This window comes from Pinus tabuliformis, chromosome 9, assembly GCF_031772625.1.
Source record: "Pinus tabuliformis cultivar Carrire ecotype Pingquan chromosome 9, CPIR1, whole genome shotgun sequence".
Lineage (NCBI taxonomy): Eukaryota > Viridiplantae > Streptophyta > Pinopsida > Pinales > Pinaceae > Pinus > Pinus tabuliformis.
The window spans coordinates 1,444,323,350-1,444,611,707 of record NC_142307.1 but is presented as its reverse complement, the minus strand read 5'-3'; the positions used below and the strand labels follow the sequence as shown (position 1 = coordinate 1,444,611,707).

General features: G+C 33.3%; 1 protein-coding gene across 1 annotated transcript; it reads right to left on the bottom strand.

Annotated features, from left to right (window-relative positions):
* Positions 1-102,501: 102,501 nt before the first annotated feature.
* Positions 102,502-229,365, bottom strand: LOC149154000 (GDSL esterase/lipase At1g71250-like). The gene is made up of 6 exons (XM_089444007.1): positions 229,267-229,365; positions 228,639-228,713; positions 228,322-228,524; positions 102,997-103,132; positions 102,831-102,890; positions 102,502-102,697 (listed from the first exon to the last, which is right to left on the bottom strand). The coding sequence occupies exons 1-6, from the start codon at positions 229,363-229,365 to the stop codon at positions 102,623-102,625; spliced, it is 648 nt and encodes a 215-aa protein (XP_089300133.1). The 3' UTR covers positions 102,502-102,622.
* Positions 229,366-288,358: the final 58,993 nt, after the last annotated feature.

Sequence of the window (288,358 nt, the reverse complement as noted above, 5' to 3'; positions counted from 1 at the left end):
CCCGTTAGGTCACCTTCCTGAGTGAATTTGAATTTGAAATCAAGAACTTTCAAGGGAAGGAGAACCAAGTCGCAGATGCCTTAAGTCGGAAAGTAAATTGCATTTATAAAGTCTCTTTAAGTGAAGTGCATACCACTTTTAAAGAGAAGATTAAAGAAGCATCAATACAGGATTTTGAATATAAATTTTTATGGCAGCAAGCTAAAATTCCAAACAAAATTGAACAATAGTTGGGGTACGAGGGAAATCAAGAAGGTATACTGATATATAGAGGAAGGTTGTACATGCCTAATTAGAAAAATATTAAACAATTTATTTTAGATGAATATCATAAAATTTCTTATGCAAGCCATCTCGATATCAGAAATTAATCACTGCACTTAGAAAGAAATATTTCTGGCCTAGAATGAAAAAATAAGTAGCTAGATATTTGGCTCATTGTTTGGAGTGTCAACAAGTGAAAACGGAAAACCGACACCCAGCTGGACTACTCCACCCTTTAACTATTCTGGAATCAAAGTGGGAAATACATGACTACCTAAGTCTAAAAAGTAGAACGATTCAATAATGGTGGTAGTAGACAAGTTGAGCAAATCTGCTCACTTCATACTAGTACAGTCAAATTACAAGGCCGTTCAAATCGCTAACATATGCATGCAAACTATTTTTAGTAGACAAGTTGAGCAAATCTGCTCACTTCATACCAGTACAGTCAAATTACAAGGCCGTTCAAACCACTAACATATGCATGAAAAGTATTTTTAGATTACACAGAATATCAAAGGTCATAATCTTCGACCGTGATGTAAAATTTACATTAGCTTTTTGGAAAGCCTTATTTGGAGGTTTAGGCACACAACTTCATTTTAGCACAACCTACCACCCTCAGACAGATGGGAAGACTGAGCGAGTAAATACAATAATGGAATATATGTTGTGAACTTATGTAATGCAGTAACCATCTAAATGGGAGGATTATATATATTTAGTGGAGTTTTCTTACAATAACAACTACTATAAGTCCTTGCAAATGAGTCCATTTGAGGTGTTATATGGACGCAAGTATAGTACACCCTCGAGTTGGGGTGAACCAGAAGATAGATTAATGCTAGGCCCTGACATGCTAAAAGAAATGGGAGATATGGTTAAAAAAGTATGCTCCAATTTAAAGACCGCTCAGGACCAACAAAAGAATTTTACTGACTAGAAAGGAAGTTTTCGGGAGTCTCAAGTTGGAGATCATGTTTACGTTAGTGTATGAGCCAAGAAGAGTACCCTGTAATGGGGAGGGTGTGCTAAATTAGCACTTTGATTTTGCGGTCCTTTCCAAATCCTGGCTCAAATTGGACCGGTGGCTTATCAGCTTGCTTTTCCCAACCATATACGTGTGCATAATATTTTTCATGTTTTGTGTTAAAAAAATACATATATGATCCTAAACATATAAACAATTGGCAAGATATACAGGTAAAATAATTGAATTCCTGAGGAACATAGTATATTATGAACGAATTGCAAGGCTCACTACCAAAGGAAAAGGCTGACTATTTTTTTTTATGTGTAGGTCGAACTAGAAGGCGAGTTCTTGGTCGAGCCCCTAAGTATACTCGATCAGAGAGAAGGAATGTTGTCGAAATGAGTTATCACCCAAGTTAAAGTGTAATGGCAGCACTTTGGGCTAGAGAAGGCCACCTGGGAAGATGAACATGTTATGAGGAAGAATTTTCCAAATCTATTTACAATAGAGAAACATCGAGACGATGTTTAATATCAGGGGGGAAAATGTGATGACCCCAGTAATTGTAAATATTTAATTACTGTAGTAAAACAAACTAAATATTGTTATAAGTTTATATATTTATTTATTTTGATTAAGCTATGCAAAAAGTGGAATGTCGTAATAATGACAATTATGTATTCTCACTTGACAAGTAGTTAGGATAGCGCGGTTACCTATCCCTAACTACTTCCTTGAAGATTTATTCTCAAGGAAGATATCAAGAGGGTATGCGTACCTGAGATCAAGAAAGAGGAAAAAGATTAAAACTAAGAATGCAAACACTGTGCTGAAATGTCAGACGAGTTCATGAAGCTAAGTCTGGTTAGGACCAGATAGTTGTGACAAGTTAAGACTGTTAGTCTTAAGCAGAAATCTTATTTGTGAGGAGCAGCTCGGGGGGAGACTCAAGCTGGAATAGCTCGTCTCACGATTGGGAGGAAAAAACAAGTAATCTAAGGTTTGGTATCAGACAAACATCAGGAAATTAGTGAATACTCAGATAAGCATATCCTCGTGATGTATAGGTAGTAGGTCTAATATATGGTTGAAATATTTATTATACTGAATTGAACGAACAACTTTTTTTTGTAAATGAAAGATTTATTATTACTATTCTATAAAAGAAAATAATTTACAAACTTATTACACAAATTACAAAACAACTATTTAATTCTCTAAATAGGGAATTGACAGGAGATTTAACTTATATTTCATAAAGGAGAACAAATCAGGCATTAGTCCCTTCAGGGAAAGAGACTAGAAAACCATGCGATTAAGTATTGCTAAAGACAGATCACATATACATAGAGCTTATAACAACTTATAGTTTAAATGTGCAATGTGACCAAATTAGCGAGTAATGAATATGCGAATTGGCATGGAGCGACATTACGATTCTAACACAAAGAAGAGACAAGAACCACTCTAAACACAGTAATAAACATATATAAGATAACCATTGTAACTCTATGCAAATAAAAAATTGCAACACAACCGAATAATAATCAAACTAAACATGAAATTAACCTTTAAGCTCTCGACACTGTTAATACATAGGAGTAGCAGAATAATGATAAAATCTAGAGAATTGAAGTCATGCGGTAAAGAAACAACAGTCTATTCTTTTACCGAGGGTTTCACCATAGTCAGGCAGATACTTTCCCTCATATAACTTAACAGTTCTGGGTAAGGGCCACAAATGAAACTTGATCTAACACCAAATTTTAACCAAGATTCAGGCCAGGTTGATAGTTCCAGCCAACCCAAAATCTTATAACAAAAATAATTATCTTTCGAAGGTCTAGACCAAGCCCAATGTCGATGAACAATTTAATACAACAAAGACCATATAATATCAAAAGAAACAAGCTTAGGAATTTATGCGAGGCGGAGCTATCAATTTCAACTGAAGATTCAAACAAATTAACAAAATCCCTCTTCTAATACTAAACCCTAGGTGTGAATCACAACTAGGGCGAAGCACTATACCCGACATTCAAGAATGGTCGTTCTCCACAAGGCATGACAAGCCGAACAAAAGAATTGAACCCAACATCCATTCCAGTCAAGGGAGGTCGATGAAACCCTCCAACAATTACCTGGGCAAGGGAAATACATAGATTTAGAACTAGAAATATTTAATAGAGAAAGAAATAAGCTTATGCGATTGAATGCATAACTCCATACCTAGAAATGAGCAGTGGTTTGGTCGTCATCCCCAAATAAGAGAGCCAGACAGGGAAATTGGTAAGCTTGCAAAGGAGCAAACCTTAACTTAGATACAACAGATAAACACAAAGAAAATTAATGGTAAATGGTACTATGAAACCCTACCTATGCAAAGGATTTAGAATTCTGGCCTAGAGCGGGTTAACTTTGTTGGAAGAGAGAAAATGCCAAGGAAACAATGCAGTTGAGAAAACAAATGACGAGAATTCCCTTCCACCGTCCGATGTGAGCACTTGCAAGATTGTCGTAGATGTGGAGCACATACTGAGGCTAAGATGGCCAGCTAGTCTACACTATGAAGACTCCAGATACGAATACCGCCAAATCTAGGGCAACCATATCGCCTAGTTAGGATTTAAGATAACATTTAATTCAAATGACCGTCAAATTGTAATGCCAAATGCGTAGTAATTAAAGGACTGTGATAGCCTTGAATTGTAATATAAGCTCAGTAGTAATTGTAATATCAAATGTTGGGACAAATCGAGAAGGAAAAAACATACGATTATGTTTATAAAAGAATGAAAATTACTTTAATGTTTTAACGCTTTCCACCATTAAGAAGATTAAAAATTATATTGATTTGTTTATTACTTTTAAATTACCATTGTTACTTGTTACTTTACATGGATTTGTAACCATAAGTATATGATTATATTTTATTTAAATATAAATAAAAAAATAACATATTTATATAAATGTCATATTCACAATATTTTTATTTATTAATATATAACATTAAGTGTGCATATAAATTATTAATTATAAGTATTGGTTATAAACATTAACAATTACCAGTATTAAATGTAATAGCAAATAAAATTTTCATTAAATAACTCCACAATGTTGTAGAATAAACTAGCGTTTTTATTAAATATATATGAAGTTGATATTTTATATAACAATATTTATATATAAATATCATATTCACATTATTTTTATTTATTAATATATAAATATGAAACTTTTAATAATATAAATTATTAATTATAAGTAGATAATATATATTGGCTTTGTGGTTTAAAAATATTTGAGAATCTCCTGGATGTAGGTGTATGTCAAGATTAATATGTTGGCGGTAGAATGGGACAACAAATGGCCTAGCCACATCGCCCTCCGTAATCCCGCACACCAAACCATAAAACGACTTAACAGCTACCATAAATGGCAATTAAGCTGGCACCGTAATCAATCCGATTGCGTCTACCCGCCTCTGCTCGGCTTGATGGTGACCTCTGGTAATTTTAACTCCACCACCCTTGTCTCTAATCCCTCGCCTCTGTAATGCCATTACCCACTGGCTGGAGTGGAACCGAGCTCACGCAGTGCTACGGGCAGGCGCTGCAACATTCTATGCTGCATTGAAATTGGACTGGGCAATCATTTTACACAAAGCTTGGTCTGCAATTTTATTCTCCACCCCGCGTCTGCTGCTATTCCTTCCTCTGAGCCGACCTCTGAACCTGTTGCGCCCTCTCATCACTCTGAGCTGTCTCCCAGGAGACATTCTCCTCCCCCCGATGTCAAAATGCCTAGGATTTGCCACAGAATGCGAAGCAGAAGAGGGAGCAGCAGAGGTAGATTTCCTCGCTGTCCACCGTCACCTGCCTCAGACACCTCCTCCCCCTCGACTCAATTGACCACAAGCCGATTTCCAAATACTCGCAGCGGCAGAGGCTGCTCACGAGCTCTCCGCCTCCAACCGACGCATTCCACTCTCCACCCATTGAAATCCCCTCCAGTCCACAACAGCCCCTCCGCTCAGCCCAGTTCACCTACTGCTGCTCCCTGAACCAACCCATCATAACCGCCACCATCTCCATTACCTTCCACGAGGAGCCAGCTACTGGAGGTGGACGCCCTACCAGAGAGGAGCCAGTCAGGGTCGAGGGAAGATCACACTGCGCAAGGGCGAAGCAGGACACTCCTTCGGACAAGAAAACTGTGGAGGAGAAGGACCGTGACCATCAGGCGGAAGATGACACAGGAGCAACGCAGCAGGAAGAAGATGACATGGATGCTTACAGGTGTTACATCGTTGAGGAACACCCATCGCCATAGCATGACACTTGACTTGCCAGCATGACACTTGATTGGCCACACAACATGCCATGTGTCTTCGAGTCACAGGTTCCGAGAATTATGTTATCTGGTTTTTTCGAGGCTTTTTTGGAAAACTTGTTGTCATTTGGTTTCTTTGATGTTTTTTGAAAAACTGGTTAGATACTATGCTTAATTGTTGGTTTCCCCTGCGTGGGCAGCAAGATAATATTTGCAATTTCATTTTTGAACTGGACTAGTTTCCCGTTATGGGAAGTCACAATCTTGTTTTGCTGTTATTTGCCTTAAACTATGGCACGGACATGCAAAATCCAAAGCCTCAGTTTACCATTATGTTTCAGTAAAAATAAAATAAAATAATTGAGAATATGATAAACATTAACAATTATCAATATTGAATGTTATGACCAAGAAAATTTTCATTAATTGATCCTATAACATATGTAAATTAATGTAGTGATTTTTTTTTGTTTTTGTTTTTTTAATTGATATCAATATAAAATTGTTAACATAGATATTTAAATAGTTTATTTAAATCTTATGTTTTTCTTGTAAGTCTCGCAATGGTGAGGCTATATTATCGTGATTTATTGACTTAACATTTAAGAGTGTCTTAAGAGGACCGGAATTAAACCAATGACTTAACATCTAGGAGTGCCTTATCACCCTCCATCCAAGACCCAATGGACTATTAAAATCCTATCTTGAAAATATAATGTTTAAATATTTTACTAACACACTGTTTTTACTTCTAATTACTTCATTTATTACAATTTTTTTTCACTTCTAATTACTTTCTTTTTTAAAAATTGATATGAAACTATATTATATCATGTGAAGATCAAAATATTTTATTTATAATTAAAATGAATAAAATATTTTCACAACATTAAATAATATTAACAACTTAAAATTTTTACATGTATATACATTTTTGTTATTTATTATAACCAACATTATTTTTCTGTATAAAAAATATTTTATTTTTATTTTTATTTAAAAAAACACATAAAAAATTCACACATCACTCTCATTCTAATTCTCATACCACTGTCAAATGAGCTTTTCAATCTAATTCTCATACCACTGTCAAATGAGCTTTTCAATACCATAAAAATAAATGTGGCATTCTATCTCTCTCCAGTGAACATGACATTCATATGTCTCAAATATTGGAGAGTAAATATATGCTCCTCCATGTTAGCCCTTTGAAAGGGTTTGACAAATCATTCAAGTCTCTTCACGCACTGGAGGACAACCGTGTATAACGATTCCATGACGGTTAATGGCAGAGCATGCCTTCAAGGCTACATATTTTATTGTCCACAGTTAAATTAGTGTAAAATAAACTTTTGAACCCAATAAAAAAATTAAAAATAAAATGACATTCTATCTCTCTCAAATATACGTAAGTATGACATTCTATCTCTCTCAAATATTCGAGAGTAAATATATGCTCCTCCATGTTAGCCCTTTCAAAGGCTTTGACAAATCATTCAACTCTCTGGACGCACTGGAGGACAACCGTGTATAACGATTCCATGACTGTTAATGGCAGAGCATGCTTTCAAGGCTACATATTTTATCGTCCACAGTTATAATCATGTATTACGAACTCGAATCTGCGAATCCATTTTCCCTCAAACCACAGGGGATATGAGGAGCCAGGACACCCCACCACCCTAAAAAGAAAAAACATAATAATAATAATAATTGATAGGGATATATCTGCTTTCCTTTTCCTATTTCACTGTATATGGACATGACTCTAATGGGCGAAGTGGTGATTGTGAAAACATAATAATAATAATTGATAGGGATATATCTGCTTTCCTTTTCCTATTTAACTGTATATGGACATGACTCTAATAGGCGAAGTGGTGATTGTACGATCACAATTCGGAGCAGTTTGCTCATATTGCTGACGCACTCATTCAGACTTATGTATGACGTAAGCCTTTCACCAAATATATATCCCGCTTCCAAGACCGAGTGGTCATGATTCCCACCGAGCGAAAGGCAATTGTCGGGCTGACCTACACTCTTTTGGAGGGGAATTTTTTTTTTTTTTTCTAACAGAAAAAATCCTGTTTGGAGCATGATTAAATCATTAGACTTATGGGACCAAATTTACTCATCTAAGGCCAACTTAGACTCACTCATCTAACAATTAGACCACATTTTCGAACTAAACCAACCAACACTCACCAGTAAAGCCTTATTATAATGCCGAAGTAACATACAGCTAACCATGTGGGCCTCTTATAATCATATTCCTAACCCTTTTCTCTTTACAGTGGAGTGCATGATTAAAATATATGTAATCGACTCCCGACGCAGTTTGACTGGTCGGCCGTTATCACAGGATGCCCCGCAAACAATGTCTACCCTTCTCATAAGTGAAGGGTGTAATTAAAAAATTGAACAACTTAATAATCAAACAATATCTTCAATTCTCAGAAGTGAACGGTATAATTAAAAGTTTAAAAACACGCAACTCTGACTGGATTGTTCTCATTTTAGTGCCGGTGCACAACAATTCAGTATGAGGTTTTGAGGCGGATTTGAAATTCAAGTTTGTGTCAACCTGACAATCTATGAGATAGTGGATTATGTAAATTTGTTCAATCAAATATTGAAGGTCTATAATATAATTTGTATGGAAATAAATAAGACGATAAGTAGTGCAATAATAATCCGATATGGCATTATAATGTCAAAACATTGGCATTGAGGAAAATGTTAGTAGTTGGATTCCCACTACTAACATCACAAGATATCAAGAGATCTAATACATGCAAACAATTGACATGTACTATCAATGGAAAATAATTATAGGAAAAGTGTTGATTGATTAGAAACCTAACAAGAAATTTTGTTATGCATATATATAAGATCCTTCAAAGAACTTTAGATCTTGGATGAAAAGTGTCTATTCTAGCAAAAAAAATAGCATACATAGATTTCACAAAATACAAAGAGGATATTAAGCCACTACCACCATTATGGTGTGTTCTTTGTCTAGATAGCTTAAATCTCTTCTTAGTTTCTTTTTTAAGGAAATATATGGTAAGACTAAAAGAACTATAATAATTATTTTTATGTTTTTATGCTTCATTATACACATTATTAAACTCTTTATTAATTTTATTAAAAACATTATATATATACCTTTAATAAAAATAAATATCTTTCTTTTTTATTAATGTTTTGTTTCTCAATAATAGAACAATAATAATAAATCTATCATGTATTTTTTTGAATTATATAAATAGAAGTTATCCCTAATTTTACTAAATTATTAAATATAAAATATTAATTATATATATATATTTCTTAAATAAAATAAATATTGAAAAGGAAAAATATCAATACTTATATACAAACAACCCCTCTCTCTCTCTCTCTCTATATATATATATATATATTAATTCAAAACACATTTATAAGAAAAATAATAATGCTTTTATATTTAAACATCATATTCATAATATTTTTGTATGTCATATGATATTATTTTCCATTTATTTTATTTTCAGTATTATACTTTTTTAGTTATTTTTTATAATATTTTTATTTTATATATTTTTGCATATAAAAAAATAAAAAATTCTAAATAATTATTAAAATTAATATTCAGATAATTAAATTTAAAAATTATAAATACAACATTTTTATTTATTATAATTGTTTTTGGAGTAAGTTTCTTCATATAAATATTTGGTAATAGTTTATTATGAGTTTGAAAACAATTGAATGTCACCAAAATTTTGGATTTCGGATAAAATAAGAAGTCTCTCTAAAATTATTTTCACACTTTGTATTTTATATAGATGTGAGGTCTAAGGTTGTTATATATGATTCATGAAGGATGATTGAACAAATCCAAAAGCAATTTATTATCTACTTCCTCAGAATTAAAGAGAATGCTCCCTACCCTATCCTCTTGGTTAAAGAAAGTCTTTCTCCCTTGAAAGCATAACTATGACTAGATACATTATGTATCAAAAGAAGTTATCTAAAGTGGACCCACTGGCTTTCCTAAACTTGCATCTAACTCTACTCAAAATCCACACTCTTGGTTCACAAGAGGGTGGCATAAGGATACATAGTCTTGACTTGACCATTGGAGAATAGAGGAGGATGTCTTCTTGCCATATAATATTAAAAATAATGAGGTATAAAGAGTTAGAGGAAAAAAGAAAAATGAGATAATATAAAGAGGTGATGAACCGATCTTTAAAACCAAAATTATCTTTATATCTTGACTAGTATCACCAACCAAATGAACATTTACATGATAAGAAATAATTTTCATGATTTTTATAGTGGAATATGGTGTTGGTCAATTAACAAAACGCCACGGAATATGCAATTTTAAAAGAGTTTGTGAAGACAAAACTTTCTTTTAAATTGTTCATCTTATATTGGCATTCCATTTAATTTTCCAAATATTACATTACAATTTTCTTTGAATATAACTATAAAATATAAAATAATTCCAATTAATCCGGGTTAAAGCTTAATAAATATCACTTTAATGATGATCATTCACAAAAATAAATAAAATAAATCAACAAACAAATTTAACAATATAATAATAATAATATGGTTTGTAATTTAAATTATTTGAATATATATATATAATTCAAAATTGCGAAATTTTAAAAGAGATTTAAATTAAATTTGATTAATATTATCACAACCACATAGTATATAAGTTGTAAGTGTTGAAATGGTAAAACTGTTTAAATAAAATCCTTAGTTCCATCCGTTGAATTATATATACTATGAAAATTATTAACAAATCCAAATTATTTATATAAATTCTTTGTTTAAAAAATAGAAATTATCCGGCCGATGCAATTTGACGGATCGATTAGTCCGGTTGGAGTAACAGGATGCCCCGCAAACGATCTCTACCAATATGGTAAGTGAAGGGTATAATTAATAGTTTGAAGAAAAACATAATAATCACACAATGTCTACCCGTCTCACAAGTCAAAGCAAGAGCTTTCAAATGTTGTGCTGGGATTCTCATCTCAGCCTCAATCAAAGGAAGGCCCCAAAACCTTAATATCCTAAATATTTATGCTCCCTACAGGAACAGGCTCCCCTTCTAGAATAAGCTGTTTGATTCTGAAATTTTAGACATTGAGTCTTTGTTAATTGCAGGCGATTTAAACTTGACTCTCAGTCCAGAGGAATGCTGGGGCCAATGCAAGAAAAAAGACAGTATAGCTGATAAAATGCGCAGGGAGCTTTTAAAGCGAAATCTAGTTGATATTATTCCTGAGAAAATGGCCCCAACTTGGGAAAATGGCAGGGTTGGCATGGAATATATAGCAAAAAGAATTGATCGGTTTATTCTAAATGCCAGTATCATCGAAAAGTGGGGAATGCCGGCTGCCAGAACCGGAAATGTTTTCTCTTCGGATCACAAGCCAATCTTCTTAGACTGGCCAAATAAGGAACGCAGGATGGGCTACTCTTTCAAATTTAATAGAATTCATCTATTAAATGACTCCTTTAATGAGCTCATTAAAAATTCTTTGAGGGACATTCAACAATCATAGGAAGCCCTTTTATTTACTTTTCGAGAGAAAATTCATCTTCTCAGAGAGTCTGCAAAGGACTGGAAAATTAAACAGAAGAGGAAGGATAAACAGGAGCTCCAAGATATAAAAAGGGAAATGGACCTCCTCTCAAACTCGGTCCTATATAATGGTTTATCCTTTGAACAAAAAACTCTCATCAGAGCCTTGGAAAAAAGGAAGCAAGCGCTGCTGGAAAAGGAGGAAGCAACATGGCGGTTAAAAAGTAGGGCGACATGGCTCAGGGAGGGCGACCGTAACACTAAATTTTTTCACAACTTTGCCAGCGCAAGACGAGTAAGGAACTCCATATGGAAGATTGAAGATGGAAAGGGAGGGTTTCTCCACTCCCATCAGGAAATCTCGAGGGAAGCCTTAAGTTTTTTTCAAAAACAATATAAAAGGCAAGAAAGCGACCCAAGTGATATCCTATGGGCAGTGAACCAGATGCCAGTAATGTTTGATGATAATGCTAATGAGGAGTTCTTCAAGCCAATTGTGGAAGAGGAGTTGCTTGATACCATTAAGAAGTTCAAATCGGACAAAAGTCCGGGACCTGATGGCTGGCCGATAGAATTCTTCTCCCATTTTTATGAACTGTTCAAGAATGATTTGCTGCGCATGGTGGAAGCCTCCCGTATCTCTGGAAACATAAATAGGGCCTTAGCCGCCACTTTCTTGGCCCTCATTCCCAAAAAGGAAAAATCGACATCCCTTGGGGATTTCAGACTGATCGCATTATGCAATACTCTCTACAAAATTGTCTCCAAGATAATAGCGGAGTGGTTGAAGGTGGTCCTAAATTCATATATAACAAAGGAACAACATGCTTTCCTAAAAGACAGGCTCATTTTGGACGCTGTTGCTTTGACACAAGAATGTCTCTATTCAATCAGCTCCAAAAATATCGATGCTGCAGCACTAAAGATTGATCTCAAAAAGGCTTTTGATTGTGTGGACTGGGGCTTCCTTAGAATCCTTCTGGAAAAAATTGGTTTAAGGGTGCAAGGAATTAACTGGGTTATGGCGTGTGTTGAAAATGCAAATTTTTCAGTCATCATTAACGACATCCCTACTCCTTTCTTTCAAGCTGAGAGAGGCCTCCGCCAAGGATGTCCCCTCTCCCCTCTGCTGTTCATTTTGGTTATGAACTCCCTCAGCTCTCATATCAACAAGGCAGTGGCGGATGGAAGGTATAGGCCCATTAAGTTATGCAAGGACACCTCCCTCTCTCACAACCTCTTTGTTGATGACGTCCTTGCTCTTGCAATGTTACAAAAATCAACATGGGTCTGTCTATATGTGATTCTCCAAAAATTTCAATCCGCTACAGGTTTAATCATAAACAAGGAAAAGTCTCTTCTATATCATAATGGTTCCAACCCAGCCCTAGCACAATGGATCGCAGCGCTTTTCGGAGTTAATTATGCTCAGATAAAGGATGGATTCACTTATCTGGGTTTTCATTTAAAGCCAAAGGGATATCGCTCTCGGGACTGGTCATGGCTGGTAGACCGTTTCTACAACAAAATCTCTCGATGGGAGATGAGGTTATTATCCCTGGCAGGCAGATTCATCTTGGTTCAGGCAGTCCTGTCTCAAATGGCGGTATATTGGGCTCATCTCTTCCTTATTCCAGCATCTATCTCAAAAAAGATTAATTCTTTGGCGGCAAACTTCTTATGGGGCGGCAACACTCTCCAATCCAAGATCCATTTAGTAAAGTTGGAATTGATTTCTAGACTGAAGAAGCAGGGCGAATGGGGTCTACTTCATATGAAATCTTTTGGAAAAGCGCTCTTGTGCAAATCGCTCCTAAGGGGTATTTATGGGAAAAGTCCGTGGAGTTCCATCATCAAACAAAAATACCTCAAAGGACGATCCATGGTTTATTGGTACAGAAGGAATTCGTTGGGCATTAGAACAGGTTCTGCAATTTGGCGAAGTTTCAGAAAGACTCTCCCTTTTTTCATGGAAAACTTTAGATGGAGGCTCTCTACTGGCTCGAACATCTTCATAGGCTTAGATCGAACAATGTACAATTTCGAATCAATGATTCCCCCTGTTTTGCTCTCTTTCCTCCTCTCCAGGGGTCTCTGCACATGGAATAAACTTATAAAATCTTGGTCTCCCCTGGGCCCAGTTTGGAAAAACGAGGCGAAACTTTTTTTACCCTCCCATCTCCGCCCCTTATGGCAAGCTGCGGTCAACAACTTTACAGGTAAAGGTATATCCCAATCAGGACTCAAGGATGAATTGATCTGGGCTCTTGAGAAGTCATCTCCATCCTACAACGTCAAAGATATTTATGCAGCTATAACAAATGGACATCAACAGGCTTCTCCTTCCTTTCCTCACAAACTTTGGGAAGCAACCTGTCCGCTAAAGATGGTCCTTTTCTCTTGGCTTCTTTTCTCAGATAAAAATCTCACCTGGGAAGTTCTTCAAAGAAAGGGTTGGCAAGGATCGGGTAGATGTCAAATGTGCCACTCTGAAGTCGAAACAAATGCACACATGTTCTTCCAGTCTGCCGCATCTTCATCTATCTGGTACGAACTATCTTTGATTTTTGGTTTTTCTCACCAGACTTTTTCCTCTGTACAGGAAGCCTTCTCTTGGTGGAGCTCCCAATGTTCCTCCAGGCGATCCCTTTTTGTTCTCACTTGCTGGTTCCTTTGGACGTGGAGGAATGACTGCATTTTCAAGAACTCTGGCCGGCCCCTTGCTTCTATTTTGATTTCCATTTCAGGCTACATGCCCTCATCGGAATAATCTCTGGCTTTAATTTTCATATGGGGGGCCGTTTTTTTTTTGTAGGCAACATGTGTTTAGCATCTGTGTTTTTTTATCCATTTTGGACGATTTTGTAGATTTCGTTCCTCATCCTTTCTGCTAAATAGCTTCCCACAGGTTTTCTCATGAGTCATTTATCTTGGTTTATAAACTATTTTGAGGGCTCTCAAGCTTTTATCCAGGAAAATCTTTCTATTTTCTGTATGAATGTGGATCATGCTCTCCATATATGGAACAATATTCTGATGGACTGTGGCTCCATCGAATCCCATGTATCAAGATCTTTATATTTTCTTAATATAATCCATTATGCTTTTCTCTCTGAAAAAAAAAAAAAAAAAACGGTATGATTAGTAGGTTGAGATAACGTAATCATCACATAATGATTTCTTGGAAAGTAACGGCCGCATGAATTATTGTCCGACCAGGGTAGAGGAGCTTGGTCTTCTTCGGTCTCTTGGCCACATCAATTCACAATAGGGGATTGAGAATTTATTTTGTGGCTATATAAATAGATTTAATTTTTGAAAAAAAAATTGGTCATTTGGATTGTGTAGAATATATAATTTAAACTTGTAATTCTAACAAATCTTTACTTGATTTCATACAAAACTAATAAAATAAAGAACAAAATGTAGAAGTTTTTTTTGTTTAATTACTTTTTATATATATATTTGTTTAATCATATATATGTATATAATATATACATAATTTTTTGTTTAACCATATATGTGTGTGGAGAGAGAAATTTTACTTAATAGCTATATTGAAATATTTTATTTATAACCCATATTGAATATTTTTATCATTAATAATATTTTTTAAATATCACATATTAATGTTATATTAAAAATTGAATAAATTATAAATTTTTAATATTATTCTTATTAAGAAGTAAATAATTTTTTTCCAATTATTTTTTGGAGCATTAAAATATTGTATTTTGGTTACATTATATATATATATATATATATATATATATATATATATATATATAATATTTTCTCTATATTTACATATATATGAAATTGATTTTGAAATAAATGAGTTAACATAGATATTCAAAATGTTTCATAAATTTAGTATTGAAGTATTTTAAAAAAGCCTAAATTTTTTACATCTTAGAATCAAAAGTGAAATTCTAAGGTTTATCTCTTTCTAAAATTAAAAGTGGATGTAGGAATATTTTATTTATGGTTAAGAGATAAAATGAAATATTTTTACCATGTCTCTTTGTGATCAAACATATATATTCATTTTTTATTTTTATTGTAACCAACAATTTTTTTTTAAGAATATATATATATATATATATATATATATATATATATATATATATATATATAGACATATAAACTTCACTTTGAATACAAACTAAATCACACATTATCCTCATAATAAATTATAAAATACACCTCTAAAAAATAAACATATATATATATATATATATATATATATATATATATATATATAACATTATACTTATTAAATTATATATATAATATCTTATCAAATTACAAAATCAAGTTATAATTAAAAAGTTATATATACCATATGGGTTTTTGGAATATTTCAATTTTATACAAATAATTTTTCTAGAAAGTAAAACATTTAATGAATTTGCAATATATGTTAATAACTTTTCTCCCCATTACATATTTATACACATTGTTAATCATATTACATGACAATTACACAACCAACTTATCACTATGATCAACCTACACCATTTATACCACTAGGAAAAATAACTCCCAACATGATTCTCCCCGAGCTATATTCAGTTGTAACAACCATGACATACACTTTATTCTCTCCTACATATCAAACACACAACATGCAAATAATCTCTATGCATCATATATAATGTTGCAACCTTTTCTACAACAATAAGATTGCCATAAAAACATTTTCTTAGAGCCAACAAATTAAAATAGATAAAAAAAATCCCCAAACTTTTATTGGGTTATAATGGTAAAAATCCATACCAGGTAAAACCACTTGTAAAAATTAATAGAACATGAACAATATTTAAAGAAATAGTTTAAATATCGTTTTGAAAAGAAAATACATAAGCTAATGAAATTAAATATTTAGAATATAATCTTTGTATTCATAGTTTTAAAATAAAGAATAATTTTCATTGACCTCTCTGAGGGGCATGATTTTAGTATAAATTTATTATATTACAATTTTTGACAAAATATTACTTATATTAGTAGCTCTATAAATACTTATATTAGTAGCTCTATAAATACTTTGTTATTAGAAAACTCTAATTATATGTAGCTCATGAATGATGAGTAAAATCATATAGTGGGCCTTAGTTAATAAATATGAGCTTTTTATATTAACTATCCACTAATTATTAAATGGGTCTTAGTTAAACAAGATGGCTTAGCACATTAATTGATTAATTCCTATATACTCCAAGCTATGGAAATTAGAGTGAGATCCTAATATGTATTTTCCTTCAAAAGAAACATTATCCTCAATCATAGAGGCATAGAAACTATTTTAAAATGAATGTTGGTTTCCAAGTGACATATTTTACTCCATATTATTCCAATGTATTAAGACTTCTTGAATAGTATGCATACTTAGCCAACACTCTCTTTTGGCCAATACTACTTGTAGTTGTAACTAAATGGGCCATTCTTCATTAAATATTGCAAGGCTCGTTTGAACTCAATAATTATGCCCCACTACCTCTTAAAAGAAGACATATGAATGATTAGATGGATACTTGGGTGAGAAAGATGATCCAATCTATAAGAAATACATCTAAAGTAGTGGACAATTTTGTAGGGTCCTTAGGACTTCAACATTATCCTCTAGTGGCCCTTGTCTTTCAAAAGGGTTTAGTTATAATTCCAAAGGTGAAAATATACCTAATCCTATTTAGCAAAAGAACATGAGAATGATGTTGGTGCCTATTACTTAATTATAATTTTAGCTAGGCTACATTGTCTTTAAGTGTGCTAGGAATCATGGTTTTTCTATTAAGCATGTGATATAATTCATAAATATTTGATGTGCATAGTAAATATTTAGCCACCTAAAGGTGTTGTAATACCCATATGTTCTTTATGTTAATGTGTTACTATTTTTAGAACTACACTATTTTTAGGTTTGATGGCCATGAAAGTCATGCAGGATTTGAGAACCAATGTGATTAAATAGAAATTAATGTGATGTAATTAGTAGATCATTATTAATAAATGAACTATTGGAATTACTCAAGGAAAGAGCACCATAGTCAAAAGATTTCTTGCGAGTTGAAAACAATTGTAGTTGGATGAATTCAAGATGCACCTTCCCTAAGATCTTCTAAAATAGTAGATTTATTATGATTGGAGAGAAAGATAGAATTAACGGCTTAGTTGGAGAAAGGTACTAAGTTGGGGGTGAAATAAAGCATCGTCAGAGAAAAAGGCAGGCTTTAAAGAAAAAGGAAAGTACCATTTAAAAAAAAAAAAAAAAACACTAAGGCCTAGGCAGTTGGGCTGGTAGACCCTTAAAGACAAGACACTGCGAAAAAAAATCTAATGGGAAGGAAACCTATAAAATAAACCATTCATAATCAATGGGGATTATTGATTCTGATGGAAAGGAAATCTTAGCTCAAGGGAGAACTGGTCGATTCAGTTCGTAGTCAAGAGGAACATGTTCAGTTCCGAAGTAATTGTTCCAACAACATTTCGGTTAGGATTATGGTTTTCTTGAGTTAAATTGTATTTTAATTTCGAATTTCTATTTTCATTACTGAGAAGATAGACCATATTTTCTCTCATAAGGAATTGATTTCATTCTGTATATTTTGTGTATGTATATATTGTGATCGTTGATAGTGTAAGTGTGTACTTCAGTATTTAAAAAATAATAATATTATGAACTAATGAGAACCCTTAAGAAAGTACACACAGGATTCAACATAAGAGTTACACTTGTGTAGATCAAAATTTATATATATCTCTATTATGTTTGTTATAATCAAATTTAGTTTCTTTTATTCTTATAACGAAACTAGTTCTATGCACTCACAAGTAGAGCAAAGAGCGAATGTGAGGATCCACGATTTGGTGGGTGTCAAAAGTACCATCCACAAATATACATATTGTTAGAAATGTAATACTATACCAAGAAAGAGGAATTATCAATCTCAATCCAACTGGTTTGTTCTTAATGACTATTGTTAGTCCTATAAGGGGAATAAGTAACAAAAAAAATGTTTGAAAGGAATTAACAAGTGCCTACCAGGACAACAAGGAAAAGGTAAAATACATGTAGTGGATATCCTATATTCATGGAGTCATGTCCTTGTAAATTATTTTTTGCAGAGAAAAAATACTTGTAGGCTGTAGTATTTTATTTAGATTCGGTGACATACAAAAAAAATAAAAATTGAACATATATCATACACCAACAACAACCAAAGAAACTATATTTAATTAAGAGTGAGGAAGGATAGAGTTGGTGTTCCGACAGTTCAAAAGTAGTGAACCTTTACCGGATTCATATATCCAACAAAATGGAGTTTTAATAGTCAACACCTAACCGTCTGTGTCTAGCAAGAGAAAAAAAATACAGAGGTACAAATTATTTCATAGGAACCCAGTTAAAAAGACCATTCAATAGTACGAATTAAAGATTGGAACTAGATATCATATTATGTATGTATTTAAAGAAAAATTAACAAAGGTAATGACCTATACCTATGCAAATTTAGATGTAGCAACATCTAGAAAAAAATATCATGAGTACAGTATATCATGCATTTTCACCAAAAATATTGTATTCCATTAAGGCTAAGACATTTTTACCGATAAAGTCCTTATCTTCATTTCCAATTAAGAAGGAAAAAAAAAATATCGAGTCGTACAAATAGTAGATTAACCAAAACATCTAGCATGTAGTATATACTATAAATCCATCAAATAAAGTTTAGCAAAGATAATACCCATAAATGACTAAAGTTGAGATTATCTTAGAAGTGAAAATTAACAAAAGAAATATTTTTCCATAGGAAACTCTTGCAAGTTCATAGCAGGGAAAATAGAATATACAATACAAATGAGACGTATAGTCTCTATGCCAATTAATACTACAAATTTAATATGAGACTTATAGTCTCTATGCCAATTAAGACTACAAATTTAATATGAGACGTATAGTCTCTATGCCATAAGAAGAATACAAATATAACATCCAACGTTGTGGAGGCAAATTGCACAGAAAGAAAAGTATAGACTACCCTCATAGTTTTATTCCATCAACTTGGGAAATATTTCCTTAATCTCATTGCCCTAGTAGAGGAGGACCGACACTAGTCACTCTTGATACTGAAAGTGGAGGGAGATATATATATTTTGTTGCACCTTGAAAATACCAACAATAATCCGCAAAGGGTATGTATTAGGAGACTGAATTGTACGAAAGTAGGAAGAAGTGAGAGGTGGATGACATGTCCTTTGTATTCTAGATAACCTTGAGTTAACCCAAATTCGATTCGTGCACACCGTAACAAGTATTGAAAGTAGGAAATGAGTACCAATATGTTGATGGTAAACACAAGTTGGTTCAATAAAACAAAAGAAAATGGAAATTACCAGTAAACAACGATCAATATACCTACAGAGGTGACGACTCCAGAAATCTTTCCCTTACACATTACCATAGAATCTCGATTAGTACCGTGAGGATCAGAAAGGGTTTTCTAGTTTTGTCGAGATACATGGCAACATATAATAAAAAAGAAAGAAAAAAATCCTCCTATGTAATAGCATAATGTGTGTTATGGCATTATGTATTCTTCCTTGAAACTAAACAAGAAGGTGCAACATCTTCACCTAGCTCTAAAAATCCTTCAATAATATAAATATGCCAATGAATATTTTTCCAAGAATAAGTTTCACAATAACCAATATGAAAGGAAATGGAAAAAAAGAGTACCTAGTTCTCTGTTTGAATAAAGCTCTTTTCTAGAGGAACTTATCCCGCCCTGCATAGTAAGATACTATTCATTTAGACTCTTGAAATAGATGAAGAAGGGAAGTAAAGAATCCAAAGAAAACAACTGATACCAACATGAAATCATAAAGAAAACAATATATGTAGAGAGAGACAAAAGTAAACTAACCATACCTTGTGGAAAATCTATGGAAGTATTCCATGGGAGCTACATTAACACGAAGGAAAGGAAGACATACTAGCGATAACATAATCAACATGAGAATATCCTTGACACAACATGAGAACGAGACCCAGTGAATAACATAAACATACATGAATACTGAACTCTAAATAAAGACGCACAACAAAATAACTTACGCTTACTAGTGTCCTTTGCGGACTAATCATGTATCTGAAGAGGCCACGGAACGTGGTAAGAGCACGCAACTCCTAAGGTATCGACCCTTCATTGGTTGCGCTCTACAAACTTGACACAACTTGAATGACAAGAAACCCAAAAGAAAAGGAAATGATTTAGGTGAATTATGTTATAGTTTAGAAAATTAATTCCCACCATTGGATGGATACGACAACATCCCCATTGTTGGCATGAAGCAAGTACAAGCAACCATATGAATATCACATGGACTTGCAGGAGGTGGCCACATGCAATTCACTCACGAAAATCCATGACTATCACCTATCTCATCTCATTAAATTCACTTTAAAGTCCACTGTTGAAAGAATTATTGTAATACCCCTATGACCTTGCTTTTTAAACAGTTACTATTTTTAGATATTGAACTATTATTGGATTTAATGGTGAGGGAAGCCATATTATTATTATTGATTTAATATATAAATTGCTTGGAAATATTAAGGAAAGAGCACTAGAGTGTAGAAGACTTTTTTTCCAGATTAGAAAAAGTTGTGGTGGTTAAGCCTACATGATGGACCTTCCCTAAAAGTCTCCTAAAAATGCCTAGGAGAAAAATAAAAGAAATTAAATTAACATAATTGGAGAGAAAGATTATGGTAATCACTTAGTTGGAGATAAATACTAAGTGGAGTGGAATAAAGCAAAATGAGAGAGAAAAACATGCTTTAAAGAAAAAGAAAAGTCTTTTTTTCTAAAAAAAAAAAAAACGCATAGGAGAAAGGTTGACAAAACTTAAAGCAGAATGCTACTAAAATCTTTTGGGAAGAAGAATTATAAAAGGAAACCACCTAGGAATCAAAGGGAAGGATTCCAAAGGGAAAGAGGATCTTAAGTCATGGGGAACTAGAAGAGGCAATTCATGGAACATGCTCGGTCTATGAGTGTTTTCCAATCAATAAATATGGTTATAATTCTTGTTTATGTTCTATTATTTATGTTGAATGGTAAATAATATGCCGTTGTAGTTTAATGAAAGCAATGCATGTCTTAGATGTAAGTATATGTGTTCAGTTTTGCATGCTACTATAATGATTTTCTATTTTGTTAATGATAATCGTGTGCACTTCGTTTTAATGTCTGCATGGGAGGTGAAGCATAAAATACGTTATGCACGCAAGCCAGAGATTACACAAACATTGGAGTCATGCATGAATAAATTTTGCATAAAATATCATTCCAATTTTGGAAGGTAGATCCATGAATTTTATATCTCTTTGTAGATATAAGAAACAACGTATATTTTTTATGCTTATTTAATTTCTCCCCTCTTTAAAGTATATATGGGTCGATAAAACTAGATTGCAAACCTACAAGTTCATACTTTTAAACCATGAATTTTATATGTCTTTGTAGATATAAGAAACAACGTATATTTTTTATGCTTATTTAATTTCTCCTCTCTTTAAAGTATATATGGGTCGATAAAACTAGATTGCAAACCTAGAAGTTCATACTTTTAAACCATTGGTCTTCGTTATTAAACGCATCTTCATGAATGAGAGGCATTCAATGTTAGGAAATGTTATTCGAAAAAGATTAAAAAAAAATTTAGCTTAGGCCAGACGAGGAAACAAAGTGAGGTAATAGAGACAACGTAAGTATAAAGGAAATGCCAAATTAATACTTATATGAGGCAATGCCAAATTAATGCTTATATGAGGCAATCCCAAATTAATGCTTATATGAGGCTACCTACTTGCCTACTTCTTCTTGTATACGATGACACCATGGTAGGAAGGGCATAGATGTAAGAAGGGACCAAATGGCCTCTACGAAATAAAACAGATGCAATGTAACCACTTCTGAACCCCAAGGCGGCGCTTTGTGGAGCCACAAAAGCCAAAGGGTATAATGAACCAAAGAAAGTGAGGACATATGGTTAGGGTTTGTGCAACTCGAATTTTAGCCCTTGGATGAATTCAAGATGATCTCCACTCCTAGAAAAGATACATAACCCACTTCACATGGATAATAAGCATGTGGCCATTCTGAGGTTGCCAAGTGTAAGCATATTCCAGCAAATGACCGTCTTTTATTCCACATATGCGCCATTTCAAAACAAAAAAACATGTAATAAAAAAAGACGAGAAATCAAATCAAAGGTTATCAATTCGAAATGCACTATTAAAAATTAGAACCAAGAATATTATATTACACGAGCTTGTGGCCTGGGTAGAACATAAATTATAAGTGCGCCATGGATTATCTACCCAAAAGTAGTATTTTCGTAATATGAAGTGCAATGTTCATATACAACAAGTGATATAATGTAAGAGATATTGTTAAACAAGGACACAATAATAATATTGCAAAGGTAACACAAATTTTATAATAAACAAATTATCGATATAATCCAAGTTGAAATTTTGCATCCTTCTCTAGTAGAGGGCACATGTGTGTTTACAAAATAATAGTATATGTAAAAGGTGTGTACGGTAAACCTTCATGTGAAATTCACATGGTAAATATAATGTGGCAAATGGCTAACATGCCATGTGTAAATCAACAAAAGTTATGGTAATAACCATCCCATGTTTATAACCATTAACAAGAAAACCCTAATATAAACAAACACCCGTGACCACTATAAAGTATGTGTTTCATTTGGTTTGGAACCTAGACAAGTAAATAGAATATATGGTGCATAGTTCGTGATATACAGTGGAAACAAGTAAAGCGTATTCGCCTAACTATTAACAATTCTAAATGAAATAATGTAAATATAAATTGAGGAATGACATAAGCCATAAACAAAGGTAGTTTCACTAATATGGTGGAGTTGTAGCCTTACAAGGTAGTAAGGCTAGCTATATGGCATAATAACACCAAAAAAATACTAAAATGAAAATTATGATGCCCAACACATTTCAAACAAAAATAAAAAGAAGATTAAGTTAGCTGGCATAATGGAGATTGATATTTAGATTCTTAAATATACTAGGTGTATACGATACTATAGAGTAATAAAGAGGCATAAAGGGGACAATAATTTGAAGTGTGCACAAATATAGTAATTGCATAAAACAAAATTGAGGCATGAAACACGGTATGTTACATATGATATTAGAGTTGTAGGTTCTTTATTAAGGCTTATGGGTAAACCCACTATTGTAAGATAGGAATGAACTTCAATGTCACCCTCTACAACAAAAGTGTTGGAAGGATAAAATAATTGAAAACTGGAACTAACAAGTAGTAAAGCAATTCAGGAAGAAGTAGAGAATGAAAGATATCAACAATTTGATACTTGATATTGCTATAGCTAGGATGAGAGAGCCGTATTATTAGGAAATATTAGAACTGATTATTTAAAACAAATTGGAATAAGATTTCAAGTGTATACATTCTAAAAGACCCTAGTAGGGTGAGGTGCAAAAAAACGTAAAAAAAATAAATATTGATATATAATCCCTGTTCAAATCTAAGGAGGATGCAATACCATTATACAATACATGCAATATGAGGAAGGTGAAAAGGAACAACACCCAAAAAATGTTAATGGAAAGAATTGGTATAAAAAAATCAGTCGTATAAATTGAAGTATCTATTAGTATATAAGTTATAAAATTCTTTAAGGTCTACTAGTATATACAAATTGTTACTATAGTGAATTTCTCCACCTTATGAAAATGGGAGATATGCCCACAGTGGGAATTTATCTTCTAACCTACTTTTTGTATACCAAATAGTTTATGGGATTAGAAAAAATATTATCGTTATATAAGGCTCATATGCCTTACAACCAAGGAACTACTCTAAGAAATATGATCTCTTATATGTTAAATCCAAGAAATATATAAAGAAAGGATGTTAACGGAAATATTATACAAAAAATGATGCGAGGTATGATGTTACTAAGTGAGGTATAAATTTTTCCTGAACAAAATAAATAAATAAATAGATGTATATATTTTTATATCATCGAATTGTTATCAATAAATTAATGTGAAAGTGTCAAAAAGAAAAAAAAAATGGTATACAGGGATGTAACACCAATAAATTTTCCTACCTAATACTGTGTAGTGAAACAAGTAGTGATATAAGTTTGGTAATAAAGAATACTATACAAGATGCGGAACCATGCAGAACTGAAATTGTGCAACCATATACCTATCAATTACAATAGGGCAAGAATAAATATCAAATTTTCATTTTTTACTTGGCGGTGAGCCTTAATATATACAATACAGGAAGGAAAATGCAGTATGACGAGAGTAATAAGAGAATAAATATTGAGGAATTAGTTGTTATATACTTCATGAAGAAATAAATATTCAAACATATCAAGTGAGGGATGTAATACTCTGATGATAAAATCAACAAGTTCTAAAATGTGTTTAATTGCTTAAGGATAGAATTAAGTACATAACGACAACAGAATGTTGAAAGGAAGTGAAATAACTAAGTACATTGTATAAAAGTAAGATACAAAATTGCATGTAATCAGGGGGTGTATTAATGTTCGATTCAATAAAGAGATACAATGGAATAAAATAAGAAGGTGAGAACTTAAATTAGGAATTGATAACACAAAGTATTCTTATGAACACAATTATCTAATAAAGGTTTTGACCCTAGGAACAAGGAGCATGCGGTGCATCCACAAGATACAAGATGTTGTAATGTATATAAACATGGATAGAAAATGGATTAAAAGAGGAATTAAGAATTGTTAGCCTACAAATAAGGTGTAGCACAATACAACAAGTATGGAAAAAGTAGTTTTCTTGAGTGTATTTAATATTCATATTGGTGCAATTGAAACACTATTATCAAAAAAGAAGATTCTAATAGCATAACTAAAGCGCAAGTATTCTAAATATTATACCTTTATGGTTGAGAATCAAGCTACCAAGGATGTTCTGAACATGCTTGTTTCGTACAAATGATAATATTTGGGGAGGAACTGATAATCTATCACCAAGGAAGTAGATAAATGATTTTATGACCTCCTCGATTGAGGAAACTTTGGAAATAATTCCCTTGTAGATTAAAATTGCAAGTTCAAATATCTTAATACCTTTAATAGGAAATTACAATGGCCTTGAAAAGGGATAATAAATTCTTTATTGGTAAACTTGAAGGATGAAATGGTCCTTGAATATGTGATATATATGCGAGACAAAATAGAATAGCATTGTAAATGCTGATTCAAAAAAAATCATCAAACACAAAAATAACAGTGGGTAGAATAATTGGAGAATACCAAGACAATAATAATAATAATAATAATAATAATAGTGGCATTCTAACTACCCAAGAAACTAGAAACACGTGAAGGCGCTCGGAAATAGTGCTGAAAATATGCAAAAAAAAAACCATCAACCTTACACAGAAATGGATAAGAATAAAATGGTCCAAAACAAAAATTAAGCATGAAACATGTAATCCCTCAAGCAAAATTGCAATAGACCCTAACAAGGGCAAATAAAATCCCTGATTGGTATCAATCTTAGGAATCAAATGGTCTCAAAATGGTATGGAATTAGAGAGAAGCACATTTGTTTCATTAGAAACTTCACAAATTAGATTTTTATTCAATTAGAAATTACCATAACAATAGTTGATTAGAATGACATCAATGGATATATTGGGAATGCTGATAGAATTTCCTAGAATACCCTAACGAAATGACAGAAAAAAATAAAACAAAACATTTGTGGAATGGAGTAGCCATAATTGTGATAGAAAATCCTGAAAATTAAATTTTGCTAGTGATGTATTGTTTTAATATATATAGGTGTGAAAATGTTTGGAATCGATGAAAACAATTATATTAACATCTGGTGTGTTAAACAACCAATGTACTTAAAAATGCAAAAGGAAAAGTCTACATGGTTGTATATAAGAGAAAGACATAAAATATTCATAAATAACCTGTAATGCAGGCCAAACTGAAATAAATCAAGGGAATGAGTAAAGGAAAATAGTGGATAAGGTGAAAATAAGAAAGATGTGTTGTAGATTTGTAAGGTTATATTTGTTATTTGACCATGAAACTTGAACTTGTTAAAATACCCCTTAATTATCTATGTAGTATTGTGAAATTCCTCATACTTTTGTGGCTTTGTGGAAAGGTGTGAAAACAAGTGGCAGAACCATAAGAATGGACTTGACTAAGTCCACCTTGGAATGAAATTGACAAAATATAACAACCATGAAAGGGGTGGAGATAGTAGGATGTCCTACACCTAAGTATGCATGACATATGCGTATTTGATACGATGGTATCAAAATAAACATTATAAAATAGAATGATACAAGTAGTCCATCAATTGTTATTGCATTTGTGTAAGTTCTATGAAAGGAAAAGTGGAAATTCCATATTTTTAATTTCACATTGAATGATGACCATGTCACTTGGCATAGTGGTGACTAAATGTACAAAAAAAAGGACTTATGGTATTTATTATGATGCTATGTCAATAATGCAAAATTTGTTGGGTGCATGTGGATAGTTTTGTTGAGTGCAAGTGGAATGCATGAATGAAAATAGGAAGCACATGTTTAGCATGTATGAAAACATGCTAGGGAAGGAGCACAAAATGAATATAAGAGTATGTGTACTTCAGAATTGAGCCATCACTCAAAATAAAGTGAAGTGGAAACACTTACTACTAAAGAGACAATTGTAGGAATAAAATAAGTAATGCAGGAGACATTTCCTTTCCATCTTAAGAAAATAGTGAATTGAGGGAACCACGAGGACGGTGTTTTATTAAAACAGGGGGAATATGTAATACCCCTATGACCTTGTTTTTTAGACAGTTACTATTTTTAAACATTGAACTATTATTGGATTTAATGACGAGGGAAGCCATGATGAGACTTATGTCATGATGTAATTAAATTATTATTATTGAGTTAGTAGATAATTGCTTGGAAATATTCAGGAAAGAGCACTAGAATGTAGAAGACTTCTTGCTAACTTAGAAAAGATGTGATGGTCAAGTCCACATGATGGACCTTCCCTAAAAGTCCTAAAAATATCTAGGAGAAAAATAAAAGAAATTAAATAAACATAATTGGAGAGAAATATTATGCTAATCAATCAGTTGGAGAGAAATACTAAGTGGGGTGGAATAAAGCACCGTGGGAGAGAAAAGCATGCTTTAAAGAAAAAGAAAAGTATCATTTTCAAAACAAAAAAGAAAAAAAGGCCTAGGCAAAAGGTTGGAAAACTTTAAAACAAGGCATTGCTAAAATCAGATGGGAAGAAGAATTTATTAAAGGAAACCACCTAAGAATCAAGGAGAAGGATTATAAAGGGAAAGAATATGTTAGCTTGGGGGGAACTAGCAAAGGTAGTTCATGGTCGAGAGGAACATGCTCAATTCCTGAGTGTTTTCCACGCAGTTAATATGGTTAGAAATATTGTTTATGTTCTATTATTGATGTCGAATGGTAAATAATATCCAGTTGTAGTTTAATGAAAGCAATGCATGTCTGAGACATAAGTATATGTGTTTAGTTTTATATGCTAGTATAATGGTTTTCTATTTTGTTAATGATAATTGTATGCAATTCATTTTAATGTGAACATGGGAGGTAGAGCATAAAACCATAAATTAAATACAAAAAAATTATGCACACAATCCAGAGATTATACAAACATTGGAGTCATGTAGGAATAAATTATGCATAAAATATCATCCCGATTTTGGAAGGTAGATTCTTGAATTTAATATCTCTTCGTAGATATAAGAACCATCATATATTGTTTATGCTTATTAAAGCTCTCCTCTCTTCTAAGTTTACATGGGTTGATAAAACTAGATTACAAACCTAGTAGCACATACTTCCGAACCACTCGTCTTCGTTATTGAACCTATATTCATAAACGAGAGGCATTAAATGTTAGGAAAGGTTATCCAAAAAATATTAAAAGAAAATTTATCTTAGGACAAACAAGGAAATAAAATGAGGAAAAAAAGGCAATGCAAGTATAAAATAAATGCCAAAGTTATACCTATATGAGCCTGCCTACTTCTTCTTGTATACGATGAAACCATCGTAGAAAAGGAATAGAAGTAATAAGGGGCCAAATGGACTCTGAAAAATAAAACAGATGCAAAGTAACCACTTCCAAACCCCAAGGTGGTACCCTGCGGAGCCACAAAAGCCAAAGGGCTGAATGAACCAAAGAAAGTGAGGACATATGGTTAGGGTTTGTGCAACTCGAATTTTAGCCCTTGGATGAATTCAAGATGATATCCATCGTTGGAAAATAGCTAAAACCCACTTAACATGGCATTCACATGGATAATAAGCGTATGGCCATTATGAGATCGCCAAGTGTAAGCATATGCTAGTGAATGTCCATATGTCATTGCACATATGCACCATTTCCAAAAAAAAACCCTTGTAATAAAAAATACTAGAACTCAAATTAAATGTTATCAATTCGAATGGAGCATATGCACTAGAAAGAATGGAACCCCTTTTCTTCCTAGTGGCCTGGTTATAACACAACCCAATAATCTACTAGTGTTTATGTTTGGCTACCTCAACTCTAAACCAAAGTTACAATATAGACTCTTCTAGATTCTTGTTCAATATAATAGCATTGCTAGCCCCTTTTCCAGGAATAATGAGGACTAATGTGGCATCCTCTCGAATTATGGCAGTGAAATAGGAAGGTCAACTTTTGAGTGGAATAAATTTTGTATACTGACTATGATTAACGTGATTCTCGCACCGTTGGAAAGGTCTTTGTGCATATAATAGGAAAAAAAGGTGTGACGCTAAAAGAAATAAAGTTTTACACCTAAAAAATGTCATTAGATGCGTCAAAACGCTCCCAAAAGGTTTTAGAGCTCGTTTTACTGAACTGGGTCCCACCAATAAAAATGGTCTTGTGAGTTGTTTCCTTCACTTTTTCCACACTAAAAACATCAAGATTAATGAAAAATAATATAATGATCTCCAATCCGGATCACACCTCCCCATTTTTGGAGGCTCTTGGTCACCCAAAAGATTCTACTGAATGAGGTGAGGAAAATATTCCTCCACCTTCTCTTAGGTGAACCATTTAGTTTTTCTTGGAAATTTTCCTTTCAACCCAATCTACCAAATGTCATGCTTCCCATGTCTTTTACTTCTAGACCATTTCTAAAAAATTATTTCTTCTTCCAGCTCTGCCTAAGCATATGATGCCAAATCCTCTATAGAAGGTAGGCCCTATTCTTCTTCCTGATCTAGTATGGAAGGCTCATAGTGTTTCAGATTCTCTACATTCACAATCAAGTAAATGCACATATATGGTGGTAAAATGAGTTGATAGGAGTTACCTCCCACCTTTTCTAGTATCTCAAAGGTACCATAATGAAGAGCCTTAATTTTATTACTAGGTCGTTGTATCCTCTCCTTGTTCAATTGTCACCATACTTTGTCTCTCACCTTGAATGATTTATTTTTCCGATGCTGATCATGCCTCACCTTATATTTCTCCTGTTATTTATGTATTGTATCTTGTACCTATATATGGATTTGGATAATGTTTTCTATATTTTTTCATCCACAAGGTGCATCCTATAAGATCTTTCCTCACTCATCCTTGTTTCTGATATGAAATATCCAAAGGTGAAGGTGATGAATATCCAAAACAAGTTTCAAATGGGGACTTTCTTGTAGAAGTGTGGACTAGACTGTTGTAAGAATGTTGTATATTTACCATATTTCCATTCCAGGTTTTCAAATGCTTCTAGTTGTATCCCTTCATAAGCTACACCAAAGTCGTGTTGACCACTTCTATTTCCCCATCTGTCTATTTATGGAATATTGTAGATATGTTCAACTTTGTGTCCATCTTCTCCCACTGGGTAGTCTAAAATGAATTGAGAAATATTGTGACCCTATCTAAAATGATGCTCCTTGGTATCCCAAAGTGCGCCTATACCTATGCAAAGAACAAGTTTGTTTCTTCTTGCCCACTGATGGCCTTTTTACAAGGCATTAGAACATACATGTTTCTAGACCTGTCAACTACCGCGAACATGTAGTCATGTCCCTTTCTTGTTGTTGGTAAAACTCCCACGAAATCCATGAGAATGCTCTCCCAAGGATAAGTGGATATAGGTAAGGGATGATATTGACCCAATTTCATGTTGCTAGGCTTGGTGGTATAACAAATCATGCATCCTCTTATGAACCTAACTACTTGTTCTTGGGCTAATACACATACCTATGCAAGTTGACCACAATATTCCCTACATCAAAGTTCCCTACAACCTTGGAGTTGTGAGCCTATCTAATCAACTAAAATTGCTCACCTTTAATATCACATAGATTATCTAGCTTGTAGAGTAACCCATTCTGGAGATGGTAGTCAATGATGTTGTCACCATCATGCACATGACTCTAAATTTCCGACCGCTGAAACACCTCCTTGAAGTCCTCATCCTCTGAATATGCCTCTTTGTATGCATCATGGGTGAATGACTCCATGGGCATAAGAGTCCCTAAAGATGTGATATTTTGATGTGGGTGGCCTTGAGAGAATGTTGGCCAACTTATCAATGTTTCCCTTCTTCTACTTAATCACCAAATGAAACTATTGTAGAAACCCCATCCACTTGTAATGCATGGTCTCCTATATCTTATGATGGGCCTGCAAGTATAGTAGTAGCTGGTGGTTTTTGTGGATTAATGTCTCCTTTCCCATTAGATAATGCTTCCACTTCTTAACTTCTTGCAGCAACACATAGGACTCCTTGTCGTAGGTAGGGTAGTTATGAGATGCCCCATGGAATACTTCAAAATGGTAGCATACAAGCCTTCCTCCCTACATGAGACATGTATTCTAAGATGAATGTTGGGCAAAGCATCCTAGAAGGTGTCACTTTAGTTTATTTATGGCTAAGGAAATTGGAAAAGGAAAAGAGGCATAAATTGACATTTATTTATGAAAATAAAGGAAAATAGGAGAAAAGGGAGACGAAGGGTCACAAATTTGAATGAGAGAGAAATTGAAGGAAAATAAAGGAAAATGAAGAAATAGAGGCCTCAATGATAAAGAGGCACTTGAGAATCAGTTCACAATTTTTTTCTCAGTTCAACTTTGAAGCTCTTTCTATTCTTTCATACTCTTGAACACTCAAAGAATTCTTGGAGCACTCTAGCATTGGAGAAAGGAAGGAAAGGAAGGGAAAGGAAGGAAAAATAAGGGAAAGGAAAGCGAGGACAAGAAAGGAGAAGGTTGGATCAACAACTTAAATAGGAAGATTTTGTAAGTAATAGGTTGCGTGTATGATTTTGTAGCTGAAGTGTGAATGCATGGTGCCTGCATTTGTTTATTTGGTTCATTTTCTATCATTGGCATGGGTTTTGACTGGTTTCACAGTGGTTTCAGCCTTGCCTTGCCATTTTTTGGATAGCCATGGTGTGATGGGATTCTTTTCTTGGTTGAGGTTTCAATTGCTAGAAGGTTTTGGAACTGTGTGAGGTGGTCGGAGGAAAATTCCCAAGGGTTGGGGGTGGATGTGGTTTAATCTTTGGGAATCCCTCGATATGTGGGTGGAGAAAGGAAGTTTCTTCAAGTCAATGGTTAAGAAACTCTGAGGCATCCAAGATTGTTTTAGGCTTTGTGATCTCTTGATTGGTTTTGGCAAGATTACAATAGACTGAGGGTGGAGGTGGTTTAATCTCTCGGAAGCCCTCGTTGTTTATATCTTTATATCCCACATTCATCCTTGGCATATGGAACGGGGATGATTCGCTAAAAGAAATATTTGGTTCAGCCCAATCTATGATCGGGTGGTACGTGGAAGTCCCTGATTTGGTTAGATTTTTCATAAGTTAATAAGATTTATTTTCCTATTACAATCCATGAGCACTTATACTTGTTACTATGGTGATTTGATGGTTGTTCTATCACGGTTACTAATATAGTTATATGATTGTTATAAGTATGGATTTGTAATGTACCCTGGTTATGAATTGTTTATGATTTGATAAGTATTTGATGGTTAATGAATGCATGGGATAACAAGGGTTATTGCAACAATTATTTTCATTCATGACCTATAGTTTACATGTTTCCCATATGTTTGACAAAATTAATCGCATGGTTGGGCCTGGTTAGGTTAAGTTCTTGATCAAGTTTCGTATGAATAGCATTGTCTTTAATTCATTTTTCATATTTCGAAGTTACATGAAGTTCTGGGCAGTGGTATGGAGGCTGGCCTGAAATTATGGCTTAGATTTCAGGACCTTACCCTATGAACTGGAATTTTTGGGCTAGAACCACTTGGAGGTAGTGTCATGTGTGCGTTTAGATCCTTATAACCACACCCTTATAGGATTGTGCATGTGATTTTGGGACCAGGTTAGTGAAAAGAAATCCATCTCAAGGTTTGGTCACCTGGGATGGTTCTTTGGCCTCTGATTGTCCTGTAAGCCTTGAGGGATGTCTGTCTTCCCCGCTTCCATACCTGAAGCTTGTAGGGCATGTCATGTCACAGTAACTCTTCATCTTATGTTCACCCTATCAGGTTAATGAAATTGGGTAAATATGGGAGGGGGAATCACAGGGTGGTAACAGAGCAAGTTATGTTCTCTTTGGGTCATATTTGCTACCACAAGGTGGTATCAGAGCATGGTTCAAAAACTTAGACTGGATATGGTTATGGTTAGCCCATCCAATGAAATGTATATGGTTATGCATTAATAGTAGGTCATACATGCATCGTTGTCATCATTATGAAATTTGTTTCATCATGATGCTGACATGTTTGTTGAGATGGAGTAGGAGATGCAAATCATCAAAGTGAGGTTGCAACACTAGAGGCTAGACCTCGGGGTGAGATCATATCATTATACAAGTTCCCCTTAAAGATAGTTGATACAAGAACAACTTCCAGAAATTAAAAACAAACAAATACGAACCACATTCCATTATATATATATATATATATATATATATATATATAAGAAAAGAAAAAAAAAAAAGAAAAAAATGACAGATGTTCAAACCTCAAATGCTAATTCAATACATCGACACATACTACATCAATGTCAAGGATAGAATCTGCATTTCGAATAACCAAAAATACATTTCCATTTTGAATGACATCATCAAAATCGTCAACCAATTATAGATACAACCATGAGGCTATGTTCTTAATATAACTTCAAAACATTAATTACAATGATGTTCAAAAAAATATTTAAAAACATTAAACATACATATGGTGTTCAGTAATATGCAAAAAAAAACATGTTCATCCCTCAAATGCTAATTGAATACATCCACAGGTAGTGGAGGTATGTCAACAATACAATCTGCATTAGGAATAAGCGAAAAAATATTTCCATTTTCAATGACATCATCAAAATCCTCAACTATTTGTAGATAGAAGCACGACGCTTCAAGCACAGACAATCCATCAACAATTGTTGTTTTGCACAATCCACTCACTAAATCATACAACTTTAACTACACTCTAGACCAACCGAGCATAAGCACTTTTTCTCGAACTATGCACAAAGGTAGATAACTTGCACATTTACTATTTATATCAAAAGATTGAGATTCAAGCAATGACCATTTGTGTCCCCAATTATCTTCAAAATATTCCAAACTTTTCTCTCTTGACACTTGACCAAATTCAAAATTCTCTATCTTTTCAAGTGACCAAACAAACATTCGACCATTATTAACAAGACAAACAAGTTGATTCCTGTATAATCCTAATGACATACATTGTATGTCAACAATAGGAACAAATGAATAACCCCAATTGTTTGTCTTCAATTCCAACCAATAGATAGTGTAACCATAAGTTGGGTAATATTCATAATCTCTGTCTAGATATACCCAATAAAACTTTTCCTTAAAGAAGATAGCCTCCTTTGGTGGACTTACACCACCGTATGGAAGCTCCATCCTCTTCCAAACATTGTCAACACTACTCGAAACCAGAAAATGTGAGTCCATGTTGTTACAAACATGTTTCAAAAACACCCATTCATAATTTGTTGGATTGCATTTTTGAAATAAAGAGAAGAATACTTGCTCCCCAAAACTAAGATAACCAACACTTCTAAATGTCTTCATAAAAGGGTTCATAATAAAATATTTTTTTGTATGCAAACAACTTCAAGGCATGCTCAAGAGAATCATTGATTCCAATGTACATTCAATTCTACATGCAGAATGAAGAAAATTTAACACCATAGTAGACAAGCGACCACTATTGTTAAGGTATGATGCTACAAATAAATCACGGGGAAAACAAGTGGAGAAAGAAATAAATCCTAACCCTTTCTCACGACATCGATCATAAGTCACAAGGAAAAGCGCGTTTTCCAAAAGAAGACACCATTATGTACAAGAAAGCTTTAACCTCATTAAGGCCGACAAAGGAACCCATTGAAATAGAAGCTCAATAATCTCAAAGGGGAGAAATTTCCAAATAACAGCATCCATACCAAAAGAAACAACCTTTGTTGGCAACAAAGGAAAACTTCCCTTATCTACTGCAAAGAAAAAAGAAAAACGTATCAATCACAATAGCAACAACATTCATTCATTCCCTTCTGTACTGCAAAGAAAAAATAAAAACATATCAATCACAATAGAAACAACATTCATTCATTATTCGATTAAGAAAACAATCCATTTTCATAATTACTTCATTCTTCTACACTTCAATATTAGACTAACCATTTTAAATACTACAACTTAAAACTCCATAATTAAAAAAAAAAAAACACATTGTACTAAAAATTTCAAATTCGCGTAACAAGCACTAAAATTTAACATTTAAAACAATATAACAATATGACACTGAAATTTAAAATTCATAAAACTTCAAATTAAAAAATGATAAAATTTTAAATTCTTGTCACCTACTAAAAAACTTACATTTGTGCCAATTGCTTCACCACCCACAAATTTCCTAGGGACTTTAGATTATTCCAATTCTTATAAGTTCGTCCATGTTCACACTATTCCAATTCTAATAAGTTCGTCATTATTATTATGTATAAGAAAATTTTATTTAGCAAAACGTACCATAATTTTTAAAAATTTAAAAAATTAAATTCGTGGTAATTTATGCAACAACAATTCACATGTGATGGAATCGAAGGGAAGCCACGAAATCCAAAAAGGCATCAAACATGTTGTTCTACAACAAAGCCATGTACAAATGTGTGCCATTAAAACCCAAACATGTTGTTCTACAACAGAGCCATGTACAAATGTGTGCCATTAAAACCCAAATAATTTTAACGAATCTCATCATCATATAGGGAAACAATGAGTAAGATATGTGGTGTTTCCTTGAGTAACTAAAAATATATTTATTGATGCAATATTCAAGTGCAAAAAATACATTATAGCCCTCAATTTAATTAAAATAAAGACATTTTTTAAACTAAAAAAGTAACAAACTAATCCTATTTCATATTCAATCCTAATTCCAATCCCATAACCATGGATTACACTACTCAAGTTACCAACTTAATTCTACACATCTACAATACTTTAGAACAAAACTACACAACTAAACTTTTTAATCAAATTAAATTCAAGCTAAATCAAATTCAATTGTTTAGCTTTCCTTTTATTCATTAATCAAATTAAATCCAACCTAAATCAACTTCAATTTTTTTCCTTTCCTTTTATTCATTATTTGATGGTTCATGCCTTCAAACCATTATAACTAAACTCTCCAATCAATCATTATAATATATAAAATAAAATAAAATAATTATAATTAATCTTATAATATTCATTATAGATAAACATGAAAGATTAGTTTCTTATCAAAATGTATTATAAATTTTAATAATAATTTTTTGGGAAATTAAAAAATAATATCTTCTAAATTTAATTATAAAAAAAAATTAAAAATATTTTGAAAAATGAACTCTAAAAGACAATAATTAATGAATAATGAAAATGAAATTCTAAATCCCATTAAAGTCACCTTATCAAAAAAATCGCTTAAACACATGAACTACTTTTAAAATTTATATTTTTAAATTGATATTTTTTGGGAAATTAAAAAACAATATCTTCTAAATTTAATTATAAAGAAAATTTAAAAATATTTTAAAAAATTAACTCTAAAAGACAATAATTAATGAATAATGAAAATGAAATTCCAAATCCCATTAAAGTTACCTTATCGAAAAAATCGCTTAAACACATGAACTACTTTTTAAAATTTATATTTTTAAATTGATATTTTTTATTTTATGTTTTTTTTGTCATATATTTTTTTGGATACTTTAATTATGGAAAATCTTATGTTACAATGTATTAGAAAAAAATATATATAAAAAATAATAAAAGCCATTTTCATATATATAATTAAAAATGTAATAAAATCCATAAAAATTAAATTAAAAATTGTAACATATAAATGTGTATTTAAAATTATTTGAAGTGTAATGTATGGGTCATCTGGATTTTTATACTAGGGTTTTCAGTGGTATTATCGCCCCACACTTAATGTTAAACCGATCCGAGTTACTGCTCTGCACTTAATGTTAAACACCTTTTACATACATTTACCATTACATAGCAATGCTATAAAGTAAAACCCGAGGCAACACAAAACTTCTCGAACTTGTGCTGGGTGTTGACACTTGGGCCTTACTCTGCCGTTGATCTGCTATAGATCAGATGGATCTGATGAATGGCAAGATCGTTAGGCTATTAAACCCTACCAAATTTTCGACTCGAGTTTCATTTATCATTGCGCGTCAGTCACCCTCGACGCGCAATGTATGGGTCATATGCATTTTTATATTAAGATTTTCAGTGGTATTACCGTCTTACGCTTAATGTTAAACACATTATACATACATTTACCATTACATAGCAATGTTGTAAAGTGCATCCCACGGCAACGCGAAACTTCGAACTTCTGCTCGGTGTTGACACTTGGGCCTTAGTCTGTCGTTGATCTATTATCGATTGGACTAATCTGATGAATGGGAAGGTGGTTAGGGTATTCGCCTTACCCTCTCCCAAACCTTCAACCCGAGTTTCATTTCTCACTGCGTCAAGATGAAGAGGAGGTGACCCTGCTCTACAACTCCTTACCGTTAGTCATGTGCGACTCTAACTTTTGGAACCTCTGCTCTTCACTCAATGACATGTAAGAATTCCTTACGAATGGTGGTCAAGTGCTTAAGGTTTTATTTTCCATCTAAATTCCTCTCTAAACCTATTTATTCCAGCAGAAATTTTGGGACTTCAGTGCTACCGCCTATGGAGCTGCGTCCTTTTCTTCTGTAGGTACTATGAAATTACTTGTCTATACTTGATTTACCCTCGGTTGATGGGAAAACTAACATGGTTTCCCACGGGCCACAGCTGGGTTAGATGTAGCCTCTTCCTTTGCGGGTAAATTACTTAAAGTCAAGGATTTTCTTTGAAACTAATTGAGCTCATTGATATCTTCCGGTATGTAACCCTAAAATGGTCTTCCACTGTGTTGGTCGTTGCAGGTACGCTGTATGATTGAGTTTTGGTTGCAGTCGTGGTTTTGCACAGAAGGAAAAAATTAAACCTGACCTCTATTCCAGGTTCTCCTGAAACACGCGAGGGTTTGGCTCTACATTTGGTTTTTACTACATTCCCTTGCCTCTATGGCTGTCAGACTAATTTTGATTGGGGTTTACGTTTTCTGCAAAATTCCTGAGGGAATTTGGTCCTTAAGCCACGACTGAAGTCCGAGTTTAATTGTATAAATTTTAAGTATACTTCCTTAAGTCCGAGTTTATTTGTATAAATTTTAAGTATACTTATCTGTCTCAAACTTGGGTTTTCGCTACCTAGAACCCTTATAATTTTAACCGAGGGTTTCGGTATTCTGGCCACACGATAGTTTATACAACTTCCCTAATTGTTGTGGGGTTGTAATTTTCTTTTTGGGTATATTTTGAAATACACGGGTTCTGTTCTTTCACTGTTGCATGGGTTCTAAAATTCATTTGGGGATGACAATGTCCACCTTTCTATAATTTTCTTATATATTCATATACATCGGTAAAAATACTTTTTATTTTATCATTTATTTTATGATTTTTTTCTTTTTCCTTTCATAATCACTTTACTATAAGGAATCCCATTATTATAAATAATATTTTGTTTACTGTACTCAATAAAAGTGAAATTCTTCCTCAGTTATGCCCTGGAGGTTACCCATTAAGTCTTTGTAGATTCATGTTACCCATTAAGTCTTTGTAGATTCATGTTATAATACGAGACACTCGTAATAATTGTAAATAGTAAAGTCTTTGTAGATTCATGTTATAATACGAGACACTCGTAATTGTAGATTCATGTTATAATACGAGACACTCTAATTATAAATAGTATTTTGTTTACTGTACTCAATAAAAGTGAAATAGTATTTTGTTTACTGTACTCAATAAAAGTGAAATTCTTCCTCAGTTATGCCTTGGAAGTTACCCATTAAGTCTTTGTAGATTCATGTTATAATACAAAACACTCGTAAGCCAGCGAAGGTTTTTTCTAAACACTAGTTGGAGCCTAACAATAAACACTAGTTGGAGCCTAACAATAAGGAACTTGAGTTCTCACACAACGTGTGAGGTCAACTTATCTGATTTTTCTTGTTTCTTGTTGGGTTGTGTCCATAAGTGTTCAATAGCTCCTCATAATCTAGCTAAGGCTTCTGTCAAAGACAAGTTGGAGCCTAACAATAAGGAACTGGAGTTCTCACACATCATGTGAGGTTCATGTTTCTTGTTGGGTTCTAATGGAGCCACTTACTTGCTAATGATGATGTCCATATAGTGACACTCTTGCTAATGATGATGCCCATATAGTGACACTATGTCCATAATTGTTCGATAGCTCCTTGTAAGAGAGCTAAGGCTTTTGCTAAACACTATTTGGAGCCTAATAATAAGGAACTTGAGCTCTCACATATCATGTGAGGTCAACTTACCTGTTTTTTCTTGTTTCTTGTTGGGTTCTAATGGAGCCAATTACTTGCTAATGATGATGCCCATAACTCTCTGCAGTGGCAATATGTCCATAACTATTTGATAGCTCCTTATAAGCGAGCTAAGGCTTCTGCTAAACACTATTTGGAGCCTAATAATAAGGACTTGAGTCCTCACTCATCATGTGAGGTCAACTTACCTTTTTTTTCTTGTTTCTTGTTGAGTTTATGCTAAACACTATTTAGAGCCTAATAATAAGGACTTGAGTCCTCACTCATCATGTGAGGTCAACTTACCTGTTTTTTCTTGTTTCTTGTTGAGTTCTAATGGAGCCAGTTACTTGCTAATGATGATGCCCATAACTCTCTAAGGTGGCACTATGTCCATAACTATTTGATAGCTCCTTGTAATCTAGCTAAGGCTTATATTAAACAGTAGTTGGAAGGCAAAATAAGGAGCTTCAACTTTTTGCACTATAGTTCATATTCATTATACTTTTAATATGCTACATATTCTTTCATTAAGCTCTGTTACTCTCTTCCATCGTGAAGACCATGGAACGTCTGGAACATAAAGCCAAGCAAGGAATGTCTGGAACATAAAACCAAGCAATATCTCCAATGTCTGAAACATAAAACCAAGCAATATCTGAAACATAAAACCAAGCAATATCTCCAACGCCAAGGTTAGCAACCAACCTCTACAACCCAAGTCCCATGTCTCCACCAACTACCTTAGCAACCAACCTCTGCATCTCAAGTGCATTGTCTCCACCAACAACTTTAAGCAAGACAAGAAAACAATTGAAAAAAATAAAATTGTAACCATATTTAATAATTTTATTTTTATTTCATATTTAAATTATCATAAAAATAGTAAACCGATCATTAAACCAAAAAATTAAAAGAAATTTTTTGAAATACAAAACTGAATCCTCAACTAACCTAAACTGAACCGTATCTCATATTATAAAAAAAGTAACTTCTCGCCGAAAAAATAGTTTTGTGAATCGAGAAAGACAGTTACGTAATACATTTTCTAAGTCGTTTAACAACTAATGAGTGCTTCAACGAATAAACTAATGAGTGCTTCAATGAATAACGAGTGAAGCTCAATCTTTCACTATCCAGAACCCTTGTAATTTTAACCGACGATTTCAGTATTCCGACCACTCGATAATTTATACAACTTTCCTAATTGCTGCGGGGTTATTTTGAATTAAAAATTTAATATATAAATGTGTATTTAAAATGATTGGAAGTGTAATGTATGGGTCGTATGGATTTTTATACTAAGGTTTATGTAAATGTATATTTAAAATTATTTGAAAAGTGTAATGTATATTTAAAATTATTTGAAAAGTGTAATGTATGGGTGATATGGATTTTTATACTAAAGTTTTCGGTGATATTGTAACCGACCAAAATTTGTTAACTTTAAGTTATTTAACTTTCACTATGCTCTTACGTTTAATTTTAATAAACTGGTCTACACTTCGAAAGTCAAATATATCACGTATTTCTCCACACATTTTTCCCCCGTAAAATATGACCGTCGAAAAAGTCAACAAATCTCCTTACACCCAAAATTGAAATATAGAAGCCTATCCACCAATAACATAATTTATTTAAAAACAAAAACACACCTGCTAACCATGATACTGAACGATGTCAAAGGAGTAGTGGTTTACAATGTGGCTCTGAGTCCGAATCTTGAATTTTCACCCAATCTTAATAATTTAATAAAGTTGTGTATAACGATATCAGATTATTCCAATTGGGTCGAATAAAATCAAAATTATTACCATTGGGTGGAATACAGTCGCAATGGAAATCCAAGATTAAGATAATTTAAAAAAAGTGTATTTCACTTTTCTTTTAAATTGTACTTCTCTTTACAATGAACTTGACAGAGATCATTATTCTTTGCAATATTTTACATGAACCTGACTAGATCATTAACTCACAATTATTGTGCTGTGCTTTTCATAAGGTAGTATAAAAAATTGATATTAGTTCACCATTATTACGCTCTTTGAAAGGGTTGGTGTTTATTTTTACAATTTGAAAGTGTTTATTTCATGTGTATTTATAATGTGTAATATTAAAATTTTATTGTTAAACAAATTTATTTATTTAAGTATTGAGGGTCTTTTGCAGTGCATTATACTACCAGGTGTAAGTTTAGGAAGTGCAATATACTACCAGGTGTAAGTTTAGGAAGTGATTGACGTTATGTGATTCATTTCACTAGTTTCAATCCCACTTCTTCACTCCTATGAGCATCACTTATGTAATGAGTGCTAAGTGGACTATTCAAAAATCATGAGAAATTAATTAATTACAACTACTTCTCATGGAAATGATCATAGATGAATGACTTTCTTAATATAGCTGAATCCCAAAAAAAAGATATCTAATAAATTCACTTATATATATAATTTTTTTCTTTAAAATTATAAATATTTTGATGTTCAGAATTTTTTATTATAATAATAATTATTAAACAAACAAACAAGCTAGAAACATGGTAATTAGGAATACTTTTTGTTCATTGTCTAGAAAGATTTATAGAGTGGTCATGGTAATGTAGAATTTACTCATACCATAAAAGATGGAAAATGAATATTTAAAATATTTAAAACTAGTGATCATATATTTTGACTATATATATATATATATATATATATATATATATATATATATATTTAAATTCATCAAGATACTTAATATTTTGTTAGTGAAGTATTTTTAACAAATTTAACTTGCTTAAACTCAATCACAATAAAATGTGAAAAAACCAAAGATCTTTGGACTAATATATTGGTTACGAAACCATATAGGAATAAAAATATATTGAGTACCTACAAACTTTTAGTAGCAAAAAAACTCAATCACAATAAAATGGGAAAAAGCCAAAGATCTTTGGACTAATATATTGGTTACGAAACCATATAGGAATAAAAATATATTGAGTACCTACAAATTTTTAGTAGCAAAAAAACTTTATAAATTACAAAGGGCAAAGATATGCGTATATAGTCAAGTAGATAAAAACAATTATCTCAATTTTGATATGATAGTCCAAATTCTACATACATGAAGAGAGGATATTTATGATTAGTTGTCTCCTAGGTAAACCTTTTTTCATATATATAATATATATTATACAATACAATGGAATATTGAAGCAATACAGGAATAAAAATATATTGAGTACCTTACAAATTTTTAGTAGCAATTTTTTTTTTATAAATTACAAAGGGAAAATATATGCATACATAGTCCAAAGTCTACATACTATAGATAGAAACAACTATCCCAATTTTGATATGATATAATAAAAAACCGAACTGAGGGAAGGACGAAGAGAGAGTCTTTACGATTAATTGTTTCCTAGGTAAACCTTTTGTCATATACACAATATATATAATATCATACAATGGAATATTGAAGTAGTAAGTTAATAAGAATTGGATGGAACCAATATGCAAGTCTACATACTGTAGATAAAAACAACTATCCCAATTTCGATATGATATAATAAGAAAGCAAACCGAGGGAAGGACGAAGAGAGGGTATTTACGATTAGTTGTTTCCTAGGTAAACCGTTTGTCATATATATAATATCATACAATGGAATATTGAAGTAGTAGTTTATAAGAATTAGATGGAACCAATATGCACCAAATGTTAGTGACAAATATCACAAAAATACAACAAAAACTTCACAATTATTATTTCAAGGAAATAAGTTATGAACCCATTTTAAAATTGAGAGAAAAAAAGCAATAAAAAGCAATAATCATCGTTTTTATAAAGAAAAGGTTTAGATCAATATAGAATGCAAAAATTATAAATATTCTCCTTTCTATTCAATGTAATATACCAATAAAATTAGATCTAATAAATTTATCACTCCATCCAATAGTAATAAGAAAGACGGTCGTTCTAATTCTAGAGGCAAAATCCATCAACAAATTTTTGAGTATCCAAGCAATATAAAAGGCTAGAAGAGAAACAAATCTTCGGGTATCAAAGGCAATATAAAAGGCTAGAAGAGAAACCCTAGCTGAGCAAAATTTCACCCCACTTGCAAGGGAAAGCAAGGGCATAACATTAAAATGGAACTTGGTTAAGAAAACAACCAATCCCAAGATTTATTTCATTTAATGTAAAAAATTCTCAATAAGAAAATGTAATTGATGTATAAATATACTAGAAGCTTCATGTTTGCATTTGCATTGATTTATTTAAATTATTTCATTATCCAAACAATTCTCCAAACCACTTGTTGCCAAAGGCCTATATAACAAATCAACCTCCATATTCTACATATTCTCCTCGTAGGTAGGGCCTTCCCAAAGTGATGTTCTTACTTATCGTACTTATTATCTATGTGATATTATTAAACTAAGGTAAACCAAACATAGTTAATCAATTCAATGCACAGGAATAATTTGGATAGAAATGGAGATTAAAATATTGAAAGAGTAGTGTTAAAGGATATGTTAATAACGTTCAAAGACACACACATTTACACATTTACATCTAGAAGAAGGATATACAATAGGGACAAGTTGTGATCCAACTATACAATTGATCATAAATATATCACCGTTGAAAATTGTACGCAGATACATTTGTCATAAAGAAATAATTGTTAGCACAAAAAATGTCAAGGTTAGATTCATTATGGTTCCTTCAACAAAAAACTGCAAGTTGACAATCAAATTGTATGTGGGAGGAGAAAATATTTAGGTCTGTTTTTGGATTCTTAAACAAAAAATACAAGTTGACAATCATAATGTACATGAGAGGAGTAAATGAAATATCACTTTCTAAGTTGAATGTTAAAATTCGAGGTTAAGACAACTTGAAACCTTGAAGATTGTGAAGAAAATCCTTTAAGCCAAAATTTGTGGCAGCCACTCTAGCTTAGTGTTTTTCCTCAAAAGACTCTTAAAGGGATCTATAGACCAAAAACGTGTAAGGAAACTATGGCAATGTACATTGGAGGAGCAAGAAAAGCCTCTTAAATGGATCTATAGACCAAAAATGTGTAAGGAAAATATGACAATGTACATTGGAGGGGAAAATAGAATATCACTTTCTGCATTGATTGTTAAAGTTTGAGGTTAAGACAACTAGAAGTCTTCAAGATGGTGAAGGAAATCTCGAAAGTGAAAACAATTTTTTGTCACTTTGGTTTTTTGGTTATTCTCAAAATCCTCTTAAAGTCTATTGTAGACTAAAAAACAAGTGTTAGTTGATACTATAACTTCAACATCCTAGTTATTTGAATTGGTACATTTGTATGAAAATCCAGTAAAGAGGGAATATCATAGGTAATCAATAGGAGTATTAATGGGAGAGGATGTACATGGTATAAAAAATGGTATCAGGTGAAGTAAAAAAACATTGATGGACTACAAGTACAATGTTGAAATTGCTAAGCATTTTTCAATTGACATATTGCAACTCAAATCAATAGGATAGTGAAAGAAGAGTTCACTTTAATTTTAACACCATGTTATTTCTCACTCAAATTGTAACATATCACATATGTCTTCATCTATGCTCTTTCTCCATATGTTATTGACTTATGGCATTTCCTTTGCAACATCTAGTGCAATTGCTAATATAATTTCTAAAGAAATGAGTAAAAGAATTATTACCAACTAAATATATGCTCCTCCATGTTAGCCCTTTGAAAGGCTTTAACAAATCATTCAACTTTCCTGACGCACTGGAGGACAACCGTCTATAATGATTCCATGACTGTTAATGGCAGAGCATGCCTTGAAGGCTACATATTTTATCGTCCACAGTTATAATGCATGTATTACGAACTCGAATACGAAAATCCATTTTTCGTCAAACCACAGGGATATGAGGCCACCCCACCCAAAAAAGAACATAATAATAATAATTGCTATGGATATATTTTCTTTCCTTTTTTCTATTTCCATGTATATGGACATGACTATATTAGGCGAAGTGGTGATTGTACGATAATAATTTGGAGCAGTTTGCTCATATTGCTGACGCACTCATTCCAACTTATGTGTGCTTTCTTTGTTTCTATTTCAATGTATACGGACATCACTCATGAAGTGGTAATTGTACAATCACAATTCGGAACAGTTTTCTCATATTGTTAACGCACTCATTCCAAATTCTGTATCATGCAAGCCTTCCCACCAAATATATATCCTGCTTACAACACTGAGTGGTCATGATTACCACCAAGCAAAGCGAAGGCAATTGTCGGGCTGGCATACATTTTTTTCGAGAGGAGAATTTTTTTTTCAACCGAAGAAATTATGTTTGGAGCATGATTGAATCACTAGACTTATGAGAATCAAACTTGCTTATCTAATAATTGAACCACATCTTTGAATTAGACCAACTTACATTTAGATTTACCACTAAGCTTTATTATAATACCACAATAACATATTACTAACCATATAAACCTGTTATAATCATATTCCTAACCCTTTTCTAACAATTAGACCACATCCTGAGACTACACCAACCTACACTCACTACTGAGCCTTATTATAATGCGAACGTAACATCCTCCTAATCATGTGGGCATCTTATATTCATATCAATAACCCTTTTCTCTCTACAATGGAGTGCATGATTAGAATATATGTAATCGACTCGCCACACAGTTTGACTGGTCAGCCATTATCACATGATCTCCCGCAAACAATGTCTACCCATCTCATAAGTGAACGATCTCCCGCAAACAATGTCTACCCATCTTATAGATGGAAATTCAATATCTCTAAAAACTTTGTGAGAATATTGTCTCTTAGGATTTTTCTTCCCGATGAAGTGTGATACCTGAACATGATTAGAGTCGTTGTGTGTATAGTTGACTCATCTATGGGGTACAATGTCCCATACAGTTGGCATATCATATGAATGGGGTGGCATGTTGTAGCACTAAGGATAGGAGTAATTGTTCTAGGTGGTATCCTTAACTGTTTGATGGATTTTGAGCTCATGGAAGTATGAAGAGGTATGTACTTTGGTTACCTCATAATCATATATGAAAGAATGGAGGTTAGAGGACATGATCGAGGGTTGTGTGATTCAAGGAGAGGAGATTTTATTTTCATTTTCTAATTTTTCTTTCACGCTTGGGGTTTATTCTATCTCTTCTAGAAGTTTGAGTGCTTAAGGAAAGTTTTGAAGCATTTTCTCAAGTATAATGTCAATTTCCTAGGTAGATGGGAATCCTGGAGAGTAATAAGGGTGAATACATGGTCATGACTAGTTGCATGACTCTGTTTGATGTGGGTTCAGTTTCCCATCTTGTTTTCTATTCTATATCCAACTTGTGCAGTCTATGTATTTCTCTGTTTTCCTTTGGAATATTCTCTTTTCACTTAACTTAGTTCCTTACAACTTATACTCTCTTTTGTGGGTCACCATTTTTGGTTTCACCGGGTTATATTTGTGAGCTTGGTGGACCCATTGTTCTCCTCCTTTTGATATTCCAACTATGGTTCATAGGCTTGGAGATATTCATGAGGATTTTGGGATTGCTTCCTCAGTGATTTTTAATTCACTTTATCCATCTCTTGGATCCTTGGAGATCTTCCTTTGGTGCTACTCTTCTATATTATTTTCCTCCATGATGAGGTGACATAATCATTCAAGAAGAGGGTGGGTAAGGAGGGACCAATATTCTTTACCTCTTAGAGCTCAAGTGGTAGTAGAAAGCTATGCAACTCAGTATTCCTATGTGATCCCTCCTGACAAAAAATTCCTTAGGAAGCGGAGGAGGATCACATAGAAATAAATTTCATATCGAATCAATAAATTGATGAAAATGTTAGTAGTTGGATTCCCAATACTAACAACACAAGATATCAACAGACCTAATACATGCAAACAATTGACATCTACTACCAATTGAAAACAATTATGGGAAAACTGTTGATTGATTGCTCAAAAACCTTTTTTTTTTTATAAGATGCTACAAGAACTTTAGATGTTGGATGAAAAGCCATTATCCTAGAAAAAAAGTAGGATACCTAGATTTCACAAAATATAAAGAGGATATTAAGCCACCACCACTATTCTGGTGGGTTCTTTAACGGGATAACATGATTCTCTTTCTACTTTTTTTTTAAATAAATATATAATAAGACTAAAAACAATATAATAATTACTTTTATGTTTTTATTCTTTATCATAGACATTAAACTCTTTATTAATTTGATTAAAAACCTTATATGTATACCTATAATAAAACTAAATATCTTTCTTTTATAATAATAATTGAAGATCTATGATGAATATTTTTGAATTATATAAAAAAATATCCCTTATTTTACCAAATGATTAAATATACAATATTAATTTTATATACATTTCTCTTAAATAAAAAAACAAAAATCAATACCTATATATATTCAAAACACATTTAAATCTACATGAAAATAAAAATAACAATGCTTTTATATTTAAACATCATATTGATAATATGATATATTTGTTGACATATATAAATATATAAAATATGATGTTACACATGATATTATTTTACATTTATTTTATTTTCAATATTATATTTTTTTAATTATTTTTGGATAATATTTTTATTTTATATATTTTTCATATAATTGTTTTGTTTCCAGATAATTGTACTTGGAAGATAATTCTTCCATGCTCACTTTATAATTGGTTGTAGATTTGTAGTTGGATGTTGAGAGAATATATCAACCTCCCTATTCATATTTGGAATTGGCTGGATCTCACAAGCACCATAAATATGTGATGTATCCCTATGATTTGAAGGATGTAATAAAATTGTTCCTTTGTGTTTACGTACCTTTGTTTTTCTACTTGGTATCAGAGATGGTAGCTCTGGGTTTACTCGGACAAGAGGGCCCAGGAAAATGTGAGAGGATGTGAATTGTTGTGAGTGTGAATTCAATCCGTTGAGCATCCCCTCTTCTTGCATGACTGGTCTACTGCATGCCTTTGCATGACTGCTTAAAAATGACCAAGTTTCACCTGTAGAGAAGATGCCAAGTGGCGTCGAGTGCCACCTTTTCCTGTGATCTCAAGTTCCTATACCATCCTCTTGGAGATCCACTTCCCGTCAATGAGATCATTTTCATTCAAACGAGTCAGCCTCCTAATATCGTTGCTGCAGTAGCTATTTGCATGGTCAATGATTTTTATATTTCACATCATTATTCATGTCTTTTACAATCCAAATTCCTCATCGCAGTCGAATAATTTCCGCTTACAATTTTAGAGGCTTTTGGCCGCAGTGGATGCTACAAAATGTAGTCTACAAGATCATGTTGCTTAAGCCTTCCGAACGAAGGAGACAATTTACATGTCTTTGATGTATACAAAAAGTGGAAATACAGAAAGAGAGTTCAAGATTTTTAGGAGAAAATGAAGGATTTGATTGAAGTTTAAGGTTCGCCCAATATTGCGAGTCTTTTGGAGAAAAGAAGTGCAGATGTCAATGATCTTCACAAACAATTCAAGGTGCCTAAAATAACTGAACAACCCATCAGTTCCACCTTCCTCGAAGTCCCTGATATGCTTCGAGAGTACCAAAAAATTGATTCTCGCATGCATTCAAATTTCCAAACTAGCCTTCCTTGAAATTTTTATTGTTCCACTTGACTCCCACGGGCGTGATGATCATTCTTTTTTGGATGTAACAAAGTTGCAACTTATGTAATGTAGACAAGGCTATTCTTGTTTTCTCGATTTATAGGAAAATCACAACTGCTATCGATCACAATGTGTAACACCTCTCCATTGTGTGTAACAATATGTTGTTATCATGTTAGATCTAAGCTAAGATTGAGTTATAACAGAAAATATAGGTCGAAGGTGTAAAAATGAGAGTGAATATTTTATTACCAAATAAATAAAGATAATGTAAAACTATTGGAAAATGAGACACCAAGAGAGGAGATTCTTGCCAAATGAAACCCCATTAGTGAATGGGAATAGATAATTATTTCATGATGAGACTTCTAAATCAAATTCTAGATAATCTTAATGAATGGCAGATATATCCATTAAGTTACTTAGCCAGAGAAACATGCTAATTTTAATAAAAACATAAAAGCCTTGGGGGAGAGAAAGGCAAGATTTTATGGGAAAAGCCTTGCGGGAGAGAAAGGTCAGATTTTTTGGGAAAAGCCTAGGAAAATGGATAAAAGGATCCATGAAAGCGAAACGCCACTAAAGGAAACCATATCATGAAAGAGGGTATTAAATACCCCTTGAAGATATCAATAAGAGGAAGTTGATCTAGGGCAAGAACTCTTGGCTTCAGGGTGAACTCGAGGAAGTCAGTTCTAGGTTGGGTAGTGATGCTCAATTCTCCAAGTGACATTCTTTATGTTAATTTGAATTGATTTAAGTGCATCAAATGTTCTATATGTTGGCTCCTTACTCTTTGTGTTATGTTTTCAAATATTTAAGCATATAAGTATAATTTCATGTGATATTGTTGTGTGTTAAATGATTGAATACTTATGCATGTGACAACTACTGTATATATAAAAGAAACCAAAGTTAGATGTAGTGATTGGAGCAGCGTAGGTGGTTGTTGATATTGGGTCAAGGAGGTATGCGACAAATGGTATCAGAGCACTAAGTTCAACTATTGTGGCCTAAGGGTCAACCTACATTGGTAATATATGAATTAGTTGTAGGTCCTTAACTAGGTCCTAAACGAATAAGAGATTCATTGAAGGCTTTGGTTATAAAATTTCTATAGGAAAAATATTCCAATGAGTTCTAGAGTAGCACCTAAGGAATTAGAATCCATAAAGGTTGTAACTAAATCTTAAAATGATTTATTCAGGGAAGGACTTTGAAATTGAAGGTAATTTTGAACTAAGGTTGTTTGAAGTTCTGGATTTTGAAAACAGCTAAAGTTTGATATTTTAATGAAATATCCTATATTGCTTGATAAGAATGTAGCAATGTGTGTTTCCAATTGGACAAAAGGATTACTTAAAAACAAAAGTAGTGTGAAACCCTCATTCATATTACTAGATATTTATTTATAAGGGAATAACTAACCCTAGCCTCTATGCCATGAAGGCTACAAGTTCAATGATCTCTGTGTTTTTCATTCTCCATGTGGCATCACTATGTGAAAGAAAAATCAATGACTCACTTTATGGGTTGTAATTATGTCTTTAAGGTTTGCAATTGTATAGTTTGTGGCCGAGGTTATTTATGCTATGCATTATGCATCATGGGTTGAATTGCATCCACTTAGGCTCATTTTAGCTATGACACTCATTATTCACTATGATTCATATTGCATAAGATATATGTCAGTAATACCTTCGACTATGATAGTAGGACTACGATCATGATATATGGCAATACTAGCTACAATGTATTTATGACAACGTAAGCATGGTGGGTGACAACTTACCCATTGAATATGAAGTTGTAGTTTGTATGGAATGCATTAATTCTTGTTTTGGTCATAAAAGGAATGAAATCAAAATGAATAATATTATCATGTTGAATGCCCATGGTTGATTCTTTCCTCCCATAGTAAATGTTGAAGGGTTGATTTGGAATGTAGTAAATAAATCTATTAATTGAACCTAAAAGTCCACATCGTTTGATCTAGTGGAGCCACTATATATATAGAGTTAAAATACATATCTTAATGACCATTGCAAGGTTTGATGGAGTGAGTTTTAGAACCAATAAAGGATTACTGTGTGCATGGATCACTAAAGAATAGTGAGGGTCAAAGTGTTATGAGAATTATGTGCGTGGTTAAGCTTGAAGGCTGATTGATATCTTGTCTTTCAAAGATTGAAATAAATGATATAGGTATATAACTTGTAAAAACGGTGTGAGAAAATAAAACAAGGAGTAGTAACCATGGGATTATCATTGGTGAAAAAGGCTATTAGCCTCATTTTTAGATACTACTTAAAGGCAACCCTTTCCCTTCTTAACTACTACTTAAATTCCAATGATTGCATGTATGTCTAGATTCTCAAATTCAAGCATGTTCAATCCGGATTATGTGGTATTCTTAAAATTGTTGTGCCTCTGGGCTCTCAAAGTAGAATGCTATTGGGGACTACCTCTCCTACAGGTTCAAAGTCCTTGATTTCAACTGGTAGATCTCACGACTATCGAAACTATAGTCTCTATTAGTATGGACTTTTCAACATCAAGAAGGTGAAACATGTGTTAACTATAACTAAAATGTGAAACAAGTGATACCTCAGAGTCTTTGTTATGAGAGGGAGCATGATGGTCAGCAGCGTGGTACTAGAGCCAGGCATTCCCAAGGGAATAAGGGCGCACGTAGGGCTGGGTGAAATTGTAACTCTGTTAGGAGTGTTTCGGCGGGGAATTCATCAAAATAGATGAGCGTGATGAGGAAGGTAAGATTGTTGCAGGTATGAGTTGCATCATCGTAGTAGTGGACACAAGGTCAACACATACCGGGAATGGTTAAGCGTCCAATGCGATGACAGTGCAACAATGCCTCCCAGTTCCACATTCCCAATCTAACAATCTATTGTTCTAATCAAGAGAGAGTTACGCCTTTTCCAACAATTGCTTTGGATTTAAATTGTTGCTTGTTATGTAGCTCAAGAGCTTTGCTAAAAAATTGTAGATTTAAATCTCCACAAGAACCTTCCCAATAGGATTGACGGATAAAATATCCTTATCAACTACTTTTTCCCTTTTCGATCTACAATATCGTGTGATATCCTCACCTTATCCACTGAGAGGGAGGTGTTCGGCTGCGATGGCCTATCGAGCTGCACATCTGTAGATACACATTTTGGAAATAACTAAATTTCTGTGGAATCTTCTACTCCACAAAATCATTTGGTAGATAATGGTTATCCTCATGGCCATGGTTATCCTTAGTTTGGACAATGTTTATCCTTAATTACAAGTAGACAAGCCACACTAACCTTATCTTCTCCTTGTGATGGATACAAACATGTAAGGTTAAGAGCAGGTCAAGACTAACATTAATACCGCACCTTGGGCTTTTGCAACTCTTTCCATAGAGATGTGTGGGTGAAACACTGTATGGAAACATCCTTTGGGATTGCGGAGAGGAGTAGAAAAAAAAGGAAGTATGGAGCACAACAATGCCAAATTCCTTCTCTCGATGCTCAGTGGTGGTAGTAGGCGACAGTGATATGCACAGATTATACTCAACTACGATGTCCCTCGCTTCATTCCAGTACTTTGGGATCGAGTACGGTTATGGTTGTGTGTTGATAGAGGGGCTAATCACCTCTACGATGAAGTTCTGAGCTTCATCCCCGAGGAAGATTTTCTTCCTGTCTCTTAAAGTTTTAAGAGCATTCATGGTCGATAAATTGCTAACCGAAAGTAGCTAATAGGAAGCGTTGCATGGCATTATTTAAAGAATGCGCTACCTAGCAGAGCGACATAGTTTAGTGGTTAAATGTCACAGTTATGGCGTGAATTGGCTACAATAGTGGTTTTACCATTGTCTAATCAGTGGAAATGTCGTGGTTAACTACGTTGTTATTAATAATTGCATGCCTTATGCTGCGTCTCTTACCCTCAATCTATAGTTGGAGTGGAGGACAACAATTTGAGTCTAAACATGATTTTTTTTTAGATATTCTTATATATATCCTATTTGGTTACACTTTTTTGTAGAATTTCAAATGTTACTGGTTGATTGCAAGAACATGTTGATGTGACATACCCCCTTGGTACATCCACTAACTGCCTACTATGCTCCACTAAATCCATAGATGTGGACCTTTTGGTTCCATTAATAAACTTATTTAATACATTAAGAATAAACCCTTCAACATTTCCTATGCATGCCTTACAACTCGGAGGAAAGAATCAATCATGGGCATTCAACATGGTAAGATTATGCATTCAGATTTTAGTCCTTTTATGACTCCACACAAGAATTAATGGAAACATTAACATAAATACACTGTAGCTAGCAGTTCCATATACCATGATTATAGTCCTACGGTCATAGTCAAAATAATTATGACATATATCTTATGCAATATGAATCATAGTGAATAAATAGCTAAAAGGAGCCTCAATGGATGCAATTCTCCCCTCCCCACCCCCAACCCATGATGCATAATGCATAACATAGATAACCTGAACCACAGGCTATACATTTTCAAATCTTAAAAACATAATTATTCATCATACATAGTGGTCTTATGCATAAATATTCACCATCTAAAAAACCAAGATAACATATAAGTTTAAATATGTACCATGTTCCCTTACTAAATTTAATTGCGATTAAATTTAGATTCAATAGTTATTCCATGCATCCTTATATAATCATATCATAAATAAAGTTAACACATGAAATTCTACTCATGCATAGTGGTCACATGCAAATTCTTACATTAGTCACATGTGCCATATATCTCCTTGACCCGATATTAATAATTACCTACTATACTCCTATCACTAAATATACACTTGGATTTAATAGTGGTCATATACATAAGAATTCAATCATCCTCATAAATAAAGATAACACATAGAGCTATATACATACGCTGAGCGATTCAAAAACATAAAAACTAAGGAGTAAACATATACTACATTCCATGCAAGTGATTCAGACAAGAGAAGTTGGAAAGAATGTCACTTGGAGAATTGAGCACTGCCACCCAACTTAGAACTGATTCCTCCAGTTCACCCCCTAGCTAAGAGTTCTTGGCATGGATCAACTGCCTCTTGTCGATCTCTTCAAGGGGTATTTAATGCCCTCTTTCATGATATGGTTTCCATTAGCGGTGTCTTGCTTTTATGGATATTTTTTATCCATTTTCCTAGTGTTTTCCCATAAAATCTCACCTTTCTCTCATGCGAGGCTTTTCCTCACAAAAACTTTCCGTTCTCTCCCGCAAGGATTTTATGCTTTTCTTAACTTATAATCTTTCTCTAGCTAATTAACTTAATGGATATTTATTTCCAATCCATTAAACTTATCTAGAATTGGATCTAGAAGTCTTATCATGAAAGAATTATCCCTCCCATTCACCAATGGCATTTGGCAAGAATCTCATCTCTTGGTGTCTCGTTTTTCCAAGTGATTAAATTATTTTATTTTAATAATTAAGTATTTACTTTCATTGTTACACATGAGACCTAGATTTTCTTATCTTAGGTCAATAGAGTGTTACATACAACAGAGGGGTGTTACATACTCCCCTACTTAAATTTACACCGTCCTCGATGTATTACTGCATCATACAATTTATTTCTTTGTTCACAAGTAATTGTTTTCTGAATTTTCAAGTTCCTATGGCCTTAGCACCTGAATCAAAACTTCTGATATATCAGTTACAAAGGTGTTCTATGAGCGATATCCTTCCATTTCTACCTGTACATTTGTTTCAATCAATTTTGTGAGAGATTTTCAGATGCAGAAACTCAATTTTATTTACCATAGTTAATGTACCAGTACTACTACATAAGTAACTATGGGTTAATGTGGCCTGCCATTTAACTATGATTCCTCTTTTTAATTGTATTTAAATAATAGGAAGAAATGCATGTTCTTCCAAAGAATTTGTGTTCTTTTCAAACACTTTCTTCCTTCAGTTTCCCTGCATTAGTCATAATAAGTCAAACTAACACATTTTACCAATCAACATGTATGAAATATCATATAAGGTTAACTCAAACATAACCATAAAAATCATAACCCATATATAACCATCATAAAGTAGAGTCATATTTCATATGTATACTAATACTGAAACAAAATACAGATAGTTATTCTTGAATCACTTCTTATCTTCTTCCTTCTGTACACACTCTGGGTTGGTTGCCATACCAAACAATCGCCCAGTACCTTCTCTTCTACCATGTGCACATGTAGATAGTGTGCATTACACACACACAACTATACATTTCATATATTATCATGCAATATGTGCATCCATACCAATACCATATGTACCGTTTATACGTAGTACCACCTATACATGTGTACCCAATATCAATGTCCATAGCATTACCCACATGACATGTACTTCATCCACATGTTTTCAACCATGTTAGTATTATGCCAGAAATTTCTTCATTTATTTATATTACCTTTAGGCATGTTCAATCAAACAGTGCTCAGTTTATCGATTGGAGAATAAGGAAGTTCATGGACCTGTTCAACTTTTGCAACCAGTGAATAATTTATGTCAAAGTATTCATGTGATTTTATTTAGTAAATCCTTTTCATGTGTCTTGTGGTTGCAGTATAATTTCATAAAAATAATACCATACAAGTAATTGTGCATACTAAAACTTTATCATACCCATAACTTGGAGTTTTGCTATTAAATTTGTCACTTAGACAAGGTGTTAACAACAACGAAATATGACCTTCGCTTAATCATTAAGGGGAGTTAGCCTAATGTGGAATTCAATTTTATATTTGAAGTCTAATAACAATATTATCTTTGTCTTTAACCAAGAAAATAATTTTTTGGTACTCAAAAATACTCCACATATAAATTGGTTATGTCATATGATTTCCTGTTTTCCCTTTTTAACACTACTTACAACCCCTTGTTGGCCATGAATAATTCAATGTATATTCAAAATCAATCGAACAATTAGTATATAAGTACATACACCTCCTATACAAGAGTCATGACTAAAGGTTACAACGTTTTTCTCATTCCCCAATATCTTACTTTCCAAGGTACTCTCGAGACTAGGATGTGAGCTTGAGTCATTAACATGTGGATAATCCACCTTAACACTACATCATGACTTGGTAGAATAAAATTCACCAAGTTAATTGTTAAATTCCTTAAATCAAATTGTTTATACAATAATTGTTATGTTGTCATATTCAAATCCAGACAACACTATCAATACAATCTGATAGGTAGACTTTTCCCATATTGCTTGATTTCAGATTGTACAATTGACAATTGTTAGATATCACTTTATTGAAATCAATTTGCTTACCAGTATCATTTAGCCACCCAATATGGTTAAAGCATCAAGTTGTTGTATGTTTATTATTCTCTCTTTCCTAGAACCTTTTATATGTCACCCCTTTGGTGCATTTATTTTATTACTAGCATAATATCCTTAGATCATCACAAGTTGTATTAATGCGAAAACCTTTTGGGTTTATCAAGAATTTGCTTATTAATTCAAACAATCATGTTCCGAATCTAGTGTACAATTCTTGTTATTCATTAGGCTGCTCTGAATTTCTCTAATGCATCAAGCACCACCATATCTAGTCTGCAAGTATACTTTGTTTATATAAAGTAGAAGCACACAGATTATTTTAATCTTATCACTTCCCACAAGAAGTACATTTGTAAGATCTTCAATCATTTTGCAGATTGGAAAGGTTCCTATTTGTGAGATATTACCAATGGAACCCCATTTATATCTGGATGGGTATGTACATTAAGGTATACCTTAAGTTGCAAAGTTTCACACATTAGAATTTGAGTGAACTATTGGGAAGGTTCTCTTAAGCTTAATATTGTCTTTCTGCTATTAACCGAGAAGCACCAGGAGTTTCTTTTACACTCCCATTATGTATTTATACTAGATGTACTTTTGGTGTCAGTCCCATTGACCTTCTTATTAGAGTCATAATTTATTAATGTATGATGTCTTCTCCAACATGCATACAATGAGTTGCATTGCATTTGAGAATTTACTTCTCAACTCTGACCCTAGTTTCATCTAGATTGGAATATAATTTGTGCCTCTTATCTGCTTTAGTTACAATTATTTTGAGATTTCTTTACTCAAAAGAAACTTGTAGGTTCCAAATTATGCATGTCAAATTAAATATGCATATTGAATAATAACCTAGTAAGACTTAGTTCCATTCAATAGTGTATATTTGAAGCATTTTCCAATAAAATGAATTAACAGCTCAACTAGCGGAAAAACCACATTTCAAAATGGATTGCATTATTAATCAACACAACCATATTAAATCGAAAGACAATTTTAAAAATACATAGTCTCATGTGCTTAACGATATTTCATGGGAACCTTCATGAATAGATATCATTAAATAAAACCTTCATAATTTGTTCTAGGATGAAACCCACTTAATTAACCATCAACTTTTGTTATTGTTGATAGTATGTCATGAACTTCTTTCCTGAGGATTTATATAGTTTCCATTTATATACTTTCGGATATTTATTTATTTTTCCTCATGTGGGCCATGATCTATGGAAAGAAAAACACTTGAAATTTTATCTATTTTTGTTTGTGAGTTACCTTATGTGAGTTCAACGTTTCCTCTTTCATATGTAATCCTTTCTTAGGATCTCTAATACAATAAAATTTATTCCAATAAGTGATGTACTTCACTAGACTATCCTTACCGATTTTAGTTGTAATTTTATTAAGCTATTCCCTTGCATGGAAATCCTACAACTCATAATTTTATTTTACTATGAGTAAAATAACTTGACGGCCATATCATCAAAATTTTAATCCAAATACTTGTTCACCACCCTTATTTATTCATAATATATCCATTATTCTTCTTCAAGTTGGTTATATGCTTTACCCCTCTTATGTTGAGGAATTTAGTATTTGAGCCTTCTCTTACCTCAATTTAAATGATATATATTCTTCTTACATATGTACTGCAGGTTATCTAATCAAATATTTTATTAACATTGTGTGTATAACATTCCACTTAACTGTGTGTACTTTCTAACACTCAATAAGTAGCATAATAATATAGTAACCAATTTATGGTTGGCCCTTTATACTTATTGAAATAATCAATGTGTTAATTCTTGACATTTGTTTGTAGTACTCTCTATTCCACTATGTTGTGACTATCAACAATCCCCCTTCTTTTATTAGTGTTAGTAATAACATTAATAAATGGGGACCCTTCCAAAAAATCAAATCATAGCATTTAAGATTGACTTTTGTTTTTAGAACAAAACAAGATATCAAAGTGGAACTTGTTAAAACACGTAAATTTACCTTTTTATAGTCCAAGCGCATAAAACATCACAAACTATGAGTTTCTTTATAAAAAGCGCTGCATGACCATAAAACCTAAGAAAAGCTTTATAACAGAAAGTCTCAAACATTAAGGAGAGCTTGAAAAACCTGCTTTAAAACAATTATTATCGCATCGCAAAAGGTCACAACGGGCATCCCTTATAAAAGCCACCCCTTAAAAGTGCGATCCGCGAGAATGCAAGATCACAAAGCTTACAACCTCATCACATTGCAAATTTCAATACTGCAGCGTTACTTTATGTAACACAACTAAATATTGCGAAATGCAATAACCTCTTGCAAATCACATATCGCGAAAGCCCAACGTAATGATGGTTTTTAATGATAGTAGGTTTTGCGATATTGCGAAGCAAATTGCAAAATCGCTTTTATCACAGATCAAAGGGCTCAGAGTTCTAGGATAGTACTTTCCAGCCTTCGATGCAAAGTTATGAACATTAAAGTTTAGCTTAATGGTCCATTAGTGGTCATTTATTAAAAATGATTCGGATCAGGGCAAAGGACCATTTAACACAAGTTGATATCTTTTGATATGATTTAGAATTAAAGCTTTCTCATCACCTTATTTTTGTCTTTCTATTGATTTTTCCTGTATTCATTATCATCTTTATCATATCTTTGCTCTCTGCTTGCAACTTTCAGGAAGAATACCCAGAGTGTAATATACGAAGAAATGGGGAAGAAAAGCAAGGCTCTTGCGTTTGAGAAGACAGAAATGACCCCATTATTCACAGACACCACATGTAGTAGGGATGCAGGGATATCTACATGGGAAGCTATGTACCAGTTGTTAGAGGAGGAAAACCTGAGAATTATGAAAATTACAGTTACAGCAGATGGACACGACTCTTTTGAAGCATTCCTAACTGAGATTGCATGCTCGTTTCTACACCGCATTATTGTGAGGCCGAAGATACTCCCCTACACTGATATGGTGAAATGGATTATGGATCACGTAGACATATTTGATAGAGAGTTTGAGACGGTGAGTCAGCAATTCATGGGGCCGTTTACTCCAAACAATTTGAGACATATGTACCACTTGCCAAAACCCCAGGCTAGCTACAACAAGCAATTTGTAGAAAAGTTCGCCAAGGAGAACGAAGACTTGGTAGAATGCACAAAGCACTGGTCAAACAATGAGGAAAGATTGAAGAAGGATAAAAATGGTATGTATGCCACTGGCTCTCTTTCTTCTCCTTATTGTTTTGCCACTGCAATGTTATGTAGACTGTTTGGGAGACCAAACATCAACAAGTTTTCATCATAATGGTTACCTCTATTGGATGCGGCTACCAATGCCACCATAATGGATTGGGCCCAAATTCTATCGGATAATTTAGCCACTGCAATTTTAGGATACATAACTAAAAGAAGCTTTACTTCAAGGGTTTACCCCCCATTCTTTTTGAGCGCCTATGTCATGGACGCTGTTTGTTTTGTTTCCGATTTCCCTATTATGGGATGGAAGTGGACGGTACAAAATCCACTTCCCATTCAGGTTTATCACAAAGTATTATGGGAATCCAATTTCATCCCACATTTCTTCAAGATTTGTCATGGAGTTATGCTCCCTATTCATAAAATGCTCTACAACCGAGATGCCCCAAGGTTTTCCCCAGAGGCTGAAGTGGACATTCTCCCTGTGGCAAGGTGGTTTGGGGAAGAGTTGTTCACATATATCAGAGTGTTTGGTAGCATTGCTTCACCCCATGTGCTACCTTTTTACGTCCCCGACAAACTAATGGCCAGGGAAATAGCCTATCAGACCTGTGGTGTGGGGGGAATGAGCAAGGTATTGAAAGATTCTAAGAAGGCCATTTAGCCTCAATTTCCTGTAATATGCGAAGCTTTTTCATTGCATGACTTAGGTCATGCTTTCAAAGAAGTTGATAATATGTTATTTTTACAACTACCAAAGTTCCCCGAGAGGCAATATGATCCTTTGGTGTTGTAAGTGATTTTACTACAATGGTTAAAATAAAAGTTTTTTCCAATGAAGAAGTGCCCTTTGACGACGTCTTTTTGTAGAAGAACACGTTTAGAGAAGTTCTACATATGGCACAAATTCAGTTTGACCAAGAAAAACTCCAAAAGTTTGACAATTACAGAAAACAAAGGTTATCAAAGGTCTCGTTGGACCAATTTCTCATCGAACCAATAAGGGAGCCTACTCCCAATGTTAGCATAAGTGGAAGTTCAAAAGAGAAGTCTAAAACCAGTTCTGAAAAAGAATCAGCTGAAAATTCCGATGATCAGTCCAAGAGTGAACACAGCAGAAGTGAGGGGTCAATTAAAGACATAGCTCAATCTACAGAAAAGCCTAACTAGTAGGCTTTGTCCCCAAAACAAGCTAAAGTTCCCACTCCCCTTACAAAGCCAACAAAGCCACTTGTAGTGGATCTAGAAGGGGAATGGTAGAATTTTAATAAGTTAATAAACACTGAAGAATAGAGCGTAGAGCCAAAAGAGACAACCACAAAAATGGTGATAGAAAGGGTTATGAATACTCAGGAAACAGAGCATATTCCTGTTTCTCCATCATCTGAAATTATACTAAAGATAGAGGAAATTCCTCCTCTAGACATATTTTATAGCCCTCAACATAAGGTTGTCATCAGAAGGCAAAGAAAGAAAAGGAAGCTAGATGCCGTGCTTGCTCCAGAGGATGAACATTTGGATGTTCTTCGGAAAGACCCCACTACAGACCCATTGGAAAATCTAACTAGGCTCTCTCAGATCATAGGAGCATACGCTTTGGAAACAATTGATAAAGAAACAGAGGTTCAATTACTACTTAAAGAGAAAGAGGATAGGATTTTGTTTTTGGAGCAACAACTACAGCAAGTCAGCATCAATCAAGAAGTAGAAACATAGTTTGAAAAACTCCAGCAAGACTTCCAGCAGATGCAATTGGATCATCAAAGAAGTTTGGCTGATAAAGAATAACAGTTACGAGGTATGATAGAACTGCATAAAGATGATCCTAAAATTGGGGAATTTATCACAGAAACACTTGCTCTTAATGCCCAACTATTGCAACAGGAGGAACTACTTTGCTAGAAGATCTCGCAATGGAATTCCCATTGTGAAATGAGTGATAATTACAAATCAAGTCGTAGATTTACGACTTGATTATGATTTAATTTTTAAGAAGATTTCAAACTTCTTGAACTGGCAGAGGTTCGAAGAAGGGAAAAGAGCATAATTGCCCAGAATCGACGCATTGCACAAAGAGATTTTATTTGCGAAATGGGATTCCCGGCATAAAGAAGTAGAACAGGCGATGGAAGAGGCAGTGGCAACAGCGAACAATGTCATTGAGTGCATAAATGAAAATATGCACAAGGCCAATTTGATATCAGAGACTACTCCAGGATTCCTTCCAAAGGCACAACAACTTCAAACAAAGTGGAAACAAACAACAGAGGAAAAGGCAGAGGTGATTAAACAGGTAAATAGGTTAAACTGGGACACATACTGGCAGTACCTGGTAAAGCGACATAGCCAATGGATGACCCTGAAATGCCTCATAAATTCTTCCAAGAAGATAGTGCCAACTCTTGCCACTGCCGTATTTCCAAGACAGTTAAAAGTTGAAGCCGGCCAATCGATGCTCTTGAAACCAATGCTGGATATTTGCAATCTAAAGGATCAAATGTAGGATTTATCATAGATATAGTTTATTTTTGTTTTAGTTTATTTTTGCTTAAAATGAGGCAGGTCGTTTAAACCTCCTCATCTATTTTTGTAATATTTATTTTTAGATTTTATTAGAGTAGTATTTAAACCCCTCTCATGCATTTAGAGAGGGGTCCAGAGTTTTATCAAAAATAATTCTTTAGAACGTGCATCTTGCCCCCCCACTGAGGAGGTTTTGATAAAATGAATGGAACGAGATTTATTTTTATGAGTTTGATATCTGCTACTGAAATGCACTTTTGTACTATTAGTGGATGTTGAGTGATTTGAAGATAGATCTATATTGCTGCAACTCATAAGTAGAACATATTACAAATGGTATTTTTATCTCCTAATACTTTTTACTTATGTGTCAAGCGAAAAATCATTTTCAGTTATTTATATATGAAAGTTTGAACATTTAGTTGTCATTATTGCACTTCTGTATGGTGATAACTTACTATTTTATGTTGAATATATGAATAACTCTTATGCGATATATTTCTCATAATTGTTTCGGCTAAATTTTTATACGAAACAATCATTTCTAATGGATTCTTTTCTCATGGTGATTGAATGATTTTCATTATCAATTGTTGTTAGAAATTATTTTAGATCGCATAAGTAAATGTTACTCTCAGGACAGTTTAGAGTTAGATGTTTTCTTTGATTAAAATAGATTGCATATGATAGTTAAAAGATAGATTAGATTTAGAACAAGCATTCACCCTATAAAACCCCAGAAAGAAAAACATCATCCCGTTAGTACACCCATCATAAACATATTGGGAAACTGGTCCCATCATCCCCAGTTGGAGCCACTATTCCAAACGGAAAAGCAGCTGCATTAAGGTCCGGGCCGGGTGGTTACCCCCCTTGTTGTAGACCCGATTTTTCGAGCCTTCAAAACACTACAACATGGAAAGGTTTTATATTGTTATATAAAACATTGAAAAATTATTTGTTCCCATATAACTTTTCACGGTCCCTTTCTCCCCTTAATGTTGCTATAGCTATCCACAATATTTATATTTGAGAATTTCGATATAAGTGCAAGGATTAAATACCTTCTAGTTTATTCATCAAGCTTGACTATACCCATTGTAAGATTTCTTAAATCAATTTTTAAATCATGGTAAATAGTGAGAATTTGTGCCATCCATGCATGAAAGCACACAATCTTTTCTTGCATACAATTGCAGCTCATAGTAAGCACATAATGAGCCATGTATGTATATAAGTACACAATTGAGCCATTCATGTATATAAGCACATGAATAGTGAATATTTAAACCTCCATATAGGTAATCATCTCATTGACTTTGGGACATTATCCTCGTTCACCCCAACATTCTTTATATGCCAAATGAGGAAGGATGAACTTACAACTTTCACAACATAATTTAATCACGTAACTTTGAGGAGAAAATATTCACATTCTTATGGGATGCCTAATAACCATATATCCCATATAAACTTATACACACTCATTTGTGTAGCTTGTTGTTAGCTAACACCAATTTTAAACAAAGTCCCCCACACGTCATTTAATATTGTGCTGATGGCTTAATAATAATTATGTAGAATAATTTGAAAGGAATTTGTAATTCAATATTGCAGCAAACTGTGGCATCTATGCCAACCAAGTTACACCTGTTTTGTCGTTTTTCACATATTAACATGAACAAAATAATATATGTGCGTCGTAGTCTTCATGAAAACATAAAATACTTGTATAGTTATGCATCTACAACTACCATAAGGATGGTGGCATATATATACCACTATGAATGTTTGACCTAGGCGCATCATTATTAGTGTTTATAACAAAACATGCAACTACATAGCCATGAAAATGTCCATGAATAACCTCTCAGAGTCGAACCAATTCATTCTTATGACCTTTTAACTTGATTCCACAACAACTTTATCGTCCTATACTAAAACATAAACACCACCACAAATTGATCCACGGATAATCAACACATAATTTCTCTGTTGAATTCCTCTATTACGAAGATTAATACAGGTCACTTGGATCAGTAAAATGTCGAGATGGTTTTCTTTTATAAGTGAGAAAACCCAAAATTATATCCAATGAGGGAGAATATTATGAACCTTGTATTTGATTAGATGAGCAAATCTACCATAATTGTTTTTTAATTGTGTTTTTAGTTTGCCATCGAAAGACAATGACGTGGAGGTGGATTTATATGTCCGATATTTCGATTCATAAAATAAATATTTGGTAATAAACAAATTTAAGGATGTCCAACGTATACAAAATTTTCACCATGCTAGATACTCCGTTCACAACTGTGCTTGCCCTGAAAAGGAATCTCCACCACTTATTTGACTAAGTTCCTTTCCATATTCCACCGAGGATTTTTTTTACGTCCTCTCTTCTTATTTTGTTCTTGCACAAATTTAAAGCCAACCGCTATCGGCTTCTAACATTCAAGCACACCCACAGATTCTAAGATGTTCTATGCAAGTGTACCTAAGCTCATCCATGAAATATTTATAGAATATCAGAAACCATTAATTATTACGATGACAGTGTTTCTATAGGTTCCACAATTTGTTTCCCCGACGACAAAATATTGGCTGACTTGATGATCAAGAAAAATAAAAATAGTTAGAATTGAATCATCTTAAAAGGGGGCAAAAAGAAGAGCTGATTTCAGCTGAAGAAAAGAATCTGCTACTTTGTAAATTTCTAAATTTCACCTATACGTAAGTCCACACACGTAATATTTTGAGTGAAGATATGCCCACAAATTCAGAGATCCCTCTCAATTCCATTAGCTTCATAAGCCCTCTGCAATCTACTTGGTAATGTTACTGCTAATAAACTTTCACATATATCTATATAAAATGAATGAAACGGATAAACCAAGAAATGTTCTGTACCAAGAAACATAAATTTTGTCCTCTCTCTACAACCATTAATGATACACCAGAGTATTGAGGTAAAGAAATTTCAACAGGAATACAACACGGTAGGAAAGAAAGATCTAGGATGACACGATAAGCTTAGAACCACGGAAGAGGTATGGTCGTAATTATTTCGAGGATTATAATCAATCAAATAGACACCGAGTATATTGACCCTTCATGCATGGAGATTAATGAGCCTTTTCACACTTCGACTTGTCCAAGTGTAGGTAATGATAAACACTATCGAACTTATATAAGATAACCATTATCCACCAAATGATTTGTTGGAAACTTAATCTGCATTTGGATACGTTCAGCTATGTGGATAAGGAAAATAGAGAGGGAAACATCAGTTGCCACTCTAGATTCATGGATAAAAGCAAGCGAAAAAACGATATTGATTTTTCTAAAGAAATCCGGAAGCAGTAACTCCCAAAAAGGGGAAGTATCTATTAACTAGTGCCATGGAGGCCTCTCTCTCTCGCTTGTCATGGTCGGGGTTGATTGACACCCTTCACAAAATTACCCAAATGACTAATCCAACCAACTTGAAAGGCTTCTTAGCAGATTTCTTTGAACCCATAATTGATATAGTATTCAATAACCTTATAGATAATCGCTTATCTGGGAATTCCTATCTATATATATATATATGATTTCGGTTATTGCCTCGAATTTGACTCGATCTCATAAAAAAATCCCAATTTGCATTGGATGACAACCATTAATTAGCAAGAATGAGATCAAAAGAATCCGTGTCTGCACGTCCACTAAGACGATTTCATTATTAAACCCTAAACGAAATGAACCTACATAAGATTACTTTGTTTTGAACTTTGCATTATTTTCAAATATTTAGAAATTTCAAAATGCGAGGACCACACAACTTCGAATGATTCAAGGCATGAAACTATCAGCACATACTGATAGGTTCACACTATTTCAGGTAAATTTAACATCGCGTGAGTTCGGATTATGTAGCTTGAAGCCTAAATGTATTCATACTCATTACAATTTTGACTAACGCTAAGAATCACACATTTGGATCTGAGGTATTTAATAGCAACTTCACACCCCCATGGTCCATATCAATACACTAGAGTGCTTCTGCATTTATGAGACCAAATCACTTTGGTATGTTAATGCCATAAGCTTGGTAAATACCGAACACTGCGACTTAGAGTACAAACACTTTTTCATTTTATATAAATGTTGTCAGGGCCATACATATAATCCTTGCATGCAATAATTTATGTATAAACTTTAGAACGATGATTTAGCCTTGCATACATTGGTAAATATGACATTTGCAATGCTAGTCAAATTGTTTATCAATACCTTTGTATTGGTATTTCAACGCCTTTGTATGATCTTTAAACATAGCATATCATAGTATCACCTTCATTCCAATGTTTTAATAAATATCACTTCATTTGCATGGAGATGTATAAAAATATTGAATACTACTCAAAACCTTAGTTTAAAATCATATTTGATTTCAATTAATCAATATAATATATATGGCATAACATATATATTATATTATATATGCTAGTGCATCAACATCCCTTTCAATAAATCATTTTAGGATTTAATTTCAATTGTTATGGATTCTGGAATATTTGTCTTATGGTAATTTATAACCAAATCTTTCATTAAAATTCTTAATTGTGTAAGACCTAAATTAGGACCTACAACTCATTCATATCTTACAGAGGCGGATTGGGCCTTAGGCCACAACGTTGGAACTTAGAGCTCCGATACCATTTGTCACATAAGCCCTTGGAACATCCACTAACTACCTACTATGCTCCACTAAATCCATAGATGTGGACCTTTGGGTTCCATTAATAAACTTATATAATACATTAAGAATCAACCCTTAAACATTTCCTATGCATACCTTACCACTAAGAGGAAAGAATCAATCATGGGCATTCAACATGATAAGATTATGCATTCAGATTTCAATCCTTTGATGACTCCACACAAGAATTAGTGGAAACGTTAGCATAAATACATTGTAGCTAGCACTTCCATATATCATGATTATAGTCCTATAGTAATAGTCGAAATAATTGTGACATATATCTTATGCAATATGAATCATACTGAATAAATAGCTAAAACGAGCCTTAGTGGATCCAATTCCTCCCCCCCATGATGCATATGCATAGCATAGATAACCTGCACCACATGCTATATATTTTCAAATTTTAAAAACATAATTATTCATCATACATAGTGGTCTCATGCATAAATATTCACCATCTTAAAAACTGAGATATCACATAAGTTTAAAGATGTACTATGTTCCTTCACTAAATTTAATTGTGATTAAATTTAGATTCAATAGTTATTCCATGCATCCGTATATAATCATCTCATAAATAAAGTTAACACAAGCAATTCTACTCATGCATAGTGGTCACATGTAGATTCTATCATTAGTCACATGTGCCATATAGCTCCTTGACCTGATATTAATAATTACCTACTATGCTCCCATCACTAAATCTACACTTGGATTCAATAGTGGTCACATGCATAAGAATTCAATCATCCTCATAAATAAAGATAACACATACAACTATATACATACGCTGAGCAATTCAACAACATAAAAAGTAAGGAGTAAACATACAGTACATCCCATGCAAGTGATTTAGCCAAAAGAAATTGGAAAGAATGTCACTTGGAGAATCGAACACCATTACCCAATCTAGAACTGATTCTTCCAGTTCACCCTCGAGATGAGAGTCCTTGCCATGGATCAACTACCTCTTGTTGATCCCTTCAATGGGTATTTAATACCTCTTTCATGATCTGGTTTCAATTAGCATCATCCTGCTTTTAAGGATATTTTTTATCCATTTGCCTAGGATTTTCTCAGGAAAGCTTTCCTTTCTCTCCCGCGAGGCTTTTCCTCATAAAATATTTCCTTTCTCTCCCACAAGGCTTTTATGTTTTTATTAGCTTAGCATCTTTCTCCAGCTAAGTATCTTAATGGATATTTATCTCCAATCCATTAAGATTATCTAGAATTAGATCTATAAGTCTTATCGTGAAAGAATTATCCCTTCCCATTCACCAATGGGATTTGGCAATAATCTCTTCTCTTGGTGTCTCGTTTTTCCAAGTGTTTAAATTATTTTATTTTAATAATTAAGTATTTAATTTCATTGTTACACATGAGACCTAGATTTTCTTATATTAGGTAAATAGAGTATTACATACAATGGAGGGGTGTTACATACTCCCCCCCTTAAATTTACATCGTCCTTGATGTATTACTGCATTGTATAATTTATTTCCTTGTTCACAGGTAACTATTTTTGAATTTTCAGGTTCCTATGGCCTTGCCACCTGAATCAAAACTTCTGATATATCAGTTACAAAGGTGTTCTACCAATAATCTCCTTCCATTGCTACCTGTACATTTGTTTCAATCAATTTTGTGAGAGATTTTCAGATGCAGAAACTCAATTTTGTTTACCATAGTTAATGTACCAGTACTACTACATGAGTAACTATGGGTTAATGTGGCCTACCATTTAACTATGATTCCTCTTTTTCATTGTATTTAAATAATAGGAAGAAATGCATGTTCTTCCAAAGCATTTGTGTTCTTGTTGAACACTTGCTTCCTGTAGTTTCCCTACATTAGTCATAACAAGTCAAACTAGTACATTTGACCAATCAACATGTCTAAAATATCATATAAGGTTAGCTCAAACATAACCATCAAAATCATAACCCATATATAACCATCATAAATCAAAGTCATATGTCATATGTATACTAAGATTGAAACAAAATATAGATACTTATCCTTGAATCACTTCTTAGCTTCTTCCTTCTGTACGCACTCTGGGTCGGTTGCCATACCAGAAAATCACCCAGTACCTTCTCTTATACCATGTGCACCTACACATATTGTGCATTACACACACACAACTATACATTTCATATATTATCATGAAATACATGCATCCATACCAATACCATATGTACCATTTGTACACAGTACCACCTATACACGTGTACCCAATATGAATGTCCATAGCATCACCTGCATGACATATACTTCATCCACATGTTTTCAACCATGTTAGTATTATGCAAAAAAATTCTTCATTTATTTACATTACCTTTAGGAAAGTTCGATCAAACTGTGCTCAATTTATCGATTGGAGAATAAGGAATTTCATGGACCTATTAACTTCTGAAACTAGTGAATAATTTTATGTCAAAGTATTCACATGCTTTTATTTAGAAAATCCTTTTCATGTGTCTTGTGGTTGCAATATAATGTCAGAAAAATAGTACCATAGAGGTAATCATGCATACTACAACTTTATCATACCCATAACTTGGAGTTTTGGGATCACTTAGACAAAGTTTTAACAACAACTAAATATGAACTTCGCTTAATCATTAAGAAAATATAGTCTAATATGGACTTCAATGTTATATTTGAAGTCTAATAAAAATCTTATCTTTGTATTTAATCAAGAAAATAATCATTTGGTACTCAAAATTACTCCACATATAAACAGGTTATGTCATATGATTTCCTATTTGCTCTTTTTAACAGTACTTCCAACCCCTTGTTGGCAATGAATAACTCAATGTATATTCAAAAGTAATCGAACAATTAGTATATAAGTACATACACCTCCTATACAAGAGTCATGACTGAAGGTTAAAATCTTTTCCCATTCCCCAATCTCTTACTTTCCAAGGTACTTTGTATACCAGGATGTGAGCTTGGGTCATTAACATGTGGATACCCCGCCTTAACACTAGATCATGATTTGGTAGAATAAAATTCACCAAGTTAATTAATAACTTCCTTAAACCAAATTGTTTATACAATAATTGTTATGTTTTCATATTCAAATCCAGACAACACTATCAATACAATTTGACAGGTAGACTTTTCCCATATTGTTTGATTTCAGATTGTACAATTGATAATTGTTAGATATCACTTTATTGAAATCAATTTGTTTACTAGTATCATTTAACCACCCAATATGGTTAAAGAATCAAGCTGTTGTTTGGTTTACTATTCTCTCTTTTCTAGAACCTTTTATATGTTATGGCTTTGGTGCATGTGTTTTATTACTAGCATAAGATCCTTAGATCATCATAAGTTGTATTAATTTGAAAACCTTTTGGGTTTATCAAGAATTTTCTTAATAATTCGAACAATCATGTTCCAAATATAGTGTAAAATTCTTGTTATTCATTAGGCTGCTCTAAATTTATCTAATGCATCAAGCACCACCATATCTAGTCTGCAAGTATACTTTGTTTATATAAACTAGAAGCACACATATTATTTTAATCTTATCACTTCCCACAAGAAGTAAATTTGTAAGATCTTCATTCATTATGCAGAGTGGAAAGGTTCCTATTTATGATATATTACCAATGCAACCCCATTTATATTTGGATGGATATGTACATGAAGGTATACCTTAAGTTGCAAATTTGCACACATTAGAATTTGAGTGAACTACTAGCTAACAAGACTTGTACACTAGATTTGGAACATGAATTATTTGAATTAATTAACAAGTTGTTGGTAAACCCAAAGGTTTCACATTAGTATAACTTATCACGATTTAAGGATATTATGCTAGTAGTAAAATAATGCATGCATCAAGTATGGTGTGGCATACAAAATGTTCTAGACAATGAAAAGAGAGGATAACCAACCATGCAACATTTGTTGCTAAACTAATAGGATGATTCCACCATGTTGATGGCTAAGTGGAAATGGTAATCGAGATTGTTGTACACAAAGATGTTTGGAATCTAGCAATCTATTCAAATTAATTCACAATCGTGCAATATGGGATGCATATTTTGTACCACTCTTTCCTATCAATCAATATGGGAGAAGTCTACTTGCCAGATTGTGTTGATAGTGTTGAATATGTAAACATAAAAATTATTGCATAAACTATTTATTTGAAAAAATTTGATAATTGATTTGGTTTCCAAGAAATGAATTATATTATACTAGGTCATGATCTAGTGTTAAGGTATGGTAATGACCTCAGTTCACACCTTGGTACACATAGCACCTTGGAAATTAAGAGATTGGAGAATGTGAGAACATGGTAACCTTCGTTTATGACCCATGTATAAGAGGTGTATGTACTTTCATACTGATTATTCGATTGGTTTCAGATATACACTGAATTATTCATGGTCAAAAAAGTGTTGGAAGTATTGTTAAAAAGAGAAAACATGAAATCATATGACATAACTAGATTATGTGTGGAGTACTTTTGAGTACCAAACAATTATTTTCTTTGCTAAAGGAAAGCTTAAGATTGTTAATAAAACTTCAAATATAACATTGAAATCCATACTAGACTAACTATCGTAGTCAATAGTCTTCTTTATAATTGGGCGGAGGTTAGATTCCAGTGTTATTAAGACCTTTCCTAGTGATAGAGTCAATCCCAAAACCCAAAGTTAGTGGTATTGGAAAGTTGTGTTATGTATGATTATCTCTATGTTATCATTTCGCTGAAAATTTCCCACAACCACAAGATACACGAAAAGGATTAGCTAAATAAAAGCACTTGAATACTTTGACATAAAATTATGCAGTTATGCTCTCAATGCAAAAGTGGAACAGGTCCATGAATTCCTTATTCTCTAATCGACAAACCGAGCATGGTTTGATTGGACTCATCTAAAGGTAATGTGAATAAATAAAGGAAATTTTGGCATTGACTTAATGTTATGTTAATTATACTAACATTGTTTGAAAACATGTGGATAAGGTACATGTCATGCATGTGATGCTATGAACATTTGGTATTGTGTACACATTGTACAAGTGGTACTGTGTACATGTGGTACATATGGTATTGGTGTGGATGTAGGTATTGCATGATGTTGTTTGACATGTGTAGCTATATGTGTGTGATGCACTATGTCTATGTGCACATGGTTGAGGAGAAAGAACTGGGTGATTGCTTGGTGTGGAAACCGATCCAAAGTGCGTACCGAATAAAGACATAAGTGGAAGTTAAGGAGTGATTCAAGGATAAGTATTAGTGCTTTATTTTAGTTTCATATGCATGCGATTTATAATTTTGGTCTATGATGACTACATGTGATCTATGATTGAGTTTATGATGGTTACATATGATTTATGGTTTTCATGGTTATGATATAATCTGATGTGATATTTTTTATACATGTTGATTAGTCAAATGTGTTAGTTTGACTTCTTGTGACCACTGTAGAGAGACTACAAGAAGCAAGTGTTCGACAAGAACACAAATGCATTGGAAGAACATGCATTTCTTCCTATTATTTAAATACAATGAAAATGAGGAATCATAGTTAAATGGTGGGCAACAATAAACCATAGTTACTCAAATAGTAGTAATGTTATATCAAGTTATGACATTAACTGTGGTAAATAAAATTGAGTTTCTGCATTTGAAATCTCTCAAAAAATTGATTGAAACAAATGTTACAGGTAGCAATAGAAGGAGATTTGCTGGTAGAACTCCTTTGTAACCTATATATCAGAAGATCTGATTCAGGTGGCAAGGCCATGGGAACCTAAAATTTTAGAAACAACTACTTGTGCATCAGGAAATAAATTGTCAGATGCAGTAATACACCGAGGACGATGTACATGTAAGGGGGGGAGTATGTAAAACCCTCCGTTGTATGTAACACTTTGTTTCTATCATGCCGAACCTAAGCTAATACTATGTTATAAAAGAAAAGCTAGGCCAGAGGCGTAAAAATGATAGTGAATATTTTATTACCCAATAAATAAATATAATGTAAAACACTTGAAAAACGAGACACCAAGAGAGAAGATTCTTGCCAAATGAAATCCCATTGGTGAATGCGAATAGATAATTCTTTCATGATGAGACTTCTATATCAAATTCTATATAAGATTAATGGATGGGAGATAAATATCCATTAAGTTACTTAGCTGGAGAAAGATGCTAAGTTTAAGAAAAACATAAAAGTATTGAGGGAGAGAAAGGAAAGCTTTTATGGGAAAAGCCTTGCAGGAGAGAAAGGCGATATTTTCTAGGAAAAGCCTAGGCAAATGGATAAAAAGATCCATGCAAGAAGGACGCCGCTAAAGGAAACCATATCATGAAAGAGGGTATTAAATACCCCTTGAAGAGATCAACAAGAGGCAGTTGATCCAGGGCAATAACTCTCGGCTCAAGGGTGAACTGGAGGAAATCAGTTCTAGGTTGGGTGGCGATGCTCAGTTTTCCAAGTGACATTCTTTCCATAAATCCGAATTGATTTAAGTGCATCAGATGTTCTGTATGTTGGCTCTTTACTCTTTATGTTATGTTGTCAAATATTTAAGCATATGAGTATAATTGCATGTGATATATTTGTGTGTAAAATGATTGAATACTTATACATGTGACAACTACTGTATATATAAAAGAAATCAAAGTTAGATGTAGTGATTAGAGAAGTGTAGGTGGTTGTTAATGTTGGGTCAAGGAGGTATGTCAAAAAGTGTCTCCGCAATTGTCTCCATCTTTGATTTCCATGGAGTTTGGCCTCTACCCCTTGGAATGGAGATTGGAACCATCAGGGGCCTGGACATACAAAAAACTGAAGAATACTGGTATTCTTCTCTATATTCATCATAATAGGAAGACTGGAGAGTTTAAATGCACTGCCAAAAAGTGTAGCCAACAACTAGATCTGTCACAAGAACTGTGAAGTTAGTGCACGAGGTAACAATTAATAGTTGTTATTTATTTTAAAATATGGAGCAAATAATGGGTGAGAAATTTAATGGGTCAAACTTCTATACTTGGAAGGTTAAAGTCCAAATGAATTTAATGCATAAAAATTTGTGGGGTTTAGTAAAAGGACAAGAACCAGCACCCCTAGATCCAAAATAGTTAACTGATTGGCTGAGAAGGGAAGAGAAAGATAAATCTATTATAGGCCTCTCTTTGTCATACTCAGAACTTCATCTTATAGACCTAGAAAATTCTTCTGCACAAATATGGGAAAATTTAAGCCAAATATTTGGGGAAAAGGTTGTGAATGCAAAATTCACTTTGAAATTACAATTATTCAGATTTAAGATGCATGGGGGTATCATTGTCTACACATATAACAGACTTCAAATCACTCATAAGACAGTTGGGGGAAAACTAGAACGAAAATAGAAGATGGAGATGTTAAATCTATTATGTTAAACAATTTACCTTCCAATTATGATAATGTTATTTTTACGCTTACTGAATTTTCTTCCAAATCATTTTTGAAATGGTAGCAGTTCTTTTAGTAGAAGAATAAAGAATAAAATTTGGTGTTGCAGAGGACAACTTACAACCTAAGATAACACTATTCTCCAGAGGTAGGATCCATAAAAATAAGAACTCAATCAAATGTTTTTATTGCGAAAAACATGGTCACGCAACATTGTATTGTAAGACTAGTGCCAAAGATCTCTTAAATGGGATATTAAAAGAATCTGCTAACATAGCTACTATTGGAGGCTTTCCAGAAGAAAACTTTAAGAACTTCTCAGATTATGGTAGTAAGGATGAGTTCAATGCAAAACCTCTCAAACTTTTTTAAGCTATCAGTGATATATGGTGTATCTAAGTTATATTTGGTGCATAATCAAGCATTGAATAATGTTTCATAATTCAAATTAGTGGTTCTCGGCACTCAGAAACCATTGAACACATCACTAGTTTGATTGTGTTTATATTATTATGGTTTATTTTTCTTGGCATTTAGAAACCCTTGAACAACGACTATAGGTTATAGTATGAGATCCATGCGTGTGAAATAGGTCAAGTTGTTAAATTAGCTTTTGAACACATTCAATATCCAGACCATATGCCTAGCAATTGATGGATAACCGAAAGTGAAATATTTGAAAGATGGTGATTGGTCCATAGGATGGTTCATTACTTGTCAGCTCTTGTCGCAGAAGCCCTGACAAGTCAAGTTATCAATATTGTTGATCTTGCAAAGTTCATCATTGATGGTAAAAAGCGGGTGTACTTTTAATGAGTCAAAAGGTAAGTTCAAAGATGTGGAGAAAGAAAGAGAGGAGTCCAGAAGACTATAGAGTGGGTAGAGTTGCTGATGAAGACCAGTCAGACAGAGATCAGCTTTATTGTTATAATATGTATTGTAATTATGCATGTAAGAATTAAGGGAGAGACTTGGAAGATAATTCTTTTATTCTCAGTTTAGAATTGGTTGCAAATTTGTAGGTGGATGTTGAGAGAATATCTCAATCTCCCTATTCATATTTGGAATTGGTTAGATCTCACAAGCACCATAAATATGTGATGTATCTGTGTGATTTGAAGGGTGTAATAGAACTGTTCATTTGTGTGTGCATACCTTTGTTTTTCTACTACTACTATTATTATTATTAATTAACAAAATTAATACTAAGATAATTAAATTTAAAAATTATAAATACGATATTTTCATTTATTATAATTATTTTTGGAGTAAGTTTCTTCATACAAATATTTGGTAATAGTTTATTATGAGCTTGAAAACAATTGAATATGAGCAAAACTTTAGATTTGGGATTAAGAAAAAACCTCTTTAAAATTCTTGTCGCACTTTGTATTTTACATAGATACGAGGCCTGAGGTTGTTATACATCTAGAGAATCATGAAGGAATATTGAACAAATCCAAAAGTAGTTTATTATCTACGTCCTCAAGAGTAAAGAAAATACTCCCTACCCTATCCTCTTTGTTAAATAAAGTCTTTCTTCCTTGAAATAATAACTATGATTAGGTACCTTATGTATAAGAAGAAGTTATCTAACATGGACCCAATAGGTTTCCTAAACTTGCTTATAACTCTACTCAAAATCCCCACCCTTGGTTAAGGGAGGGTGGTGTAAGGATGTATAGTCTTGACTAGACCATTGGAGAATAAAGGAGGATCTCTTATTGCCATTTAATACTAAAAATATTATTATTTCTAAATTTAAGGTGAAATCATGGGGTATAAAGAGTTAGAAGAAAAAGGAAAAATGAGATAATATAAAGAGGTGATGAACCAATCTTTAAAACAACAATTATCTTTATGTCTTGACTAGTATTAACAAGAAAATAAACATTTACAAGATAAGAAATAATCTTCATGATTTTTATAGTGGAATATAGTGTTGATCAATTAACAAAACACCATGGAATATGAAATTTTAAGAAAGTTCAAGATGAAAAAACTTTCTTTTAAATTATTCATCTTATATTCACATTCCATCTAATTTTCAAAATATTTGTCAAACTACAATATTCTTTGGATATAGAAATAAAATATTAAATAATTCCAATTAACCTCTCACTTCTTAAAACTTGATAAATAACAATTTAATCATTATCGTTTACAAAAATAAATAAATAAAACAAACAAATTTTAGAATATAATAATATACAAAAATAAATAAATAAAACAACTTTAACCATATAATAAAATAATATGATTTGTAATTTAAATTATTTGAGAAAATATATATATATATATATATATATATATATAAAATTCAAAATGGCAAATTTTTAAAAGAGATTTAAATTAAGTTTGATTAATAGTGTACTATCACAGCCACATAGGTATATAAGCTGTAAGTTTTTTGAAATTGTAAAACTGTTTAACTAAAATCCCTAGTTCCATCTGTTGAATTATATATACCATCAAAATTATTGACAAATCCGAACTATTTATATAATTTTTTAATTAAAAAATAGAAATTATCCGGCGGAGGCAGTTTGACGGGTAGATCTGTCCGGGCGGTATCCCGCAAACAATTTCTAACCATCTGGTAAGTGAAGGGTATAATTAATAGTTTGAAAAAAAAAACGTAATAATTACACAATCTCTACCCATCTCTGATGAAAACGGTATGATTAGTCGGTTGAGAAAACGTAATCATCACACAATGGTATGTTGAAAAGTAACCGCCGCATGAATTATTGTAAGCCCGGGGTAGATGAGATCGGTCTTCTTTCGTCTCCTGGCCACTCAAGCGGAATCGATTTTGAATGCCTCAGATACGCGGGAAAACAACTTCGATTGGATATCTCGATGTCGACCCAAACCACCAAAATTCCCATTCCTAGTATTATTATTATAAATCTACTTTGATGATTTCGTGTTACTGCTCAAAATCAAATCAAACATGTGAATACTATGCGACTTTGAATCCATTGGTTTCATTTTAGTGTCTATGCACAACAATCGACTCTGTCATTACAATTATTATATTTTTACCGAGAAATCTATTATGATTTAGTTGTCAAACTAGTATTGAGGACAACTAAATGCAGGTTGACTCATCACTTTTGTTCAAGGAAAATTATGACACTCGGAATAACCAGCTGATGGTCAGTAAGGGGCATGCTTTTATTCCTCCCTAGGTCTTAGGCCTTTAATCTGTTTCCTTAAGTTGAAGAAAAACGAGCTCTTAATCAATCAAAAACAATTTTAAGGCATAACCCAGGCAGACATAATAAATTTTTTTTATTTACATATTTAATACTTAATTAATTACGCAGTAAGGCATTTTTTAGAACAACTTCCCTCTCACACCACTCCTGAATACTATGCGACTTTGAAACCATTGATTTCATTTTAGTGTTGGTGCACAACACAACAATCTACTCTGTGACTATTACAATTATCATCTTTTTTGTTTTACAATCATCATTTGTTTTATAGGAAAACTTATCATAATTCAGCTGTCATATTAACAGTGAAGACAATTATTTCTAACTACTATAAGCAAATGCAGGCTAACTCATCACCTTTATTCAAAGAAAACTAACCGGCTGATGGTCCCAAGGGACATTCTTTCACTCTTTTATAAGTCAAACCTGTTTTTTTACATTAGAGAAAGACAAACTCTTAATTAATCAAAAACAGTTTTAACATATACTCCAAACCCACATAATAACACAAATTTTTTTATTTACAAATTTAATACTTAAAACGTTATTTTTTAAGAAAAACTTCCCTTCCACACTCCTGTCATCGTTCGTTGGATCACATTTACACGATTAAACGATATTCATCCTTTGGATTATGAAGGGCAAAGGTAGTTGGAAGGTGATGTCGCCAAAGCAGTGAGTATGGAACTGTAGAGGTGACTTTTACTTAATCTACGAGCACTATACCGTGAGTGTCGGATTCTCTTTTGTTAACCAACGACCCCTACGAATTTCTTCCTTCGTGCATTGTTCTGGTTATGGCTTTTCAAGTTTTTTTTTAAGTGTATAATACACTTTCAGTTTCTTATTTGCTAAGTGTATATTCTTGCAAATTTAAGGTTTATTGATTTTTTACATTAAAACCGATTCATCTTCCTCTGCACATTCAAGGTTTTACACCGATTCTTTTTGTATGTATTTAGAAAAATAAGGTACAGGTACAAAAAAAACACTATTGACTGTAACTTTTGCTCACAAGAAAATAACATGATTGTAAAGGAAAACTGGGTTGATGCCATAACAACTATGTTAACAAGGCACTTGTCCCAGTTTCTTTTTAAAAAATAGAATTTCAAATTACAGCGAAGGAGGAGGGAAGGCCGTCGGTGTATGTATAGCGGAAAATCAAATAAAATAATTTTACACAAGGGTTTGTCGGAAAACTATTAATTCTGTAACAAGTGATAGAAGGAAACTTAGGTAACCTCCCAGAGTAAAGGAAAACAAACATGAACGCTTTCTCTTAACCTTTTATATGGAAAATCAACAGCAGGAAGAGAAAATTCTGACAGGAATGCAAACTCCGGTAGTGAACTAAGGAAACAAACTACATAAATTTTTTATACTCTGGACAGAAATAGAAACTAGGGTACAGATTCCTGCCTAAACGTCCGTCGTATACACTTAGAAATAGAAAAAAAAGACTGTTTTTTAATGAGGGGTTTAGTAATGGTGTTTTTTCAAAATTCGGTGATACAATTTTGGGTAAGTGTTAATTTTTGTTATTTAAATTTGAGCTTTTGTATTCATAAATTTAACGGGAAAATTTTAGAAATTTGTTATTTGAATTTTGTAAATTAAACAGATTAAATCTATAATTTTCTAAAATATCTATTTTTTTTTTTTGGTAAAATTGGTTTGGGAAAATTAATTAGAAATAGTTATTGATTAGCTCATTGTATAACTGTTCAATTTTTTTTTTAATCAATTTTATTTAACATTTAATAAATCTTTTAGAATGATAACTTTAATTTTTTAAAATGGTAAGTTTTTTTTTTTTTTTCTAGGTTAAGACTAAATTAAGTACCCACGGGGAATTGAACCAGTGACCAATCGCAAGGAGTGCCTTAACAGCGCACCCATTCACCGTCAATCCAAAGCCTCGTGAACTTTAAAATAGTAAGTTTAAACTATACTATTTCTACCATTTTTTATATACGATAAATGCTCCAAGTATTTTTTTTAAAAATCTAAATATATTCCACATTCAACCCCATATTTTAAAAAAATAAAATTCATAAATATTTTCATTTACATCAAAGTTTTAAACTCCAAGTTTCAAACGAAACCAAGTTCAATTAAAATTCAAGTTCCAAACAAAACCGGTCTTGTCTTTTCTTCTTTAGCTCTAGCTAGGATTAAGTGCCCAGGGGCTCAGTAATATCAACATTGTTTCCTTTTGTTTTTGGCAGGGCAGATTCAATCTTTTTGAAATTTATGATTGGGATACTATTCAAATGAATAGATTTAAAAGAAAACTAACAAGAATTCATCCCAAAATTATGTAGATGATTTATGAAAATTAACATTATTTATTTAAAAGCCAAAAACACACATGCTAACCATGAGACTGAACAAACAAAAAACACACATGCTAACTATGAGACTGAACGATGTCATTGGTGTAGTGGTTTAATGTGGCTGTAAACCTTGAGACTGAACGATGTCATTGGTGTAGTGGATCAAATGTGGCTCTAAGTCCGAATCTTGAATTTTCACGTTATCTCAATTATTTAAGAAAGTTGTGTATAACGCTGTCAGATTATTCCCACTACGTGGAATATGGCTAGGGCTAACCAGTCTGCCATAGGGCATTAAATGCCCGGGTACATTCATGCTCTATAACAAAATATAAAGCGCGCGCGGTGGCTATATAAATTAAAAATAAAGATGGTGTGTTATTTTGTTATAGAGCATACATGTACCCGGACATTTAATGCCATATGGTAAGCTGGTTAGCCCTTGCCCATGGAATATAGCCCAAATGGAAATCCAAGACTAAGATAATTTTTAAAAACTAAACTCTCTTTACAATGAATTTGGCAAGAGATCATTATTTTTTGCAATATTTTATATCAACTTGACAAGATCATTATCACATAATTATTATGTTTTGTTTTTCACAGGGTAATATAAAAAATTGATATTAGTACACCATTATTACTTTTTTCAAAGGGAAGTAAAAATTTTGATATTAATTTTTGCAATTTGAAATATTTATTTCATCTATATTTATAATTTGTAATATTAAAATTTTAGTTTTATATATATATATATATATATATATATATTTATTTTTTGTGATGTTTATAATTAATTATTATAATAATAACTAAACAAACAAACCTACAAAATAGGAGTATTTATAGAGTGATAATGGTCATGTAGAATTTACTCATACCATAAAAGATGGGCAATGAATATTTAAAATATTTAAAACCATAGATTGTATAATTTAATTTGACTGGAACAAATATATTTAAATTCATCAAAATACATAATATTTTGTTGGTAAAGTATTTGTAACAAATTTAACTTGCTTAAAACTCAATCACAATAAAAATGTGAAAAGGCCAAAGATCTCTGGACTAATATAGTGGTTACTAAATCATACAAGAACAAAAATATACTGAGTACATATAAATTTTTAGTAGTAAAAAACTTTTTAAGTTACAAAGGGAAAATATCTGAGTATAGAGTCCAAAATCTACATACTATAAATAAAAACAACTATCCCAATTTAGATATGACATAATGAGTTAATAAGAATTGGATGGAACAAATATGCACCAAATGGTAGCGCCAAAGTGCACAAAAATAAAACAAAAACTCCACAATAATTATTTCTAAGGAAATACATTAAGAACCCATCTTAAAATTGAGAAAAAAAGAGCAATAATCCTCGTTTTCATAGAGAAAAGGTTTAAATAAAAAAATATAAATATTCTCCTGCCTATTCAATGTAAAATACCAATAAAATTACATGCAATAATTTTATCACTCCATCCCATAGTAATGAGCAAATCAACTGTTCTAATTCTAGAGGCAGAATTCATTAACAATTCTTATCAAATGAGTAAACTTTCATCACACTTGAAGCTTGGTTAAGAAAACAAAGAATCCCAAGACTTATTTCATTAAACATAAAATCTGTTGAATAAGAAAATGTAATTGACGTAGAAAAAATTCATTAACCATTCTTATCAAATGAGTAAAATTTCACCACACTTGCCAGAAATATCAAAGCCATAACATTAAAATGAAACTTGGTTAAGAAAACAAAGAAAACAAAGAATCCCGAGACTTATTTCATTAAACATAAAAGCTTTTGAATAAGAAAATGTAATTGATGTAGAAATATACCAGAAGCTTCGTAGGTAGGGCCTTCCCAAAGTGATGTTCTTAGTTACCGCACTTATTATCTAGGTGATATTATTAAACTAAGATAAATCAAAAAATGGTTGAATAAAATATGGGAAAGCCATTCAATTCCTAAGAATTAAAGTGGAGAGAAATGAAGATTAAAAGATTGAAAGAATAGTGTTAAAAGATTTGTTGATAATGTTCAATGACACACACATTCACACATTTACATTTATAAAAATGATATACAATAGGGACAAGTTGTGATCCAACTCTACAATTGATCATAAATATATCATTATTGACAATTGTAAGTACATACATTTGTTATAAAGCAATACTTGTTAGCACAAAAAAGTCAAAGTTAGATTCATTATGGCTCCTTCAACAAAAATTGCAAATTGACAATTAAAATGTACATTGGAGGAGCAAATATTTAGATTCATTATGGCTTTTTAAAAAAAATTGCAAGTTGACAATCATAATGTACATGGGAGGAGTAAATGAAATATCACTTTCTAAGTTGATTGTTAAAGTTCGAGGTTAAGACAACTTGAAACCTTGAAGAGTGTGAAGAAAATCCTTTAAGCTGAAACATGTGTCAGTCATTCTCTCTCAATGTTTTTCCTCAAAAGCCTCTTGAAGGGATCTATAGACCAAAAACGTGTAAGGAAACTATGGAAATGTACGTTGGAGGAGAAAATAGAATATCACTCTCTGTATTGATTCTTAAAGTTTGAGGTTATGTCAGCTAGAAGTCTTCAAGATGGTGAAGGAAATTTCTAAAGAGAAAACTATTTGTTTTCGCTTTGGTTTGTTGGTTATTCTCAAAAGCCTCTTAAAGTGAATTGTAGACCGAAAATCAAGTGGTATTTGATGCTATAAAGAGAAATCAGTCATAGGTAATCAATGGGAATGTTCATGGGAGATGATGTACATGGTATAAAAAAATGGTATCAGGTGAAGAAAAAACACATTGAATGGCTACAAGTACAATGTTGAAACTTCTAAGCATTCCTCAATTGATATATTGTAACTCAAACCAATAGGATATTGAAAGAGGAGTTCACTTTAATTTTAACACCATTTTATTTCTCTCACTCAAATTGTAACATATCACATATGTCTTCATCTATTTTCTTTCTCCATATGCTATTGACTTAGGATGTTTCCTTTGCAACATCGGGTGAAATTGCTAATATAATATCTAAGGAATGAGTAAAATAATTATTACCAATTAAGCTACCTTATGAGCTTACATTGATTAAAATATATTTTTTTCTTTTACTAATGTACAAGGTTCTGAACCTTAAATCTTATTATTTACATAATACTTCATAACATATGGTGATTACCAATTGAACTACTCCATGAACTTACATTAATTAAAGATTTTATATGAAGTAAAACTTTTTATTTCAACCATGTATTATTAAAAAATTCATTTTCAGAATGGACTATAAAATTTTCATTGTAATAGTTATTCGCACTTCTCACCCCTTGTGATAACTACAATAAGGGAGGGTAATTTCTAACCCTTTTTTATATCAAGGATTGATTGTGAACATGTAGTTATTGTGATATCTTTTTAACTAAGTTAAGAGATATACATTGCAACAAGTATCTAGAGAAAATGTAGAACTAATATAGATTCATCTTAATAACAGATGTAGCAAGAGAAGATAGGAATCAAATATTTTGAGGTGAAAACTTCTTTAGAGTGCAAAACTTGAAAAAATATTTGTAGCTTGAGAGATTTGATCCCCTTTACCACCTAAAAAATACATGATATATATATATCTATATATATATATATATATATATATATATATATATATATATATATATATATATATATTCATTCATTGTTTAAATTTGTATTTTTGAAAGGCATAAATGGATTCAACGCCTTGAAAATTCTTTTGGCCACTTGGATTGTGTAGAATACATAGCTTAAAATTGTAATTCCAACAAATTTTCACTTGATTTCATACAAAACCCTTAGAATAAAGAAGAAAAATGTAAAAGTTTTATTTTTCTTCAATTAATTTATATAATATATACATAATTTTTTTTAACCATATATAAATGGGGAGAGAGATAAAATATTTTATTTAACACCTGCATTGAAATATTTTATTTATGACCCATATTGAATATCTTTATCGTTAGTAATATTCTTTGAATTCCATACATTAATGTTATATTAAGAATTGAATAAATTATACAACTTCTTCTTATTATTGTTATTGTAAATGATTTTTTTTTTAATTACTTTCTTTTGGCATAAAAATATTGTATTCTCTTTAAATTATTATTATTATTTTGTTTAATACTTTCTCTATACACACACACATATATAATTGATTTTGAAATAAATGAGTTAACATAGATATTCAAATTGTTTATTAAATTGTATATAGAAATATTTTATTTATGGTTGAGAGAAAAAGTAAAATATTTTTACCATATCTCTTTCATATAAATCATGTATATTCATTTTTTGTTTTTCTTATAACCGACATTATTTTTTTTTAACAATATTTTATTTTTATTTTTAAAGAAATACATGTAAACTCCATGTTAAACATTGATAAAATCACACATTACCCCATATTCTCATACTGAAGTGTAAAATACACCTCTCAAAACTAACTCTATATAATAAATATAATATATTATTAAATTATAATTAAAAAATTATATGTATTCGAACATTTCAATTTTATGTAAATAACTTTTCTAGAAAGTAAAGCATTCAATAAATTTACAATATACGTAAACCCCATTACAATTTTATACACATTGCAGTCCTATTACTTGCGAATCACACAACCAACTTATCACTATAATCAACAAACACATCAATACAACTAGCAAAAATAACTCCTAACATAATTCTCCCCACCTATCCTCAATTGTAATAACCATGACCTACACTTCATTCTCTACACACAACATGCAAGTAAAGTGCATGCATCATATATCATGCTGCAACCTTTTCTACAATGACTTACAAATTCACTCGTAATATCTATTCACGCACATTCCATGCAACAATAAGATTGTCATATAAACATTTTCTTATAGCCAACAAATTAAAAGATACGAAAAAAAATCCCCTAACTTTTTATTGGGTTACAGTGCTAAAAATCCCTACAAGGTAAAACCACCTATGATCTATTTAATTTGTAAAAAATAATACAACATGAACAAAATTTAAGGAAATACTTTAAATATGGTGTGAAAATAAAATACAAAAGATAATGAAAATAAATTTTTAGAATATAATCTTTATATTCATAGTTTCAAAATAGAGAATAGTTTTCATTTTTTTTAAGTATAAATCTATTATATTAACCATCTTTGGCTCATATTTATAACTCTATAAATATTTTATTATTAAAAAAATTTAACTATATGTGGCCTCATCAATGATGAGTATAATAACATAGTGGGCTTTGGTTAATAAAGATGGCCTTTTTACATTAACTATCCACTGATTATTAAATAGACCTTAGTGAAAGAAGATACCTTAGCACGTTAATTGATTAATGCCTACATACTTTAAGCTATGGAAATTAGAATATGACTTTAATATATATTGTCCTTCAAAAGAAACATTATCCTCAATCTTAGAGGCATAGAAACTATTTTAAAATGAATGTTGGTTTCCAAGTGACCTATTTTGTTCCATATTATTCCAATGTATTAAAACTTCTCGAATAGTATGCATACTTAGTGAGTTCTCTCTTGTGGTCAATACTACTTCTAGTTGTAACTAAATGGTGTAAAACATTTTGTGTACATCTAAAACTACTTATGAAATTTACTAAAATACAAGACTCGAATTTACTCTACTATTCCACGGAATTCAATTCAAAATCAAGAACACAAATCATAAACATGCAAGAAGAATTATCACACATGCACAAAGATTTATCTAGGAAAGATAAACTGCTCAAGGCCCCTTCCTATCTGTATTACATTAATCAAAGAATAAAGATGAATACATATGATTTCTTAACCCTGAGCACAACTTGCAAGTGTATAGTTTATCCCTCTTCCTGACTAAGTGACTCTGGCCAAAACTTAGCCAATTTTCAAGCCCTTCAAGATCTTATTTGCTCACATAGTTCCTTGAGAAAATTAGCCCCTATTATTTAGGAAATTCCCTCAATTAGATCTTGCAATTCCTCTAGAATCATCCTCTAACTACATTCACCACTTGTACACTTTGGAATAGTTTACAACTGATAGTACATTTCTTTGGAACCTCCTTCTCAACCGGATAACTCGAATTATCTGCATGAATACGTTATTTTGGGTTGATTGATTAGTTAATTGGTTGATCGTTGAGTGTGGTTGAAGTCACACTTCCACAACTTGACCTCCACTAGTTCCTCCAACAGTTATAACTAGTTTAATTGACCATAACTTAATTTAACTGAATAGATTGCTACAAATTAGAAATCAATCATACTGAACTGAAATAAATCTTTGCCAACTTGAATTAACTAAATTAACTAAGTGACAAGTGCCATGTCACCTCAGTTAACTACCTCCAAGATTTCTTCTGAAATGGAAATACAAAGTTTCTCTAGTTTAACCAAGGAAAATTCAAACTAAGATTTTCTTGCTGCATTTTCAACACTCCCTCTCAGCAAGAAAATGATTATCAACCACCCCTATCATGAAACCTGTGGAAATCAAACTTCTCTCTTGACAAGATCTTTATCAAAATGTCAACATCTTGTTCCTTTGTCAGAATGTATTGCAACAACATTATCTACCTCTGTACACAATCCCGTAAATGGTGATACCAGATATCTATATGCTTGGACTGATCGTGGATTTTTGTTTTAGAGAACTAGATGTAACTCTAATTATCACAGTAGATTACATTTGGATCCATCATCTGACCAAACAGTCCCACAAGAATCTTTCTCATCCAAATCACCTCACATGTTGCTTGACTGACAATCATGTACTCTGCTTTTCTTAACTTGAGTGCCACAAATATTTGCTTCATACTATTCCAAGAAACAACTACAGACCCAACACTGAAAATACCTCCTGATGTACTCTTCTAGTATTATGGATTACCCGCCCAATCTACATCTGTGAAGCCACACACCTTCACTCCCTCGGTCTGTCTGTACCAAAGTCCAAAATGAGTCATGCCTCTGAGGTATTTTACAACATGCTTAGCTACCCTCCAAAATAATTTGGTTGGCCTAACCATAGGTTGGCTCAGCTGGTTGACTACATAGAAGAAATCTAGTCGTGTCTTCACAATATAGATTAGTGACCCCCCAGCTGCTCGTAAACAATAACATCCACTTCCTCACCCAAAGTCACATCCTCTTTCCTCTAGTTGGTTGCTAGAGGAGTCTCCATGGGTTTGCAAATGTGCATGTGGAACCTCTGAAGTATCTCGTTGGCATACTTTCCATGAGAGACAAAAAATTCCCCATCACCTTGACATACTTCTAATCCAAGGAAGTAGTGCACGAGACCCATGCCCTTCATTTATAACTCTCTTGCAAGGTTCTCTTTGCAAGATGTGATCAACTTCTCATCACCAGTTAAAATCAAGTCATCAACACATAAGACAATAATCAACAATTTACCTTCTACAAAAATATGATAGAGGTTTGCATCTGCTTCACTTTTGGTGAATCCCAAACTAGTAAGATATCTGTCGATCTTGGTGTACCAAGCACATGGTACTTTCTTGAGACCATGCAATGATTGCCTGAGTCCACACAAATGAGAATCCTGATCAAAAGTATGAAGCCTTCTGGTTGCTCGATATACACCTCGTCCTCAATAACTCCATTGAGGAATATTGTTTTCACATCCATCTAGTGGATCGTCCACCCGATCTGTGCAATAAGAGAAAGGATTGAATTGATGGATGAGTACCATTAGGGTATTTTTGAGGTCTAAAATGGGCCTCCTAAAGAAATTATAAAATAATAGTGGAAATAATAAAATAAGATTAGATGACATAATCAAATTTTAGAGGGAAGAAAGAAAAAACATTTTTTTCAACTCGTATTTTCAACTTATCTCCCTATGGGTTTACTCAAATTTCAAGAAAAAAAACTTGTTGGATGAATAATTTGATTCCTCATCCAAGGAGTACCCATGTCGCATACTTTCGATGGGCTTGCTACATAAAAACTGAGAAATACATGAAAACGTGATTGCAATCACGTTTTTTCACGTATTTCTCATTTTTTGTGCATCAAGGTCCACCAAAAGTTTGCAACATAGGTACTCTTTGGATGAGGAATTAAATTTTGCATCCAATGAGTACTCCCATTCAAAATTTGAGTAAAACCTTAAAGAGATAAGTTGAAAATATGAGTTGAAAAAAGTAGTTTTATTGTTTTATTATTTTTTAATCTTTTTACTTTTTTACTTCAAAAATGGTGAATCCCCCATGGTTGAAATCATCACCTTGAATCCTTTTGGTTCTTATAAAGTTTATTTTGGTTGTACGTTTTTCTTAGGGGGCCCATTTTAGACCTCAAAAGTTCCCTAATGCTTGCTAAAGGAGAAAATGTCTCCTCATAGTCAATCCCTTCAACCTGAGAGTACCCCTTGGCCATAATTTTGGCCTTATACTTTTCTATGCTTTCATCTGCTGCATGTTTTACCTTGAAGATCTATCTCGAACCCACAACTAATTTTTTAGCTGGTTTTGGGACCACTTCCCAAACATTGTTGTTTATAATGGATTCATACTCCTCCCCCATTGCATCAACCCAAAAATGTTTCTCTACTTCTTCCTCGAAATAGGATGGCTTAGTCTCTACAAGTTGAGTCATCAAAGCCATGTAGCCAGTGTACTGATATGGTGACCTTCTCTGCTCACCCTCAAAACCACTTCCTATATGTATTACATTAATACTATAATATAGATGAATACATATGCTTGCTCAAGCCTGTGCACAACATGCAAGTGTATAGTCTATCCCTCAATGTGACTCAATGAATCTGGCCAACACTTAACCAATTTTCAAGCCCTACAAGCTCCTATTTCCTTGCGCCGTTCGTTGAGGAAATTAGTCCCTATTATTTAGGAAATTCCCTCAATTAGATTGCACAATTCCTCTAGACTCATCCTTTGACTGCATGCACCACTTGTATAGTTCAGAATAGTATACAACTGATAGTACACTACCTTGGAATCTCCATCTCAACTGGGTAACTTGAATTCTTTACATGCATAACTTATTTTGGATTGATTGATTATTTAACTAGTTGATTCCTGAGTGTGGTTGAAGTTACACTTCCACAACTTGACCTCCACTAGTTCCTCCAACAGTTAGAACTAGTTTAACTGACCATAACTCAATTTAACTGAAAGAGATTGCTACAAATTAGAAATAAATCATACGGAACTGAAATCGAGCTTCCCCAAATCGAATTAACTGAGTTAATTGAGTGACAAGTGCCATGTCACCTTAGTTAACTAACCCCAAGATTTTTGTTGAAATGGAAATTCAAAATTTCTCTATTTTGACCAACGAAAATAAAACTGCATTTTTATTGCTACAATTTCAACAAATGGGCCATTCTTGATTAAATGTTGTAAGGCTAGTTTGAACTCAACAATCATGCCCCACTACCTCTTCAAACAATAAATATGAATGATTCGAGGGATACTTGGGTGAGAAAGATGAGCCAACCTATAGGAACTACGTCTAATGTAGTGGACAATGCTTATAGAAATTCCTTGTAGATTCAATCTTCTTATATAATTTTCTAAAACAAAAGACTTGAATATACTCTACTCATCAACAAAAACAATTAATTGATCGAGAAATCACAACATAAACATGAGACAATATTCAATCACATATGCTTAGAGACTTATCTAAGGGGAAATTTTGCTGCTCAAAGCCCATTCCTATTTGTCTATTGCATTAGATCGAACAAATAGAGAAGATTTACAATTCTTGTTCAAGCCTGACCAACATCTGCACTAGTACAATCTATCTCAATGCTTCCTAGACAAGCTTTGGTAAATACTTAACCAAATTCCTGCTTGCAAAAGTCCCTATTTCCTTGTATTGTTTCTCAAGGAATAATTCTCTAATTAAATAAGGAAATCCCCATCTTGAATTGTGCAATCTCTATAGGTCCTTCTCTAACTGCATGCACCACCTGTACAACTCGAAAAATTATACAACTGATAGTACACTGCCCTTGAATTCCAATATTAACTCAGTAACTTGAATTTCATGCATGCATGAGTTAATTATGGCTAATTTTTTAGTTAACTAGTTGAACACATGAAGTTGCACCCACTTCTAGACCTCCTACTAGTTCCTCCAACAATTGGAACTAGTTTAACTAACATTAACTCAGTTTAACTAAATTAAACTATAACAATTCCAATTAAACTCAATCTAGGCTCCTAAAATTTAGGAATCCCTCTACATGACTCAAGTTAGCCCCCCAACTCTAATTAATTGAGTCAACTAAATGAAATTAATTAGTTAATTCATTCTTGTTGTCGTGTGATGTGGAATTACAATTTTCTTCTAATTCAATTCAAGGGAAATTAAATCAAGATTTTCTTGTTGCCATTTTCAACACTCCCTCTCAATAAGAAATAGATTCACATGTACCCCGATCCAGTAACTTTGGAACGTATTGCATGTAACACTTCTCACTATCGTTTTTGCTACTGCAACATATTCAATTGAAGGGCATAAAAAAATAAATAAAAATAATCACCGAATCAATCTGCAACTGCTTACTAGGAAAACTATTGCGCTGCTGACTTTGCTACTGAGCCTCCCGCTCTACTGTCAACATTGCTCTGTAATCCTCAATATCTGACTAAAATTTATCCTTGTGCTACTGAATATTGTGGGCCCCTCTAGCAAGGTCATGATCCATGAGACAGAAACACCTCAATGGACCCTGCCCAAATTTCTGCAACTTTTGGGACTATTGCTTCACATCTCCCCCCATCACACTTGGATATATGGTTGCATGTTCTCCTTCTACCCACTTATCTCAAACTCTCCTCCTATTGGAGGTCTCTGACTGGTTCTCTTCACATCATCCTCCTAGTCATCCCAACAACCAACTGGCTGAGGCTTCCTCTTGAGAGCTAAATCATGCTTCCTCCCAATCACAACGTCTCTAATCCTTTCCTTGCTCCTCAAGGTTGTTCATAAATATTCCTATAACATATAGAGACTCTAGATCATGTCACCAAATTTCTTGATTTGACATGAGCAAGATGCTTCAAGTACGCCTTCCCATCTCTGAAGACTACCTCATACCCTTTGTCTTCAATCCTCAATATAATCATCAATTCAAGTGTCTTGGCTTCATGGCTATTACCGAAACTCATTGAGAGTCTTCCACATTGAAAATGGAGTCTCTTTACCATGTGATTTCAAAACGATGTGGTCTCTCACACCCTCCAGGATGATCCTCCTCGCTCTAGCTACACACTTCTTCTAATTTGCTAGATTCTGAGCATAAGCTGCTGCTAGTTTCTAGATATCATTATCAATTAGTTATTTTCAACCAATTATCTTGAGTCTTGTGTTTTATTTAACTTCATGAGCACTTTCATATCTACACAATAATTTCTACATGGCACCAGAGCAGGATTAAGAGTAGAGAAGACATTTCGAAGTTGTTATTACAAGAGGATCATATTTGTAGGATCAATTCTTCAGAGCTAGAAGGATGGATTTCTATGGACTAAGTCTCGAGTATGCCCTTGAGGGAATCTTGAATGTTTTTTCTTATAAGGACAACATGGAGGTTGTGATGGATGATAATGGATTGAAATAATTTATCGAGAATGACTTCCTGAAACCAGTAGTAGCTCATACTAAAGATCTAGAAGAATGGAAGAAGTGTTTAGCTAAGGTGAGGAGAATCATATTGTAGGGAGTACGAGACCAAATTGTCTCAAATATCCAAGGGAAAGAGACTATGTATTCAATGTGGAAATTCCTGACATATTTGTTCCATAACAGTAGTAGCCATAGGAAGTTAGCGCTCAAGGATAAACTTTGAAATATCAAGATGCAGAAGAACGACACTATTTTGAAGTACCTAAGAAGGTTCACATAATGTCGTGCTGAACTTGTTCAAGTTGGTGTTACTGTTGTAGAAGATGATTTGGTAAGCCTAGCCCTTCTAGGCCTTCCCAAGAGCTGGCACAACTACCAAGGTTAAGTGAATGGGAGGGACAAACTACCAAATTGGGAGCGCTTATGGTCTAAGTTGGTGCAAGAGAAAATAAGATAGAATACCAGAGATGGGACTTCATCCAAGGGCGAGGATGAAGAAAATTGTGCCTTGGTTGGAAAGGTAAAGAAGGGAAAAGGAAAGAAATCCCAATCCAAACCAGAATCTAGTCAAGGGGACAAGAAGAAATATTTGCCTAGAAGTAAGTGCTTTCACTATCATGCATTCAGGCACTATGCCACGAAGTGTCCACACAAGAAGACATGCAAGAAGACCTTAGGAGGAGCAGCAGGTGAAGTCTTGGCTCCATAGTTGGAGCTTGACTTTACCCTCATTACATGCATGACCAACATGGTGATGGGGAGTGTGTGGTACTTGGAATCAGGTGCATCGTTTCATATGATGGGGAATAGAGAATTTTATAATGACTTGAAGGAAAAATACTTGTAGATGCATATTGAAATGGGGGACAATGAAAGGTACAACATGACTGAGATTACCTTTCAAAGGGAGTTTAACTCCCCTCTTAGGCTCAAGGATGTCATGTTCGTTTTGAGCCTAAAGAAAAAATCTCCTCTGTGTTGTAGTTTTGGAAGATCATGGTTATGATGTGATATTCAACAAATGAAAGGCATTCCTAAGATACATATCAATGAGACCGGTGAAGCGGATTAGGATTCGTGTGAAGAACATGTACAAGCTAGATGTGGAAGATTGTGGTGGATTGAGCACAAAGGTGGAGAAGGTGTAGAATCACGATGTCGATGAACTTTGGCATAGAGGACTTGGCCATTTGCATAATGGTGCTTTGAATATACATGCAAAGGGTGTACCTTGGGGAAGTAAAAAAAAGACACTTTCCATGATGAGGACAACAGAGCACATGAAGTTCTTGAAAGAATTCACTTTGATGTCTGTGGACCTTTCTCGATAACCTACATTTCCAAACAAAAATATTTTTTCATTTTTATTGATGACTTCTCACAGATGCGTTGGATCTTCTTCATGTGGAATAAGGAAGAGACATTCTCCAAGTTCGTAGAATTCAAGGCACTGGTTAAGAAAGAAACAGGAAATAAGTTGAAGGCTCTTAAGAGTGATAATAGATATGTGTTGAATGAATTTAAAAAAAATTGTGCAAAAGAAAGCATTCGATGAGAGTTAACAACACCCCACAACCCACAACAGAATGGGGTGGATGAGAGCAAGAACTCTAGCATTGTAGGAGCAATGAGGGCGATGTTTATGATCAAGGACTATGTAATGACCCCGTAAAACTTGTAATTATGAAAGTTACCATGGTAAGAAATTAGTGTGAACTGCTAATTACTATTGTTAAAAGATATTATTTTATTTATGAAATGGAAGATATTTTGGATAAATGCTGGCAGTCTCCTAAGGGAGGATTTGAAAAAAGAAAAAGAAACAGTTATAAAACTGAAAAGGAAACTAACCCCTCAGCCAGGAAAAGTCCTGGGAGGGAAAATCCCTGGTCTGTGGTGACAGAGAGGGAGAGGAAAATCTGAGAAAAAGAGGAAAAGAAAAGAGAAAGGGTTAAGTCTGGTGAGGACCAGATAACCCAAGCACTGAGGTGCTGGAGTCTTGTTGAGGGCTGCAGGCCTGCAAGACAGCTCGGGGGGAGAATCCAGTGAACTGATGGATCTCATGGCTGGGTGGTTAAGAGCAAACATGTAAGGTGCAGGTGAACTTCTGGAGCATTAACTCTTGTAGCTGGTAGACCAGGTACGAGTTATTCACCATTATTCACCATTATTCACCAGATTTATATCTCTGTATCAGTTTACTGGGTGTTCAGGAGGAAAATACAGTAAATCTAAGTCTTTGTTGTTATTAGATGCAAGAATATATATCATGTTCGAAACAGTTCTTATTAACACCTGAACTGGTTATTTAAACAGAAAGAATAGAGATTATCTGTCGTATATATATATCGCTTGTTAACAGAATGGAAAGTGCTGTATAGTATCTATATAGAACAGAGACAAATCATTTATATGAAAATTGTACAACCAATACATGTTGTCTATATAGAGAACGGAAATATATTTCTTTGTAAACTGATAACTAAAGCACGTTATCGATATAGAGATAAAGATCTGTTATTCAAATGCAAACCGTATAACTAGAGCATGTAGTCTATATAAAAGCAGAGACACTCTGGTTATAATCAAACTGTATCCGAATCCGGAAATAGAGACCCTAGTGGTATGCGAGAAATGAAGTGTATATTAGAACAATACAGCACGCTGCATTTAGTAGAATAAGTTAAATGAAAAACAGAACTGCAAGACAGTATTGTGATGCGACGGAAGACAAAGCACACGGTGGAACAGTGTCATTGTCCTCAAGCATATTATAAGACTATAACAAGAACGTAACAGACCCTGCACTGAGGGTTAGATAACATTATGTTCAAACCTACTGCAAAAGAAATCACAGCGGCATATTGTTATGATCGGAACTTATGCGAAAGAAAAACAATAGTGGTATCGTTAAACATTTCCAACTGGTATAAAGAACAGAGTAAGCCGTTAATGGTGCGAGGTTGACACGAGGTCACCGGGCAACCAAACCCTGTATAAGGGACGGCCAGGTACTGCCATGGAATAGTCGCATGTAACCAGTGAGTACGCGACTAAAACCCTCAACTAAATAAATCAAAAACTCTGTGGTCATTGAATAACAGTGAACCTGTACAAATGTCGAGCATTATACCTTCATAAATCAACATTATATGTGGTAAAGTAAAACAGAATGCCAGAATAAACGAAATCCATTGATAAACATATGCAAGGTATTCCATAGCAATTTCTTAAAATTATTATAACAGGAAACCCGGTTGGGTATAAGAGCAGTATAAAAGTCCAAATGTCCAGAGTACTGAAGGAGGCTCTCGGCCGTCCTAAATTCATACAAAAACTTGGAAATTTAAATAGAAACCCTCATGTCAAATAACAACAGTAAACGTGCGGAGGTCTTAATACATTTGGGTATTATGGTTCCGGCAGAGGGCCGTAAACTCTCAATCATGTAATACATGAAACCTGGCAGAATGCTGAATGGATAGTTATTCACAAACTGTATAATCAAAGATGGAAAGGCTGCCCACGATTTGCGCTAGGGTTGATCGAATGATAGAACCCTGAGCCATTTAAATAGACCGCCATGAGGAACACCTCAGGCTGGAAGAAATCACCATAAGATAAGCCGTAACAATAAACCTTTCTATTAAGTTTAACCATGATTCCGGCTGGAAAAACGTAATGGGTAAATACCTGTGATTGCAGTGGGTGCATAATGACCCTTCGCGCGGTATTGAACCCCGAATCAAATACCTATAAGCAGAATAGAAAGCAAGGTAAGCTCAGAACAATAGGAACTCCAGAGTATAAATAAGACACCGTAAGCATAAACATATATGAATTTATCAGTGAAAAAGACCTGTATATGGCGCGTAATGGAGGTCAAAGCACCTGGAATGGCGTTGCAAGTTTGCTCACCGGTGCATGGAGGGCTGCCGAGCGGAGCAGAATGCGGCCCTCTTCCAAACAGATGCAAATGAACCCGAAAACCACGGCTCGGTGGTTTATAAAACCCTTAAAACCCTTGAACCATCGTGAGCCCTTGGATCCAGTTATGTGATCTGGGCCGTTCATCCAAATGAAGATCTGGCGCGCTAAACCCCGCGAAGTTACCGAGGCTTCACATGGCCTCTGCACGGTGCTAGCCACCTGGCAGAGGTAGGTGAAGATATTAACCACGCATTCACCACTTGGCACCAGGTTTGGTCGGGTAGTAAAGCCGAAATGTGTCACCTTTGACTTAGCTCATCGTATATTCACCAATGATTTTTAATCAAACAGGTTGATACGCTATGGAAGTAAAGATTATATTTGTATGAGTTAATATATAGCCATGGTTGCAGTAATTAAAGGAAAATTGTATTTACGCACATGGGTAATCCATGCTGATTATATATGGGCGGATGTTAGGCCTAGACTATACAATTTTTTTTTTTTTTTTTTGGTATAATTGTCGTGGAGTCGTGACAATGTGGTATCAGAGCAGAGGTTCCAAAACTGTGGCCTCTGGAGCAGTAAGATCCAGCTGCATGGAAATTATCATATAGTATATGTATGAGAAAGAATTAAATTCCGCTAATTGGTTTCTGTTTATTAATTAGGGAACAAAATACAGAACAACAAACCGATAACAGCCAATAGTAAAGATGGAGGGAATGCAGGGAGCGGACGACGTTCCTTGGGAAAATCCAGAACTGTGGATACAGCTTGGTGCAGAGACACGCAGTACCAATCTGGCGATACTTCAAACTGTTCAAGAACTAAAAGATGAAATGGCGCGTCTGCAAGAAGACAACGCGCGATTGACAGTGGAACAAGAAAGAATATTGAAGAGTCTGTCGGAAAGACAAAATCCACCATTAGCCAATCCCAGTGCGGAACAGCAAAGGGCAACTGAAGAACGAAATTATGCACCTGAAATTTCAAAGGAGAAGGAAGATCATTCTGACAATGTAGTGGAACAGCAGACGCCAAAGAGACAGAGAATGGAATTACAGGGAGAATTCCGGAAAATTAAACCTCCACATTTTGACGGAGTGCAGGAGGAAGCGGCATAGGCTTGGTTAATTAACATTAACAAGTATTTCCAGCTGTATGAGTATGATCAGAATCTGAAGGCGCGGGTGGCCATCTTCCAGCTACAAGGCAAAGCAACCTTGTGGTGGGAAGAAATCAAAATTGTAAAAGGAGTAAGTGAGCATAACATAACATGGGAAAAGTTTCAGAAGTACTTCAAGGAGAGATATCTAACTGAGCGTTTCTACGATGAGAAGGCACGGGAGTTCCATGATTTACGACTGGGACAACAGTCCATGGACGAGTTCATTAACCGCTTCACCTCCCTGCTTCGCTATGTACCATATATCAAGGAGGAGAAGGCCAAGGTGCAGAGATTTGTGAGCAGTTTACCAGCCTATATAAGAGAACGTATTGAGTTTGATAATCCCAGGACAATGGATGAGGCGATTCGTAAGGCAAGAATCTGTTATCAGCAAAACAAGCAGAAAGGAGACACTTCAAATAAAAGGTGGAATGAAAGAAAAAGCAACAGAATTGCTAGTAATAGCAAGGGAAGTCGTGGTAATGGCAGCAAGGTTGCTGGTAAAGGATAGATTGGAAGAAATGTAGCAAAGAGTACCTTTCAGACTAAGCCAAGTGAGAGCAGAATCAGTGAACCACCTGCTAGGTCAGACCTTGAGGGGATGACCAGACCTCCAGTCCAATGTTGGGGTTGTGGAGGCCCACACTACGTGAAGAATTTCCCTCAGCGTAAAGGAGTGGATCAAATATCTCAGATCCAAGAAGCATCAACTGTTGGAGAAGTGGCGCGCAGCATGCCAAGAATTAACGCAGCTCTGGAGGACCGTCAAGCGGAATACCAGCCGAGCATGGTGGAGTTTGAAGGTAAAATTTCTAATCTTTCTATAGCTGTTCTTATTGACCCAGGAGCTACTTTAAGTTATGTTAGCCCAAAAGTAGTAGAACAGTGTAAGCTATCTTCTGAAAAGTTCAGGAACCCATGGCTGGTACAGCTAGCCACAGGAGCTAAAAGAAGAGTCTTAGCCAAAATTAATAATTGTTCTTTCAGCATAGCTGGACAGCCAATTATAGCAGACCTGAATGTGCTTCCATTGGGGTCCTATGACATCCTGATTGGTATGGATTGGCTGGAAAAGCATTGGTCGTTGGTGAACTGCAAGACCAAAACCATTTATTACAAGGATGACTTGGGACAGCAACAAGAATTACAGGGAATTAAACACCCTGTACAGATCCGGCCTATCACTGCCTCCCAGCTAGCTAAATGTCTCAGGAAGAAGTGTCAGATTTACGCTATTCAAGTTGGTTATGCAGACCAGAAGAACAAGACATCTGCATTGGATAATATTCCGGTAGTGCAAGAATTTGTGGATGTTTTTCCTGAAGAAGTACCAGGATTGCCCCCGAAACGAGATATAGATTTCACTATAGAATTGACACCAGGGGCAGCACCGGTGTCACGAGCACCGTACCGGATGAGTGTACCTGAGTTGACATAATTGAAAATGCAACTACAAGAGTTGCTGGATAAGAATTATATCCGCCCCAGCGTGTCACCGTGGGGAGCTCCAGTACTATTTGTCAAAAAGAAAGATGGGACTCTCCGTATGTGTATAGACTATCGTCAGCTGAACAAGCTCACGATCAAGAACAAGTACCCCCTGCCTCGGATTGACGAACTCTTCGATCAAGTGAAGGGAGCAAAGGTATTTTCTAAGATCGATTTGCGATCTGGTTATCATCAAATCAGAATTAAAGAAGAAGACATTGCCAAAACCGCTTTCAGAACACGCTACGGGCATTACGAATTTGTGGTGCTGCCCTTTGGCTTGACCAACGCACCCGCCACCTTTATGTGTTTAATGAAAAGCGTGTTTCACAGGTTTTTTGACAAATTTGTGCTGATATTTATAGATGACATTCTGATATATTCTCGTTCCCATGAGGAACACAAAGAACATCTCCGGATGGTGCTGCAAACTCTTCAGGAACATCAGCTGTATGCCAAATTTAGTAAGTGTGACTTTTTCAAGGAGGAAATCCAATATTTGGGCCATGTGATTACTAAAGAAGGAATAGTAGTAGATCCGGAGAAGATAAGGACTATTATGGAATGGCCCATACCCAAGGATGTAGCTGATATCAGATCCTTTATGGGACTAGCAGGCTACTATCGAAGATTTGTGGAAGGGTTCTCAAGGATAGCCTATCCTATCACGTCCTTGCAGAAAAAGGGAAAGGTATTTAAGTGGACACCAGAATGTCAGCAGAGCTTTGATCGGTTGAAGCATTTACTCACTACTGCACCCATCTTGAGTATAGAAGATCCTAATAAGGATTACATGGTATGCACTAATGCAAGTAAAGAGGGGGTGGGAGGAGTATTAATGCAAGAAGGAAAAGTAATTGCGTATGAATCAAGGAAACTAAAGGATCATGAGCAGAAATACTCCGCTTACGATTTAGAGTTAACAGCAGTGATCCATGCTCTGAAAATGTGGCGACATTACCTCTTGGGGAGGAAATTTCTGTTGTTAACAGATCACCACAGTTTGACCAACTACTTCAGCCAACCTACCTTGAATGCAAGACAAGGACGTTGGGCAGATTTCCTAAGTGGTTTCGATTTCGAGATTAAGCATTTAAAGGGCAAAGAGAATCGGGTGGCTGATGCATTGAGTCGAAAGGTGCAGTGTTTGTGTGAACTTTCAGTCAGCAAGTGGCGGAACTCTCTGTTTGAGCAGATCAAATCAGCAGCAAATCAGGATGCTGAATACCAGCAGTTAAAACAGCAGGTACAACAATCAGTTAATGAAAGATTGCAGCAAGGTTATACATTGGACAATGCTGGCATGCTGTACTTTAATAAGAAGTTATATGTACCTGATTCAGATGACCTTAAGAACCTGATTTTGGACGAGTTCCATACCAGCCACTATACTGGCCATCCAGGGTACCAAAAGATGGTCACTGCATTAAGGAAGGAATACTTCTGGCCTAGAATGAAGAAGCAAGTGGTTGAGTACTTGGCAAAGTGCTTAGAGTGCCAGCAGATTAAGGCAGAACATCAGCATTCGGCAGGGCTGTTACAACCTTTGCCTATTCCGGAATGGAAATGGGAAACCATTTCCATGGATTTTATAACTGGGTTGCCTCGAACAAGGAAAAACCATGATTCCATCATGGTAGTGGTAGATAAGCTGAGTAAAGCGGCACACTTCATACCCGTGCAATCCACCTATAAAGCGGTGCAAATTGCTCACCTTTTTATGCAAAATGTGTTCAGATTGCATGGACTACCAAAGGCAATCATTTCAGATCGGGATGTAAAGTTCACATCCACTTTTTGGAGGACGTTGTTCGCTGAGTTGGGAACACAGCTGAACTTTAGCACAGCATATCACCCGCAGACCGATGGTCAAACCGAGCGAGTAAATCAAGTGTTGGAAGATATGTTGAGGGCGTATGTGATGATGAAACCAAACCAATGGGAAGAATATTTGCACCTGGTTGAATTCGCATATAACAATGGATATCATACCTCGACACAATTAAGCCCTTTTGAGGTTCTGTATGGGCGAAAATGCCGCACACCCTCAAGTTGGGGTGGGCCTGAGGATAAGTTGAGTTTGGGTCCGGAAATGCTTAAAGAGATGGAAGACATGGTGAAAAAAGTGCGTGCCAATTTGAAGGCTGCACAGGACCGGCAGAAAAGCTTTGCAGACAGAAAAAGAAGGTTTAAGGAATATCAGGTTGGTGACCACGTGTTTGTGAGGATCCAAGCCAGAAGGAGCACACTGCAATGGAGCAGATGCGCCAAGCTGGCTCCTCGGTACTTTGGTCCTTTTCAGATCTTGGCTAGAGTGGGGCCGGTGGCTTACCAACTCGCCTTGCCAAGCCATATTAGAATTCACAACGTGTTCCACGTCTCTGTTCTAAAGAAATATGTATACGATCCCAAACATGTGATCCAATGGCAAGATGTTCGGGTAAGAATTAACCTCGTTGTTTGAACATGTGAATATACTTAATGGAAACTAATTAAGGATATTGATTGTCTGCAGGTCGAATCGGAAGGCGAGGTTCTCGTCGAACCACAGAGCATTCTCGACCGGAGAGAAGTGCGGCTGCGGAAACGGGTTATTACCCAAATTAAAGTGCTGTGGCAGCACTATGGGCCTGAGGAGGCTACTTGGGAAGACGAGGAGCTTATGAGGAAAGTGTACCCAGACTTATTTAAAGGGAATAGACATCGGGAGGATGTCCAATACCAGGGGGGGAAGATGTAATGACCCCGTAAAACTTGTAATTATGAAAGTTACCATGGTAAGAAATTAGTGTGAACTGCTAATTACTATTGTTAAAAGATATTATTTTATTTATGAAATGGAAGATATTTTGGATAAATGCTGGCAGTCTCCTAAGGGAGGATTTGAAAAAAGAAAAAGAAACAGTTATAAAACTGAAAAGGAAACTAACCCCTCAGCCAGGAAAAGTCCTGGGAGGGAAAATCCCTGGTCTGTGGTGACAGAGAGGGAGAGGAAAATCTGAGAAAAAGAGGAAAAGAAAAGAGAAAGGGTTAAGTCTGGTGAGGACCAGATAACCCAAGCACTGAGGTGCTGGAGTCTTGTTGAGGGCTGCAGGCCTGCAAGACAGCTCGGGGGGAGAATCCAGTGAACTGATGGATCTCATGGCTGGGTGGTTAAGAGCAAACATGTAAGGTGCAGGTGAACTTCTGGAGCATTAACTCTTGTAGCTGGTAGACCAGGTACGAGTTATTCACCATTATTCACCAGATTTATATCTCTGTATCAGTTTACTGGGTGTTCAGGAGGAAAATACAGTAAATCTAAGTCTCTGTTGTTATTAGATGCAAGAATATATATCATGTTCGAAACAGTTCTTATTAACACCTGAACTGGTTATTTAAACAGAAAGAATAGAGATTATCTGTCGTATATATATATCGCTTGTTAACAGAATGGAAAGTGCTGTATAGTATCTATATAGAACAGAGACAAATCATTTATATGCAAATTGTACAACCAATACATGTTGTCTATATAGAGAACGGAAATATATTTCTTTGCAAACTGATAACCAAAGCACGTTATCGATATAGAGATAAAGATCTGTTATTCAAATGCAAACCGTATAACTAGAGCATGTAGTCTATATAAAAGCAGAGACACTCTGGTTATAATCAAACTGTATCCGAATCCGGAAATAGAGACCCTAGTGGTATGCGAGAAATGAAGTGTATATTAGAACAATACAACACGCTGCATTTAGTAGAATAAGTTAAATGAAAAACAGAACTGTAAGACAGTATTGTGATGCGACGGAAGACAAAGCACACGGTGGAACAGTGTCATTGTCCTCAAGCATATTATAAGACTATAACAAGAACGTAACAGACCCTGCACTGAGGGTTAGATAACATTATGTTCAAACCTACTGCAAAAGAAATCACAGCGGCATATTATTATGCTCGGAACTTATGCGAAAGAAAAACCATAGTGGTATCGTTAAACATTTCCAACTGGTATAAAGAACAGAGTAAGCCGTTAATGGTGCGAGGTTGACACGAGGTCACCGGGCAACCAAACCCTGTATAAGGGACGGCCAGGTACTGCCATGGAATAGTCGCATGTAACCAATGAGTACGTGAGTAAAACCCTCAACTAAATAAATCAAAAACTCTGTGGTCATTGAATAACAGTGAACCTATACAAATGTCAAGCATTATACCTTCGTAAATCAACATTATATGTGGTAAAGTAAAACAGAATTCCAGAATAAACGAAATCCATTGATAAACATATGCAAGGTATTCCATAGCAAATTCTTAAAATTATTATAACAGGAACCTGGTTGGGTATAAGAGCAATATAAAAGTCCAAATGTCCAGAGTACTGAAGGAGGCTCTTGACCGTCCTAAATTCATACAAAAACTTGGAAATTTAAATAGAAACCCTCATGTCAAATAACAACAGTAAACGTGCGGAGGTCTTAATACATTTGGGTATTATGGTTCCGGCAGAGGGCCGTAAACTCTCAATCATGTAATACATGAAACCTGGCAGAATGCTGAATGGATAGTTATTCACAAACTGTATAATCAAAGATGGAAAGGCCGTCCACGATTTGAGCCAGGGTTGATCGAATGATAGAACCCTGAGCCATTTAAATAGACCGCCATGAGGAACACCTCAGGCTGGAAGAAATCACCATAAGATAAGCCGTAACAATAAACCTTTCTATTAAGTTTAACCATGATTCCGGCTGGAAAAACGTAATGGGTAAATACCTGTGAGTGCAGTGGCTGCATAATGACCCTTCGCGCGGTATTGAACCCCGAATCAAATACCTGTAAGCAGAATAGCAAGCAAGGTAAGCTCAGAACAATAGGAACTCCAGAGTATAAATAAGACACCGTAAGCATAAACATATATGAATTTATCAGTGCAGAAGACCTGTATATGGCGCGTAATGGAGGTCAAAGCACCTGGAATGGCGTTGCAAGTTTGCTCACCGGTGCATGGAGGGCTGCCGAGCGGAGCAGAATGCGGCCCTCTTCCAAACAGATGCAAATGAACCCGAAAACCACGGCTCGGTGGTTTATAAAACCCTTAAAACCCTTGAACCATCGTGAGCCCTTGGATCCAGTTATGTGATCTGGGCCGTTCATCCAAATGAAGATCTGGCGCGCTAAACCCCGCGAAGTTACCGAGGCTTCACATGGCCTCTGCACGGTGCTAGCCACCTGGCAGAGGTAGGTGAAGATATTAACCACGCATTCACCACTTGGCACCAGGTTTGGTCGGGTAGTAAAGCCGAAATGTGTCACCTTTGACTTAGCTCATTGTATATTCACCAATGATTTTTAATCAAACAGGTTGATATGTTATGGAAGTAAAGATTATATTTGTATGAGTTAATATATAGCCATGGTTGCAGTAATTAAAGGAAAATTATATTTACGCACATGGGTAATCCATGCTGATTATATATGGGCGGATGTTAGGCCTAGACTATACAATTAATTTTTTTTTTTTTTGGTATAATTGTCGTGGAGTCGTGACAGACTACCTCTACATTTGCAGAACATGACGCTTCATCAAATTCTTGGCATGTTTACACTGGAGGAGGATTTCTCGGGGAGAAACCTAGATGTGTCACACTTCAGGACTTTGCACCCTTTATTTACTACCATGTCTCCAAAAAATCAAGAAAGAAGCTAGAGCTAACAGAGAAATTGGAGGTATTTTTGAGTTACACAGAAACTCCCTACAACTATCGTGTATACATGCCATCTGTCAACATAATAGTTGTGCGAAGGGATGTAAAATTTGATAAAAACAAAGCCATGCAATGCTCTCTTAAAAGAGAGCTTCATATGGATAATTCTTCTTTTAAGTGGTTCTTTATTTCTAATAGCATGAATGTCAACGCTTATGCAAAGACACCCACTCTCAAATTTAACGGATAAAATGACATTTCCGTTTCGCCATTCTGTAACATGTAGTCAGATAAATGGAAACAAAAAAATAATTAGACATTTCCGAGTGAGTTATACTCTTTCTTGAAATTTAGGACAGAAATCCTCACCTTTAAACAACTTAATCTTCAAATAGTCAAATTTTGCGGAAATTTAAACTTTTTCCCTGACCAGTGAAATCAATTGAATACCACGTTTAACTAAATTTAAATTGTCCTTGAAAAATACTTACTATTTAGGGTTAAATATGAACGAATATTCACATCTTCAATATGTTCTAGAATTTTAAATTTTGTTTGAAAGGTGAATTTAAATTTTGTTTGAAAAGTGAAATCAGTTGAGATTCAGTGGCATGTTTATGTGTGATTATGTGAAGTGTATAGAGCCTCACAAAACAAGAAATTGATAGCATTTTCGGGGTTTATGATAGAATCCAATTTGCTAATGGAAGTGTATTGGAATCACAAGCGGCACTGATTGATTGAAAATCTTTTCGATTTGTATATTTTTTCTGTATTTTGAGTGAAATTATGTGATAATTGTGGAGTTTTTTCGCCATAGTTTTATAATTTAAGTCAAATTATATGAGAATATATACAATTTCTTTTTAGAGTACATGCATTTCACTCATAACTTGGCTATATACAATTTCTTTTTACTTCACATATATTTTACTTTCAAAATTACTGTATGAAAATATTTCATTGCCAAAAAGCTATACATAAATATCAAATAATAACATATCTAAATGAAAATTTATATACATAAAAATATATATTTTACAAACCAAAAAATTGAGAAGAAAGTACATATAACATGATGTAAAAAAAATGAAAATATTCAAAGAAAATATAAACATTTTTTTTTTCCAATCCCACACAACTTTATCCTATATATCCATAGAGTATATAATGTTTGTCCCACTCCATAATCTTATTTGTGAATATAGTATGATTGGATATATCGATAAAGCATTTTGCACGAAAAGTAGAGATGGATTAAAAATGTCTATGAGCTATTATGTTTTTGTGTGTAGATGTAATATGTATGTGTGACTAAAGTACTCCAATTCAAACACTCTTCTTCATCTTCATTCTTCTTTCACTTTTTTTCCATTCCCTAACTGCAATGTTTAAAAACAATATCAAGGTGATGCAACTAAAACAATAAAAAAAACTCAAAACAACCAAATAAATATTTAGAATCTTGGATGGTGGTCAATTCTTCTTTTGTAAAGACTTTTTCTTTAATTTGGAAATTTAACGAATTAAATTTAAAATATTAGTTAAATTGATATTAAGTTCTCGGCCACCCTAATTAAAAACTTAATATTGACTAATTAATATGATTTTTTGTCTTTGCTTAGTGATTTATTTTTTGTTGGAACTTATTATCCCCTCCCATAGAACTTATATCATATCAATTCAAGCTTTTTATATATATATATATATATATATATATATATATATATATATATATATAAGTTGGAACCCTTTTACAAACTTTGCAAATATCTTATGCAATAGTTATTAAGTTCCAATTAAAATTATAAAAATTTGGATTTTTATTTTTTATTTTTACATAGCAAGTATTTCATAATATAGAAGCCTTGCCAATGTGGTGCTTATTTTCCGTGATTGATCCTATACCACCCTCCACCAAAGTTAGTCTTTTGAATTTCTCTCTATAAAATCAAATATCTCACTTCCCATTCAAAGATAGATTTGGGATTTCTCTTTATAAAGACAAATATCTCACTTCCCATTCACAATTATTCATTGGTAGTGATAAAATTGTTTGAAGATTCTTATAAAATTTTCTTTGTATTCATATTCAAAGTATCAAGATAACTGCATTTTGATTTGGTTTTTTTGTTTTTTTGTGTTTTCTAGCTAGCGATCTTCTGCATCATAGGGAAGAGATCTATGCATTATGGAAGGATATCAACGAACTAGAAAAACTAGACTAACAATTATATTAATAAACTTTTTTTCTAAATTTCATAATTCACTTTTTCCTCTTTATTTCATTATCATTATCAAGAAAATTAATTTTTCATAATTCACTTTGTCCTCTTTATTTCATTATCATTATCAAAAAATTTAATTTTTCCATTCCTTATTTATGAATAATACAATGGGTTTTCACAAACATTGTTTAATCATTTTATTTATCCTAGATAAAAAGTAGACTACTCACAAATATATTAGATATTTAGAAAACTATCACATAATTAAAACTCAACACAATTTAAAAGTTATAATAATTAATTACTTTAAAACTCAACACAATTTAAAAGTTATAATAATTAATTACTTTAAATCCACAAGGGAATGATTTCTTTTTAAATTTTAATTATACTAATCACTACTAAATTTGTACATTTACACTTTTACTTTTACATATTAAAATTTTGAAAAAGAACATTATAATTATAAAAATATAAAAATCTAACTCAAATTTACAAATTCAATTTATTAAATTATAATTATCTATAAATTTAGAGAATATATTAATTTATACTACTTATAATTACAATTTTAAAATATACATTACAATAGTAAAAAAAACAATTTTGTGCTCGATTGGTTATTTTAAATGGTTCGATTGCTATTTCATGTTTTAATTTTTTAAATTCAATTTTATTTTATTATAATTTTATTTTAACATTTATATTAAATTCTTAATTTGAGTCGCTTAAAAATTGATATTAATAAGTTATAAAAGATTACTTCAATGAATAAATCGTCTTAACTCAAAATATATCTAAATAATTTTTTTGGCTAGTTTGTTTGTTTGATTCATGGAGTTCACCTTTGGTTAAAAACCATGACTCATGATGATGTAAATTCTCACAATTCCGTGTAGATCATATCATTTGTTGGCCACACACAATATATTGGCCCCACTGAGATTTTATATATCTACAGAGGGGAGGGGTTTAGAGCTTGGAACCTTCACGCACGAGTCTCTTCACAGCTTGCGAAAGGACTCCCTTTACAGAACACGTTGTTGCGGGTTCCGGACTACGTTACATGATTAAATTATTTAGATAAAACATATTTATATTTTAACGGAGTATAAATGAAAAAAATTCAATATTTATATATAAATATCATATTCTTATTAATATATAAATATTATATTTTTAATAATTTATAAATATTATAGGTTTAATAATATAAATTATTAATTACAAGTACATAATATATATTGGCGGTGTGGTTTAAAGAAAATTGAGAACATGATAAATATTAATAATTATCAATATTGAATGATGGCAAAGAAAATTTTGATTGACTATACAACGCTGTAGATTGTAGATTTAAATAATATTTTTTATTTTTATTATATATATATATATATATATATATATATATATATATAAATTGATATCAACATTAAATTGTTAATATAGATATTTAAATAGTTTATTTAAATTTTGTATTTTTTTTTAAGTTTGACAATAGTAAAGTTATATTATGGTTATGTCAAAGAATAGTAAAGTTATATCATGGTTATGTCACAAAATAACAACCTAATATAATAGGGTCGAGAATTGAACTAGTAACTTAACATCAACAAGTGAAATTAAACTAGTAACTTAACATCAATAAGTGACTTAACATCTAGGAATCTATATCATAGCTATGTCAATGAATAACAACCTATCATGAATTAAATTAGTGTATTTCATCAACAAGTGATTTATCATCTAGGAGTGCCTTAACCACTCAATAGACCACCCTCTAGCAAAAGTAGTGATTGTACGATCACAATTCGAAACAGTTTGCTCATATTGCTGACGCACTCATCCCAACTTATGTATCACGTAATCCTTCCCGCTTCCAAGACCGAGTGATCATGATTACCACCGATAAGAGGGTAAGTAGTGAAATAATAATGAGAGATAGACATTATAATGTCAAAACATTGGTATAGTAGACATATTATTTTTCATTCCATATAGATGGGCTAATTGGTCCCTCCGTAAAATTTCATAATTGAACTTTTTCCCTCGAAATGAATTTAAGAACCATGTAAAATATTTAATATTTGTCCAAATCTCAGAAGCTTAATTTAGCATGTAACGAACCTTGTTTTATAATTGAACTTTCTCCAAATACCTGAACCCAAATGGATTTATGGATCATTTAAAATATTTAATATTTGACCTTTGTATGGACCTTCAACGACCCGTAAAATTTAACGATCCTTAATTTGACCCTGTTGGACCCTTTATGGACTTTTTCAAATTTGCTTGACCCGACCCGTAAAATTTAACGATCCTTAATTTGACCCTGTTGGACCCTTTATGGACTTTTTCAAATTTGCTTGACCCGGTTGGACCTTTTAGCCATCATAAAACTTTAATGTGTAATCTTTTCCAAGTTGTGACTTGGAAAATTTAACATGTAATCTGAAAAAATCTCATTAAATATTTGCATTAAGAATATTAAAGATGATTATTTCTATTGAAAAATTAAATTAAATTTATGAAGTGCATTATTTTATCTAGTTATTTTGGTATAAGTTATTCATTAAAGAATTTTTTTTAATTTAAATATTTCTTATTATCATTTACTAATCACAAAATTTATGTATATATTGTTTCAAAATAAATGTATTAATTTATATAGTTAAATTTTCAAATTCAATTTTTAGGAATAAGAAGGCAAGCCTAATTAGTTTTGGTGAGGCATTTAGTGATGAGAATAAAAAAAACATTTATATATCTGAGGCCTGTGAGTTTTGCTAGAAGCAATTTAATGCAGCTCTATGTCCTATAATTTAGGGCACAAGTGGTGGTTTAGGAAAAAATTAAAAGTTTAATCATTGAAAGATACTTTTAGATTATAATTACAATGGCAAAGAAATTATAGAATGGCTCTCCTACATCAAAACTCTCTAATAGTTGGAAGATAGAAGGTGGATTGGAAAGAGTGAATTCTTTATTAGCATAAGCCTCGATGTGCATTATTACTCATGTAAGAAGGCTAGGGAATAAATTAGCTATTAAATTATCCAATGAAGGAAATTCAATCTCTCAAAAAACTTTGTGAGAATATTTCCTCTTAGGACCTTTCTTTCTAACGAAGAGTGATATCTCAACATGACTAGAATCATGTGTATAGTTGACTTATCTATGGGGTACAATGTCCCATATAGTTGGCATATCATATGAATGGGTTGGCATGTTGTAGCATTCAGAATAAGAGTAATAGTTTTAGGTGGTATCCTTAACTATTCGATGGCTTTTGAGCTTATGGTAGTGTGAAAAGGTATGTAATTTGGTTACCTCATAATCATGTATGAAAGAATGGAGGTTAGAGGACATGACCTAAGGTTGTGTAATTAAAGGAGAGGAGATTTTATTTTCATTTTCTATTTTTCCTTTTATGCTTGGGGTTTATTTTATCTCTTCTAGATGTTTAAGTGCTTAAGGAAAATTTTGAAGCATTTTCTCTAGTATGATGTCAATTTCCTAGGTAGATGGGAATCCTAGAGAGTAATAAGAGTGAATAAATGGTCATGAATAGTTGCATGAATTTGTTTGATGTGGGTTCAGTTTCTCATCACCTTGACTTGGGTACTCTCTTTCTCTAGGGATCATCTCCTTTGAGGTTGGTTTCATCTTTGATAAGTTCTTATTTTGTTTTCTCTTCTATCTCTAGATTGTGTAGGTCTATGTATTGTTCTATTTTCCTTTGGCATATTCTCTTTTCACTTAGCTTAGTTCCTTATAATAGAGGTTAGAGGACATAATCATGTATGAAAGAATGGAGGTTAGAGGACATGACCTAAGGTTGTATAATTCAAGGAGAGGAGATTTTATTTTCATTTTCTATTTTTCCTTTAATCCTTGGGGTTTATTTTATCTCTTCTAGAAGTTTGAGTGCTTAAGCGAATTTTTGAAGCATTTTCTCTAGTATGATGTGAATTTCTAGGTAGATGGGAATCCTAGAGAGTAATAAGAGTGAATACATGGTCATGACTAGTTGCATGACTCTATTTTGATGTAGATTCAATTTCTCATCATGTTGACTTAGGGATTCTCTTTCTCCTAGGATCATCTCCTTTGAGGTTGGTTTCATCTTTTACAAGTTCTTATTTTGTTTTCTCTTCTATCTCTAGATTGTGTAGGTCTATGTATTGTTCTATTATCCTTTGGAATATTCTCTTTTCACTTAGCTTAGTTCCTTCCAACTTATGCTCTCCTTTGTGGGTCACCATTTTTTGTTTCACTAGGCTATTTATTTTTTCGTTATATTTGTGAGCTTGGCAGACCCATTGTTCTCCTCCTTTTTCTATTCCAACTATTTCATAGGTTTGGAGATCTTCGTGAGGATTTTTGGATTTCTTCCTTAGTGATTTCTAATATAATTTATCCATCTCTTGGATCCTTAGAGCTATCCCTTTGGTCCTACTCTTCTATATTATTTTCCTCCATGATGGGGTGACATCATCCTTCAAGAAGGTGGGGTAGGAGAGCCCAATTTTCTTTACATTCTAGAGTTCAAGTGGTAGTAGGGAGCTATGCAACTAGGTATTCGTATGTGATCACTCTTGAAATTAGGAGGGAAATTCCTTAGGCACAGGAGGAGGATCACAGAGAAAGAAATTTCATATCGAATCAATAAATTCAGGAAAATGTTAGTAGTTGGATTCCCAATACTAACAATACAAGATATCAAGAGACTTAATACATGAAAACAAGTGACATCTACTATCGATTGAAAACAATTATGGGAAAAGTGTTGATTGATTGATTTCATAGATAAGATCCTCAAGAACTTTAGATGTTGCATAAAAAGTGTCTATCCTAGAAAAAAAAAGTAGCATACCTAGATTTCACAAAATATAAAGAGGATATTGAGCCATCACCACCATTTTGATGTGTTCTTTTGGATAACTTAATTCTCTTTTAAAGCTTTTTTTAAGGAAATATGTGCTAAGACTAAAAAAATATAATAATTTCTTTTATCTTTTTATGCTTCATCATCGACATTATTAAACTCTTTATTAATTTTATTAAAAATATTATATATATATACGTATAATAAAACTAAATATCTATCTTTTTTATTAATATTTAGTTTCTCAATAATAAAACAATAATAATTAAAGATCTATTAGGTATATTTTTGAATTATATAAGTAAAAGTTATCCCTAACTTTACTAAATTATTAAATATAAAATATTAATTTTATATATTTTTCTTAAATGAAAGAAATATTGAAAAAAAAATATCAATACTTATATATAAACAACCTATATATTAATTCAAAACACATTTAAATATAAATGAAAAAAATAATGCTTTTATATTTTTATTTTATATATTTTTGCATATAAATTCTTTTAGATAATTATTATTATTATTAATTAACAAAATGAATATTCAGATAATTAAATTTAAAAATTATAAATATTACATTCCTATTTATTATAATTGTTTTTAGAGTAAATTTCTTTATATAAATATTTGGTAATATTTTATTATGAGTTTGAAAACAATTGAATGTCAACAAAAATTTGGATTTGGGATTAAAAAAAGAAGCCTCTCTAAAATTCTTATCGCACTTTGTATTTTATATAAATGTGAGGTGAACAAATCCAAAAGTCAAGAGTAAAGAAAATACTCCCTACCCTATCCTCTTGGTTAAAGAAACTATTCCTCCCTTGAAAGCATAACTATGACTAGATACATTATGTATAAGAAGAAGTTATCTAAAGTGGACCCAATAGGTTTCATAAACTTGCTTCTAACTCTACTCACAATCCCCACTCTAGGTTCCCTTGAGGGTGACATAAAGATGCATAGTCTTGACTAGACCATTGGAGAATAAAGGAGAATATCTTCTTGCTATATAATATTAAAAATAATAATTTTTCCAAATTTAAGGTGAAATAATGAGGTATAAACAATTAGAGGAAAAAAGGAAAAATGAGATAATATAAAGACGTAATGAACCATTCTTTAAAGACAAAATTATCTTTATGTCTTGACTAATATCACCAAGGAAATGAACATTTACAAAATAAGAAATAATTTTCATAATTTTTATAGTGGAATATGGTGTTTTGATCAATTAACAAAACACCATGGAATGTGCAATTTTAAAAAAGTTCACAATAAAAAGAACTTTCTTTTAAACTATTCACCTTATATTTACATGCCATTTAATTTTCAAATATTTATTACACTACAATGTTATTTGAATATAAAAATAAAATATTAAATAAATCTAATTAACCCTTGCCTTCTTAAAGCTTAATAAGTAACACTTTAATAATAATCATTCACAAAAATAAAAAAATAAATAAAACAAACAACTTTAACAATATAATAATATGGTTTGTAATTTAAATTATTTGACATTATATATATAATTCAGAATTGCAAATTTTGAAAAGGAGATTTAAATTAAGTTTGATTAATAGTGTACTATCACAGCCACATAGGTTTATAAGTTGTAAGTTGTTTTTAGTAAGTCTGACAGACTATATATTCATCATGTCCAACATATCACATATTCATCATATCCAACATATCATTGGGAGTATCTTAACAAAAAACCTACCATGACTAAAAATACCTTAACAAAACACCCTATCACCATCTATCAAAGATGTTATCAACATATAAATTTTAAATTTTAAAATAGTAAAACTGTTTAAATAAATCCTTAATTACATCAATTGAATTATATATACTATAAAAATTATTAACATATTTAAATTATTTATATAATTTTTTTATTTGAAAAATAGAAATTATCCGGCCGAGGCAGTTTGACGGGTCGATCTGTCCGTCCGGTATCACAGGATGCCCTGCAAACAATCTCTACCAATCTGGTAAATGAATGGTATAATTAATAGTTTGAAAAAAACGTAATAATCACACAATGTCTACCAATCTCAGGAGTAAACGGTATGATTAGTCGGTTGAGAAAACGTAATCACCCCACAATGATTTGTTGGAAAGTAACGGCCGCATGAATTATTGTCAGAACACAGAATTTATTCTGTGATTGTTTAATGGTGTTTTGGACATTTATATTTTTGGATGTATAATTAGATTTAATGTTTTGGTTTATTTTGGTTATTTGGATCGCACACCCCCGGCCGTGTTCGAATTCTGCGGATGCTGCAGCATATTTGTATCGCTGATGGTGATTAAAAAACATGTTTCAATGTGATGGTGATTAAAAACATGTTTCGATGTGTTGGTTCTGACATGCATATGTACCAATATATGTATAAAAAGAGGGCCCATAATGCTTCTAAAGGGAACTAGCCCCTCCCATTTTTTAAAAGAATACATAATTTAAATTTATAATTCTAACAATTTTTTACTTGATTTCTTACAAAAATTAATAGAATAAAAAACAAAATGTAAATTGTTTTGTTCAATTACTTTATATAATATAGGCATAATTTTTTGTTTAACCATATATATATATGTGTGGGGAGAGAAAATATTTTACTTAATACTTGTATTGAAATATTTTATTTATGACCCATATTGAATATTTTTGTCATTAGTAATGTTTTTTAAATGCCACTTATTAAAGTTATATTAAGAATCGAATAAATTATAAAACTATTTCTTATCATTCTTATTAAGAAGTAAATGATTTTTTTTTCAATTGTTTTTTTTGGAGCATTAAAATATTGTATTTTGGTTAAATTATTATTTAATTTTTTAACATTTTCTCTATATATACATATATATGAAATTGATTTTGAAATAAGTAAGTTAACATGGATATTCAAATATTAGAATTGTTTCATAAATGTCCTATTGAAATATTTTTAAAAAGCATAAATTTTTTACATGTTACTTATAGGGAAAAGTGAAATTCTAAGGTTTATCTCTCTCTAGAGTTAATATAAACTTATGTTACTTTCATGGATATAAAAATATTTTTTTTTTTTTTTTTATGGTTGAGAGAAAGTGAAATATTTTTACCATGCCTCGTTACGAACAAACAAGTATATTCATTATTTATTTTTATTGTAACCAACATTACTTTTTTTTTAATATTTTTTTAATTTTATTTAAAATAAATAAATGTAATCTTCATATTAAACACAGATTAAATCACACATTGTCTTCATCCTAAATTATAAAATATACCTCTCAAAATACTTATATATATATATAAATAATTATTTTGAGTTTTTTTGAGATATATTTTATAATTTAGAATGAAAACAATGTATATATATAATTCCTTATTAAATTAAAAAATCAAAAAAATGTAAATATCATATCCATTTTTCGAATACTTCAATTTTATGCAAAAATAACTTTTCCAAAAAGTAAAGCATTCAATGAAATTGCAATATATATCGATAACTTTTCGCCCTATTACATATTTATACACATTACTAATCATATTACATACCAATGACACAACCAACTTATCACTATGATCAACAAACAACATCTATCCACAATCTATCTTCAATTGTAAGGACTATGACATACACTTTATTCTCTCCTACATATCAAACACACAACATGCAAATAAACTCCATGCATCATATATAATGCTGCAACCTTTTCTACAATAACTTACAACTTCTCTCTCAATATGTATTCACATTCGTTCCATGCAACAATAAGATTGTCATATAAACATTTTCTTATAGCGAACAATTTAAGATAGATGAAAAAAAGGAAATTCCCAACAATTTTATTGGAATTTTATTGGATTATAATGGTAAAAATCCAAACAAAGTAAAACCACTTGTAAAAATTAATAGAACATCAACCATATTTAAAAAAATACTTTAAATATTTAAAGAAATACTTTAAATATGGTGTGAAAAAGAAAATACATAATCTAATAAAAATAAATGTTTAGAATATAATCTTTGTATTTATAGTTTTAAAATAGAGAATAATTTTCATTGAGGGGGCGATATTTTTTTAGTATAAATTTATTATATTACAATTTTTGACAAAATATTACTTATCTGATAGTTCTATAAATATTTTATTACTAGCCAACCCTAATTACATATAGCCCATTAATGATAAGTATAAATATATAGTGGGCTTTAGTTAATAAATATATGATCCTTTTATATTAGCTATCTACTAATTATTAAATGGGTCTTAGTCAAACAAGATGGATTAACACATTAATTGATTAAATCTTACAAAAGATGGCTTAGCACATTAATTGATTAACTCCTACATCCTCTAAGCTATGGAAATTAGAGTGGGGCCTTAATATGTCTTTTCCATCAAAATAAACATTATCCTCAATCATAAAGGCAAGAAAACTATTTTAAAATGAATGTTGGTTTCCAAGTGACATATTTTGCTCCATAGTATTCCAATGTATTAAGACTTCTTAAATACTATGCATACTTAGAAAGTGCTCTCTTGTGGCCAATACTACTTGTAGTTGTAACTAAATGGGCCATTCTTCATTAAATGTTGTAAGGCTAGTTTGAACTCAATAATTATGCCCCACTACCTCTTAAAAGAAGACATATGAATGATTAGACGGATACTTGGGTGAGAAAGATGAGCCAATATATAAGAAATATGTCTAATGTAGTGGACAATTTTGTAGGGTCCTTAGGACTTCGACATTATCCTATAGTGGCCCTTGTCTTTCAAAAGGGTTTAGTTATAAGGCCAAAGGTGAAAATATACCTAATCCTATTTTGCAAAAGAACATGAGAATGATGTTAGTGCCTATTACTTAATTATACTTTTAGCCAAAGCTAGATTGTCTTTAAGTGTGCTGGGAATTGTAGCTTTTCTATTAAGAATGTGATATAATTCATTAATATTTGATGTGCACAGTAAATATGTAGCCACCTAAAGCTATTGTAATACCCATCCGTTCTTTATGTTAATGTGTTACTATTTTTAGAATTTGACTATTTTTAGGTTTGATGACCAAGAAAGTCATGTAGGATTTGAGAACCAATGTGATTAAATAGAAATTAATGTGACGTAATTAGTACAATATTATTAATAAATGAAATGTTGGAAATTACTCAAGGAAAGAGAACCACAGTCAAAATATTTCTTACGAGTTGAAAACAACTTTAGTTGGATGAATTCAAGCTACACCTTCCCTAAGATCTTCTAAAATTCCTAAGAGAAATAATTGGAAAATAGCAGATTTATTATGATAGGAGAGAAAGATATAATAAACTGCTTAGTTGGAGGAAGATACTAAGTCGGACATGAAATAAAGTGTTGCAGGTGAAATAAAGCATTGCAGGAGAAAATGACAGGCTTTAAAGAAGAAGGAAAGTACCTTTAAAAAAAAAATTCACTAAGGCCTAGGTAGTTGGGTTGGTAGACCCATAAAGGCAGGACATTGTGAAAAAAAATATACTGGGAAGGAAACCTATAAAATATACCATTCAAGAATCAATGAGGATTGTTGATTTTGATGGCAAGGAAATCTTAGCTCGGGGGAGAACTGCTGGACTTAGTTCATGGTTGGGAGGAACGTGTTCAGTTCTAGAGTAACTGTTCCAATAGGATTCTGGTTAGGATTATGGTTTTCTAGAGTTAAAATGTATTTTAATTCGAAATTTCAATTTGCATTACTGAGAAGATAGACCATATTTTCTCTCGTAAGGAATTGATTTCATTCTGTATATTTTGTGTATGTATATGTTGTGATGGTTGATGGTGTAAGTGTGTACTTGGGTATTTAAAACAAATAATATTATGAATTAATGAGAACCCTTAAGGAAGTACACACAAGATTCAATATATGATTTACCCCTGTGTAGATCAAAATTTATCTATATCTCTATTATGTTTGTTATAATCAGATTCAGTTCCTTTTATTTTTAAAATGAAACTAGTTCTATGCACTCACAAGGAGATAAAGGAGCAAATGTGACGACTTGAGATTTGGTGGGTGCCAAAAGTACTTCCCACAAACATACATATAGTTAGAAACATAATACTATACCAAGAAAGAGGAATTATCAATCTCAATCCAACCACTTTGTTCTTAATGACTACTGTTGGTCCTGGAAGGGGAATAAGTAACAAAATAAAATGTTTGAAAGGAATTAACAAGTTCCTATCATGACAACAAGGGAAAGGTCAAATACACATATTGGATATCCTATATGCATGGAGTCATGTCCTTGCAAATTAATTTTTGTAGATAAAAAATACCTGTAGTCTATAGTATTTTATATAGATTCGGCGACATACAAAAACAAAATAAAATTGAACATATATCATACACCAATAACAACAAAAGAAACAAAATTTAATTACGAGTGAGGAAGGATAGAGTTGGTGTTTTGATGGTTCAGAAGTAGTTAACCTTTATCAGATTCAGACATCCAACAAAATGGAGTTTTAATCAACTAACTATCTGTGTTTATTAAGAGAAACAAATTATAGGGGTACCAATTATTTCTTAGGAACCCAGTTAAAAGGACCATTCAGTAGTACAAATTCAAGATTTGAACTAGATATTGTATTATGTATGTATTTAAAGAAAAATGAACAAATATAATTACCAATTTACCAATGCAAATTTAAATGTAGAAGCATCTAGGAAAAAAAAATTGTGAGTACAGTATATCATGCATTTTCACCAAACAAAATTGTATTCCAGTAAGGCTAAGATGTGTTTACTGACAAAGTCCTTGTCTTCATTTCCAATTAAGAAGGAAAAAAAACAAACAATGTTTATTCATACAAATAGTAGATTACCCAAAACATATAGCATGCAATATATACTATGAATCCATCAATAAAGTTTGTTAAAGATAATACCCATAAATTGTTGAAGTTGAGATTATCTCAAAAGTGAAAATTAACAAAAGGAAAACTTTCTCATAGGAAACTCTTGCAATTTCATAGCAGGGTAGACATAATATATAGTACAAATTAGAAGTATAATCTCTATGCCAAGAGAATACTACAAATTTAATATGAGACGTATAGTCTCTATGCCATAAGAAGGCTACAAATTTGACATCCAACGTTGTGGAGGACAATTACAAAGAAATAAAATTATAGACTACCCTCATAGTTTTATACCATCAGCCTGGAGAATGTTTCCTTAATCTCATTGCCCTAGTAGAGGAGGACTGACACTAGTCACTCTCGATATCGAGAGGGAAGGAGGGAGATATATATATATATATATATATATATATATATATATATATATATATATATATATATATATATATATATATATATATATATATATATATATATATATATATATATATATTGTCACGCCTTGAAAATAACAACAATAAGCTGCAAAGGGTATGTAGTAGGAGACTGACCTGTACCAAAGTAGGAAGAAGTTAGAGGTGGATGACATGTCCTTTGTTTTTCAGAAAACCTTGGGCTAACCCAATTTCGATTCGTGCATACCTTTAACAAGTATTGAAAGTAGGAAATGAGTACCAATATGTTGATGGTAAACACAACTTGGTTCAATAAAACAAAAGCAAAGGGAAATTAACACTAAACAACGATCAATATACCTACAGAGGTGACAACTCCAAAAATCCCTCCCTTACACATTACCATAGAAGCTTGATTAGTACCGTGAGGACTGACAAGGTTTTTCCAATTCTTTCTAGAGACATGGAAACATACCACCCAAAGAAAAACAAAACCCCTATGTAATAACACAATGGGCATTAAGGCATTGTGGATTCTTCCTTGAAACTAAACAAGAAGGTGCAACATCCTCATCTAGATCTAACCACCCTTCAATAATATAAATATGCCAATGGATATTTTTCGAAGAACAAGTTTCACAATAACCAATTTGAAAGGAAATGGAAAAAAAGAGTACTTGGTTCTCTATTTGAATTAAGAACTTTTCCAGAGGAACCTATCCCACCTTGCATAGTAAGATACTATCCATTTAGACTCTTGAAATAGACAAAGAAGGGAAGTCAAGAATATGAAGAAAACAACAGATACCAACATGAAATCATAAAGAAAACAATACATGTAGAGAGATATAAAAGTAAACTAACAATACCTTGTGGACAATCTATGTAAGTATTCCATGGGAGCTACAGTAACACTGAGGAAAGGAAGATGTACTGGTGATAATGCAATGGACATGAGAGTGTCCCTGGCACAACATGAGAACAAAACAAAGTGAACAACATAAACATACAATAATGTTGAACTCTAAATAAAGAGGTCAAACAAAATAACTTACCCTTGCTAGTTTCCTTTGTAGACTAATCATGTATCTGAAGAGGCCACATAACGTGGTAAGACCACACAACTGCTAAGGTATCGGCCCTTCCTTGGTTTCTCTCTACAAACTTGAAACAACTTAACTAACAAGAAACCCAAATGAAAAGGAAATGATTTAGGTGAATTAGGCTAGAGTTTATAAAATTAATTCCCACTATTGGGTGGATACGATAAAATCCCCATTGTTGGCATGAGGCAAGTACTAGCAGCCATGTGAAGATCACATGGACCTAGAGGAGGCAGCCACATGCAATTTTCTCATGAAACTCCATGAATATCACCTACTTCATCCCATTAAATTCCCTTTAAAGTCCACTATCGAAAGAATTATTGTAATACCTCTATGACCTTGCCTTTTATACATTTACTATTTTTAGATATTGAGCTATTATTGGATTTAGTGGTGAGGGAAGCCATGATGAGACTTATGTCATGATGTAATTATATTATTATTATTGAGTTAGTAAATAAATTTCTTGGAAATATTATGGAAAGAACACTAGAGCGTAGAAGTCTTCTTTCTAGATTAGAAAAAGTTGTGGTGGTCAAGTCCACGTGATGGACCTTCCCTAAAAGTCTCCTAAAGATACCTAGGAGAAAAATAAAAGAAATTAAATTAACATAATTGAAGAGATATATTATGGTAATCACTTAGTTGGAGAGAAATACTAAGTGGGGTGGAATAAAACATTGCGGGAGATAAAATCATGCTTTAAAGAAAAAAAAAGTGTCTCTTTTGAAAAATCTCAAAAAAGGTCTAGGAAAAAGGTTGGCAGACCTTAAAGCAGAATGCCACTAAAATCTGTTGGGAAGAATAATTTATAAAAGGAAACCACCTAGGAATCAAGGGGAAGGATTCCAAAGGGCAAGAACATCTTAGCTCATGGGGAACTAGAAGAGGCAGTTTATGGTTGGGAGGAACGTGGTCGGTTTCTAAGTGTTTTCCAAGCAATAAATATGGTTATAATTATTGTTTATGTTCTATTATTGATGTTGAATGGTAAATAATATGCAGTTATATTTTAATGAAACCAATGCATGTCTTAGACGTAAGCATATGTGTTCAGTTTTGTATGTTAGTATATTGATTTTCTATTTTGTTAATGATAACCGTGTGCAATTTGTTTTAATGTCTACATGAGGGGTGTAGCATAAAATTGTTAATTAAATATGAAAATATGTTATGCATGCAAACCAAATATTATACAAACATGGGAGTCATGCACGAATAAATTTTTCATAAAATATCATCCCAATTTTGGAAGGTAGATCCATGAATTTGATATCTCTTCATAAATATAAGAACCATCGTATATGTTTTATGCTTATTTAATTTCTCCTCACTTCAAAGTTTATATGGGTTGATAAATGAGAGGAATTCAATGTTAGGAAAGGTTATTCAAAAAATATTAAAAGAAAATTTAGCTTAGGACAGGCGAGGAAAGAAAATGAGATAAGAAAGAAAACACATGTATAAAGGAAAATTCCAAATTAATACCTATATGAGCCTGCGTACTTATTCTTGTATACGATGATACAATGGTAGAAAAGGCATATATGTAAGAAGGAACCAAATGTCATGTACGAAATAAAACAGATGCAATGTAACCACTTACGAATCCCAAGGTGGGACCTTTTGGAGCCACAAAAGTGAAAGGGTTGAATGAACAAAAGAAAGTGAGGATATATGGTTAGGGTTTGTGAAACTTGAATTTTATCCCTTGGATGAATTCAAGATGATCTCCACTATCAGAAAATACACATAACCCACTTCACATGGAATTCACATGGATAATAAGAACGTGGCCATTCTGAAGTCACCAAGTGTAAGCATATTCCAACGAATGACTGTCTTTCATTCCACATATGCACCATTTGAAAAAAAAAACATGTAATAAAAAAAAGAGAACTTAGATCAAAGGTTGTCAATTCGAAATGAATTATTAAAAACTAGACCCAAGAATATTAGTTTACACAAGCATGTGGCATGGATAGAACATAAATTATAAGTGTTCCATGGATTATCTACCCAAAAGTAGTTCTTTTTTAATATGAAGTGCAATGTTCATTTACAACAAGTGATATAATGAAAGAGATATTGTTAAACAAGGACACAGTGATATTGCAAAGGTAACACAAATTTTATACTTAATAAATTATCCGTATAAGCCAGGTGGAAATTTTGCATCCTTCTCTAGTAGAGGGCACATTTGTGTTTACAAAAAAAATAGTATACCCCAAGGTGCATACGGTAAACCTTCATGTGAAATTCACATGGTAAATAAGATGCGGCAATGGGCCATGTGTAAATCAACAAAACTTATGGTAAGAACCATACCATGTTTATAACCATTAACAAGAAAACCCTAATATAAACGAACACCTGTGACAACTATATAGTATGTGTTTCTTTTGGTTTGGAACCTAGATAAGTAAATAGAATATATGGTGCACAGTTCATGATATATAGTGGAAATAAGTAAAGCGTATTCCACTAAATATTAATAATTCTAAATGAAATAATGTAAATATAATTTGAGGAATGACATAAGCCTTAAACAAAGGTATTTTCACCAATATGGTGGAGTTATAGAGTTACAAGGGAAGTAAGACTATTTATATGGCATAATAACACACAAAAATACTAAAACGAAAATTAGGTTGCCTAACACATTTCAAATGATAATCAGAAGAACATTAAGTTAGTTGGCATAATGAAGATTGATATTTAGATTCATCAATATATTATGTATATAACATACTATAGAGTAATAAAGAGTCATAAAGAGGACAATACTTTCAAGTGTGCACAAATATACTAATTACATAAACAATGAAAAATTAGGAGTGAAAAAAGGTATGTTACATATGGTATCAGCGTTGTAGGTTCATTATTAAGGCCTATGGGTAAACCCACTACTGTAAGATAGAAATGAGCTTCAGTGTCACCCTCTACAACAAAAGTCTTTGAAGGATAAAATAATTGAAAACCGGAACTAAGAAGTAGTAAAACAATTGAGGAAGAGGTAGGGAATGAAATATATCATAAATTTGATACTTGATATTGCTATAGCTAGAATGAGAGAGTCCTATTATTAGGAAATATTAGGTATGGTTATTTAAAACAAATTGGAATAATATTTCAAGTGTATACATTCTAAAAGACCCTAGTAGGGTGAGATGCAAAAAAAAAAACAAATATTGATATATAGTCCATGTTCAGATTTAAAGAGGATGCAATACCATTATACAATAGATGGAATATCAGGAAGGGGAAAAGGAACAGAACCCAACAAAGGTTAATGGAGAGACAGGGTATAAAAAAATCAGTTGTATAAACTCAAGTATCTATTAGTATATAAGTTAGAAAATTCTTTAAGGCCTACTAGTATATACAAATTGTTACTGTATTGAATTGCTCCACCTGATGAAAATGGGAGATATGCCCACAGTGGGAATTTATCTTCTAACCTACTTTGTTATACCAAATAGTCTATGGGATTGGACAAATTATTAACATTATATAAGGATCATATGCCTTACAACCATGGAACTACTATAAGAAAGATGATCTCTTATATGTTAAATCCAAGACATATATAAAGAAAGGATGTTAATGAAAATATTATACAAATTTTTTTGCGAGGTATGATGTTACTAAGTGAGGTATAAATTTTCCCTAAACAAAAAAAAATATGTGTATATCTTTGTATATCATCGAATTTTTATCAATAAATTTACGTGAAAGTGTTAAAAAGAAAAAAATGGCATACAAGGATGTAACACCAATAAATATTCCTGCCTAATACTGTGTAGTGGAACAAGTAGTGATATAAGTCTGGTAATAAATAATATTGTACAAGATGTGGAACCTTGTAGAACAAAAATTGTGAAACCATATACCTATAAATTACAATAGGGCAAGCATAAAAATCAACATTTCATTTTTTACTTGGCGGTGAGCCTTAAAATATACAGTACACAAAGGAAAATGTAGTATGATAAGAGAAAGAATAGAATAAATATTGATGAAATAGTTGTTATAGACTTCATGAAGAAATCAATGTTCAAACATATCGAGGGATGTAGTACTTTGATAATAAAATAAACAAGTTCTAAAATGTGTTTAATTTCTTAAGGATAGAGTTAAGCACATAATGACAAAAGAATGACGAAAGGAAGTGAAAGAACTAAGTACATTGTATAAAAGTAAGATACAAAATTGCATGTAATCAGGGGGTGTACTAATCTTCGATTCGATAAAGAGATACCATGGAATAAAATAAGAAGGTAAGAACTTAAATTAGGAATTAATAATACGAAGTATTCTTATGAACACAATTATCTAAGAAAGGTTTTGACCCTAGGAACAAGGAGCATGTAGTGAATCCACAAGATAAAAGATGTTGTAATGTATATAAACATGGATAGAAAATTGACTAAAAGAGGGATTAAGAACCATTAGCCTACAAATAAGGTGCAACATAATACAAAAAGTACAAAAAAGTAGTTTTCTTGAGTGTATTTAATATTCATATTGGTGCAAATGAAACACTACTATCAAAAAAGAAGATGTTAATAACATAACTGAAGCACAAGTATTCTAAATATTATACCTTTATGGTTGGGAATTAATCTACCAAGGATGTTCTGAGCATGCTTGTTTTGTACAACTGATAAGATTTGGGGAAGAACTGATAAGATGTTACCAAGGAAGTAGATAAATGATTTTATGACCTCCTTGATTGAGGAAAATCAGGAAATCATTCCCTTGTAGATTAAAATTGCAAGTTGAAATATCTGAATACCCTCAATAATTGGAGCACAGAGTGTGACTAATGAAAAAATTCTAAGCAAGAAAAAAAATATTATATATATGAAAATACTAAAGAGGAAATTACAATGGCCTTGAAAAGGGATAATAAATTCTTTATTGGTAAAATTGAAGGCTGAAATGGTCCTAAAATATTTGATATATACGCGAGACAAAATATAATATCATTGTAAATGGTGATTGAAAAAAAATCATCAAACACCAAAATAACAAAGTGGGTAGAATAATTGGAGAATACGAAGACAAAAAAAATAGTAATAGTGGCATTCCAACTTCCCAAGAAACTAGAAACACATGAAGGTGGTTGGAAATAGTGTTGAAATATGCAAAAAAAAACATCAACCTTACACATAAATGGATAAGAGTAAAATGGACCAAAACAAAAATTAAGCCTAAAACATGTAATCCCTCAAGTGGAATTGCAATAGACCCTAACAAGGGCAAACAAAATCCTTGGTTGGCATCGAAATTAGGAACCAAATGGTCTCAAAATGGTATCGGATTAGAGAGAAGTATTGTTGTTTCGTTATAAAATTCACAAATTAGATTTTTATTCAATTAGAAATTACCATAAAAGTAGTTGATTAGAATGATGTCAATGGATATACTGCGAATGCTAATAGAATTTCCTAGTATACCCTAATTAAATGACATAAAAAAAATAAAACAAAACATTTGTGGAATGGAGTAGCCATAACTATGATATAAAATCCTTAACATTAAATTTTGTTACTGATGTATTGTTTTAATATATATAGGTGTGAAAATGTTTGGAATCGATGAAAACAATTATATTAACATCCTTTGTGTTAAAACAACCAATGAACATAAAAATGCAAAAGGAAAAGGATCCATGGTTGTATATAAGAGAAAGACATATAAACTATTCATAAATAACCTGCAATGCATGCCAAACTGATATAAATCCAGGGAATGAGTAAAGGAAAATAATGGATAAGGTGAAAAAAATAAAGGTGTGATGTATACTTGTAAGCTTATAATTGTTAATCTACCATGAAACTAGAACTTGTCCAAATACCCCTTAATTATCTATGTAGTATTGTGAAATTCCTCATACTTTTGTAGATTTGTTGAAAGGTATGAAAACAAGTGGCAAAACCATAAGAATGGACTTGACTAAGTCCACCTTGGAACGAAATTGACAAAATATAACAACCATGAAAGGGGCGGAGATAGTAAGATGTCCTACACCTAAGTATGCATGATAGATGCGTATTTGATACAATGGTATCAAAATAACCATTATAAAATAGCATGATACACGTAGTCCATTAATTTTTATTGCCTTTGTGTAAGTTATATGAAAGGAAAAGTGGCCATTTCATATTTTGAATTTCACATTGAATGACGATCATGTCACTTGGCATAGCAATGACTAAATATACAAAAAAAAGAAGTTATGGTATTTATTATGATGTTATGTCGATGATGTTAAATTTGTTGGGTGCATGTGGATAGTTTTGTTGAGTGCAAGTGGAATGCATCAATGAAATTAGGAAGAACATGTTTATCATGTATGGAAACATGCTAGGGAAGGAGCACGAAATTCTTATAAGAGTATGTGTACTTCAAAATTTAGGCATCACTCAAAATAAAGTGAAGTGGAAATACTTACTACTAAAGGGATGATTGTATGAATAAAACGTTAGGTCCCTATACTACTAGTGTAACCCTTATTGTTATTAGTACAACCCCTTATTATATTATTGTGCCCATGTAGTCCCCATATTTTTATTATTGTGCCCCGTAGAAGCCCACTATTGTTATTATTGTGCCCTTACATTATTATTGTTATGTCGGCTCTGATTATATTATGACCCCTTAGACTCCTATATATAGAAAGAAGCTCTTGTCATTTGTATCATCCAAGAATTGTTCATTTGTCTAATGTAAAGGAGGTTGCCCCCTCGAAGAGGCTTATTTCTAAGGTGTTTTTCTATCTTTTCTATCTTTTTGTGAGTTGGTTTCATAACATTTGGTATCAGAGCTTTGGATTCTAGGGTTTCGCTGCTCCAAACAGGTCATCGTGGTATTTGCACTATAACTATTTTTCTACGACGTTTCAAAAGCTAAAAAAAACACCCATTTGAGAAGAAATCGTATTGGACCACGCATCCAAATTTCAGATCTTGTCTCACTATATATTTGGAGATATGATATTAGGAAGTTAGGGTTTTTGCAAGCTCCAGAATTTCATCTAAAACAGGTCATCATGGTATTTTCGCTATAACCTTTTTTCTACGAAGTTTCAGAAGCTAAATAAAAAACCCATTTGAGAAAAAATCATTCTAAATCTCGGGTCTGAATTTCAGATCTTGTCTCGCTACATTTTTGGATCTATGATCTGAGGAAGTTAGGGGTTTTGCATATTCCCGAATTACATCCTAAACAAGTGACCTTGGGAAAATTTTCATAACTTTCTCTCTGAGAAACAAATTGAAATTTCGTAAGAAGATACAGAAAGAGGATGGACTGTAGATTTCTGTGCATAGTTTTCATATCCAAAGGTTGAAACAGTGACACATGGCACATCGGACAAGTTCTCTCTACTGAAACATTATATAATTAGGTCATCTTAGGAGATTGGGCATAACTCTTTCTTGGAGAATCAAATTTTGATCAGACTTGTGGGGTTAGAAAGAGAACTCAGAGGGCTACTATAGGAGACAACTTCAGAACTTTGAGATCTGAAGCTACAAAGTTACAGTGATTTCAAGATCAAGATCTTGAAATCAAGAAAAGGAGATATGAGGAAGTTTGAAGGAAAGGATCCAGTAAATTGGATACTACAGATGGAGAAATATTTTGATCTACATGGTGTACCACTGTTACAAAAGGTATGTATTGTATCTTCATATTTAGAACCGAATCAATTTGTATGGTATAAAGGGCTTTTTTCTCGTAAACAAATTGTTACGTGGTCAATTTTCACGGAGGAAATGATAGCACATTATGAGGATACAAAGAGAAACACTTTCTTTAGAGCAACACCACAACAATTGGAAGAAAAAAGAGAAAAAGGGCTTTGTCATAAAGTGGAAAGAAAAATTATGGCAACAAGGAAGTCTACCCCTCACAACTATAAAGATGGAAGTGTTTTTTCTCCTAGCCTTCCACAACCTACAAGGGTTACACCACAACAATCAGAAGAAAAAATAGAAAAAGGGCTTTATTACAATTGTGATAACAAATACATTAAAGGTCATAAGTGTGCTAAGAAGAAATTATTTTACATTGATTGTGGAGAGGAGGAAGAAAAGGATCAAGAAACGTCAAAAGAAGAGTATATGCACCAGGAACCAACCCCAGAGAAAGAAGAAATGAATCCGACCATATCTTGTAAAGCATTGGAAAGAATTACCACTCCTAAAACTCTCAAGATAGAAGGACATATCAAGAAGAAAAAGGTTCAAGAAGTGAAATATCACATCGAGAAAGAGGAAATGAATCCAACCATATCTTGTAATGCATTGGATGGAATTACCACTCCTCAAACTATCAATATAGAAGGACATATCAAGAAGAAAAATGTTCAAGAATTGAAAGATCACATCGAGTCTCAAGAAATCAATCCGACCATATCTTGTAATGCATTGGAATAAATTACCACTCCTAAAACTATCAAGATAGAAGGACATATCAAGAAGAAAAATGTAAGAGTGTTGATTGATTCGGGCAGTACCCATAATTTCATTGATTGCAAGATAGCCAAGGAATTGAATTTCTTCCTATATCTAGCACCGTAGTGCCAAGTGATGGTTGCAAGTGGAGGAACCATAAATTGCTCTGGAAAGTGCCATAATATGTATTGAATAACCCAATGCTTTCCATTCCAATGGGTGGTGTTGATGTTTTACTAGGAATCCAATGGCTACAATCTTTGGGTACGATAGCTTTTAATTTTCAAGAACTTTTCTTGAAATTTTTTTGGGAAGGAAAGAAAGTTGAATTGAGGGGTATCGAAGGAAAACATGGAAAGATAATAAAATATAATAGCATGACAAAGCTTCTAAATAAAGAACAACGGGGCGCGATTGCACAATTATGTTCACTAGAGTATCCCACATCGAAATCATGTATTTCTCCAGATCTACAAAACATTTTGGACAATCATTCCAAGGTATTTGAGACTCCCAAAGGCCTCCTACCTATTCGTGATCATGATCATGCTATTGATTTCATTCCACGAAGTGTTCCTATAAAGATCACACCTTACATATATCCATATGCCCAAAGGAGTGGGAAATCATTCAAAAGTTGCAGAAGATCCAAGTTTAAACAATATTGCGAGAATTTGACAAGGAAAGAAAAATCATATTGGAACCTAAAGGATTCACAGAAATGAGAAATCGAACGGTATGAAATAGATCAATTTTAGAGTATCGCGTCAAGTGGAAGAACTTACCCACTGGATATTCCACATGGGAGGACAAGAATTTATACAAAGCATCAAGAGCTACTCAAGCATTAAGGACAACACTTTTTGAAGGAGAGGGGCATGTTAGGTCCCTATACTACTAGTGTAACCCCTTATTGTTATTATTACAACCCCATTATTATATTGTTGTACCCATGTAGTCCCCATATTGTTATTATTGTGCCCCATAGAAGCCCACTATTATTATTATTGTGCCCTTACATTATTATTGTTATGTTGGCTCTGATTATATTATGACTCCTTAGACTCCTATATATAGAAAGGAGGTCTTGTCATTTGTATCATCCAAGAATTGTTCATTTGTGTAATTTAAAGGAGGTTGCCCCCTCGAAGAAGCTTATTTCTAAGGCGTTCTTCTATCTTCTCTATCTTTTTGTGAGCTGGTTTCATAACATAAAATAAGAAATGCAGGAGGCATTTCCTTTCCATCTTAAGGAAAGAGGGAATTGAGGAAACCTTGAGGACAATGTTTTATTAAAAGTGGGGGAATATGTAATACCCCTATGACCTTTCTTTTTAGGCTGTTACTATTTTTACACATTGAACTGTTATTAGATTTAATGGCGAGGGAAGCCAAGATGAGACTTATGTCATGATGTAATTATATTATTATTATTATTGAGTTAATAAATAAATTGCTTGGAAATATTCAGTAAAGAGAACTAGAGTGTAGAAGACTTCTTTCCAACTTAGAAAAAGTTGTGGTGGTCAAGTCCACATGATGGACCTTCCCTAAAAGTCTCCTAAAAATATCTAGGAGAAAAATAAAAGAAATTAAATTAACATAATTGGAGAGAAATATTATGTTAATCAAATAGTTGGAGAGAAATACTAAGTGGGGTGGAATAAAGCACTGCGTGAGAGAAAAACATTCTTTAAAGAAAAAAATGTATAATTTTCGAAAAAAAAAAGGCATAGGCAAAATGTTCGTAGGCCTTAAAGCAAGACACTGCTAAAATCGGATGGGAAGAATAATTTATAAATGGAAACCACCCAAGAATCAAGGAGAGGGATTCAAAAGGGAAAGAAGATGTTAGCTTTGGGGGGACTAGCAAAGGAAGTTCATGTTCAGGAGGAACATGCTCGATTCCTAAGTGCTTTCCAAGTAGTTAATATGGTTAGAATTCCCATTTATGCTCTATTATTAATGTCGAATGGTAAATAAAATGCAGTTGTAGTTTAATGAAAGCAATGCATGTCGCAGACATAAGTATATGTGTTTAGTCATACATGCTAGTATAATGATTTTCTATTTTGTTATTGATAATTGTATGCAATTCTTTTTAATGTCAACATGGGAGTTAGAGAATAAAATCATTAATTAAATACAATTTTTTTTTATACACGCAATCCAGATATTATACAAACATTGGAGTCATGTAGGAATAAATTATGCATAAAATATCATCTCGATTTTAGAAGGTAGATCCATGAATTTGATATCTCTTCGTAGATATAAGAACCAACATATATTGTTTATGCTTATTTAAGTTCTCCTCTCTTCAAAGTTTACATGGGTTGATAAAACAAGATTGCAGACCTAGTAGTGCATACTTTTGAACAAATGGTCTTCGTTATTGAACCTATATTCATGAACGAGAGGAATTCAATATTAGAAAAGGTTATCCGAAAAATATTAAGACAAAATTTATCTTAGGACAAACAAGGAAACAAAGTGAGGCAAGAAAGGTCATGCAGGTATAAAAGAAATGCCAAATTAATACCTATATGAGCTTGCCTACTTCTTCTTGTATATGATGACACCATGGTAGAAAAGGCATAGATGTAAGAAGGGGAAAATGGCCCCTGAGAAATAAAATAGATGCAATGTAACCACTTCCAAACCCCAAGGCGACACCTTGTGGAGTCACAAAAGCCAAAGGGCCAAATGAACCAAAGAAAGTGAGGACATATGGTTAGGGTTTGTACAACTCGAATTGTAGCCTTTGGATGAATTCAAGATTATCTCCACCATTGGAAAAGACCTAAAACACACTTCACATGAAATTCACATGGATAATAAGTGCATGGTCATTCTGAGATTTCCAAGTGTAGGCATATGATAGCGAATGTCCGTCTTTCATTCCACATATGCACCATTTGAAAAAAAACACCCATGTAATGAAAAATACTAGAACTCAAATCAAAGGTTATCAATTCAAATGGAGCATATGCACTCGAAAGAATGGAACGCATTTTCCTCTCAGTGGCCTCGTTATAACACAACCCAATAACCTACTAGTGTTTAGGTTTGACTACATCAACTCTAAACCAGAGATACAATATAAAATGTTCTAGATTCTTGTTCATCATAATATCATTGCTAGCCCCTTTCCTAGGAATATTGGGGACTAATGTGGCATTGTCTTGAATTAGGGTTGTGAAAACAGGAAGCTCAACTTTTGAGTAGCATAACTTTTGTATACTGATTCCGACTAATGTGATTCTTGCACCATTGAAAAGGTATTTGTGCATATAATAGGAAAAAAAGGTGTGACGCTAAAGAAATAAAGTTTTACCCCTAAAAAATGTCATGAGATTCCTCAAAACGTTCTGAAAGGTTTCAGATCTCGTTTTGCCAAACTAGGCCCTGTCGTTAAAAATGGTCTTGTGAGTTGATTCCTCCACTTTTTCCACACTGAAAACATCAATATTGATGAAAAGTAATATAATTATCTCCAATCTAGATCACACCTCACCATTTTTGGAGGCTCTTGGTCACCCAAAAGATTTTATTGAATGAGGTGAGGAAAATATTCCTCCACCTCCTCTCAGGTGTACCATTTAGCTTTTCTTGGAAATTTTCCTTTCAACCCAATTTACCAAAGGTCATGCTTCCCATGTCTTGTACTTCTAAACCTTTTCTACAAAATTATATCTTCTGTCAACTATGCCTGAGCATCTGATGCCAAATCCTCTATAGAATGTGTGCCCTGTTCTTCTTCCTGATCTAGTATGGAAGGCTCATAGAGTTTCAGATTCTCTACATTCATAATTGAGAAAATGCGTATATATTGTGGTAAACTAAGTTGAAAGGAATTACCTGCCACCTTTTATAGTATCTCAAAGGTACCATATTGTAAAGCCTTAATTTTCTTACTAGTCCCCTGTAACCTTTCCTTTTTCAACTGTAGCCATACTTTGTCTCTCACCTTGAATGTTTTATTTGTTCTATGTTGATCACGCTTGGCCTTATATTTCTCCTGTTATTTATGTAATGTATCTTGTACCTATATATGGATTTGGGTAGTCTTCTCTATAATTTTTCCATCCCTTAAGGTACCTCCTATAAGATCTTCCATCACTCATCCTTGTTGCACATATGAAATATCCAAAGGTGAAGGTGACAAATATCCAAAAAAAGTTTCAAATGGGGACTTTCCAATAGAAGTGTGGAAAAGTCTATTGTAATAATGTTGTATATTTACAAGATTTCCATCCTAGGTTTTTCAGATGCTTCTATTTGTATCCCTTCAGAAGTTGCACCAACGTCATGTTGACCACTTCTATTTCCCCATCTGTCTATTTATGGAATATTGTAGATCTGTTCAACTTTGTATCCATATTCTCCCATAGGGTACTCTAAAATGCATTGAAAAATATTGTGACTCTATCTGAAATGATGCTCCTTGGTATCCCAAAGTGCACGTAGACCTATCCAAAGTACAAGTTTGTTTCTTCTTGCCCATTGATGGTATTTTGACAAGGAATTTGAACACACATCTTTCTAGAGCTATCAACTACCGTGAAACATGTAGTCATGTCCCTTTCTTTTTGTTGGTAAACCTCCCATAGAGTCCATGAAAATGGTCTCCCAAGGATGAGTGGATATAGGTAAGGGATGATATTGACCATATTTCTCATTTCTAGGCTTTCTGGTATAACAAATCATGCATCCTCTTATGAACCTAACTTCACGTTCTTGCATCTTAGGCCAATACACATACCTATGGAAGTTTACCACAATATATTCTACATTATTGTTCCCTACAAGCTTTGATTTGTGAGCCTATCTAATCAACTAAAATCACTCACCTTTAAGAACACATAGCTTATATAGCTTCTATAATAACCCATTCTAGGGATGGTAGTCAATGATGTTGTCACCATCATGCACATGACTATGAATTTTCGACTGCTAAAACACCTCCTTGAAGTCCTCATCCTATGAATATGCCTCTTTGTATGCATCATGGGTGAATGACTCCATGGGCATAAGAGTCCCTAAAGTTGTGATCTTTTATGTGGGTGACCTTGAGAGGATGTTGATCAACTTGTCTGTGTTTCACTTCTTCTACTTGATCACCAAATGAAACTATTGTAGAAACACCATCCACTTTTAATGCATGGTCTCCTGTAGCTTACGCTGGGCCTGCAGGTATGGTAGTAGTTGGTGATTTTTATGGACTAATGTCTCCTTTCCCATTAGATAATGCTTCCACTTCTTCACTTCTTGCACCAGCGCATAAAGATACTTTTCGTAGGTAGGGTAGTTATGAGCTACCCCATTTAATACTTCAAAATGGTAGAATACAAGCCTTCCTCCCTACATTAAGACTAAAAAACCCAGGTTAAAAGTGGATGTAATAAAGGATAATAAAGGGAAAATATGACCAAGGTCATGAAACACGTATTCTAAGATGAATGTTGGGCTCACCTTAATTTATTTATGGCTAAGGAATTTGGAAAAGGTAAAGAGACGTGAATTGGCATTTATTTATGAAAATAAAGAAAAATATGAGAAAAGGGAGATGAAGGGTCACAAATTTGCATGAGAGGGAAATTGAAGGAAAATTAAAGAAAATTAAGAAAATAGAGGCCTCAATGATAAAAAGGCACTTGCGAATCAGTTCACAACTTTCTTCTCAGTTCAACTTTGAAGCGCTTTCTATTCTCTCATACTCTTGAACACTTAGAGAACTCTTGGAGCACTCTAACATTAGAGAAAGGAAGGCAAAGGAAGGACAAGGAAGGAAAAATAAGGGCAAGGAAAATAGGGACACAAAAGGAGAAGGTTGGGTCAACAACTTCAGCAGGAAGATTTTGTAAGTAATAGGTTGCATGCATGATTTCATAGGTAAGGTGCGAACGTTGTTTATTTGGTTCATTTGCTATCATTTTCATGGGTTTTGACTAGTTTGACAGTGGTTTCAACATTAGCTTTCCATTTTCCGGATAGACATGGTGTGATGGGATTACATTCTTGGTTGAGCTTTGGATTTCCAGAAGGTTCTGGAATAGTGTGAGGTGGTCTGAGGAAAATTCCCATGGGTTGGGGGTAGAGGTGGTTTAATCTCTAGGAAGCCCTCAATAGGTGGGTAGAGAAAGGAAGTTTCTTCAAGGAAATGGTTAAGAAACTCTGATGCATGTAATCTTATTTTGGGCTTTGTATCTCTTGACCGGTTTTTGCGAGATTGTAGTAGCCTAAGGGTGAAGGTGGTTTAATCTCCAAGAAGCCTTGGTTGTTTATATATTGATATCCCACATTCATGTTTCGAATATGGCATGAGGATGATTGGCTAAAATAAATATTTGGTTCAACCCAATCTATGATCGGGTGGTATGTGGAAGTCCTTGATTTGGTTGGATTTTGCATAAGTTAATAAGAGCTATTTTCCTATTGTAATCCATGAGAACTTATACTTGTTATTATGGTGATTTGATGGTTGTTCTATCATAATTACCTATATAGTTATATGCTGGTTATAAGCATGGATTTGTAATTTACTCTGGTCATGACTTATTCATGATTTGATGAGTATTTGATGGTTAATGAATGCATGGGATAACAAGGGTTATTGCAGCAATTATGAGAGGGAATTAGACCTTCGTGGTCATTCTCAAATAAGTTTCAGACTCTTATGATCATATATTCATTCATGGACTGTAGTTTATATGTTTTCCATATGTCTGTCGAAATGAATCTCATGATTATGCCTAGTTAGGTCAAGTTCTTGATCAAGTTTTGTATGAATAACATTGTATTTAAGTCATTTTTCATTATGAGAAGTTACAAGAATTTCTGGGTAGTGGTATGGAGGCTGGCCTAAAATTATGACTTAGATTTCGGGACCTTACCCTCTGAACTAGAATTTTTGGGCTAGAACCACTTGGAGGCAGTGTCATCTGTGTTGTTAGAGCCCTATAACTGCACCCTTGTAGGATTGTGTATGTGATTTCAGGACCAAGTTAGTGAAAAAGAAATCCATCTCAAGGTTTGGTCACCTGGGGTGGTTCTTTGGCCTCTGATTGTCCTGTACGCCTTGAGGGATGTCTGTAAGTTGTTAGTTGTCGACCCCACTTCCATACTTGAAGCTTGGAGGGTAGGTCATCTCATAGTAACTCTTCATCTCATGTTTATCATCCCAGGTTAATGAAATTGGGTAAATATGGGAGGGGGAATTACACGGTGGTATCAGAGTGGGTTTTATTCTCTTTGGGTGATATCTAATACCACAGGGTTGTGTTAGAGCATGGTTCAAACACTTGGACTTGATATGGTTATGGTTAGCCCATCCAACGAAATGTATATGGTTATGCATGCATAGTAGTTCATATATGCATCATGCTCATCATTATGATGCTGATATGTTTGTCGTGATGGAGTAGGACATGCAGATCATCAAAGCAAGGTTGCAACACTAGACCTCTAAGTAAGAGAAGATCATTATAAAATTTTGTATGATGCACATGCAGGTATTATGGTTAATGGTTGTTATATGCATGTCTGTAATTCTATTATTGTTGTGATTACATGTATGATAGATGCTAGCAAATCTGTCCATTCATATACACATGTGTTGGATAGTCAGAATGGTAGTAACTTGTTGCTATATACATTGTGGTCATACACATGATGATTATGGTTATTTAATTTAAGATATTGATGTTATGTATATTATGGTAATTTGGATTGGTTTGTGTAGATGGTCATGGTTATGATATTCAAATATGAGTTGATATACTTGTGATATTGTGTCATACTAATCGAGAATGACTTGTGAATATATGATAGCCTCCCCTCAGATACATTGAGGTATAAGTTTGATTATGTCATCTATTTGGTTTATATAACATGGTATGATTATATTTTGTTTAAATGTTTGATTAATTGCATGACTTGAGTTTGTGTCTATAAGATTGCATGAAGGAATGATATTGTTTAAAGATGGTTGTACTAACACAATATGCACTAAGACAACTAATGTGCACTTGAGTGTGAGTGGGTGTTAGTTGTAGTATTATAACTAGTGACTCAAAGATGATTATGACATGGTTGCTAGTCTTGGTAAAGGCTGATTTCAAATTAATAGACACAATGCTTTGATCTTTGGAACATGTCATTGCCATGTGTGATTAATTGTAGGGAAACATGCTTGGTTTTATCATGACAAGGTAATTGTGGATTTATCTATATAACTATCTGTTGGGTGATGTGATAACACCTAATAACACTCAATTGTAGCAAGGAAAAAGGTAAATTAAAGGAATTAGGTGATAATTCCTTTGGCTATGCTTGGAAACCACAATTCCAAACGAATGAGTGTTTTGCATGAATACATGAAGTCTTCTTAACCTTGGTTTTTTTTAACATTATGTGGATATATGCTATATTCATGAACATGTATTTAAAAGATATAATAGTTGATTGTTAGTTATGTCTCAATTCATCAAGAGAATTAGAATCCATTAATAAATGATATGTGCAGGTGTCCAGTTGCAAGGAAACATGTTGGGTACAACAAGGTAAGGTAACCGATATATTGTTATGTTTATTTATAAATTGGAATTTGTGTGTTTATGGTAGTATGATGCAGGGAATTTCACAACAAAAGAGACTGCCATGAAATATTGAAGAAGGCTTGGGTTGAGCTTTCCCTTGGAAGCATTGGGAACCCATGGGGTTGAGTCATGATGTTTGTTGGAATTTTTGTGCTTTCATTGATTTGTGATTTGTTTGCACTTGGTTTTCAGTTTGTTTATGTCTGGTGCACGACCATGCCACTTTGTTTGTGCAGTCATATTGCTATTAGTTTTCCATGGTTTTATTCTTGTTCATTTCTTGTCTTGCCTTTTATGTTTTGAGGGTCTTGGGAATTGGTTTGGAAATGAGCAAGTTAAATAGTTTGGGAAGATCTGAATGAAACCCAACAGGTAATATGAGACCCAGACGAAGCCTGATACATAAGTAAATTATAGATGAAGGTAAGAGTATGACATCTAGTTGGATTAGTTGGGGCCACTAGAATAAATGGATGATGGTAGGAAATTCATGAGAAAGGTAACAAGAAAGGTAAATTAAATGGATTTGAGGTGTCAGATGCCTTGGCTATGTTGGGAATTATTGTTATCAATGTTGTGCATGAATAAAGGGAGTTCTCTTAAACTTGATCTTATGAACGCTAGTAATTATGTTGTGATCATGATTATGCAGGTGAATGGCATGAAGAGGTTCTCGGTTTATGAGGAATCAAGTGGGCGGAATAGCCTTGAGAAATATATGAGGTTAGTATTGTGTGGATATGAGTTGATATTATGTGATTATACTATGCCTATGTTTATGCTATCTTAGGTAATGCTGAGGGATACATCATGGGAATGAAATTAGTGCGATCTGTGGCATGTTGGGACAACCATGGATAGAAAAAAGACACTAGAAGAAAGGTTGCTTGGTAAAGACAGTGTGATTGTTGGATGTGTAGTACTACTATTGTGTACATTTGGTGTTGTGTACACATTGTGTAGATGGTGTTATGTACACGTTGTTTAGATGGTGTTGTGTAAATGTTGTGCAGGTGGTACTATGTACATGTGGTGATGTGTGCATGTTTTACATGTGGTGTTGTGTGCATGTGGTTTTGTGTACGTGTTGTACATGTGGTGCTATCTTCATATGGTGTTGTGTACACATAGTGTAGATGGTGTTGTGTACATGTGGTGTTGTGTAGGTGGTGTCGTGTACACATTGTGTAGGTGGTGCTATGTACTTGTTATGAAGGTGGTGTTGTGTACACATTATGTAGGTGGTACTATGTACATGTGGTATTGTGCACATGTTGTGTTATGTATATGTGGTATTGTGTGATGTGTAATGTGTAGTCATTGTGTCATGACATGTGTATTCGTTGTATCGTATGGTGTGTACATATATGTGTGGTATTGTACACGAAGTGTAGGTGTATGTGCTATGTTGTACAACAGGTGTAGGTGTATGTGTGGTGTTGTAAACCGGGTCTAGGTGCATGTGTTGTGTTGTACATTGTGTATGTGTATGTGTTATACAATATGATTGGACAAACATGTATGGGACTATCTTGGCCCTTGTTGTTGATATTGAGGGTTGAAGAAGTTTAGTCTCTAGATGCGCTTGTTGTTGCTATTGAGGGTTGAGGCAATTTAGTCTCTAGATGCCCTTGTTGCTAATATTGAGGGTAGAGGCAGTTTAGTCTTAGGATACCCTTGTTGCTATTAAGGGTGAAGGAGGTTTAGTCTTGGGATACCCTTGTTGCTGATATTGAGGGAGGAAGCGGTTTGGTATCCAGATTCCCTTGTTGCTTTGAAGAGAAGAGAAGGCACTAGGTGCTTACCAGTTTTGGAAACCAATCTAGTGTGTGCACATGGTCAAAGAGAAGAGAAGGAACTAGGTGCTTTCTAGGTTTGGCAATTGATTCAGTGTGCATACGGAAAGGAAAAACAAAAAAGGAAAAAGTAAAAGAATCATTTAAAAGATAAGTATCTGTATTTTATTTCAGCTTTTAATTATGCATGTGATCTATGATTCTGATTTATGATGGTTCCATTTTGAGCTAGCAATATGTGATATGTTTATACATGATGATTTTATCGAAGAGCTAGTTTGACTTGTTGTGATAGGAAGTAAATAGAATTTCAAGCATTCCTTATTGATGGGCCACTGGTATGATTTGAATTTATTTAAATTCATTTTAATTATAATGGAGATTATGTTCTTGGTATAGGAAAGAAAGGAAATGCCTTGTTGGGTGGTTGGAACTGTCTGCAAGAATTAGCAGCAATGACAAAATGAATTGGAACAAGCACTAGTATGTTGGTAAATCATTCAAGAGCAGGGCCATTGTGGGACACTGGTACCCAATAGTGTCCATTGATTACCATGAGCATGCTATGACCGATATGATGGTTTTGAGGTAGGGATATGCCTTGGTTTTTGGACCTTCCGATGCGAGGAAACCTTTCCAAGGGATGTTTCCTCGCAAGGGATGAAGGTAAAGAAAGGAAAAGGAAGGAAAAAGAAGGGAAAGAAATGAGAGAAAATCAAGGAGAAGGACGGATCAACAACTTTAGTGGGAATAATTTGTTGTAACAGTTTGTGTGCATTATTTACTAGCTAAGGTGTGAATGCATAGTGCATGCATTTGTTTATTTGGTTCATGTGCAATCATTGCCATGGGTTTTCCTGGTTTAACAGTGGTCTCAGACTTTCCTTTCCATTTCAAGATAACCATGTTGTGATGGGATTATTTTCTTAGTTGAGCTATGGATTACTAGAATGTTTTATAACTAGGTGAGATGGTCTTAGGAAAATTCCCAAGGGTTAGGGGTGGAGGTTGTTTAATATTTGGGAAGCCCTTGACAAGTGGGTGGATATAGGTAAATTCCTCATGGTAATGGTGAAGAAACTCTAGGGCGTCCAATCTTGTTTTCGACTTTGTGATCTCTTGAACAGTTTTGGAGAGATCATGGTAGCGTGAAGGTGGATGTGGTTTGATCTCCGGGAAGCCCTAGTTATTTATATCTTGAGATCCCACATTCATACTTGGGATATTGCACGAGGGTGATTGGCTGAAGGAAAGATTTGGTTAAGCCCAATCAAAGGTCAGGTGGTACATGGAAGTCCCTGAATTGGTTTTCCTTTTCATAAGTTAATAAGATCTATTTTCTTATTGTAATTCATGAGCATTTGTACTTGTTATTAGGCTGATTTGATGGTTGGTCAATCATGCTTAATAATATGGTTATATGTTGGTTCTATGAATGAATTTGTAATGTACTCTAGCTATGAATGTTTTAGGATTTGATAGTTATTTAGTTATTAATGGATGCATGGGATAACAAGGGTTATTACATCGATTATGAGAGAGAATTAAACCTTCTTGGTGATTCTCGGATAAGTTTCAGACTCCTATCATTAGATATGCATTCATGACCTGTACTTTACATGTTTTCCATATTTTTGATGAAATTAATGTCAAGGTTAGGTTAAGTTCTCTATCAAGTTTCATATGAATATCATTTTCTTCATTATGATAAATTACACGTAGTTCTGGGCAGTGGTTTGGAGGCTGACTTGAAATTATGACCCAAATTTTGGGACCGCACCCTCCGAAATGGAGGTTTTGGGCTATAACTACATGGAGGTAGTTTCACGCATGTGATTGGAGCCCTATAACCACACCCTCATAGGCTTATGCATGTGGTTTTGGGCCTAGGTTGGTGAAAAAGTAATCTAGCTTAGGGTTTGGTCACCTAGGGTGGTTCTTTGGCCCCTGATTGTCCTATAAGTTGTCATTTGTTGGCCTCACTTTGATAACTGAATCTTGGAGCTTGGGTCATGTCATAGTAACTCTTTGTCTCATGTTTACCTTGTAAATTCAATGAAATTGGATAAATATGGGAGGGGGAATTACAAATATCACTTCCACAACATACCCACTCGTATCTTTATCCACTTCAAAGTGTTGTTGGAAGTTTGGTAATTCCAAAACTAGTGCTTGGCTAATCTTCTTCTTTAGATCCTGAAATGACCTCTGTTGTCTCTTTCCACACTAGAAACTCTTTCCACTTGTTGTTATTGCATGGGGTAGTTTTGCTACCATTAAAAATGAGGCTATGGATTTCCTCAGGTATTGTGCCACCCTAATAAAAATCCTAACCTCAGAAACTTAATAGGAAAAGAACATTTCATGATCGCCTCCATCTTGGTAGGATCTATATTTAGCTTTCCTCCACCTATCACATACCCAATATACACCAAAGATTTTTGTGCAAACTCACACTTCTTGAGATTTGCTATAGGTTGGTGTTTATTTAATGTCTCCAACACTTGCATCAAATGTGAGATGTTCTCTTCCCATGTAACAATGTATACCAATATTTAATCCAAATAGACAATAACAAATGAATCTATAAAAGGGCATAGTAAATAATTCATTAATCTCATAAATGTAGCTAGTGCATTATATAGGCCGAATGGCATGACTAATCACTCATACAAACCTTGTTTGGTTCTAAAGGAGGTCTTATATGTATCTTCTCCTTTAACTTAAACCTAGTGACATACTAAGTTTAAGTCCATATTGGTGAAGTATTTTGTTTGTTATAACTAATCCAATAGATTATCTATCCTGGGTAGGGGACATCTGTCCTTGAGTGTAATCTTGTCCAATTCCCCATAATCTATACACATATGCCAAGATCGATCCTTAAAATGATGATGGTTGAACTACATGGTGATTTGCTTGGTTGAATTACACCTTGTTCCAATAGCTACTGCAACTATTTCTTCACATCACTTGCTTCTATAAGTGACTAATTATACATCCCAATGTTTTGCAATGGGGATTCTAGTAATAGCTCAAACTCGTTCTCCAATTCCCTCTTACGTGGTAATCCTTTAGGATCCAAGAACACATCCCTATATTCCTATATAGACTCTTCCAATTGTTGTTTCTATTTCTTAGTACACCCCTCTAGGGATGTCTTGCCTCTTACTAACTCTTCTACAAACGTATTTTCTCTTAAAAATAGTCAAACATACTTGCTGGATCTTATCAATTTCTTGGTTTGTTTGGAACTTACCAGTGATTTTTTTTACTTTCCTTTGTGCATGTTGATGATGAACAATTTTCCATCCTTGGCAAACTGATATTGGTTAGCTCTCTACATGAATATTGCATCTTTCATGTACATGTAGGGACTCCCAAACATGACTCCACATACATCAAGGAAAACCACATCTATACGCATAATCTATACACATATGCCAAGTAACATCCTTATTTAGAACAATGATGATGGTTGACCCACATGGTGATGTGCTTGGTTGAATTACACCTTGTTCTAGTAGCTACTGTAACTGTTTCTTCACATCACTTGCTTCTATAAGTGACTGCTTGTACATCTCAATGTTTTGCAATGGGGATTCTAGTAATAGCTCAAACTCATTCTCCAATTCCCTATTAGGTGGTAATCCTTTAGGCTCCAATAACACATCCCTATATTCCTATATCAACTCTTTTAGTTGTTGTTTCTATTTCTTAGTACACCCCTCCAAGGATTCCTTTACTCTTACTGAATCTTCTACAAACATATTTTCTCTTAAAAATAGTCAAACATACTTGCTGGATCTGATCAATTGCTTGGCTTGGCTGGCACTTACCAATGAAATTTTTTACTTTCATTTGTGCACGTTGATGGTGAACAATTTTCTATCCTTGACAAAATGATATTGGTTGGCTCTCTACATGAATATTTCATCTTTCATGTACATGTAGGGACTCCCAAACATGACCCAACATACATCAAGGAGAACCACATCTAGTTCTACTTCGTCAATAAAATCAACACTGATGAAAATTCTAATTTTACACTATTTTGTTGCCTTTAACTACACATTCTTATTTATGCATCCCAATGTATATGGGCTTAGATAATCATGAACTTAGAACCCGAAATTCTTGACCAAATCTACTGCAATGAGATTCACATGTCATCCTAAGTCAGATATATCATCAATCTCTGTCTTCTTAACATGTACCTTTATATGGAAGAGTTTGGTCATTTCTTTCTCTTCTTATTGCTAAATGTTTCTCAGATTGACCTCTTTCTACACTGATGTACAAATGATCTTCTCACCCACATCTGAGCTTCTTTCAACTTGGTTGCTCAAATAAGTGGGCATGAAATTCTTCTTCTTATCATCTTTCTTTTTGTTCTTTGGTTTAAGCTCTGGATGGAACTTCCAACACTTCTCCTCTGTATGTTCGTGAATGTTGTAGTGGTTTCTGGGATCTTTGCACTGATGTGCCATGGCTACCATATTTTTATCTTTCTCCTTTTTTCCTTCTTCTTCCCCTCCTTAGAAGCATTTTGTTGCGCCTTCTGCTTTAATGCACTTGATTTCCCTTTCTTCAGGCCTATATTTTCTAGGTACTATGGTTGTACACAAACCTAATCCACTGATCTAGGCTTGAACAACATCACTTTCTCCCATGGATGGCGGTGTGGACCCCCAAAATAGTTGAGGAGTACATTTCGGGTTCTTTGGGGAGATACCCAACATTATGGCTATGTTTTTAAACTTTTTGGTGTACCCTTACATAGTTTGTCCCTTCTTTTCCCTAAAGTAATGCCACTAGATCCGTTGGTCCTCTTCATACCTAATATGTTAAAACTATGACTTTATGAGGGCTTTGAAGTCCTCCATCTTAGTCATTGGAGGTGCTCCCTCCAACCTCAAGGTATCCATGTGGCTTTCCCACCAACTCAAGGCATGGCCGTGTAATTTCAGTTGTGCAAATAAAATATTCTATTCTTCCTCAATTTCATGGACACTGAAATACACTTCTAGATGATACAACTAGTGATTTGGCTTCAAGGCATCGATCTGACAATGGTACAACTAGGTTGATTTTTTTCAAGCCCTTTCTTTAGTTGATTCTCTATTTCTTCCTGATCTCCTGATCCCCCCTCTGATTTGTCCTCTGCGTTAGAACCCCCATATTCTCTAGATATCCAAATCTTATTCCTCAAGGATGTCATGAGGATATTTATATTATGATTTATAACAATGAATTTTTGTTATAGCCGCAAAAACCTCTGCTTCATAGGATCACTAGGGTTACTCACAAATTCATTGGTCATGATTAGGGTTTTACGACTTTTTTCCTAGCTTAATTATATACCCTACAAATTTGCATAATATATACCCAGAGAAACATGCTCTAATACCAATATGATCCATAAATTGTCATGGATATTCCACTAGACATTTTGTCACAATAGATTTGTTAAAATTCAAAATCTACACTATTACAGCTTTATATCTCTTTAGATTTATAGATTTGTAGATTACTATTAACAACGTATGCATGTGAATTAGAATTATATATAAAATAGATAATGATGAAATAAAATATCATACACACATTTTGACACATGATATGACCTAGGAAACCATTTCAGGAGAAAAAAACAACTAGAAGGTGAGGCTGCTCCACTCCCTTTCCTTCAATGGAAATATGGTTTGAAGTACAAATACGTATGTCCTATGGATTGTGTGCTACTATAGTGAAAAAATCCTCTTTGTGTTCTCTATCTCCTATCTATCTTGGCTATTTTTCTCAGCAATGGAACAAATGCACTCGAAAGAATGGAACCCCTTTTCCTCGTAGTGGCCTAGTTATAACACAACCCGATAGCCTACTAGTGGTTAGGTTTGGTTACCTTGACTCTGAACCAAAGTTGTCATATATAATATTATAAATTATTCTTCTTCATAATCATGTGGCTAATCCCTTTTCTAGGAATAAGTGGTGCTAATGTGGCATCCTCTTGAATTATGGTGGTGAAAACAAGAAGGTCAACTTCTAGGTGGCATAACGTTCACATACATACTCCAATTGACACAATTCTTGTGTTGTTGGAAAGGTACACAGGGTATTCAATTGGCGATAAATACCATACCACATACGTTTATATTGGGGAATATATATTGAGGAAAAAATGAAAAAATATATTGAGCATATAATAGGGGGTAAAGGGTTTTTATATCAGAAGGTATAAAAAATGGAGCTCAAAGTTAATGAAAAAATATAAAGGGGTATAAAATATGTTAATGAAAAAATGGATACCTACAATATCTAGTGAAAGTAGGGATTTTTTAAATTGGGAAGGTGTATTAGTTTCGTATTGGTAGAGGGTTAAATAATGTTATTTTTAGAGGGATTTCCCAATACATAGTCAAATTAAGGGTATTGTTTAGTATGCCATGAACACATGTGCTATGTCATAGGTTCATTGAGTGAAGCCCCCATGGAAAGGTATGTATTTGTAGAATAATAAATAAAGGTGCCTCACTAAAGAAATAAATTTATAACCCCAAAATACGCCATTTGATGCCTCAAAACGTTCTCAAAAGGTTTCAGACCCTGTTTTGCCAAACTTGGTTTCGCTGGTAAAAATGGTCTTGTGAGCTTATTCCTCCACTTTTCCCATTTTTAAAGAATTTAAAAGGATGGGAAATAATATAATTATCCTTGAATCAATATCATTTTAAAATTCATCAAAATTTCTCTTGAGGAAGGGTCTTGAAAGGTGAGTTTACCATGCTTGATTTCATCATGGTGCTAAATTTGTGGAAATGGAAGGGGTTTACTTCACAATGGATTCATTCAATGAACCTATGACATAGCATGTGTTTTCATGAAATACTAAACAATACCCTCAATTTGGCTACACATTGGAAAATACCTCTAAAAAACACTTTATTTAACCCCCTACCAATACGAACCTAAAACACCTTTCCAATTTAAAAAATCCCTACTTTCACTACATATTGTAGATATCCATATTTTCATTAAATGTTTTTATACCCCTTTATATTTTTTTAATAACTTTGAAATCTATTTTTTATACACAAAATATACACCCCTTTACCCCCTATTATATGCTCAATATATTATGTCATTTTTTCCTCAATATATATCCCCCAATATGAACACACATGATATGCTATTGCCTCACTAGTGAAGCTCCCATGGCTTACTTAGTATATTAAATAACTTGTTATAGCTTCTTCAAGGCCTCTTTCATAACTATCAAATCCTAGTATACCTTATGAATTATTATAATGAACCCATCCTGTTCCTAATTATCCACTTCATTTAAATTCCCCTCTAATTGCAAAATATACAATCCACTCCTATCATATTCCTCCCTCATGGTGGCTAACGTCTTGTTATTTGGTAACTTATTTTCCATATCATATACTTTTTTCCTATGATATTAACTTTCCTTTTATATTTTCCTATTGTATTCTCTCATCTATTTTAACATCTTCCATTTTAAGGATTTTTCCATGGAAGTGACTTTAAGGTCTTGAATAAAGATACATTAAAACCATATGATTGGTAAATAATATTCTAACAGAATTTCCATTTCACCAACATGAACAATGTATAATAAAATGGAATGAGGTCTCTATAATTAAAATTATGCTAAGGTCATTCCTCTTCACCTATGGTTTGCTAATTAGTTGGTTTGAAAATGTAGGAAAGAAAATATGGTGTAGTTGAATGTCAATTAATGTAAGGAAAATCTAATATTCCAATTTTCCTTTGCTACTTAATTATGTGCAATACCAATTTCAAAAAACATTTTAAAACTATATCAATTCCAAAATGAAGTAGGAATTTATGGTTTCTTTCAATGAGAAAACAAAACACTTGATTAGTTGTGAATTCATATAGCTAAAATGGAAATTACTCAAACGATAAGGGAATGACCTAGGAAAAAGAAAAAAATGCCCCACAATGCTAAAATTTACTTACTTTCCATTATTAGAATGTTTTATTCTATTGAATTATTCCCACTAGGTGTGGATCTAGATAATAGTAGATAAATTTTACATTCTAGGGAGATAATATTAATACCTTCTATGTTAACAATTCAATTGATTTGATAAAACATGGAGTTAAGCTACTTGAACTACTTTTGCGTATGGTTCAAAATGTTTTTTGTGGATTATAATTGTCATGTATGGATCATAAGATCACTTAGTTCCACTTAAAGGGTTATCCTAGAAGTATATCAATGCAATTAGTGGAATGAGAGAAATATTTTGAGATATGTCATTAGATAATGTATGAAGAACCCACCAACAATATTACTAGATAGATACAGTAGTATAATTAACATCATGTAAGGAATATCTTTTTGTTAATCCAATATGAGCATTACTCCTATATAATTATTACTACACTTATGGATTTCTCAAATTCCTATTTTTTCTAATTATATAGGAATTACTTCTTGCTTTCAAATCTAGGTTTTGCATACTATTAAGGATAAAAAAGTGTGACATGTTATAGCTCTTTGATGTTCTTGACAATTTCCAACAATAATTCCTAACTAGATTATTCATGGCACCGAATAAAGATGATATAAAATACCCTTATTGATTCAATGATATGCAGAATTGAACTCCTTGAGTATAATTCTCACTATATTACAGTGATAAGATGGGTAAGAGGTTTAAGTAAGGCTAGTCTTAGGTGCATGTAAATGATATTCAATATAATTCAAGGTACATGGAAGATTAGATTTATAAAAAAGTTGTATTTAATGTTGTATTATCAATCGAGTAATAATATATATTACAAGGGTGTCTACCTAAATTACCCCACCCATATTCAATACATGTATTCTTCACCCAACATAGGTTTACCCATATTTAAAGATGCCAAAAGACATCTCTAGATTTTTTTTTTTTCACTAAAATTATTCTCAATTAGGAAGTATCTTTGGTACCACTTGTAGGATATTTAAGCACAAGAAACAATAAAACATGAAGATATTAAGAGATATAAGCGTGGAAAATAAAATAAAATAGGCACTTAGATTGAAGTTTCATATTATAATACTTGTATCAATAGTTCCAAAAGAGAGATAAATGGTTCTTATGCCTATTCTAGGGGGATCCTCTCTTGGAAAAAACGTTAATACAATAAAAATCCTAGAAAAAAATATTACATATCCTTCTATCACTACAAATAATTTCTTACTAGTAATATCTAACTATTTGTGGTATAATTATTGATAAGTACTAACCACTCATTGATTCTTATAATAAAAATGAACCTTTGACATTTCTATAACTACTCACTAGTGATATAATGAGTTTTATTCAAAAACGATGACCTCACAATAATTGAATAACTCCTAGGTATCCCAACATCGAAGGGTTAGGGAAGGATACTAGGACCACCATTTTCAAATATGCATCTTTATATTCATGTGTTCTCTATGTAATCATATATGAGGATGCCTTTAAATAAGTACTTACCTCTAATCCTTTCTTGCAATCCTCTTAGTAAGAATACAAAATCTTACTACATCATTAAGAAAAACATTCAAAACTTTTGTACGATGAGAACTTGGTCAAAGCTCATGTGACAACTGAATAATATTAAAGAGGCAATTGAATTAGGCTTTGTATGTGGTTTTTAAACATTTATGGAGTGTATTCACCTTTAATCTTAGAGTATGAATAATTAACATGTGCATTATATGCTAGTAAAGCTTTTGTTCGTAACGATGCTCATATTTCACATGGAGAAATTGTTAGCAAAAGGTGGCAGATATAACAATTGTAAAATGGAGTTAATAAATCTACAAACTAATTATTTTAGTTGAATTTATTTATTATATATTTAATTTTAATTTTAATTCAATTCTTTATAATTTATAACTTATATTTCATTTTATTCTAACCAGGTAATGTTTTTCCTTAATCCATTCATGTTAAAATGGGCCAAAATCATTTAAGGAGAATTTCCACAGCCAAAGTTTTCTTTAGTTATGTCAAACAATAATTTCTAGTGAAAGGATTTATATATATATATACAAAAAAAATTTCTCTAGAAATTATTGTTTGAGATAATTTAATTATGTAAACCAATAATTTCTAGCGAAATGGTATTGGTATATATATATATATACACACACACAAACACAAAAAGCATTTCGCTAGAAATTATTGTTTCCATAACTAAAGGGAACTTTGACAGTGAAAATTCTCCTTAAAGGATTTTGACCCATTTTAACATGAATGGATCAGGACAAAAACATTATTTTGTTAGAATAAAATGAAATATAAAATATAAGTTATAAATAATTAAATTAAAACTAATGTTAATATATAATAAATAAATTAAACTAAAACAATTGGTTTATATATATATATATATCAATTTTTTTCACCTATTAAATTATGAATAATTTTTTGTTTTCTCTTTTTAATTTTTAATTTACCTCATTTTAAAAAATTATTGATATTAATGTATCAAAGAGAAAAATGTTTTAATTAATATTATTTCCTATATAGATATAATTTATAACCAAATTTAATTTAAAAAGTAAAATAAAATAAATAATCCAAAGGAAATAGGAAAAAATTAACTTGAAAGTTGGGATAAATACCCCTTTCATGTACATCTAAAATACCAAGGGAATGTTGATCACGAGAAAAATCATATACAATATCAAGTGAGGAATGATGACTAGGGAAAGAGGACTCGGGACAAATTTGCTTACTATGATGGGTTGGTTCTTATATAACATAATATTTGTGAGTAAAACCATACACAATTGATATTTAGTTCATGTTCATATAGAAATTAATGTGTATATTCAAAATTTCTCATGATATTTACTAAATCACAAGACTTGAAGCTACTTTATTGATCTGCGGAAATCAATTCACCATATAGAACACAAATCATAGACATAAAACAATTATTTTTGGCTGATTGATTAGTTAATTGGTTGATCACTGAGTGTGTTTCACGGGGGTTCACTGGCAAAGAAATATCATACCTCGTGGGTTCATATTTGGGGATATATATTGTGGACAAATGACATAATATATTGGGGGATAGGTAGGGGGTAAATGGTTTTTAAATTGGAAAATATAAAAAATGGAGCTCAAGGTTAATGAAAAAATATAAAGCGGTATAAAAAATGTTAATGAAAAATTGGATACCTACAATGTCTAGTAAAAGTAGGGGATTCTTGAATTGGGAAGCTCTATTGGGTTCATATCAGTAGGGGGTTAAATAATATGATTTTTAGAGGAATTTTTCAATATGTCGTCAAATTAAGGGTATGGTTTAATATGCCACGAATGCATGTGATATGCCATAGGTTCACTGAGTGAATCCCACATGGTGTGGTTGAATTTCCACTTCCACAACTTAAACTCCACTAGTTCTTCTGACAATTAGAACTAGTTTAACTAATAATAAGTCAAATTAATTGAAACAAATTGCTACAAATTAGAAATCAAACATACTGAATTGAACTCAAGATTCTCCAACTTCAATTAACTGAGCTAACTGAGTGACAAGTTCCATGTCACCTTGGTTAACTACCTCCAAGATTTCTGTTCAAATAGAAATTCAAATTTTCTCTAGTTTGACCAAGACAAAGTCAAATTGACATTTTCTTGCTTCATTTTCAACACTCCCTCTAAGTAAGAAAGGGATTATAAACCACCCTTATTTTGCACCTGTGGAACTTGAACTTCCATCTTGACAAGGCCTTTCTCAAAATATTAGCATCTTGTTCCTCTGTCATAACGTACTACAACAACATAATTCTCCTTTGCACATAATCTCGTAGAGGGTGATACCAAATATCAATATGCTTGGATCAATCATGAAAAACATGATTTTTAGGGAGTTTGATGCAAATTTTATTGTCTAATTAAATCATAGTTGGATCCATGATCTGACCAAACAAGCCAACAAGTATCTTTCTCATCGAGATCAGCTCACATGTTGCTTCACTTGCAACCATGTATTCTTTTTTTGTCTATATGAGTGCCATAAATATTTTCTTCTTGCTGTACCAAGAAACCACTGTGGACCCAACACTGAAAATTCCACCTGATGTACTCTTATAGTATGATGGAATCCCCACCCAATATGTATCAATGAATCCACACAACTTCACTCCCTCTCTCTTTCTATACAAAAGTCCAAACTGGGTAGTGCCTTTGAGGTATCGTAGAACATGGTTAGATTCTCTCCAAAATGGCTTGGTTATCTTAACCATAGCTTGACTTAGTTGGTTGATTGAAAAGAACATATCTACTCATGTGTTAACAAGAGACATGAGTGAGCCCACCAACTTTCGGTAAATAGTCACATCCATTTTCTCACCTGAAGTGGCATCCTCTTTCCTCTAGTTGGTCATTAGAGGATTCTCGATGGGTTTGCACCTGTCCATGCAGAACCTATGAAGTATCTCATTAGAATACTTGCCCTAAGATACAAACAGTTCCCCATCACCTTTCCATACTTCTAATTTGAGGAAGTAGTGCATGAGGCCCATGTACTTCATATCAAACTGTATTGCAAGGTCCTCCTTGCAAGATTTGATCAATTTCTAATCACCAGATAAAATCAAGTCATCAACATATAAAATAATAATCAATAATTTACCTTCTACCAAAATATGTTAAAGGTTTGCATCCACTTCACTTTTGGTAAAGCCCAAACCAGTGAGATAGGTATTGCTCCTGGTGTACCAAGCACAAGGTGCTTGCCTGAGATCATAAAATGATCGCTTGAGTCTACACACATGAGACTCTTGATCAAAAGCATCAAAGCCATATGGTTTCTCGATATACACCTCCTCCTCAATAACTCCATTGAGAAATGATGTTTTCACATCCATCTGGTGGATCTTCCACCCCATCTGTGCAACCAAAGCAAGGATTTATCTGATGGATGAGTACCTTTATACAAGAGAAAAGGTCTCCTCATAGTCAATGACCTCAACCTGAGAGTACCCCATAGCCACAAGTCTAGTCATGTACTTTTCTATGCTTCTGTTTGCTGCGTACTTCACCTTAAAGATAAATATCGAACCCATAACTTATTTGTCTGGTAGTCTTGGGACCACTTCCCAAACACTGTTCTTTACAATGGATTTGTACTCCTCAACCATTGCATCAACCCATATTGGTTGCTCTATTGCTTCCTCTAAAGAAGATGGCTTAGTCTCTACTAACTTAGTCACTAGATCTATGTAGCCAGTGTACCGATCTGGTGACCTTCACTACCTATGCTAATTTGAAGGAGAACCCATATTCTCCCTCGCATACTACACAAGTCTCTCAACTTTCCTAGTTCTCTTCCTCCCTTCTATGGATGGTTTTGCTTGAGTAGTTGCCTCAACTCTCTAATCCTCAACTTGTGGTTGCTCCACAACATCCCGAGGCTCCTACTTTGGAGCTAAAAGCTCCTCCTTTGGTGGGATCTAAAGCTCCTACTCAAGAGAGCACCGCATGGTGTTTTCTTCATCAAATTTTATTCCTTTGCATTACTGTCATTCTGAGGGATGGAAAATACACCTAGTAGTTGTGGGGAGTTTCCATGTAACTCACAAATACTCCCAAATTTGCTATCGACTCTAACTTATTCCTTGATTATTTGGAGAGATGCCAGTAAACATAGGCTCCAAAAATATTGAAGTGTGACACATTGAAATTCCTCCCTGAGAAAACCTCCTTTGGTGTGATCATGCCAAGAATCTGATGAGGAATCCTATTTTAAAAATAGATCGATATGTTGTATGCTTCAACCCACAACTATAGAGGTAGGCTTTGGTCTTGCAACCTCACCTGTGTTGCTCCCACAATTCTACAATTCTTCCTCTAAGACACCCCATTTTTCTATGGGTTGTGGGGTGTTGTCAAATCTCGTTGAGTGCCTTCTTTTGCACATATTTTTTTTTTTACTCATTCGACACATACTCACCTCTATTATCACTCCTAAGAGCATTCACCTTCTTTCCTTTTTTTTATCCACCAATGCCTTGAACTCTAAGAACTTGGATAAAGTCTCATCCTTCTTCCGCATAAATAAGATCCAACTATTCTACGAGAAGTCATCAATAAATATGACAAAACATTTGTGCTTGGTAGTGGAGGCTATTGAGAAAGGTCCACAAACATTAGAGTGGATCCTTTCAAGGACTACATGCACTCTGCTGTCCTGATCATTGTGTTAATTTTTCTCATGGCCATATTGTTCTTTGATTTGATAATTGCATTTCTTCATTTACACATTAAATTCACCCCATAAGATCATAACAATATTCAAATTTACATTATTATTCAACAACATATGCAACTATGTAGAGAAAACAATATCATCATCATCAATGTAGCGAAACATAATTTATATTCTTTATATTTTATATTTTGTATTTCATTTTACTCTAACATAATGTTTTTGTCCTAATCCATTCATGTTAAAATGGGCCAAAATCCTTTAAGGAGAATTTCCACAGTGAAAGTTCCCTTTAGTTATGTCAAACAATAATTTCTAGTGAAATTATTTTTGTATATATATATATATATATATATATATATATATATATATATATATATATATACAAAATGTATTTCACCAGAAATTATTGTTTGACATAATTATTTAGTTATGTCAAACAATAATTTCTAGCGAAATACTTTTTGTATATATATATATATATATATATATATATATATTTATATATATACAAAAGCATTTCTCTAGAAATTATTGTTTGACATCACTAAAGGGAACTTTGACTGTGGAAATTATCCTTAAAGGATTTTGGGCCTTTTTAACATGAATGGATTAGGACACTTTTCCTTTCTAGAATGGTTTCCTACTCAATGCTATCAACTTCTTATACGCCAGTTGTTGTCATTACAAATATTTCTTGATATAATATTTGTCACTGTTTGATGGTTTTTTACATATTAAGAATTATGCTTATATATAAATAACTTATGAAAACAACTTGACAAAACTGGAATGCAAGAAACACGTTTATAGATAACCAAGAATATAATGAATGCTTAATCCATGCACTTACATGATCTTAAGACTTGGCAACTTAAAAATAATCAAAAATCTTTGTTCAACTGCTATTTTATGTCTTAATTACCATGGTGTCAATATGTTGATTGTTTTAGGAGCATTGTTACTTATATTTGATTAAGTTAGTGTTGGTGTTTCTAGATAAGATGCCATATCTCATTTTGTAGCAACCAATTAATGAACCCTTGCTATAAAAGATGTTTTCTTCCAAAGCCCCTATAATTATCCCAGATGAGTATTTAATAGAAATTGAGAAGGTGATGGTGGATGTTGGCAATGAACATCTTAAAAATGGCATTATTGAAAAGGCTACAACCATAATTAAAATACATCAAGATTTAGATGAATCCATAATGTCTACAAAAAGTATTTTTTGAACAAAAAAGGCTTTGGAATATCGTCCTAAGATTTCTACTCTTGTACAACATGCACAACATCAATTTGCAATTCCTTCTAATAGTGTTATTGTCCATGCTGATATTTGCTTAGTTACTTTCGATTTGATAATGAAGACTCCCATAAGTAAACTTCCTAGTAATAGGTCACGAGAACATATGATGGTCAAATCTTTGTGAACCATTGAGATGGAATATATTCCCCCATTGGATTTATATTTAAGTCCTCAAAATAAGTTCGTGGTTAAAACAAGTAGAACGAAAAGAAACGTTGAAAATGAAAAGGAAGCCACAAAAGCTCATGGGAAAATAGTTTGGGATGGAGCTTAAGTAAGTCAAGGGAAAAGAGTCCAAGAATTGACACATTCCATTGGAGTTGATGCAAATGCCAATGTGTTCCATATCACCATATTGGTGAAAAGTCTTGAGGGAAAAGATGCTAAAATCCTACAATGGAGCAACAATTATCAAAGTAAGAAGAGCAATTGCAAAAACAATTGAGACAACAAGAGAATGAATGTCAACAATGATGTATCTAGAGAATATAAGAGTTACAACATAAATTAGAGTATGAAGTCATTAGATTTCAACATGAATTTCACGTTTCAGGTCACAAGAAGGATGTTCAATTGGTTGAACCTCAATAAAAAAATATAAGAAACAAGGAACAATGTAGTTGAGATGAAAATATTTAAGAAGGAAGGACTTGAGGTCAATGAATATTTCCCTCACAAACAATAACTTTTTTTCAATAATATAAGTTTAGCTCAAACCAAATAGGACATTTTAGATGAATTATTCAATTATATGATCGATAAGGAAATAGATAGGAAACTAACTAAGCTCATTGCGTTGGAAAATGTAAAGAAAAGAAGTGGCATTAGCATGCCTAGAATAACTGTCATACAAAAGAAAACAATTTTGAAAGCCTACAAATCTCACTTGCAAAGAACTGATAAAAAATGCACAACAAATTTCTACCACATTAACATAATATATAATGCAGGTATTTAGAGATACTAAGATAGAGTTAGATGGTTCAAAGGACAAGTTATTGTAAACTGGTACATTGAGAGACAAGACAAAAGAACATTGACAAGGACATCAAATTTGAATGGAAAAGAAGAAGAGAATTAACCTGGATTCCATCTGAAAAAATTGGTCAAACCATTGAGTTATTTCTTGTTGAACAAATTAGTTAGTCAAAGAATAGCACAAGAATTCTCAGTTATACAAAAATATGTATACGAATTCAAGGTCAATGTTTGACTCGATGCTTCTTTGTGACTTGCATATTTTCAAGATTCATTTTCGACGACATTTATATAATCACAATTCTCAAGGAATAACTTTAACAAGCTAAATGCTAATTTTTTCTCAACATCAAAACAAACTTTTACTTTTCTATTTTTATTTTATAAGTTTTTGGTCAGGAAAAACTTGGAGCAAAGCTTAATCCATTGTTTTGTGATATTATTTAAACAATAGAATAACCTTGGAAAAGGATTTTGGCTTTTTTTGAGAAAGTGTATTGCACATTGTTGTAAAGTTTATATTTTCTTAATATAATTTTAGACCACTATGATTTCATGCTACAACAAATTCAAGGAATTATGATGCTAATGCTTTAATTTGCTTGCTCATTTGTTCACTGAAATCAAAATTATTCTCCTTTGTTTCTCTCATATCACATGATTGAAATTGGCTACTATTGACTAATCACTTTCATTATTATTTAAGAATTGGATAAAGAATGTGTGTGAACATAGTGCATGCACAACATTCATTGTGATGTTTTAGTGAAATCTAGTTTCATTTACTAATTCATATGTTCATTGAAAATAGAAAGAAAAATAGAAGGTATATAAAGATATTTGATTTCATATTACTAAGTCTCATTCTTCTATATCAATTTTGTAGCATCTACAAGGAATGATGATAACAAGAAATGCATATACAAATTGGTTTGAGGATATATATGCAAAATGTAGTAATCCATGAAGTATACATGCTCATGTTGATGACATTGTACATGATGAAGATCTAATGAGTAATATAATTATTTTTATCCAACATATGCATGCCAAATTCCCAACATCAAATAATGAATTTTGCAGACTCAATTTTAACATAAATTGTCTTCATGGAGTACTTACTTGCATACAAAAAACATAGAAATAACACAAACCAATAATATTTGCAATAACAAAAATATTGAACTTGTTTTATTAGTTATCTATGTCTTTTACTCAACACACATGATAAATGTATATGCTATGTTACTTGCTTTTCTTTCAATAGTTATTGAAACAGTTGCAACGACAAAAGAACAATTAATTCATAATGATTATATTTTCGTAACTATTGAAAATTTCAATATTGACATTTATTCAGATAGAAAAAAGTAAATAGTCCCTATAAAACATGCAATCAGAACAACTACAAAAAATAACAAATGATTTTGTTCTAAAAACAAAATCCATAATTGATCACATTTAGACAAATTTTCTGGTTGAACAATGTCATGTCAGTATTTCACATTCATACTAGAGTGATCATGATGTGGTTGATTCTTTAGTACATTTTATGTAATTATGTTTACATAAGCTGTGCACTAGATAGAGAATCTAATAACTAGTTTGCATAGTACATGTGGTCTAATAAATCCCCAAATTCCCTTCAAAATTTCTCTTTACAATTGTGCAAAGTGTTCCTCTCAGAACTTTGGAGTCCTTTTCTAGGTATCCTCTATCCTTTAAATAATTCCACAAAATAAAAATTCATTCACCATTTCCTGCTAATAATTTGGAATGAAAATGAAAATAAAATATCTTGTAGGGTTATTTTGGAATCATCGTATTGGTTAGGTGGTTTCCTATATCTATGTGTAGGGTTTGTGTTGGATGACATGTTTTTGAACACTGGCTATAGAATAACTAGTAATTCTTGATAATGACTCTATCGAGTGTTTCATTGTTGATGAATGACTTTGCAATTTAACCAATTATTTTCAGGTAGATATTAAGACAATATTTCAAATCAGGATTTATTGCTACTGAGGTGACCACCTTGATTCTCTTGCTTTTGAAAATTTTTCTCATATGGAGGTTTTGTCCCTTATATCTCTCAAAGGATTAGCTTATTATATATACAAGCTAAGTAAACAAAAATATGAGATTAACTCTTTTACTTTAGACATACTTACATATTCTGTGAAAGACATTTTGGAGTTGTTTTCACCCCATTTCGTAATTTGTTAGCTTCTATGACTACTAGCCTTGAGTATTAGATATATTTTTCTACCACTGTCATTACTTCTTTCAAATATACAATAAGAACCTCATGCCTCTTTTCCTATTTCATTACAAAGGTCTCTTAGCTGCTTCATCATCCTCATTCACAATAAACTCATGATTGAGGAGATAAGACAAAGAGTACCTTAAATGCTCTTGCCATAAAGAGTACATTTGTGAGTGATGAATTTCTTAATGTGAATTGAAATTTATGTTTCATTCCCTTCTATGTGCCGAACTTGGGCCTTGGCATCATGGAGATTTTGGGTTTATTCAACGGTGTAGGTTATCCAATGCTTCCGCCTGCATTGATGAAACAAGACTACTTAGGCAATGCCTTCCATTTCACATTTGGATCTTTAACGAGAGTACATATTCTTTGGTTTGCGTTCTCTGATCCATTTCGACCTTTAGAGCATTTAGACAAGAGGAACCCGCTACAATTTCTTCTTTGTATATGCTTAATTAAAAAAAATCACTGACTATTGCTTTCAATGCAATAATAACAATAAAACGATTTACGTTGGGATTCTTGCTCCCTATATTCTTGAAACCTTTGAGCTTATTTATCCTGCCTTTCCATGTTTTTGGCCTAAACAATGTAACAATGTGACAAATCTACAGTATGAACAAAGAAGAACTATTAACAAAATTTAATAGATTTTCATTTGCTTGAGTCGTAAATACACGATCATGTCACCATTACTATAGTACATACACTTATGATTTCAATAGTGCTTTCCATTATGGTCTAAAAAGATGTTTGGAACCTGAATATTTGTTGAATAAAAGTGACAGTTAATTTCGTTTAAACATAAAATGACCCACAATCTATGCATTAACCACACTAAAGTTTATTATACTTAATTACTAATGTTAAGTCTTAAAGTACATTCCATTAGTGCTTTGACTGTAGAGAGATTGAACACTAATATTTCATCAATGACATCTTGTTGAGTGTGTATGTGAACTTCATTTTGAATGGTGTGGCGCAGTGGGAAGTCAGTTTCATTATATAACATAAGGCCTTTAATTTTTTTGTTAATCCCATACTTTATCACCATATGATGAACTATTCTAGCTACCGATATGGATAAGATGTTGATGTGTAATGCTTTTGGAAGTGACATGTGCCAACTAGAAAGGAAATCTAGATATGCTCATTCAATTGAAATGACATGAAGATGGATAATGTATATCAAGTGCGAAATAGGGAAGTGATTAACTGTGCCAAGTAACCTCATAAGTAGCTTGGTCCCCACTACTATGTTAACATGGCCTGGCCTAGACTTATTTGATATTGGGCTTTAACATACACATTATTAAAACACAATACCATAATCCATTGAGATCAAATGATGAGCATTCATTGGATCTAATGACTACATCTACTATTATATGGAAACTTATATGCATATTAATGATTATATAACAATTCCATAAGGTTTGAAGGTTTAGATTTAACGAGTTTAACGGGTTGTTATGGCAGGGGAACAACCAACCCATTTTGTATAGGAATCTTAATGAAAAATGGGAACCCTTGTCTTTTTTATTTCCTACCTTACTTTTCATCTCTTTCCTTTTCCTATGTTCAAAACCCTCCCTCCATGGTTTTTCCTCATATGTATAAATCCATGGTCATAATCCCTTAAAATATTGCAGAAAGACCAAAAACAATTGTTTTAAATCTTCAAATCATTGTTAGATAATGGTATTTTTCATGTCTCTTGTGATGTAAATTACTCACCTCTAGTTAGACTGCAAAAAAAAACTTAAAAATTGTGCCTTACCAACATCTTATGAAGCGATGGGAAAGTTTTAAATAACATATTCAATTCCAGTCCTGCGCCTCCATCATTGGGGCTAGGAACTCATGAAGTGCATTGTTTAACACATCCACGTTGTGACAATAAGACCCCTCTTACTTGTCTTAAGCATTTTCATGTCTCTTGGTTCTCATTACTCATGCCCCACTATTATTGTTAAGGCATACAAATTTAGTTGGAGTGCCATCATAGGATGTAAATTATTCCAATAAATGAATTTAAACTTTTTGTATCTCATATCTCTTGTTACTTTGTAACTCATGGCATTTCTAAATGGTACATTACAATACTGTGCCAAAAAATTACTACCATGTTGAAGGGGCTTTAAGCTCCACGTTGGCACCACGTAGCATGCTAGGCACTACCATGTCTCATCCAAGTGCAGAAGTAGTTATGTAGAAAAACATGTGTATGGAGTTAGGGATATGCATGGAATGAAGGATGTGCAGAAAAGGGTGTATGCGTGGGATAAAGGGTGTGTTGTGGGTATGCGTGTACGGAGCAAGGAACAAACTTTCTTCCCCACGCGTGAAACTATTTTAATTTAAAATAATATTAAAGTTAAAATATTAAAATTATTTTATGATTTAAAATATTAAAATTAAAAGAAATTACCATATATAAAGTTATAAAATTATATATAATAATGTTTTAATTTCTTGCTTATCCATTGCTCCCTTAGTTACTGATCTTGGTAAGGTACAATCTGCCTATTGCAGAGGGTATTTTGTTTTGGATGGAATACTCTAGATAAGGTTCTACTTTCATTTCTTGGGGTGATGTGTTATCACTTTGAATGTGATATTTTTCACAATGACAAGGTTTGATTCAATATTAGCTAGAAAGCGAAGAATGTGAAATGCTTATGTTTTTCGATAATAAAAAAATCCTTGTCTTATCATGGCGCTTTTACGAACCGTCACACATTTTTGGCCAACATCTTGTGATAAAAATTAGCATTAGTTATATTTAATTACCTATAATCATATAAGTAGACCTTAAACCTTTGACTAACAAAGACACATCTGCAACTAAATGTAAATATTTTCAACGTTTATCATACTGGCCATTATATAGTTATGATGACACCTTGTGTGTATATCGCATCATTTTTAGTGTTTAGTGGCATTTATTCGAAAATGATGTATGTTAATTTCCTTTTTCAAAGTTTTAAATAAGAATTGAAGTTCTAAACTAATCAAGTTGATGTGGAGGAATTCCTTTAACAATGCCTTGCCTTTCAACAAAAGAAATAGGTTAAATTTTCAAAGAAAGAAATATGTTAGGTTAATACTAGCATGAAACCTTACCTAAATGAGTGAACAAGTGCTACCTGTTTAGAATTGTACAAGTTGATTAGAAAAGGGAAGCAAATATTTCCACAAATAACATCTACATTAGTCTGATAATCCAAATTGACATAATGAACAAAAAGGGTTCCTGCTCATTTCATTAAATATTCATTTCCATTTCTCCAAGTTGGCTAAAGAGAAGTATTACACAACTAATTTTTAATTTAGATAATTTATGTCCCATAAAGATGACAAAAGTATAAGTGATGTAAGGTTTTTGGACTATTATAGTATATGTTTTGAGAAAGTACTTATTTTTATGATTCTAGAAAATTGCAATAAGTATCTTTTAGTACATTTTTAATTTCAAAATTGGATGAGAAGGTAGCGAAATTTGAGAATAATTTCTCTATTGATCAGCGACACTTTCTAGAGGTTAGGGATCCTCCTGATTGTGTTTCCAGTATGGAGTTTTATTTCCTCCATTCATGCTTTGCAATGAATGTTCTAGTTGAGTTCTTATGGCACACATTTCATCTTCCAACCACACAAGCCTTTACTAAAGTTCCAAAATGTTGTTCATTAACATTAAGATATGTTGACTCGCTGCATATAAATTTTCCTTCATGCTTCTACCATTTCCTCCTTTTTCTATCGAGTCAAGATGATAAATAAAATAATTAATGTAAATAAAGTAAACTAAATTAAAAATAATTAAGGGAAAAATTAATAAAATAAAACAAATATATACACCAGTCAAAAGATATATATATATATATATATATATATATATATATATATATATAATAAATTATATATATATATATATATATATATATATATATATATATATATATATATATATATATATATACAAAGAAAAGTACTCAATAAAATAGGGTCAGCAAAAAAATGTGTGGCTGAGGCCCATTAAACAGATAACACAAATACTAAAAGGAGTTAAGAACAAATAGGATCATAAAATACATAAAAACACGAAGGATCAAGAAAATAAACTCTAATGAAGAATAGATCGACAACAAATATTATAAAAAGGATGCCAATACCTACATAGATAAACAAACAAACAAAATAAATCTCAAAAAGAAACCTAAAAAAACTAGGAGGACAAAACACAGACCCAACTTCTACTAATATTCCAACCATCATCTCTATTCAAATTATTGGGTCTTTTTTCAATTTTTAGGGCCTCCTTGATGATGGAAATGACTAACCCTAGCAACGACTTGGGCCTCCTCAATGCAGATGTGATGCTTAGATTTATCTGCATGCTTCACCAAAGCAGATGAGTGGGCCCTGTCATGCTTGATGTCAGCAGCATGCTCATGAATCTTTTGTTTAATTGAACGACCAGTCTCACCGATATAGGCAGTCCCACAAGAGCATGAGAAAACTAGCAGTTACTTAACAATATTTGTTAATATCATAATTTAAATAATATTGTTCAAATATAGCCATTACTTGGAAATTATGTCTTTACATTGCTCTCTATTTAATCCTTTGCCACCATCTCCCTCTTCATCTCGTCTTGATGATAACTGCACTTGTTGGTTTGAAACACCTCACCAAAAATTTCTCTCATGTGATTTCTACCAAAAGACTCTGCTTAAATATATTAATTTATAATATTTATACTTACGATTTTAAAATATATATTAGAATGGTAAAATGAAACAATTTAGTTGTCCATTGGTTCATTTTAAATGTATCTATTAATATTTCATGTTTTAAATTTTAAAATTCAATTTTATTTTTATTATAATTTTATTTTACTATTTATATTATATTCTTAATTTGAGTGACTAAAAAAATAATATTAATAAGTTATAAAAGATTACTTCTATAAATAAATCATCTTAACTGAAAATATATCTAAATATTTTTTGCTAGTTTGTTTGTTTAGTTCATAGAGTTTACCTTTCGTTAAAAACCATGACTCATGATATCTAAATTCTCGCAATTCCCTGTAGATCATATCATTTGTTGGTCACACACAATATATTGGCCACACTGAGATTTTATATATCTACAGAGGGGAGGAGTTTAGAGCTTGGGACCTTCACGCAGGAGTCTCCACAATGTGTGTAAGGACTTCCTTTACAGAACACGTTCCGGACTACGCTACATACCCAATGGACTATTTAAATCCTATATTAAAATTATAAAGTTTAAACATTTTACTTACATATTATTTTTTATTTTTACTTCTAGTTACTTTATTTATTATATTTTTTTCACTTCTAATTACTTTCTCTTTTTAAAATTGATATGAAACTATATTATATCATGTGCAAATCCAAATATTTTATTTATCACTAAAAGTAAATGAAATAATTTTATAACAATAAATAAAAAATTAAAATGAACATTTTTCATCATTTATACTGCTTTTAATTAACACTAATTAAACATACATATGCATTTTTATTGTTTATTAAAAACCATATTTTTTTCCCATATAAAATAATATCTTATTTTTATTTAAAAAAACACATAAAATCACACACCACTAAAATACCGCTAAATGTAAAATAATTTTTTCAATCCAATAAAAAAAATATGACATTCTATCTCAAATATACGTAAATATGACATTCATCTCTCTCAAATATTCGAGAGTAAATATATGCTCCTCCATGTTAGCCCTTTGAAAGCCTTTGACAAATCATTCAACCGTGTATAACGATTCCATGACTGTTAATGACAGAGCATGCATTCAAGGCTACGAACTGGAATCTGCAACATTTTTCCTCAAACCACAGGGATATGAGGCCACCCCCACCACCCAAAAAGGAAAAAACATAAAAAATAATAATTGCTATGGAAATATCTGCTTTCCTTTTTCCTATCTCACTGTATATGGACATGACTCTAATAGGCAAAGTGGCGATTGTACGATCACAATTCGGAGTAGTTTAGTCATATTGCTGACGCACTCATTCCAACTTATGTATCACGTAAGCCTTCCCAAGTTCCCACCAAAACCGAGTGGTCATGATTACCGCCGAGCGAAGCGAAGGCAATTGTTGGGCAAGAGAGAATTTTTTTTTCAACCTAAGAAATCATGTTTGGTGCATGATTAAATCATTAGATTTATGAGGACCAAATTTAGTCATCTAATAGTTGGACCACACATCTTCGGACAACGCCAATTACACTCACCCATTAACCTTATTATGAGGACTAAACTTACTCATCTAACAATTAGACCACATTCTCGAACTAGACCAACCAACACTCGCCGGTTAGCCTTATTATAATGCCGAGGTAACCATGTGGGCCTCTTATAATCATATTCCTAACCCTTTTCTCTTTACATTGGAGTGCATGATCAGAATATATGTAATCGACTCCCTTTTCTCTCTACAGTCGAGTGCATGATTAGAATATATGTAATCGACTCCCGACGCAGTTTCACTGGTCGGCCATTATCACAGGATGCCCCGCAAACAATGTCTACCCAGTGGAGGGTGTAATTAAAAGTTGAACAAACTTAATAATCAAACAATATCTTCAAATCTCAGAAGTGAACGGTATAATTAAAAGTTCAAAAACACGCAACTATGGGGTTTTGAGGCGGTCCATAACCTCAAAAACAATTAAGTATGAGGTTTCGAGGCGGATTTGAAATTCAAGTGTGTGTCAACCTGACAATCTATAAGATAGTGGATTATGTAAATTTCTTCAATCAAATATGGAAGGTCTATAATATAATTTGTATGGAAATAAATAAGAGGATAAGTAGTGCAAGAATAATCCGATATGGCATAATAATGTCAAAGCATTGGTAAAGTAAACATATTATTTTTCATTCCATATAGATGGGTTAATGGATCTTCCGTAAATTTTCATAACTAAACTTTTTCCCTAAATGAATTTATGAACCATGTAACATATTTAATATTTGATCTTTGTCCAAATCTCAGAAGCTTAAATTAGCATGTAATGGACCTTATTTTATAATTGAACTTTCTCCAAATCCCTGAACCCAAATGGATTTATGGACCATTTAAAATATTTAATATTTGACCTATGGACCTTCAACGACCCGTAAAATTTAACATCTTATTTTGAAAGACATTTTCAAATTGGCTTAACCTTGTTGGACCCTTTATGGGCTTTTCAACGATCCTTAAAATTTAACATCTAATTCTTATGGACTTTTTCAAATTTGCTTGACCTGTGTTGGACCTTTTAGAAATCATAAAACTTTAATTTGTAACCTTTTCAAAGTTGCGATTTGGAAAATTAACATGTAATCTGAAAAACCTCATTAAATATTTGCATTAAGAATATTAAAGATGATTATTTCTTTAATGTTCCGTTAATCAAAATAGTCGTTAGGAAATATAGCTGTGCATCATTTAGTGATGAGAATAAAAGAATCATTTATATATTCGAGAGCAATTCAATGGAGCTGTATGCCCTATAATTTAGGGAAGAAGTGCTGGTTTAGAAAAAAATTAAAAGTTTAATCATTGACAGATACTTTTAGATTATAATTAAAATGACAAAGAAATTATAGAATGGTTCTTATAAGTCAAAAATATCTAATAATTGGAAGTTAGAAGGTGGATTGGAAAGAGTGAATTATTTATTAGCATAAGTTTGGATGTGCATTATGACTCATGTAAGAAGGCTATGGAATAAATTAGCTATTAAATTATTCAATGAAGGAAAATCTTTCTTTCAAACTCCTTTGGATATGCCATGGTTATAGATGGAAATTCAATCTCTCAAAAAACTTTGTGAGAATATTTCCTCTTAGGACCTTTCTTCCCAATGGAAGGTGATATCTCAACATGACTAGAGTCATCATGTGTATAGTTGACTTATCTATGGGGTACAGTGTCCCATACAATTGGCATATCATATGAATGGGTTGACATGTTGTAGCACTAAGAATAAGAGTAATAGTTTTAGGTGGTATCCTTAATTGTTTGATGGCTTTTGAGCTCATGGCAGTGTGAAGAGGTATGTACTTTGGTTACCTCATAATCATATATGAAATAATGGAGGTTAGAGGACATGACCTAAGGTTGTGTAAATCAAGGAGATGAGATTTTATATTTATATTCTTTTTTTCCTTTTATGCTTGGGGTTTGTTTTATCTCTTCTATAAGTTTGAGTGCTTCAGGAGATTTTTGAAACATTTTCTGTAGTATGATGTCAATTTCCTAGGTAGATGGGAATCCTAAAGAGTAATAAGAGTGAGTACATGGTCATGACTAGTTGCATGAATCGGTTTGATGTGGGTTCAGTTTATCATCACCATGACTTGGGGATTCTTTTTCTCCTAGGATCATCTCCTTTGAGGTTGGTTTCATCTTTTATAAGTTCTTATTTTATTTTCTCTTCTATCTCTAGATTTTGTAGGTCTATGTATTGTTCTATTTTCCTTTGGCATATTCTCTTCTCACTTAGCTTAGTTCCTTACAAACTATGCTCTCTTTTGTGGGTCACCATTTTTTGTTTCACCGGGCTATTTATTTTTAGGTTATATTTGTGAGCTTGGTGGACCCATTGTTCTCCTCCTCTTTCTATTCCAACTATGGTTCATAGGCTTGGAGATCTTTGTGAGGATTTTGGAATTTCTTCCTTAGTGATTTCTAATATACTTTATCCATCTCTTGGATCCTTAGAGCTCTCCCTTTGGTCCTACTCTTCTATATTATTTTCTTCCATGATGAGGTGACATCATCCTTCAAGAAGGTGGGGTAGGAGGGCCCAATTTTCTTTATATCCTAGAGCTCAAGTGGTAGTAGAGAGCTATGAAACTTGGTATTCCTGTGTGATCACTCTTGAAATTAGGAGGGAAATTCGTTAGGCACAAGAGGAGGATCACAAACAAAGAAATTTCATATCGAATCAAGAAATTGAAGAAAATGTTAGTAGTTGGATTCCCAATATTAACAACACAAGATATCAAGAGACTTAATACATGCAAACAATTGACATCTACTATCAATTGAAAACAATTATGGGAAAAGTGTTGATTGGTTTATTAGAAACCTAACAAGAAATTTTGTTATGCATAGATAGTCAAGAACTTTAGATGTTGGATGAAAAGTGTCTATCCTAACAAAGAAAAGTAGCATACCTAGATTTGACAAAATATAAAGAGAATATTGAGTTTCCACCACAATTTTGGTGTGTTCTTTGTCAAGATAACTTGATTTTCTTTTTAAGTTTTTTTAAGGAAATATGTAGTAATTCTAAAAAAAATATAATAATTTTTTAATTTTTTTCTTTTTATGCTTCATCGTAGACATTATTAAAATCTTTATTAATTTTATTAAAAACATTATTTATATATATATATATATATATATATATATATATATATATATATAAAACTAAATATTTATCTACTTTTTTAATGTTTCATTTCTCAGTAATAAAACAATAATAATTAAAGATCCATCATACATATTTTTGAATTACATAAATATAAGTTATCCCTAATTTTACGAAATTATTAAATATAAAATATTAATTTTATATACTTTTCTTAAATGAAAAAAATATTGGAAAGGAAAAGTATCAATACTTCTATATATATATTAATTTTAAAATAAAAATAATAATGTTTTTATATTTAAACATTATATTCATAATATTTTTGTGTGTCATATGATATCTTTTTCCATTTATTTTATTTTCAATATTATATTTTCTAGTTATTTTTTATGATATTTTTATTTTATATATTTTTTCATATAAAAAAATATTTTTTCTTAGATAATTATGAGTTTGAAAACAAATGAAGGGAGCAAAATTTTGGATTTGGGATAAAAAAAAAAAAATCTCTTTAAAATTCCTCTCACACGTTGTACTTTATATAGACCACATTGTACTTTATATAGATGTGAGGTCTAGGGTTGTTATACATGATTCATGAAGGATGCTTGAACAAATCTAAAAGTAATTTATTATCTACTTCCTCAAGAGTAAAGAAAATAATCCCTACCTTGTCCTCTTGGTTAAAGAAAGTCTTTCTCCCTACCCTATCCTCTTGGTTAACGAAAGTATTCCTCCCTTGAAAGCATAACTATGACTAAATACCTTATGTATAAGAATAAGTTATCTAAAGTGGACCCAATATGTTTCCTAAAGTTGCTTCTAACTCTACTCAAAATCCCCACACTTGGCTCACTAGAGGATGGCATAAGGATGCATAGTCTTGGCTAGACCATTGGAGAATAAAGAAGTTATATCTTCTTGCCATATAATATTAAAGATATTAATTTTTCCAAATTTAAGGTGAAATAATTACGTATAAAGAGCCGGATGAAAAAAGAAAAATGAGATAATATGAATACGTGATGAATCCATCTTTAAAACCAAAATTATCTTTATGTCTTGACTAGTATCACCAAGAAAATGAATATTTACAAGATAAGAAATAATTTTCATGATTTTTATAGTGGAATATGGTGTTGATCAATTAACAAAACACCATGGTATGTGCATTTTTAAAAAAGTTCATGATGAAAAGAAATTTCTTTTTAAATTGTTCACCTTATATTCACATTCCATTTAATTTTCAAAATATGTATTACACTACAATATTATTTGAATATTAAGTAACACTTTAATGATGATAATTCACAAAAATAAATAAATAAAAGAAACACCTTTAACAATATAATAATATCATTTGTAATTTAAATTATTTGAGAATATATATATATATATATATATATATATATATATATATATATATATAATTCAGAATTGCAAATTTTTAAAAAGAGATTTAAATTAAGTTTTATTAATAGTGTACTATCACAACCACATAGGTTTATAAGCTGTAAGTTTTTATTTGGTAAGTTTGGAAAATTACATATTCATCATGTCCAATACACAAGAAATTGAACTAATAATTAAAGAGTGCCTTAACAAAAGAGTGCCTTAACAAAACACCGGATTACCATCTATTAAAAACCTCGTAAACATATAAATTTTAAAATAGTAAAATTGTTTAAATAAAATCCTTAGTTACATCTATTAAATTATATATACTATGAAAATTATTAACATATCCAAATTTTTTATATAAATTTTTTATTTAAAATGTAGAAATTATCCGGCCAAGGCAGTTTGACGGGTCCATCTGTCCGGCCGGTATCACAGGATGCCCCGCAAACAATCTCTACCAATGTGGTAAATGAACGATATAATTATAAGTTTGAAAATAAACGTAATAATCACACAATGTCTACCCATCTCACAAGTAAACGGTATGATTAGTAGGTTGAGAAAACGTAATCATCACACAATGATTTGTCGGAAAGTAACGGCCGCATGAATTATTGTCAGACCCGGGTAGAGGAGATCGGTCTTCTTCCGTCTCCTGGCCACTCCAGTGGAATCGATTCAGAACAGGGAATTTATTTTGGGGTAGTTTAATGGTATTTTGGAAATTTATATTTTTGAATGTATAAATTGATTCAATTTTTTGAAAAGGAAATTGGTTGTTTGGATTATGTAAAATACATCACTTAAACTTGTAATTCCAATAAATCTTTACTTGTTTTCTTACAAAAATTAATAGAATAAAAAAATAAAATGTAAAAATAATTTTTTTGTGACAGAAAATATTTTACTTAACACATGTATTGAAATATTTTATTTATGACCCATATTGAATATTATTATCATTAGTAATATTTTCTAAATGCCACTTATTAATGTTATATTAACAATTGAATTAATTATAAAACTATTTCTTATTATTCTTATTAAGAAGTAAATGATTTTTTTTTTCCAATTGTTTTTTTGGACTATTAAAATATTGTATTTTGATTAAATTATTATTATTTTCTTAATACTTTCTCTATATATACATATATGAAATTGATTTTGAAATAAATGAGTTAACATAGATATTCAAATTGTTTCATAAATGCCGTATTGAAATATTTTTAAAAACATCTTACTCACAGTGAAAAGTGAAATTGTAAGGTTTATCTCTTTCTAAAGCTAATATAAACTTATGTTACTTCCATGGATAGAAATATTTTATCTATGATTGAGAAAAAATGAAATAATTTTAACATGTCTCCTTCCGAACAAACATATATATTCTTTTTTTATTTTTATTGTAACCAACATTATTTTTTTAAGAATATTTTTTATTTTATTTTTAAAAAGATACACGTAATCTTCATATTAAAAATAGACTAAATCACACATTATCTTTATACAAAATTATAAAATATACAGCTCACAAAAACTTATATATAGCCTTATTAAATTACAAAATCAAGTTATAATTAAAAAGTTATGTATACCATATGGGTTTTTCGAATACTTCAATTTTATGCAAATAACTTTTCGAAAAAATAACGCATTCAATGAATTTTTAATATATATCAATAACGTTTCACCCCATTACATATTTATACATATTGCTAATCATATTACATGGCAATTACACAACCAACTTATCATTATGATCAACAAACAACATCTATACATAAATATGGCAAACAGATATGCCCCTCTTGTGATGCCTGCTCCTCAAGCTATCATGCCACCACAATACCAGAGTAAAATTGTCATATTTGATGGCATTGGATCTTACACAGCACAACAACACACAAGAAAAATGACAGATTATTTTGAACTGCATGAAATTGACATATGAGATGTCCAAATGAGAATTTTTGCCCAAACTCTAGTTGGAGAAGTGAGAACATGGTTTAGATCTCTACCTAATAATAGTATAGATAGTTTAGAAGTTTTTTACCAGCAATTTTTAAATAGGTGGGAGAAGAAAAAGAACCCTCTTCAAATTATTTCTAAATATGAAAACATAAAGAGGGGACCAAACGAAACCATTCAGGACTACTGTACTAGATTTAACAATGTATATAACAAAATACCACTTGACCTTAGACCTCCACCTAGTTTAACCCTGATAAAGTTTCCATACGGGTATGGCTTTCCAACTGAGAGAGAGGAATCCCCCAACCCTAGAAGATATACAGAGTGTAGCAGTTAGTGTAGAAGCTAATCTGCTAGCTAAAAGAGCTAGGGTTATGAATGAAAGATGAACACCCTTGAAAGATGAAACTTCACCTTTTCATAAAAAATGGATGCTTTAGCCAAAGGAATGGAAAAATTGATTGATAGGATAGAAATCATTGAAAGAAACCTCACTAGGATAACCAACAGACACCTCTAGTGAGACATCCAAACTTTAGGAAGAACCATAACCAAAGTACTGGTAAAAATGGGCCTGATCAAAATATTAGACCTCGTTTCCAAGAGAACTATGTTGAAACTTCCCATCCAGAAGACCCTGAGTAAGACACCCAAATTAACTTAAAGGGGTTAGATGATGAGGAAACTGTCTTTCTGACTCAAGATGACCAGGAATTACACATGCTTCAGCAGCTCCAGACACAAATTGGAGAATCATTCGACTACAAGCAAGGGTATGATTCTGCTATCTTCAAAGTGCATAAACAATACAAGTTGAGGAGAAAAAAGAACATTGATGTTCAAGACTAAAACATGAAAGTAGTACCAAATCAATCTAAGAAAATTAAAGCAGTTGTAGTTACAAAAACTATCCAAATCCGTGCTATATCAAACCAAAACCCTCCCAGTGCCACCATTGAAGATGTAACCAATGACCAACCTTCTAATGAGCAACCTTCCACTTCAATTCCCCTGAAGAAAACAGTGGAACAGTCTCCAAAAATCGTATTAGAAAATCCAATAGAAAGGACTCCAAACACTGAAAAAGAAGAACAAACTATTCCAAACCCTGTTGTTAAGATTTCAAATGTTCAAACAGATAAATCCCCTTTCCCTCTCAATTTGGGCGAAAAGGTGGCCAAACTTAAAATCTCAGTTCCTTTAACAAAACTAATTAAACATGAAACTTACAAATCTCAAATGAGAAAATCTTTAAACTTCGTTGAGAATGAAGACTCTGTTAACCTATTTGATGATCAGCCTGAGTTGATTTTCGGTCTTGATGTTAACGGAAAACTAGTGGAAGGAGGGATACCACCCTTCTACATTAGCCTTAACATCCATGATAAAATCCTACATAATGCCATGCTAGACTCTGGGGCTTCACACAATCTAATGCCTAAATTTGTTATGGAGAAGCTAAACTTGGATATCACTAGGCCCTACAAGGACCTGTTTTCATTTGATTCAAGTCAAGTGCCTAGGAATTATAAAAGACCTGTGTGTTTCCCTAGTGCAGTACCCTGCTAAGACCATTCTTATGGACATAGTTGTTGCTGATATACCACCTAAATATGGCATGTTGTTGTCTAGATCGTGGGGTGCCAAACTCTAGGGATCTCTGCAAATTGACATGTCTTATACTACCAAATTAGTCTTTGGACATCCTAAAAAACAGTATAGAGAGACTTTGATGAAGTATGTAGTGAGTACCCATGAGAGACCTCAAAACTTTCCTATATATTCAATGCATTCTGATATTGATTCTTTCATTCTTTACAATGCTAAATCGAACCAAGAAGACACTTCAAACATCATTATTTTAGAACCAAAAGAAATTGCAGTAGCAAAAGAAAATCAAAGTGTCCAAATTCAAGAGATTTCAGATAATAAAGATGACCTAGATACCTTACTCAAAGAAGATTTTGTTCCCCCAGACAGTAAGAATTATGAACATGAAATTCTATGGCATCTTGAATTCGATGGGTCAGTGAACAAACTAGGTGCAGGAGCAGGAGTATGGATTTACAACTTAGGAAATGATCACTCAGAGAGTCATGCCTACAGATTAAACTTTAAATGTACAAACAACATGGCCGAGTACGAAGCACTTATTTTAGGTCTCAAATTGGTCAAAAGGTTAGGAGCCATAAGAGTCTCTATTATGGGAGATTCTGAGTTGGTAATAAAACAAATCAACGTTTTTTATATGACTCAGGATCCTAGATTAGGATTTTACAGAGGAACGATATTAGAAATATTAAATACTTTTTTAGAAACCAAGCTTGCTGTTATTCCTAGAAAACACAATATGCAAGCTCATAGTCTAGTTATGTTTGCCAGTACTTGCAAGTTACCATTTCATGCTAACCATCAGTACACTCCTGAGGTTAGGCACAGATTTGCTATTCCTGACAACTTAAAGAACTGGCAAGTATTCAATAACGATCAACAAATTAACAATTTTCTGACTTTAGATGAAGAATTTGTAAATAGCAACATAGATACTGACACAACATTAGATTTTGATTACATTGATAAATTAGAAATTAAAAAAGTAGAAGATGAAAATATAGATAGATTCCATCCCACAAAGTTTACAAAATCAGATATTCAAAACCTAAAACAAATGGAAATTGATGAGGCAGTGGACAAAGAATCTGAAGTCATCAATCTTAAAGACAATTTTTTGCTCAAAGGATTAACTCCTTTGGAGGACTTGTTTCATTCAAACGATGTCCCTAGAAAGCTGAAGATGGAACCCTTAAAATCAAACATAGAGAAGTGTAACATAGGCTCTGAAGAAGATCCCACACTGATAAAATTTTCAAAGTCTTTACCTCTTAATGAAAAAGTGAAATACATAGAAATGTTAGAGGAATTCCAAGATGTTTTTTCTTGGAGTTATGAGGACCTTAAGTCTTATGGTACTAGCATAATATAGCACACCATTCCCTTAAAAGAAAACCAGAAGCCTTTTAGATAGAAGCTTAGAAGGATTAACCCCATTCTATTGCCTTCCATTGAAAAGGAATCAAAAGAATGTACGAAGACAAGATCATTGCACCAATTAGATTTTCAGATTGGATTTCTAATTTGGTATCTACAAGAAAGAAAACTAGCGAAATTAGACTGTGTGTTGACCTTAGGAATCTAAATAAAGTTTCACTCAAGGATAACTACCCTCTTCCCAAAATGGATCACATATTACAGAGGGTAGTAGGTTCAACCAGAATCTCACTGCTAGATGGGTTTTATGGTTATAACCATATTTTAGTCCACCCAGACAATCAGGAAAAAACTGCATTCACTACTCCTTGGGGCACTTTCATGTATGTGAAGATGCCTTTGGGTTAAAAAATGCAGGGGCCACCTTTCAAAGAGCAATGGACATAGCATTTTCTAAGGAAATCCATGACTTCCTTGTAATATACCTAGATGATATCATGATATTCTCTAAATCAGATCAACAACACCTAGATCACCTGAGGTAGGTCTTCACCAAGTGTAGGAAGTATGGAATTTCTCTGAATCCTAAAAAGTCTTTATTTGGGTTGGAAGAGGGAAAATTACTAGGCCACATAATCTCCAAAGATGGTATCCAGATCTACCCAACGAGAATTGAAGCCATTTTACAGATACCACATCTTAGGAGCATCAGAGAACTACAAGCATGTTTAGATAAAATAAATTTTTTGAGAAGATTTATCTCTAACTTAGCTAAACTAATAAGATTACTAAATAACATGTTAAAGAAAGATTTGACTATTAAATGGACACTTGAGGCTAAAAGGTCTTTTGAAGATATAAATCTAGCCTTAACACAAACACTAGTTCTCATCAGTCCAATGTTTGATAGGGATTTCATTATATTTTCTTTCGCCTCAGAACATACCATTGTTGTAGTCTTACTGCAGAAAAATGATCAGGGTTTTGAATAGCCAATAGGCTTCTTTAACAAAGCCCTGAGAGATGCACCTTTAAAGTATAATATAATTGAAAGGCAAGCTTTTGCTTTAGTCAAAGCCATCAAAGATTTCAGAATTTACATCCTATATTCTCATGTAATAGCTTATGTTCCCAATGCTGTAGTCAAAGACATCCCAAAATAGGATGGTCCAAATGGAAAGAGATGGAAATGGATAGCTACTATATTAGAATATGACTTAGAAATTAAACCTACAAAATTGATCAAAGGCCAAGGTTTAGCCCAACTTATGGCTGAATCGAACTGTCAGGCCTTAGACATTAATTTTATTGCAGAATTGGATAACGAAGAGGAGATGGCAACTCCACAGATCAGCCAAGCCTTCATAGAATCACCATGGTATGCTGACATTATATACATTCTACAAAATCTTCGAGCTCCTCCTGAATTATCCAGGACTAAAAGTAGGTTCTTAAAAATGAAATCTTTGAAGTTTTGCATAACTAACAATGCTTTATTTTGGAAAAGTCATGAAGGCATCCTTGTTAATTGCTTGTTATAGGAAGAACCTAACAAAATATTACAAGAGTTTCATGCAGGTGATTGTGGGGGACATCTTTACTAGAAAGCCATAGCTGATAAGATCCTAAGAGCTGGTTTTTACTGGCCTAGTCTGTTTTCTAATGTAAAGAAATTTGTAACCTCCTGTCATAAATGTTAGATTTTTGAAGGAAAAATAAAACTTTTGCCCTTATCTTTAAATAAAATATCTACTAGAAAGTACCATTTCAACAGCAGGGTCTTGACTTCATTGGTGAAATTCATCCCCCTTCCTCTACCCAACACAAATGGATCTTAACTGCTATAGATTATTTTACAAAGTGGATAGGAGCCATACCCTCAAGACATGCTACTGATACTGTCATAATAGGTTTCCTTGAGGCCAACATTCTATCCAGATTCGGTTGTCCAACCAAAATCATCACAGACAATGCTGCAACTTTCAAATCAAAGAGGATGATTGATTTCTGCAACAAATATCATATAACCCTAGGTCACTCCACAGCCTACTATCCCCAAGGAAACGGACTAGCAGAGTCTTCCAACAAGAGCCTAGTGAATATCATCAAAAAATTGTTGGAAGATAACAAGAAAACCTGGAACAAGAAGCTAGTAAATGCCTTGTGGGCAGATAGGCTAACCACAAAGAAATCCATTGGTACCAGCCCTTATCATCTAGTCTATGGAATAGAGGTTTTTTTCCCATCTTCCCTGGGAACACCAATGATGAAGTTGCTCCAAGAAGTATAGGTCGAGCCAAATTATATTCAATGGAGGATCAACTAGACAATTCACTTACAACAGACCAGGGAAGAACCGTATATCAGATCCCAAATTGTGCAGGAGAGAATCAAGAAAGCTTTTGACAAAAGGACTAAGGTAGAAGATTTCTGCCTAGGAGATAAAGTTTTGAAATGGAACTCAAGAAGGGAGGGTAAAGGTAAACATTGGAAGTTCAACTTCCTATGGAAAGGCCCTTACATCATTTATACTTTTAGGGGTAATAATTCTTTTTTCCTCAAAGAATTAGATGGTGCAGAAGTAGAAGGAGGACCAGTTAACAGTCGAATGCTTACGCACTACATATATCCTAGTCACTAATTTCACTAATCACTTGTACATATTTTATTCTTCAAGAGTTTAGTGTTGATTGGATGGTAATTTTGGATTTGATGCTCGAAGAGAAGGCCCTAAGCTTCAAAAATTTCACTGTCATAAATACCAATAATGCAACAAAGTAAAAGGGAAAAGTTGTAGAGTAAGATCACAGTAATTTAGAAGGCCATTGATCTACTAGTTCTTGACATTTCACCAAGAAATACCATCCCAAAGTGGAGCCACTATTAGGTTCCTATACCAATAGGAGCCATAATTCTGAATGGTTGAGATTAAATCTATAATATGTACATACCTTTGCTTTTCGCAAATGTTTTCCATATTCAAAAAAAAAAAATGTAAAGAGGGTATGTCCTAAAGGAAAAATCAAAGGACAAAAAGAATAAAAAGGTCAAAAAAAGATGAAAAAATGAACCCCAAGAAATAAAAAAGACCATGAAAGTGTGCAAGACAAAATACCACTAATATTTACTTTTGATGCAGAATAAAAGATTATGTGAAACTTGTTACATTTGCCACAATCCATGGATGGTCAAATTGTTTAAACTTGGCTATTTCATGTTTTCAATTTTATGCTTAGAGATAGAGAATAAAATCTGACCAAACTGTTTAATCTTGGCAGATAAGTAGATAGGTAGAGTAAATAAAAGGAGCTCAATTGTTTAATCTGAGCCCTTGGATGTAATAAGGTTAGACTTAGATAGATTACTTTTGTAAAAGAAAAAGAAAAGTTTTGATAAGGGTTTTCTAGCTTAAGTGCACCCTAATAAAGAGAAGTAAAAATGGTTGGATGAGTAGATAGGTAAGTAGAAGAATGGTTGCAGAATTGTGATGATTGATTAGATAAGATCATATTATTCACCTTCATCATCAAAGTTATAAGTATGGATGAAAATTGAGCATTTATCAAAGTAAAAAAAGTCAATTGATTAACCTCCCTCGTTCATTACATTTTCCACTTAACTAATTTCCAAGAAAAGTCTTGAAGTACCTAAAATCTTAAGTTAAAGAGCCTCAGAGCATTTCTTTGACTTCTGGAGGGATCGGACCCTCGGCTCAATAACTTATAGGTCCTAAGTACTAGAAGTCTCCTCATGAACATTCACCCCCTTCAAATTCACTCAGATTCCCAAACAAATCCCTTCCCTTATGAAAAACATCAATTTCCTAGGGAAACTCACTTTCCCCTAATAAACCCATTTTTCTAGTGGATAAAACCTTAGAAAATTGATCATCCCTATGGGAAAACCCCTTATCTTCACAAAACCCAAAAGAACACTTGAGGCCTAAGTATAATGTGTTACGTCAAATAACAAACAAATAAACAAAATGCACCATACTTAGTGCTTTATTCATTTCCCACCAGCATCATACTAATTTCTAACTTCATATATATTAAATCTTGAAAAAGAAATAAACCCTTCCCCTATAGTTATAATGAAAACCCTTGTATTAATATCCTACCCCAGAAAGTTTGAAACATAAACTTTATAAACCCTATCCAAACAAAAGAGATTAATCAACCAATTTGCAGTTAATTAATAATCGACCTCACCAATGAAATCACCCCGACACCCTTAATCCTCTATAAACCATTCATTTATTTAATCCAACACTCTTAAACCTTCGTCGAGCCCCTCCATTTAACCTCATGACAAACCTTTCACCCCGACCATCGTTCGATCGGTCCCCTTTAATCTGACGGCTATCGATCATATCGAGCGACCTCCGTAGCTCGACCTTTACCCACTTGATATGGGTGGTTTCACACTTTTCCCCACTGCTACGTGGTGCCCGATGAATGACATCAAGCGGCCTCCCCACGAAACCACTCCAGCCCAAAAGTGGTGCGATCCAAACCCGCTTATCGCCTCATACTAAACAACAAAAACGTCCCATCTCCCGCTAAAATCCAATTGTACCTATCCCCCGAGTACCTTCCAAAATAGTTGACTTTACCAATAAAACTAAAAAACTCATTGTTTTTTGTTTTACTGTGAAAACGACGCTCAAACCTCCATGCAAGCGACAGAGTACATGCAACCATCAACCCACATCAAACTGCCAACCTGTTGAAGCTGTCGAAACTTCTAGTCTGCCCCTCAGTCATCTACACCTCCTACGCCTATGCTCAGTCATCCATCAACCCATTCAGGGAAAAAACCAAGTATTTATCTGAATTCACCGAGAAAACCTGTCTAATTCGCAAACCTGTTACTCAATTGCTTTTAGTTATTAAGTAATTAAGTAAAAAGATTGCCCAGCAACCCCAAACTACTCTGAATTGAACCAATTTCCCCCAGTTTAACTGAAAACCCTTTCCCCATTCTTGAATCTATAAGAACCAAGGATGGTTGCTCCAGTTGTGATGGATGTCCGACCAATTACCACTCCCCACCAGGACTTAGACCATCTCCCTTTGGCAGACAAAGACTTCCAAATCAAAGACACCTCTGTCCATGAATCCCCACTGAAGTTATTTTGCAGGTACAGGGACTAGTACTTGAACCACGCAGACAAATTAGGTCTTTGGGAAGCAAATTTTCCCAAGTACCAATTCCATAGAGTTCATATCTTCCTTGAAATTGTCTACTATTGCCATATGAACTACAGTCCTAGCCAAAGAGCAGTGATGACTCCTGACCATACTGTATTATTCACCATCACTGTTGAGTCAATTAATGAAACAATGCAGTTGCAACCAGGGCAACACCTGACCCCCATTTCTGTTGGAGACCTTCTTGACAGATTCCCTAGAATCACCTCCATCAAACTTGCTCAATTATTCAAGACCTTCATTATGGAAGATAAATGGATTCCAAAGGACTCCCCCATACATGTGGACCATATTCTCTGAACTTGGTTGAGACATCATAGCAATGATATCTAGTGTTTTAGGCTATATTACCAGTGAGTATGTTTATGATATTATTATAGCCTTCATGTCCATTTATAATCCTGGACAACCCCCTTCCATCATGTTTGATTATGCCAAATTCATTGCAGATAAAATGCATGATCAATTCATGAGAATGGACAATGAAAAAGTATTTAAGTACTCATCAGTTTTATATCATCTTTTCTTATACTATCAAGCCGATAAATTTCCATTTACACTTCAAAAGCTTGATACCAGAGGAAACCTTAGATCAGTAATCTTCTGGACCCCATTAATCCACCAATATGACTCTTCATATACTTATACAAATTTCATAGATCTTTTTGTGCACCCAGTTACAACCATGTTGTTAGGAAGTCCTCCCCCCAGGATCAATGCAGATATCAGGAGGGTCCTACAGTTATCTAAACAACACAAAGTGGGAGACTGGTATTTATAACAAAAGCACACTGAAATCAAAATATATGGCTGTGAGTCAGCACCCTACAAACTACCAAGATACCTCCCCATGAGATTGTTTGCTCTGAAGTACTACAAGCAAATAATTAAGATCAGGTACATTTTGTAAAGGCCAAGAAGAAAGCTCAACTCAGAATAAAAGACTATCTTGGCCCCTTTATATGCAACATTAGGGAAGCTGGAAGAGAAGTAGAAGAAATCCTTCAAAGGCTCAGACTGAAACAAAAATTCGTATGGAGATATGACCCTTTGGATTTCATCTACAATAGAAGACAAAAGAACAAATTGTCTCCCTATATCCACCACAGAATTCCTGAGATAGAACAATATGAAAATTAACGAGAATGGGTGGAGAACACTTTAGTATACATAGATAGCATAGAAGTTGTTGTTGATAATGTGTTGATTGATCTAGAAAGGATACTTGATGAAGATTCTTTTGTACAGGTGCAAGGAGAATCCCTATCCCAAAGGGAAACATAGGAACACAATGAGCAACAAGCAGAAGAATAACCTCAAGAGCAAGAAGAATCAGAGAAACCATACATATTAGAAGAGCTGGCTCAGCCAGAACACATCATGAGTACTCCTCCTCTAAATGAAGAGAAGAATCCCAAAAGAGATAAGGAGGAGGCCACTCCTTCTAGCAGACCTATTGCACAGACTTATGTCAAAGGGAAAAGGTTAAATCCTTTTTTAGAACAAGAGTTCACAAAGGAAACAGCTGAAACCACAGGTATAGAAAGGGTAGAGAGCAAGCAGGCCACTCCCTCTGGAGGAACACAAGAACCTTCCACTATACAAGCTCAAATGTTGGAAAGACAACAGAGCATGGAAGTCTCCTCATTCAGGGCTCCAACTGGCCAGGACCAGGACATTAGAGAGCAATACAAAGAGATAAAGGCCAAAAATGAAAGGTTGAAGGCTTTGAGCTATGCATAATACCTTAAAATGGCTCCCACTAATCAAATAAGGCTAATGTCAGCCTTTGATGTAAAAGAAGTTAAGATGCAAATGACTTTCATGAAGCCTACCATACAGTAGCCCAGGTCTATAACAGATTACCTGAAGACAGATTTTGAGGCGCTGGCAAAGGATATACATCCTATCGACCAAATAGAATTGCACAAACAAACCAGAGAAATGGTCTATTCCACATTGACCAGCATGGCCATTGCAACACATCAGCTACAAAATTCGCTGAATAATATATCAATGCAATTCCAACTAGAAAAGGCCTCTTCATAGGCCAAGGATACAAGGATGAATTCCTTAGAGGACTTAACCATAGATTTGGGGCATGATCCCAAGGATGTAAAGGCTGCAGAAAGGCTAATAAAAAAGAAAAATGATGACATAGCTGCCTTGAAAAAGCAGCTCAAAATCCCTCATCTGCATCATCCACAAATAGCTAAAGTACTAGAAACCCAGAAGGAACAGGAGGAGCTTATGGACTTAGTCCTTAAGCTAAATGATCAATTAAAGGAAACAGAGAAAGAGCTAGACAACTTAATGCAGTCTAAACAGAGTGAGTTGGCCACCACTCCACAGACTGTCATTCCTACAGTCTCTACAACAGTGCCTTCTACATTGGCTGCTTCCTTAGCACCAACAGTTCCACCAGCTATAGCCATGCGAGTCACAGGTACATCTACAAGTGCAGGTACATCTACAGAGAAGATAGTTGAATCAATAAAATCCATGGAGGAAATGACCATCTAGGCTATAGAGCTTAAAAGACTTAGAGAAAAAGTGTCAACTTTGGAAACTGATTGCAAGCTTGCACAAATACAACAGAAAGAAGAAGATCAGAAGAGTCAAAGAATGGGTGAAAGGATAAAATTCCTTGAAAAGGACTTAACATTGCAATAGCCACTAGGAGAAATAAAAGAGATGCATTGGTTCAACATCATTGACTTTGTCAATGATGTTTAGCCATCAATTCAAGTAATTTTGAGAAGACTGAACTGGTGAAAGTGGCCACCAAAGCAATTCAAAAGACAAGAGAAGATCTGGGAGACAAGCCTAAGGAGGCTAACCGATTGCTAAAATTCTTGAATAGCAAGAACAGGTATTAGCTGGATGAACTAGGCATAGAAGATAGGACAGGAACCATCATAGAAATCAAGAAGGTTCTTACTAAAAGGAACCTTATGGTCAATCTTGAGAAGAAACGCCAAAGCATACAAGCTGATATTGATAGATTCATGATAAAGTTTGTTATTTTGAGGGAAAAAGGCCTCCCCAATCCTATGGTCATCCATGACAATTTTATGACCCAATAGGACTATGTTGAAAGACTAAACAAGTTGGTGGGGGACCAAGCCATTACTTCAAGGGTAAAAGCTTTACTCACAGGAAAGGTATTATATGACAATTTGGAAAATCTGTTCTTCTTAGAGCATTAGGTAAAGCACTTGTTTGTCAACAAGCCAAATTTTGCCAAGTACACTGAAGTTGATGAGACATATAGAAAGATGCTGAAGACAAAATTGCCTGAAGATGAATGGTGGGTAAAATTAACTGATTTACTATAAAGTTACTGCAGTAAATCCATATGGAAGCTAGGTAAAACAGGTGAAACAGGGTCAAAGTGTAGCAGGTAAAGAGTATTAGTAGGTTAAAGATATAAAGTGATTCCACCACACACATATCAATCAACTGAAAGAGCCAAATCAAAACCACAATAGCCAGCACAATCTTAATAAAATGGACAACAAGAAAGCAATTTTCCATCTGTCTCTATCTTCATGCTTGAAGATATTTTTGATTTCCTAGAATAATTCTCAAATTTTTATGAGATATTTTGTAATATTTTTTGTATAAATACTTCACATTTCGAAGTAATTAGGGTGGATTCAAAGAAATTTCTGTAGACATTTCATATCAAGTTAAAGAGTTATTGTAATCAAGGCTGGATTGGTTGTTGGATCATGGAATAAAGTTAAAGACATTTCAGAGGATTCCCAACAAAATAAAGTTGAAACAATTAAGACCCCGGGTCTATTACAACCTTTATCCATTCCAAGCCAATGTTGGGAGGAGATTTTAATGGATTTTATCACAGGTTTACCCAAGTCTGAAGGAGAGAGTGTCATCATGGTGGTAGTTGAAAAACTTGCCAAGTATGCACACTTTTGTGCATTATCTTATCCATTTAAAGCCAGTACAGTTTCTACTGCCTTTATGGAAACAATTCAAAAGCTACATGGAAACCCAAAGATTATTGTAAGTGACAAAGATCCCATTTTCACTGGAAATTTTTGGACAAAATTATTTTCTTTTCTTGGTACTTAGTTAGCTCATAGCTCATCTTATCATCCTCAGTCTAATGGGAAAACTGGCATAGTAAACAAATTTTTCGAAGGATATCTTTGTTGCTTTGTCTCTGATAAATAGACACAATGGGTGAAATGGTTTCCTATGACTGAATGGTGGTTTAACACTTCCTTCTATACTGTAGAAAAAATGACCCCATTTATGACATTTTATGGATATCATCCACCATCCATCACATCATACTTAAGAGAAAATTCTAAGGATCAAACGGTGGAAGATCACATCGAGCATCAATAGCTAGTTCTCCAACTCTTAGAGGATAACCTCGCATTGGCACAGAATAGAATGAAACAACATGGATATCAACATCGCAACGAAAGAAGTTTTGATGTAGGTGATTGGGTATTCCTACGACTATTACCATATAAACAAATGTCACTCAAGCAAGTTAGGAAGGATAATAAATTATCACCAAAGTATTATGGTCCATACAAGGTGTTGCAAAATATTGGTACTATGGCATACAAATTGGAGCTTCCTGCAACTTCCTGAGTGCAGTGAGTTTTCCATGTTTCATGCTTAAAGAAGGTTATAGGTGACAAGCTCCCAGTTCAAACAATATTTCCAAAACTTGACGAGGAAGGAAAAACCATATTGGAACCTGAATTAGTCATAGAAACAAGAACTCAACAATTATGAAATCGTTCAATTTCGGAGTATGTCATCAAGTGGAAGAACGTACCTGCTGAATATTCCACATGGGAGGATGAGAATTTTATACAGAAGCATCTAGAACTACTCAACCATTGAGGACAACACTTTTTTGAAGGAGAGGGGCATGTTAGTTCCCTATAATACTAGTGATTCCCCCATTACTATTGTCATTGTAGCCCTTATCGTTATTATTATGCCCCTATTGTCCCCATATTGTTATTATTGTGCCCCATAGAAGCCCACTATTGTTATTGTTGTGCCCTTATATTATTATTGTTATGTAGGCTTTGATTATATTGTAACCTCTTATAATCCTATATATAGAAAGGAGGTTTTGTCATTTATATCATCCAAGAATTTTTCATTTTTGTAATATAAAGGAAGTTTCCCCCTCGAAGAGGCTGATTTTGAAGTCGTTGATCTATATTTTCTATATTTTTTGAGATGGTTTCATAAAATCTCCTATATTGCTTGATAAGCAACTATGCATGTTTCCAATTGCACAAAAGGATCACTTAAAAAAAAGTTGTATGAAACCCTCATTCAGATTACTAGATATATATTTATAAGGGAATAACTAACCCTAGCCAGGCTACAACTTCAATGATCTCTGTGTTTTGCCTTCTCCATGCAACATCACTATGTCAAAGAAAAATCTATTACTCACATTATGGTTTGTAATTATATCTTTAAGGTTTGCAATTGTATAGTCCGTGGCTCAGGTTATCTATGCTATGCATTATGCATCACGGGTTGAATTGCATCCACTGAGGCTCATTTTCGCTATGACACTCATTATTCACTGTGATTCGTATTGCATAAGATATATGTTTGTAATACCTTCGACTATGACAGTAGGAGAATGATCATGATATATGGGAATACTAGCTACAGTGTATTTATGACAACATAAGCATGGTGGGTGACAACTTACCCATTGAATATGAAGTTGTGATTTGTATGGAATGCATTAATGCTTGTTTTGGTCATCAAAGGAATGAAATCAAAATGCATAATCTTATCATGTTGAATGCCCATGGTTGATTCTTTCCCCTAGAGTAGATGTTGAAGGGTTGATATGGAATATAGTAAATAAATCTATTGATTGAACCTAAAACTCCACATCATTTGATCTAGAGGAGACATGATATATATAGAGTTAAATACATATCTAATGACCATTGCAAGGTTTGGTGGAGTGAGTCTTAGAACCATTAAAGGATTAATGTGTGCATGGATCACTAAAGAATAATGAGGGTCAAAGCGTTATGACAATTATGTGTGTGGTTAAGCTTGAAGGTTGATTGATATCTTGTCTTTCAAAGATTGACACAAATGATATAGGTATATAACCTGTAAAATGAGTGTGAGAAAATAAAACAAGGAGAAACAACCAAGGGTTTATTGTTGGTTAAAAAGGCTATTGGCCTTATTTTTAGATACTACTTAAAGGGAACCCTTTCCATTCTTAACTACTACTTAAATTCCAATGATTGCATGTATGTACATATTCTCAAATTCGAGCATGTTCAATCTGGATTATGTGGTATTCTTCAAATTGTTGCACCTCTGGGCTCTTAAAGTATAATTCTATCGGAGACTGCCTCCTGTACGTGTTCAAAGTCCTTGATTTCAACTGGCAGATCTCACGATTGTCGAAACTATAGTCTTTATCAGTATGAACTTTTCAACATCAAGAAGGTGAAATGTGTGTTAATTATAACTAAAATGTGAAATGTGTACCAGCTCAAATTCTTTGTTCTGAGAGGGAGCAGGATGGTCAGCAGCTTGGTACTGGAGCCAGGCGTTCCCAAGGGAATAAGGGCACATGTAGGGTTGGGTGAAATTATAACTCTATCAAGAGCGTTTCAATAGGGACCTGATCAGAATAGATGAGCGTGATGCCCAAGGTAAGACTATTGCAAGTATGAGCTACATTGTCGTAGTAGTGGACACATGGTCAACATCCACTGGTAACAGTTAAGTGTCCAACGTGATGACAGTGCAACAACGCCTCCCAGTTCCACTTTCCCAATCTAACAATCTCTTGTTCTAATCAAGAGAGATTTATGCCTTTTTCAAAAATTTCTTTGGAATTAAATTCTTTCTTGTTATGCAACTCACGAGTTTTGCTAACAAATCGTAGATTTAAAGGTCCACAGGAACCTTCCCAACAAGATTGACAGATAAAATATCCTTATCAACTACTTTTTCCCTTTTTAATCTAAATTATCGTGTTGTTTCCTCACCTTATCCACTGAGTGAGAGGTGTTTGGGTATGATGGCTTATCGAGTTACAGATCTATAGATACACATTCTAGAAAAAACTAAATTGCTGCAGAATCCTCTACTCTGTAAAAGCATTCGGTGGATAATGGTTATCCTTTGTTTGGATAGTGTTTATCCTTAATTACACGTAGACAAGCCACACTAACCTTATCTTCTCCTTGTGATGGACACAAACATGTAAGGTTAAGAGTAGGTCAAGACTAACATTAATACTGCAATTTGAGCTTCTATAGCTCTTTCCATAGAGGCATGTGGGTGAAAATTTATATGGAAACATCTACTAGGATTGCGCAGAGGAGTAGAAAAAAAGGAAGTATGGAGCACAACAACGCCGACTTCCTTCTCTTGATGCCCAGTGGTGGTAGTAGGCGACAATGATATGCACATATTATACTCAATTATGACATCCCTCGCTTCACTACAGTACTCTAGGATCAAGCATGGTTATGGTTGTGTGTTGATAAAGGGGCCAATCTCCTCTACAATGAAATTTCGAGCTTCATCCCCAAGGAATATTTTATTCCTTTCTGTCAAAGGTTTAAGAGAATTCATGGTCAATAAATTTCTAACCAGAAGTAGCTAACAAGAAGTGTTAGCATGCCATTATTTAAAGAATGTGCTGCCTAGCAGAGCAACAAAATTGAGTGGTTAAATGCCATGGTGATGGCCTGAATTGGCTACAATAGCGGTTTAACTATTGTCTAATCTGTGGAAATGTTTTGGTTAACTTCTTTGTTATTAGTAATTGCGTGCCTTATGCTGGTTCTCTTACCCTGAATCTATAGTTGGCATGGAGGAAAACAATTTGAGTCTAAACATGATTTTTTTTTTAGATATTCTTATATACCCTCTTTGGTTACATTTTTTTGTAGAATTGCAAACGTTACCTATTGATTGCATGAACATATTGATGTCACATACCCCCTTGGCACATCCACTAACTATGTACTATGCTCCACTAAATCCATAGATGTGGACCTTTGGGTTCCATTAATAAACTTATTTAATACATTAAGAATCAACCCTTCAACATTTCGTATGCATGCCTTACAACTCGGAGGAAAGAATCAATCATGGGAATTCAACATGATAAGATTATGCATTCAAATTTCATTCATTTGATGACTCCACACAAGAATTAATGGAAACATTAGCGTAAGTACACTGTAGGTAGCATTACCATATATAATGATTATAGTCCTACAGTCATAGTCGAAATAATTTTGACATATATCTTATGTAATATGAATCATAGTGAATAAATAGCTAAAAAAAGCCTTAATGGATGCAATCCCCCGCCATGATGAATATGCATAGCATAGATAACCTAAACCACAAGTTATATATTTTCAAATATTAAAAAACATAATTATTCATCATACATAGTGGGCTTATGCATAAATATTCACGATCTTAAAAACCGAGATAGCACATAAGTTTAAATATGTACTATGTCCCTTCACTAAATTTAATTGCGATTAAATTTAGATTCAATATTTATTCCATGCATCTGTATATAATCATCTCATAAATACAGTTAACACAGGAAATTCTACTCATAATTCTAACATATATCTTATGCAATATGAATCATAGTGAATAAATAGCTAAAACAAGCCTTAATGGATGCAATCCCCTCCACCATGATGCATATGCATAGCATAGATAACCTGAACCACAGGTTATACATTTTCAAATATTAAAAACATAATTATTCATCATACATATTGGGCTCATGCATAAATATTCACCATCTTAAAAACCGAGATAGCACATAAGTTTAAAGATGTACTATGTTCCTTCACTAAATTTAATTGCGATTAAATTTAGATTCAATATTTATTCCATGCATCTCTATATAATCATCTCATAAATATAGTTAACACATGAAATTCTACTCGTGCATAGTGTTCACATGCGGATTCTATCATTAGTCACATGTACCATATAGCTCCTTGACCTGATATTAATAATTACCTACTATGCTCCCATCACTAAATCTACACTTGGATTCAATAGTGGTCATATGCATAATTCAATCATCCTCATAAATAAAGATAACACATGCAATTATATAAATATGCTTAATGATTCAAGAAAATAAAAACTAAGGAGTAAACATACAATAAATCCCATGAAAGTGATTCATACAAGATAAATTGGAAAGAATGTCACTTGGAGAATCGAGCACTTCCACCCAACCTAGAATTGATTCCTCCAGTTCACCCTCGATCTAAGAGTTCTTTCCATGGATAAACTGGCTCTTATTGATCTTTTTAAGGGTATTTAATACCCTCTTTCATGATATGGTTTCCATTAGCCACATCCCGCTTTTATGGATCTTTTTATCCATTTTCCTAGGATTTTCCCAGAAAAACTCACCTTTCTCTCCTGCGAGGCTTTTCCTCATAAAAGCTTTCCTTTCTCTCCTGTAAGGCATTTATGTTTTTCTTAACTTAGCATCTTTCTCTATCTAAGTAGCTTAATGGATATTTATCTCCAATCCATTAAGCTTATCTAGAATTGGATCTAGAAGTCTTATCATGAAAGAATTATCCCTTCCCATTCACCAATGGGATTTGGCAAGAATCTCATCTCTTGGTGTCTCGTTTTTCCAAGTGATTAAATTATTTTATTTTAATAATTAAGTATTTACTTTCATTGTTACACATGAGACCTATATTTTCTTATCTTAGGTAAATAGAGTGTTACATACAATGGAGGGGTGTTACAGACCCCCCCTTAAATTTACACTGCCCTTGGTGTATTACTGCACCGTACAATTTATTTTCTCGATCACAGGTAATTGTTTTCTAAATTTTCAAGTTCCTATGGCCTTGCCACCTGAACCAAAACTTTTGATATACTGGTTACAAAGGTGTTCTACCAACAATATCCTTCCATTGCTACGTGTACATTTGTTTCAATCAATTTTGTGAGATATTTTCAGATGCAGAAACTCAATTTTTTTTACCATAGTTAATGTACCATTACTACTACATGAGTAACTATAGGTTAATGTAGCCCGCTGTTTAACTATGATATCTATTTTTCATTGTATTTAAATAATAGGAAGAAATGCATGTTCTTCCAAAGCATTTGTGTTCTTGTCGAACACTTGCTTCCTGTAGTTTCCCTGCATTAGTCATAACAAGTCAAACTAGCACATTTGACCAATCAACATGTATAAAATATCATATCAGGTTAGCTCAAACATAACCATCAAAATCATAACCCATATATAACCATCATATAGTATATTCATATGTCATATGTATACTAAGATTGGAACAAAATACAGATACTTATCCTTGAATCACTTCTTAGCTTCTTCCTTTTGTACGCACCCTGGGTTGGTTTCCATACCAGAAAATTACACAATACCTTCTCATCTACCATGTGCACCTACACATAGTGTGCATTACACACACAAACTATACATGTCATATATTATCATGCAATACATGCATGCATACCAATACCATATGTATTGGTTGTGCATAGTACCACCTATACACGTGTACCCAATATCAGTGTCCATAGCATTACCTGCATGACATATACTTCATCCACATATTTTCAACAATGTTAGTATTATGCCAAAAATTCTGCATTTACTTATATTACCTTTAGGATTGTTTGATCAAACCTTGCTCAGTTTATCAATTGGAGAATAAGGAAGTTCATGGATATGTTCAACTTCTGCAACCAGTAAATAATTTTATGTCAAAGTATTCACGTGATTTTATTTAGTAAATCCTTTTCATGTGTCTTGTCGTTGCAGTATAGTGTCATAAAAATAATACCATAGAGGTAATCATGCATACTACAACTTTATCGTACCCATAACTTGGAGTTTTGGGATTAAATCTCTGACTTAGATAAGGTTTTAACAACAACGGAATATGACCTCCACTTAATCATTAAATAGAGTTAGTCTAATATGGACTTCAATGTTATATTTGAGTCTAATAACAATCTTATATTTGTCTTTAACCAATAAAATAAACTTTTGGTACTCAAAAGTACTCCACATATAAACTGGTTATGTTATATGATTTCCTATTTGCTCTTTTTAACACTACTTCCAACCCCTTGTTGGCCATGAATAATTCAGTGTATATTCAAAATCAATCAAACAATTAGTATATAAATACATACACCTCCTATACAAGAGTCATGACTGAAGGCTACAATGTTGTCTCATTCCACAATCTCTTACTTTCCAAGGTATTCTATAGACTAGGATGTGAGCTTGAGTCATTAACATGTGGATAACCCACCTTAACACTAGATCATGACTTGGTAGAATAAAATTCACCAAGTTAATTGTTAAATTCCTTAAATCAAATTGTTTATACAATAGTTTTTATGTTGTCATATTCAAATCCAGAAAACACTATCAATACAATCTGACAAGTAGATTTTTCCCATATTGCTTTATTTCAGACTGTACAATTGATAATTGCTAGATATCAATTTATTGAAATCAATTTTCTTACTAGTATCATTTAGCCACCCAATATGGTTAAAGCATAAATTTGTTGTATGTTTATTATTCTCTCTTTCCTAGAACCTTTTATATGTCATTCATTTGGTGCATGCATTTTATTAATAACATAAGATCCTTAGATCATCACAAGTTGTATTAATCCGAAAACCTTTTGGGTTTATCAAGAATTTTCTTATTAATTCGGAAAATCATGTTTCAAGTATAGTGTACAATTCTTTTTATTCATTAGACTCCTCTGAATTGCTCTAATGCATCAAGCACTACCATATCTAGTCTGTAAGTATACCTTGTTTATATAAAGTAGAAGCACACAAATTATTTTAATCTTATTATTTCCCACAAGATGTACATTTGTAATATCGTCAATCATTCTGCTGATTGGAAAGGTTCCTATTTGTGAGATATTACCAACGAAACACTATTTATATCTGGATGGTTATGTACATTAAGTTATACCTTAATTTGGAAAGTTTCACACATTAGAATTTGAGTGAACTATTGGGAAGGTGCTCTTAAGCCTAATACTGTCATTCCTCTATTAAATTAGAAGCATCAAAAGTTTCTTTTACACTCCCATTATGTATTTATACTAGATGTACTTTTGGTTTCAATCCAATTGACCTTCTTATTAGAGTCATAATTTATTAATGTATGGTGTCTTCTCCAACATGCATTCAGTGAGTTGCATTGCATTTGAGCATTTACTTCTCAAATTTTACCCTAGTTTCATCTAGATCGGAATATAATTTGTGCCTCTTATCTTCTTTAGTTACAATTATTTTGAGATTGATTTACTCAAAAGAAACTTGTAGGTTCCAAATCATGCGTGCCAAATTAAATATGCATATTCAATAATAACCTAGTAAGACAGTTCCATTCAATAATGTATATTTGAAGTTTTTTCCAATAAAATGAATTAACATCTCAACCGACAACAAAACCACATTTCAAAATGGATTATGCTATTAATCAACACAACCATATTCTATCGAAAGACAATTTTAAAAATACATAGTCTCATGTGCTTAATGATATTTCATATGAACCTTCATGAATAGACACCATTAAATAAAACCTTCATAATTTGTTCTAGGATGAAACCCACTTAATTAACCATCAAACTTTTCTATTGTTGATAGTATGTCATGAACTTATTTCCTGAGGATTTATATAGTTTCCTTTTATATACTTTCGTTTTTTTATTTATTTTTCCTCATGTGGGCCATGATCTATGGAAAAGAAAACACTTGATATTTTATCTATTTTTTTTGTGAGTTACCTTATGCGAGTTGAATGTTTCCTCTTTCATATATCATCCTTTCTTAGGATCTATAATATCATAAAATTTATTCCATTAATTGATGTCCTAGACTCGACTATCCTTATTGACATTAGTTGGAATTTTATTAAGCTATGCCCTTGGATAGCAATCATACAACTCATAATTTGATTTTACTATGTGTAAAATAACATGATGACCATATCATCAAAATTTTAATCCAATTACTTATTCACCGCCCTTATTTATTCATAATATATTCATTAGTCTTCCTCAAGATGGTTATATGATTTATTCCTCTTATGTTGAGGCATTTAGTATTTGAGGCTTATATGAACTCAATTTCAATGATATATATTCTTCTCACAAATGTAACGCATGTTATGTAATCAAATATTTTATTAACACTGTGGGTATAACATTCCACTTAATTGTATCTACTTTCTAACACTCAATAAGTGACATAAATAGTAACCAATTTATGGTTGGCCCTTTCTACTTATTGAAATAATCAATGTGTTAATTCTTGAAATTTCTTTGTAGTACTCTCTATTCCACTACAACATGGAAAGGTTTTATGTTATATAAAACATTGCATAATTATTTGTTCCCATATAACTTTTCATGTTTCCTTTCTCCCCCTAATGTTACTATAGCTATCCACAATATTTAAATTTGAAAATTTTGATATAAGTGCAAGGAGTAAATACCTTATGGTTTATTCATGAATCTCAACTATACCCATTGTAATATTTCTTAAATAAATTTTAAGTCATGGCAAATAGTGAGAATTTGCACCATCCATGCATGAAAGCACACGACCTTTTCCTGCATACAATTGCAGCTTATAGTAAGGACATAATGAGCCATGTATGTATATAAGTACACAATTGAGCCATTCATATAGATAAGCACATGAATAGGGAATATTTAAACCTCCATATAGGTAATCACCTCATTGACTTTGGGGCATTATCCTCGTTCATCCCAACATTCTTTATATGCCAAACGAGGAAGGATGAACTTACAACCTTCATAACATAATTTAATCATGTAACTTTGAGGAGAAAATATTCACATTCTTATGGGATGCATAATAACCATGTAGCCCATATAAACTTATACACAAACTTATATACACATTTGTGTTGCTTGTTGTCAGCTAACACCAATTTTAAACAAAGTCCCCCACATGTCATTTAATATTGTGTTGATGGCTTAATAATAATTATGCATAATAATCTGAAAGGAAATTGTAATTAAATATTGCAACAAACCGTGGCATCTATGTCAACCAAGTTACACCTGTTTTGGTGTTTTTCCCATATTAACGTGAACAAAATAATATATGTGTGTTGCAGTCTTCATGAATACATATAATACTTGTATATCTATGCATCTACAACTACCATAAGGATGGTGGCATATATATATGGCTATGAATGTTTGACGTAGGCGCATCACAGTGTTTATAATAAAACATGCAACTAAATAACCATGAACCTATTCATGAATAACCTATCAGAGCCAAACCAATTCATTCTTATGACTTTTTAACTTATTGCCACAACAACTTTATCACCATGCACTAGAACACACACAGCACTGTAAAGTTATCCATAGACAATCAACACATAATTGCTCAATTGACTTCCTCTATTACGAAGATTAATACAGGTCACACGGATTAGTAAAATGTCAGTACAATTTTCTTTTATAAGTGATAAGACCCAAAATTATACATAGTGAGGGAGAATATTATGAGCCTCATATTCGATTAAATGAGAAAATCTACCATAATAATCTTTTAATTGTGTTGTTAGTTTGCCATCGAAAGAGAATGGCATGGAGGTGGATTTAGATGTCCGATATTTAGATTCATAAAACAAATATTTGGTAATAAACAAATATAAAGATGTATAGTGTATACAGAATTTTCACCATGCCAGATACTCCATTTCCAACTACACTTGCCTCGAGAAGGAACCTCCACGACCTATTTGACTGCGTTCCTTTCCATCTTCCACAAATGATTATTTTATTTTTTATTTTTTTTTTGTCCTCTCTTATTCTTTTGTTTTTGCATAAATTTAAAGCCAACCGCTATCCGCTTCAAACATTCAAGCATGCCCATAGATTATAAGATGTTCAATGCAAGTTTACCTAAGCTCATGCATGAAAGATTTATAGAATATCAGAAATCATTAATTATTATGGTGACAATGTTTCTACGGGTTCCACAATTTTTTCCCCAAGTACAAAATATTGGCTGACTTGATGATTAAGGAAAATAAAAACAATTAGAATTGAAACATCTTAAAAGGGGGAGAAAAGAAGATCTGGTATCTGCTAAAGAAAAGGAATCTTCTACTTCGTAAAATTCTAAATTTCACGTATGCGTAGCTCCACATACATAAGATTTTGAGTGAAGATATGCCCACAAATTTAGAGATCCCTCTCAATTCCGTTATCTACATATTCCCTCTGCAACTAAAAACAATGAAGTGGATAAACCAAGAAACGGTCCATACTAGGAAACATAAATTTTTTCCTCTCTCTACAACCATTAATGACCCACCAGAGTACTGAGGTAAAGAAATTTCAACAGGAACACAACACCGTAGGCAAGCAAGACCTAGGATGATGTGATAAGCTTAGAACCAAGGAAGAGGTATGGGCATATTTATTTCAAGGATTATAATTGATCAAATAGAAACCAAGTATACTAACCCTTCATGCATGGAGAAGATAATATTAATGAGCCTTTTCACACTTCAACTTGTCCAAGTGTAGGTAATGATAAACACTATCCAACTTATATAAGATAACCATTATCCACCAAATGCTTTGGTGGCAACTTAATCCACATTTGGATACCTTCAACTATGTAGATAAGGAAAATAGATAGGGAAACATCAGTTGCCACTCTAGATTCGTGGATAAAAGCAAGAAGAAAAGCGATATTTATTTTTCTAAGGAAATTCGGAAGCAGTAACTCCCAAAGGAGAAAGTATATATTAACCAGTGCTCTAGAGGCCTCTCTCTTGCTTTTCATGGCTGAGGTCAATTGACACCGCTCCCAACATTACCCAAATGACTAATCCAACCAACTCAAAAGGCTTCTTAGAGTATTTCTTTGAGCCCATAAGTGATACAGTATTCAGTAACCTTACATATAATCTCTTATCTGGGAATTCCAATATCTGGCCTATATATATGTATATATATATGATTTGGGTTATTGCCCCGAATCTGAATTAATCTAATAAAAAAATCCCAACTTGCATTGGATGACAACCATTAATTATCAAGAATGAGATCAAAATAATATGTGTCTGCACATCTGCTAATACGATTTCGTTATTAAACCGTAAACGGAATGAACATGCATAAGATTACTTTGGTTTGAACTTTGTAGAATTTTCAAATATTTAGAAATTTCAAAAAGCAAGGACCACACAGCTTCAAATAATTCAACACATAAAACTATCAGTGCATACTGATAGATTCACACTATTTCAGGTAAATTTAACATCGCGTGCATTTGGATTATGTAGCTTGAAGCCTAAATGTATTCATACTCATTAAAATTTTGACTAACGCTAAGAATCACACATTTCAATCTGAGGTATTTAATAGCAACTTCACACCCTCATGGTCCATATCAACACACTAGAGTGCTTATGCATTTATGAGACCAAATCAAGTTGCTATATTAATTCCATAAGCTTGTTAAATATCGAATACTGCAACTTACAGTACAAACACTTTATGATTTTATATAAATGTGGTCATGGCCATACATATAATCCTTGCATGCAATAATTTATGTATAAAATTTACAACGATGATTTAACCTTGCATATGTTTCTAAATATGACCTTTGCAATTTTAATCAAATCATTTATCAGTACCTTTGTATTGGTATTTCAATGCCTTTGTATGATCTTTAAACATAGTGTATCATAGTATCACCTTCATTGCAATGTTTTAATATATATCTCTTCATGCCATTGCAATGTTTTAATATATATCACTTCATTTGCATGAAGAGGTATAAAAATATCGAATACTACTCGAAACCTTAGTTTAAAATCATCTTTGATTTCAATTAATTAATATAATATATATGACATAACATATATATTATATTATATATGCTAGTATGTCAACATCCCCCTTCAATAAATAATTTTAGGATTTAATTTCAACTATTATGGATTATGGAACATTTGTCTTATGGTAATTTATAACTCAATACTTCATTAGACTTCTTAATTGCATAAGACCTAAGTGGAAGACCTAAACTAGGACCTACAACTCATTCATATCTTACAAAGGCAGATTGGGCCTTAGGCCACAACGTTGGAACTTAGAGCTTTGATACCATTTGTCACATACCCCCTTAGCACATCCACTAACTACCTACTATGCTCCACTAAATCCATAGATGTGGACCTTTGGGTTCCATTAATAAATGTATTTAATACATTAAGAATCAACCCTTCAACATTTCCTAAGCATACCTTACAACTCGTAAGAAAGAATCAATCATGGGCATTCAACATGATAAGATTATGCATTCGTATTTCAGTCCTTTGATGACTCCACACAAGCATTAGTGGAAATGTTAGCGTAAATACATTGTAGCTAGCATTTCCATATGTCATGATTATAGTCCTATGGTCATAGTCGAAAGAATTATGACATATATATTATGTAATGTGAATCATAGTGAATAAATAGCTAAAACAAGCCTTAGTGGATGTGATTCCACACACCCCCCCCATGATGCATATGCATAGCATAGATAACCTGAACCATAGGATATACATTTTCAAATCTTAAAAACATAATTATTCATCATACATAGTGGTCTTATGCATAAATATTCAACATCTTCAAAACCGAGATAGCACATAAGTTTAAAGATGTACTATGTTTCTTCACTAAATTTAATTATGATTAAATTTATATTCAATAGTTATTCCATGCATCAGTATATAATCATCTCATAAATAAAATTAACACAAGAAATTCTACTCATGCATAATGGTCACATGAAGATTCTATCATTAATAATATGTGGCATACAGATCCTTGACCAAATATTAATAATTACCTACTATTCTCGCATCACTAAATCTACACTTGGATTCAATAGTGGTCACATGCATGAGAATAAAATAATCCTCATAAATAAAGATAACACATACAACTATATACATATGATGAATGATTCAACAACATAAAAAGTAAGGAGTAAACATAAAGTACATCGCGTGAAAGTGACTCAAACAGGAGAAATTGGAAAAAATGTCACTTGGAGAATTGAGCACCACCATCCAACCTAGAACTGATTCCTCCAGTTCACCCTCGAGCCAAGAGTCCTTGCTATGGATCAACTACCTCTTGTTGATATCATCAATGGGTATTTGATACCCTCTTTCATGATATGGTTCCCGTTAGCATCGTCCCACTTTTATGGATATTTTTTATCCATTTGCCTATGATTTTCCTAGAAACGCTTGCCCTTATCTCCCGCGAGGCTTTTCCTCATAAAATCTTTCCTTTCTCTCCCACAAGGCTTTTATGTTTTTCTTATCTTAGCATCTTTCTCCAGCTAAGTAGCTTAATGGATATTTATTTCCAATCCATTAATATTATCTATAATTGGATCTAGAAGCCTTATCATGAAAGAATTATCCCTTCCCATTCATGAATGGGATTTGGCAAGAATCTCATCTCTTGGTGTCTCGTGTTTCCAAGTGATTAAACTATTTTATTTTAATAATTAAGTATTTAATTTCATTGTTACACATGAGACCTATCTTTTCTTATCTTAGGTAAATAGAGTGTTACATACAATGGAGGGGTGTTACATACTTCCTCCTTAAATTTACACCGTCCTTGGTGTATTACTGCATCGTATAATTTATTTCCTCATTCATAGGTAATTGTTTTCTGAATTTTCAGGTTCCCATGGCCTTGCCACCTGAATCATAACTTCTGATATGTCGGTTACAAAGGTGTTCTACCAAAAATCTCCTTCCATTGCTACTTGTACATTTGTTTCAATCAATTTTGTGAGAGATTTTAAGATGCAGAAACTCAATTTTGTTTACCATGGTTAATGTACTAGTACTACTACATGAGTAACTATGGGTTAATGTGGCCCACCATTTAACTATGATTCCTCTTTTTTGTTTTATTTAAAAAATTGGATGAAATACATGTTCTTCCAAATCATTTGTGTTCTTGTCGAACACTTGCTTCCTGTAGTTTCCTTGCATTAGTCATAACACGACAAACTAGCACATTTGACCAATCAAAATGTATAAAATATCTTATAAGGTTAGCTCAAACATAACCATCAAAATCACAACCTATATATAACCATCATAAATCAGAGTCATATGTCATATGTATGGTAAGGCTAAAAAAAAATACATATACTTATCCTTGAATCACTTCTTAACTTCTTCCTTCTGTACGCACTCCGGGTCGGTTGCCATACCAGACAATCACCCAGTACCTTCTCTTCTACCATGTACATCTATACATATTGTGAATTACACATACACAACTATACATGTCATATATGATCATGTAATACGTGCATCCATTCCAATACCTTATGTACTATTTGTACAAAGTACCACCTGTACACGTGTACCCAATATCAATGTTCATAGCATCACTTGCATGAAATATACTTCATCCACATGTTTTTAACCATGTTACGATTATGCCAAAAATTTCTTCATTTATTTATATTACCTTTAGGCAAGTTCGATCAAACTGTGCTCAGTTTATCGATTGGAGAATAAGGAATTTCATGGACCTGTTCAACTTCTACAACTAGTGAATAATTTTATGTCAAAGTATTCATGTGCTTTTATTTAGTAAATCCTTTTCATGTGTCTTGTGGTTGCAGTATAATGTCAAAAAAATAATACCATAGAGGTAATTATGCATACTACAACTTTATCATACCCATAACTTGGAGTTTTGGGATTAAATTTGTCACTTAGATAAGGTTTTAACAACAACGGAATATGACCTCCGCTTAATCATTAAGTAGCGTTAGTCTAATATGGACTTAAATGCTATATTTTAAGTCTAATAACAATCCTATCTTTGTCTTTAACCAAGAAATTAATCATTTGGTACTGAAAAATACTACACATATAAACTGGTTATGTAAAATGATTTCTTGTTTTCTCTTTTTAACACTACTTCCAACCCCTTATTGGCCATGAATAATTCACTGTATATTCAAAATAAATCAAACAATTAGTACATAAGTACATACACCTCCTATATAGGAGTCATCACTGAAGGTTACAATTTCTTCTCATTCCCCAATCTCTTACTTTCCAAGGTACTCTGATTACCAGGATGTGAGCTTGAGCCATTAACATGTGGATACCCCACCTTAACACTAGACCATGACTTGGTAGAATACAATTCACCAAGTTAATTATTAATTCCTTAAATCAAATTGTTTATACAATAATTGTTATGTTGTCATATTCAAATCCACGCAACGCTATCAATACAATATGACAGTGAGAATTTTCCCATATTGCTTGATTTCATATTGTACAATTGACAATTGCTACATATCACTTTATTGAAATCACCAGTATCATTTAGCCACCCAATATGGTTAAATCATCAAGTTGTTGTTTGGTTTATTATTCTCTCTTTTCTAGAACCTTTTATAAGTTACGAATTTATTGCATGTATTTTATTACTAGCATAAAATCCTTAGATCATCATAAGTTGTATTAATGTGAAAACCTTTTGGGTTTATCAAGAATTTGCTTATGAATTCAGGCAATCATGTTCCGAAATCTAGTGTACAATTCTCATTATTCATTAGGTTGCTCTGAATTTCTCTAATGCATCAAGTACCACCATATCTAGTCTACAAGTATACTTTGTTTGTATAAAGTAGAAGTCCATATATTATTTTAATCTTATCACTTCCCACAAGAAGTACATTTGTAATATCTTCAATCATTATATAGATTTGAAAGGTTCCTACTTGTGAGATATTACCAACGGAACCCCATTCATATCTGGATGGGTATGCACATTAAGGTATACCTTAAGTTGCAAAGTTGCACACATTAGAATTTGAGTGAACTATTGGCTAACAAGAATTGTACACTAGATTTGGAACATGGCTTGTCTGAATTAATTAACAAGGTGTTGATAAACTGAAAGGTTTCACATTAGTATAGCTTATGATGATTTAAGGATATTATGCTAGTAGTAAAATAATGCATGCATCAAGTATGGTGTGGCATAGAAAATGTTCTAGACAATGAAAAGAGAGAATAATAAACCATGCAATAGTTGTTGCTAAACTAATAGGATGGTTCCACTATATTGATGGCTAAGTAGTATTGGTAACCGAGATTGTTGTACACAAAGATGTCAGGTATCTAGCAATCTATTCAAATTAATTCACAATCATGCAATCTGGTATGCATATTTTGTACCACTCTTTCCTATCAAGCAATATGCGAGAAGTCTACCTGTCAGATTGTGTTGATATTTTTGAATATGACAACGTAGCAATTATTGCATAAACTATTTATTTCAAAGAATTTGATAATTGATTTGGTTTTGAAGAAATGAATAATATTCTACAAGGTCATGATACAGTGTTAAGGTATGGTAATGACTTAAGTTCACACCCTGGTACACATAGTACCCTTGAAATTAAGAGATTGGGGAATGTGAGAACATGGTAACATTCGTTTTGGCAACCGATCTAGAGTGCGTATCGAATAAAGACATAAGTGGAAGTTAAGGAGTGATAAAGGATAAGTATCAGTGTTTTATTTCAGTTTTGTATGAATGTGATTTATGATTTTGGCCTATGATGACTACATGTGATATATGATTAGGTTTATGATGGCCCACATATGATTTATGGTTTTTATGTTTATGACCTAACCTGATGTGCTATTTTTTATACATGTTCATTCGTCAAATATGCTAGTTTTACTTGTTGTGACTAATGTAGAGAGACTACAAGAAGCAAGTGTTCTACAAGAACAATAGAACACAAATGCATTGGAAGAACATGCATTTCTTCCTATTGTTTAAATATAATGAAAATGAGGAATCATAGTTAAATGGCGGGCAACAATAAACCGTAGTTACTCAAAGAGTAATACTGTTATATAAAGTTATGACATTAATTGTGGTAAATAAAATTGAGTTTCTACATCTGAAATATGTCACAAAATGGATTGAAACAAATGTTACAGGTAGAAATGGAAGGATATTTGTTGGTAAAACTCCTTTGTAACCGATATATCAGAAGATTTGATTCAGGTGGCAAGGCCATGGGAACCTGAAATTTCAAAAACAACTACAAGTGCATGAGGAAATAAATTGTAAGATGCAGTAATACACTGAGGACAATGTAAATTTAAGTGGGGGAGTATGTAAAACCCTCTATTGTATGTAACACTTTGTTGCTATCATGTCAGACCTAAGCTGAGACTGAGTTATAACAGAAAACCTAGGCCAGAGGTGTAAAAATGAGAGTGAATATTTTATTACCAAACAGATAAATATAATGTAAAAAACTTGAAAAATGAGACACCAAGAGAGGATATTCTTGCCAAATGAAATCCCATTAGTGAATGGGAATAAGCAATTCTTTCATGATGAGACTTCTAGATCAAATTCTAGATAATATTAATGAATGGGAGATAAATATCCATTAAGTTAATTAGCTAGAGAAATATGCTAAGTTTAAGAAAAGCATAAAATCCTTGTGGGAGAGAAAGGCAAGATTTTATGGGAAAAGCCTTACGGAAGAGAGAGGTGAGATTTTCTAGGAAAAACCTAGGCAAATGGGTAAAAAGATCCATGCAAGCAGGAATACACTAAAGGAAACCATATCATGAAAGAGGGTATTAAATATCCCTTGAGGAGATCAACAAGAGGAAGTTGATCCAGGGAAAGAACTCTCAACTTGGGGGTGAACTAGAGGAAGTTAGTTCTAGGTTGGGTGGTGGTGCTCAGTTTTCCAAGTGAAGTTATTTCCGTAAGTTCGAATTTATTTAAGTGCATCGAATGTTCTATATGTTGGCTCTTTACTCTTTATGTTATGTTGTCCAATATTTAAGCATATGAGTATAATTGCATGTGATACCTTTGTGTGTAAAATGAATGAATACTTATGGATGTGACAACTACTGTATATATAAAAGAAATCAAAGTTAGATGTAGCGATTGGAGAAGTGTAGGTGGTTTTTGATATTGGGTCAAGGAGGTATGTGACAAATTTTCTATGCAATTGTCTCCAACTTGGATTTCCATGGGGTTCGACCCCTATCCCTTGGAATGGAGATTGGAACCATCAAGGGCCTGGACATACAACGAACTAAAGAATACTAGTATTCCTCTTGAAATTCATCATAATAGAAATACTGTAGAGTTTAAATGCACTCCCAAAAAGTGGAGCTAGTGGCCACATCTGTCACAAGACTGTGAAGTTAGTGTGCGAGGTAACAATTAATAGTTGTTATTTATTCTAAAATATGGACCAAATAATGGTTGAAAAATTTAATGGTTCAAACTTCTATAACTGAGAGGTTAAAGTCCAAATGAATTTAATGCATAGAAATTTGTGGGGTTTAGTAAAAGGACAAGAACTAGCACCACTACATCCAAAACAATTAGCTGATTGGCCGAGAAGGGAAGACAAAGATAAATATATTATAGGCCTCTCTTTTTCATACTCACAACTTCATCTTATAGATCTAGAAAAATCTTCTACGCAAATATATGAAAATTTAAGCCAAATATTTGGGGAAAAGGTTGTGAATGCAAAATTCACATTTAAATTACAATTATTCAACTTTAATATGCATGGGGAAGTGTCATTGTCTACACATATAAATGATTTAAAATCACTTAGAAGACAATTGGTGGAAACTAGAACGAAAATAGAAGATGGAGATGCTAAAGCTATTATGTTAAACAATTTCCCTTCCAATTACGATAATGTTATTTTTAACCTTAGAGAATTTTCTTCCAAATCATTAGATGAAATGGTAGCCTCTCTTTGAATAGAAGAATAAAGAATAAAAGCTGGCGATGCAGAGGACAACTTACAACCTGAGATAACACTATTCTCTAGGGGTAGGGTCCTTAAAAACAAGAACTCAACGAAATGCCTTTATTGCCAAAAAAATGGTCAAACAACAATGTATTATAGGGCTCATGCCAAATATCTCTTAAATGGGAAATTAAAAGAATTTGATAACATAGCTACTATTGGAGACTTTCCAGAAGAAAACTTTAAGAACTTCTTAGATTATGGTAGTAAAGATGAGTTTAATGCAGAACCTCTCAAACCTTTTTAAGCTATCAGTGATGTATGTTGTATCTAAGTTATATTTGGTGCATAATCAACCATTGAATAATGTTGCATAATTCAAATTAGTGGTTCTTGGTGCTCAGAAACCATTGAACACATCACTAGTTTGATTGTGTTTATACTGTTATGGTTTTTTGTTCTTGGCGCTCAGAAACCCCTGAAAAATGGCTACAGGTTATAGTATGAGATCCATGTGTGTGAAATAGGTGAACTTTTGAGCACATTTAGTATTCAGACTGTATGCCTAGCAACTGATGGATAACGAAAAGTGAAATATCCGATAGATGGTGACTGGTCCATAGGATGGTTCATTACTTGTCATATTTTATTGCCAAAGCCACGACGAGTCGAGTTGTCAATATTCTTGATCTTGAAAAGTTCATCATTGATGGTCAGAAGCAGGTGTAATTTTAATGAGTTGAAAGGTAAGCTCAAAGATGTGGAGAAATAAAAAGAGGAGTCTAGAAGACTGTAGAGTGGGTAGAGTTGCTGATGAAGACTAGTCAAACAAAGATCAGTTTTATTGTTATAATATGTATTGTAATTGTGCATGTAAGAATTAAGGGAGAGACTTGAAAGATAATTCTTCAATGCTCAGTTTAGAATTGGTCATAGATTTGTAGGTGGATGTTGAGAGAATATCTCAACCTCTCTATTCATATTTGGAATTAGTTGGATCTCATAAGCACCATAAATATGTGATGTATCCATGTGATTTGAAGGGTGTAATAGAAATGTTCCTTTGTGTGTGCATACCTTTTTTTTCCTACTACCATTATTATTAATTAAAAAAATGAATATTAAGATAATTAAACTTAAAAATTATAAATATGATATTTTCATTTATTATAATTATTTTTGGAGTACGTTTCTTCATACAAATATTTGGTAATAGTTTATTATGATTTTCAAAACAATTGAATGTGAGCAAAACTTTAGATTTTGGATATAAAAAAATCCTCTTTAAAATTCTTGTCAGAGTTTGTATTTTACATAGATTTGAGGTCTGAGGTTGTCATATATCTAGAGAATCATGAAGGAAGATTGAACAAATCCAAAAGAGGTTTATTATCTACATCCTCAAGAATAAAGAAAATACTCCCTACCATGTCCTCTTTGTTAAATAAAGTCTTTCTTCCTTGAAAGAATAATTATGATTAGGTACCTTATCTATAAGAAGAAGTTATCTAACATGGACCCTGTTATCACTCAGAATTAACCTTAAGGCTGAGAAAGGCAATTCCGAGGTAACCACAGACCAAGCTTAACCTAGTAGCTAGCCCTACCAGGTTGGGAGAGGGCTCTCTCCTGCCAACAAAGTGTGGTTACAATAAATAAAATTTTAGGCTAGCTATGGAGTGTGGGGATTTGTTTGAAAAGTTTTGGGTCGAAACAGCAAGAGAAACGATGATTTTGGACTATGGAGTTGATGCCAGTTTTTGCCGAAAAACTTGGGGCAAATTAAGTACCATGTTCAACTATATAAAGATTGTGAATGTGAGTAGCATAGGGGAGAAAGCCCGCTGCCCTACAAGCATCAAACAAAGGATGGATCTGCAGCAACGAATTTAGATGAAAGAGAATAACAATGTTTCTCAACAAAGCATCTAGCAAAGGATGAATTCTACTAAGACAACCATTATAACTAACAACAAAATCATCATAAAAGGAGCATCATTATGGATGAATTCCTAACATATCACTCAGATAATGTTGAAACAAAGTAGAAAAACATAATGTGTAAATGAATTTATGAGAAAAAACATACCGAACATTTAAGCACTGTGATAAATCCCAGGTCTAAAGGGCAGAAAACTAGTTTATTAAAATAATATTCAGGAAAATATTACATAATGCCAAGAAGACTCTCTGCTGCCAAAATCAAACCTCTACACTATGAAATTCATAAAATATATACATTTTCTCATCCCTGTACTAAGGGAATTGAGCTAAACCATCTTTTTCAAAATAGAATCAGTTACATTAAACTTGGACCGAATTTCTGAAAATAGGTGTTGAATATGAATTCGTATCTTCTAGACCATAGCACTTATTACAAAATTTAAAGAGGTTTTTGTAGATAATGTCATTTCGGAGAAGCACCTCTCTCAAATTTGGGAAATTTGTTTCCAGTTGCTCACAATCTGTGCTAAAAAATCATCTCTAAAATAGAAAATCATTAAAAATTTAAATCTATGAAAATGCGTTGTAAAGATCTAGTCACATATCCAAATTCACGACACCTGTGAATAAACTGAAAGGGGTTTCTGTTATTTTGCTTTTGGTTAACAAAACCCTCCTTGGGTTTTTCAAAATTACTTTCCATCTATTTTAAAATGGCACCACACTAAAATGAATAAAACTGTAAAATAAATAAAAAAAATTGCTTTGTTTTAATGTAGGCTCCAAATATCAGTGCATATCTCCCACATAATAGCACCTATGCATAAACTGAAGGAGTTTTTTGTTATTTGGTATGTGAAGGACAAAAACCTCTTTCACTTTCGAAAAATTCCTTAACCTTATTTCAGAAACGGATCTTGTAGGAAACTTGTCGTTGTGTGCAGCAACAAACCTCAAAACATGCATAACCAAGAATCACTCATTCTTTTCAATCAAATCTTCTGATCCAAAAACTGGTTACGGGAGTGTGATATACCGTTGGAAATATTTTTCTGAGATTCTTCTGATGGAAATACTTAGGATATGATTTGCAGTGAAGATCATGTGCAAAACATCTCTGAAAACCAGACATAGTAAGAGCCCATTTTGATCCCTGGCGATAGGCTGCAAAGGCTAGACCTAACATCGGCCTTATTGGGGATGGCAGCTCCTTGGAGGTGTCAAGAACACCGTAGAACAAGTGCCTCATCCATTGGAAAATATGGTCAAACAAATGCAAACTCAAAACAACTCATACCAATCCAAACATACACATACTGCAACCTATACATAACAAATACCATAAACTAAAATGTTGCCTTTGGAAGCTTATTTATTTACACGAACCTACCCTAATTTGCTGCAAAATCAATGGATCAAGTGATGTTGTAATGCCATATCAACCATTCAATTAACTATGACAAAGATGTTGCTTGGAAATGCTTGAACCAGGACACAACTGGAAATTCTTCCAGCAATATATACCCATAGTACCTCTGGCTCTGTAAAAGGCAACCTGGTTTTTATTTCAACTCAAAAATATATTCCATATATGCTACTATTGTATCATAGAAACCAGATTCTATCTACTGCCCCAGCTCATTAACATATGCTTTTGGTTGGAGATTGTCATATCCTCACTGTAAATCATAACATCCTTCAATCCAACGATCCAAGGGCAGCCTTATCTTTTCTTCTTTGGGAGGATGGAGAGTTTCCGAGCACTATTTTGGGTCTTGGAATTCAAGTGATTTAATTTGAACATCCAATAATTCAATTTCATTTTCCAATCCTTCAACCACTAAGCCAAGAAAACAATATTTATTCTCAGGTGTGAGTTAGCTGGATTTCAAGCTAAGAAACAATGATGTTAAAAACTCTGATCATCTGAAATTTTGCTATCTCATCCCTTAAAATCAATAGCATTTCACTAGATAACGGATTTGCCACATACCCTGTCATCGGTGATTACCATCAACGTTTTGAAAACTGGATTCTTTGGCAGTAAAGTCGAAGCTCAGGATCTTGAACATTAGAGTCATCAGGTAGATGATTTCAGCCTTCATATGTGTCTGACTATTGTCCACCATCAGCAATCAGATTTGCATCTTGAATGATCTTTCTTTGAGAAGATCTATCACGTCTTTCCCAGTATGGTTGCCACTATATTATCACTCAGAATTAACCTTAAGGCTGAGAAAGGCAATTCCGACGTAACCACAGACGAAGCTTAACCTTGTAGCTAGCCCTACCAGGTCGGGAGAGGGCTCTCTCCTTGCCAACAAAGTGTGGCTGCAATAAATAAAATCTTAGGCTAGCTATGGAGTGCTGGGATTTGTTTGAAAAGTTATGAGTCGAAGCAGCAAGAGAAAGGATGATTTTGGACTATGGAGTTGATGCCAATTTCTGCTGACAAACTTGGGGTAAATTAAGTACCATGTTCAGCTAGATAAAGATTGTGAATGTGAGTAGCATAGGGGAGAAAGCCCGCTGCCCTACAAGAATCAAACAAAGGATGGATCTGCAATAGAAACTTTAGATGAAAGAGAATAATGAAGTTGCTCAACATGGCATCTAGCAAAGGATGAATTCTGCTAAGACAACCATTACAACTAACAGCAAAATCATCATGAAAGGAGCATCATTATAGATGAATTCCTAACATATCACTTAGATAATGCTAAAACAAAGTATAAAAATATAATGTGTAAATGAATTTATGAGAAAAAAACATACTAAACATTTAAACACCATGATGAATCCCAGGTCCAAAAGGTAAAAAACTGGTTTATTAAAATAATATTCAGGAAAATATTACGTAATGCCAAGCAACCTTTCTGCTACCAAAATCGAATATCTACACTATGAAATTCATAAAATATATACATTTTCTCATCCTTGTACTAAGGGAATTGAGCTCAACCATCTTCTTCAAAATAGAATCAGTTACATGAAACTTGGACCGAGTTTCTGAAAATAGGTGTTGAAGATGAACTCGTATCTCCTAAACCATAGCACATGTTACAAAACTAAAAGAGGTTTTTATAGATAAGGTCATGTTAGAGAAAAAAATCTCTCAAATTTGGGAAATTCATTTCCAGTTTCTCGCAATCTGTGCCACAAAATCATCTCTAAAATAGAAAATCATTAAAAATTTAAATATGTGAAAATGAGTTGTAAAGATCTAGTCACATATCCAAATTCACGACACCTGTGAATAAATTGAAAGAGACTTTTGTTATATGGCTCATGGTTAACAAAAATCTCCTTGGGTTTTTCAAAATTACTTTCCATATGTTGTAAAATGGCACCGCACTAAAATTACTAAAACAGTAAAATAAATAAAAATTTGCTTTCTTTTAATGTAGGCTTCAAATATCACTAGATATCTCCCACATAGTAGCACCTGTGCATAAACTGAAGGAGGTTTTTTTTTTCGGTATGTGATGGACAAAAACCTCTTTCACTTTTGAAAAAATTCTTACCATTATTTCAGAAACTGATCTTGTAGTCAACTTGTCGTTGTGTGTAGCAACTGACCTCAAAACATTTATAACCAAGAATCACTCGTTCATTTTGATCATATCTTCTGATCTAGAAACTGGTTACGGGTGTGTGATATACCGTTGGAAATATTTTTCTAAGCTTCTTCTGATGGAAATATTCAGGATATGATTTGCACTGAAGATCATATGCAAAACATCTCTGAAAACCAGACATAGTAAGAGCCCATTTTGATCCCTGGTGATAGGTTGTGAAGATTGGAACTAACAGACCCATTAGGTTTCCTAATCTTGATTATAACTCTACTCAAAATCCCCACCCTTGGTTCAAGGGAGGGTGGTGTAAGGATGTATAGTCCTGACTTGACAATTGGAGAATAAAGGAGGATCTCTTATTGCCATTTAATATTAAAAATATTATTATTTCTAAATTTAAGGTGAAATCACGGGGTATAAAGAGTTAAATGAAAAAAAGGAAAAATGAGATAATATAAAGAGGTGGTGAACCAATCTTTAAAACAAAAATTATCTTGATGCCTTGACTAGTATTAACAAGAAAATGAACATTTACACAATAAGAAATAATCTTCACGAATTTTATAGTGGAATATGGTGTTGGTCAATTAACAAAACACCATGGAATATGCAATTTTAAGAAAGTTCAAGGTGAAAAAAACTTTCTTTTAAATTATTCATCTTATATTCACATTCCATCTAATTTTTGAAATATTTGTGAGACTACAATATTCTTTGAATATAGAAATAAGATATTAAATAATTCCAATTAACCTCTACCTTCTTAAAACTTGATAATTAACAATTTCATAATTATCATTTAAAAAAAAAAATAAAGCAAACAATTTTTACAACATAATAATATACAAAAATAAATAAATAAAACAAACAACTTTAACAATATTATAAAATAATATGGTTTTTAATTTAAATTATCTTGCCATATATATATATATATATATATAATATGCAAAATTGCAAATTTTAAAAAAGAGATTTAAATTAAGTTTGATTAACAGTGTACTATCACAACCACATAGGTATATTAGTTGTAATTTTAGAAATTGTAAAACTGTTTAACTAAAATCCTTAGTTCCATCCGTTGAATTATATATACTATAAAAATTATTAACAATTCCGAATTATTTATATCCATTTTTTATTTAAAAATAGAAATTATCCGGCCGAGGCAGTTTGACGGGTCGATCTGTCCGACCGGTATTCCGCAAACAATTTCTACCCATCTGGTAAGTGAACGGTATAATTTAATAGTTTGAAAAAAAACGTAATAATTCCACAATGTCTACCCATCTCAGAAGTAAACGGTATGATTAGTAGGCTGAGAAAACGTAATCATCACACACTGGTTTGTTGGAAAGTAACGGCCGCATGAATTACTGTAAGCCCCGGGTAGATGAGATCGGTCTTCTTTTGTCTCCTGGCCACTCAAGTGGAATCGATTTTGAATGCCTCAGATACGCGGGAAAAAACAACTTCGATTGGATATCTCGATGTCGACCCAGACCACCAAAACTCCCATTACTAGTATTATTATAAATCTACTTTGATGATTTCGTGTGACTGCTCAAAATCAAATCAAACATGTGAATACTATGCGACTTTGAATCCATTGGTTTCATTTTAGTCTCGGGGCACAACAATCGACTCTGTCCCTATTATAATTATTATTTTTTTGGTTTTACAATTATTATTTTTTTTATAAATCTACTTTGATGATTTCGTGTTACTGCTCAAAATCAAATCAAACATGTGAATGCTATGCGACTGTGAATCCATTGCTTTCATCTTAGTGTCGGTGGACAACAATCGATTCTATTATTATTATTATTATATTTTTTAGAGAGGGAAATTTCTTGTAAGTTAGTTGTAAGTTAGTTTTCAAATTAGTAGCGAGGGTAATTATTTCTAGCTACTATATATTGATTCATCATTTTTATTCAAAGAAAACTATGACATCTGGAATAATTCGCTGGTGATCCCAAGAGGACATGTTTTCACTTCTTCCTAGATCTTGGACTCTTAATCTATTTCCCTAAATTAGAAAAAAATCAACTCTTAATCAATCAAAAACAATTTTAAAACATAGGATTATATGTTACACGATTAAATGATATTCATCCTTTGGATTTTGAAGGGCAAAGGTAGTTGGAAGGTGATGTGGCCAAAGCAGTTATGAAGACACCAACGTAACTTATTCTTTAATATAAGTGCCATACGGTGAGTATGGAACTGTAGAGGTGACTTTTACTTAATCTACGAGCACTATACTGCGAGTGTCGGATTCTCTTTTGTTAACCAACGACTATTACGAATTTCTTCCTTCGTTTAAATGTGCAGTGGTTTAAATGTGGGTCTAAACCATGAGACTGAACGATGTCATTGGTGTAGTGGCTTAAATGTGGCTCTAGGTCCGAATATTGAATTTTTACCTTATCTCAATTATTTAAGAAAGTTGTGTATACCGCTATCACATTATTCCCACTGCGTAGAATACAGCCAGAATGGAAATCCAAGACTAGGATAATTTAAAAAAAATTGTATTTCTATTTTCTTTTAAATTGTACTCCCCTTTACAATGAATTTGACAGAGATCATTATTCTTCGCAATATTTATATCAACCTGGCAAGATCATTATCAGACAATTATTGTGCTTTGCTTTTCCTAAGGTAGTATAAGACAAGATCATTATACAATTATTGTGCTTAGCTTTTCATAAGGAAATACAAAAAAATTGATATTAGTACACTCTTATTACTTTTTTTTCAAAGATCATTATACATTATTGTGCTTTGCTTTACATAAGGTAATGCAGAAAAATTGATATTAGTACACTCTTATTACTTCTTTTTTCCAAAGGTAATGGAATTTTTTATATTAATTTTTGCAATTTGAAAATATTTATTTCATGTGTTATAATTTGTAATATTAAAATTATATATATATATATATATATATATATATATATATATATATATATATATAGATATAGATATAGATATATACCTATTATGTTTATAATTTAATAACTAAACAAACAAACATATAAAATAGGAATAATTTTTGTTTATTGTGTAGGAAGATTTATAGAGTGGTAATGGGCATGCAGAATTTACTCATACAATAAAAAAAATAGGTAAGGAATATTTACAATATTTAAAGCTACTCATTTTACTTGAAAAAATATACTTAAATTCATCAAGATACATAATATTTTGTTGGTAAAGTATTTGTAACAAATTTAACTTGCTTAAAACTCAATCACAATAAAATGTGAAAAGGCCAATAATCTACCCACAAATTTTGAGTACCAAAAAAGCTTTATCAGTTACAAAAGGAAAATATCTGAGTATATAGTTCAAAGTCTACATACTAAGTATATAGTTCGAAGTCTACATACTGTAAATAAAAACAACTATCCCAATTTAGATATGACATAATAAGCAACTGACAACTATCCCAATTTAGATATGACATAATAAGCAACTGAACCCAAGGAAGGACCAAGAGAGGGTATTTACGATTAGTTATCTCCTAAGTAATCCTTGTGGAATATTGAAGAAGTAAGTTAATAAGAATTGGATGGAACCAATATGCACCAAATTCTAGTGCCAAAGTGGACAAAAATACAACAAAAACTCCACAATAATTATTTCAAGTAAATAACTTACGAACCCATCTTAAAATTGAGAAAAGAAACCAATAATCATCGTTTTGATAGACAAAAGGTTTAGGTCAATATACACTTCAAAAATTATAACTATTCTCCTTGATATTCAATGTAATATACCAATAAAATTACATGCAATAATTTTATCACTCCATCCAATAGTAATGAGCAAGCCCACCGTTATAATTCTAGTGGCATAATTCATTAACAAATCTTCTCAAATGCAATATAAAAGCCTAGAAGAGGAAGAGAAACCCTAGATAGGTAAAATTTCACCACACTTGCAAGGAAAATCAAGGGCATAACATTAAAATGGAACTTGGTTAAGAAAACAACCAATCCCAAGAATTATTTCATTAAACTTAAAAAATGTTGAATAAGAAAATGTAATTGATGTAGAAATATACTAGAAGCTTCATAGGTAGGGCCTTCCCAAAGTGATGTTCTTAGTTACCGCACTTATTATCTATGTGATATTATTAAACCAAGGTAAACCAAACAATTGTTAAATAAAATATGGGAAAGCAATTCAATGCACAAGAATTAAAGTGGAGAAAAATGGATATTAAAGGATTGAAATAGTAGTGTTAAAGGATTTGTTGATAACATTCAACGACACACACATTTACACATTTACATCTAGAAAAATGATATACAATAGGGACAACTTATGATACAACTTTACAATTGATCATAAATATATCATAATTGACAATTGTAAGCACATACAATTGTCATAAAGCAATAATTGTTAGCACAAAAAGTGTCAAAGTTAGATTCATTATGGGTCCTTCAACAAAAAATGCAAGTTGACAATCAGAATGTACATCGGATGAGAAAATATTTAGATTCATTATGGCTCTTCAACAAACTGCAAGTTGACAATCAGAATGTACACTGGAGGAGTAAATGAAATATCACTTTCTAATTTGATTTGTTAAAATTCGAGGTTAAGACAACTTGAAACCTTGAAGCTTGTGAAGAAAATCCTTTACGTTGACACATGTGGCAATCACTCTCGCTCAATGTTTTTCCTCGAAAGACTCCTAAATGGATCTATAAACCAAAAACGTGTAAGGAAACTATGGAAATGTACATTGGAGGAGAAAATAGAATATCACTCTCTGCATTGATGGTAAAAGTTTAAGGTTAAGTCAACTAGAAGTCTTCAGGATGGTGAAGGAAATTTCCAAAGTGAAAACGATTTGTTGTCGCTTTGGTTTGTTGGTTAATCTCAAAAGCCTCTTAAAGTGATTTTTAGACCAAAAATCAAGTCGTAGTTGATGCTATAAATATAAAGTAGTCATAGGTAATCAATGTGAGTGTTCATGGGAGAGGATGTACATGGTATAAAAAAAATGGTATTAGGTGAAGCAAAAACACATTGAATCACTGCAAGTACAATGTTGAAACTGCTAAGCATTCCTCAATTGACATATTGCAACTCAAACCAATAGGATAGTGAAAGAGGAGTTCACTTTAATTTTAACACCATGTTATTTCTCTCACTCAAATTGTAACATATCACATATGTCTTCATATGTTCTCTTTCTCCATATGCTACCGACTTACGATGTTTCCTTTGCAACATCTGGTGCAATTGCTAGTATAATTTCTAAGGAAATGAACAAAATAATTATTACCAATTAAGCTACCTTATGGGCTTACATTGATTAAAAGAAAAAAAAAAGAAGAGATTTTACTAATGTACAAGGATTTGAACCTTAAATCTTATTATTTACATAATATTTCATAACATATTGATTAAAAGAAAAAGAAAAAATTATTTTACTAACGTACAAGGATTTGAACCTTAAATATTATTATTTACATAATATTTCATAACATATGGTGATTACCAATAGAACTACCCCATGAACTTACATTAATTAATGCTTTTATATGAAGTAAAACTTTTTATTCCAACCATAAATTATTAGAAATTTCATTTTCAAAATATACTATAAATTTTTCATTGCAACATTTATTGGCAATTCTCACTCCCTGTGATAACTACAATAAGGGAGAGTAATTTCTAACCCTTTTTTATATGAAGGATTGATTGTGAACATCTAGTTATTGTGATATCTTCTTAAAATATGTTAAGAGATACACATTGCAACAAGTATCTAGAGAAAATGTAGAACTAATATAGATGCATCTTAATTACAGATCTAGCAAGAGAAGATAGGAATCAAATATTTTGAGGTGCAAAACTTGAAAAAAAAAATTGTAGCTTGAGAGATTTGATCCCCTTTACCACTTGATAAATCCGATATATATATATATATATATATATATATATATATAGATATTCATTTCATTTATTCATTGTTTAAATTTTCATTTTTGAAGGCATAAATGGATTCAACGCCTTGAAAACTCCTTTGGCCACTTGGATTGTGTAGAATACATAGCTTAAAATTGTAATTCCAACAACTCTTTATTTGATTTCATACAAAACTCATAGAATAAGGAAGGAAAATGTAAAAAAATTATTTTTCTTCAATTAATTTGTATAATATATACATTATTTTTTTTAACCATATATAAATGTGGAGAGAGATAAAATATTTTACTTAACATCTGCATTGAAATATTTTATTTATGATCCATATTGAATATTTTTATCATTAGTAATATTATTTAAATGCCATACATTAATGTTATATTAAGAATTGAATAAATTATACAACTTCTTCTTACTATTGTTATTAAGAAGTATTATTTTTTTTCAATTACTTTTTTGGGGCATAAAAATATTGTATTCTCATTAAATTATTATTATTATTTTGTTTAATGCTTTCTCTATACACACACACACATATAATTGATTTTGAAATAAATGAGTTAACATAGATATTCAAATTGTTTCTTAAATTGTATATAGAAATATTTTATTTATGGTTGAGAGAGTGGAATATTTTTACCATGTCTCCCTCCTATCAATCATGCATATTCATTTCTTGTTTTTATTGTAATCAATATTTTTTTTAATATTTTTTTATTTTATTTTTATTTTAAAAGAGATAACTCCATGTTAAACATTAACAAAATCATACATTACCCTCATACTGAGATATAAAATACACCTCTCAAAACACTCTCTCTCTCTATATATAATAAAAATATGATACCTTATTAAATTACAAAATCAAATTATAATTAGAAAATCATAAATACCATATTGATTTTCGAAAATTTCAATTTTATATAAATAACTTTTCTAGAAAATAAAGCATTCAATAAATTTACAATATACATCACGAACTTTTAACCCATATACACATGGCTCGTCATATTACTTTCCAATCACACAACCAACTTATCACTATAATCAACAAATGGCTAGTCATATTACTTTCCAATCACACAACCAACTTATCACTATAATCAACAAAGAAGATCAATACAACTAGGAAAAATAACTCCCAACATAATTGTCCCCAAGCTATCTTCAATTGTAATAACCTTGACCTACACTTCATTCCCTCCTGCATATCAAACACACAACACGCAAATTAACTCCATGCATCATATATCATGCAGCAACCTTTTCTACAATAGCTTACAACTTCACTCTCAATACCTATTCACACGCATTCCATGCAACAATAAGATTGTCATATAAACATTTTCTTATAGCGAACAAATTAAAAAGGACGAAAAATTAGAACATGAAAAATATTTAAAGAAATACTTCAAATATGGTGTGAAAAGAAAATACAAAAGATAATGAAAAATATTAAAGGAAATACTTTAAATATGGTGTGAAAAGAAAATACAAAAGATAATGAAAATAAACGTTCAGAATATAATTTTTGTATTCATAGTTTTAAAATAGAGAATAATTTTCATTTTTTTAAAGTATAAATCTATTATATTAACCATATTTGGCTTATCTTTATAGCTCTATAAATATTTTATTATTAGCCAATCTTAATTACATCTAGCCTTATCAGTGATTAGTATAGTAGCATAGTGGCCCTTGGTTAATAAAGATGGCATTTTTACATTAACTATTCACTAATTGTGAAATGGGCTTTAGTCAAAGAAGATGGCTTAACATATTAATTGATTAACGCTTACATACTTTAAGTTATGGAAATTAGAATGGGACCCTAATATATCTTGTTTTTCAAAAGAAACATTATTCTCAATCTTAGAGGCATAGAAACTATTTTAAAATGAATGTAGGTTTCCAAGTGACATATTTTGCTCCTTATTATTCTAATGTATTAAGACTTCTTGAATAGTATGCATACTTAGTGAGTGCTCTCTTGTGGTCAATACTACTTCTAGTTGTAACTAAATGGTGTAGAAATTTTTGTGTAGATCTGAAATTGCTCATGAAATTTACTAAAACACAAGACTCAAATCTACTCTATTATTCTACAGAATTCATTTCAAATTGAGAAAACAAATCATAAACGTGCAAGAAGCATTATTACACATGCACAAAGATTTATCTAGGGAAATTAAACTTCTCAAGGCCCCTTCCTATATGTATTACATTAATCAAATAAAAGAGATGAATACATATGTTTTTTCAAGCCTGAGCACAACTTGCAAGTGTATAGTTTATCCCTCTACCCGACTGAGTGAATTTGGCCAACACTTAGCCTATATTCAAGCCCTTCAAGATATTATTTCCTTACATTTTTCCTTAAGAAAATTAGCGCCTATTATTTAGGAAATTCCCTCAATTGGATTGTGCAATTCCTCTAGAATCATCCTCTGACTACATTCACCACCTATACACTTCGAAATAGTTTACAACTGATAGGACATTGCTTTGGAATATCCTTCTCAACCGGATAACTCAAATTTTGTGAATGCATCAGTTAATTTGGGTTGACTGATTAGTTAAATGGTTGATCAATGAGTGTGGTTGACGTTACACTTCCACAATGACCTCCACTAGTTCCTCCAACAATTAGAACTAGTTTAATTGACCATAACTTAATTTAATTGAAATAGATTGCTACAAATTAGAAATCAATCATAATAAAATGAAATCAACTTCCCCAACTTGAAATAACTGAATTAATTGAGTGACAAGAGACATGTCACCTCAGTTAACTACTTCCAAGATTTCTGCTGAAATGGAAAAAGAATTTTTCTCTAGTTTGACCAAGGAAAATTCAAACTAAGATTTTCTTACTGCATTTTCAACACTTCCTCTCAGCAAGAAAGGGATTATCAACCACACCTATCATACACCTATGGAAATCAAACTTCTCTCTTGATAAGGCCTTTGTCAAAATGTCAGTATCTTGTTCCTTTGTCCGAATGTACTGCAACAACATTATCTACCTATGTACACAATCCCGCAAATGGTGATACCAGATATCTATATGCTTGGATCGATCGTGGATTTTTTTTAGAGAACTTGATGTAACTCTAATTATCATAGTAGATTACAGTTGGATCCATCATCTGACCAAATAGTCCCACAAGAATCTTTCTCATCTAGATCACCTCACATGTTGCTTGACTGACAATCATGTACTCTTCTTCTGCTGAGCTGAGTGCCACAAATATTTGCTTCATACTATACCAAGAAACAATTGTGGACCCAACACTGAAAATTCCTCCTGATGTACTCTTCTAGTCTGATGGACTCCCCACGTAATCTGCATCTATGAAGCCACACAGCTTCACTCCCTCTGCTCATTTGTTCCAAATTCCAAAATAAGTCAAGCCTCTGAGGTACTGTAGAACATGCTTAGCTACCCTCCAAAATAATTTGGTTGGCCTAACCATAAGTTGGCTTAGCTAGTTGACTGCATAGAACATATCTGGTTGTGTGTTCACAATATAGATTAATGAACCCACCAATTGTCGATAAACAATAACATCCACTTCCTCACATGAAGTAACATCCTCTTTCCTCTAGTTGGTCGCTAGAGGAGTCTCCATGGGTTTGAAAACGTCCATGTGGAACCTTTGAAGTATCTTGTTGGCATACTTTCCCTGAGAGACAAAAAATTCCCCATCACCTTGACATACTTCTAATCCAAGGAAGTAGTGCATGAGTCCCATTTCCTTCATTTCAAACTCTCTTGCAAGGTTCTCCTTGCAATATATGATCAACTTCTCATCACCAGTTAAAATCAAGTCATCAACATATAAGACAATAATCAATAATTTACCTTCTACCAAAATATGATAGAGGTTTGCATCTGCTTTATTTTTGGTGAATCCCAAACTAGCGAGATATCTATCAATCTTGGTGTGCCAAGTACATGGTACTTGCTTGAGACCGTATAATTCTCGCTTGAGTCTACACACATGAGACTCTTGAGCAAAAGTATTGAAGCCTTCTAGATGTTCGATATACACCTCCTCCTCAATAACTCCATTGAGGAATATTATTTTCACATCCATCAGGTGGATCGTCCTCCCCATCTCTGCAACCAGAGAAAGGATTGATTTAATGGATGAGTACCTTGCTATGGGAGTAAAGGTCTTCTCATAGTTAATCCCTTCAACCTGATAGTGCCCCTTGGCCATAAATATGGCCTTGTACTTTTCTATGCTTCCATCTGCTGCATGTTTTACCTTAAAGATCTATCTCAAACCCACAATTGATTATTCTTCGGGTTTTGGGACCACTTCCCAAACACTATTGTTTATAATGGATTCATACTCCTCCCCGATTGCATCAGCCCAAACATGTTTCTCTACTTCTTCCTCGAAAGAGGATGGCTCAATCTCTAGAAGCTTAGTCATTAGATCCATGTAGCTAGTGTACCGATATGGTGACCTTCTCTGCCCGCACTCAAAAACCCTTCCAATATGTATTGCATTCATCAAATAATATAGATGAATACATATGCTTGCTCAAGCATGAGCACAACCTGCAAGTGTATAGTTTATCCCTCTGCGTGACTAACTGACTCTCGCTAACACTTAGCTAATTTTCAAGCCTTGCAAGCTCCTATTTCCTAGCATCGTTTATTGAGGAAATTACTCCCTATCATTTAGTAAATTCGCTCAATTGGATTGAACAATTCCTGTAGACTCATCCTTTGTCTGCATGCACCACCTGTACATTTTGGAATAGTCTACAACTGATAGTACATGACCTTGGAATCTCCATCTCAATTGGGTAACTTGAATTCTCTAGATGCATAAGTTATCTTGGGTTGTTTAATAAGTTAATTGATAAGTTAATTAATAAGTTAATTCTCTAGACTTCCACAAGTTGACCTCCACTAGTTCCTCTAATGGTTAGAACTAGTTTAACTGACCATAACTCAATTTAACTGAAATAGATTGCTACAAATTAGAAATAAATCATACTAAATTGAACTCGAGCTTCCCCAAATCGAATTAGTTGAGTTAATCGAGTGAAAAGTTTCATGTCACCTCAGTTAACTAACTCCAAGATTTTTGTTGAAATGGAAATTCAAATTTTCTCTATTTTGACCAAGGCAAAATAAAACTGCGATTTTCTTGCTTCAATTTCAGCAAATGGGCCATTCTTGATTAAATGTTGGAAGGCTATTTTGAGCTCAACAATTATGCCCCACTATCTCTTCAAATAATAAATATGAATGATTTGATGGACACTTAGGTGAGCAAGATGAGCCAATCTATAGGAAATACATTTAATGTAGTGGAAAATGTTTATAGAAACTCCTTGTAGATTCAAATTGCTTATGTAATTTTCTAAAACAAAAGACTTGAATCTACTCTAGTCATCAACAAAAACAATTAATTGATCGAGAAATCATAGCATAAACATGAGACAATATTCAATCACATATGCTCAGAGACTTATCTAAGGGGAAAGTTTGTTGCGCAAAGCCCCTTCCTATTTGTATATTGCATTAGATTGGAAAAATATAGAATATTTACAATGCTTGTTCAAGCCTAAGAAACCTCTGCACTAGTACAATCTATCTCACTAATTCCTAGACATGGTTTGGTCAATACTTAACCAAATTCCTATTTGCAAAATTCCCTATTTACTTGCATTGTTTCTCAAGGAATTAACCCCTTATTAAATAGGGAAATCCCCATCTTGAATTTCACAATCCTTATAGGTCCTTCTTTGACTTCATGCACCACATGTACAACTCATAAAATTATACAATTGATTTTACACTGCCCTTGAATTCCAATATCAACTGGGTAACTCGAATTTCATGCATGCATGAATTAATTATGGTTAATTTTTCAGTTAACTAGTTGAACACATGAAGTTGAACCCCACTACTAGACCTCCTACTAGTTCCTCCAACAACTGGAACTAGTTTAACTCACATTAACTTAGTTTAAATAAATTAAACTATAACAATTCCAATTAAACTCAACCTAGGCTCTTAAAATCTAGGAACCACTCTACATGACTCAAGTTAGCCCCCCAACTCTAATTAAATGAGTCAAGGAAGTGAAATTAAATTAGTTAACTCATTCTTCTTGTCTTGTGATGTGGAATTACAATTTTTTCCTATTTAAATTCAAGGGAAAATTAAATCATGATTTTCGTGTTGTCATTTTCAACACTCCCTCTCAACAAGAAATGGATTCACATGTACCCCGATCTAACACCTTTGGAATGTATTGCATGCAACACTTCTCACGATCGTTGTTGCTATTGCAACATGTTCAACTAAAGAGCATAAAAAAATAAATAAAAATAATCATTGAATCAATGTGCAACTGTCTACTACGAAAACTGTGCTGCTATTGACTTTTCTACTGAGCCTCCTACTCTGTTATCAAAACTCCTCTGCACTCCTTAGTATCTGAGTGACATTTATCCTCGTACTGCTGAATATTTTGGGCCCATGTAGCAAGGTAATGATCCATGAGACAAAATCACCTCAATGCACCCTGCCCAAATTTATGCAACTCTTCGGACTATTGCTTCACATCTCCCCCCTCACACCTAGAAGTATGGATGAATGTTCTCCCTCTACCCACTTATCTTAAAGTCTCCTCCTACTGGAGGTCTATGACTGGTCCTCTTCATCATCATCCTCCTAGTCATCCCAACATCCAACTGGCTGAGGATTCCTCTTGAGAGATAAATCGTGCTTCCTCTCAACCATGACATCTATAATCCCTGCCTTACTACACAAGATTATTCATACATATTCTTATAATGTATAGAGGCCCTCAATCATGTCACCAAATTTCTTGATTTGACATGAGCAAGATGCTTTAAGTACACCTTCCCATCTATGAAGACTACCTCATACCCTTTGCCTTCAATCCTCAATATAATCATCGATTCAAGTTTCTTGGCTTCATGGCTATTACCGAATAACCCATTGAGAGTCTTCCATATGGTTTCAAAAACTATGTGGTCTCTCACACCCTCCAGGATGGTCGTCCTTTCTCTAGCTACACACTTCTTCTAATTTGGTAGATTCTAAGCATTTGTTGCTACCAGGTTCTAGATATCATTGTCGATTATTTATTTAAATCGATTATCTTAAGTTTTGTGTTTTAGATAACTTCATGATCACTTTCATATCTACACAATAATTTCTACATGGTATCAGAGTAGGATTAAGAGTAGAGAAGAAATTTTGAAGTTGTTATTATAGGAGGATTGGATTTGCATGATCAATTCTTCATAGCTAGAAGGATGGATTTCTATAGACTAACTCTTGAGTATGCCCTTGAGGGAAGCTTGAATTTATTTTCTTATAAGGACAACATGGAGGTAGTGTTGGAAGATAATGGATTGAAGGAATTTATCGATAATGACATCCTGAAACCAGCAACAACTGATACTTAGGATCTAGCAAAATGGAAGAAGTGTTTATCCAAGGCGAGGAGAATCATATTGTAGGGAGTATGAAACCAAACTATCTCAAATATCCAAGGGAAAGAGACTCTATATTCAATGTGGCAAGCCCTCATAGATTTTTTCCAGAATAGTAGAGACCATAGGAGGCTAGCGCTCAAGGATAAACATCGAAATATCAAGATGTAGAAGAAAAACACTCTTTTGCAGTACCTAATAAGGTTCACACAATGTCATGATCAACTTGTTCAAGTTGGTGTTACTATTGTAGAAGATGATTTGATAAGCCTAGCCCTTTTAGGCCTTCCTAAGTGCTCACACAACTACTAAGGTTCAGTGAATGAGAGGGAGAAACTACCAAATTGGGAGCGCTTATGGTCCGACTTGGTGCAAGAGGAAATAAGATAGAATACCAAAGATGGGACTTCATCCAAGGGCCAAGATGAAGAAAACTATGCCTTGGTTGGAAATGTAAAGAAGGGAAAAGGGAAGAAATCCCAATCCAAACTAGAATTTGGGCTTTCACTGTCATGGATCTGGGCACTATGCCACAAAGTGCCCACATAAGAATATCTTAGGAGGAGCTTCAGGTGAATATTTGGCTTCATAGTTCGAGCTTGACTTTACCCTCATTGCATGCATGACCAACACGGTGATGGGGAGGATGTGGTACTTGGACTTAGGTGCCTCGTTCCATATGAAGGGGAATAAAGAATTCTATAGTGACCTAAAGGAAAAATACTTGTAGATGCACATTGAGATGGGAGACAATGGATGGTACAATGCGAACGAGATTGGTATAGTCACCTTTTAGAGGGAGTCTGACTCCCCCCTTAGGCTTAAGGATGTCATGTTCGTTTTGAGCGTAAAGAAAAATCTTGTCTCTGTTGTAGTTTTGGAACACCGTGGTTATGATGTGATCTTCAACAAAGGAAAGGCATTCCTAAAATACATAGCCATGAGACAGGTGAAGCGGATTAGGGTTTATGTGAAGAAGTTGTAAAAGCTAGATGTGGAGGATTGTGTTGCATTGAGCACAAAGGCGGAGAAGGTGCAAAGTCATGATGTTGATGAAATTTGGCATAGAAGACTTGGCCATTTGCATGATGATGCTTTGAAGATGCATGCAAAGGGTGTACCTTGAGGAAGTAAACAAAAGAAACTTTCCATGATTGGGACAAAAAAGCACATGCAGTCCTTGAAAGGATCAACTCTAATGTCTATGGACCTTTCTCGATAACCTCCATTGCCAAGCACAAACATTTTTTCATTTTTATTGATGACTTCTCACAGATGTGTTGGATCTTCTTCATGTGAAATAAGGAAGAGACATTCTCTAAGTTTTTAGAGTTCAAGGCACTTGTTAAGAAATAAACATTCAAGAAGTTGAAGGCTCTTAAGAGAGATAATAGATATGTGTAGATTTTTTTATTTTTCTTTTGGAAAAGAAGGTATTCGACGAGAGTTGACAACACCCCACAACCCACAACAGAATGGGGTGGTTGAGAGCAAGAACTGTAGCATTGTAGGAGAAACAAGGGTGATGTTGCATGATCAGGGACTACCTCTACATTCACAGACCATGAGTCCTCATCAGATTCTTGGCATGTTTACACTAGAGGAGGATTTCTCCGAGAGAAAGCTAGATGTGTCACACTTCAGGATTTTTGGAGCCTTTATTTACTGCCATGTCTCCAAAGAATCAAGGAAGAAAACAAATCCAAGAGAAGAATTTGGGGTATTTCTGGGTTACACAGAAACTCCCCACAACTATTGTGTATACATGCCATTCATCAGAATGACAGTTGTCCGAAAGGATGTAAAATTTAATAAAAGCAAAGCCAAGTAGTGCTCTCTCGAGAGGGAGCTTTATATGGGTGATTCTTCTTTACGTGGTTCTTTATTTCTAATAGAATGAATATCAACACTTCTACAAATACAGAAACTCTCAAACTTAAACATTTTTTTTTACCACAACATGCACTTAGATAAATGGAAAAAGAAAATAAAAAAATAATTAGGCTTTTCGATTTCGCCATTCTGTAAAACCAAAGAGAATGAGTAAGATTTTAAAATAGCTGTTCTAATGAGTTATACTGTTTCCTGAAATTTAGGATAGAAATCCTCACCTTTAAACAGCTTAATCTTCAAATAGTCAAATTTTCCGGATATTTAAACTTTTTTCGGACAAGTGAAATCAATTGAAAAACCAATAACTAAATCTAAACTGTCTTTGAAAAATACTTACTATTTAGGGTTAAATATGAACGAATATTCACATCGTCAATTTTTTCTAGAATTTTAAATTTTGTTTGAAAAGTCAAAACAGTTGAGATTCAGTCTCATGTTTATTTGTGATTATGTGAAGTGAGCCTCACAAAACAAGAAATTGATAGCATTTTCGGAGTTTCGATAGAATCTACTCAGCTAATGGAAGTGTATTGGAATCGCAAGGAAAAATTATGTGGTAATTGTGGAGTTTTTTCACCATAATTTTATAATTTAAATCAAATTAGATGAGGATATATATAATTTCTTTTTACTGCAAATACATTTTATTTTCAAAATTACTGTATGAAAAGATTTCATTGCCAAAAATTTATACATAAATTTTAAATAATAACACATTTAAATGAAATTTTTTATACATAAAAATATATATTTTACAAATCTCAAAAAATAACACAATTAAATGAAAATTTATAAACCAAAAGATTGAAAAGAAAGTACATATAAAAAAATGAAAATATTCAAAGAAAATATAAACATTTTTTTTTCTCAATCCCACATAACTTTATTCTATATATTCATAGAGTATATAATGTTTTTCCCACTCAATCTTATTTGTGAATATAGTATTGGATATAGATAACGCATTTTGCACGAAAATTAGAGATGGATTAAAAATGTCTATGAATTATTGTGTTTTTGTGTGTAGATGTAATATCTATGTGTGGCTAAATTACTCCAATTCAAACACTCTTCTTCATCTTCATTATTCTTGCACTTCTTTTCCATTCCCTAGCTACAATGTTTAAAAACAATATCAAGGTGATGCAACTAAAACAATAAATAAGACTCTAAAACAACCAAATAAATATTTAGAAGCTTGGATGATGGCCAATTCTTCTTTTGCAAAGAATTCTTCTTTATTTAGAAATTTTGGAGATGAATAAAAGTTAAAATATTAGTTAAACTGATATCAAGTTCTAAGCCAACCTAATTAAAAACTTAAAATATTGACTAATTAATATGATATTCTCTCTTTGCTTAATAATTTTAATAATTTTTTTTTGGAATTTGTTATCCCCTCCCAAAGAACTTATATCATATCAATTCAAGTTTATATATATATATATAAATAAGTTGAAACCTTTTCACAAACTTTACAAATATGTTATACAATAATTATTAAGTTCCAATTAAAATTATAAAAATTTGGATAATTATATTTTTATGTTTAAGAAGTATTTTATAATATATATGTCTTGGTCAATGCGGTGCTTATTTTTCTTGATCAATCCTATACTACCCTCCACCAAAGTTAGTCTTTTGGATTCTCAATTCTATTTCACAATTATTCATTGGTAGTGATAGAATTGTTTGATATTCTTATAAACTTTTTTTTGTATTCATATTCATATTCAAAGTATGAATACTACCCTCAACCAAAGTTAGTATTTGAGATTTCTCTTTATAAAGACAAATATTTCACTTCCTATTCATAATTATTTATTAGTAGTGATAGAATTGTTTGACTATTCTTATAAAATTTGCTAAGTTTGCTTTGTATTCATATTCAGAGTATCAATGGCTAGATAACTGCATTTTGATTTGTTTTTTTTTTTTGTGTTTTCTAGCTGTGTGATCTTGTGCATCATAGGGAAGAGATCTATGCATTGTGATATTGTGTATGATAGGAAATAGATCTATGCATTGTGGAGAGATATCAGCGAATTAGAAAAACTACACGAACAATTCTATTTACAAACTTCTTTTCTAAATTTCATAATTCACTCTCTCCTCTTTATTTCATTATCTTTATCAAAAAAAATTATTTTTCCATTCCTTATTTATGAATAATACAATGGTTTTTCACTAACATTATTTAATCATTTTATTTATCCTAGATAAAATGTAGATTATTAACAAAATATATTAGATATTTAGAAAACTATCACATAATTAAAGTTCAACATGATTTAAATGTTATAATAATTAATTACTTTAAATCCACAAGAGAAGGATTTTTTTTTTTTTTTAATTTTAATTATAGTAATCGCTACTAAATTTGTACATTACACTTTTACTTCTAATTAATTACTTTAAATCCACAAGAGAATGATTTTTTATTTTATTTTTTATTTAATTGTAGTAAATTCTACTAAATTTGTACATTTACACTTTTACTTCTACATGTTAAAGTGTTGAAGAAAACATTCAAGTAAATATATTTATTTCCATTTTATTTCTATTTATTTTTATATAATTACTTAAATTATAGTAGATAATAAATCTTATTTTAACAAAAATTAATAATAAATAATCAAATTATACAATTTATATATATATATATATATATATATATATATATATATATATAAAATTATACCTATATTGTAATGAGTTACTTTTCAATCTCCCACAATATAAAAATTTAGCTCAAATTTACAATTTCATCATATCAAACTATAATTATCTATAAATTTATCAAATATATTGATTTATAATATTTATAATTACGATTTTAAAATATATGTTAGAATGGTAAAAAATCAATTTTGTCATCGATTGATTCATTTTAAATTGTTCGTATTTCATGTTTTAATTTTTTAAATTCAATTTTATTTTTATTATAATTTTATTTTAATATTTATATTATATTCTTAATCCGAGTGGCTTAAAATATGATATTAATAAGTTATAAAAGATTACTTCTATAAATAAACCATCTTAACTCAAAATATATCTAAATATTTTTTTGCTAGTTTGTTTGTTTGGTTCATAGAGTTTACCTTTGGTTAAAAAGCATGACTCATGATGGTGTAAATTCTCACAATTCTGTGTAGATCATATCATTGTGTCACATAACCCAGTAATCTTGCATGTAAAAGTAGGGAGTTAGAATTTTTTATACAAATTACCCACAAGTAATTATCCAATTCACAACTCCAAAATTCATCACTAACCATTAGATATAATGTACATTAGCACATCAAGTAAATTGCAGTAAAAGACAGTAAGTTGCTTAACCATTAACCACCACTGTGGTAGTGTAATAACATAAATGCTGGTGAGGGTTTTCACCTCTCACTCAATGGCTTATAAGGGATTCCATCCCTTAACCATTGTCATAAAATCATTACAATGAATTATCATTAAGTTGTCACATAGCTAGCTAAAAGCTAATACAGTTTCCATGTAATCTTTTACTTACATACTGCCACATACAACATTCCTTGTGGCATGATTGTTCTAGCAATGTACGATCCTGCTACTCAAACTCATCTGCATGGTCCATTAATTCTTTTCCGCCACATACAACATTCCTCGTGATATGATTGTTCTAGCAATGTACGATCCTGCTACGAAAACTCATCTGCATGGTCCTTTAATCCTTTTCCTGACACAAGGTTAAACATCACTTTCCTTTGGCACCATCTGCCATTGTTTCCTGTCAATCTAGTTGTCAACAAGCTTGGAAGAAGACTATATATCATGTTAATCAATCAATAAGCAACCTCTAAAAGAGATCTTTTAACGTCTACTCATATGCATGAGCAAGCATGACATACTATATAGCTAGTACATATACTCAAGTAAATATTGTTTGACCTCCACAATGTTTATTTACATTAATGCGTAATTCTCTTTAAGAGATCTAACTCTTTAGTTCAACTAACATGTATAATATAATCGTTACATCTTCATATATGTAATAAACTATTATCTCTATGATTAATCACATATGTTCTTTTCACATAGTTATTTTTCGAGAACTCAACATAGTCTCTCTAACATACCAAGAACATAACTCCATATCACAATGACTATTCTTTGTGCATACCATAGCTTATCATATTAGCCATTTTTTAATGTATGCAATACATATTCCCTTCACTAGAATACTACCATCATTTCATACAACAACCACATACTTCTTTCTTAAAGGAAGTCATTATAACCTCATTTCCCTGTCTTCCTATATGAGGGTTTCTCAGGCTTCCCTTTCAAGAAATTACTAAAGATATCCAACTATATACATAAAAAATCAAGACACAGAAACAAGGTTAACTTACCCTTTATGCATCAAAATCAAGAAGTCAACACAACTCATCTAACAAGACAAACTTTTGAAGAAATTATTATTTTCAAGAAAGTTGACATAATCACTTTCAAATCATACTCCCACAATCACAATAGCTACCCTTATGTGCATGCAACATGTGTTTTTCCTAAAACAATTATTTTTACTTCAATGCACATAATTTTTCCATGGAACAAGTATGGATTCTTGGTATGATATGAACACTATTCATATGTCTTTCAAAAATAGGAAACTCTATTTTTGTTTCAAGAGATCTTCTCATAAAAGCCATCATCTTCATACATGAAGTATGCACACTTTCCTAAAAAGAAAACTATAGAAATAAATATCTATGAGCCTAGAAGCACTTCACTAGCTAATTCGATCATGCATGTAATGCATAATTATTTCACATGAACTTAGAAATTAGCTCGTATCACAATGCCATTAGCATATATCCTTTTTCAAGAAACTTTTATAAAAATACTTATTTTAATTCAAGAAAACTTGGCCACTTTTCACGCTATGTCCTCAGGATGTTTATATGCTTCCTCTTCTTTTCTCAAGAAGATATTTTGGCTATATTTAGCAAGGATTTTATTCCAAGAAAATGACGAGAGACAAGCATTTTACACACAAGACTCACATGTAGTCTTTCTAAGAGGAAATACCTATTTTCTTTACCAAGAAAACATACAAAATAATCAATCTTTAACATATTTTCTTTACCAAGAAAACATATCAAATATTCAATCTTTTACTGCATGCACTAACATATTTTCTTTACCAAGAAAACATATAAAATAATCATTCTTTTACCGCATGCATTAACATATTTTCCTACCAAGAAAACATATAATTTAATCATTCTTTTACTGCATGCATCAACATATTTTCCTACCAAGAAAACATATAATTCAATCACCACATGTATCAACATATTTTCCTACCAAGAAAACATATAATTCAATCATTCTTTTACTGCATGCATCAACATATTTTCCTACCAAGAAAACATATAATTTAATCTTCTTTTACTACACATAAACAAAGAATATTTCAAGAGATCAACTTATCTCTTTCCTTCGACAACTCTGTTGTAGTCTCCCATTGGAAAACCTTCTGGTAGGTTGGTGATCGATGAAATCTCTGCCGTAGGGAGCATAGTTGCCCCTGAATGCAGTTGCAATATAGTTGTTGTTGCCTGGATCAATGGTCGATTCACCAAACCCAAAGAGAGCCGGAACCTTTGGCGAGCTTGTAATTTTCATATGATTCGACTGAAAATGGTCAAGGGCACGAATTCCTATCGGCACGAATTCCTATCCATCGCATGGCAATGACAGTATTTGCAGTCTCTGTAATCTGCGCTCGCTTCCCAGGTTTAACATTCCAGTTTTCCCAACGAATGTCAAGAAAATCATAAACCTTTTCACCGTAATTTCCTTCTTGATTTTATCTAAGACCTCCAACCGCTGCACGCATCGCTTTTCCTTCCAAAGGATCGGTTTCTGCATGAAGCACTATTACCATTACCCACAAAAAGGAATGTTCCCCCTCATTCAATTCACAACTACCAAGAATCAGTTAATAACTGATTCGTAAGTTGAAATTACTTTTACGCAGGGGGTAATTATAATAGGGATATTACACATTGGTTGGCCACACAATATATTGACCACACTGAGATTTTATATATCTACAGAGGGGAGGGGTTTTAGAGCTTCGAACCTTCACGCAGGAATCTCTTCACAATGTGTGCAAGGACTCCCTTTACAGAACACGTTGTTCCGAACTACGTTACATTACCTAGATAAAACATATACAACATATTTATATTTTATCGGAGTATAAATGAAGAAAAAACAATATTCATGTATAAATATCATATTTTTATTAATATATAAACATTATATGTTTAATAATATAATTTATAAATTATAAATATAGGTTATAAACATTAAAGGTAACTAATATTAAATTTAATAGCAAAATTACCTTTAATATTTTTTTTCTCCGTAAAAACTAGCTAAGTCATGTATTATATTTACAAGTAAAAATTACAGACAGTAAGACATGTCTTCCAGGGCCTGTGGTAGCACCCTGGGGACCTTGACCAAAATTCTGAAAGCTCCCTCGCTGGGGTAGCTTCACCAAAACCATTCAGACATTGCCATGACACCAAAAGCTCCCACGCAGGGGCAGCATCGGATCGATTTTCCAAAACAGTTCCAGAAACTATCAGACTCCCAGAGGAGCAGCAAAGAGTAGACCCAACACATTCTTGCCCACGCAGGGGCGAACTACCAAAAGAGACTGACTCAAAGACCAGACAGAAGTGAGCATGACAGAGGCGCTCATATCATCTATCAACTTAGACCATTTGAAATTAACACTAGACCAGAGACTAAACAAAATTACACTCGGCGATGGAAATAACAAGAGAAGAGTACCCGCGGCTGCGCTAATCCTGGCGATGGGCTGAAGGTGGACGTAGGGACGCGAAATAGGCATCTGCCTCTGCAGCAAGGCTTTTGTCCTCAACCACGTACGCCCAGCCATCACCCTCTGCTCGTCCCTCCCACATCTTACTCCATAACTCTTCGTCGACACCTGGAGGGGGTGGCCCCACTGGAGGAAAGGTGTCTTGCGTGCCTTGGTCTTCCATTCTTCCAGCTTCATACGCTGGAGGCACCATTGCTGAGCTCTGCTCCGCCGCTTCTTGTTCTCCTTTGTCAATTTCCTTGCCCTTTCCTTCCGGTTGCTTCTCCGGCAGGCTCTGAGGGGGGTTCTCCCCATTGCCTTCCAGAATTTTTGTGAACATAACTGATATGTGGGCACTAAGCCCTGGGTTGTCCGCAGAGCCTTGCAGCTTGAATACCACTGAACCAAAGGAGGGAAGCTCTGGTTTTCCTTCATTAGCACTCCCAACCTCCAAGAATTGACTAATGGGGAGTGGGGTTGCCCTGGCTCTCCTGTGGCAATAACAGCAGCAGCAGTGGTGATGCTCATCCACTGCAGGGGCCCGTGATGAGGAACCTCTTGCTGGACCTCTCCTGCATGGCTGTCGTTGTCGAATTTTGACCATGGTGAGTCCGCTTCTTCTTCTGTATGCTTGCAGGTAAGTTTGGAATCGATGGCAGAACCAATTGCTTTCCAAATCTCCCTCTGGTACCAAATCTTCACTCTGAAATCCTCCCCTTGGTGGCAGATTGAACCATTTCCAGGACTGGTGTTGCAATTGTGCCAATTGCCAACATCTGCTCGACCAGCAACCAGAGTGGCAATGGCAATGGCAATGGCCACGGGCATCCAAGTCTCTGGGTGATAGAAACTGCCACCGCCGAGGCCCTCTGTAATTCCGCCTTTCCCAGCTCTTCTCAAACAATAATTCTTTGCCCGCTCCATCGTGCTTGTAAAACACTGCCTCATTCCCTCGATACAGGCGCGCCTTAAATTCCTTCTGCAATTCCATCTACCATACTCCCTCGCCATTAACTGCATTAACGCAGCAGGGGGTTCATTTATCAGTTGACGGCCTTCCCATGGTGGCCGTGGTGTTAACACGGGGCAGCCCATGCGTGGCATGTGGCTCGCCCGTCCTACCCTTTCCGCCACCCGCATCCGGGGAAAATTACCTTTAATATTAAATTTAGTAGCAAAATAAAATTTTCATTAATTAATTCCACAATGTTGTAAAAAAACAAATGTTTTTATTAAATATATATGAATATATATATATAATTATTATTTTCTATATTCACATAATTTTTATTTATTAGTATATAAATATGAAATTTTAAATAATATAGATGATTAATTATAAGTACATCATATATATGGGCTTTGTGGTTTGTGGTTTAAAGAAATTTGAGAACATTAATAATTATTAATATCGAATGTTATAGCAAACAAAAATTTTATTGATTGATTCTACAATGTTGTAGATTGTAGATTAAAGTAGTGTTTTCTTTTATTTTATATATATATATATATATATATAATTAATGGTTAACATAGATATTTATATAGTTTATTTCACTTTTATGTTTTTTTTGTAAGTTTGGCAATGGTGAGGCTACATCATGGTTATGTCAAAGAATAACAACATAATAGGGTTGGGAATTGAATCACTGACTTAACATCTAGGAGTGCCTTAACAATTCAACCTACCACGTTTTATTCAAGTTCAATGGAGTATATTGAAAGTATAAGGTTTAAACATTTTACTCACACATTATTTTTAATTCTAGTTACTTTATTTCATAGTTTCCAAATACGGAAAAAAATTTCACTCTATAAAATTCAATACGGAAAAAATTTGACACTATACATCTTACAAATATATATATATAATTTTTATTTTTTTTATAAATTTAAATAAACAATCATTATATTCAAAATTTTAATAAAAATATAAAAGTTGTATAAGTTGATTTTTTTTCCAAAATAGAAGTTACTTTTTTATATATTTTATATAAGAGTTATTGATTTGCAACCAATTTGTTATTTTATAATTTCTTGTAAGGTAAGAATTATCTTTTTCTTAATTGCAATTTGTCATTTTATAAAATTTCCTAATATAGAAATTACTATTTTTTCTATAAAAATTATATTCTTTTTATTTTTTTATTTTTTTCCAATAAGAATTATCAATTTGCTAAGATAGAAATTACTGTTTTTTTTTCCTATAAAAATCGTCAATTTTTTCCAATAAGAAATACCAACTTGCTTAATTCATTATGTGATTACAGGAGCTTGAATACAGAAAATACCAACTTGCTAATTCTTATAAGAAAATTTATAAAAGGTAATTGATCTTAGCATTAGCTTTGCCTTTCTCTACATTATTTCAATTTTCCACCAAGGTTGTCTAGTTCCAAACTTATTTTTCCCTTCCCTGTATTATTTTCACTAGGGTTGGGCAAATCCAAACTTGTATTCTTCCAATGCATCAACAAAGCAAAGTTGGAAATAAAAATTTACCTTGCGAGAACGATTCTTATTCAACAATTGAAGGGTAAGTTCAATGATCTATTTCGAGTGATTCAACAATTGAAAAATAAATTTTTAAGTTATTGAAGTATAAATATTTTTAAGTTATTGAAGTATAAATTTTATTTTTTTAACAAAATAAGTAAAAAAATAAATCAATACTTTTAAATTTACGTACTTACAACACAATCTTCTGAATTTATCAATATATTTACACAATGTTTGAAAATCCCTTAATTTGAAAAATTCTTATGTATTTAGTCAACCATGTAGATTTGTGTATATCAAAATTCTAAATCTATTTACTGTATACCTTGCATATGGCCATAAATATATTTACACAATGTTTGAAAATCCCTTAATTTGAAAAATTCTTATGTATTTAGTCAACCATGTAGATTTGTGTATATCAAAATTCTAGATCTATTTACCGTATACCTTGCATATGGCCATTGTTCCATGTAACGAAGCACAGACCATTGTTTAATGTAACTATTCGGTGTAACGAAGCACAAGCCATTGTTGTTCACTGTAACGAAGCACAAGCCATTGTTCAGTGTAACGAAGCATATTACCTATTCATGATGGGGTGCAAAACACTTTAAGGGACGAAGCAGGAGACAACAAACTGGAGAGGTGACTTTCATAACTGGAGCAGGTGACTTTGACAAAAATTAGCACCGTACCGAATTGGAATTCTCCTCTGCTTCGAACCCAACTAGCGAATTAACGTATTTTTTCGACAAATATGGACTAACTTGGTAACTATGCTTTATTTATTACATTTTTTTTACTTTTAATTACTTTCTCTTTTTAAAGTTGATATGAAACTATATTATGTCATGTGGAGATCAAAATATTTTATTTATAACTGAAAATGAATAAAATAAATGTAATATTTTTACAACATTAGATAATCAACAACAACAAATACAAAATTGAAAATTTTCATATTTTATAATACTTTTAATTAACACTAATTCAACATACATATACATTTTCATTGTTTATTATAAACAATATTACTTTTCTATATAAAAAATATTTTATTTTTATCTTAAAAAACACATACAAAAAAATTAGTGTAGAATAAACTTTTGAACCCAATAAAAAAAATTAAAAATAAAATGACATTCTATCTCTCTCAAATATACTATACGTAAATATGACATTCTATCTCTCTCAAATATTCGAGAGTAAATATATGCTCCTCCATGTTAGCCCCTTGAAAGGCTTTGACAGATCATTCAACTCTCTTCACGCACTGGAGGACAACCGTGTATAACGATTCCATGACTGTTAATGGCAGAGCATGCCTTCAAGGCTACATATTTTATTGTCCACAGTTATAAGCATGTATTACCAACTCGAATCTGCAAATCCATTTTTCCACAAACCACGCGGACCACCCAAATAATAACTGGTATGGATATTTCTGCTTTCCTTTTTTCTATTTCACTGTATGGACATGACTCGCCAAGTGGTGATTGTACGATCACAATTCGGAGCAGTTGGCTCATATTGCTGACGCAGTCATTCCAACTTAGGTATCACGTAAGCCTTCCCGCTTCCAAGACCGAGTGGTCACGATTACCACCGACCTAAGCGAAGGCAATTGTCGGGCTGACCTACACTCTTTATACTCTTTTCGAGAGAAGAATTTTTCTTAACAGAAGAACTCATGTTTGGAGCATGATTAAATCATTAGACTTGTGAGACCAAAATTACTCATCTAATAGTTGGACCACATCTTCGGACTATGAACCTTATTACGAGGCAACATCCTGCCAACCATGTGGGCCTCTTATAATCATATTCCTAACCCTTTTCTCTCGACAGTCGAGTGCATGATTAGAATGCATGTCGACTCCCGACGCAGTTTCACTGGTCGACCGTTATTACAGGATGCCCCGCAAACAATGTCTACTGATCTCATAAGTGAAGGGTGTAATTAAAAGTTGAACAAACTTAATAATCAAACAATATCTTCAAATCTCAGAAGTGAACAGTATAATTAAAAGTTAAAAACACGCAACTCTGACTCGATTGTTCTCATTTTAGTACCGGTCCACAAAAATTCAGTATGAGGTTTTGAGGCGGATTTGAAATTCAAGTTTGTGTCAACCTGACAATATATAAGATAGTGGATTGTGTAAATTTCTTCAATGAATATGGAATGTCTAATATAATTTATATGGAAATAAATAAGAGGATAAGTAGTGAAATAATAATGAGAGATAGACATTATAATGTCAAAACATTGGTATAGTAGACATATTATTTTTCATTCCATATAGATGGGCTAATTGGTCCTCCGTAAAATTTCATAATTGAACCTTTTCCCTCGAAATGAATTTATGAACCATGTAAAATATTTAATATTTGTCCAAATCTCAGAAGCTTAATTTAGCAAGTAATGAACCTTGTTTTATAATTGAACTTTCTCCAAATCCCTGAACCCAAATGGATTTATGGATCATTTAAAATATTTAATATTTGACCTTTGTATGGACCTTCAACAACCCGTAAAATTTAACGTCTTATTTTTAAAGACATTTTCCAATTGGCTTAACCCTGTTGGACCATTTATGGGCTTTTCAACGATCCTTCAAATTTAACACCTAATTCTTATGGACTTTTTCAAATTTGCTTGACCCGGTTGGACCTTTTAGCGATCATAAAACTTTAATGTGTAACGTTTTCAAAGTTGTGACTTGGAAAATTTAACATGTAATATGAAAAGAATAAAGAATATTTCTATTAAGAATATTAAAGATGATTATTTCTATTGAAAAGTTAAATTAAGTTTATAAAGTGCATTATTTTATCTAGTTATTCTCGTATAAGTTATTCATTAAAGATTTTTTTTGAATTTAAATATTTCTTATTATCATTTACTAATCACAAAACATAATTTATGTATATACTGTTTCAAAATAAATGTGTTAATTTATATAGTTCAATTTTCAAATATTAATTTATATGGTTAGATTTTCAAATTCAATTTTTAGGAATAAGAAGGCAAGCCCAATTAGTTTTGGTGGAGCATTTAGTGATGAGAATGAAAGAATCATTTATATATTCGAGGCCAATAAGTTTTGATAGAAACAATTCAATGGAGCTCTATGCCCTATAATTTAGGTCACAAGTGGTGGTTTAGAAAAAAAATAGAAGTTTAATCATTGAGAAATAATTTTAGATTATAATTAAAATGGCAAAGAAATTATAAAATGGTTCTCCTACGTCAAAACTCTCTAATAGTTGGAAGTTAGAAGGTGGATTGGAAAGTGTGAATTCTTTATTAGTATAAGTCTAGATGTGCATTATTACTCATGTAAGAAGGCTAGGGAATAAATTAGCTATTAAATTATCCAATGAAGAAAATTCAATCTCTCAAAAAACTTTGTGATAATATTTCCTCTTAGGACCTTTCTTTCCAATGAAGGGTGATATCTCAACATGACTAGAATCATGTGTATAGTTGACTTATCTATGGGGTACAATGTCCCATATAGTTGTCATATCATATGAATGGGTTGGCATGTTGTAGCACTAAGAATAAGAGTAATAGTTTTAGGTGGTATCCTTAACTGTTTGATGGCTTTTGAGCTTATGGCAGTGTGAAAAGGTATGTACTTTGGTTACCTCATAATCATGTATGAAAGACTAGAGGTTAGAGGACATGACCTAAGGTTGTGTAATTCAAGGAGAGGATATTTTATTTTCATTTTCTATTTTTCCTTTTATGCTTGTGGTTTATTTTATCTCTTCTAGAAGTTTAAGTTCTTAAGGAAATTTTTGAAGCATTTTCTCTAGTATGATGTCAATTTCCTAGGTAGATGGGAACCCTAGAGAGTAATAAGAGTGAATAAATGGTCATGAATAGTTGCATGACTTTGTTTGATGTGGGTTCAGTTTCTCATCATCTTGACTTGGGGATTCTCTTTCTCCTGGGATCATCTCCTTTGAGGTTGGTTTCATCTTTTATAAGTTCTTATTTTGTTTTCTCTTCTATCTCTAGATTGTGTAGGTCTATGTATTGTTCTATTTTCCTTTGACATATTCTCTTTTCACTTATCTTGGTTCCTTACAACTTATGCTTTCTTTTTTGGTCACCATTTTTTGTTTCACCGGGCTATTTATTTTTAGGTTATATTTGTGAGCTTGGTGGATCGATTGTTCTCCTCTTTTTTCTATTCCAACTATGGTTCATAGGCTTGGAGATCTTCGTGAGGATTTTGAATTTTCTTCCTTAGTGATTTCTAATATACTCTATCCATCTCTTAGATCCTTAGAGCTCTCCCTTTGGTCCTACTCTTCTATATTATTTTCCTCCATGATGAGGTGACATCATCCTTCAAGAAGGTGGGGTAGGAGGGCCCAATTTTCTTTACATCCTAGAGCTCAAGTGGTACTAGAGAGCTATGTAACTCAGTATTCCTATGTGATCACTCCTGAAATTAGGAGGGAGATTCCTTAGACACATAAGGAGGATCACAAAGAAATAAATTTCATATCGGATCAAGAAATTGAGGAAAATGTTAATAGTTGGATTCCCAATACTAACAACACAAGATATCAAGAGACCTAATACATGCAAACAATTGACCTCTACTATCAATTGAAAACAATTATGGGAAAAGTGTTGATTGATTGATTAGAAACCTAACAAGAAATTTTGCTATGCATATGTTAGGAAACCAGCTCACGAAAAGATAAAAAGATAGATCAATGCCTTAGAATTCAGCCTCTTCGAGGGGGGAACCTCATCTACATTACACAAATGAACAATTCTTAGATGATTCAAATGACAAAACCTCCTTTCTATATATAGGAGTCTAAGGGGTCACAATATAACCAAAGCCAACCTAACAATAATAATATAAAGGCACAAAAATAACAATAGTGGGATTCTATGGGGCACAATAATAAAAATATGGGGACAATAGGGGCACAAAAATAACAATAAGGGATATAATGACAATATTAATGGGGGAATCATTAGCATTATAGGGACCTAACATGCCCCTCTCCTTCAAAAAAGTGTTGTCCTCAACGCTTGAGTAGTTCTTGGTGCTTCTCTCTAAAATCCTCATCCTCCCATGTGGAACTTTCAACGGGTAAGTTCTTCCACTTAATGAGATACTCTGAAATTGATCGATTTCGTAGTTGTCAAGTTCTTGTTTCTTTGACTGGTTCAGGTTCCAATATGATTTTTCCTTCCTCGTCAAGTTCTGGAAATATTGTTTGAACTGGAACCTTGTCACCTATAACCTTCTTTAAGCATGAAACATGGAAAACTGGGTGCACTCGGGAAGCTGCAGGAAGTTCCAATTTGTATGCCATAGTACCTATCTTTAGCAACACCTTGTATGGACCATAATACTTTGGTGATAATTTATTATCCTTATTAGCTTGCTTGAGGGACATTTGTTTATATGGTTGTAGCCATAGGAATACCCAATCACCTACATCAAAACTTATTTCATCGTGATGTTGATCTGCCTGCTATTTCATTCTATTTTGCACTAAGGTAAGGTTATCCTTTAAGAGTTGGAGAACTTGTTGCTAATGCTCGATGTGATTTTCCACTGCTTGAACCTTAGAATTTTCTCTTAAATATGATGTGATGGATGGTGGATGATATCCATAAAGTTCCATAAATGGGGTCATTTTTGTTGCAGCATGGAAGGAAGTGTTATACCACCATTCAGCGAGAGGCAACCATTTGACCCATTGTGTCTGTTTATCAGATACAAAGAAACAAAGATATCCTTCCAAAAATTTGTTTACTATCTTAGTTTGCCCATCAGGTTGAGGATGATAAGATGAGCTATGAGCTAACTGAGTCCCAAGACAAGAAAATAATTCTGTCCAAAAATTTCCAGTGAAAATGGGATCTCTGTCGCTTACAATAATCTTTGGGTTTCCATGTAGCTTTTGAATTGTTTCCATAAATGTAGTAGAAACTGTACTCACTTTAAATGGATGAGATAATGCACAAAAGTGTGCATACTTGGTAAGTCTGTCAACTACCACCATGATAACACTCTTTCCTTCGAACTTGGGTAAACTTGTGATAAAATCCATTGAAACCTCCTCCGAACGTTGGCTTGGAATGGAGAAGGGATGTAATAGTCCCAGGGTCTTAATTGTTTCAACTTTATTTTGTTGGCAAACCAAACATTCTGCCACAAACTTTTGAATATCCGATTTAAGGCCATCCCAAAAAAAATCCTTCCTAACCATGTGGTAGGTTTTTAGAAATCTTGAGAGCCCTCCTAAGGGAGAGGTGTGCAATTCCCTAAGAATCTTTTGTTTGAGTTGGGAATTCTTACATAGGTATAACCAATCCTTGTACCACAACGAATCATTTTTCCATCTAAATGTACTAGATGTATTGGGATCTTGTTGTATTTTTTAAATGAGTTCCCACACTTCCTCATCATTCTTTCATTCATCCCTTGCTTCTATTATCCAATCTAGTTGGATAATAGAAATGGCACAAAGAAATTCTTCCACATCCTCATCCTTTCTTGAGAGTGCATCTGCCACAACATTTTGCTTCCCTTTTTTGTAGATGATTTCAAAGTCATAGCCCAACATCTTTGTGACCCATTTTTGCTGCTCTTCTGAAGATAATCTTTGTTCCAAAAAGTATTTAAGACTATCATGCACTGTTTTTACCTTGAAGTGTCTTCCCATTAGGTAGGGTCATCATTTATTAAGTGCATGTAGTATTGCCAGCATTTATTTCTCATAAATAGCTTTGTGTAAATACTTTCCTTTGATTGGATGACTTTTGAAAGAAATAGGTCTTTGTTCTTGCATTAAAACAGCACCAATTCCATTTCCTGAGGCATCATGTTCCACAATAAAGGTTTTTGTGAAGTCCAATGTAGCTAAGACTGTTGCTTGGCACATTACCTCTTTAAGATGTTCAAAGGCCTTCATTGCTTCTGGAGTCCATGAGAATGCATCTTTCTTAAATAATGTTGTTAGAGGTGCTACTATTCTCCCATAATTCTTAACAAACTTGCGATAATACCCTGTCAACCCAAGAAATCCTTGTAGATGCTTTATGGATGTGGGGATTTTCCATTCCTTAATGGTTTTAATTTTGCTAGGGTCTACCTTAACACCTTCACGAGATACAATATGACCCAGATATTCCACCTCTTGTACCCCAAAGAAACATTTGGACACTTTTTCATATAATTGTTTCTCCTCCAATAGTTTGAGCACCGTGTCAACATGTTGGATATGATCCTTCCAATACTTGCTGTAGATTAGTATATTATCAAAAAATACTAACAAAAATTTTCTAGGGAAGGGTTTGAAAATGGAATTCATCAAACATTGAAATGTAGAAGGTGCAATTTAGTAAGGCCAAAAGGCATGACCAAAAATTCATAATGACCCCCATGAGTTCTAAATGCTATTTTTGGAATGTCTTCAGTCTTCATTCTGATTTGATGATATGCTGAACGACGATTCAACTTGGTGAAGTAAATTGATCCATGAAATTCATCCAATAATTCAATAATGACAGGAATGGGAAATTTATATTTAATAGTGAGCTTTTTGCACTCCCTATAATCTGGACATATGCGTCATGATCCATCCTTCTTGTGAACCAATACTACTGGAGTAGAGAAAGAACTTTGACTAGGTTGAATTATACCAGCCTCTAGAATTTCTACAACCATACGTTCAATTTCATTCTTTTGGACATAGGGATATCTGTAAGGCCTGATGTTTGGAGGAACACTTCCTGGAATCAAATTGATAGCATGATCATGATCATGAATAGGTGGGAGGCCTTTGGGAATCTCAAATACCTTGAAATGATTGTCTAAGACTTTTTGGAGATCTTGAGAAATGGATGATTTCGATGTGGGAACCTCTAGTGAACATAATTGTGTAGTTATGCCTCGTTGTTCTTTCTTTATAAGCTTTTTCATTCCATTAGAGCTTATTATCTTTCCCGATTTCCCTGCGATACCCATTAATTCAATTTCCTTTCCTTCTGAAGAGAATTTCATGAAAATTTCCTGAAAATTAAAAGATATTATACCCAAGGATTGTAGCCATTGGACTCCTAGTACAACATCAGCACCACCCATTGGAATGGAAAGTATTGGGCTATTCAATACATATTCTCCCATGGATAGCTTGATATTATGGCACTTTCCTGAGCAATTTATGGTTCCTCCACTTGCAACCATCACTTGACACTCTGGTGCTGGATATAGGAAGCAATTCAATTCTTTGGCTATCTTATAATGAATAAAATTATGGGTACTTCCTGAATCAATCAACACTATTACCTTTTTCTTCTTGATATGCCCTTCTATCTTGATAGTTTAAGGAGTGGTAATTCCAGCCAATGCATTACAAGATATGGTGGGATTCATTTCTTCCTTTTCTAGGGTTTCTTCCTGGTGTATATCCTCTTCTTTTAATGTTTCTTGCTCCTTTTATTCCTTCTCTTCACAATTTATGTAAAATAATTTCTTCTTGGCACACTTATGACCTTTAGTGTATTTGTTATCACACCTATAACAAAGCCCTTTTGCTCTTTTTTCTTCCAATTTTTGTGGTGTCATCCTTGTAGGTTGTGGATGGCTAGGGGCAACAACACTTCCATCTTTATGATTGTGAGTGGTAGGCTTCCTTGTTGCTATAATTTTGCTTTCCATTTTTCTTGCCAACCTGAATGCCTTCTCCAATGAATCTAGTTCCCAAAGGTGAACCTCATGTTGGATGTTATAATTTAAATTCCCTATGAAAATATCAATCCTATCCTCCTCTGGAATATCTTTTACCCTTATATTCAATTTTTGGAAGTCCTCAATGTGCTCCATCATTGAACCCTTTTGTTTGAGATTTATCAATTGGCTAAAAAAATGTTGCTTTTTGTATCCTCATAATGTGCTATCATTTCATCTGTAAAAATAGCCCAAGTGACAATTTGTTTACGAGAGCAAAGACATTAATACCATACAAACTGATTTGGTTCCAAATATAAAGTTGCAATGTGTACCTTTTGTGCCTTTTGTGCCTTTTGCACATTATGGAGATCAAAAAATTGCTCCATCTGTAGTATCCATGTTCTGGGATCCTTGTCATCAAAATTCCTCATATCGATATTTGGAACATGGTGGTTCTTCGATCCAACGTTAGAGTCTATGAAATCATGATTAACATTTATATTTTTCTCATCATGAGTTTCTTTTACTACCCTTTCGCCATTAGTAAGAATTTCTTGTAGAAACTTTGTCAAATCTGTCTTCAAATCTTCCATGCCTATCTTCAAATCAGTCTTCAAATCATCCATATTAGTTTCCATGCCATCCATCTTAGCTTCCATGTTGTCCATCTTAGTTTCCACACTATCCATCTTAGTTTCCACGCCATTCATCTTAGCTTCTACGTCTTTCTTTAAACCATCCATCTTAGCTTCCACGCCATTCATCTTAGCTTCTACACCTTTCTTTAAACCATCCATCTTAGCTTCCACACCTTTGTTTAAACCATCCATCTTAGCTTCTATGTCTTTCTTTAAATAATCCATCTTAGCTTCTGTTACCTTTTGTGCAAGTGACATTTGTTGTACTTGGTCTTGTAATTTTGATATATCATGTTGCATTTCTTCCTCTTCTTCATGAGTCATGCTAGAGTTTTCAGGTTGCTTACTAGGTGTTTCCATTTTCTTTCTTCAGGGCATCAATTACCGATAATAATACTCCACTATGCCCTTTGAATTCCTTCAAACTAATTTTTCAAACCAGGCTTATGCAAAAATTGAAAAAAAAAAACTACACACTTTTTTTTTCACTTTGTAGGAGCCTGATATTGAATCTGATGTATTTCTGTAATTTTAGCTCTTCCAATTCTGAAATCACAACTTTTCGTAGCCCTCTGTGTCCTCTTTCCAATGCCACTAGCCTGATTGAAATTGGATTCCCTAAGAAACATTTATGCACAATCTCCCAAGATGACCTGATTATATACCTTTTTAGAAGAGAAAAATTGTATGAAGTGTCGCATGTATCTATTTTGACGTTTGGATCTGAATCATATATACAAGAAACTATAGTCCGTCCTCTTTCTGTAACTTCTTACGAAATTTCAATCTGATGCTCAGAGAGACAGTTATGATGATTTTCCCACGGTGACCTATTTGGAATGTAATTTGGGGGTATGCAAAAACCCTAACTTCATCAGACTACATCTCTGAACATATAGTGGGACAAGATCTGAAATTCAATGCCAAGGTTAAGACTGATTTCTTCTCAAATGGGTTTTTGTTTTAGCTTCTGAAACTTTGTAGCAAAAGAGTTATATCGAAAATCCCATGATGACCTGTTTTAGTATAATTCTAGAGCTTGCAAAAACCCTAACTTCCTCAGATCATATCTCCGAAAATATAGCAATACAAGCTCTAAAATTTGGACCCAAGGTTCAAAGTGATTTCTTCTCAAATGGGTTTTTTTTCGGTTCTGAAACGTCGCAGAAAAAAGTTATAGCGAAAATGCCACAATGACCTATTTGGAGCAGCAAAACCCTATAATCCAAAGCTCTGATACCAAATGTTAGGAAACTAGCTCACAAAAAGATAAAAAGATAGATCAACGCCTTAGAATTCAGCCTCTTCGAGGGGGAAACCTCCTTTACATTACACAAATGAACAATTCTTAGATGATTCAAATGACAAAACCTCCTTTCTATATATAGGAGTCTAAGGGGACACAATATAACCAAAGCTGACCTAACAATAATAATATAAAGGCACAAAAATAACAATAGTGGGATTCTATGGGGCACAATAATAACAATATGGGGACAATAGGGGCACAACAATAACAATAAGGGATACAATGACAATAGTAATGGGGGAATCACTAGTATTATAGGGACCTAACAATATAAATAAGATCCTTCAAGAAATTTAGATGTTGGATGAAAAGTGTCTATCCTAGCAAAAAACTTAGCATACCTAGATTTCACAAAATATAAAGAGGATATTGAGCCACCGCCACCATTTTGGTATCTTCTTTGTGTGGATAATTTAATTCTTTTTTAGGTTTTTTTAGGGAAATGTGTGGTAAGACTAAAAAACATATAATATATTTTTTTAATGTTTTTATGCTTCATCATAGACATTATTAAACTCTTTATTAATTTTATTAAAAACATTATATATATATATATATATATATATATATATATATATATATATATATATAATAAAAATAAATATCTATCTTCTTTATTAATGTTTAATTTCTTAATAATAACACAATAATAATTAAAGACCTATCATGTATATTTTTAAATTATATATATAGAAGTTATCCCTAATTTTACTAAATTATTAAATATAAATTATTAATTTTATATATTTTTCTTAAATGAAAAAGATATTGAAAATAAAAAATATCGATACTTATATATAGATAGATTCAAAACTCATTTACATATAAATGGAAAGAAAAATAATAATGCTTTTATATTTACACATCATATTCATAATATTTTTGTATGTCATATGATATTTTCTTAAATTTATTCTATTTTCAACCTTATATTTTTCTAGTTATTTATTATGATATTTTTATTTTATATATTTTGCATATAAAAAGATAAAAATTTATACATAATTATTATTATTATTTAACAAAATTAATATTTAGGTAATTAAATTTAAGAATTATAAATATTACAATTTTATTTATTCTAATTGTTTTTAGTAAGTTTTTTAATATAAATATTTGGTAATAGTTTATTATAAGTTTGAAAACAATTGAATGTCAACAAAATTTTGGATTTGGGATAAAAAGAAGAAGCCTCTATAAAATTCTTGTCACACTTTGTACTTTATATAGATGTGAGGTCTCGGGTTGTTATACATGATTCATGCAGGATGATTGAACAAATCCAAAAGTAGTTTATTATCTACTTCCTCAAGAGTAAAGAAAATACTCCCTACTCTATCTTCTTGGTTAAAGAAAGTCTTTCTCCCTACCCTATCTTCTTGGTTAAAGAAAGTCGTCCTCCCTTGAAAGCATAACTATGACTAGATACCTTATGTATAAGAAGAAGTTATCTAAAGTGGACCCAATAGGTTTCCTAAACTTGTTTCTAACTCTACTCAGAATCCCCACTCTTGGTACACTGAAGGGTGGCATAAGGATGCATAGTCTTGACTAGACCATTGGCGAATAAAGGAGGATATCTTCTTGCCATATAATATTAAAAATATTAATTTTTCCAAATTTAAGGTGAAATAATGAGGTATAAAGAGTTAGAGGAAAAAAGAAAAATGAGATAATATAAAAAGGTGATGTACCAATCTTTAAAACCAAAATTATCTTTATGTCTTGACTAGTATCACCAAGGAGGGTGAAATGAATATTTACAAGATAAGAAATAATTTTCATGATTTTTATAATGAAATATAGCGTTGATCAATTAAGAAAGCACCATGGAATGTGCAATTTTAAAAGAGTTCAGGACGAAAAGAACTTTCTTTTAAATTGTTCACCTTATATTCACATTCTATTTAATTTTAAAAATATTTATTACACTACAATGTTTTTTGAATATAGAGATAAAATATTAAATAAATCTTATTAAGGCTAGCCTTCTTAAAGCTTAATAAGTTACACTTTAATGATGTACACAAATAAATAAAACAAACATCTTTAACAATATAATAATATGGTTTGTAATTTAAATATAATAATATGGTTTGTAGTTTAAATGATTTGAGCATATATATATAATCCAAAATTGTAAATTTTTAAAAAGAGATTTAAATGAAGTTTGATTAATAGTGTACTATCACAACCACATAGGTTTATAAGTTGCAAGTTTTTTTTAGTAAGTTTGGTAGACTATGTATTCATCATGTTCAACATATCATCCTGATCCGGATGAGAAATTGAACCAATAACTAAAAAATGCCTTAACAAAACACCGACAATGACTAAAAAATATTGTAACAAAACACTTGATCACCATCTATCAAAGACCTTATAAACATATAAATCGTAAATTTTAAAATAGTAAAACTGTTTAAATAAAATCCATCAGTTAAATTATATATACTATAAAATTATTAACATATCCAAATTTTTTATATAAATTTTTTATGTAAAAAATAGGGATTATTCGTCCGAGGCAGTTTGACGGGTCGATCTGTCCGGCAGTATCACAGGACGCCCCGCAAACAATCTCTACCAATCTGGTAAATGAACGGTATAATTAATAGTTTGAAAATAGACGTAATAATCACACAGTCTACCCATCTCAGAAGTAAACGGTATGATTAGTAGGTTGAGAAAAAGTAATCATCACACAATGATTTGTCGGAAAGTAACAACCACATGAATTATTGTCAGACTCGGGCAGAGGAGATCGACAAGAGCTAACGGGCATACTATAGGGGATTAAATGCCCGGCTATCAGCGCCCCCGTTAGCTCTTTAACACGCGCGTGTAGTGATAGATAAATAAAAAATACGCGTGCATGTGTTAAAGAGCTAACAGGGCGCATGTAGCCGGGCATTTAATGCCCTATAGTATGCCCGTTAGCTCTTGCCGAGGAGATCGGTCTTCTTCCGTTTCCTGGCCACTAATTTGGAATCGATTGGGAAGATTTATATTTTTAAATGTATAAATGGATTTATTTTTTTGGACTTGTAATTTTAAAATTGTTTTACTTGATTTTATATCAAACTAATATAATAAGAAAATAAAATGTAATTTTTTTTTGTTTAATTACTTTATATAATACATGAATAATTTTTTGTTTAACCATATATATGTGGAGAGAAAATATTTTACTTGATATCTCTATTGAAATATTTTATTTATGACTCATTAAATATTTTTATTATTAGAAATATTTTTTAAATGTCACACATTAATGTTATATTAAGAATTGAATAAATTATAAAACTACTTATTATTCTTATTAAGAAGTAAATGTTTTTTTTTTTTTTTCAATTGTTTTTTTTGGGCATTAAAATATTGTATTTTGGTTAAATTAGTACTCATTTTTTTATTCAAATTGTTTCATAAATGTAGTATTGAAATATTAAAAAAATACATAAATTTTTTACATCTTACTCATAGTCAAAAGTGAAATTCTAAGGTTTATGTCACTTTCATGGATAAGGAAATATTTTATTTATGATTGTGAGAGAGAGTGAAATAATTTTACCATGTCTCCTTCCAAACAAACATATATATTCATTTTTTTTTTTTTGTAACCGACATTGTTTTTTTAAAGAATATTTTTATTTTATTCTAAAAAAATACATGTAAATTTCATATTAAACACAGACTAAATCACACATTATCTTCATTCTAAATTACAAAATTTACCACTCAAAAAACTCATTCTCACATATCGAAAAATCTATATGGTATATATAATTTTTTCATTATAGCTTGATTTAATAAGGAATTATATATATATATATATATATATATATATATATATATATATATATATATATATATATATATATATATATATATATATATATAATTCCTTATTAAATCAAGCTATAATGAAAAAATTATATATACCATATAGATTTTTCGAATACTTCAATTTTATGCAAATAACTTTTCCAAAAAGTAAAACATTCAATGAATTTGCAACATATGTCAGTAACTTTTCCCCTTTTCCCGCCATTACATATTTATACACATTGCTAATCATAGTACATGGCAATTACACAACAAACTTATCATTATGATCAGCAAACAACATCTATATCAGTAACTTTTAGCCCGCATTACATATTTATACACATTTCTAATCGTATTACATGGAAATTACACAACCAACTTAATCACTATGATCAACAAACAACATCTATACTAGTGGGAAAAATAACTCCCGACATGATTCTCCGCAAGGTATCTTCGGTTGTAATGACCATGACATATACTCTATTCTCACTCGATTCTTTCTTACATATCAAACACACAGCATGCAAATAAACTGCATGCATCATATATAATGGTGCAACCTTGTCTACAATAACTTACAACTTCTCTCTCAGTATCTGTTCACATGCGTTCCATGCAACAATAAGATTGTCATATAAAGTGTGCTTGATATAGCTGCAAAAGTGACTCAACTGCTTACCTTATTTTATTATTATTTTTTATTATTATTTTCAAAGAATCTAGAACTTTTCTTATTTACTTCAATCTCAAACAATCTTATTATATATGTATTTCTAGTCTCTATATCTATTTCACCACTTTTCCATCATTAGGTTAGTAGTTCACATGCGTGGTAGCTCACGTAGTGTAATGTCCCAAGAAAACTGTAAATATTTTTATTTTACCACAGTAAAAAACAAACTATAGGTTAGTAGTTCACATGCGTGGTATCTCACGTAGTGTAATGTCCCAAGAAAACTGTAAATATTTTTATTTTACCACAGTAAAAAAACAAACTATATAATTATTGTTATTATTTGTTTGAGGTGAATAATATTGTTAATTGTTGAAGATAGGAAATGATTTGAGTATTAGCCGATCTTGTAACTTCTCATCACAAGGAAGTTAAAAAACGCATTTGCCAGAAACCCTAGCTACCTCCCCTAGTTGTGAATGCTCCAAAGAAAAGGGAGTGAGGGAGGAAACAACTGTGCTAAAACATCAGACGGTAAGGGAATGCTAAGTATGGTGATGAACAAATAGCATTAGCACTGAGTGCGAAAACTTGTAGAAGACAGAGGTCTTGCGAGCAAGCTTGGGGGGAGATTTGGTCCTAAAGGCAAATCTCACAGTTGGGTGGATGAAAAAAAATAGATAACAAAGGTAACTCCTACCATTGAGGTTCTTTCCTTCTTAAGATGACTCAGGTAAGTGGTACCTTCCTGGAACTATTCTGTTGAATAAACTATATTATGTGTCTTTAATTGTAATTTAGAAAAGACATAGCTGGAGCACTTAACTCTAAAATGATATTACTTGGAAAATCATTAATATTAGGGTTATTATTTGTACAGAACTGGTTATTTTATTTACTTAGTCAGATCTGTATAATCTTAAAAGTTGTGAATATAATTTAGACCTAGAAAAGACCTGTTCAAGTTCTTTAGTTAAGAAGAGAAAGAATACTGAAGATGCTAGTACCAAGAATGAAGAAAAAGATTAAATTCATAGGTTAGGTAGCACAGTGCTAAATCCCAGAGAGCAGTTGCAAGAACGAATAAAACTAAGGGTCTTTGTAATAGAGGAAAGTAAGTATATTTACATAAAAGCAGAACTGAGCTAACACATTAAAGGAGAAGACTATTTAAATAAATTCAAATAGCTTTGTAAGATCTTTCCTGCAACCCTTTACAGAGATGTAACCAGATATGGGTAGAGCACCGTTCGAGTTAGGAAAAATCTAAACTTAGCTGGACACAGAAATGGTTTAAGAATATATATATAAATTTCTAGAAAACACCCACGAGGATTCTTTCAGAAGTCTCGAATAGCTAAATAAAATAATTAAGTTATATAATCGAAAAAGCAAAAAGACACAGATACCCTGTTCCACCAAAAGTAAGCATTATGGAATAGCCGACATTGGAAGAATAAGAAGAGGCAAGCCTACACCGTGTGGGCAAGGAAATTCCATCTATATTCTAGCTCAAAGTTGCATTCTAGCCCGCATAAAACAGTGCAAAACTATCTAAGCAAAAAGTAGCATTGTCATTATAAAAAAATGTTGAGCATAATTATACACATAGCATTTAGAGAGTCTGTAAATACATTCAAAGAGAACCAACTTCGATTTTGCAAATAGAGAAACTTAAATAGCTTCATACCCAAAAAGTCTGTTAATACAAGTTATCAGGTCAAGACCAGAGAGTTGATAATCTCTCGCAGTATCTAAACATAAAGAAAACTACGCCGATGTGGCCTTAGTCATAGTCCCCACAGCCGGCTAAGAAATCCCTTAACCTGTCGAGGGAAAAACATGCTTCTCAACCCTTATGCAACAAGAGGAAACCGCATGGAAAGGGACTGACATGAACTTAACAACAAAGCCCTGTCTAGTTTTAGATCTGGACAAAAAAATTAGCAAAACTCTTCTGCTCTGATGCATTTCGCCACAAAACAAACACGGGTATTCCCTTACTGTCCAACAAGCACCAGAGCAGCTGATAAAGCTTACTCGGAATCCCTCGAGCGTCGAAAGCAGAAAGGGGAACCACGGGTTCCACTTGAAAACAACTTGAAGCCCTCGGACCAGCATCCATTACATCCGTAGATAGAGTAAATAGTAAACTGCATTAGCGATAAGGCTTTAAATATCAGGAAGCAGCTAAATATCTGCAGAAACATAACAAAAAAATATATATGAGCAACTTACTGTGAAATAAAAAGCTCAGTGGAAGGAAACCCACAGCTCTGCTCCTGAAATCATTCAATAGAAACTAAACCCTAGGACTGCAAGTGGAACATGCCGGAGAGAAGAGAAGGAAAGCAGGAACAAGTGCTAAGGAGCGAAGGAGCGAAATGAGGAATATCTCCAGCAAACGAGGTGGAATAGCCTTCTCAGTAAAGCCCAACCATTGAATCGAGAACCCAAATATTCCACCATCGATGCGATGAGAGACTCGAGATGAACAGTTGTGGAAGGACAAGCCAGCCCGTGCCATGTTACCATGGCAGAGCATATATTAAATTCCAAATCCAAGTGTAAGATTAACTCGAGTGTGGTTGTGCTAAGACTTAACGCAAAAGTAAATGAGACTATTAGCGACCAGTGGGATAAAGTCCCCTAACGCACGAAATAATGAAACCCAATTACCCGGAGACTTTAACATGAAAAAAACAATAATTCCCGGAATTTAATCAAGGCTAGAATAATTCATTGTTGCACACATGTTTTATGTAATATTTACTATGGTGAAATTTTTATTATGTATGTTCTGGAGGTATGACGAGTGGCATCAGGGCCAAGGTTACCAAACTGTGGCTTCTGGAAAATATACTAGTGAGAACAATCAATTATTATTATTTTTTGTTTCCTACTTGTTGTTAACCTAGTAACTTGTTAAGTACAGGAAACAGGAAAACAAAAGTTTATGAGAAGAACAGACAGTGTTCCACACAAAAATGTGGCTGGCCTAGGACCTATAACATTTCCTGAAAACAATCCTGAAGTATGGGTGCAATTAGGAGAGGAAGCTTGCAACACCAATCTTACGATATTGGAAATGGTCCAAGAATTGAAGAATGAGATGGCCCACCTACGGGAAGATAATGCAAGATTAATGCTTGAACATAATTTTTTTATGAAAAGCCTGTCTGATAAGCAGAATCAGCGCCAGCCGATTCCTAGTCCTGAATAGGAACGTATGTTAGGAGAACAGAACTAGTACATGGAATATGTGGGAATATAAGGAGGAGAAGAAAATCAAGAGGAGAAGTCAGATAATGCCTCTAAGCAATCAACATCAAAAAGGCAGCGGACAGAATTACAAGGGGAGTTTTGAAAAATAAAACCGCCACTCTTCGATGGAGAGTTGGAGGAGGCAGTTGAAGCCTAGCTTATTAACATGAATAAATATTTCCCATTATATGAATATGATCACAAACTAAAAGCTCAGCTTGCCATCTTCCAACTATAAGGGAAGGACACCCTATGGTGGGAGGAGGTCAAGATTGTACGAGGGGTAAGTGAACAAAATATAACTTGGGAAAAGTTCCAAAAATATTTTAAGGAAATATATTTGACTGAACGATTTTATGATGAGAAAGAAAAAGAATTCCATGACCTGCGGCTTGGACAACAAACAATGGATGAGTTTATCACCCGATTTACCTCTTTACTTCGATATGTACCTTACATACGAGAGGAAAAGGCTAAGGTACAGCGGTTCGTCAGTAGTTTACCTTGGGCGATGAGAGAAAGAATTGAATTTGATAACCCAAAAATGATGGATGAGGTTATACGAAAGGCCAGGATATGCTATCAGCAAAGCAAGCAAAAGGGAGAAATTATGGGAAGGAAATGGTTTGACAAGAAAGGCAATAAGGTTTCTGTGGGAAATAAGGGAAATCATGGCATTGTCAGCAAAGTATTTCCCAAAGGACAAATCAACAGAAATCAAAATAAAAACCAGTCCAGATTTAGGCCACCCCCTGAACCCAGATCCAGTGAGAAATCTGGTAAAATTGAAAATGAAGGGACAACGAGACCTCTAGTACAATGTTGGGGATGTGGAGGGCCACATTACGTTAAAAATTGTCCTAACCGGAAAGACAATGAACAGATTTCACAGATCCACGAAGCATCTATGGTAGGCGACGTAGCCTGGAGTATTCCAAAAATTAATGCTGCTCTTGAAGATCATCAGGCAGAATACCAGCCGACTATGGTGGAGTTTGAAGGTAAGATCTTTGATCATACTGTATATGTTTTAATTGATCCTGGAGCTACGTTAAGTTATGTTAGTCCTGAGATTGTGGAACGGTGTAAATTACAGACTGTCAAGTTTAGAAACCCATGCCTAGTACAACTTGTCACAGGGGCAAAGAGATGTGTGTTGGCCAAGGTAAATAACTATCCTTTGAAAATAGTGGGTCAGCCTTTGATGGAAGATCTAAACATACTTCCCCTTGGATCGTATGACGTGTTGATAGGCATGGACTGGTTGGAAAAGCGCTGGTCCATTATAAACTGTAAAACAAAAACTATCTGTTATAAGAATGAAGAAGGAGAAAAGTAGGAGATGCAAGGCATCCTGAGGCCAGTACAGATTCGGCCAATAATCGCCTCTCAACTGGCAAAGTGCATCAGGAAAAGATGTCAGGTTTATGCTATTCAGGTTGGTTATGCCAACTCAAAAGACAAGACTGCCACCTTGGAAAGTATTCCAGTGGTTCAAGAATTTGCAGATGTGTTCCCTGAGGAAATACCAGGACTGCCACCCAAGAGAGACATAGACTTCACTATTGAACTGGTGCCAGGAGCAGCCCCGGTGTCCCAAGCTCCTTATCGTATGAGCACACTAGAACTGACAGAACTGAAATGCAATTGTAGGAGCTGCTGGATAAAAATTACATCCACCCTAGTGTGTCGCCCTGGGGAGCCCCCATGCTTTTCGTCAAAAAGAAGGATGGAACCCTTCGTATGTGCATGGACTACCATTAGCTGAATAAGTTGACAATTAAAAATAAGTACCCTTTACCCCGTATTGATGAACTTTTTGACCAAGTAAAAGGGGCAACTGTATTTTCAAAAATTGATTTACGATCGGGATACCACCAGATCAGGATCAAAGAGGAAGATATAGTTAAAACTGCCTTTAGGACTCGCTATGGACACTACAAGTTCGTAGTATTACCCTTTGGGTTAACCAACGCCCCCGTGACCTTTATGTGTTTAATGAACAACATATTTCATCAGTATTTAGACAAATTTGTGTTAATTTTTATTGATGATATATTAATATATTCCTAGAATATTGAAGAACACAAGGAATACCTCAGACTGGTATTGCAAACTCTCCAGGAACATCAATTGTACGCCAAATATAGCAAGTGCGATTTCTTTAAGGAACAAATTTAGTACCTAGGACATATTATTACTAAAGATGGAATCGCGGTAGATCCCGAGAAGATAAGGACCATAATGGAGTGGCTAGTGCCAAAGGACATAATAGATATAAGATCTTTCATGGGATTAGCAGGATACTATAAACGGTTTGTGGAAGGATTCTCTAGAGTGGACTATCCTATCACCTCCCTACAGAAAAAGGGAAAAACTTTTAAAAGGACCACAGAATGTCAAAAAAAGTTTTGAGCAACTCAAGGGTATGCTCACTACTGTGCCTATATTAAGCATAACAGATCCAAGTAAGGACTATGCGGTGCGCACAGATGCGAGTAAGGAAGGAGTAGGAGGAGTACTTATGCAGGAAGGAAAGGTAATCACCTATGAGTTTAGAAAATTAAAGGAACACGAACAGAAATATTCCACTTACGATTTGGAGTTGGCAACCGTCATTCACGCCTTGAATATGTGGCAAGTTTTTGTTGATGACAGACCACCACAGATTGACTAGTTACTTGAATTAACATACTTCAAATGCTAGGTAGGTTCGGTGGGTATATTTCCTAAGTGGATTGGATTTCAAGATTAAACATATGAAGGGGAAAGAGAACCGGGAAGCTAATGCTTTAAGTCGAAAGGTACATTGCCTCTACGAAATTTCTTACAGCGAAGGGTGGACTACTTTCGACGAGATGATTAAAAAAGTAGTAGAGCAAGATCAGAAATATTAGCAAATAGGACAGCAAGTTCAAAATTCAACCAGTTATGAATATCAACAAGGATATGCGATGGATGCTGCCGGCATGCTGAGTTATAAAAAAATACTATATGTACCCAACCAAAATAATATTAAAAGTTTTATTTTAGATGAATTTCATAAAAGTCCCTATGCAGGACACCCAGGGTACCAAAAGCTAATTACCACACTCCGAAAGGAGTACTATTGGCCTGGCATGAAAAAAGATGTAGCAGAATATTTGACATGTTGCTTGGAATGCGAGCAAGTCAAAACAGAACATCAGCACCTTGCTGGGTTATTACATCCACTACCAACTTCGGAATGGAAGTGGGAGACCATCTCTATGGATTTTATCACAGGATTACCCAAATCCGAAAGAAACAAAGGCTCCATCATGGTGGTGGTAGAAAAATTAAGCAAATCAGCCCATTTTATACCAATACAATCCACCTTCAGAGTGGTACAGTTTGCCAATATTTTTATGCAAAACATTTTTAGGTTGCATGGGTTACGAAAAACTATAATTTCTGACCACGATGTAAAGTTTACATCAGCCTTCTCGAGAACTCAATTAAATTTTAGTACTGTCTATCATCCTCAAACAGACGGACAAACAGAACTGGTGAATCAGGTAGTAGAAGATATGCTAAGATCATATGTAATGCAGCAACCATCTAAATGGGAAGACTACCTGCACTTGGTCAAATTTGCTTACAACAACAGCTATCATACTTCTTTGCAGATGAGCTCGTTTGAAGTGTTGTATGGACAAAAATGCCACACACCATCCAGTTGGGGGGGACCAGAGGACAAGCTGATGCTGGGACCCGAAATGTTAAAAGAGATGGAAGAAATGGTCAAGAAGGCGCGATCTAACTTAAAGGCAGCCTAAGATAGGCAAAAGAATTTCACCGATTGGAAGAGGAATTTTAGAGAATAACAAGTAGGAGATCATGTATATGTGAGAATTTGAGCTAAAAGGAGTACGTTACAATGGAGCGGGTGTACTAAGCTAGCACCCCGGTTTTGTGGACCATTTCAGATCTTAGCAACGGTTGGGCCGATGGCATACCAGCTCCCCCTACCAAGCCATATTCAGGTCCACAATGTCTTCCATGTGTTGGTATTAAAAAGATACATTTATGATCCTAAGCACATAGTCAGTTGGAAAGACATACATGTAAGGAAGTATCTTAGGTAGGAAAATTAATTTCGATGTTAAAGAAAAAATGACTTAAGTACTGTTTGTTTCAGGTCAAGCTAGAAGGAGAATTCTTGGTCAAGCTACTGAATATACTCGATTAGAGAGAAGTAATGCTGTGGAAATGAGATATCACCTAGGTTAAAGTGCAATGGAAACACTTTGAGTCAGATGCGGCCATCTGGGAGGATGAACAACTCATGAAAGAAGCATATCCAGGGTTGTTTGTGGCTGGAAAACATCGGGACGATGTTTGATTTCAGTGGGGGGAGATGCAATGTCCCTAGAAAACTGTAAATATTTTTATTTTACCAAAATAAGAAACAAACTAGATAATTATTGTTATTATTTGTTTGAGGTGAATAATATTGTTAATTATTGAAGATAGGAAATGATTTGAGTATTAACAGATCTTGTAACTTCTCATAACAAGGAAGTTAGAAAAGGCAGTTGCCAAAAACCCTAACTACCTCCCTTAGCTATGAATGCTCCAAAGAAAAGGGAGTGAGGGGAGGAAAAAACCATGTTGAAATGTCAGATGGTAAGGGAATGCTAAGTCTGGTGATGACCAGATAGCATTAGCCCTTAGTGCGAAAACTTGCAGAAGATAGAGGTCTTGCGAGCTAGCTTGGGGGGAGATTTGGTCCTGAAAGCAAATCTCACAGTCGGGTGGACGAAAAACAACAGATAACAAAGGTGACTCCTACCATTGAGGTTCTTTCCTTCTTAAGATGACTCAGGTAGGTGGTACCTTCCTGGAACTATTCTGTTGAATAAACTATATTATGTGTCTTTAATTGTAATTTGGAGAAGACGGAGCTGGAGCACTTAACTCCAAATGATATTACTTGGAAAATCATTAATAGTAGGGTTATTATCTGTACAAAACTGGTTATTTTATTTACTAGAAAGTCATTAATAGTAGGGTTATTATCTGTACAGAACTGGTTATTTTATTTACTTAGTCAGAATTGTATAATCTTAAAAGTTGTGAAAATAATTTAGACTTAGAAAAGACCGTTCAAGTTCTTTAGTTAAGAAGAAAAAGAATACTGTGAGATGCTAGTACCAAGAATGAAGGAAAAAGACTAAATTCACAGGTTAAGTAGCACAGTGATAAACCCCAGAGAACAGTTGCAAGAACGAATAAAACTAAGGGTCTTTGTAGCACATAAAAGCAGAACTGAGCTAGCACATTAAAGGAGAAGACTGTTTAAATAAAGTCAAAGAGCTCTGTAAGATCTTTCCTGTAACCCTTTACAGAGATGCAACCACATATGGGTAGAGCACCGTCCGAGTTAGGAAAAATCTGAACTTAGCTGGACACAAAAACAGCTTAAGATATATATATATAAATTTGTAGAAAACACCAACAAGGATTCTTTCAGATGTCTTGAATAGCTAAATAAAAGAATTAAGATATATAATCGAAAATGTGAAAAGACATAGATACCTTGTTCCGCCAAAAGTAAGCAGTATGGAATAACCGACATTGGAAGAATAAGAAGAAGCAAGCCTACACTGTGTGGGCAAGGAAATTCCATCTATACTCTAGCTTAGAGTTGCATATTAGAATAAGCAATAAACATTTTCAATAAATGGAACCTCGTCCTATTATTCACACAACATTCTAGCCCACATAAAACAGTGCAAAACTATCTGAGCAAAAAGTAGCATTGTCATTATAAAAAAACGTTGAGCATAATTATACAAATAGCATTTAGAGAGTCTGTAAATACATTCAAAGAGAACCAACTATGATTTAGCAAATAGAGAAACCGAAATAGCTTCAGACTCGAGAACTCTGTTAATACAAGTTATCAGGTCAAGACCAAAGAGTTGAGAATCTCTCGCGGTATCTAAACATAAAGAAAACTACGCCATTGTGGCCTTATTCACAGGCCCTGCAACCATCTAAGAAATCCCTTAGCTCATCGAGGGAAAAACATGCTTCTCGACCGTTGAGCAATAGGAGGCAACCGCATGGAAAAGGACTGACATGAACTTAACAACAAAACCCTGTCTAGTTTAAGATCTGGACAAAAGAACTAGCAAAACTCTTGTGTTCTAATGCATTTAGCCACAAAAAAAACATGGGTATTCCCTTACTATCGAACAAGCACCAAAGCAGTTGATAAAGCTTACTCGAAATCCCTCGAGCATTGGAAGCAGAAAGGGGAACCATGGGTTCCACTTGAAAACAACTTGAATCCCTCGGACCAGCATCCATTACATCTGTAGATAGAGTACATAGCAAACTGCATTAGCGATAGGGCTTTAAATATTAGGAAGAAGCTAAAGTTTTGTAGAAAGTTAACAAAAAAAATATATATGAGCAAATTACTGTGAAATAAAACGCTCAGTGGAGGGAAACCCACAGCTCTGCTCATGAAATCATTCGATAGAAATGAAACCCTAAGACTGCAAGTGGAACATGCCAGAGAGAGAAGAAGGAAATCAGGAACAGGCACCAAGGAGTGAAGGAGAGAAATGAGGAATATCTCCAGAAAACGAGGCGGAATAGCCTTCTGAGTAAAGCCCAGCCATTGGATCGAGAACCCAAATCTTCCACCGTCGATGCGACGAGAGACTCAAGGTGAACAGCTGCGGAAGGACAAGCCTGCCTGTGCCACATTACCATGGTAGAGCAGATATTAAATGCCAAATCCAAGTGTAAGATTAACTGGGGTGCGGTCGTGCTAAGACTTAATGCAAAAGTAAATGAGACTGTCAGCGACCAGTGGGATAAGGTCCCCTAATGCACGGAATAATGAAGCCCAATTACCCGGAGACTTTAACATGAAAAAAACAATAATTCCCTGAATTTAATCAAGGCTAGAATCATTCATTGTTGCACACATGTTTTATGTAATATTTACTATGGTGAAATTTTTATTATGTATGTTCTGGAGGTATGACACGTAGATAAAGATCCCCGAGGGTGTGATGAAGAAATAACTTTTTATAGGGTAATAATGGTAAAAATCCATACAAAGTACAAAATTAATAGAACATGAACAATATTTAAAAAAATACTTTAAATATTTTGTGGAAAATAAAATACATAAGTTAATAAAAAAAAATGTTTAGAATATAATTGTAACACTTTTTGTTGCACAATATTTATTTTTGTTTTTACGAAGTTTACCTAGAATTTAGAAACTTTTAATTTTACTTAACATAGTTGTTAATAAATTAAAGCTAGAAAAGCCAGAACATCATGATATTTGTTTAAAGAAATTGAACAGTGTTTCATTAAATAAAACTGAATAGAAATAGTTACAATAACTCCTTGAACAGTTAGACAGTTGTCATCTCTCTTCCCCAAAAGGATGGGAAAAGAAGTAGGAAAGGTTGCTTGGATTTTCTTGGAGCTAGGAAGGAATAACCAATGGGAAAACAAAACAATGGAAAACTCCTTAAACAGTTAGACAATTGTCATCCCTCTTCCCCAAAAGGAGGGGAAAAGAAGTAGGAAAGGCTGCTTGGATTTTCCTGGAGCTAGGAAGGAATAACCAATGGGAAAACAAAAGTATGGCAAACAATCGAATTGGTGTGTGACTTGAGGCTGGAAAATAGTCCTGAAGCCCAGGATACCGGACTGTGTTAATTCTAGTGACTGTCAAGAGCAGGAAGTGTTAAGAGGGGGACATTGGATGTAATTGCCAGGTCCATGGCTGGATGGTGAGACCTTCCAGAAAGAATATTATTTGCACAGTTCTAAAATAATCACAAAGAGATAAGTAATCAAACTCTGTGCTTATTACTTGATAGTTACTTGATAGCTGGAAAAACATATTTAATTAGGAACATATGTTTAAGTCTATCAGTATTCTCTACTATATTTAACATAGATAATTACTGTTATGATTAATCTTTCTATATATTTTGCTATATCTATTATAGAAAGGTTTTAGTACATTCTTCTTTCCTAGCATTATATTATGGGTAAAGCAATACAGGGTTATGATTTCTAAGTCTGATGAAGACAATACAGTGTCATTTACAGATGCATGAATTATATAGACTGTTAATATCGATATATAGATATGAAAGATGTAATTAACTGTCCACAAAAGTATAGAACCAGAGAACAATATTGTCTATAATTATAGTAGAGAAAGTAAAAAACCCAACAATGAAGTATAAATTCATTTCAGTTCTAAAACGTGAAATTCTATTCACTATAATTTTGATATTATGGGCTTAAGTCTGACTCCTCTTATTATTTACCAGACATCTTCTATTGAAGTAGAGCATTTAAAACATAATGCATTTAACAGGCAAAACCCTCAAAGAATATAAATACCAACAAAATTTCCCCAAACGCATGAATGACCTTGAGTATGAGCTCATGGGTTCTTCCATCTAAATGTTAATGCAAATAAATGAATATATATACAAAACTGAGGAAAGCGGTAAGGACCGTTTCTAATCTCTGCCTATTCCAAAGAAAAGGGCTGAGACTCAACGAGTCGTAGCAAGAATTTAGAAAAGAGCCTTTGGAAATGGGAAACTTTAAATGCGAAAACAGAGCATCATCAAGTCAGGCACAATATGTCATAAAAATCATTTACTGTAAAAGAAACAAGGAGTTTATACAATAAGGTATCGCACAGCTAAACTGTGGATCCACTATAACCAAAAAGAAACATTATAGACAGTCTAGGCCTCATAGTATTAACCCAATCGATAAAGATAGGAACTGATGGTAATGTGGTCCCACCACAAACTCTACAAACCCTTAATTAATCTAGCCATTATACATCAGCTAAGTATGAATATCCAAATCAATGCCGTCAACATTCTTAATAGACCAACCTGGAGGCATAACAGAAGGCACACTGTTAGGCTACCTATGTTTAGTTACGTTCTAATTCGGAGCAGTTTCTCATATTGCTCACGCACTCATTCCAACTTATATATGCTTTCCTTTTTTCTATTTCACTATATATGGACATGACTCATGAAGTGGTCATTCCACAATCACAATTTGGAGTAGTTTGCTCATATTGCTGATGCACTCATTCCAAGTTATGTATGATGTAAGCCTTCCCACCAAATATATATCCCACTTCCAAGACCGAGTGGTTAGGATTACCACCGAGCGAAGGCAATTGTTGGGTTGACCTACACTCTTTTCGAGGGGAGAATTTTATTTCAATAGAAGAAATCATGTTTGGAGTACTATTGAATCACTAGACTTATGAGGACTAAAGTTGTTCATCTAACTGTTGAACTATATTCTCGGATTAGACCAACCTACACCAATGAGCTTATTATAATAACAAGGTAAAATCCGTGTGAACCTCTTATAATCATATTCCTAACTTTTTTCTAACAATTGAACCACATCCTCAAACTAGATTAACCTAGACTCACCACTGATCCTTAACCTAGACTCACCACATCCTGCTAACCTTGTGGGCCTCTTATAATAATATCCATAACCCTTCTCTCTACTGTGGAGTGCATGATTAGAATATATGTAATAAACTCCTGACGTAGTTTGATTGGTCGATATGTCAGGTCGTTATCACAGGATGCCCCACAAACAATGTCTACCCATCTCATAAGTGAATGGTGTAACTAAAAGTTGAACAAACTTAATAACCAAACAATATATTCAAATCTCACAACTGACCGATATAATTAAAATTTTAGAAACACTCAACTCTGAATCAATTTTTCTCATTTTAGTGTCGATGCACAACAAATCAGTATGAGGTTTTGAGGCCAATTTGAATTTCAAGTTTGTGTCAACGTGACAATCTATAAGATAGTGGATGTGTAAATTTCTTCAATCAAATATGGAATGTCTAGTATAATTTACATGGAAATAAATAAGACGATAAGTAGTGCAACAATAAACATATATGGCATTATAATGCCAAAACATTGGTAAAGTAAACATATTATTTTTCATTCTATATAGATAGGCTAATGGGTCCTCCCTCAATTTTTATATTGAACCTTTTCCCTGAAATGAATTTTCAGTGGACTCTTAGCACTACCCCGTTGATCTCCTAGTCTTGCATACACAGTCCCCAGCTGGTGGTCATCCCCTTATTTTAGGATGATCATGGCTTGCAACCGCTAATTCCTACATCAGATGTTGATCAGGAAACATGATAATTTCTAATGGGGAAAAGACGAAAAATCTTATTCTTTATCCCCCTATAGAACCTAGCTCGCAGAAAAAGTCCAAGCATAACTCTTTGCCTTTGGATGGGATTGAAATTGAATAGCAGGAACTTCAGCTAGTGCTTACTATGGGGAAAGCCCTCTGCTTTAAGAATGAGACAAAGGATGACACTATCAGCACTTTTATCAGCAACCCTCATGTTGTTGCAAATCCAACTCGACAGTTTTTGGAATTAGTCATGAGCTGTGAGACACAGGAAACTATTGGATTGGAAACTGAAGGTGAATACATACCTGTAACAACACTTTCTGAAAGCATACCGGTGGAGATTGAGCCAGGGAAGACATTGAATATCAACTCGAATCTCTCATCGGCCCAAATGGAACAACTCCTTAAGATACTTTGAGAACATAAATGAGATTTTACGTGGGATTATACTGATATGAAAGGTATCCCTATCGATTTTTGTACTCATCATATTTACATCAAAGAAGATTGTCGACCTGTAAGACAACCTCAAAGAAGGATGAACCCTGCCTTGAAGAACATTGTCAAGGAGGAGCTTCAGAAGTTATTGGATGTAGGATTTATTTACCCAATCTCAGATAACTAGTGGGTATCCCTGCTGGTCATTGTCCCTAAAAAGAATGGTAAATGGTAGATTTGTGTAGACTATAGGGAGATGAATAAAGCAACCCTGAAAGATCATTTTCCTCTGCCATTTATCAACCAAGTCCTTGATACCCTGGCCAGAAATAAGTTCTTCTCTTTCTTGGATGGGTTTAGCAGGTATAACCAAATCCAAATAGCTCTTGAGGATCAGGACAAGACTACCTTTACATGCCCTTGGGGGACATTTGCTTATCGAGTCCTTTCGTTTGGTCTTTGTAATGCGTCTACCACTTTTCAAAGGGAAATATTGGGGATTTTTTCTAATTTACTCAATGACAGTGTTGAAATTTACATGGATGACTTCACGCCATATGGGGGGTCATTCGAAGAAGGATTGGAAAACTTGGAGAAAGTTCTTAAAAGGTGTAAACAAATGCATGTTTCTCTTAGTATAATAAAATGTCATATGATGAGAGAAGAGGGAGTAGTGCTAGGACATTTACTTTTGGTTGTTGGGATACAAGTTGATCCTACCCAGGTAAAGGTAATTATGCATTTTCCTGTACCAAAGATACCGACTTAGGTATGTAGTTTTATTGGTTGCGCTCACTACTATAGGCGTTTTATAATTTTTTTCTTTCTAAAATTGCATTTCCACTTTTTAAACTGTTAACTAATGACACAGAATTTTTATGGACAAATGATTGTGAAGTAGCTTTTGAAAAGATTAAAGAACTAATCTGCCAAGCTCTAATCTTACGTGGTCGCAATTGGGAACTTCCATTTCATATCCATGCAGAAGCCTCTCAAACAACTGTGGGGGTAGTGTTGGGACAACAAGAGGAGAAGAAGCCGTATGCGGTCTATTATGTCAGCAAGAATTTAACGTCTGCTAAGTTAAACTATATGGTAATGGAGAAAGAGTTCTTGGTTGTTATCTATGTTGTTAATAAATTTCGACACTATATTATTGGGTATCCTACTTTTGTGCACACTGACCATGCAACAATCAGGTATTTGATGAAAAAACCTGTAACTCTTGGGCGTATAACAAGGTGGTTGTTATTACTTCAAGAATTTGATATCACCATTATAGATAAACCAGGCAAGGATAACGTAGTTGCTAATTTTCTGTCTAGATTAAATGCTGACAATGAAGGAGAACCTATAGAAGATAGCTTCCCGGATGAACATTTGTTTGCAATTTCTACTAATACCCCTTGGTATGCAGATATTGCTAACTATTTGGCTACAGGAAAATTATCTCAACATTTTTCATATAGGGAACAACAAAGGATTATTCATCATAGTGCCCGTTACTCATGGATAGTAGGATATCTCTTTTATATAGGGGGTGATCAGCAGATCCATCATTGTGTAGCAGAAAGTGACATCTATGAGGTTTTGAGAGCTACTCATGATGGCCCTTGTCGCGGACATTTTGCTGACAAACAAACCGAACACAAGGTGTTAGAGATGGGATATTATTGGTCATCTATCTTCAATGATGCATGGAACTATGTTCGAAGATGCGATAGCTGGAAACGGATGGGTTAGCCTGGTCGCTCAGACAAAATGCCATTATAGCCACAGGTAGTTCTTGAGCCTTTTGAAATATGGTCCATAGATTTTGTGGGTCCATTTAATCCACCTTCACATCAGAAAGTCCACATTTTAGTCTGCACAGATTATGTGACAAAGTGGGTGGAAGCCAAGGCTATATCAAAAGCGATAGAGCATGTTGTCTCAGACTTTCTATTCAAAGAAATATTTTCTAGGTATGGTACTCTGAGAGAGATAATTTCAGATGGAGGAGCATAGTTCAAATCACACATGATAGCAAAGCTTATGGAAAAATATGGGATCAAACATAAGATAACAACCCCATATCATCCTCAGGCAAATGGTCAAGTGGAGAGCACAAACAAAGTATTGGAAAACATTCTCACCAAGATTGTGGCAAATCATCGTCGGGATTGGGATGAAAAACTTCTTGAAGCTCCTTGGGTGTATAGAACAACACGGTGGAACACGAAAAGATTTTCACCATTTGAACTTTCTATGGAAAATCCCCATTGTTCTTGGTAGAATTTGAAGTCAGTACGCTCAAAATAGCTCTGGAAGTTGGATTGGATCTTTCAGAAGCCCAGAAACACCGGCTAGAACAGATGAATGAGTTGGATGAAATTCGTTGAATGGCTATCCATAGAACTACTACCATACAGTAGCAGAGAGAAAAATGGCACAATAAATTTATTAAAAATAAGGTGTTTCACAGAGGGGATTGGGAATTACTATATGATTCCCACTTTAAGGATTTTAAAGGAAAGCTTCGCTCGCAATGGTTGGGACCATACGAGATTGATGCGTTATTTGAAAATGGGACCGTCAGTTTGGTTACAATCGATGATTCCCATGTTTCTTTCATTGTAAATGGACGTAAACTTAGACTCTACCACTGCCTAGCCTCTAGAGAAGGCTTCATGAAACATCTCTTTGAAAAATATGGATTGAAGATTGTTGGTGTAGAAGATACCTCCTCTACACCCTTGAAAAAAATAAAAACAAAAAAAAAAAATATACATAACATATAAATATAGATAAAATGTTGTTACTACTCACTTGTTTTCTTTTTGTAGGAGCTACTATCAAGGCACAATAATGGAGGAGCTGAAAGATTTCTGGAGTAATTTGGACAGTCACTCCACTAATACTGATCTTCTTGAGAAATTTTCTAAGTATTAAGTGTTGTTACTCATTGTTGTTGTTACTCCTTAGGTGTTGTTACTCCTTGAGTGTTGTTAGTCCACCATTGCTATTACTCCACCGATGTTGTTACTCTACCGATGCTATTACTCCACTGTTGTTGTTACTCTCCTGTTGTTGTTACTCCGCTGTTACTCTGCCAACTGTCAGGTAGGTCGCTAGGTATGTCTCCGTTGAATTTTATGGATTTAATTAAATATTTTGTGGACAAGACATTGACATGCCATGGGCGGCTATTTATAATTTGGGGGGTGCCATCATTATTAAACAATGACGTAATTAAAACCTCACTAATGATTGAACTGCTACCATCATTAAAACTTGTGTGATGGTACACTCCATGATCTCCATCATTATTGCACATAATCATTGGTATGTGTCAAGATTTGAAATATGTACCTTTCCATTTAATACATAGTAATTACCATACCATTCACCGCATCCACCATGATTCTCTTCGTTTCCTCATACATTACCCACCTTATGATTCTCTTCGTTTCATGAGAAATTACCCACATTTTTACTTTTGTTCCACCTTATTCAATTTTTTTTTTAGCACACTGTTATTGTAACAAGTTGGTCGCTGTCACTCCTGCCAATGTTCTGTTGCATCCAAAGTGCTGTTACAGTTTCTACAAGATGGGTGGACTCGTTGTGCATCATGAACCCAAGGATACAACCCTGGGCCACAACAATGCAAATGTGTGGCGGGTCTTTGTAGAGGTAGGATGGGATGTTTATTTCAACAGACTGTAGGGGTTTGACGAGGGGATCATGGTGGAATTCACAATGAATTTGGATGAGAATTTCTCACGGGTTAGAGGATTAGAAATCCCTGTCACAGAGGAGGCCATTACAGAAGTCAGTGGGTTAACACTAGAAGGGCATAAGTGGTTCTCAAGGAAGGCTCCCCAGAATGGTTTTTGCAGGCTGGAGAAAGCGTTGTTCTAAAGGGAAGGGGGTATGACTAAAATTCCTTGTTGCATCCATGGGGTGAAGTAGCAGGCTTTGTTATGAAATATATAACCTACGAGGGGTGATTTACCACCCTGTTCAAATACCACTTCAAAATTCTAGCCCACCTTCGATTTCCATAGGCACAAGTTCATTCTCTTAACATGCCTTTATTCTTGATGAAGAGTCTTCAGCTTATGGTGCAGTCCGCTTAGTGCTCATGCCAAGTTTTAGCGGTCCTCACAAATCATGGACTAGTTCGACTGCTGGTCATGCATGCAGTGACCCAATTGCAAGTACCTTGGGTGCAATTCCTTGAGATGATGGAGGAGGAAGTGGCAGCTGTTATAGCTACTAGAGAGGAAGAGCCCGAGGAATTGGAGGGGCAAGAATCAACATCTCCTACTGGTATAGCAGGAGAGGAAGAAGAACCCGAGGAAGAACCAACATCTCCTGCTAGTACAACAAGGGAAGAAGGAGAGGAGCCTGAGGAAATGGAGAAAGAAGAAGAGGAACCAGAAGAAATGGAAATGGAAGAGCAAGAAGTGATTAGCAACACAATCGAGGTTGTCACACAAGAACCAACCCCGGCTGTGGAGCCGGTTAATACAGAAATGAAAGTGGAAGAATCCATGAAACTTGTTAGTACAGAGATGGAAGTCGAAGAAATTGTGGAACCTATTATTGCAGACATGGCAATAGAAGTGGAAGTGGAAGAAGCAGTTGGTAACACAATCGAGGCTCTCACACAAGAACCAAACCCATTTGTGGAACCTATGATTTTAGAAATGGAAGTCAAGGAGACGATTGGTGATACAGTCGAGGCTGTTAAACAAGAACCAGCCTTGCCTGTGGAATCTATCGATGGTGGTAAGAAGGAAATGGATGAAGTTGATGCTATTTTGCAGGAATCAACTTTTATTAATGAATTGAAAGGAGAGGAAGTTCCAGTCAAAGAGATGGCAAGTGATGCTGTTACACCAAGAGCAACAACACTTGCCCAAATAAATGTCGATTTGAAATAAGTGGGGGTGCTACACAAGAACCACCACCAACCCAGTCAGGACAGGAAAATGTGGAAGAGGTGGATCCTGAGGTTGATGCTATTCCACAAGAACCAGCGTCAACTATAGAACAAGAGGCACCACACGAAGAAGGCTCGGCCCAATTGAGGGATGAAGGAAAAGAAGAAAGAGAATTAGAAGTAGCAGGTGGGACCAGTATCAACGAAGAGGAGGATATTCCCCACTCTCTATTTCAGGCCACAATGCCAAGAGCAGTGAGGAAGGTCTGTTCCTCCCAAGATTCCAAAAAAGAAATTGATGTTCCTCCCATATTGAAGTATGTCGACTCGAAGGAGGGCACAACCATTGTTGGCTCATTACTTGAGGATTCCCAGTAGGGGCCTCGTGAAGAATAGGTTGAGGAAGGAATTTTAACAGTAGGATTGGAGCAAGGGGCGACCACCAAAGGCACTCTCTAGGTGACAGAAATTCCCAACGTGAGACAAGTTGAGGACGAAAGTGCTCCCGAGGATAGGAAACCAAGTAAGGAAGACTTTATGAAGGAACCAATCAATGCCTCAAAAGACTATCCACCAATCCTGAACTAGTTGCAGGGATGGGAAATGAATTTACTATTAAACAAGAGTGGTTGGAACAATGTGAGAGGAGAAGACCACCTCTCAAGGAGAGGTATCAACTTCAGTTTGGAGAGACGATGCGGTTAAAAATGGAGATTCGGAAGCTGAGAAAGCAAGTATCTAGGCTGAAAAAGAAGGTAAAGAAATATAAATGGAAGGCCGTAAGGCCCAAGGTCGAGGTTTCTTTGACAGTTGTACAGACTGAAGATGTTCCCACAACTTCTGCTGCTACACAGACTGATCCTATAGAACAGTTATTTGAGGCTTGAGAACTCTTCCTAGCAGTTGAAATTCTAAGATGACAATCTTTAGTGAATGAACAAAGGAAGGAGACAACGAGGGTTTGAGAATGGGCTACTGTGATTGTCACTGAGTATACAGACTAGCTGGATAAAGAAAATCAGAGGCAGGAGAAACAACATAAAAAGATAAGGGAGTTAAAAGGGAAGATACAGGTATTGAAGGTAGATAAAGAACATATGTTTACCATAGCACAGCAAGTAATGGTCTGTCAGCCTCATGTCCATAGTTATGCTTTGTTTCTTCATGAGTAGATATTTTCTTCTGCATAGAAAGCATATACAAGGAGATCAGCCACGAGATTGAGGACCCGATACAATTCCTATGTATTATAAGAATCCATGATATCGTGAACCATCATCTTATGTTTGATCTCTACATGCATGGTTATTTCTTAAAGGATGATGAGAGCTCAACCAAGTTCCATTCGTAGGAGATGTGCACTTGGGAGCCTTTACCTCTTACACCATTAACCATGTTAAATGGAGGAAGGCTTGTGATACTTTTGAAGGAAATCAAGCTACAAAGCCACTGATAATAAGGAGGGAGAATGACCAGTTAGTGACTATTTATATCAAACATTCTACCTTTCTACAGATTTAGGGGTCTAAGGAACGAATGCTAGCAACATAGAGATGGTGTACTGACATCTGCGTCAGACAGATAGTTGCTTTTTAGGACGAAGTCCTTCACAGTTGCAAGAGAAGATGGACGATGTCGTCATCAGTTATTAGAAACAGGGAGCCTTTTGGGGCACCCAATTTTGAATGAGCACTAGAAAGGGTGCCATGGTTTTTGCATGGATTCAGACCTATGGGGTTTGGTGGATGGGGTTGAGGTTTCAGTTTCCCCTCATTTGGCTACCAATAAAGCATTATAGTCCAACATACACTATGAATAATGATTGGTGGAAGGATGTCCTTATGACTGAAGGATACAAGCCTCCAACGACCGAGATGGCCAAAGAATATGACCTTGCTCAGTTGCACGCTGACCACAGTCGGTCCAACCCAGTTCTGAAGAGATGACGAGCTGCATGAGGACATGCAAAAAGACCAATTGGGGGGAGATGTTTACGCTCTCTCTCTCACTCCTTTGTACCATTTATATTCACTAATCACTCTAAATGCATAAGGTAACCCTCTTTGATTTCTTTCATGGAATGTTTATTAATGAAGTAATAGTTATGGATAATTTTCCTATTTGAGTTACTAATATTACCATTTATGCAGATCAGGTTTTCAAAGGTTACGGGTGTAAAACACAAAAGAAAATTCTGAGTTTCCAGTATCATATTAGCAAGCTCTGTAACAACATAACAGATTTGAGGCATGTTCCAGAGCTTTATTGTCTCTCTCTCAGCAACTAATTGGCCGTTGTAACAATTGTATAATAATAGAACATCAGCTGTCATCTTGAGAAACATTTTTCTCTGTGTATTGTATAAGAAGGGTTTCAATGCTATGAATCGGGATTAGCCATGCAAGAGATTGAGATTGTAACAAAAGACTATATAAGTTAATTGAATGCAAGTTATTTTTATGTTCTTTTGATAAGCTGTGAATCCATCGCAACCGTGGTCAGAGAGTTGGGCCCACTCTTCTGATCAGGTGTTGCGTTATTTTTGTGTATTGTTATTTCATATGTGTTGAGCTAATTTGATTGTTGTTACAATATTTTAGTTAATTGTTGTGAATGCTTTTTATAGTTTTGCAATTCATTCTTAATTTCTATCATAGTGACTCTTTCATTAACTCTACCATTGAATCTAAGATTAGTGATTGATTGTGGCATTGCTGCCTGCATATATTTTGTGCGTTTCCTTGAAACAAATTACGCACCCGGATTGATAAATTAATGTGGAAAAGAGTTGAATAGGTATTCACACTTGGATACCAACACATTTTCCATATCATATGAATGTGGTGGCATGTTGTAGTAGTAAGGATAGGAGTAATTGTTTTAGGTGGTATCCTTAACTATTTGATGGCTTTTGAGCTCATGCTAGTGTGAAGTGGTATTTACTTTGCTTACCTTATAATCATGTATGAAAGAATGGAGGTTAAAGGACAAGATCTAGGGTTGTTTAATTCAAGGAGAGGGGATTTTATTTTCATTTTCTATTTTTTCTTTTATGCTTTGGGTTTATTCTATCTCTTCTCAAAAATTTTGAAGCATTTTCTCTAGTATGATGTCAATTTCCTAGGTATATGGGAATCCTAGAGAGTAATAAGGGCGAATATATGGTCATGACTAGTTGTATGACTATGTTTGATGTGGGTTCAATTTCTCATCACCTTGACTAGGGGATTCTTTTTCTCCTAAGATCATCTCCTTTGACATTGGTTTAATCTTTTATAAGTTCTTATTTTGTTTTCTCTTCTATCTCTAGCTTGTGTAGGTCTATGTATTGCTCTATTTTCCTTTGGCATATTCTCTTTTCACTTAGCTTAATTCCTGACAACTTATACTCTCTTTTGTGGGTTACCATTTTTGGTTTCACTGGGCTATTTATTTTCAGGTTATATTTGTGAGCTTGGTGGACCCATTGTTCTCCTCCTTTTGCTATTCCAACTATGGTTCATAGGCTTGGAGATCTCCGTGAGGATTTTGGGATTTCATCCTTAGTGATTTCTAATATACTTTATCCATCTCTTGGATCCCTAAATCTCTCCCTTTGGTCCTAGTCTTCAATATTATTTTCCTCCATGATGAGGTGACATCATCCTTCAAGAATTTGGGGTAGGAGGGCCCAATTTGCTTTACCTCCTAGAGCTCAAGTGGTGGTAGAGAGCTATAGAACTCAATATTTCTAAGTGATCCCTTTTGAAATTAGGAGGGAATTCCTTAGGCAAAGGAGGACGATCACAAAGAAAGAGATTTCATATCGAATCAAGAAATTGAGGAAAATGTTAGGAGTTGGATTCCCAATACTAACAACACAAGATATTAACAGACCTAATATATGCAAACAATTGACATCTACTATCAATTGAAAACAATTATGGGAAAAGTGTTGATTGATTGCTTAGAAACCTAACAAGAAATTTTTTTATGCATAGATAAGATCCTTAAGTACTTTAGATGTTGGATGAAAAGTGTTTATCCTGGGAAAAAAATAGCATACCCAGATTTCACAAAATATAAAGAGGATATTGTGGGGCCACTAGCATTCTGGTGTTTTCTTTGACGGGATAACTTCTCTTTTTAGGTTTTTTTTTTAAGAAATATGTGGTAAGACTAAAAGCAATGTAATAAATATTTTATGTTTTTACACTTCATCATAGGAATTATTAAATTCTTTATTAATTTTATTAAAAATATTATATATATACCTATAATAAAAAATAAATATCTTTCTTCTTTATTAATGTTTGGTTTCTCAATAATGAAACAATAATAATTGAAGATCTATCATATATATTTTTAATTATATAAATAGAAGATATCCTAATTTAACTAAATTATTAAATATAAATTATTAATTTTATATATTTTTCTTAAATCAAACCAATATTGTTCAAAGATATATATATATATATATCATATGATATTATTTTCCATTTATTTTATTTTCATTTTTCTTGTTATTTTTTTTTTATAATATTTTTATTTTATATATTTTTGCATATAAAAAAATTAGATAATTATTATTATTAATTTAAAAAATCAATAACTAAATTTAGAAATTATAAATACTTCATTTCCATTTATTATAACATTTTTTAGACTAAGTTTCTTCATATAAATATTTGGTAATAGTTTATTATGAGTTTGAATATAATTGAATGTGAACAAAACTTTGGATTTGGGATTAAAAATCCTCTTTAAAATTCTTGTCAGACTTTGTATTTTATATAGATGTGAGATGTGGGGTTGTTATACATGATTCATGAAGGATGATTGAACAAATCCAAAAACACTTTATTATCTGGGTACTCAAGAGTAAAGAAATACTCCCTACCCTATCCTCGTGGTTAAAGAAAGTCTTTCTCTCTTGAAAGCATAACTATGACTAGATACCTTATGTATAAGAAGAAGTTATCTAATGTGGACCCAATAGGTTTCCTAAACTTGCTTCTAACTCTACCCAAAATCCCCACCCTTGGTTCACTGGAGGGTGGCATAAGGATCGTAGTCTTGACTAGACCATTGGAGAATAAAGGAGCATATATTCTTACCATATAATATTAAAAATACTATTTTTTCCAAATTTAAGGTGAAATCATGAGGTATAAAGAGTTAGAGGAAAAAAGAAAAATGAGATAATATTATGAGGTGATGAACAGATCTTTAAAACCAAAATTATGTTTGTGTATGGACCAGTATTACCAAGAAAATGACATTTACAAGATACAAAATAATTTCACGATTTTTTTACAGTGGAATATGGTGTTGGTTAATTAACAAAACACCATAAAAGATGCAATTTAAAAAAATTCAAAATTGTAAATTTTTATTTTTATTTTAAATATTCATTTTAGATGGACATTCCCTTTAGTTTTGGAAATATTTGTTCTATGGTAATGTTATTATTTGAATATATAAATAAAATATTAAATAATTCCAATTAACCCTTATTTTTTAAAGCGCTATAAATAACACTTAATTAATCATCATTCATGAAAATAAACAAATAAATAAATAAATAAAATAAATAACTTTAACGATATTTTGTAATTTAAATTATTTGAGAATATAAATATATATATAATTCAAAATTGCTATTTTTTAAAAATAGATTTCAATTAAGTTTGATGTGTACTATAACTTGTAAGTTTTGAAATTGTAAAACTCTTAACTAAAATCCTTAGTTCCATCCGTTGAATTATATATACTAAGAAAAGTATTAACAAATCCGAATTATTTATATAACTTTTTTATTTAAAAATAGAAATTATCCGGCCGAGGCCGTTTGACGGGTCGATCTGTCCGGGCGGTATCCCGCAAACAATTTCTACCCATCTGGTAAGTGAACGGTATGATTAATAGTTTGAAAAAAACGTAATAATCACACAATGTCTACCCATCACACAATGGCTTGTTGAAAATAACATGATTGTAAAGGAGGCCAAGACGTCGGTGTATATATAGCAGAAAACCAAATAAAATAATTTTACAAGTAATAGAAGGAAACTTAGGTAACCACCCAGAGTAAAGGAAAACAAACATGAACGTTTTCTCTTAACCTTTTATATGGAAAATCAACAGCAGGAAGAGAAAATTCTGACAGGAATGCAAACTCCGGTAGTGAACTAAGGAAACTAGGGCACAGATTCCTGCCTAAATGTCCGTTGTATACACTTAGAAATAGAAAAATTAGAAAATAGAAATGGTGTTTTTTTTCAAAATTTGGTGATACGATTTTGGGTAAGGGTGTCAATTTTTGTTATTTAAGTTTGAGGTTTTGTATACATAAATTTAATTTCTAGAAAAAAAAGTTATTTGAATTTTGCAAATTAAACCAGTTAAATTCTTTAAAATGTCTATCATTTAGTAAAATTGACTCATTAAATTTAGTTATTGCTTAACTCATTGTATAACTGTTCAATTTTTTATAGTCAATTTTATTTAACATTTAGTAAATATTTTAAAAATGATAACCTTAATTTTTTTAAAACCATGAGTTTAAACTGTACAATTTCTACAATTTATATACTTCAAGTGCCCCTAGTATTTTTTTTAGAAATCTGAATATATTCAACAATATATTTTGAAAAACTAAAATTCATAAATATTTTCGTTTACATCGAAGTTTTGAACTCCAAGTTTCAAATGAAACGGAGTTCAATTAAAATTCAAGTTCCAAACGAAACCGAACTAAAATTCATAAATATTTTCGTTTACATCAAAGTTTTAAAGTCCAAGTTTCAAACGAAACCGATCTTGTTTTCTTTAGCTCTTGCTAGGATTAAGTGCCCAGGGGCTCACTAATATCAACGTTGTTTTCTTTTGTTTTTGGTAAGGTACATTCAATCTTTTTGAAGCTTTTAATTTTGATACTATTCAAGTGAATAGATCTGAAAGAACACTAACGAGAATTCATCCCAAAATTTTGTAGATAATGTCTGAAAATAAATAACATTATATATTTAAAATCAAAAAACACACATGGTTAACCATGAGACTAAACAAACAAAAAAACACACATGCTAATTATGAGACTGAGCGATGTCATTGGTGTAGTGGTTTAAATGTGGCTCCATGTCCGAATCTTGAATTTTCACCTTATCTCAATTATTTAAGAAAGTTGTATATAAAGCTGTCACATTATTCCCACTGCGTAGAATACAGGCACAATCGAAATCTAAGATTAAGATAGTTTTTAAAAAATTGTACATCTATTTTCTTTTAAATGGTACTTCTCTTTACAATGAATTTGACAGAGATTATTATTCTTTGCAATATTTTATATCAACCTGACAAGATCATTATCAGATAACTATTGTGCTTTGCTTTTCATAAGGTAGTATAAAAAATTGATACAATGAATTTGACAAAGATCATTATTCTTTGCAATATCTTATATCAACCTGACAAGATCATTATCAGATAGCGATTGTGCTTTGCTTTTCATAAGGTAGTATAAAAAATTGATATTACTACACCATTATTTTTTTTTTTTTTCAAAGGGTAGTGGAAATTTTGATATTAATTTTTGCAATTTGAAAATATTTATTTTATGTGTACTTATAATTTGTCATATTAGAATATTACAATTTTATTGTTGGTTTTATATATATATATATATATATATATATATATATATATTTTCAAGTTATAAATATTTTGATGTTTATAATTTATTATTATAATAATAGTTAAACAAACAAATATACAAAATAAGAATATGGTAATTAGCAATAATTTTCGTTCATTGTCTAGGAAAATTTATAGAGTGGTAATGGTCATGTAGAATTTACTCATACCAAAAACCACTCATCATATAATTTGATTTCACTGGAAAAAAATATATTTTAATTCATCAATATACATATATTTTGTTGGTAAAGTATTTGTAACAAATTCAACTTGCTTAAAACTCAATCACAGTATAATGTGAAAAGGCCAAAAACTTTATAGTGGTTACTAAACCTAGACTAATATAGTGGTTACGAAACTATATACTCAGTACCTACAAATTTTTAGTAGCAAAAAAACTTTTTCGGTTATAAAGGGGAGATATCTGAGCATATAACCCAAAGTCTACAAACCGTAGATAAAAACAACTATCCCAATTTAGATATGACATAATGAACAACCGAACCCAAGGAAGGACTGAGAGAGGGTATTTACGATTACTTATCTCCTAAGTAAACCTCGTGGAATATTGAAGCAGTAAGTTAATAAGAATTGGATAGAACCAGCACCAAATGCTAGCCTCAAAGTGTACAAAAATAAAACAAAAAATCCACAATAATTATTTCAAGGAAATAATTTACAAACCCATCTTAAAATTGAGAAAAAAAGAGCAATAATCATCGTTTTCATAGAGAAAGGGTCCAATAAAATTACATGAAATAATTTTTTCACCCCCATTCAATAGTTATGAACAAGCCCACCGTTCTAATTCTAGAGGCAAAATTCATTAACAAATCTTATCAAAGGCAATATAAAAGGCTAGACGAGGAAGAGAAACCCTAGCTAGGTAAAATTTAACCACACTTGCAAGGAAAATCAAGGCCATAACATTAAAGTGGAACTCGGTTAAGAAAACAACCAATCCCAAGAATTATTTCATTAAACGTAAAAATTGTTAAATAAGAAAATGTAATTGATGTATAAATATAGTAGAAGCTTAGTAGGTAGGGCCTTCCCAAAGTGATGTTCTTAGCTAGGTAAAGCAAACAATGGTTAAATAAATTATAGAAAAGTGATTCAATGTACAAGAATTAAAGAGGAGAAAAATGGAGATTAAAAGATTGAAAGAGTAGTGTTAAAGGAATTGTTGGTAACATTCAACAACACACACATTTACACATTTACATCTAGAAAAATGATATACAATAGGGACAAGTTGTGATCCAACTCTACAATTGATCATAAATATATCATAATTGACAATTGTAAGCACATACATTTTTCATAAAGCAATAATTGTTAGCACAAAAAATGTCAAAGTAGATTCATTATGGCTCCTTCAACAAAAACTGCAAGTTGACAATCAAAATGTACATTGAAGGAGCAAATATTTAGATTCATTATGGCTTTTTCAACAAAAATTGTAAGTTGACAATCAAAATGTACATGGGAGGAGTAAATGAAATATCACTTTCTAAGTTGACTATTAAAATTCAAGGTTAAGACAAGTTGAAACCTTAAATATTGTGAAGAAAATACTTTAAGCTAAAACATGTGGCAGTCACTCTCACTAAGTGTTTTTCCTCAAAAGCCTCTTAAAGGGATCTATAGACCAAAAATGTGTAAGGAAACTATGGCAATGCACATTCGAGGAGAAAATTGAATATCACTCTCTGCATTGATTGTTAAAGTTTGAGGTTAACTCATCTAGAAGTCTTCAAGATGGTGAAGGAAATTTCAAAAGTGAAAACAATTTATTGTCGCTTTGGTTTGTTGGTTATTCTCAAAAGCCTCTTAAAGTGAATTGTAGACCAAAAATCAAGTGGTATTTGATGCTATAAAGAGAAGTTAGTCATAGGTAATCAATAGGAGTGTTCATGGGAGAGGATGTACATGGTATAAAAAAAATTGGTATCAGGTGAAGGAAAAACACATTGATTGGCTACAAGTACAATGTTTAAACTACTAAGCATTCCTCAATTGACATATTGCAACTCAAACCAATAGGATAGTGAAAGAGGAGTTCACTTTAATTTTAACACCATGTTATTTCTCTCACTCAAATTGTAACATATCACATATGACTTCATCTATTCTCTTTCTCCATATGCTATTAACTTTCCTCAATTGACATATTGCAACTCAAACCAATAGGATAGTGAAAGAGGAGTTCACTTTAATTTTAACACCCTATTATTTCTCTCACTCAAATTGTAAGATATCACATATGTCTTCATCTATTCTCTTTCTCCTTATGCTATTGACTTACGACGTTTCCTTTGCAACATCTGGTGCAATTGCTAGTATAATTCCTAAGGAAATGAGTAAAATAATTATTACCAATTATGGGCTTACATTGATTAAAAGAAAAAAATATATATATATTTTACTAATGTAAAAGGATTTGAACCTTAAATATTATTATTTACATAATATTTCATAACATATGGTGATTACTAATTGAAATACCCCATGAACTTACATTAATTAATGCTTTTATATGAGGTAAAACTTTTTATTTCAACCATAAGTTATTAAAAATTTCATTTTCAAAATGTACTATCACTTTTTCTAAATTTTTCATTGTAACATTTACTGGCACTTCTCATCCCTCGTCATAACTACAATAAGGGAGGGTAATTTCTAACTTTTTTTATATAAGGATTGATTGTGAACATGTAGTTATTGTGATATCTTCTTAACATATGTTAAGAGATATACATTGCAACAAGTATCTAGAGAAAAACGTAGAACTAATATAGATTCATATTAATCACGGAACTAGCAAGACAAGAAAAAAATCAAATATTTTGAGGTGCAGACTTATTTTAGAGTGAAAAAACTTGAAAAAAATATTTATAGCTTGAGAGATTTGATCCCTTTTCCCACCTAATAAATCCGTTATATATATATATATATATATATATATATATATATATATATATATATATATATATATATATATATATAGATATAGATATAGATATAGATATAGATATAGATATAGATATAGATATAGATATAGATATAGATATAGATATGTTACCTTTATTCATTGTTTAAATTTGCAATTTTGAAGGCATAAATGGATTCAACGCCTTGAAAATTTCTTTGGCCACTTGAATTGTGTCGAATACATAGCTTGAAATTGTAATTCCAACTAATCTTTACTTGATTTCATACAAAAACTCATAGAATAAAGAAGAAAAATGTAAAAGTTTTATTTTTCTTCAATTAATTTATATAATATATACATAAATTTTTTTAACCATATATAAATGAGGAGAAAGATAAAATATTTTACTTAACCCATGCATTGAAATATTTTATTTATGACCCACATTGAATATTTTTATCATTAGTAATATTCTTTAAATGTCATACATTAATTTTATATTAAGAATTGAATAAATTATACAACTTCTTATTATTGTTATTAAGAAGTAAATGATTTTATTTTTATTTTTTTTCAATTATTTTTTTTGGGGCATAGAAATATTGTATTCTAGTTAAATTATTATTATTATTTTGTTTAATACTCTCTCTCTCTCTCTCTCTCTCTCTCTCTCTCTCTCTATATATATATATATATATATATATATATAATTGATTTTGAAATAAATGAGTTAACATAGATATCCAAATTGTTTCTTAAATTGTATATAGAAATATTTTATTTATGATTGAGAGAGAGAGTGAAATATTTTTACCGTGCCTCCCTCCTATCAATCATGTATATTCATTTTTTTTAATTGTAATCAACAATTTTTTAAGAATATCATTTATTTTATTTTAAAAGAGATAGAATAATTTAGTTTTATTTTAAAAGAGATAATGTAAATTCCATGTTAAACATTAATGAAATCACACATTACCTTCATACTGAGATATAAAATACACCTCTCAAAGCTATATCTATCTATCTATATAAATATAATAAAAATATAATACCTTATTAAATTACAAAATCAAATTATAACTAAAAATCATATATACCATATTGGTTTTTGAAAATTTCAATTCCATGTAAATAACTTTTCTAGAAAATAAAGCATTCAATAAATTTACAATACACATCACAAAATTTTAACCCCATTACATATTTATACACATTGTTGGTCATATTACTGACCAATCACACAACTAACTTATCACTATAATCAACCAACAAAATCAATACAACTAAAAAATAACTCCCAACATAATTCTCCCCAAAGTATCTTCAAGTAATAACCATGACCTACACTTCATTCTCTCCTACATATCAAACACACAACATGCAAATTAACTCCATGCATCATATATCATGCTGCAACCTTTTCTACAATAACTTACAACTTCACTCTCAATATCTATTCACACGCATTCCATGCAACATTAAGATTGTCATATAAACATTTTCTTATAGCGAACAAATTAAAAGAGACGAAAAAGAAATCCCATAACTTTTTATTGGGTTACAATGGTAAAAATACCTACAAGGTAAAACCACCTATGATCTATTTAATTTCTAAAAAAAATAGAACATGAACAATTTTTAAAGAAATACTTTAAATATGGTGGGAAAAGAAAATACAAAAGATAATGAAAATAAATGTCTAGAATATAATCTTTGTATTCATAGTTTTAAAATAGAGAATAATTTTCATTTTTTCAAAGTATAAATTATCATATTAATCATTTTTTGCTTATCTTTATAGCTCTATAAATATTTTATTATTATCAAATATAAACTAGCAAATCTTAAGTACATGGCCTCATCAATGATGAGTATAATAAAATAGTGGGTCTTGGTTAATAAAGGTGGCTTTTTTACATTAACTATCCACTAATTATTAAATGGGCTTTAGTTAAAGAAGATGGCTTAGCACATTAATTGATTCATGCTTACATACTTTAAGTTATGGAAATTAGAATGAGACCCTAATATATCTTTGCCTTCAAAAGAAAAATTATCCAACATAAAGCTATTTTAAAATGAATGTTGGTTTCCAAATGACATATTTTGCTCCATATTATTCCAATGTATTAAGACTTCTTGAATAGTATGTATGCTTAGCCAATTCTCTCTTGTGCTAAATACTACTTCTACTTGTAACTAAATGGTGTACAATTTTTTTGTGTAACTCTAAAACTGCTCATGAAATTTACTAAAATATAAGACTCAAATCTACTATACTATTATTTGGAATTCAATTCAAAATCGAGAACTCAAATCATAAACATTCAAGAAGAAATATCACCATGGTAAATTTTAGGAGCGAATTTTAGCCCAAGGGCGAAATTTAAGGGGTTTTTCATTTTAGATCCTGGGCAAGATTTTTATAAAACACCCATTTCATATATTTAGCCCAACTTTTATTTAAAAAATAATTCTTTTTTTCGTTTTAGCCCCAAAAAAAGGGTAGATAAAATATGAAAATACTCATTTGACCCGATTCGCCTGGTTTGGGAGGTTATATTCCATTACAATCGCTTGATTTTATGCTTTTCAATGTTAAATTCGTTTGCAATCACCCATTTTCTGGTTTGGGAGGTTGTATTTGGTCCGAATAAATAAAAATATAAGTAATGTGGAGGTATGGTAAATAAATAAAACATCTTTTTATACTTACTCCAAAGATATGGTAAATAAATAAAAATATAAATAAACTAGAGGTATGGTAAATAAATAAAACCTCTTTTTATATTTTGTCCATAACCCTTTTTTTATTTAAGAAGGCTCAAAAAGAGGTTTTATTTAAGTGAATCCTATGGGCCAAATACCATATTTATAAAATAGGTATGGTAAATTAATAAAAATATAAATAAAGGAGAGGTATGATAAATAAATAAAACATTTTTTATATTTACTCCATAAGTCACCTTATATTTACGAACACGCAAGGGTGTAAATGAATAAAAATATGAATAAAGTGGAGGTATGGTAAATAAATAAAACCTCCTTTTATATTTAGTCCATAACCCTCTTTCTATTTAAGAAGGCTCAAAAAAGAGGTTTTCTTTAAGTGAATCCTATGGGCCAAATACCATCTTTATAAAAGAGGTATGGTAAATTAATAAAAATATAAATCCATCTTTACTCTGGATCTACGAAGCGCCGAGAGGGATATATGCAAATTAGCATAGAGTGAAACAATATTTGATCCCTCTAGTGGCTTGGTAGATCAAGAGTAAAAATGGATCTTGTAATTTAATGTCACTTAAATATTTTAACTTGGTTAAAAAAAAATCAATTATTAATTTTATTAATTTTTATAAATTACTAATAGTAGTTTTTAAAGTCTAGGTTTATGATAACCCATGGTATTTACCCATGGTATTGACCCATGGTATTCATGTGAGCATAGACTATTTAAAGGGAAAATTATGTCAGCTTAGATCCATCTTAATTTTGGGTCTACCATGTCTTGAGAGGGATAAATAGATTTCATTCCTCTAAGAGTGGTAGATGTGGAGTTAAGATGGATATAGGTTGGTTTTTATGATAATGAAGATATTAAATAGACTTAGGAAATTATATTATAAAAAACATCTTAAGGTGAATGGTTAAAACTACATTTAGTCACTTCACAAATTTAGTAAAAAATACCAATATCTCCATTAATATTGGTTTTTCTGATTTAACAAAGAAAAATTCAAAACATTGAAATCTTATCACTCTTTCTGCATCACCCTCACAAAAGAGAGATAGTCGCTCCCCAGATTTCCCACCATTTTTCAAACGTTCTCAATATGATATCTTCATGAAAAATTTAAGGTACTAATGTTTGATTAATTGTTTGAAAAATATGACGGTTTGTACAACCTTTCATATTTCTTGTTATAGCACATATTTCATTAAAATTGGAAAAATTATATTACAAGAGGATTACTAGAATTGAGTTTTATGGGTACTTTAAAATTCTATATCCATTGTTTAATTCCAAATTTAATGAAATATGTGTTTTATTCTTAGTTGGTCGTAATGATTTGTAAGGATTGTGACACTGCACTATATTGTCCTAAAAGGTGGAGATTGTGCACCAAAAAGGAAATTAATCCACATGTTACAACGCTGTTAAAAAATGATGCAAGACATATGAAGGTAGTGAATTATGCTAATAAGCAATTTAGATTGGGAGATACATAATTAAATTTTATTATTTAATTGATGATTTCCAATCAAAATAATAATAAATCTACATTTATATATTTATATATTGATTGGAAGGCTACGGTCACTTCTTTCCATTAGATCCCCTTCAGGCCTTTGGGATACCTACTACTTTCTTATATTATGTAGTTTGGGCTTACTACTTGTTGGCGTGTTGGGGTAAACAAACTTGATGTGTTTTCTTTGATCTCGTAGTTGGAGTCTATGGAATAAGAAAGAAATTTAATAGCTTGAAAAAAGTGGTAGAGAAAATATTAATCTCTCATACCTTGACAAAACTCATGGTCAAGATCAACACCTACAAGAACTTTGTTGTGGAATAGTATCAAAACTAATAGAAGGATATGAAAGAGTGTACAATAAGAACCTTGACAAACATGGCCACTGAAACTTGCAACATTGTTTGAAGGAAGAGAAAATTATGTTTCCTTTTTCCAAATATGTATGTTAGTATATTACTTGACAATGTTTTATTATTCAGTGAAAGATTTGCCAAGATCTTGCAAGATTTTATAATTAAGTGAAAGATTCACCATGACTTTACAAGATAACATAATCTGGTGAGAGATTCGCCAAAAAAATTATATATACATATTATATTATTGATAAAATCGCCTCCAATTTTTCCTATGTATCATGGGGATTCACCCATTTATTATACATATAAATTTAGGGTGGTTCTTAAAATTTTCCCTGCCTTTCTCTGTATTTTCTCTTGAAGACTATGAATTTTTTTGAAAACTGATTTTTTGTATGAATGCAGGGGTGATCAAGGTGGAGAAAGGTATGGTAATGAAATTGTGATGTAGGTTTTCTATTTTTTTGACATGAGCATGTCATTTCCTTGCCCTAGGGTTACTCAATTTAGCATTCTGAAGCCACTATAATTCCTACAGGATCGTCCTGTAGGTTCTTAGGGGATCCTGTAGGTATATAGGGAATCCTGTAGAAAACACTGTACCCTTGCAAACTGAGGCAAATGAGTGAAAAAAATGAAAGGAATGGTGGAATGATGAAGGATAATGAATGGTGAAATACAAATATGAGTGGAATAGGTCCCTTTTACTTCTCCTTTTCTCTCTGATCATCCTCTTGCTGACCTGCAAATAATTTTTCATGATTTTTCTTTTCTCTTTTATTTTTATTCTTTGAAAACAAGTAGTCTGCCTCCAAGAGGTTTTCATTCTAGCTACTTGCCTTGGGTGCCTCAAGAGAGGTTTTCACCCGAGTCTCCTTATTTTTCTTACTTTTTTCTTTTCTGAGTGACTTGATGAGGCAGGAGCTGAAGCTTGCTCTACCACCATCCTTGTTTTATTGATACCATCAATGGATTCTTACTTTGAAAATGGCCTTTTGTAAAATTTCAATTTTTGCCCATTAATAAGTAAAGGAATGGTCTCTACATCTATGGTTATGATATGCACTGAACCATTATCATGACATATCTCTATAACATAAGGCCCTAACCATCTTGTACTTAACTTTCCCTTAACGTTTTTATATCTGGAATCATATAACAAGGCCCAATCACCTTCTTGAAATTGCTTATCTTTGATGTTCTTAACATGCCATATCTTTCTCTGAATTTGAGTTACCTATGTGTGTAGGAGGGCCTACATTTTGAACTCATCTAAACCACTCAACTAGAGGAATCTCTATTTTTGTCCACTGTTGAGATCTAGAGCTAGTTGGGATGCCATCCTTAATGTATTATACTCAAATTCAATGGACAACAGGTCCTTTTTCCCATAGACCGGCTCATAGGGTGTGAAGTGGTCTTCCAGGTGGTATTATAGGCACAGGTGGCCTCAACTAGTCTGTCTGCCCAATCTTTCCTGCTACTGCTAACCACTTTGGTTAGGATACCCTCTAGCGCTTTGTTGGTCACCTCCACTTGCCCATTAGCTTGTGGGTGATAGGGAGTGGAGGTTCTATAGTTGATCTTATGCTGTCTTAACAAGTCTTCAATCATGTTGGAGGTAAACGGACTGCCTTGATCAGTGACCAATTCTCTAGGGTACCCAAATTTTTAAAATATATTCTCCATTAAGAACTCAGCCACCTTCTCCTCTGTTGTTGGCTTAATTTCCTTGGTTTCAACCCACTTAGTCAGATAGTTAGTGCACACAATGATATACTACTTTTTCTTCGAAGGAGGGTCAATAGGTCCAATGAAGTCCATGCCCCACTTGTCAAATGGCTCAAAAGTCACTTGAAGTTGCAGAGAAATTTCATTTCTTAGAGTAGGATTTTCCATCCTTTGGCACCGATCAGATTGAATAGTATATCTTTTCACATCCTGATGAAGAGTGGGAGAGACCTCCACAAGGCCCATCATGACAAGTTAGAAGGATGTCAAAGACTTTCTCCTCCATGACACACCTTCTCAGAATTTGATCTAGGCCTAGTTTGAAGAGGTTGCCCCTAATCTAAGTGAAGGGGGCGCTCTTCCTCACAATCTTGGTTTTCTCTCTGGAGGACGAATTCGGTGGGAATTGTGTAGATACAAAATAGTTTGCTATGTCAGCAAACCATGGAGAGAGAACTGAAATGGCGAATAAGTGCTCTTCCAGTAACTGATCATCACCCATTCCCTCTTCATCCGCAGGAAAAGTTTATCTGGACAAAAAATCTGCAACAACATTTTTCTTGCCAAACTTATCAACAATAGTTAGATCAAAATGTTGTAGTAAAAGTAACCATCTAATTATCCAGGAATTCACATCAGGTTTATTCATTAAATATTTTATTGCAGCATGGTCAATATGTCAAATGTTTGATAGCTTGTAATATAATGCCTAAATTTGTTCAATGAATGCACAACAATGAGGAGATCCTTTTCAGTCACTGTGTAGTTCAGTTCAGCCTTTGACATATTCTTACTGATAAAGTAAATGGCATAAGGCAATTTTTCATCTATCTAGCCTAGAGCTGATCCTATGGCTTTGTGTGAGGCATCAACATGAATATGAAAAGGAAGGGCCCAATTTGGGCCTCAGAAAATAGGTGCAATGGTTAGCTTGTCCTTCAGGGCGTCTAGGGCCTCTTGACAGCTTTTTGACCATATAAACTCAGAGTCTTTGGCTAACAACCCAAATAAAGGAGAAGACAACTTAATGAAGTATTTTATTAACCTTCGGTAGTGTCCAACTAACCCTAGGAAACTTCTGACATCTCTCTGCTTTTGTGGAGGTGGGACCCTTTGGACGATAGCTATTTTGTTTGGGTCCACCTGCAGTCCTTGTTGAGATATTGAATGAGCTAGCACAGTCCCTGCAGTCATCAAGAATTCACATTTTTCAGGACTGAGAGACAAGTTCATTTCAATGCATTTATGCAGCACCTTACCTAAGTTGGACATAGCCTCCTGGAAATCACTTCCATAAGGTGTAAAATTGTCCATATAAATTTTTACCACATCATGGACTAACTCGGCAAATATACTTAGGACTGCTCTCTGAAAAGTGGTAGGAGCATTGCATAGGCCAAAGGAAGGACCCTATAGGTGAAAGTACCCCAAGGACAAGTGAAGTTGGTTTTATCCTGGTCTTCTGGGCTGATTTGGATTTGATTGTACCTGCTGAATCCATCGAGGAAGGAGAATTTTTTTTTCCTTGCCAGGCCATCTAGCACTTGGTCGATGAAAGGTGGAGGGAAATGGTCCTTCTTGGTGGCTTTGTTTAACTCCCTGTATTTGAAAAAAATCCTCCACTTACCATTTTTATTTGGAACCAACACCAAAGGAGAGAACCACTCACTATCTGAGATAGGGTAAATGAATCATTCATCTAGCAGCTTTTGTAGTTCTTCTTTAACTATATCTTTAAGAGCTGGATTCATCCTCCTTTGGGGTTGCCTGATTGGCTTACAACCTTCTTTCATATAAATGTGGTGAGTACACACTGTAGGGTGAACAACCTTCATTTCTTTGTAACTCTAAGCAAAGGCATCCAAATGTTCCTTTAACATGTTGCACAACTTTTCTTCTTGGAGAACAGAAAGAGATGGATTGATTTTCAAAGCTCTCTCGGGGCCGAATTCTATGGTTTTGACATGGAGAGGGTTGGAATTGGCTAAGCATAGATCAAGTTGATGGTTGTTCTGGGTTTCCTTTACTACTTCTTCTAAGGACAATGTACTGGGAGTTGGACTTTGGAGTATGTGTTCAATCAAATCATCTTCATCCTGTTGTCCCCCTCCCATGGTCATTTCTAAAGTATATAGTTGGGCAGAATAAACTTCATCTTCTTCCTCCTCTTCTAGCCACAAAGGTAAGTCATGTTCTAGTAATGGTTGAGTAGGAGGGTATAGGACTAACTACTTGGACATATGCCCATTCTTTATGGTCATATTTCCACTCTGCAGCTAATGCTAAGCATCGACAGTGGCTAACCAGGGCCTCCCAAGGATGAGAGGGTAACTAGTAAGCTTAGCCTTAGGTTGGAGAACTAGGAAATCTGCAGGGTATTCCTAAGACTCAATGGAGACCATCACATCCTCCACACTCCCCTCAGGGGTCACTATGGAGTGGTCTGCAAGTTGCAGAAATGTTGTGGTATTTCTCAATGAACCTTGGAGGTTGAGATTGAGCATGGTGTCCTTGGTCATCACATTAATGGCAGCCCCAAGATCGATCAAAGTGTGTGGGACAATGGTGCCTGATGTGCACATCTACAACAGGGCTTCGAGGGTCCAATATTTTGGATAGATTACCTGCCCAGCATTAAGTTGAACAATTGTCCAATGACATTAATCGTAGGGGCACTTCTTCTTCGCCTCCCTCGATGCTTGAAGCACTTCTCCTTAATTAACTTGTTGTAAATAGGTACATCTCTAATAGCTTGGGGAAGTGGAATTTTGACACATAGGTTTTTCAATTCTCCCAAAAGTTCAGTCTCTACTCGGGTAGGGTGGAGTGGTTGGGTTAATCTCTCAGGAAAGGGTGGTGGATTTACTTTAAGCATTATTTCCTCTTTTTCTTCCTCAGCCTCCCTGGGTAGAGGTAGAGGTTAGCTTTCAGGAAGTACTCTTCCATATATCAGGTTGATTTCATGAATTTCCACTGCATAAGCTCGATAGGATGTCTCTCCACTATATATTTTCTTTGCTTGTCTGTTGTTCGGGTTCAAATTTGGTTGGGCAGGCATCTGGGGTTGTTTAGGTGGAGTAGAGTGTAAAAGCTATGGTTGAGCAGGTGGTGAAGGCAATAAAGCTGGAACATTGTTATATGGGGGCCTCCACCTCTGGGGTGGTGCATTCCACTGAGGTTGTGGCAGAGCATATGGTTGAAATGACTGACTGGCTGGCTAGGAATGATACTGAGGTGCAAAGGACCAAGGAGGAGGTGTAGACTAGGAAGGATGAGCAGGGGTCCCCCAAGAAGGTATGGATGTGGTCTGGTTGGGGTTGTAATATACATGGGATGACCCTTGCATGCCCTGCTAGTATGGCCTAGGCCCATGATGTCTCCTTTGGTTTATGTAGCAGAGCTGCTCAGTGACACCTTCAGCTCCTTGATATACAACTTTTAGTCCAGGTAGAGAAGGACACTTCTCTATGGAGTGGTTTTCTTCATAGACTAAGTAGATTTCAATAGAATTCAATGGACATTCATTCCTAGGGTTCCTTCTGATGCATCTAGGATAGAAAATGGCTAAGGCTCTCTCTGTTTCCTCCTGCTTTCTCGTAATTTGCATAGTGTCCATCTGTAGGACAAGGGTTTGCAGCATCTCACTTTTGAAATCCTCCAGCATATTTCTAATTTCACCCTTGATGGATGAATTGGAAGAGGATGCACTGACCATAGGTTTACTATCCCTACCCTTTTTCCTAGCTGCCCTAGAATGGTTTCTAAAAATAGTCTTGATATCCTCATAGGGTAACTGGTAGATATCCCCTCCTACTAACGAGTGTAGGTTATCTAGAAGATATGCCCTTACTCCTCTAAGCAGGACCAACTTCAGTGACTCAAGGTCAAGTGTGCACCTGACCCTTTTCCAGCTGGAATCTTTCATCATAATCCTTTAGGGATTCATCATTGCATAAGGTCATCCTAAAAATTACTCTTTTGTATATTTAGACCTACAATAGTCTCAATACTTTTTGTTGAAGGATTGTTGCATTTGAGCCCAAGTTCTGATGCTATCTCCAGGTAAACACATGAACCAGCGCAAAGTTGCATCCTTGAGAGTGGATGGAAATAATTTCAACTTATGCTCATCATTTGTATAGTCATAGGTTGGGCATATGACAACAAACTCAAATAAGAAAGTTTCTGGGTCTTTTGTGGTCAGGACATGGAAATGAGGAAGGGCAAAGGGGATTATATTTTTCATCTTAGTATCCCCATTGGTTTCAATGATGGGGAAGGCACCCTCAACTCTTTCTCTCTTTCCTCTGTCATTTCTATTTTCAGCCATTGGTTCAATAGGAATGGGTTCTTCTTCTTCCCCTGTAGGTTCTTCAAATATGTCTGGTTGCTCACCTAAGGGTTCCTCCAGTTCACAACCACCACAGAAGAGGGAAGGTTGCCTGTTTGAAGTAGTGGGGGTATTTGGTAAAACATTTCCCTAAGTTATCCCATCATAACCGCCACCATCTCCATTACCTTCCACGAGGAGCTAGCTACTGGAGATGGACGCCCTACCAAAGAGGAGCCAATCAGGGTCGAGGGAAGATCACACTGCACAAGAGTGAAGCAGGACACTCCGGACCGTGGCCATCAGGCGGAAGATAACACAGGAGCAACACAGCAGGAAGAAGATGACATGGATGCTTACAGGTGTTACATTGTTAATTAATGTAGTTCTTTGTTTTTGTTTTTTTAATTGATATCAATATAAAATTGTTAACATAGATATTTAAATAGTTTATTTAAATCTTATGCTTTTTTTGTAAGTTTGGCAATGGTGAGGCTACATTATCGTGATTTATTGACTTAACATTTAAGTGTGTCTTAACAGGACCGGAATTAAATATATCTAATAATAATAATTGATAGGAATATATCTGCTTTCCTTTTTCCTATTTCACTGTATATGGACATGACTCTAATAGGCGAAGTGGTGATTGTACGATCACAATTAGGAGCTGTTTGCTCATATTGCTGACGCACTCATTCCGACTTATGTATGACGTAAGCCTTACACCAAATATATATCCCGCTTCCAAGACCCAGGGGTCATGATTACCACCGAGCGAAGGCAATTGTCGGGCTGACCTACACTCTTTTGGAAGGGAATATTTTTTTT

Coding starts and splice junctions, on each gene's coding strand:
- LOC149154000 (XM_089444007.1), bottom strand. CDS start 229,365: ATGGTTTTGGTGAAGCTACCCCAGCGAGGGAGCTTTCAGAATTTTGGT. Junction 228,714..229,266: donor GAAGACATGTCTTACTGTCT/GTAATTTTTACT, acceptor TGCTTCATGCAG/AAACCGATCCTTTGGAAGGA. Junction 228,525..228,638: donor AAATCAAGAAGGAAATTACG/GTGAAAAGGTTT, acceptor TGCGATGGATAG/GAATTCGTGCCGATAGGAAT.